This window comes from Columba livia, chromosome 1 (genome assembly GCF_036013475.1).
Source record: "Columba livia isolate bColLiv1 breed racing homer chromosome 1, bColLiv1.pat.W.v2, whole genome shotgun sequence".
NCBI classification, from domain to species: domain Eukaryota; kingdom Metazoa; phylum Chordata; class Aves; order Columbiformes; family Columbidae; genus Columba; species Columba livia.
Genome location: NC_088602.1, coordinates 155543302 through 155771588, shown reverse-complemented (window position 1 = coordinate 155771588; position 228287 = coordinate 155543302). Strand labels below are relative to the sequence as shown.

General features: G+C 40.8%; 2 protein-coding genes and 3 long non-coding RNA genes across 10 annotated transcripts; 2 read left to right on the top strand and 3 right to left on the bottom strand.

Annotated features, from left to right (window-relative positions):
* Positions 1-14845: 14845 nt before the first annotated feature.
* On the bottom strand, positions 14846-42995 carry KCNMB4 (potassium calcium-activated channel subfamily M regulatory beta subunit 4). Its single transcript, XM_005503234.4, has 3 exons — positions 35993-42995; positions 25972-26099; positions 14846-15699 (listed from the first exon to the last, which is right to left on the bottom strand). The coding sequence occupies exons 1-3, from the start codon at positions 36329-36331 to the stop codon at positions 15531-15533; spliced, it is 636 nt and encodes a 211-aa protein (XP_005503291.2). The 5' UTR covers positions 36332-42995; the 3' UTR covers positions 14846-15530.
* Positions 42996-43191: 196 nt separating this feature from the next.
* On the bottom strand, positions 43192-133483 carry CNOT2 (CCR4-NOT transcription complex subunit 2). Of its 3 annotated transcripts, none has more exons than XM_065040290.1 (16): positions 133020-133116; positions 102038-102110; positions 83533-83655; positions 70084-70150; positions 66603-66750; positions 65759-65941; positions 62947-63026; positions 61684-61809; positions 58980-59104; positions 57305-57425; positions 57036-57192; positions 53415-53476; positions 53269-53318; positions 52372-52472; positions 51668-51812; positions 43192-44349 (listed from the first exon to the last, which is right to left on the bottom strand). In XM_065040290.1, the coding sequence occupies exons 3-16, from the start codon at positions 83641-83643 to the stop codon at positions 44263-44265; spliced, it is 1563 nt and encodes a 520-aa protein (XP_064896362.1). In that variant the 5' UTR covers positions 83644-83655; positions 102038-102110; positions 133020-133116; the 3' UTR covers positions 43192-44262. The 3 variants fall into 3 exon arrangements, with proteins under 3 accessions (XP_064896362.1, XP_064896366.1, XP_064896357.1); XM_065040294.1 differs by lacking the exon at positions 133020-133116 and adding an exon at positions 131921-132007; XM_065040285.1 differs by lacking the exon at positions 102038-102110 and having other exon boundaries at positions 133020-133483.
* LOC110359366 (uncharacterized) lies at positions 62391-71145 on the top strand. The gene is made up of 3 exons (XR_002414510.2): positions 62391-62480; positions 63882-64032; positions 70869-71145. It is a non-coding gene; the product is annotated as an uncharacterized LOC110359366 (long non-coding RNA).
* Positions 133484-139307: 5824 nt separating the features above from the next.
* LOC135576288 (uncharacterized) lies at positions 139308-143794 on the top strand. The gene is made up of 2 exons (XR_010467893.1): positions 139308-140138; positions 141614-143794. It is a non-coding gene; the product is annotated as an uncharacterized LOC135576288 (long non-coding RNA).
* Positions 141503-217267, bottom strand: LOC110359364 (uncharacterized). Of its 4 annotated transcripts, none has more exons than XR_010467891.1 (5): positions 216578-217259; positions 195307-195438; positions 181453-181550; positions 168725-169010; positions 141503-143718 (listed from the first exon to the last, which is right to left on the bottom strand). It is a non-coding gene; the product is annotated as an uncharacterized LOC110359364 (long non-coding RNA). The 4 variants fall into 4 exon arrangements; XR_010467892.1 differs by having other exon boundaries at positions 168873-169010; positions 216578-217257; XR_010467890.1 differs by lacking the exon at positions 141503-143718 and adding an exon at positions 187949-188048 and having other exon boundaries at positions 158035-169010; positions 216578-217267.
* Between the last annotated feature and the right edge of the window lie 11020 nt (positions 217268-228287).

Sequence of the window (228287 nt, the reverse complement as noted above, 5' to 3'; positions counted from 1 at the left end):
CAGTCCCTGTCTTCACTACCAGCTGCTTTCCTAAGCCCTAGAAATAGCTGCTGGTGTCAGACGTCTTACGGCAGGCGCGACGTGGCAACACTGATATGTCAGCAAATACCACAAGTGAAAATTTCAAGTGTTGCTAACCAAGCCTTTGCACATCACTCAGGTACAACACCAGTCCTGACCTGCCCAAAAACCTCCAGCAGCAAAATAATTAAAAATAATTATAATAATAAAAAAGATAAAAGTGTTCCAATTAATTTGTGGAAAACGTTGCATTTTGAGGGAGTTGTGAAAGCCAGACCCACTTTTGCTGTTCTCAGGGCCAGAGATGTGGGACGCAGTGTGCAGTGGCTACCGACAGGCCGTGCATGGCCACCCGATGCCAGGAGGGAGGCAGCAGTGACACCGTGGTCACCGCTGCAGTGGCTGGGCTTACATCAGTGAGCTGCCGATGGCCGCCCCTTTGGATTAATCTGCTGGTTTTCTTCATCTGGTGGCTGTGGGGCTGCCTCTGCTTGCTGGGGGCACAGCCAGGCTGGGTGGGCATGTTCAGGAGCACATGGGACAGAGCAGGACCCAGCAGTGCTGGCAAGGGGAGGGTCTTCAGGCACAAACAGCCTCGGGACCTTCATTGCTGCTTGTAGCTGTACAACCAGGTGTGTGTGCCTCATTCCTTTTGGCGGTCTGGCTCCTGCAGGTATCTGACATCCTCTGTATACCCAAGTTAGATGCAAACTATCATTTGCATGGTGCGAAACCACTCCATGACATGCAGGTTTCCTTGTTACGAGGCATGGTCCCTGCTCCTGGAGGCCTGGAGTAGTCAGCAGCACTAGGCAGGCGTGGAGGCATCAAGGTCCAAGAGGGCAATTTTTGCAGCCCTCAAAGTCTTTAAGTCTCCAGATAAAACATTACCTTAGCACCTACAGCTTTGCTGTTGCAGGGGTCCTGGTGTCCCTAAAAGAGACCAAAGTCCCACTGAGGACTGTCACTGATCGGGCAGGGTCGCCCCCATCACCACCAAGAGGGTTGATGCCTAGCCTAGCTGCGGGCTACCCTCCCCACTCCTCCTGACCCAAATTCTCAGCTGGAAAGGGTGCATGTCCCAGCCCCCAGAGATGCTCCAGATGGGACCACACAGCTTCAAGAGTCAAAGAGAGATTAAACTATGAGGAAGGCCAGCTGGGGCTCAGCACCACTGCAATTCTTCCCTCCATGCTGAAGCCTTCCACCACCGAGCTGTGGGGCCATGGCACATAGGGGTGACTGCAGAGATGCACAGCGGGGACTCGCTGCCTCTGCCTCCCTTCCAGCCGGGGCTCCCCAGCCGAGCTCACTGTTCCACCAAGTGCCTCCATTCCCAGGCTCCAAGGCCATGAGTGTGAGGGCACTGCCAAGAGCCAGGCGAGAGGGCAACAGCCATGGCCTTGCGCTGAACGCCACACACCGAGCGCTGCTGGCAAGTGCTGCAGCAGCTGGGCCTGACATTTTTGTACCCAGGCTTCCCCATGCTCGTGCCTAAAACCCTGCTGAGTTATAGGCCATGTCCTTGCTTGTCTTTGGTGTTCAAGCACCCAGGGCTGCTGATGTGCCAAAAAAACAGCAGAGAGCAGCAGGAGCAGCTGCCTCCTGCCAAGGGTGAAGAGAGAATTGTCCTGCTCTCTCCATAGTTGGTCACACAACCTGGTCATCAGGTGACACCTGAGACCTGTAATTTGAGTTCTTTCACGACAAGAAGGGGTTCTAATGGATGTTTTTTCTGCCTACCTATCTTGGCTGGGCTGGTTTGCACCAGGCTTTAAAACTAGACACATTTGGCTCAGCTGTGCCCAGGTGTGCTCTCCTGCATAGGTCTAAAACCTGGACAGAAGAAAGCTGATGATCAGGCTAATCACAGAATCACAGAATGTTAGGGTTTGGAAGGGACCTCAAAAGATCATCTAGTCCAATCCCCCTGCTGGAGCAGGAACACCGAGATGAGGTTACACAGGAAGGCGTCCAAGTGGGTTTTGAATGTCTCCACAGTAGGAGACTCCACAACCTCCCTGGGCAGCCTGTTCCAGTGCTCTGTCACTCTCACCTCCTTAAAAGTCCTTGATGGGTTATCAGAAGCATAACTTTTTCTCGGTTGGGTGCTTCCTTCTTGTAGAGAACAATATATGTTCAATAAGTCCTTGTCCCTGCTTCTAGTGGAGCTGTAGCATTTCCATCAGCTCAGAAATGACTGCTTTCTCCCTTGGATGTGGCACCTAGACACTATTGACTCACATGTACCTTATACAGGCTGCACTCAGGAGACACTGACCAAGCCATGACTAACCCTGGCTTCCTCCATCTCCTCAAACCTGCTGCGCTACTCACTTCTGGCATCTCAGGTCTGAAGTACCTTCTGGAGAAGCTCTTTGACTGTGGAGAAAGAGCAAACACCAGGATCATTTCCATCTGATCAGGCACAAACATTTCCAGCAGAGGCATGTCTGCCTGGGGTAATCATCCCAGACCGCCCTTACGAATGCTTGTCACCAGGCAGCCAAAGGGAGTTAGAAGAACCATACCCTAGAACTGGTTGCCTCTCATCAAAGACACACAAAGCAGTTAGATTGACAAAGTAGTAATCTAAGTAGACATCTATAGTGCCTAATATAGGCATCCGTGGGCTAGAATTAACTGGTTACTATCCCTGTATCCTAGTCACATTTGGGGATGGACTAGGAGTTCAGCATCTTCATGCTGCCCAATGGAGGTGGTCCTGGGACATCCTTGGGGGCTTCGGACCCTCACAGCTCTGCAAGAGCTGCTCCACATTTTCAGAATAAAGCTTTGAATTTAAGCAATGCCCTTTGGAGTCACACTCGGAGGTCTATCACTAAACTAAAACCCAAGCCCAGTTCTCACACTAGTTCAGCTTCTTCCCCAGGACTGCAGCTGGTAAGCATGAGAGATCTGCAGCTGAAGTGTCTCCGCTAATCATCAGAGTAGCAAAGTGCTGTGGGAAAATAGTGTCAGACGCCTCTTCGGAGAGGAAAAGAACTGCATCAGGTGGCTCCACAGAACACTCGCACTACATTCCTGCATCAGCCTGCAAACATGAAGGAATCAACAGAGAATACGTAATCCTTCACAAATTCTCCTCATCCTTGGCGGTGGCACACACATATTTGTCATTGGAGCTGGGGATATATTTCAAATCCAATTGTTTGCATTGCCACATGATGTAAAGTTATGAAAATAATTTTCAGTTTGAAAACATATTATTAGAAGTTATAAAAATCATCTCCTCCCACTATAATCCCAAGGTCTCTCCCACTCCCATTAGATACATGAGACAAACACGTCTGGTTTTTGCCTGGACCAAGTTTGAGGCTGTAGCGCAGCCAGCACAGAAGGAAGGCCCTTCAGTTTTCTTTTCCATCCTACATAGAGTAAAGAATCCTGAAATTAAAAAAGAGACTAGTGGCATTACACATAAGAAAGCTCAGACTTCCTGGAAAATCAAACACAGGCCAGATGGCGCGTAGTAAAGCTACCCAAATAGATCTGGTATGAGCTAAGCTACAATGTAAAAACACAGAGTAAAAATAATTGGATGCAGAAAGCAAAGTGAAGGTGGTCAGAATGCTCCATGCAGCTTGGCTAGGGCAAGAAAATTTTATGCAAATAAAGGACAGCTACAGAAAGGTCTGTGTGTTAATTGGGGGCATTTCTCCTGCCTGTCAATGACTAAAGTAGCAGTAATTAAACCAGGAGGAGAAAAAGACAAGCACTTGCAGAGGCAACAAAGAGGTGTATAATGTCCAAAGTATCAAACAGATCAGTAAATATATGCTGAAGACACTACAGGTGATAAATGCCAGCATCCTGTTATCACTGGATCTAAAAGACATCTGGAGCCAAATTATTTGTGAGAATCCAACTTTGAGAGAATGAACTGGCAGACTAGAATTAATTAATGCCCTACAGATCTGTGCTAGAAAGGTTGGAGAGCACTAAAAATATCCAAGGAGTCTGCTTCTTACACATCATGCCAATTAGATCTGGTCAGGCTGTGACAAATTTTCTGTAAACATTCTGGTGAGCAAACAACTCCCTCAGCCCCTCCAGCAGCTCCCAGGGTGGCTGAAATCTTGTCTTTAAGACACCCAAATTTTCAATGGCAAAAATGGAGGAGGCAAAAAGCAAAAGTAAGAGCTAGTGTCAAGCATGTTATAGTTGGTGAACCAGAGCAGGTAGGAAAAAATCAGATCCTTAGCTTGGTGACGTTCTTGAGCATGAATTTCTGTTTGCTTTGGTGGGATCAGACCTAAACATCTTGTTGTTCTGAGTCCACTAGAGGAAAAGGAGAAAAGGCAGAAAATATGGTGAGTGAAATTGTACTGGTCATATCTAGGGAACTCACATGCATTTCAGTGGGGAAAAATGCATATACATCCATGCTGGGAGAAGAAGGCAGCTAGGAAGAAGGGCAAAGCCATCAAAGACCTCCACCGACTTTGTGGTGACGTCTTTTATTTAATTTCCCTTCTCTACCTGACATGCCATCAGAGACCAGATGAAGAAAAAGCCCATGAAGCACTATATCATGCAACTGGGGGGACTGGACCCCATTGTGCTCTGAGCGGGGAGCTGAGTCACCAAGATCACGCAGTGCAAGTGGGAACTTGCGCACCTTGCCCAGGAGGTCCTCATGCTGAGGTTGGACACATTCCTGCTTCCTCACTCCATCTCCCCAGGGAAAACCAGACTTGAATCAGCTGTGTAAGATGCTGCTTTCCCCGAGGAAGGAGCTCTCGCCCACCTCCTCGTTTTCAGCCCCACACATTCCCATAGCCCTCTGCTTGTTGCCATTCAGCACAACAGACTGGGGAATGATCTATGTTAAAATTAACTTGTGGTCAACAAAAACAAATGGCTGGTTTTAAGCTCTCTGTTCTGTTCCAGGAGACACTGTCCGAGGGTTTTATGCAGCCAAGGACTGGCAGGGCAGGGTTTGTCACACATGGGCTCTTTTTGCCTCTCAGACCCTTCCCTGCTCCCTTAGCCCATCTGCTCTGGCAGAGCCTGACCTGACCCTCACAAGTCCCACCAGGCTGCCCCCAGAGAATGAGCCTCCAACCCAGCTTGGTCCCCAGCCTGCCACCTACCTCTGTGAGGAACAGGAACGATGGGTTTGAAAAAAAGTGGGTCTAACGCTGACTTTTCCATAAGTGCAAGTATGACTAATGGCTGGGAACCACCTTCAAAGAAGAGGGGACCAAAGAAAGGCAAAGAAAAGCTCTGGACAGCAGGAGGAAGGATGGATTTTGGCTCATGCCTGTGTTATGCCAAGCAGATGAAAGCTCAGCGTGGTGGGATTTTGCTCCCTGCATAGACCTCCTCCAGGTCAGTGGGAAAGCTGAGCATCTTGTTAGTGTGAGTAGGTCCTGAAATTACACTTTGTCTTCTAGTACTCGCACACTGAAAGGAAGAATTGGGTGCAGAGACTGCATAAACAAATTTCCCTTACCTACATCTCCATATCCTCCCCCTTCTAGTTCTTATCTGAGTAATTAAATTATGCAGCTGAGGAAAGTGATTTGGAAAACAGATGGTATGCAAGATGCTATAGAAAACAGTGGTGCATTTTAAACCTTACAGTAGAGACACAGACAGATATGGGCAGTATATGGGCCTTGAAATAATTGAACTTCAAAGCTGCTTGAGCTATGGCCTTTAACTGGAAGAAATTAATGGCCCTCTAGCCTCTAACTTGATATTCATAATTAAGTATTTAAATCAAGCTTTTCCCCAAATATTGTGGCTGGTCTAATTTGCCACAGAAGCTGGTGTGACCTAACCATGGCTCCTGGAAAATGTAAATGGTAGAAAATACAGGATTTGGACAAGATGGGATCTTGAAGCAAGCAGTTTATCCTAGCACTAGTCTGAAAAGTGACGGAGAATGACACAAAAAAAGAGCAGATCACTAATTACATATGTGAGGCTCTAAGCCTGTTATCCCACTGTATTCCTTACATTTAAGACTATGGCATGAACTCAACAAGGTCTGGGCAAGGACCAGGTGCCACAGCTGCTGGCAGCGTGGATGCCACGTCCCCAGATCTACTGGAGAAGCACCACATGTTGGGACCCCACCTCTGCCTCCCAGCCTCTGCATGCCCAAGAGAAAAGAAGGGGAGAACTTTTACCAGTGTATCCAAGGAAGGGGGTTTGCCAATGGCATCTGCCTCTGGATCAGCATTAAAAATGTCTTCACTCAAAACATAGATGTCAAAACAGATTGTGCTGGCTTGTGTCAGATGGTGCTGCTGCCTCTTTCCAGGAAAATGGTACAGTCGTCAAATCCCACCCTCTGAAACGGTGCTGGAGATCATCTTGTCATAATGAAAACCATCACAAGAGGATCTAGGGGAGCCATGTGGCTGGCAGCAGTTTCCACCACTGAGTGTATTTCCACACAAAGCTGGAGGTAATTCTCAGAGAGACTAATAAATTGAACATAAAGAGTTTAAACCGTCCGGATAAATAATGGCAGATGTTTAAGGAAGGAATAACACACAAAAGTATGAATTATGCAGTGCCTGCAGTTCAAAGAAAATTAGTTCAAACTGTGAGGGCATTGTTCAGAGGAACAGTAAGGGATAAAGTGACTGGGGGAGGCAGGAAGGGGAGGAAAAGCTGTCTCCCTTCCCTCAGATGCCTGAGAACCATCCCCAGCCAGCACGGCAAAGCACCGCTTCATCACCAAACCAGCATCCAGTGCTCGGGGTGGGAGCAGAAGCAAGCGCCGCCACTTGCAATCACATATCCCAGCCTGCAGAGCACTACGAGCATTTTTTGGGGCCTCTGATGTGCAGAAACACTGAATCCCATCTCAAAATCTGCATCTTGTTGTGGATGTTCTCAGCAAAGGACGAGGAATGGGGCGAGCAGCTGGCATGGGGAGTGAGGAACCAGGATCTCTGCATTTCACCTCTGTCTCTGTTTCACTCTCCGACCTTGTGCATAACACCTGACCTCTGCAGGCAGCAGTTCAGCTGCTTGTAAAAGAACTTCTCACTTCCCAGGGATGTGAGGAGACCTACGGTCCAATTAAAAACCTTGTATGAAAGACTCTCTTAAAAATAACTGTGCTGCCAGCCCTCCTCTTCCTCACCCAACGATGGAGCAGATTTTAATATGGTACATTTGCCAGAAATGTACTGTTTTGAAAGGGGAAACAAACCCTTAATTGTCAAAAAAGCTACAGCACTTCTTATTATTTTTTTTTTCAAATTGCATAGGTAGTGTTTAAATGGATAGGGCCAAATTAACAGAATGTGTTTGAGCTACGTAATGAGTATTGCTAATAGCAATGCTTGACTTGGTAACACAGTCTTCAAGGTTATTTAGCAAAGCACAGAATGTACATTAAAAAAAAAGTTAATTTTAATGTCTTTGTAAAATAAATATTAAACTAATCAATTTGGCTTTTCACTTTTACTTTGCCTTTTTGTTTTAGCTATCAATAAAAGCAACCTTGAAAATGCATCATAAGCAGTGTCAGACAAGAGTGATAGAGGAAGAATAAAATGAGGAGGAATGCAAGCTGGTACAGAATGTCTTCGATCATTATAAAGCAAATCATTGAGAGAGACGGCTCGGCGTGCGTGAATAGAGAATAATGATGAGTTTGGTAAACCTTTACCACACAGTAAATACGCACTTGCATGCTCAGAGAAAGAGTGCTTAAGAAGGAAGCAACAGAGTGAAATCAAAGTATGTACGTCACTCTAATAGCAGGACTGAAGGAAGGAACAGGTCCCAGTCCATCTTACTTGGAGGCACAGTTCATGCTGCAATGAGCTTGCACTATGCAGCCATACATTAGCTGCCTCATTCCCACAAAATGGGCTATCAATCTGTACAGGTAATATGGCCAAAAATAAATAATTCCCACCATGTTTCAATATAGGTCAAGAAAAAACTTAAACAGTAGGTCATTTAAAACTGATTTGAAATATGGAGTTTTGCCCAAATCTTTAATTTTGCTCACTTTGCACAGGGGGAATCTCCCTGGGCACACGTGCCTGTCCTGTAAGCAAGGAAAACAGGTTACTGTCAAATAACTGCTGTGCATAACTGTGTGTTTTGTGCCCAAAATATCTGTGGAGGAAAAAACAACCTAGCCCCAAACCTGTTGACATTGACACCAGTGAATTCTGAGATGTTCAGCTCCAGCAATGTCCTGTGTGCTGCACCCAGTCATGCAAAGTCCTTTCCCTAAGGGAGAGTTTACGCAGGGCTTCTGCATCCATGCATGGATTTTCAGTAGAAACGTTGCTTTATGGAATGAAAAATCAGTGTGATGGTCCTGATGCTGCAATGACAGAGCTCGAAGCTGGCAGAGCGTGACAGTGGTGGCCCCATCCTCTCTGGGTCTGGGAAGGCAGCATAGCTGCTTTAAGTTACCTTATATGTAAGGTAATGTTTGACACTGCATTAGCTCATTAAATTAAATTACAGGCAGATTGCCTTTTTGTTGTTGCTGTTGTTATTGTACTTTTTTTAATGCAATATCAAAGATGAGGTAAGTAACTTACGTAACCCAGGGAGGATGTGGCTGTTGTGATCAGGCTCTGCCAACTTCAGCTCCGTTACCCCCATGCTGTCCCCAACATGCAAACTCACGCACCAGAAACTGCCCAAACTGCTGCAAAAAACCCATGCAACACTGCTCTAAACTTCCCAACAATTTCAGTGTAAAAAGAATGGGAAATACAGTTTGCTCTGCACAAAACAGGTTACAAAAAAATAGGTTGAAACGGGTTGAAAAACCAACCAACCAACCAAACAAACAAACAACGTGGTACCCCCATATTCTACTAAGAAGTCACTACACAACAGCTACTGGAGAAAAGGCTACAGTTTCACGCCAAGACACCAGCTAATTCAACCAAAGCCAGGGTTAGCTGGCAGTGATCACACCAGCATGGTGTCTAGCATCTATCCAAAGGCTTTACAGTCACATTTTTTCTTGCCAAAATATTTCTTTCCACTAAACATTATATTTGCTCTGTCCCTCCCATCTTCATTTATTACTTTGTATTTTTCAGGAATAAGAAAGGACATTTTATTCTTCTGCTAATGTTCTTTGCTCCTCATACTTGCTGTTGAACCATGTGCCCATCAAACTGGAGCTTGCAACCATCCTGATCTGTCATATTTTTAAAAATTCAATTAATTTGCCCTTTACCTTGTCATTTCGTATCATGAATAAAGCTACCGAGACACCTCACCCCACACCTGTGCTTGGTATCTTGCTGTTCATTATTGCTTTGTGTTGACAGATCTGCAGCCCGTTTTCAATCTCCCCTCATTTGTTGCTAGTCTGATCTAAATTAATTTTTTAAATAAGATCTCGGGACATTATTTAAAATGCTCACTATGATGCATTGCTTCTTGTATGTATCTCCATTAGTCTCCAGTTTGGATGCAAAAAAGCGGCAAAGTTCAAAGGACATTATTTGTTTTTAATACACCAGAACCATAGACTGCCTGCGAGTCGCTTGTCTGGACACTTGGATATTCATAGCATACACTTTGTATTTTCAGTAAGGATTGAAAATTAAGCAATCTAAAGCAAGAAATGCTAGCTAACTCCAGAATTTCCATATTATTTTTTCCTTTGGTATTAGATCATTTAATCCTGACTTTTCAGGGAAAAAAAAATAGTTTAGGATCTTGACAATTCCTCACAATTTCACTGTTAATTTTTAATAATCTCAAATGTTATTCTTCAGAGGAGTAGTGCAGGAAAAGACAGTTCAGTTCTTTTAATTTCTAGGGGGGAAAGGGGTGAGGGAGGAGCTGCTCTCCTGCCAAAATGAGAAGGGCTGTGGCTCTGCTCAAAGCAGCTCACCTGCAAAATTCAGGTTCCCATTCCACAAACCTTTGGTGTAGGAGCCTGTGTTTCTTGCATTGAAATTGCATTCTTCCATTGAAATGCAGCCATGTGTGTATATTGAAAAGACACAGACTTCAATATTGGCATGTGGCCTGTTAGGTATGATCAGAAATTGCTCCTCATATGAAGTCTAGATTTGTCCTAGTCCTACAGTGAGGGAATGGAAATGGTCTCAAAGTTGTCTCTTTGAGGCTTTTGAAACAAAACTTCAGTTGCTCACATCCCTTTTTTAATTGATCCTGCTGTATGGGGTCCAAATAGTTAAAGAATTTTTCCCATAAACCACAAGTTGCTGTCACTTTCTGGACAAGCAATTATATGGAAGAGCTTAGTAGTTGATTTTTTTCCAACTGCTTTTAGTGAATGGCAATTGGCATGCAAATAAATAGAGATAAACCTTATGCTAGCTGAAAAGTTGTGAGAAAGTTGCCTTATGTAAGGTAATGTTTGTCACTGCATTAGCTCATTAAATTAAATTACAGGCAGATTGTTTTTTTTAATGCAATATCAAAGGTGATTTAAGTAACTTTTACTGCATTTCTGGCAGTTATTTCAGCTTGATTGCTGTATGTGCTGTATGGAAATTGTTTGTGTATTGTAGGGTTGTACCTAATTTTACAGCTATGCCAATGTATTATACAATAAAATTTCACATCCAAATTGCGGCTATATAATTTAATGGGCTATTCTTTTTCTCCATATTGCATCTCTAGCCATGCATCCAATGTATGCAAAGCGATTTTTTAGCTTACGAGACTTAAAACCATTAGACCACTAAAGAGATGTGAATTAACCACTGTGCAAATAATGACGGCACCTGTGCTACCGTATCAAACCAGAAAGAAAATTGCACAGCCTCTCAAATATCAGATTTTGGGGTTGATTCACTCAGTGGGTCTGTGACCTGACAAGGCAGTATGATTAATTGCACACATATTCCCTCAGAGGTTTTCCCACTCTTGCTTTGTGCAGCAAAGATTGTTAGCTTGACAGATCAGCATAGCAACCTCTTAAGATGCCAGAAAGGGAAGGGGTTGGTTTCTGATTGAAAGTTAATGGAGCAATAGCAGCTGCTCCATGATGAGGGGGAAAAAAAAACAAACAAACAAGCCAGCTTTTGATTCTCAGAGAAATCACAAACAGAAATAAGCTTTTTTTTTGATAAGAATTCCGCTGGGCCTCCTTTCATCTGATTGTCCAAATATAAGCTATGGCCTAAGTTGTTTTTCTCTTCTCTTTTCTTTTCTTTTCTTTTCTTTTCTTTTCTTTTCTTTTCTTTTCTTTTCTTTTCTTTTCTTTTCTTTTCTTTTCTTTTCTTTTCTTTTCTTTCCTTTCCTTTCCTTTCCTTTCCTTTCCTTTCCTTTCCTTTCCTTTCCTTTCCTTTCCTTTCCTTTCCTTTCCTTTCCTTTCCTTTCCTTTCCTTTCCTTTCCTTTCCTTTCCTTTCCTTTCCTTTCCCTTCCCTTCCCTTCCCTTCCCTTCCCTTCCCTTCCCTTCCCTTCCCTTCCCTTCCCTTCCCTTCCCTTTTTAAACACCATTCTCGCTGTCTCCTCTTTCATGTGTCTATTCTTGGTTTAAGATACTTTAGGCCATTTAGGCTGAAGTTTGCAGGAACACAGACTGGGCAGGCAGCTCCCATATTTGCGAAGCTGAGCAAAGACGCTTGCACAGCACGTTCCTTCTGTCTAACAAGCAACTCACATTGTTCCGCTATTGTACCAGACCTACATGGGTGTTGACTGCCCACTTTAAAACAGTTTTAATTTTTCAAGTGAGGCGTAAACGCCCAGCAACCTGCATCAGACACTTCCTTAAGGTTACTTAATCCCTACACCTTATCTATGTAAAGGTTTTAAACATTAACCAGTCTTTCCCCTTTCACATTTCCCAGTGGGACTCTGACAGGATAACACATGCTTGACGGATCCTTTCCCCCAAAACACACCTGTTTGGAAACAGAGACCTGTGTTATGTCTCCATCACACCTTCCAGCCAGCTCATGTTCTGCAGTATTTGCTGAAGAGCCCAGCTGGTAAAAGCCCTTCAAATCCAGCAGACTGTGCTGGACCCAGTCAAGGGCTGCATTTACACCAGAAATGACAGGTAATCATCTTTAAAAATGCCCCAGGATACCCGCCATGACATCCTTCATCTGGTCCAAGTGCTGAATTAAGCTCCCCTAATTTTCTAATGTGTTGTGAAATCTCATCTTTTGCTGGCAACACAGAAACACACAGAGGAGGAAAAACGCACCAAAAAATGCTCCTAATACTTCAACTTTTGAAATGAGCCTAAGAAGCTGACAGAGAAAGATACTGTATAAACAAAATTATTTAATTGCACTACATGAGAGAAAAGGCAGGACTTACTAAACAGAGCAGCAGACAGCATGACAGAACAAAATTCCTCAAAGCAATGGCGTATAAATATTGAATAAAATGCAAAAGTCAACTTTGCAGATGGCTCTGGCTGCAAATATGCTTTAGAGAATACGCTGAAAAAACTGGAAATACACAAAGCCAAGGGGGAAATCAGTGAATAATCCACTAGAAGGAAATACCAAGCTCCCATAATAGAGTATGGGGATTAGAAAGACACTTCTAAATCAACAAGGTGCAGGCTGGAACAGAAGAGTGAATTTTAGGATTTTTTTTTCCCCTTGGCACCACATGCTGCCAAACAGGGTGGTACTTGCTGCCTGTCTTTGCACGCCAATTTAGATGTTTAATTTGAGATGTTAATCTCTTTGTGAAATGATTTAATATCATCTTTGTAACCACTACTTTATTCCAGAGGCCTTTGCAAATGGCATTTCTAGCAGATTTAAAGATATGATTGTCGATCAAACGAGCTGCTTCAACTTAACTTGCTTCTTGCCTTTTGCTTGGTGAATCAGCTGCACAATTCAGTCACAAAAGCCTCTGGAGCAAAGCTAGAGAGGATTTTGTTAATCTGGATTTGTGAGCCCCAAGCTACTGGCTTAAAATCCATGATGAATCTGTGTCACGGCATATTTCCTTCTCCCTTGGGAAAACAAAGAACGTGCATCCACATAAATCAGGGTTATTCCCCTTACCTGTAAGAAGTTACCAAGAACAAATGGAGGAGGGGAGCTTGCCACCACCTTACCTGGACAACCAAACCACCCCACAGCAGCAGATTTCTATGATTTGCAGAGTGTGAAAAAGTAATACATATGTATAAATATATATAATAACCAACCTCACCAAAAGCAGACACGTGCAATGTTTCTGCAGATTGTGAGGTGTGAGAACTGCAGAGATGTGGGGCCACAGCAGCGAGACATGAATGAAAGAAAATACTGTGTCCTTTGCAGGACAGCACCTCCAAAAGTCAGCAGGCTTTCATCTGATGGGCTGGGCGCTCACAACCTCTCTTCATTCAGCATATCCAGTGTTATCCTTTTTGGCAGGCAGAGACTGAGAGTACCTGTGTGAGCCTGACAACAGGCACCTCCAAAGTGGTGATGTTTAAAACAGAGAAACTGGGAAATTCTCACACAAGCAGTATTTTCCATCTACAGAACTGGAAGTGCTTGAACATGTGCAGCCAACACTAATCAGATCTTTCATACAGAATAATTAGCCAAGAATCATAGAATCATAGAATAGTTTGGGTTGGAAGGCACCTTTGAAGTTCATCTAGTCCAACCCCCCTGCGATGAGCAGGGACATCTTCAACTAGATCAGGTTCCTCAGAGCCCCGTCCAGCCTGGCTTGGAATGTCTCCAGAGATGGGGCATCTACCACTTCTCTGGCAACCTGTCCCAGTGTTTCACCACCCTCAGTGTAAAAGATTTATTCCTCATGTCTGGCCTGAATCTCCATTCCTTCGGTTTAAAACCATTACCCCTTGTTCTATTGTATCAAGTTCCCAAGTATCAAGCATCAAGTTCCCACCTCCACAAACATATCTCCCTAAATTATTTGAAGGAACAGCTATCCTGGAGTGCATTGGGATCAGAAGACTGCAAAAGTTATATAGCAATTAAGCAGGGGAGTTGTGAATACCCTCTAGCTGTCCTGCTGCCATCATCACTGGGCACCAAGATGCCCACAACATCTACAAGTTTATAAATTAAGAAGTTGTACAGAAATCAATTCTTAAATGCACAATATAATTAATTTGAAATGGAGAATGGGCAATACAAGCAGGTTTGTCACTGTGCCTTGTGCCAACAAAGCTTTCAGGCTTTCAGATCTTGCACTTTCCTCAGCATCAGGAAATACGTTGCCTGTTTGTCAAAAACACAACAAAACACAAGGTATTCAAACATAATGCTAAGAATATCAGAGATTAGTACAATGAACAGTATGATTAGAATTGCAGAATTGTTCAGGTAGATTAAAATGCTTTGTTACCGTCTGCCAGCATTCCCTGCAAAGCCATTCAGCTGGTCCCAGGGGTGCACAGCCCTGCGGGGGCGAGGATGGGTGCCATAAATCTGTGCTGGTGTCAGTTTCAGACTACAGCATGGACTGGACGTTCTTGGTGAAACTGCCAGAAATACAGGAATCTCTGCACTGACCAAGGAGACTAAGACCGTGTCTTAGCAAGATACCATGCCCAGCCTGCCTTGCATTTGCTGGAGCGTCCCCTGGGAGGGACCCGGCATGGAGCTGGTGTGACTGCGAAGGGCAGTTCAGCAGCAAATGCCCTCAGCTCTGCAGAGAGTTGATGTCCTTCTCTGGCCATCCATGGAGCCTGGTGACTTGCATGACATCACAGCTCCCAGGGTACCCTCAGCAAGCACTACACTATTTGGGGATATTGCTAGAAAAATGTAAAATCACTGCTCCTTACAGCCCCAGAGCATTTTGGTGAAGAGGGTAACTGAGAACGGACAAGAAAAACTGTGGGGACTGAATACCACCAAGGCAATAAAATTAGGTCCACTGTTTAATCACCTTTTCCAATAATTGCTTCATTTTTTGAAGAAATATTTCTGAGAGGTTTCTACATTTCTTCACAATAAACAGGTCATGATGAAAGATTTCACCTAGACAGAGGTTAAAGTTTGAATTCTAAAATGAAGTTCTACACAGTGGAAAAAAAAAAAGAACAAAATCAGCACAGTGTTATTTTTGTCTTAAAGCTTTTTTTTTTTTTTTAAGGAAAAAAAAAGTTTTAAAAAACCCCAAACAATCAAACTGTATTATTTTGGAAATACAGTCTATCATAAATTAAATATTTTAAATATTTAATATTAAACAGTAGTAAAGATGACTTCGCGGAGATGAAATGAGCAACACCAGGGTGTTTTATAAACTGGCTCTCAATACCGCTAGGACCTGGGTAGCTGCTGTTCAGGACTAACAGCGCACAGCATATTTGGTGCAGCGTAGATTTTTTTTTTGGTAGAATATACTTATTTACTGTCATAGCAGAAGAAGCGATTAGCTGACATTTCACAGGGCAGTCTCCCAAGAATAATCCTGAGGCAAAAGCAACTCCATCATCAGATGAGGCAGTGGAAGGAGGTGCAGCTGGGTGCCCTGCAGACCTGAAGTGTGTCGAGTTGCCCCACATGACACCTTCTTGCAACTTTTTTCCCATCAGCAGCTTTGCGGTTTACAAATGCTTCTTCTTTTTTATTGCCTCTGCCCTGACGGCCAAGCTCTTGGCGCAGATGGTCAGGACCACAATGAGGACTCCAACCAGGAATGTAACCACAGGCCAGAGGAAGCAGTGCAAGAGGACAGTCTCGTCATGGGTGCGCTTCAGCATCACGTCATCTGGTCTGTGAAGAGAAGGAACGGAAGAGAGAGAAAATATAAACCAACTCAACATCATCAATTCATCATAAGTGGAAAGCATCTGCCACGGAAACAATAAAGGTGTTTTATTTGCATTAGTGTTAGAAAATGATTCAGTAGACCGTTTCATTCACTGCTTTCGTTAGCCCATTTATCACGAGCACTCATGGCAGGCCATGAGGGCCTTCCACTTGCAGTGTTTACGGGCTAACAAGTTCATTCAGATAAAAAAAATTAAAAAGCATTGGTACTTTAGGTCTTCCAGGAGTCCTGGTCATCACAAAGAGCTGTGAGAGATACAGTATCACACTGTGGACTGAAAAAACACTCCAGAAAAAACATTATACCAAACAGCAGCTGTAGATATCTGCCTCAAATGGCATCAGACACTGTGCAATGAGCTTAAAGTGCAATTAAAGCTCCCCTTTTAGCCCAAACATGTCCATGGGGCTATCTGGAGGCTCCTTACAAACCTCTTCCTGTGGTTTGGGTCTGGATGGAAAGCCAGTCCCTGTCCTCAGCACTGCACTGCTGGTGGCCCAGGCTAGCCCAGCCACACCAGCAGACAGGGGTCTACACAAAACCTACCCCCAAGAGGACTTCTGTCCAGCCCCAGAGTGCCAGAGGATCCCGACTCAGTTCCTTCCCAGCTGAGGCTATTTCAGCAATAAGCTGCGGTTTGGTACTACAAACATCAAGGGACTTGAGTTCGCTCCTACACTGGTGCTTTGGGGAGCCTCCCCTGAAGATCTGAACCCCTGTGCCTCTGCCAACAACATCTAATACACAGTCCCAGTCGGATCCATGACAGATTTATGCATTTCAAAAGGGAAATGGAGGGACAAGAAGAATAGCAAGGAAGGAGAATCTCAAGAAGTTTGGAAATTCAGCATTGCCACATGCCTGGAAGATCAGGTGTCAGTCTAACTCTTCTAAGTCTGGGAGGTTGGCTGGGAAATCTACTGGCAGGTTTTTCTCAGCTCAGGCTGTTTCTGCTCTCCCTGCAGTTTTTAACAGAGTTATTAAATCAGTCTTGTGGCATTTGCACTTCACTGCTGCTTTCCCACCTACAGCCAGAGACATGCAGTCTGCTGAAAAACTATCTCCCACAGGGGGAAACAGAACTTCTGCTAATTAGGAAAATATATATATCCTCTTGACTCCTCACTTGGTCCTCACTTACACTGAACACTCCCATCCCGCATTTCTTCATCAACACTGCCCAGCGCTCACAGCCTAAAATCCTGGCAGCCCAAGCTCATCCAACTGTGTCCTGGGAATTAAGTTGTCCTAGTACAGGGGCACCTGGGAATCAGATACCTGCACAATGACTGTGCTGTCTCTTCCCCAACAGCTTCATCCTGATCAGAAGGTAGCACTAGGAAAACATTCCCTTTAGGGGAAACAAGAAGAAACCTTGTTTCCTTCACAGAAAAGTTAACTAATGGATGTGCCTGCAGATCTACAGGGCATTATTTGTCCTTAATGTGTTGGTGGAGCCAGACCGCAAGGCTACACTTGATCCTTGATTTAATTGCACCCGCATTTGCATTTTGGGGTCTCTCCCCCAGAATTGCTCTGTGGAGATTCCTCCTGCAAGTCCCCAAGGCTGGCACCTTGTGTCTCTATTTGTGTAGTAAGAAGCAGAATAAGTCTCTGATTATGAGCAGCTCGACTATATAAAAATTGAAACTTGGCAACACATAAAATGGTCAAAAGAAACCCAGGTGTATTCAATAGTAGAATACATGAAGTCTGCTCAACTGAAATCCTCCAGACACATAATCAGCCACATGTGGAGACCATAAATTGAAGAAAATAACACTAACTTTATGGGCACAAACTCACCAGCCCATGCCATATAAATGACAGCACTCAAATAGAAAAATCCTTTCACAGGAGTTATAATACTGTTTCCCTCAGATTTACTGTATCATCATCTCTGAATAACAGAGTGCTAATTGGCAAAGAGGCCATAAGTAGGCAGCATTCAATCCTCACAGCTCTCACTTTACAAGTGATATTTAATTTTAAGTATTTTTTTAAGTGGATACAAATTAAAGAGTTCATAAATAAGGGGCAAGCGAACAAACTAGAAAACTGGATTCAGTAAAAGAAAAGAAAGTGTGATTTGGGAGAGCAAGATATCCTTTTGACTGAATCTTAGATATTTTTGAAAACATCTGTACCAAAGGTAGCAGCAATAGATGCCAAACACTCATTATAGGTATGACTGTAACTCTTGCAACTTAGTAATTTAAAAGAGTTTTTGTTTTGGAAAAGAGTCAAAGACTTACAGAGGCCTTTATAATGAAGGCTCAGGATAAGATTTGGGTTCAGATGTACATTATTGCTATTCTTAGCTACAGCAGGAGTCCTTGTGAAAGTCCTCCATGGCAATTCACTGTCAACTGCTCACAGCATCTCTTCAGACAATGCATCAGGTCATGACTGGGTCCTCCCAAAAATATATCATTAAATACTATTGGCACCACATTTAAGATATTAAATGCTCTTCTTTAGCCAACATGAGGGGGAAGCACTAGTGGAGGGTGACCCAGCACACAGGAGAGCCCAGGGACCCTCGTGGATGTAGCTTCTCGGTACTGACCATTGGTGCCCAAAAATGGTGGGACAAATCTCAGCCCTGCTCCTACTTGGTTTGATCTGTGTGGTTATTCTGGAAGAACTACTGTGCTTTCAGCTGCTCTTTGTCTTATCCCAAATTAACTTTCCTCTGCAGATAAGCACTGCTGGACCCTATGAGCGAATGAGAATAGCTAATAAAGGCAGACAGCGCTGCCAGCAGATAGACCACATGCTCCTGGATGGCAATATCCCGGTTATCTGCCTATAGCAGCCCGTGGAATCTTATCAAGATCAACTTTGGCAGCGTATAATGCCATTTCTTTGCATTCATATCGTTCTTGCCCTGCCGTGTCAGGACCACCTCCTCTTTCCTGCATCTGCTGTCTTGCACAGAGAAGTTGCAGGATGTAGGGGAGAGCATTGGAGAGTGCTGGGGTGCTGGGAGGAGGAAGTGGAAGATGGGAGCATGGGCTTGGTGGTGCGCAGCTGAGGAGCCCTTCCCTGCAGATCCATCACCAGAGCTGACAGCAGTTATGGAAAGTGCTCTGGAAAACAACTCAGAGGGTGTAACAGCAGCAGAGGGTCCCACTGAGACACAGCTTTTACAGCAGAGGGAAATACTTGAAGAAGGGTTACTGAAAAAGAAAATGTTTACTATTTTCCTTTACAAGATAACTCCTTTTACCTCTGCTTTTTTGGTGCTGAGATTGTAAACAACAACTTCCAAAGTGAAAATCAGCCCTGCTGCAGCCACACAACATGCTGCATGAGACCCTGAACCCACTGCACCGCTGCCATAGCCCAGGGCCAGTGCTGGCAAGGAGCCATGTGGCCAAACTGGCCAGCATCCACAGCAAGAGCAGCCCAAGGAGGGGGGCCCGGGCAGCCCCAGGAGCTCTGCAGGAGATGTGCAGAGGTAACCGCAGGGGCTTGGGAGCTCATCGTGGCCCCATGTGCCATGTCCTGCAAGTGAGGTAACTGGGCTGGTGCCCAGGTTTTCACTGGCTCCTTGGAAAGAGGGGTAGGGAGGCATAGAGCGGGTGGCTTGCAAGCTGGATTTGCAGGTCCTGGCAGGAGCCAGGGAGTGGCACGGTGAGAAGTGTGAGAGAGGGCCTAGAAGGCTGCCTGGCTAAAAAACTGAAGAATAAACATGTTTGCATTTGTTTTCAGGTGATCCATGCCAGGCTAAAAACTACAGGTATTTCGTGGGAGATCTGTAAGGTCCACAACAAGACTGGGAAAAATTAGAATGAATAGCAAGTCACTAGTGATTAACAAGTTAGGCTGCAGAGGCTTGATTTCACTTCTTCCAGGCTGTTTGTTATCCTCACATGATGGCATCAGTTTAGGGGAAGAGCTATCCTCCACCTCCTGAAGAATGAATTATCACACAGAGCAGAACAGCCACCACCACCCACTGACCCTTCGAAGGAACCGGTGAGGTGCAAAGAGCAGCTGTCCTCTGACATCTGAGTCTGCAGAGTGTTTATGGACATCCCTGGGACAACTCCTAAGCAATCCTGCAGTGAAGCCCTGCCCGTGGGACACCATCGTGCTGCTGGGCACCTCGCTGCAGCATCCTGCTTTGGGATGAGCTCCTTACCAGGTGCTGCACTAGCTGCCCCTTGGGGATCAGCAAGAGCTGGATCTGTCCTGCTCTACTGGTACAAAAACCTTTAGCTTTGACTCCAGGGCTTGCACAGTGATTGATACAGGAGAGCTGCCCTGCATGTTTTTGAATCCAAACTATGCATACAAAGATACTTGCCTTGCCAAGCACAGATGGAGAACGTCACCAAGAGAGCAAAGTGACTAACTGTCAGCCATGAGGTTTATGTGTCCCATCACAGCTAACTTTTGAGCCCTGAGATAATCATGACAGCTGAGCTGTGAGATGAGTGAAGCCAGAGTTGGGCTGTGCTGGCAGAGGCAAGACCCCCAGCGTGGTGCTGCACCATGATGGAGAAGACCAGAAGTTTAGAAACCAGATACCTTCAGGAGAATGAGCCTTTGAGTGTTTGTGATCTGCCCATGAAACAGAAGTACACAGCGACAGGAAAATACTGCAGGCACCCAAGAACACTAGATACTGGCCAAAGGAGCTGAAAATTTTAGCTGAAATCTCTGGATTCCACCTCTAAAACCAAATCTGTTATCAACAGCAGAAGCAAGGAGAGCAGGAGCCTGGAAAGGAGCCATGGAGCTGTCATGGGAATGGCAGGAGCAGCAGAGGCAGCTAGCAGGGCTGGGCAGAGAAAACAAGGGGTGGGTGGCAGGTGCAAGGGAGAAAGATGTATTTAAGAGGAAAGCAGCAAAAAGAAGAGAGCTGTACTTCCACTGCAAGTAATGCCCTTCCTCAAGAAGAAAAATAAATAACTAGGACATCCTAAACACAGTAAAGTAACTGCTTTTGTTTTGCATGGCAAGGTCAGTGTGTATCGAAACTGTGGTTTTGACTTTTTCTTGCTACTTTTGTAGAGGTGAGTTGCATGTTCCCAGAGCCTGAACACTTCTTGTTTGGCATGGAAACAGAAAAGGGAAGGTGCCCCTGTTGCCAGAGGAAACCCCCTGACAAGAGACAAGGACAGGGCTTTGCTGGAAGTCCTCACAGCATCACTCCCTTGGTGCTGAGGCAGTGGTGCCAAACCCAAAGGAGTCGTGTCATGCCTGGAAATGTGCTTCTTTTCTCTGTGAAAATCAGCAGATATAATTAAAGACATTACCTTGTTCCTGAAAGTATAGTGCATTTAATAAACCCATTTTTGTTCTGTGACTTCCACATAATACTTCAGTTCAAAGATGTTGATGAGAGGAGTTACACATATTCCCCCTAAGCTTGGTAATGGACCATCTCTTGTTTCTAGTGACTCTGCCACTGAGCTCTCCAGTAAAGGCAAAGCCTCTCCAGGGGATACACTCAAACTCCTAACACCAGTTATCAGTACATAACACAGTGTCAGGGGCAAGAGAAAGACCTAGTGGGACAAAAAGGGAAAACCCTGAATGCTTTCAAGCCCTGCTCAGGCACTGAGATATGGTTCTGCTGCAAACCGTGATGGCCACTGTGCAGCACCACTACTGCTGCCCAGCAGCAGCTCCAGGGTGAAAGAAGAATCAACAAAATTTTTTAAAAAGCCCTAAATAAGTCTCTGCCTTAACTCTGAAAACACAGTTTTCCCTTTCACTGAGCAGACAAGGAGGGAGGAATCTCGTTTTCATGGCTAAAAGGTGAGACCAGTGCTTATTTTTAGCAGGACTTTTTGCTCAGGGCTGGAGCCTCATGGGGCTCTGACCAGGGGTAACTGGATTAGTTGTTGAATTATGCAACACATCCCTGTTAGGCTCTGTCAAGCAAGTTCATAACAGACCCTTGATACAGCAGGCCTCCAACAGAGCCTTCAGAGCAACTACTGAACATCACGGGAAGAATTGCAGTGCAGGGGTTACCAAAAAGTCATGGAGGACCAAAAAGTTGCAGGCATGTAAACATTTCAGTCGTCACTTACGCATCACATAGTACAGTTTGTTTGCCACAGCAGACGCTGGCAGAGGTGGGGAGATGGGATGGGCAATCTGGATTTAAAGATGTTTACAGTCCACATACGCTTATTTTGACCACAATTATTCACATTCCTTCACTATGACAAGCACTCCTCATTACTTTTTCCCCTGTTGTTGCAAGACACAGAGATCCTCAGCTGGATGGCTGCAGGCAGGGGCAGTACCATGTCTTACTAACAGCAATATCCTTTCCCTCCCAGGCCCAAGCACTGCTCAACACGCAATACAGTAAAAGAAAGGATAGGTAATAGCAACATAATTTTCTGACTGGAGAGAATTAATTTATAAAACTTTGTAAAGTACCAAAGCAAGCCAATATTTCTGTTTCACCTTTTGTGCAAGAGCAGCACTACTACCTGAGCACCCTTGGCTTCTGCAGACAATTATTCCCAGATAAATGACCTGCAAGGTACCCCAACACCATACAGGTGGTCACCAATCAATAGACAGTGTTTGCTCTTCAACTATCAGGTGAATTCGCCTACAGTATACTTCAGCAAACACAGAGGAGCATAAAGCATGGCTGGTTCATTTGCTACTCTGTGGCAAAGAGACCACTGAGTGTTCTTGCTGGAATGGGTGAACTGAGAGCTGAAAACCAATAGTGCCGTATAAATGAGCCACTAATAAGAAACAACTTGCCATATATTGCTCTACCCATTTCTACAGGGCATGAAACTGGGGGGTCTGGGCTGATGGAGAACTCGGTTTCTCTCGTTCTTGTTGTTGATGTCAATAAGACCTGTAACCTGAAGAAATAAAGTGACAGGATCTGTCCCATCCTGCCTCTTCTCACAGGCCTCCCACTTTAGGACACGCAGATGTGACCTTTGGTTTCATGCAGTCATGACTACAGACCCCTTAGAACACTTGGTGTGAGATCCACCAATGCTGAAGCACTGGAGCTCAGCACCTCCTCAAAACTTTGACAACAGCCTGAGGACTTGATCTGAATTTGTAATTTATTTTGGGCTCTGAAACACTAGGAGGTGGTTTCTGCTGAGTGAGGTTCCCTACAGACCTGACTATCATCATACCAACAGACAGACACCTTCTCCAGAGGTTTGGAAAAGCAACTTTCCCATGCAGCTTGCACTACTGGGCCCAATGGCAACCAGAGAGGAGTGGGACACTACAGCTAAGCACCAACCATGGCAAAGCAAAATCTTAATTTTCAGTAAAGCTCCGAGCTCCACTTAACGTGCTGTGCTTTGGTTCCCTAAGATAAATGCCAGACAGCTAGTTGTGCTGGGCCTCTCTACTTATATTAACAGAGAATGACCGAAATTGTCAAGTCTTCTTTTCAGCCCTTTTGTACAAATGGCATCACTTTCTTCTTCTTTTCAAACCAGCCTGCTGACAGGTCCCCCACCAAACTGACAGTGTGTTCTGCATGCAGCAACAATTCTGAGATTTATGCTAAATTAAGCTTGATGAAGAGAAGATGATGTTCATTTGTTGTGTAGATATTTACCTAGAGTTTTATTCTGCTGTTTCAAAAGAGAGAGCATTAACACTGCAAACACTACTCTCTCTAAGGAACCTACAAGTCTATTCTATGCTTTATACAGACTGACACAGAAGAGATAGCTCATCCACACAATTTAAAGAAAACTGACAAAACATGCACACTTCTATTTTGAAGTGAACAGATTTTTCCCTCAGTTTGGATGATTTTTTTACTGCTTCACAAGCTGTTTAGTCATCATAGCTCCAAAAGTATACCTAGGGAAGCACATTCCAAGTCAGCAAAACTTATCTCTCAAAGCACATTCCTATCTCCAGAAGAAAATAGATGTCATACACATTTCAGCTTAGACTATCTTCAAGTATCTCTGGCAGCAAGCCTGTCTCCTGCTGTACATAAATTGTTGTATGATCAGCAAAACGCAGTGTTTCAAGGCAGTCGTTGCATTTGGCAAGAACATCTAACAGTATAGCATGCAGCAACTATAAGGAAAAAGCCTTTCCCGAGTGCTGCACAACTCATCGTGTTAACCTATGTGAATGGCAGAATCTAGGCAGTATGCATCCTTTGAGAGAATTTTGCCTTTGCTTTACCTGTAGATGTGATGGGAGAACCAGCTCACCCAACTCTGGACACCTACTACCTAGGTGCCTGCACCCAAGCAGATCACCCTGAGCTCCTTCACAGGAAAGAAATAAATACCTCTGGGCATCTGACCTATAGTAGGCATTTATTTTGGGATAAAATGAAAAGCTCCATTTCTCTCCACTTACTATAAAAGCTACTTTTCACAGCATCTTGCCCCCACCAGCTCAGATGAATCCCATCCAAGATGTGTCCTGCACAAGATCTTGTGGTTCTGACCATCCTGCTTGCTCAGGCAATGGCTGCTTCAGGTTCCAGGTCTCAACAGGCAGCACCTGCCTGCCCAACAAAGCCAAAACCATCACTTGGCTCCTGGTTCACAGACCCAAGCACTGGCACCTTATGGACCAAATCAGCTACCAGGAAGGTCCCAGCCAGGTCTGGTGTCACCACACAGGGTGCCCTCAGTTTTAAACTGTGCATGCTGTAGACCAGGGGTGTCAAACTCATTTTCATGGGGCGAGGGAGGGATACATCAGCCTCCTGGTAGCCTTCAAAGGGCTGAATGTAACTTTAGGACTGTGTAAATGTAGGAGTAGTTACATTTATACAGTCCTAAAATTACATTAATCCCATTCAAGGCAACTGCAAGGCTGATGTGGCCCCCAGTGAAAATGAGTTTGACACCCCTGCTATAGACTGTTCTTTCCCCACTATAAGAAGCAAATATTTTTTTGCTACATTACCCAGAATTAAAGGTTTCCCACTGCAAAGAGTTAACCAGGGACAATGGACTGTCATCCTGGGCAGGTCAACTAGGTCCTTGGACAAACCTACAGCCCCCCACAGGAGAGCTGGACATCTCTGTGCCAGCTACCCTGCCCTAGCTTCCCAGTTTGTCCAAGATCCTAGCACACTCTGGCATCTGTTTTCCTCCTATTTGTCTTAATAAACTTAAATATCTGATGCCAACATGCTCACAATAAGCCCTGAACTGCACCAGCAAGTACCAGGCTACTCCTGCCTAGGTCTCCCTCATCTGTTTAACTTCCAAACTTGGTGGCATAGGACCGGCCTCCTCCTTTAGTCCCTGACATGGCAGACGTTTATTTGAGTGCTTAACTCAGCAACAAAGAACAGTCTTATCAGCTCTACCAAAATTACTTATCCTGGTCAAATTAAGCAAGTGTCATATGCCTCCAGAATTGGAGTCTAAAACCTGCAAAATCTTGGTTGATCTAGAGATCTTAAGTATTCTCTTTCTGCCTCACTGTATACATGGACCTATCATTCCAATGATTGCTGTTTGCCCAAAATCCTCCCGGGGTGCCTGCACACTGTGGTAACAGTAAGTCGCTGCCACCACATCACCTTTTGTTTCCCAGCACAACATCATCACATGAGCAAAAGGACTCCTTCCTCTTCCTCTTTACTGAAGGAAGGAAACCACACATCACCCTTATACACATGTAAGTCACATCAAGGTTGGTAGTAAAAGTAAGAATTGAAACAGGAGAGGAGATGATTTAAGTTACAACTTCCCACTCTGCAAGCATGTGTGAAAACTGGCAGTTCTGTGAACATTTGTTACACATATCTGATTCATTAAGCGTCCATGAACACAATTCCTGAGCTGGTTTGCACTATTTATTAGTCTCCCTTTTCTTCCAGCCCCTCATGAAGACAGCAGTATTCCTCTTCCATGGAGGCAAGAAACGTTAATATCCAGAAATTCACCACCTGAGTTTTAGAAGCTAAGATGCTTTTTTTTTTTTTTTTTACATAAAATTATATGTTTTAGGGGAAATTTCCTCGGAGTTTTATATTTTTACTTCAAGTGGTAAAGCTGGTTTTCTACTTTCTATGTAGCTTTTCATCACTTGAGTTCTCTTGCAAAGTTCTACACTAAACTCTGTGTGCTAAACCACATCAGTATATGGATCTGTGTGTATATACATATGCATGCATTTATATATATTTTCAAACAGAACCAATGGACAGTTGCTAAACCAATGCATGAACACTTCTGCCTATGCAAATGTAGATTACTTACCTCAAGTGCTCATTAAAATAGCATGTAAATGATTGCGAACCCACTTTCTCTTTCCAGTATTTCTGCTTGTATGTGACGTTCTCAGAGTTCTCCTGATCGTCTCTTGCACAGGGAGGTATGTACGAACACTGCAAACACAAGGTGAAAAACAGAGTTACTTCTGTGCTCCAGGACACAGGGCATCACTCTCTCTGCATTTCCCTCATAATATCGTGTGACTGAAACAGGCAAAGGATAGTAAGTACAAACTCCAAAGAAACAAAAAAAGAAAAGTTAGCTGAACTTTACCTCAATTGCTCCCTGCAGGTACTGGAAAAGAATCTGCCAGCATTCAGAAATGAAATAAAGGCTTTATCATTGTTTGGTTCCCTTATCAAACCAAACTGCCACATAACACCTTGGGGTTTTGCACAATAAATGTAAAGGTGATTGTTTCATTTTGACGTATTCCTAGCCAACTGCATGAATTAGATTTGAATTACTTCATCTTTTCAGGGAGGCACAAGTTTTGTTTAGTGCCATGCTAATAAATAACTAAAATATTGTGGCAAGCTTTCCCGGAGATGATGGGATATCTGATATCTGGCTGATACCTGCTGGCAAAAGACAAGTGTTCTTTCACTGTTTCAATACAGGGAAACAAACACAGAAAGTTCAAAGCCCCAATTCAGCAAAAAGGTTCAGCATCTGCTTCTACCATATAGAAGTCAACAAGAGCTGAGTGTGCAGCTGAGCAATCTGCAGATCTCACCCTCAGACATCTGCTTCAAAGCCCAAAGAGATCAAAGGATGTTCCTCCCCCACCCCACTGCACTTGGGTCTGGGCTTTCAGAGTCTCAGCTCTGGGTCGCACACAGCCCACATATCTTGTTTCCAAGTCTCATCTTCGACACATCACCCTTCCCTCCTAGCCACAGTGAATTAAACAAGGAAAAAAGAAGTAGAAAAAACAGTCCACTGAATAAAATGTTGGCAGTATCAAGATCTCAGTGTCTAAGCAAAACCCCTCCTGTTGTTACCAGGCATCCATATGGGAGGTCATTACATGAGACGTTGAACCGAACTGAGCAACACAGCTTCACTTTTCCTCAGATAACATAAAGGCTTTTGGCCCTGGAGGATGCATGAAGAGAAAGGCTCAAGGTGCACACACAGATATTTAATTCCTTTAAAACTGGGAGCTGCAAGCGGAAAAACATGACTGGGAAGGTAGCTAAAAAATCCGCTACTTAGGTAGGATAAGGAAGCAAGAATCCCCACAAATTATCACAACATGAGTTTCTTCATAGTATCTGGAAGGCAGTAAGAACAAGCAGAGAAACACCCCCTCTAACCTAAAAATAAAGACCACCATGACCCACTATGCCTAGTGAGTGCTTTCTTCTCCTTTTCCATCTGGTGAGGCTTCACAGGGGCCTACCATGCCCCCAGTTGCATGCTATATCCGAGCTGTACAGATTTAGATGTCCATCTCAACCACACGACAGCTTCAATCTTTGCCATTTGTTGGGTATGGGATAAGTCTCCAGATTTTTTTGGCTTGTCATGTAAAACATGACCACTTCTGTCAACACTTACAAATGCTACAAGTAGCATCCATGCTTCAAACTGGAAGGATCTGCAAGGTCTTGTTTGTTGCTTCCAAGTTGAAATTTGTCTTTTTCACATGCAAGGGTGCCTGTTTCCACGTGTGCCCACAGCCAGTATTGCCACAGCACTGAACTCCCTTTACATCCCTGTTCAGATGACCTAAACAAGGATTCTCCCACTGCTGATGACAAATGACAGAAATGGGCAGCAACACCACTCTACCTCAGAAGCCAGGACACAAGATTTATCACAAGTTATTTCCTTCTTAGGTAATATTCCTTGGCCGGCAATGGTTTTGGTTTAATTGCGTACTTTGGAAGCATCAACCAAAATCCTCTTTCCTCACATCTGTGCAGCAGCTAGAAGGAGTCAGCAGATTTGGCATGAGGACACCCGAGGGCAATGCTGGCTCTGCTCTGTCCCCTTGACAGTCACCAACATGCCACACCACCCCACCTGGTCCCCTCCTGGTGCTCCCTGCTCGGCTCAGGGTCCAGCACTCCCAGCCTTCTCCATTCTGCTACTCTTCTTCATGAAGCCTTTCAGATCCTGCTGTGGAAACAGTACCATATCTCACCAGTTGGACACTCGCTGCCTATGTCTGACTGTAACCTACACCTTGCTCTTCCCCAAGCCCCCAGCTTTTAGATATGCTCTTGCAATACAGTGATACAAGAGAGCAGAAGTAAACAGACTTTACTTAGAGTTCCCCAAACCAACCAGCACATAAAATGCAGAACTAGACAGAACAACTAGGTATCAATATACATTTTTCGGCCTAAATTTCCTCATTGATACAAAAAACTCCTTTTCATATGGTACCAACTCCAGCATGAAGCTCCCCTCTCTCCTCTGAAATGTTTCTTCATCACAGATGAGCCTAATCCTGTCCTCTGCTACGAAAGCGTGACCACCACACCACTCCTTTGATGGCCAGACTTTCTCTGGATCCTTCAGAGACTTACCTCCCCCAAATATTATGTGAATCCTTCACAAAGTTCACAACCTCGTGAACCGTTGTTTGTCTCCATTTTGAGTTTCAGGCTTAGAAACAGCCACAGAGATCTCTTTTTCCAAGAGATGTCCATCTGAATGGACAAGTACCAAGCTGTAACACTGTCCAAGGACAGCTCCGTCACAGAGGACTTCACAATTTTTGACATCAGTCCCCAGGCTTTTAGCTCAATATGAAGCTATTAAAACTGAAGTCTTTCAGGGAAGGGATTTTGCTTGGTTTAGAAGATGTAAAGGGGCTCACAAACAGCTTCCCCAATCAACATGTCCATCTTTTCCCATGCCAAGGTGAGACAGTGTGTGGGAGTACCGCAAATACCTACAGGAGGGACACATGGACATTGCGGACAATGGTGAATATACTCCCTGTAACTCAGACCTCACACCACTCTTTGCACAAACAATTCCAATAACAGTTGACAGAAAACACTCTGGATTCCTTTCCACATCTTTATCTTCATGTGGAAAATGCAAAGGAGACACTCAGGGGTTTGCCATAAATTCATGGGACCTTGTTGTTTGAGCCTGCCAAGGATTAGCAATCTTGCAAAGAGAAGTGGTCTCTGCCCAAGGCAAAATGATCATCATATGAATCCCAGAGGTCACCTTGGATCATTTCCTCAACCTGATGAAGGCCTTGAGCCATGATGAACACCCAAGGTCCAACTCCAACATGGACTTACCACCTGCTGCACAAATACCGGAGCTTGTTTGCCTCCCCAGGATGCCAGCACGATTCATACTAACCTGAAGTTCATTTGAGCCCTTTCTGACCCACGTAGGTGGTGGATCTCTCTTTCCTTAGCCTCCCAAGCACACTTCTTGGGGACTTTGCTTGATCAGCTGTATCGCCCTCCAAAGCACAGTCAGCAGGCAGATAAAAGGAAACCATAACCTGGCAACTTCCGCTGATGTGAGTTGCTGGATGAACCCGAAACGACCTCCCACTTTGGCAACAGGCAATTTCTGAAAGGTTAATTCCACAGTCCTCCCCCACAAGACAGAGTATGAAATTCTATCATCAAAACAAACAAATGCCAAGCAGTTCAAAGCAAGTTAGGATGCCTTGTGCTCAACTGCAGCTCATGCAGCAACATCCATTTTCAGTGGAAGCGTCCCACCCTATATTTCTTTGATGTTTTTTTTTCTTAAACAAGTTACAGTGAAGTTGGGGAATAGTACTTAAGATTAGACATTCAGAGTAATTCTAATGGAGTGGAGGCCTTTTCAGCAGATCTATTGGTACATGGTGCCGTAATCGCACCTCCTACACCATGTCATAGCAACAATAAAATTATGATGTAATTCAAATACAGTCTCAGTTACACTGTTCAAAATCAGTATCAGGCTAATAATAATTGTCCCTTCACTCAAAGCCAGTGTTTGGATAGATGACTCAGGATTCAATTCAGTAAAAATGTCAGCGAGCAGCTAAAATACCTTTACATCAAGGTTTTGTAAGATCTCTATGCGTGTGTGCTCCTGGCATCTGCAGATGCCTGTGAAGATTCCTGGTTCCTTCCGAACACTTAATCAGAGCAGATAGTCTTCCATATCATGGTAAAGGGACAGAGGCATGAACTCTTGACCATGGTTTAGCTCCCAGGTCGTATTTCACACTTTTCAAAGATTAATTCTTGCCTAAATCAGCCAGATTTTTTAGGAAAAAGAAGCCAGACTTAGTAGGCTTTGAGGGAAACTGTCTCAGGCCTGGAAGACACTGTCTACAAGGTGAGACCAAGAAAATCCCAAATGCAAATAGATGTAAGCATCCAAAGGAGAAACAAGTCAGCCCACGAGAAGACAAGCCAATAGCACTAAGAAGCAAATCTCCAGCCTCAGTCTCCAAGCAATTTATTGAGGACTGACCTGCTGGTTGCTGGTGAATGTACCATTTGCTTGGTGTGGTAGAGAACCCCCGCATTGTGTGCTGTGCAGGTTGGGAAGCTTGTGATGAAATTAAGGAGTGGAAAGGATGCTCCAGGCAAGTATCACTGCAAAAGTACAATGCACCACTGAAGCCAAGATTTTCTGACTCCTGATTGCCAAGTGTACTGGGTTTGCATGGCAAGATTTTGGTAGCAAAGGGGATACATGGGTAGCTTCTGTGAGAGGCTTCTATAAGTTTCTGCTACGCACAATAGAGCCAGTGCCAGATGGTTCCAAGATGGATCTGCCACTGGCCAAAGCTGAGCCTATCAACAATGGTAGAGGTGCCTCTGCGATAACATACTTAAGAAGGGGGAAAAATTGCCCTGACACAGCAACTGGAGAGATGTTTGAGAATATGTGAGAGAACAACTCTGCAGACACCAAGGTCAGTGAAGAAGGAGAGGGAGAAGCTGCTTCAGGCACGAGAGCAGAAATTCCCTTGTAGGCCATGGTGAGGTCGGCTGTCCCCTGAAGCCCATGGAGGTCCATGGTCGAGCAGAGATGCACCTGCAGTCCAGGTAGGACCCTACACTGGAGCAGGCTCCTGGCAGCACCTGTGGCCCCATGGAGAGAGGAGCCCGGGCTGGAACAGGTTTGCTGGCAGGACTTGTGACCCTGTGGGGGACCCACGCTGGAGCAGTCTGTTTCTGAAGGACCGTACCCTGAGAAAGGGACCCACACTGGAGCAGCCTGTTCCTGAAGAACTGCCACCCATGGGAAGGACCCACACTGGAGAAGCTCATGGAGGCCTGTCTCCTGTGGGAGGGACCCCACGCTGGAGCAGGGGAGGAGTGTGAGAAGGGTGGAGCAGTAGAGACAACGTGTGATGAACTGACCACAACCCCCATTCCCGGTCCCCCCGCACCACTTGGGGGTAGGAGGTAGAAAAATCAGGAGTGAAGTTGAGCCTGGGTGTTTTAAGATTTGGATTTATTTCTCATTACCCTTCTCTGATTAATTTAAATTAAATTAATTGTAATGATTAAATTAATTTCCCTGAGTCAAGTCTGGTTTGCCCATGACAGTAACTGGTGAGTGATCTCCCCCCATCCTTATCTTGACCCATGAGCCTTTCATTATATTTTCTCCCCCCCGTCCAGCTGAGGAGGGGAAAGACAGAGTGGTTTTGGTGGACACCTGGTGTCCAGCCAGGGCCAACCCACCACACTAGGCAACGTATGAGCTTTTCCTAACTTTGTCTGTGAGCATCTCTGTGCACTACTGAGTTATCTTCATGGACTGGAAGGGAGGAAGCACTGCCACAACCATCCCACTGTGGCAGCAGATGAGCAGGGGCACTTGCTCTGTTAGTACAAAAAAATGCTTCCCTCTCAGCTGATTGCACCGATGGAGCTGGAGCTGAGCCTCATGTGTTTTTCACCTGCTTCCCTCAGCACAGAGAAACCCACCAGGAGTGACTAAACCCGCAACCCCTCACAGAGGCTGGAGGCAGAGAGGGGTGCTCCAGGTGAGACGGGAGGGTGGTGGGGTTTATCTGAAGCGCCCGGGGCTGCTTCCAGAGGAATCACTAGACATCATCTGGAGAATCTGCCCATCACAGGCACCAGTGCAAACACAGAACTGACGCTTCACCAGATGCACCACCAGAGCCTTCCAAAATCATTGTAGCGCTGGGCATATTTTGGTATTAAACATCCTCTGTCATGGGTCATACTTAAGAGAATCCAAAAGCAATTCTGTTTACAAGTACATGGAGGAGATAACTGTGTATAACCTCATCAGGCTGAGTGGTGACAGAGAGAAGTGTGACAGGAGCACACGCAGAGCACACACAAGGAGCAGTGGTTGCCTCTGCTCTGCACCCCTGTCCAGGGACAGGGACGGGGACAACCGGCTCCTGCTGTGCAGCTGCTGATGTGTCAGGCTCACCTGTCACTCCAACAAAAGTCTCTTCATCAAAACAGCGGGCAGGTTCTTCCTGCCCTACACTTAACTTTAAACATAGAAAAGGAAAAGTCTAAAAAGCTGGGAAGTCGATACTTTTAGCATCTGACAAAACCCACTGTTATTTTACCAAATAAAAACCTATAGCCTGGCCCCTGTGGTGCCGACTCACTCAATGGCCAAAGCGATAGTGACAAATTGACTTTGGAATTAATCCCCCTTTGGCCTTATCTCAGAGATGATTATTGCTATCAAGACAGCTGAAGAAAGGCTACCATCCCTTGGCTGAAATTTCTCCCTCTGAGATAACAATTAAATTTATAAAAAAAAAATCCACAAATCACTTGGTCTGAACACAAATGTAATCATGCCTGGTGCTTTATATATACATTTCTGGATTAACTCTGACCCAGCTATATAATCTTTTAAGAGCTACAATGAATCCTGGGCTGTACAATGATGTGATTATCTTAGGAAGCAAGAGAGAGAAAAATTACAAAACATTCTTTTTCCTGCAGCTGCACTTCTCTAGAGCAGACAGATTCGCAGCTGCTGTTGTGTTTATACACCAGTCCACTCCGCTACAGAAAGTAGAATATTTTTAGTTCAATACACCGGGGATTTTTGGTGGGGAGTGAAGCTGCCAGCTGATTCAGTATTGTTGCATGTTTTAAGGAGCCTGAACTATGACTTTTCTGCACTGTTGTTTTACCAGGAAGAATTGCTACCCCACAAAGAGAAGCAGATAAACAGAATGCAAAATTTAAAGACTGATCATAACAAAATTGGTGGGTTTTTTTCCTTCTAGTTATTTGGAACTGATTAGTGTGCCATACGTCTAATTGTAAGAACACAAGTGAGCATGTTGTGGGAAGGTGATGGAAATGGGAAGGGTTAACTGTTTCCTGAGGTGTTTATTCATAAATACATACTGGATTCCAAGCACTAAATCCAGCAGATTGCTAGTCTGTTGGTACGACTGGTCTATCTCAGCATAACATCCTGAAAGCTTTTAAAGATGGTGACACTTTAGGACAAAAATTAAAAGAATGTAACTGCTTAGCTACACAGACATTAAACTTGGGAAAGAAGGGAAAACCAAAGTGACAGCTACACATGTCATTCCTTTAAAAGGATATGTGTTCCTAGTGAAAGCTAAACAACTTTTCTTCTTATTTTGTATTGGTTTTACGTAAGCTCCTTAAGGTAAGGAAAACAATTGGAGCACATTTTTTATTTCTATGTTGTTTTCCACTTGGCTAAATTCAATTACTACCAGAGAATGCGGTTACATCAAAAAATACATCCTTTCTTCTTGGTCTCATCTGGTAAATCAGATTCAATGCTCAGCGATCAATATGCCAGAGTAAACAGTCCGCGCCTAGAGATGCAAGGTGCAAGCTAGGGAAAATGGATTATATTTGTAAAAGCATGCAAATCCAACACGCTGCCAACACACAGCCCTCTGTTTCTTTGGTAATTGTTGAATAAAAACAGGCTTCTGAGTGACATTTACAGGTATTGCTTCTGAAGTTCTGGGTGCCTCCCTGTGGAAATCGTAATCCAGTAATTGTAATTCTCCTTTTCCCAATGGACTTCCAGAAAGGCATGAGAAGATGAGATCAAGAAGTAAAAACAAAACAAAACACTGGGACTACTCAGGGAGATGTTATGGTTGCAGCCCAGTTTGAAAGCCTCTGCTGAAACTGAGGGTTCTGCAGGAGATGCAGAGCCCAGGCACGCTGGTGATATGGCTCACCTCCCTCCTCCCACCTCTTGCCCCTGCTGGAGATGGCCACAGCAGGACCATCGGTCCATGCTCAGGGGCAGCCACACTGCAGCAACACAACAACTTCACCCTATATCAAAAGGGCATTTCATCAACTACCCCCAGCCCACCTGAAGGTAGAGAGGGTTAGAGAAGTCCTGGTGCTTGGACAGCTGGGTGCTCACAGTGGACCTCTCTGTAACCATGGCCATCTTCCACAGGTAGCCTGGCAGCAGCATCCTCATGGAAAGGTGCAGCAGGCACCATCCAGCTCTGCGGCTTCATCGCTCATTGCTTCTGAGTGGTGCCAACAATCTAATCCAAATCCTGTCAGACTTATTGTTCTACTTCTTGCTCTGCTAATTTTTGCCCCAACAAAGCCCACAAGCTGCCAAGGGGAAAAAAACAACCACCAAACCCAAAGCTTGCAACTTAATCCATCTTCCAAGTGACAGAGCCACACGGTTGTAACTACGACTGCGGAGATGCGAGGCTGCACATCCCAAACTGGACACAAAAGCCCACTCCCCAGCCTCTGCATGCAGACCCCCTGCATCGTGCATAGCACGACCCTTGGCATTGTGCTACATACACATCTTGGTTGAAGAGCTGAAATTCGCTCCTCCAGTACACTCCTAATTTGGGGTTCTTTCAGGTGGAAGGTGTGTGTGGGGGGGATATTCTGCCACATTTTTTTATTTTCTGGAAACTACTTAACAAAATCTCCTCCACTCAGGCAGTATGCTTGGCAAGCTGATATTTACTCAGCATGAAAAGGGAGAATAACTGCGTTTAAAGAAAGAAAAAAACACAAGTCACACACTGCCTTTCAAACTATTCTAGTTTGCTAGAAGATGCAACTTTAAAGATGCCTCTGTTTGGTCTGTTTTCGTGTGGGTGATGGAGAAGTTTGAAAATCAAAACAGCACCTAAGAAACTTCTGTTTCAGTACAGAGCTCTCCCCAGCGCCCCGTCACCTGCGGCTCCATTAAAATTTCTCCTTGTGCTTCGGGGAGCTGCTCTGGGAAGCGCCTCACCCTTGAGGACACACTGCCCAACAGCAGCAGGACTTTCTCCCCGGCTTCTCTCCGGCGTCCCGGGGCCACCCCGGGGACCGGCAGCGGAGCCGACCCACAGTTCCCGCCGTGCTACTGGCCCGGGGCAGCCCTGCACCCGCGGGAGGGATGACCTGGGGCTGAGGCTGTACAGAAATACTATACATATATATATATAATGTGGGTGTGTATATATATTGTTACACTATATATAGCATAGTGTTATACTACACTACATAGTATAGTGTAGTACTACATAGTGTGTGTGTTTCACAGAATCACAGAATGTTAGGGATTGGAAGGGACCTCGAAAGATCATCTAGTCCAATCCCCCTGCCGGAGCAGGAACACCTAGATGAGGTTACACAGGAATGTGTCCAGGTGGGTTTTGAATGTCTCTAGAGGAGACTCCACAACCTCCCTGGGCAGATATGTATACACACACTATGTAAAGTATTTGTAAATATATATATACATATATATATATACACACATACACACTATACATATATACTTTTTGCTGAGTAACAGCACAGGGACGTTTCAAAAGGATGCTCCGCGACTTCATCCATTCCTCCCGTCAGAGAAAAACCTGCACCCCGATGGAGGGCGGTGGCAGGGGACCCAGACCCTAAATGAGGGTGAAAGGGCACTCAGCACCGCGGCGACGGGGCAGGATTTGCCCTACGGGACATCCCAGCACCACCACCACCCCCGTACCCCGCTATTCAGGAGCGCGGCGCTCCGCGGGTCTTACCTTGGGGTTGGTGCGGAGCTGCCGCTCGTCCTCATGGAGCAGAGCAGGGGCGGAGGAGCGGGAGGTGCGGACCAGGACCTGCAGGCAGGGGTAGCGGGCGGTCCCGCGGCAGGCGGCCCCGCAGGAGAAGGTGCAGGAGAAGCGCTCCCCGAGCTGCCGCACCGCCAGCACCGTGCAGTTAGCCGAACCGCCGCCTCCCCGCTCCTGCAGCGCCGGGCGCAGCCAACAGCAACCCAAACCCAGCAGGGAAAGCAAGCCGGCGGCGATGAGGAGGAAACCCAGCCGCATGCTCTTGTCCTCCGCCTCCGTGTATTCGTAAATCGCCCGGCTCCGCGCCATCGCCCCGTTGCCGCTGACATCCGCCGCCGGGCAGCCGCTGCCATCGGGTAAAGCTCCCCCGCTGCTCCCCGCCTCCCTGCCCGCCTCCTCCCCACGGGCGGGCGGGTGTGCGTGTAACCAGGGGGAAAAAAAAAGTAGATAAATAAATAAAATACAAATATAAACGCGGCTGACCTAATTCGAGCCCCTCCGGGGGTGGAAGGGCCAGATTGCAACGGGATTATCTGGCCGGGGAGATTTGCTGCGGGAAGGGTTAGTCTGGATTAATATCGGGTGCTGTGCAAGGTGCAATCTCTAGAGGAGGGCAGGCGAGTGGGGGGACAGCAATGTAACTCAAGGGCGTGTTGCAGTCCTCCCACCTGCCTGCTCCTCTCTAAACCAACATCTCCCACACAGGATGGGGTAGCGACCCTGCACATAAACCCAGAAGAATAAAATCATGATTTGTACTAGGACCTGAAAATAGTTTGTGCTTCCTAATTCTCACTGCCAGCTTGGTTAAGTCCCAGGGTCCAGTAGAGGCCATGTGAAGTCACGCTCAGTACCCCATATGCCAAAATCTGTAAGGTCTCTATGTATACATGCAGAGTCAGACCCGAAGTTAAAGAAATTAAAGATGTGAAGGTGAGGAAGCAGCTGCTCTTTTCACCTTATTAACTGAGAAGGGAAATAATAGGAGTTGGTTGAGCCTTATCCTGCCTCAACAGGACTTTTTGGGGATGCAGGGCAAGCACTCTGCTCTGGCCAGCCCCAAATCCAGCATCTGCACAGCAGAGACAGACCCATCCTCCAAGTCATTCATTGTTATTTGGAGACAATAGGTAAGCAAAATAAGAGCTGTCAAGATGTTTTAGGCAGGAATTGCTTTCAAGAGGAAGGTATCAGCCTTTGAAAGGTCCCTGAAGGAAGTGCCCTCTTCAAAGCTGGTCTGTAGAAAAGCAGTCAGTCCAAGAATATACATTTAGTTTGCAAATAAAGTTTGGTTATTATCTACCACAGCAACGCAATAGAACAAGCTTTTTGGTGCCAAGCTACCATAAACAATAGTTACATTTTTATTCCACAGTCTTTATCATAGGCAATTAGGTAGAACAAAATGTGACAGTTTCAGAACCGATAGTTGGACTTGACGATACAGCAGACAAGGAGGTACACAAATAATAGGAAAATAAATATGGGAAACAGTACTTTCCTCTGGCCACCTTTTTCAATCACTTATCCACTGCGGAGTACGACATCAAACTTTCAAAAATAAGGTTGATCCATAGGTTCTCCAAATGGGCTATTAAGAAAGGTTTGGCAGGAAGGCTATTAAGAACCCACACTGTGACACGAATATAAATGGATGCAAATATTGTCCTTGGCTGTACCAGTGGCGCTGCCATGCCACTCTCAGGCTTGCTCTGTAGTAGTCATTCTTAATGCCAAAGGGTTTCAGAAAACGTATGCTGCTACATGCCTGGGATTTTTTATTCTACCATTTTTACTCAAACATGCAATAGGTTTTTATGCTAAAAACAACACATCTTGGTCAGTCCTTGGCTCAGTTCATCCATTCCCATGAGTCAGGCTTTGCTGCCAGTGCTTGTGGTGGGGTTTGTTTTAGTCAGATAGACCAGGTGCCTGCCACCTGCTGCCACCTTCCTGAGGAAGGTTCCAGCCCCGCTTTCCCAGTTTAGATGGGCTGTGACTTTCCACCTTACCTTTTGAACAGCTGGTGTCGAGTCTCCCTGCGTTCAGTACTCGGTTCAGTTCCCTGCTGTCACCCATACACAAAGCACTGTCAGCTGAAAATGAAGGCAGCAGCTCACCAGGTAACACAGTAACCTTGAGAGTTAGTCCTCCTGTGTGCATCCAGCCCCTACATCACCCATGGCCAGAGGAGATGCTGAGACTGTATTTTAACTCAGAACGGTGTTTAACATTTACCAGATAATCTCATGGCTTCTGAAGCCTTGCATAGATGACACAGTCAGGACTCCAAGTCTCTCTGGATCCGTCAGAAGTGAAAAACGATCAACACATCACAGAATCACAGAATTTTAGGTATTGGAAGGGACCTCAAAAGATCATCTGGTCCAATCTCCCTGTCAGAGCAGGAACACCTAGATGAGGTTACATAGGAACGTGTCCAGGTGGGTTTTGAATGTCTCCAGAGAAGGAGACTCCACAACCCCCCTGGGCAGCCTGTTCCAGTGCTCTGTCACCCTCACTCAGAAGAAGTTTCTTCTCATATTTAAGTGGAACCTCCTGTGTCCCAGTTTGTATCCATTGCCCCTTGTCTTATCATTGGTTGTCACCGAGAAGAGCCTGGCTCCATCCTTGTGACACTCACCCTTTATATATTTGTAAACATTAATGAGGTCACCCCTCAGTTTCCTCCAAGCTGAAGAGACCCAGCTCCCTCAGCCGTTCAACACATAGTTTGTAGGAGGCTAAAGCTGGGCACTAGGGACCTGTGGTGAAGATTTTAGCTCTGTCAGCTGCTGAGGACAGGACTCTGCATGCTGCCTCCACGACCACAGGTTGGATCAGGGGCAGCTGGGGCTGAGAAGGCTGATGTACAAATATCTATATGAAATTTCCAGTGGCAGGAAAACAGGTTGCTACCTGCTTGCTTGCGTCCTTCCTTGCCCCACAACTGAGGGACAGGCTTACCTGTGGCCAACTGAAGCCATCTGAAGGCAGCTCACACGTCGTTCACCTTGAGATTGGATGGCTATGGTGGGGCTCTGCCATCACATACCCGTGGGGGTCGGCTGGTGGGAATGGGCTCACGTGTCCCCGTTTCCTTGCAGAAGTCCGGCGGTGGTCCTTGTGATGTCTGTCGTGGAGCTGCCTCACACTGTCTTCCAAGCAACTGTCAATAATGAACTGCCTTTTTTAATAGTAAATGTATATATACACAAGAACAAAATGCCTTTTTGAAACCAATACTCTGACACCCACCAGAAAGTAAATTGGTCTTCAAAGGGTGGGAGATCTCAGCTGGCTGGTAGGAACAAACCTATGGACAGGGGAGCAACCAAAACCAAAACCAGCCCTTTGTCCAAAAGAAGAGCTGTAGTGAAAGCTGAAGAGTTTCCACAGAATTTCATCGATGTCTGCATCAGAAACAGCAGCAGGTCTGCCTTCCCCGCACTCCTCGTCAGGACTGCTTTACGGGTGATGCAGGATGGTGCAATTGTGAAGACTGGCTACTTCACTGGATTGTTTGTTAAACCAAAGGGAGTTCAAAGTAGTGATTTTGCAGAAAATTATTTGGACAGCTTCCGCAGGAAAATTCTGATGAATAACCACATCCAGCATCGGCATGTTAATACTGACAAGGGAATATGAAATGCAAAAGGACAAACCGAAGTCTAGGGAAGTAATATGCAATCTCAGCACTGCTAATTCTGAAGTGGGTTGAATCAGTAATCTTCAAAACCATTCTTCCATATGCTTTAACATTACTTTCAAAAAACCAAAGTTTAACTCCAACAGCGAAGCAGTTTTAAGATATAAACCTACTGAAGTAATTCAAACCACAAGTTTGAAGTAAGTCATCCAGCTGCATTTCCTCCGGTCTTTTAAATGCACCAGCAGCTTTCAGATTTGTGGGAATGAAAGGACGCACATTTATCAGAGAACAGAAATGAAAACAGCTACACCATTTTAATTCTCATATTATATAAAAATACAAACATCAGGTGCCAATCGACTCACTGCTCAGCCCAATCTGCATTCGTTACCAGAATTCAACTTCTACGAGCATAACTTGTAGGCAGTAGCAAATTTTGAGGAACATGATGAAAGGGTGTGGCATTTGAAGACAAAGCACACACAGAAATTTTGCTTTGATAGAAGCAATTGTTATATTTGGGATCTTAAATCAAAAGCACTGTCTAGCTGCCTCATGCTTAGGATGACAACTGTGCATTTAGAAGCTCTCCTAGAGTGTGACAGACAGCAATCATCCAGCCATGAAAGTACTTTAAATCAGAAGTTATGGGGAATTAATTAAAATCAAACAAAAAAGCACCCTACAAATCACAAACAAAAAGCACTCCTTTAGGTGACAAATATATTTAAAACAATGATATTCAGAAACTGAATACCTTCTTCAATAGCCATGGCCACCTACAAGGCACGTGGGATAGAGTCAACAGCCCCACTTCAGCCTCCCAGCACCACTTAGGTCACGCAAAAGAGAATTTCTGGTTCTTTTGCGTCAACAGAAAGAGCCCCTTGGCAAACAATTCCACATCTGACTACAACACACAAGTTCTTATTTTGGGTACGCTCTATTTTTTTTTTTCCATGGGAACTGTAAAATGGAAACAGAAAAGTACAAAAGGTTCCGGCTGAGGTATCAAGAGGACTTCAGACGTGACATGCAGCAAAGCGATGTAATACATCTTTGTACCGTACAGATGTGACGTCTGTGAAACAACGCTGTGGTCACTCATTGTATCCTGACCCACGGGCAGCTGACACTTCAATGGAAGTCACAGTCAGGTGCCAAATAGTTGTACCCCTGTGAGTATCTGCAGGCTTCCCTGGATCGTGTGCATCTTCCAGTAGATTCATCACGCCCATGAGGGTGCTCACATGCTGAAGTATTTGTGGCACCAGCTACTAAGGCAGAGGAGATGGAGTCTTGGGTGGTTTATTTTTATTTAGTTTGTTTGTTTTTAAACACCCAGGTGGAGTGTCCTTAGCTCCTTCCTTCATGACTCCCTGGTACCTTTGATTTGCCCACAAACAGGCTCATCTGAGTAATAACTGTTGCAATAACAACCACATTTGTTTTCCGCAATACTCGGGATAATCAAGTGGGTGAAACCCATTTTAACCCCGGAGAGTCAGAGTGGTGGATTTTCCAGAGAAACTGGTGCTACCTACTCAATAAAGATTCATAAACAATATGAAATAAGGAGTGATGAATATGAGTGTGTTAAAGAGGTGCAAACAGACATACTTCTACTTGTTTCCATGAACACCAGGTTTACTACTAACTTACCTTGTGTATTGTACAATACTGCAATACCCCAAATAACATGTATATTTTAAATAGCATTCTATTTTCTCCCTTATGCATAGTGTTAGAAGAATGTAAAAATATATTAAATCAGCCTCAGCCCTTGTCAGTGTTATAAATCTCCAGGTCAATTCAGTTGCCAAATTGCCACGTATCTGAATGTGTGAATGCTGGCTGAGGATTTCTTCCTCTCAGAAGAAAAAAGCAGTATGTTTCGGGTCTTTTTAATTTATTTTTTCATTTAATGTGATGCCAGCTAAGAAGCGCTCCCAATTTTATACCTGTATAAATCTGTTCCGCCTGCTTCAACCCAGAGTGCAAACTGAAATTAAGTCACAGATTTTTGAAGTCTCCGTATGTGCTTATTTAATCAACTGGCAAGAGCCAGGCGGCTCTTCCCCTTGCAAGGAGTAAAGCACCAGTTGTGTGCTCAGATGCGAGAATTTTACTAAAATCAAGCATCTGGCATTTTGGAAGTATCATGCAGTTGAATGCAACTGTATCAAAGTAACTTTTTTGAGAACTTAGGTTCCCAATTTCAGCTTGTCTTTAAAGTAGCACAGATATTTCGTAGTGTAAGATACCATTTAAAATGTAACATATCTTGCTCCCTTTACCAATATCTGTTGTTCATCCATGAGATTAGCTACACAGAGGAAAAATGACATTTAAAAAAATCCAAGTCCATATAATAAGAAATAATCACATCTGATTTGAAATGTAAACATTGTTTCCGAAATCCTTAAAAAAAGCAGCAAAGATCACAGCAGACCTCTGACAGTAAAAAAATGTGACATTAATTGTGGAGTGAGCAATATACTTTCGGAAAATTATTCCTTTTAAAATTTATACATTTATGTTTGAATAGTCAAATATAGGTTTGTATCTGCTCAGATTTGAGAAAAATCTGAGCCACCACCTTCTTCAGCTGTGTCAGCCATCATCTGGATTATAACTATCCTCTTCCTTCAAGCTGATAAAACAGTTTGCTTTAATAATTAAAAATTATAATCAATAGGCTTATATTTTTATGTCTATCAACTTCAAATAGAAATAAAAACACGTAGAATTTAAAACTGCTATACACCTCGTACAGAACCACAGCAATGCCATTCATGGTCCAATTTCCAAGCATAATTAAAAACATGCCAACAGAGCTGGTTTTGCACTAGATAGAAGAACAGGTTAAAACCTAAAAGTAAAACCCCACAATTCACTTACAAGTATTTTGCTGTCTTTTCTTGCTTTCTTAATTTCAGGTGTTTTGAAATGGTTTGCACCAACAGAGGCAACTCAGTGAGAGGTGGCAGCCACATCAAGAAAAAAGGAAACCATCCAAACGGTTCAGGCTTTTCTTCCTCCACACCAGAGAACAGTTGTTATTTTTCAGAACCAGTGCACATTCATGTTTGTTTGTGTCTACAAGCTCAAGTAGTAGTGATCATCAAATGAAAAGTGTTTGTATTTTAAGTGGGAAGATACAAGTTTATAACTGAGCTATGATCAGTTTTAAACCAAGCTTCTTCCAAGTTTTCCTTCTGTGATGAATTCTTGAGGCACCTTTATATCACTTGAAATGCCCCCCAGCCCCCCTTCTAAAAACGATTTGCGATTTCCCATTATGGAGAGGGGACCTGAAAACAAGGTTAACCAAACATGTTGGCTGTCAAAACGAATATAAAACTCTCTCATAAATTTACTTGTCAGCAGCAAAAAGACTCTTCAAGTGTCTCAACCACTGTACAGCTCGATAGTTTTAATACTTCAACTTTTTTTTTTCCATTTTTCATTGTTGGAGAAAGAATTTCACAATCTCAAATCAAAGTCAACACTGCAGTGAGGAGAGCTTTTCTACTTTATTACAAAGAGAAGAAGCCTTTATGTGGTCAGAAAATACAAGATTGATCTTTTTTTTTTTTTTCTCTTCCTATGAAACGCTGCTGTTCAAACAGCCAGAGTGAATTGTCTCAGTTCACTTCTTTAAGTCCCATCACATTCACTTGGGTATGGATGTCCTTGGCTGCTGAAAATCTGGCCCTTTAGTGCACAGGGCGACAAAGAAGTCCCCTGACCAGCAGTTCCAGAATGTCCCGTTTTCATATATTGCATCCATGCACACCTCCTAAAAATGAGGTACAGCAGGGCAAACATTTTCCAAAATAGATGTCATATATATAATATATACACATTCGTACATACATACCTTTATTCATGTGATGTCCAAAAATTTAAAAAAAATGTACACATTTATTACAAAATCGTAACAAAGACTGGACAGTGTTTTGCTCATTCTGGAAAGATGAAGCTCAGTAATACACAACTCTGGAAACTAACCAGAGACTGTGGCAATATCTTTCTTCTAAACAGTCAGATATTCTTGCATTAAGCTTGGCGAAAACTGCCTTTCAAAAACAGAGGGGAAGTAAAATGAAGGAAGCAAACCTTGCTCATCTTTCCAAATGAAATACGAGAAGGATCTTCACATAAAAATGCACAAACATTTTTTATTACCAATAGTGCTACAATGAACAATGCAAATTTTGTTGTCTAATTTTTTGTCTTTTTTTTTTGTCTTTTTTTTCTTTTTTTTTGTTTTTACATTTTGGAAAACTAAGTGGTAAACTTTTGTCAGTGTACTCGCTTGTCTTTACAGACCCAAGCTTGTCTGCTGGCAAAAAATAAAACAGAAACAAAAATTCAGACCCTGCTCAAACTAAAGAAAAACAATTACAAATTTAGTTGTTGGGCAGCACATAATTAGTAAGGCAGGACCTCAAATGGTGACCCTTCGCATGAGCCAATTGCCAGATCCTCAAGGAATTAAAACCAGGATGCCTGAGCCACATCAGTTCTGCAGTTATGTTGAGTATTGTGCTGAGACAGCCATACCCCAAGAAAAGGGAAGTCTTTAGAAGGCTTGCTGAGCAGGGTTGTAGTTGAAGGTTGATGGCAGATGAGGCCTTTCTTCTAGTTTGTCATATTCCAGATGGAACTCCTACAATTAAAATAGAAAGAAAAAGGCAAAGCCAATGAAACAACGTATCATTTACCTGTTGAGAACTGGTCTTTCTACCAGCCATACTTGAAAACCACAAATGCAGAAAAGATCAAGTACTAACTTAAGGCAGAAACACATGCTTTCACTGTCTGACATTATATATGTTAAGTACAAAAAAGTAAATATCCTAAGCTATTACACCTGTATCATGTAAGTTCTTCTACTCTTTTAAATTTTACATTACTCTTAGAATCCTAATTATGATTTTGATTTTAAACAACTTTATACATGCACACACACACAGAACACAAACACACAGTCACGGCATGAGCTGAATTCTGAATAAAAGCTTCTATCTTTCAACACATCAGGCATGCAAAGACTTATTTTGGATGATGTGAAGTTCTGGGATATTTTGTGGCATACCTCCAGGCCCAATTTTAAGTTAACCTAGCTAGGTTTCTCAGAACAAAACTGGGGAACACCATCTAAAATGCTAGAGAAAAAGTACTGAGATGTACGTAGGCCAGAATTTACAAAAATATTCAACCATATTTCATACTCAGATTTAAGCTTCAGATTCACCCAACCCTCCTGCACCTCCTGAGCTCCTTGCTCCTGTATCACACTTCACCAACATCTTTCATGAGAAATCCTCTCAGTGTTTTATAAACAGCCACACGGCATAAAAATCATTGCCCATGTACTCAGATGCCACACAAGCTGCCGGTTCGTAAATAAACAACTTCATTGTCTCACGGGCACAATCACCTGGCTTTTGTTTGAGGGAGTCTGGTTTCAGTAACTGTAAGACGTTTCAGTGATCTTGTGTAATTCTTATTCTGACTACATTAGGTACTACAAAACAGTGCTACCAGCCTTGATGTCTAAATGATCATTACAGTGAAAAAAGCAGCTTCCTTCCCCATGACCTTAATTTGTGCACACAACCCTAATCAGTGCACTTTGACACGTGGTGCTTGTTACTTACTTCATGCAAAAATGTGTAAGGACTTACTTAAATCTTATATTTTTCAGGTCCTTTCAGCAGTTTAGCTGTGACTCATCCCTATTCTATCTTCATTCAAGAAATAGAGTAAGCAGAAGTTTCAGAATTGTTCTTTAAGGGTGCTTCGTGGTAATTCAACAACAGCTACTTTGGACACTCACAGTAATTTATTTTGCCTAATTCAGTGGAGAACCTCAGCAGAACACTATCTGTATCTGCAGGGCAAACCCACCTCGCTATTTTTACATACAGATGAAAACACTAAGAGTAGTGAATAGCTTATTTTAGAACACTCCCTGAAGTGATTAAATAGTGTAATACTTCTGTTTTTAGAGGCAGACAAACTAAATTAAAGACCAAGTCAATGCATCCAACTCTCAGACCTGTCTTCTTTAAGGCAAAACAAGGTCCATCTAGCATAGAAAGAACATTCACCGTGGTAAGGAAGCAAAACTAGGGGGAAAAACTAAGAATTCACTAAGCCCTCATTCCCCAGAGAATACTGTCCCTAGATCTGGAAAATCCCAGCAAAACTCACATGAGGTTACAACCATCTGCAACAAAGTGTTCCACATCTGCATCACTTCTGGTTCCTGGTTCTCTGCTCCAACCAAGGGGTTTTGTTGGTTGGTTGGGGGGGTTTTTTGGTGGCGGGTTGTTTCTCGTTTGGGCTTTTTAAAGCCACATATACAAGCCAATTGCTTTTGGCATTCCTAATTAACATGCCAGCTGGGTCTATGTTCTCCTCTTGTGCAGGTCCATACATACGTACTGATACCAAAGAGATGCTTGCTCCCTCCTTTTGTCAGAAGCAAGATCAAGGTGTACAAATGAACCTGGGTATTTTGGTGCCAAAGGCTGGTTAAGGTTGGGTGGATGTTCAGTAATTCTGAAGTAATTTTGTAACAGAAAAAAATTATCACTCAAACTTCTCTCCCATTGACGGGTCTCAAGTTTCCATTTTGAACATAATCATGGAAGGGTCTGCAGTTTACTATCAATCTATGGTCAGTGTCAATCAGTTACCAGAACCTTTAAATGCTCTGAAATGCCTTCAAAAATATCTAACAAAAATGGTTACTTAAACCAATAAGACAACACCGGTAGCCCGAAAAGGGCTTTCCACACTTCGGGGGGTTGTGTGCCTGTATTGGCAGCAGTAGCTACAAGCACGGAGCATGTCTGAAAGAAATTCTCAGTATCTTGAGAGGTCTCCATTGTGTGCCACAAACTGGAAGCGCTCATTTAGAAGAAGGAATGTGATTCTCTACCATTTTTTCTTCAGAAGTAGATGAGTTGATAGTTCAAACTGTCACTGGTTTTTAAAACAAGCAGGCTTAAAACAGCCTTTCTGATTTGCATCCCTGTGTCCAGTAGTGCACGACAACACCTGAAGTTACATCTGACAATGCCAAAAAAAGAACTCGCTGACCAAGTATGTTTGAAAACTAAAAGGCAATTATTTATTACATATAGAAAAATACTTGTATTACAGGTATAATCTATGGTTTTGCTTTCAATTCCAGGAACCACTGTGGTTTAGGATGTGAACAGTAGCACTGATATTTTTTTAATATAAACAGATATAAATGTAAAAAAATGCTACTTATCAACTGACAAACATCTGTTGAATGGTTCTATTTTCCATATGGAAGTAATTATTCAAAATTAATGATCTTTTATTAAGCAAGAATAATGAATACTAAGTCTGTGTAGAAACTTACAGCACATGTGCAACACTAAATGAATTGTTCTGTGCAATCACTTCTTCTATCATCCTGAAAACTCGTTTTAATGGTAAAGTTACATCAGGCTACACAGGTACAAACCATAATACGTAAGAATACTAAAGACAGAAGAGTTGCTTAAGGTGATCCATTGCATTAGTGGAGTAAAACAAAACAAAAAGCTGAATAGGAAGTGTCCTGAGGACAAAATATACTGGACTGTTTAAGGCCATGAAAGGAGATGGTAGAAATCCCATGGCTAGCTCAAAAATTCCAAATGGCACCGTAAAAGCAGCATTTTTATTGGCTTATAGATGGATGCAAAGACCCAAATTTAAATTAAGGCCTGAATTAAAATGCTGTGGCAGATCTCTATTTGAAGAACAGATTTAACTTTCTAACAATTATAAAAGTATTTCAATTAATATTATCTTAAAAGGATAGGGAGTAATTTAATATAGCCAGCAACCTTTACAAGCAAATAAACACTTGGAAATTTAACCTTCTCTCCCATAAAGAATTCCACGTTTTATAACTACAAGATCAAAGTAAAAGGGTTTTATAAGCTTGTTCCTTAAACAGGATTAATTCTCCTTACTTTCCAAAGGAGAAATTCCAAACCGTTTACTTCAGACTACTTAAATCAGGATTTCATTAAATGTGCAATTGTAGAAGGCATTTTTGGTCTCATATCCACTTCCCTTCCTCTCTCGTCTCCTCAACAGCAGCAAACTATACAGTTGAATCCTCAGTGAAAAAAAAATCAAAGCATCTTTAAACATACTGTACTTCCCACATGCACTAGGACGAAAACCCATATACATAGACATATCTGTAATCAGCATTTTCCTGCATTTTGTTTTGCATTTAAGATGAATTTGAACACATTTTCACTGTTTACTACCACATATTAACATACAATTAATTTGATTTTATTTTCTATCAGTTTAGGAGTTCTCATTACTCAGCTATTTTGCTGCCTTTCCTTCTTTGGACCATTATCTATCAGGAATATAAAATTACAGCCTACAGCTTAAACAAAAAGATAAATATATTATTTGATGTTTTCTTGAAATAAATTATTCCATCTACTTTACTAAGCTTTGTTTAAACCAGTCTAAGATAGCACCAAAAAAATCTGTTAAACCATGTCTGGCTTATGGTTTTACAAACTTAGGCTTAAGATTTAATAATAATATCCAAAGCAAACAGTTATGTATAACTGTATCCATCGTAACACAGTATATTTTAAAATAGGCACAATAAATACACAAGCTCATAATGCATGATGCACCATGTGTGCGAAGCACAACTCATTAGAATATGTGCTGCCCTACAGTTGAGCATATACACTAGAACAACAGACACATTTATAAAGCACCTTGAAAAACAATTTAATTTGTACACATAAAAGACAGTAATTTACCAGAAACAATTCTTGCCTGACTGCTTCAAAAGTGGACTGATGAAATTAGCAGCAATTACTATTGTGACCGTCTAAGGAATGGATATTCACAGTATTCACTAATAATATAGCAGTTACAATAAGAGACTGCGATTTATTGGAATTCTTTCTTTTTTTCCCCTAGCTTCTTACATTTTTAGTTTCCTGAAATATTAATTAATACTTCTGCATTTGCTAAGAGAAAATTACTTGGCCATATTTTTCTTTGCATTCAGTGCAACACAGAGCTATCAAATACTGCCATTCTTGCTGCGGAAAGTCTGTTATTCTTCCTCCAAGGAAACTCCAGAAATTACTATCAGAGGTAACGCCATTACTATACGATGCCAAGATCATACCTGACATACATCTAAGTTCTTACTTACTTATCATAGATGAAAATGACAAAAAAAATATTTCTAGCAAGTGCTAGAGACAGCATTTTTTCCTCAAATCCTTCTCTAGCTTCCTGTGATCAATACTCAGTTGCCTGCTGTAATTTCCATCAATTAAGTAAAGATTTCATAATTATACTCCAGTTCAGATTTTTACCTTAAGAAACAGACAAGTCTAACAGAAAAGCTATTATCTCTTCCTATGGACACAGGGAGGAGGGGAAACCATGTTCCTTGTTAGCTTACCGCTGCAGGTGCAAAACTTTAGAAAATACTATCCCTCTCCTTGCTAGCTACCAACAGGAGTGATTTGTATCTCTCTTTCACTGCAATACCTCCAGGAATGCTTAGCAGATGAAGCCAGCTCTGTTTTTTAAAAGAGGGAAGGTATAGTGTGCTAATTAACCATGCAGGCACTGGATGCTGAATTTCAGGGCAGCACTCAGGACTCCTAACAGAGGAAATACTGTCTTCAAAACTAATGTTTAAGCATCAAGTAGCAGCTTCATACATTTACTACAGGTAGAAAGAGACACTAAAGAGGTTATTCTCCTTATAGAATGGGCACCACTTCCTCCTAGTAAAAGAAATATTGTATTTCCACATAGAGTAAAAACTCGATTCCCCTGATGAACTACATAAGGCTCTTATTGCTCATAAATAAATGGAACATATTCAGTTGATTCCAAAGAAGAAATCTACGCTTTCAAAAGGTAATTACTTCCCCTCTAATGATCCTACACAATAATAAAATAGCTTTAAAGAGCGTCTTGGGAAACCTAAGGAAGTATACCAAGCAGCAAATAAATAATTCAAGTAGAAATTAAAACTTTCCTTTTGCTCGTGTTTTCCTTTGGGTGGAGTGACACTTTTACTTAAAAGTTCTGGCACTACCTTGCACATTTGAAAAACCATGCAAGTAGGGCTTGTCACTAAAACCTTCACTTACAAAATCCTGGTTTTCTACTGGTCACAGGAAGGCAGCAGAGGCAACGAGTCACACATGTAAGTGGAGTGAAGAGCCTCTCCTATCATTTTGGGCAACTAAAATATTGATTTTATGAGGGCAGCTTGCACAGGTTCAGCAAATTTACTGAGAGGGAGAGGGGAAGAAAGAAAAAAAGAGTATCATATCTAGTTAATCTCTAAATGATAGCAAACTTCAACCCACCGGCTAGGAAGAAATGTAATTCATTTAAGAGGGAGAACACTGAACTCCATTCCCTTTAATTTAAAGCTGATGTTTAAAAACACATCAACAGACATGTAAACATTTAATGCAAAATCTCATTATCTCCAACTGTATAAATGCAACTTCCTCACAGAAATGAAATGCCTTTTCAGTAAACAATTCTTAAGTTAGGCTCCAGGTGAGAAGATATCTGATTAAATGAAATACCTAAGCACATGGAACCACAAAACATAGTTCCAACATGCTGGAATTGTATCTGTTGAATTCAAGGCTTCAAGATTAATCTGGTCTGATCTGTTTGAGTGCTTTTTAGATAAAAGCAAGAGTGTGATACCATATTTACAGAAGGTCTGACATGGACATTTTATGTTTGCTCTTTCATGGATGAATCCAACATGTCAGTTAAAACTTGAAGTCAAATCATGCCACATCCATAAAATCTCATATAACCAAACTGAAGTGGGGAATGAGAACTGTTCAACTCAGGCAGACTCTAGGCAGGTGTGACGGTTGTACATATATTGTCAAAGTTTCCTTCTTCAGCTCCAGTTGAAGCTGGAGCAGGCTATTTTCACAAGAGCACACCTCTTGCCAGGTTACTGAATGTTGGCACTCCTGATTTCTCAAATAGTGTTTTGGCACATAACCGTGTTAGAAAAATCTTTGCTTTAGTGGAGGAGAGAAATCAGAGAAATCAGGATCCAGGAAGGCAAAGGCATTGTACAAGATGATGTTAAAAGCTTGAACTGGAAGCTGGATGATCTTAGAAGTTGGAAGAAACTGAAAATTAATTATCTTCAGGGGACGGTGGAGAAAATGAAACAAGATTCTATTAATTTCTTCAGCTAACAAGAGTGAACATTACTAACAGTATTCATGAGCAGAAAGGAACAAATAGATGATAAGAAATGGGAAGTGAGAAGACCAGAGTTTACAGATTTAATGCCTCTTGGTCTAGAATACAGAAAAGAAGCACCATGAAAATATGCCTGTACTCTAAAATAAGTGACTATTTCAAAGTAGTCTGATGTTCAAACAACAGAGTACAAAAGTCCTGCAGTATGCTTAAGGAGAGACATTATCTGGAAAAAAAACAGATCCAGAATGAACCCCCCCCAGCCCCCCCCCAATAAAATCCTACCACCCAAAAAATATTCCCCCATACCTATTTTTAATTCCAAAATGAGAAGTGGTAGCTCCGTACTGAATTTTCTAAAGCAAAACAATATCTGGAAGCACAATTGCTAAAGTGCCAAATAATGCTTTCTATTCTATAATTCTGTACTTGAAAGAGCTTTCAATCTAAACAAAACTCCTTGAATCTCCCAAAGAACAGAGCAAATCGAGAGACATCTTCCCCTTTTCCACAGACAAGCCAGTGTTTTAGGGAATCTCTTCTCCCTTTGACATCAGAAATTAAGATCACGAACTTACATGATAGGAGGTTAAAAAATTTGAGATTTTTTGGAGGAGCCGGGTTTTACTTTTGCTCTTTTAAACATACATGGTTGACAGACTTAAAAAATCTGCACAAGAGAAAAGAGATACCTTAGCTACTTTCCTCCAGTTAAGACAGTCAAAGAAGTAATATGTTCCCCTCTCGTACGTATTGGTTTTCATTGTTGGCTCCATGCCGGGTGCCCTGGTGATCCATACTCGTTCTTCTTTGTGGTATCTCCAATCCCGGTTAAATCTTTTGTTTTTAATAGGAAGGGAAAAGAATTTTTAGTATTAGTTCTCTGAACTTGACTTCATAAATTACAGTTTTAAGGGTTGCGATCAAAACTACACAATGCATCCAAAACCAAAACAAAATTTCTAAGATATCATTATACCTACGATCTCATACCTCTTCCATACAATTATTACACCTCAAACTAATCACACATGAAACCTTAAGAAGTCTGGTAGCTTTAAACAAATTCTTTTTATGATCATTTACTGTTTTTCATTTTGTTGAACAAAGGTAAGTTAGATGTTTAATGACCACTGGCACTTGACACTTTATCACAGTGCTTCTTAATAATATGAAATTTATGAGAAAGACTTTTCATTTCTGCTATACGAATAAAAAAAATAAGTACAAAATAGAACCAAGGTTGGAGGATGTATTTAAAAACAGAAAAAGGTTTCCAGCTTCGCATTGGCTAAGCTACTGTTTTCAGTATCTATTTTTTTTTTTTTTTACATCTATTACTTCATTACTGGAATAGATTAAATCACATAACACTGACAAAATAGTTTGAACGTACAGCTCTACTGCTGCTAATAGCTGTAATACATCTCCTCCATTCATGTAATAGAGATAAAACAGGAGATCTTCTCCATATCGGCCAAGTTTTATTGCAGCCAGCTGCAAAAGATTGAAGAAAATGAGGATGAAAAATCACAACAGATAACTGTTTTAAGACATACTATCCCACTTAAATAACACAAGGATACATCCAGAACGTGCTTCCATCCTAAGTGGAAATGATATTCTAATATAACAAGACTAATAATTATTGAAACAATCAGTTTTCTTCACTTTAGTTAACCCTTCCAACTTAAAATATACAACACAAAAATAAACACAAGTAATGAATCAGCACCCTGCACCTGGGTGTATCCTCATCTTTTTTTCTAGTTAAAACCAAAACATTTACAAGTATTTGCTCACTTCACACTCTATTTAAAGTAACATTACTACAACTTCTTACAATATTTCTCAGTGATCCCTCTTATGGAATTACAATAGTTGAAAGAAAATACATCTAAGAAAAAAATCCCTATTCAGGTAGATCTGGAAAGCAACAAATAAATATGATAAAATCTCAAACCACAATTCTGAGCTTATCTCAAGAAGAAATATCTCAACATGGCCTTTGAATATTACAGTATATGGATTATAACAAACTTCTGCTTTGCATGGAGATATAGTCTTAAAAACACAAGTTCTTTTGCTAACCATGCCCACTCTCAGTTTCGTCTTTTTCTAAGGTAGAATGAGTGCCTGATATGTCCAATTAGCTGGTTAATGCATCACTTCTTAAAAAAGATTGAGGACATCCATTAAAATGCACTAATTTCAAACATTACCCATCTGAAAGAAAATCCAGAAAATTACTGGTAATAAATAAACAAAAAAATAAGCACACACACGTACTTACCTTATCCCTAATGTGAATGTTAGTTAAGTATTCAGATGGAACATGGAAGTCTAAAAAAGAATCGGAATTGATGTAACTATTAAGACATGTAAATTAATATAATTTGCAAATATTAATATTGAATTGCATAGTTATTTCTCTCTTACCTATGTCTTGAGGTCGACAAGGCGATGATGCCCAGGGTGATGCAAATTTGGGATAAAGATTTCTGAAGAAAAAGAAAAGCACAATTTCTCAAAATTAAAAACAAACGCCAAACCAATCAAACAAAAAAATCCCTACAACCAACCTCGCAAACCTAAAAACCATACCACACAACCAAAATTACTACCCGGGCTGAGAAGAAAGGAGAAAAGGAAATTTCCAGTCCACTTTGGTAAAATAGTTAGATTTATTAATTTTCTTTTTAATACGTGAAGTAAGATTGCATTTAAACTGCAAGGGAATCTACATGGCTAAAATCTCCTTTTTTTCTATTATTCATTTAACTGCAATGCCAGAGATCCCAACCCTTTTTAGGGATCCAATTTTACACAGGGTTTCAATTCTCTTAGGAACAGCTGCCACAAGCATGGTGGGTTCCAACTCATTAGTCTGTGATTTAAACAGGGAAGAAAAGCTTATACTTGCAGATGATTTCTTTTTTAAACTGATCAGTAAAGATTTTACTCTTCTTCTAAATTTCAGCGATAACAAAAAAATTGAATGCCAGCACAACATGAACATAAGTTTATTATGATTTAGTATTTTTCTTCCATAGAGATTTTGCTAACATAACATTTTTTAAAAAAGCCATTAGTTTAACAAAGAGAAAATTACGAACCTTCCAAATTTACTGCAATGGCTGATGTACTGAGGAATGAGTTTTCTTATTAACATGTAAAGAAGCGGAAAAAAGGACAGAGCAAAAAGTACTTTTGGAAGGTAGCTACAGCCTGCTTTTAATTATCCATGATAACATTCTATTGTGGCAAGTTTTGTAAATGAAAATTGAGGATGGTATTTTTTGCTTCTTTCTTGTTAAAGTCCTAATAACTGCTATATATTAAAAAAAAAATTGGAAACCTACCAAATCACCTGAACACAACCACCTCCCAGCTGAGCCAAAAACTACCCTGATCAAGTGGTGTCAATCTTACTATGGGCGAACTGATCTTACTGTTAGCAAAATCTTATGTTTTAGAGTCTGAAGGAACATTTCAGTGGCAATATCTGCAGATGTTGAAAATAAACCCATTTTCCTTCTACTGAAAGCATGGACAGGCATTGCCCCAAGAAGAGGAGCATCCTGCAACTTCATCACCTCATGCAAGCCCTAGAGGTTTAGTTTTTGAGGGCAAAGAATGCAGGACTTTACAGACTCAGACTGTACCTCTGTATGTAATGAAAACTAAAGAGTTTGTGCACAGTGTTCCCTCTATGAAACAAATAAAAGCCTACTAATTTAATATTTTTTCAAGGAGGTATTGGACAGTCTGCAGCCTCTTTGATGAATACTTCAGAAAGTTTCAGAACATGAACAAACAACTATGTAATCTCTAGAGAATTAAACGAAGCAATGCCATTTCTTTCATTTTTGTTTATGCAGAATTGTAAGATATCTTAAAGAATTAAAAGCATACCTCGTAAGAAATAAATAAAGGACTGTACAAGCAATACACAATCATTAACAACTGAAATAAATCTTAACCTACCTGCACAGAAAATCTATATAAAACCAGGAGTTAGAAGGGTTAATTCAAACCATTAGAGATATATACAGAATTCTAAACTTTTTTTCTAAAAGTACATTCTTTGCGCTAAGTGTTTAAGTCGGACTGGCAATTGTACCATCAGAAGCACCTCACAAGGCAGAAAAATTCAGCTTTCCATACAGGAAATGCTTTTACTTTTTCAAATGACAATCCATAAAGCAAGCAAAGGATGATTAACGCAAGGCAAGATGGCAGGCCAGACACTGAGGATGGCTTGGAAAGCTTTTCTGGAGGATGAAATAAAACCAGCTTTATGATATAGAACTGTCTAGTTTAAATATTAACACTATCCCCTCCATCCAAGACCCCAAACACCCTATATACAGTAATTAAATGTTGAAAATGTTAAAAACTCAGCTATTCGCAGCATTGTTGCTACGGAAAAGCAGCAGCATGCCAGCTATATGTCCTGTTCATGTACGAACACACACTAATGATTTGGGTGCTGTATTCGGGAGCTGCATAACACAGCTACCAGTCATCACAGCATCAAAGGATGTTTAGTATTCTTTTGCACGGAGGTACTATGTAAACCTATGAGTTTTTATTAGTATGTAGACTTTGCAATAGGTGTTTTACACTTAAGCTTTATGTTAGTCATGAAAACTAATGAATAATATTGAATAAAATAGGAAATAGTATCACCAAAAGTAGTATCGCTACTACTGTTCAGCATGTCTACACCTAGACAAAGTCACTGCAGGACCAAACAACACAACCACACTCCACCTGTGTCTAGGAACAACTCAAGAATTCAGCTACAGATGTACTTGAAATTATTTCAATGAGCAAAGGCTCATTTCAGCTGAAAAGCCTCAAAGTAAGTTTGAACAATTGATACTGAGAACAGCAAATTATTTAAGAAGATACTATATTAACGTAACACATTCTGCAAATAACTACAAACAACTGACTTTTGACAATGGTTTTGAAATATTTTTAGAAGTGCCAATGGCATAACTTTTTTACTAACTTTTGATATAAGCTCTATACAAAGAATTTCTGGAAGTGGCAATTTCTAAAAAGTTACATCTCTAGAAAGAAATTAATAAATTACTGCAAATTATTTCAAGAGAGAAAAATCACAGGGCATTTTTCCTATGCTTTCCCTCTCACCTTGATATCCCCGTACGTTAATCTTCCTGAACGCACACATACAGAGTGCAGGTCCATATAAATTTGTGAAACACAGAAACTGTGCATGTATACACTGTTTGGTCTTTGTTGTGTTAACATGTGCAAACCTTACAACGCATGAACAATTTTCAATAAAGCTAACACTATGTAAATCTCTGCTGAAACAAAATGATGGGAGATTCTCAGCTGAAAGTCAACAGTATAAGAAACTAAATTTCTCTCACAATCACGGTCTCCTAGAAGATAAGTGTTTTTGTTCAAACTGATTTAGGTTCCTTTTGTAACTAGCAGAAAAAGAGAGGTACCCAGGACTGGTGATTTATCTCACCCTCTTAAGTACTTATCTTACCATTAGTGCAGTCACTAACTGCTTTTCTCCTCACTGTCACCACAGGAAGCCTAGTTAGGTGAACTGAATGACTAGAAGTTAAATATAAAACTACATTTTCATTTAAATTAATCTTTGGTGCAGGGTAACACTGCAGATGCTCTGTTCATTATTATACTAATATAAACCGAATTTACCCCCCAAATCACTAAGAATTAAGTGTAGATATTCTCAAGGAATATTATTATTTGAAAAATAACATATACACAAAATTTATTAACACTACACTGTCAATTCTTTGAAGAAACTAAAGAAGTCAGGAGAATAAGCAAAGCTACTCGGTTTATTGGAAGCTCATATACAAAGACCTTAGCATTCCTGGAAGCATGATTCTTTTGTTATGAACATAGTATTTTACTCTCATGTTTTCAAATTTTATTTAGCAAAATACCTTGCGGGTTTGATAGTCGCGTGAGCTTAATGAGCCTATTGTGAATAACAGCATAATCAAACCAAACTGAAGATAGTACTTAAAACCAAAAACTTACTCCGGAGAGTTGAGATTGAGACCTAGTGTTGTTAAATCACTTCCTAACGCAAGATGTACCATTCCCGGATCTGTCTCTGCTGCCCTGATGAACGTTAACAAGCCAATCATTCCAAACTGGTCCGTCACCATCCCTTGAGGAATGTTGGTAACCCGACCTGGGCAAAAAAACAAATTAAGTTTTCTCCTTTCACAAAGTGAAGGAAATCAACAAGGTGATCCAAACGACTGTCAAGACTTCTAAAGAAGAAGAAGTGGAATGACACATACCGTCAGGTAACACCTGGATCCCTTTTTTCTGCTGGTTGTTGTTTTGCGTAGTTGAACTTTTGTCTCCAGGAAACTTGGGCCCATCTGTGCTGGATGATGTTTTGCCTGATGTACTCAAATTCTATTAAAAATAATTTGCAGAGTCAGTACGACGGAAACAAACCAAAATAGAAAAACCTGTTGCCTATGTATTTCAGCACTAAAATGGAACCAAGCTGCAGCTTTTGAGTTCTGTTGCCAAACCTTGTAGTAATATTTAACACTTCCTAAAGTATACCAGTCTTACAGTAAGAGCTACTAATGAACCTGCAGCTTGAAGTCTAAAAGGATAAGAAAATGTTTTACACCTCGTGTTTGAATACACAATGGATATCTCAAGTGTCTGCGACTAGAGGATATTTTGGATTCATCACATCTTATATTTTTCCCTGTACGGTCTTGCTCCTGCATAACACTCCGTGACACAGCAACAGATAACAACTCGAGGCAATTTCAGGTGCAAGCAACACAGAGTTGGCACATTTGCAACTATCAGGAAAGAGATGTAAACACTATGTCTGGCAAGAAAACCGTGATTGCACTCCAGGAGCCCATTTACTGACAAAAGATATCTTCCATAACTATGATTTCTTACTCTTTATTGTTCTTTAGAACAAGTCTGCAGTAACACAATGTGATCACATTTACTCCCTCCTTCCTTAACATATTCAACGCTAACTGTATCAGAACATTTTCCACATGATAAACCTGGCCACAACATCTGAGGGCTACCTACGCTTCCTCTTAGCTCTTTTTTGAACGGTTGCATTTTTCAGTTTTCACGTGAGTTCATAGTCACATCTACTACCTACTCATCAGCATTTATGCCACCCTGATTAACACGTTCTGTGCAACCTAAGTAATAAAACCATCAGAAACTAGAACATTTTGTCAAATACTGTAGGAAACTGGTCTCTGCCATTCAAATTTTATTCACCTTTCATTTGTAATAAAAAAGCATTTTTATTGCAAATCTTTCAGACTAAACAATGAAAAAAAACCCCATAAATTTTATGATCTAAGCCCTATATCTAACGCATGATAATTACAACAATATTTGAGATACAATGTATCTCGTAAGTCTACAACATAACCATGAATGCAATGGTCTCTATTAAAATGGCTTGTTCCCTCTGATTTCATTTCCCCATGAACAATTTTACCTTGAAGTGATATTGTAGCATCTAACTTTTAATGGATTTGACAGCTCTGAAGTAAGATATTATAATGTGTAAATTACTACTACTGCTGAGAGGCACCAACAGCAAAAAATGAGCTGGAATTGGTAGAAAAAGAAATTATGAACAGAAAAACTAGAAAAAAATATATATCTCAAAAATACATTTTGAGGTGTTCCTGTAAGTTCCTTCCTGGCCCCTCTCCCCTATACAAAAGGATACAGAGAAGTTAAAGTAAAGTAAGAACGTAAGGCTGTAGTGACCATTGGGATCAAAAGCCTTTCTGAGAAATTCCATTTACATAGTTATATTTGAAATGTTGCTTATGTAAAATTTCTCATTAGAGGGGCAAATTTGAAAATCTTACATTACAAATCTAGTGACTGCCCATTTTAAAATATATTCATCAAAAGAAGTATGAACACTCCAAATAAAAGAAGATTTAAAGGTTTGCTTACAGATTTATTGTCATCATTACTCGATGTTGGGTCTTTGTAGCTGGAGCCTGGTAATGCTGGAAAATCTTCGTTGTGTATTGAAAAGTCCTGGGACTGCTCACTTGCTGGTTTTGTTACCATTCCAACTATCACCAAAATGAAAGCAGGAATAACATTAAATGACTGCTAAATGAAGAACTTTCTGCTGTTGAACTTGCTTACTGTCCATTTTCATTATGGGCAAGGTGTACAGCAGAAACAACTTTCAAAAAACACAGGTAAACCAAAACAAAGCATATTCATTTAAAACATCCACACACATTAGACTAAAGCCTCTTATTTACGTGTGAGCTGAGAAACACTCTTGGTTAAATTCATAGACACATCCCCACTTCTTTAAGAATGAAGTCCAGTCCCTTTACCAGGAACAGCACCTGTTTTGCACATCTAAATAATCAAATCATCTTTACAGGCATTATTAAAGAGGTCTTAAAGGAAATCCACTGATGAAGGAATGATGTACTGCTTTTAATATGATAATACATTTTTCCTCCATCCCCTAACTGCATGAAGAATTTCTTAGCATAACCTCTTCAGAAGAACATACTCTTACAGGATGCTGAGCTATCTTGTGACAGAACATACCACCAATGAAACACTTGCCCGTCACATAAGAACGACTCCCAGTTTCAGTATGAAAACTGAAAGCATTTAGCCTGCAACTCTCAGTGCTCTGACCCTAATTTTAAAAAGTAGGCCAGTCACATTGGAAGATGGATTCTGACTACTGAAAAGCATCATTCTTTTTTTGTTTTGTTTTTTTTAAAGCCAGTTAAAAAAAAAACCAAACAAACCAAAACAATCAAACACAAACAACCAAAGAGCCTCCACACCACGCACCCAAGGGCAAATGTTCTTTGTGGAAAGACAGAGAATACAGTGATTTGGTTGCAAACAACACTGCACTCGAGGAAGACAGAAGTAGTCTAGGGCCTGTTTTGCAAAGATTCTTATTAGATGTATAGGATCTAAAACAGTTCAGTAGCTGACAATATATATGACTTTCGCTAGTATTCTGAAGCTAGAGATCAAAGTTCCTTTATTTAAGAAAAAAACCCACAAACAACAACATACTGAGTTCATCTTGTTTGCTATTCAGCCTTTTCATCCAGAGTTACTATTTCTTCTTCCAGTGGACGAATGAAACTGATAATGAATTAACTGTGCTGCGTATTCTCAAAAAATTATCTGAAGGATGATCTGCCTAAATAAGCTAAGTATGAAGAAAGTATGTCTCTGCTCAGTTTCAAACTGTCCTTCACTTGACCACAACCAAAAGCGCTCTCCACTTCTTGTTGCTGAAGATAGTGCCCGTGCATCTCATACCCCTGTTTCTTGATGGTTTCTAGCACCGTGCCCATCTCCTGCATTAGGCAGATGCTCAAGATACCTCTTCAGACAGAGAAATTCCATTCCTGGTTCACCACACAGTTGAGCGATTAGCTACGCTAGCACCAAAACGGGGAAATGCTGTAAGCACAGGAGCAATTACAGATTATTTCTTTTATGGGGCAGTACTGCTGAATGTTGAACTACAGTTCCATTCTGGAAGTGCAACTCTGCGGATCTCCTTCCTCTCCTGTACCAACCTTCTATGTAATGGCTTCTCTTTCAGACAGACCAAATCTCAGGTAAACCATAAGCCACATTAGCTCTCCACTCTCAGTGTGAATTTTCAGTGCCTTTATTCAGGGAAGTGACATTTCCCTGTTCGAGTTGAACCTGTTTAGCTGTTTCTCACAGCTATCTTATGCAGAGGGCCCTGGTTACACCCAAACCATGAGGCTACTTTCTCCTGATAACACAGTATCTATTATTTCTCTCCAATTAAAGTCGGGGATATCTCTGAAAAACACTAGCTTTTTATAGTTAGAAAACACTGGGTTATTTTTGGCTAGAAATTTGACAAGTGTCACAAAAAGAACTTTAGGTTACAACAGCAACTTTTCAGAACAGCTAACGCAACATGCATCACAAAATCTACTAAAGCAGTAAGAAAAAGAAAATACTGTGCTTCACGCTAAGCTTACCTGAACTTTTTCCAGACCCAAATAATAAGATTTGTATCCAGCTTAAAAGTTTTTCCTTATATTATTTTTAAGCTGTTCAGCAAGAATTATATAAGAAACAAACTTGGAATCTGACTGATAACAGTTGATGCTTACAGGTTATTTTTAAAAATCTGATCATCGTAAGAGTCACAGTGAACAGTGCTACAGCAAATACTACCAATACACAATGAAAATATACAGTATGTTCACAGCTGCTGACATTTTACACAATAACATCTCTAGTAACTGAATATTATTTCCACAATTTACTACTCAGATCTTAACAGTTCTTGTATATAGGCAACTAGAAAACAACCTATGGCCTAAGAAATGTCTATAGAGTGAGCAGCTTCAGAGTCATCATTGTATATGGACTGACTACCCCAGCAACCTCTATTGATGGTGAAAACAAAACAGATTTAAGTTTCAATAGTTACAAAAGCCTGAGGGAATCTCCAGTCCCAGAGATACTGATTATTTATTTTCAAAAACAAGACTTAGGAACTCAAGTGCCTGGCATTTTTGAAAAGACTACCTATTGTCTTATGAAAAGCAAAAAGTGAACGAAGCAAAGATCTATTTCATTCAAAGAGCTTTCAAAACTATAGTCTTACCATAGGGTGCCCTTCCAGCTAACGGGTTTATTAACGGAGTTGGATTGCCACTTCCTTCCCTTCTGTTTCTGTCTGCTAGTGCTGGAAAATCTGAGAGGTCCAGTCCTGTCACATTTTCACTTCCATCTACAATAAAAGAAGATATTTCAAATTCCCTCAGTTTTACTCAAAGACTTCATTATGTGCAAGATAAATTTAGGATATATTTTCTTTCTTCTAGTTGATCTTTTTCTGTTACTATTATTATTACAAAAAAGTACAACCTCTGTGTCATGAGAATAGCCTAAGGAGCATACAGATGTTTAAGGGTTGTTCATAAACAAGAGCTAGTCAGCAGTATTTAGTACCAAGCTCTACTAATTTTTAATTAAAGACTGACACATAAAATACAGGCAGACTACCAAAATTACAGTACTAGGCTGGGTAGCCTGTTTAAAATTAAGAACTAACAAGAGCTATCAAGAAAACTGGGAGAAGATAATAACCCATATTAGCAGCAGCATCAGGGAGCTCTTTTGTACTCAGGTAAGAAAAAGCTGAGGCAGCTGAAGAGCCAATGCAGTGCAAGTTACGCGGGACCATTTTTCAATTTGCAGCAGAAAATACTACACAGGCAAGGCCAGAGTTGCAACTCTATAAAGATGCACAAGGTTCTAGGGGATGCCCAAACACTTCCGCTCTGTGATGTCACCAGTACCTCAAGCTGCTTCGTATACACAGCCACCTACACAAACATCAGCACAGACAAATCTGAGGTATTTCTGCACATTTTCTCCTCTCCAGTTCATTACATTCAGGTGAAGAAAAAATTCCCAGAGAAAAATCCCAACTGAAACAACTGATTGAAAGGACTACATTTTAAGCCAGCTGTTCAAAATGAGTTTGTGATTTCAAAAAATTCTTTCCCGCTGCTTTTACTCTATACAATGTTTTTGTAGAAAATGGATATATCTTTTCTTCTCTGATCTCCTTTTCAATTCCATAAGCTATTTTGCATTTCTCTGTGACTAGGCATAATCTATATTCATGTGATGTACAGTGAGTATGTTGCAGAATACTTTCACTTTGCCTTCAAAAGTAGTAAAATCAATTGTTATGAAGTAGTAACAGTTTCATAGCACCTCTCTTGAAGCAGCACCTCTATGGAACAACTTGAAAATTATAACAAAGTTCCACTCCAACAGCACAAAGTATTTTCAATTAGACTTAGCAAAGTATCTCCCTACTGTACTTTAACATCAACACTAATCAGAGTAAACTCACCTGTTCCATTAAAAATGTTACTTGATAAGGAGTTATTCATTCCAAATGCCTGATTTCTGTTCATCCCAAATCCAGACATACTGTGAAAAAAATCCAGGAAGTCAGACAAAAGGGTATACATACTTTGTAATTCCCAGTGGAAGGCATTAACACTTAAATTATTTCAAGCTTAAGCAACCCACATTAGCCTAAACTCAGTTTCTAACTATTTCCTCTTATATTTCTGAAAACTCTGAGCAGCAGCAGTAGGCACTTCTCAATCAAGACACCTGCAATGACTTCAAAGTAACTTAGCTTTTTAAGAGCCACTGTGTCTTAAGACACATGTCAACTATCACGTTATGACAAACGTGATCGTTACTCAATAATTTCATACGAAAAACTGCAGCAGCAGTAGTGAAGAGCCAGTCTGCAATCCATTCATTCACAGGTGGGATTGGATCATGGAAGTGATCGAGTTTGTCCTGACTCAGTTATAAGCTGAACGGTTATGGTGTGCAATCAACACCATGTACATATGGCACTATTACGAGTACAGGGACGGTTTCTGCATACAATGGCTCCAGCTAAATGGAAGTTCATGTGGTCATGCTTAGAGAAATCTAAATATCATACTGGACTACTGTGGTCCAAAAGACACCCTCACAAATGATCTGCTTCACTCTGCGTCAGCTGAAGACGTTGAGAAGCCCAAAACAGGCCCCGGTGAGTGCAATTCTGAATTTCTGCCCTATAAGAAATCAGAACATTCATTTTTCCCATGTAATAGCATGGAAGCAGATGCTTTAGAAGTTTCTGTGAATAAAAATGTAAAATGTTTTCCTAGTGGAAATTTCACCTACACAGACTTTTCCCCAGTTACAAATGTGAAGCGTTTAATTCCAATTTGAAATTCCCCTAAATGCTTCATTCCTGTCCTGTTTTGCTTTCCCAAGGTGGTGTATTTGAAAGACATCCAGACCTTTGACACCTCATGCAGCTGAGGAAACACATTCCTGGTATCATCTGTGAATTCTACACCTGGCGAGAGCACCAACAGAAGATAACTCGATTTTGTGGGCATATAATCTAGCCTGATGACAGATGGTATTTCTCATGGAAAGGGGTTTTTGTTTGCTTTTAAAGTAGTTAGAAATAACCATGTTAAGTATTTCAGGGACAATGAAGGGATTAGACCACAAAATGCATACTTATCTACAACCACCTGTAACCTGTTTTACCAAGGTAACTAAGAAAGGGAACGTGAAATATTTGTTTATGTTCAAAGACCTAGAAACTTTCATTGCTTCACCTAAGGCAGCACTTCATGGAAGTGGCATAATTTATGCACCTGTAAAGGAAACACTGTAATTCTTTTTTCCAAGTATAATTTCAAAATTTTGTTAAATATATCAATTATCAATTGGATACGTACTACTGCCATGGTTCTGTAGGGTAATCAACTGTGGCATAAGAACTTGTCATTGTTCCAGTGACATTTCCTTCTCAACTTGTAAAAATTGTGGTTTCTTGAAAATCAGATACAGAATGCAAACAGGGAAGGATGAGGATTTAAATTCGAATGTTCCTACAGACAAGGATTTAACTACCTACTCTACTGCCGAACAATATCTAAACAAGTACTTTGTATACATGTATCAGTCTCCAAAATAATTGCCCTCTACATGCAGAGTTTTAAAGTATGTTACTATTTCAACTTTTTGTGATGCTCAAGTTTCAAAAATAATTTTAAAAGATAATTTCATATTTTAAAGTATCATCTCCTTTACATGCCGCTATACATCACAGGAAAGAAAAGGCAAATTCTATGTAATCAGAGGCAAGACACAAAGTCTTCTCACACTCCAAGAACATAAACTACTACTACCAAATCTCTATCGCTGCAATTGAGAAATGCATTTTTATGCCTGTATCAGTGTGAAACTACAGAAGTAAATAGCCTGACCAAGTTTCAGATAACCATGAGGTTAGTTTTCACCTTCCTTTATCCATTTTGTAAAATACTAGCTTGGGTTCAAGGTGGCACCTGAGTGCCAAGAGCTTGTCTGTGCTCTATGTAAGAGTCAGTCCTCTGGGGAAGGGCCTGAAGGCAGAAAAACTGGGAGCACAGAGATCGTGAGGTTGCGGAATGAAGCCTGGAAAGCAGTCAGCTGTGTTAAGCTGCAACTACACACATTAAATAATTAGAATCAACACACTTTTTACTACAAGTTTATCAGCATGAACTAAGCATAAACTCAGCACGAGAAGACAGAAAGCCTAATGATTTATGATGTTAGAATCTTGCCCATAGTTAGAAAAAGAGCAGAAGTGATTGAGGAGCTTTTGGCATCCAAACAAGCACCAAATCCTTAACTGAACAGCAAACCACTTTCTTTACATTATTCCAGAATTTAAAGAAGTAAAAAACTAAGTCCCTACAGTATCTGAATCAGTTAACTATTCTTCCAGCATCACTACTGTGCTTTTAAATCTTGCCTTTCTTCTTCGCAAACTTCTAGATGAACTGTCTTAAATTGGGTGCATATACCTTCAAAATGACGATAAGTTTCAAAACTAAACTTGGGAACTCATGAGAAACATCACATATTTTAAAGGAGCAGCAGTAGAAATTCAAGAGTCAGAAACAGAGTTTAGCTTGAAGGCCTCAAGAAGATTGTGTATTAGAAGCAGCTTGAAAGTTTATTTCCAGGAGACAAGAACACACAAAGCAGCTTTCGAGCTTTGTTCTAATGAATAAAAATTAGATTTCCAGAGCAGCATTTAAGCACGTCCATGGCTGTAGAGGGATGGTCCAACTAAACAGCCTTACCTGTTCACAGTAAAAGGTTGTCGAGAGGGTTGCTGCTTTGGCATACATATTATGCTTGGAGAGCTTCTGTTGGGGCTGCCTAACCCTGAACTGCTCATGCTGTTTGTCCTGCTGGGAATTCCAATGCCCTGACCAACCTGGGAGTGGTTCATCATATTCCTTGGATTCATAGGCAATATCCCCCTGAAAGAGAAAAACCATCCACAGAGATGAATCTGTACAATAGTATTTGGTTACTCATTGAGATTATTATGTAGGATGGACTTGTAGATTACTAATGCAGGATGGACTCTGAGCTGTTGCAATTTAATTTGTGCTTAGCATCAATACAGCATGTTTGGATTACCCTCTAATTAAAGCAGTTTTGGACTTCTTCAGAAATACCAGATGACCCATCACATACTAATCAAGTCCTTGGTCAGGTTTAGATAAATACTTAAGTATTATGCATTTGAGAAGGTGTTACAGCTCTTTTTTTTAATGAGCACTTCAGATCTACTACCTTAATATTCTTATATGGCATATGACATCCATAAAAAAAACTTTAACTGTACTTTGACCAGAACAATCAAAAACCAGCCTCTTACATTCTGAAGCAGAATTTGCCAGAAATTTGTCCTTTACATAGAAAAATCAAATACTGTCTTACAGTAAGTCCTTACTGTTTTACAGTATTATTTCCCTAACACAGGCAGTGGTCAATAGAAACAACTTTTTTATTTTATTATTTTATTTTTTTTTTAATAAATGAGACTGTAAAGTAGTTGAGGCAAAATATGCAGAACACTTAACAAGAGCTCTGCAGAAAGACACAATGGCAGAAATATTGGCTATCAATAAATACCTGCTCGGAGATGGAGGCGTGTGAAGTGACATTGTTGGTACCCCTGTTGTTGGCGTTACGTGGCTCGGTAACTGAGTGCCTTGTGATAAGCTGCGATTTAACTGAGGGGTATTGTTGCTCATTCCCCTCATTGGAAGGCCTAGTGCACCTATTGAAAAAAAATTCAGAGGGGTGGAGATATAGAGCAATCAGGAACAAAGTCTTCTCCATCAGGTGTAGATGGAAACAGTTTACGCTGACAACCCACAAAAAAGTGTAAAGACTGAAGAAAGTGCAGTGTAAAAACGAAGTCCTTGTTTGCATAGTAGAAGCCCAATTAGTTCAAATTTAGCCCCATTTCTCTTAAACTTCAGGAAGGCTCTTTAAGGAATTTCTGCATTTGAGTCACTAACAATCTTTTTTCCTTTGAGATGTATTATGGCAGAGAAAGGGTTCAGAGTTTTGAAGTTTTTGATGAGGACATGAAAACCGACCAATTATCTCCAAAAAGGCAGCATTTTGAGAAAATTAGTAACTGCACTCAAGAAACACGTTAACTATTTCTGAATAAACTAGTATATATTTGGCTAGTATTTAGAAAAGTGATCTGTCTTGTTAAAAATTAAGTACACCTCTAACAAAAAAATGAAGTTATGAATATTTAGTTAACAATAACATTGCTTTTAGGACTACTAAAACAACATTTTAAGCCAGTTCTCTGTAAAGTTCAAGTTGCTTCTGTTTGCTAACAGAACTTCAGTGTCCATGACCAAGTGAAGTTCAATCTTTCGAGAAATGAAAGCTAACAGAATTTTGACTGCCCTCTATTAGCATTTTAAAATATGCAAAAGATTTTTAACATTGTGATCAAAAGTATTTCCTACTAAACAACTGAGTGCGATAGAATAAAGCAAGCACTTCAGTGAGGTAAAAAAATAAATTACTTTAGAACAGCAAAAGATAACCAGTTGCTGCCCCGTCTCAAAATGTCCAAAAACTTTATGAAGTTTCTCATCATTCTCACATCATTTTGGTGTACTTATGAAGTTTTGGAATGATGTTCAAAGACAAGAAAAAGTCATTTAGTGCAATGTATCAACAAAAACAAACTTAGCATACAAAATGTGACAGCTATAAGTAATGGTCCCTACTGCTTTGATGTAAGGCTGCTGAGGCAGACTCACAGAACTCAAAACCCTATCTTGCAGACCAAGTAAAAGAAAAATGACCATGAACCAGCACTTTCTCATGGTAGATCACCCCTGCAGAAGAGCTGAATATGCCAGTGTATAACATGATTAAATACTAAGAATGGAAAGAATGGAGGTAGTATATGCTCAGGTTATTATCATGGGCAAGGTCTGAAGAAACCTCCCAGTCACTTACCTCTCACATTTTAAGAACTGCTGTCTGTCCCTGTCCTACCCTACAATTTGCAATCCAAGAAGTTTGCAATATCACTCAAAGTTCTGATAACTTTCAAATTTATCTCTATACATTCAGATCAAGAGGTGTGACTTGCTATAGCAAGCCTCCTAAGATTTCATTAAATGCTGATTATATCAAAGTGTTCACTGTAAATATTTTGGCAATTTGCTGCATCAGAATAATTTCAGTGAGCATAAATATATAAATCATATTTAACGCTGATTAACAATTAGGTGGAATTTAAAAAATAAAATGATAAAGAAAAGATACATACACTTCCAAACTAGATACAGTACACTGAAAAACATTATTACAATATTCAGGTTAATTTTATGCAAGCATTTGTTTCAGCAAAGCCAATTTTACACTGATGGTTATTTCTTTTCGTTGGCTTTCTTTAAACTAGAACTTTGAATAAGTAGGTCTTTTACAGTGAAGTAGAACTGTAATCCTGTGGCTGCCAAGCAGGGGCAGTTGAAATATTCACCATAAGAAAAAATAGTACTTTTTCTTATGCTTCCTTTTCCCACTTTTTTAACTGAGAGGAGAGATCTGCATGGGCTACATTGGAGGCTGATCAATAAAGTGGCCAATTTCCTGCCTAATAGTTCAGATTTAAGTTACATTAACTCTAAAACATGACGTCTTGCTAAATGACTGACAGCTACCAATCTGAAGGTGCATAGGCATTATCAGTCTTCTTTTCCCAAAAGTATTTTAATCATAAGTGTTGACCTAAACACAGAAGTTTCTTGCTCCTTTTTCTTAATATTTGGTGGAAACTTAACTCTGATAATATTTACTTTCTAGTTTTTAGCCATGCATGTCTCCATGTCAGAGAGATTATTTCCCAGGCACCACGACCAACTAAATGAACAATAAAGTTGATGAAAAAAGTTTAACCTAACAAATAAACTACAAATAAATAACAAATAACTCTGATACACAGAATAAATAATGGTATAAAGATACTGAAGTAGTTTAAGTCTGAAAGGTTCAATAGTGCCAGACTGAGGACCTAAAAAGCCAAGAGCCAAACATGACTCTCAGACTGGCCAGAAACTGCTCATGTATCTCAGTAACTTAATTAAATGCCACTTTATATTACATGGTCACTCAGCAGCAGCCACTGAGACAGTAAAAAAATCACTATATTTTTAAACTATTTGAAGAAAGCCAAAAGAAACGGTGAAGGCCATGCACCTAGCAAAGCTTTTAGTTTGTCCAGATAAAAAAGCCCACACTGTTTCAAGTACTCTGAAGACACTTTTTCTTAGAATCTGACTCAGATGCACTTGGCAAAAAAGCTGCAAACATTCAAAAGCGTAGAGTGACAAAAGAGATATGTTCACAAACCTGTTTTACTTCTGTAACTGTATCTAACTCAGATATCATGAGTCACTTTCTGGATGTACCTTTCAGCTACAAGGAGGTTCAGTTCTCAATGCTGGCCCTTATGTTAGGTGGCTAAACGTTACACACTGTGACTGCTGCTCTGTAAGTCTTCCATTGCAACAGTCATACAAGACTGTCAGATATAGAAAAAAAAATCTTCCGGGTATGGTAAAAAAACAAACAAAACAGTGGTGCAGAAGGCAATAATCTTACTGGCATAGTTCTTTGCCAAATGCAAGCTGCCAAGCATGTACACAAGATTTAATTTGCTCCTGTAGAGCACGACATACCAATTATAATTTAAGGTATAATTTCCTTTTATTCCTTATGTATTTTTCTGAACTAAGCTCATTTTGGCCCAGCTCATTTTCCTTAGTTTTTCCTTCAGAGAGTCACAGCTAAATCACAGACACTCTTCAGAGGATTATTATATTTGGATACTTAACAGCTATACAGTGTCAGTATATGACACTTTGCATACTAAACACTGCAAAAATGCATACTAAGCAAAGCAAAAATGTATCGTCACAAAAAAAAAAAATCACACAAGTAAGAAGACATACTGAGTTTTTTATAGTCACTAGAAAACAAAGCCATATTCATGTTCTCTATCCAAAGAGCACAAAACTAGAACATATTTAGCATAAAACAAACTATAATGAGGAAGAGGAATTCTTACTTTGTTGCCCGTATAAACTTGCCCCAAACTGAGACAGCTGACCTGATGTTGATGGTGACGCCAGCATCTAAAATGTAAGAGTAAAAGGTTATTAAAGACAGAAAGATATTGTGCTATCTTGCTCTGAAAGTTTACAATGGTATGTTCTTTTGCTGAGAAAGCCAACATGGCAACTGAAAACTCTTTTAAGTCATTAAAAATTCTAGAAATTCCACAAAATATCTGCACAGTAGCAGTAGCAGTAGCACAGTATATTACACATCAATAAAAATGTATGACTTTACACCTATAAAAACAGAATTTCTTTTCCTTGTGACAGATAGCATAGAGAAATAAGATGTACAAGTTTTCCGTTTTCCTATCCTTGTAGTTAAGAGACCCATCTTTACAGAAGATGGAAAACTCAGTTATTTAAATAACACATAGGATGTTGTTTTTTTTTCCCCTGCCAAACATGCATCATACCAGCAGATCAATCACTGTTCAATGTAATAACGGCAAATGCAAAGTTTCTATCAGTAACCATTAGTTACAATAGCAGAAGGTGGGAAATGTGTGGCTAGGTAGCCACAGATACACAGGAACAGATATGCACATTAGATAAGATTCCAATTTTAAAATTATAATCTATTGCCCCAAGAGCTAGCTTCATGCTTGTGCACACCATACAAACAGGCAAGATGTACAACTGTCAGAAGTAATCTTTTCTGCTCTATCATACCCACCTTACAGATATCTCATATTATTGAATACTTTCACTAAAACCTTCTCTGTTCCCTTTTCAGACATCATGCAAGAAACATGACAAACTAAAGAGACTCTCAATGACAGTAAGATCTAGAAAAAATAATGATCTATGAAGAAAGACTGAGATTTGTGTTTGCATACTCCAAAGAGAAGGCAACTAAGATAGGGACATGATACCAGCCTTCCAGTCATCACTGTGAGAGGTAAAGAATAAACTACACTCCACGCTGCTGTAGAAATTCAAAGTAGTAATTCATTTGAGAAACAAGAGATTTAGGCTAAATATTCAGAAAAAGAATCCATTTGCAATCTTAAGGACAGTTAAGCACTGGAACGTCCATCTCCAGATGTTTTTAAAGAACCAATTAAATGTTCATCAAAATCAGGTATTCCTGATTGTCCCTTGGAGCAAGAAGAGGTATTTATTAGTTGACCTAATCCATCCAGCTCACAACAGAACATGCTACTTGTACTTACTAACCCATGCTTGTTTACTGCAGCAGTCTGGACTTGGACTGGATTTTAGGATGGTTTCAAAGAAAGGAATGTCTGGATTCTTCCACATAAGGGCATTTCAAGCTTTTCCAACTCAAGAGTAAAGAATTAAAATCAGAATAACTTTTCCTGTAATACACTGCACATTTCTCTGTTGACTTCATCTAATCTTAACAGATGTAACACTAAACCAAACCTTATAAACTGAATCTGCTATATTAGTTGTCTATACTGGGGCTAAATCTAGATGGTAGAAATGAGAAAGAAGACATGCAGGGTAGACACTAAGTATTGAAAGTAGCATTCACATCTGTAAGTCACAAAATATTTATGATTTTTTGATTACACACAGAAGGCATGAGAAATTAAAGCAGGCAATTACTGTAACTATCAGAAAATGTATCAGAAATAGCACCCCAAAATACTATAAGCTCAAGTATCTTTTGAATGAAATGCACGTATTTGATAGTAAACAACTATAGTAACATCCATATTTGCATACATAAGAGGTTTGAAATTAAGGCAAAAACTTTCTGCAGAAAAAAAAAAAAAAAAAAGAACTAAGATATGTGCCAAACTGGACCAAAATTCTCCTTTCTTAGTGAAGAACTGGCTGTGAACAAAAGAACATTTTGAATAACTAGTAGTGGTTTCAGCTCAGCACTCAAATGGCAAAGTTCACAGGCCACACCTGCATCAGCAAGATGAGAAGCGCATTCACTAAACAAAAAATTTGGTCCTGAGGGCCTAACATGCATACTGTGTGCACTTCTAACTAGAGTTAGCTATGACTGATGGACTTATGCCATGGACTAGTTGCCCGTTAGTAAGTGGAACATGTTTGGTGCACTCCTGGAGCATCTCTTCCGACCTGTTTTGATTCAGAAGGAATCAAATCCACTCGCACCAAGACTGCCCTACAATGTGAACCAAGGCACGCTGAAGTGGGGACACTTGAGAGACAGACGTCAAAAGCACACTCCCCAACCCAAATGAACAAACTGATGTTTGTTAAGCATTGACAAAACAAGCTGATATAGTGGTTTTAAGAAAGGAAAGTCAAAGTAAAATGTTGATGTAAAAAGAACCCCAATATATTCAAAGTCTGACCAGTTGGAAAATCGTAGAACATGTTGCAAAGTGTGGCAAATTGTAATAACATGAATAAAAAAGGAGAGAAAAAGTTATGAGACACCTTCAGAAACAATGACAAGGGCATGCAAGTAGGGAATAATAAAAAGAAAATAAACCAAAAACCAAACAACATATACACTAAAAAAAAAAACCCAAAGAAAACAAAAAAAAGCACCAAAAACCACACCACTAAAAAAACCCTCACAACAACCACCCCCAAAAAACAACCAGACATTGAGACAGAAACAGCAGTCAAAAAGTACTGCTCGCTTTGGGACAGGTAAGCAAAACAGTTAATCCAGAAAGAAGATTCCCTAAGAACAGCTGCTCAGGGCATTCAAAAATTGCTGTGATAGCATGTGATGTAATAAGCAGAAAATAGTACAAATCTCTGCATAAAATCCTTTTATTTATAAAATTAACTTGGATTAAAAAAAAATCATGGACCTAAGAAATACTAGATTATTTGAAAGAGAGGAAAAAGAATCCCACCTCTTCTATACTGAGTACTACTTGATTTCTAAAATTCAGTTAAAAGAAAATGAATGGTAAATAATATTTAATGAACACTGCTTATTAGAAATTGGATTTTCTTTTGAAACATTGTAAAGTAGGTCACATGTATTGTGCCATTTGCTTTTACATGAAAAGTTAATTGCAAAATGACTTGTAGAGAAACCTTTCTAGAAAACCATAATGAAGGCCAAGTATTAAATTCAATAACTCTAACGACTAATCTTAAAGTTATAACATACTTAGAACATCAAAGATAACAAGCCTCGAGAAGAAATAAATAAAAATTTCCGTGGATCTGTTCCAGGCTTATTAAATGCAGCATTTCTCAAATCTTATGGAGAAAGAATCTGCTGTATGGGTATCTCATTTATTCTCTCTCGAGGTTATTTTGTAATATGCCAAAAAAATCTCACCATTATTAACTTTTTTCTGCCACAGCTAAGTAAGAAGCCTTTTCAAGATTTGCCTTCTTTTTCCATTAGTTCCATACAATTTAGGTCAACAGCAAAACAACTAACTTAGCCAAAGCTTGCTACTATGACCTTCATCGGCATTCACAACCTCGGAGTAACTGTCCACTGCAACCTGGTCTATCAAAGATAACAAAGTTTCAATATAAATGCTATTAGTAGTATTAAAAACATTCCTTCTGGCATTCTGCAATCTTTATTTTACCTGACTGCACCACTGGCCACACAATACACCAAATATAACACCTCTTTGAGAGTATTCTTGCAACAGTGGCTGGAAGTCACTCTTGTATTTCTTTTAGTCTACAACAGCCAAACGTCGTGATAACCTTAACAAAACCTAAAGCAGTCCAACCCTTAAGGTGACAAAAGCCTCTTCCAGTTGGTAAGATCTTCCAAACTTCAGCCAGTTATGTAAATATTTTAGAAAAAAAAAAAATGCTCAGAAATATACCTGTAACAACCTCTGAAAAACAAACATACCAAATTACTGAGATCACATGAACAGCGCACTAGAGCAGCATGTATGCAACACCAACTTCTTAAACGAGTGACTAATATTTTCTGATCAAGTCAAGGAAACGGCTAAACAAACTTCTGACACCTATAGCTTTTGCTGCACCTGTACAGAACCAACTCAACTCCATTCTTCAAACTTTGACATTTAGGTTTAAATCACTTTGCCAGGGGTTAATAGCTACAAAATCCAGTTGTGGAACAGCATGGGATTTCTGCTTCTATTCCAACCTTGTGTGACTGAACTAGACGGATTGGTACAACTGGTTTTTCCCTGTACATGTTAGGAGATGGAGGACACCTAAGACTTGCACCTCCCACAGGGCAAAGAGAGAGCTGAGCCAACAAGACCTTGTGTACCATGAAGGGTGAACTTTATTCTGCTGCCGTACAGAAGGACCGACATGCAGGACTGAGCTCATGATAGTCAACTCAGATGTGAACATCACTTTACTCACAAGCCTCAAATAGTCACAGTGCAGTTCTGATGATGGAAGATTCAGCTTCTAAACTCAAGCCAACTGACAATTCAAGCAGATGGCCCAATTTTTTTTGACTGGTCCATGCCAAAAATCAGTAAGCCATAGCATGCTATCTGGCAATTTCCTGCTCCTAGTGATGAAGATGTTACTGTAACTGCTTTCATTAACTTTTGATGGGCTTACTGCAGTAAGTTCATTTAAGTGTCAACAATCTTGCACCAGCAGTTTGCCAGAACTGTGAAAAAACTGCTGCTTTTCACAACCCTCCTAAGAGGGAGGTGGCGGGAGGAGGCCCAGCAGCAGTGTTGCCTGATGGGCTTCCCGCTCCAAATTCTGGTGTGCACGGCTGCCTGTCACCAGAAATGCCAGGATAGGGACACCTCGGCACCAAGAATAATCAGCCAAGCAACACTTCTGCCAATACTGCTATGTTATGCAGGTAAAGCATAAAGCAGGGGTGTCAAACTCATTCTCACCGGGGGCCACATCAGCCTCATGGTTGCCTTTAAAGGGCCCAATGTAATTTTAGGACTGTATAAATGTAACTACTCCTCCATTTATACAGTCCCAAAATGACACTGGTCCCTTGGAAGGCAACCGCGAGGCTGATGTGGTCCCCGGTGGAAAGGAGTTTGACACCCTTGGCCTAAAGCTACTTTCTTCAAGACAAAGCAAGCTGAAGGTAAAATACATCAATCCAACACTAGAAGGTCAACTAAAAGCAAAACATGTTGGAATAAGCAAGTAGGTCTGTGAGTAATATCTGGCCTGATAAATGATGGTTTTCTCACAGGTGCAAACATCAGCATCATTTTGTATTTGCACTACTTTATTTCTGGTATCTGCCATCTGTGGCTCACTATTTAATAATAAACCAGCTGACCCATAGCCTCAAAAGAAGAAAGTGTTATATTGATGTAAAAAATAATAACAAATCAAGCCAACAAGTAAGATATTAAAAAACATAGATTTTTCTATACTCTGCCAGTTTAATATTTAGTATTACTATTAGTCCTTCTCTAGATTACAAAGCAGTTTTTGATACGTTTACAAAATTCACACTACAAGAAAATATTTCCAAATCTCAGACTCAGAGACCAATGAAGAAATTTTGAAAGCCTTATATTTGCTGGGTATTATTTGCAAGCGAAAATTGTTACTGATATATGTTAGTTGTGAAATATAAAAACAAATACAATGCTGAAAAATAGATGAAACTTTATTCAGCCTTTCAGATGTCATCACTCACAGCTGTGGTCTCCTGTGTCCAGTGGTACTTGGGAAGCACAGGGAGGGAAGACCACACTACAAGCATCACCTTTTGAATTACACTGAAATGGATTTTTTTTGTTGTTGTTGGCAACAGTATCTCAAGATCTTAAAGGCAAGATGTTGCCTTTGAATGACAGTGACGTTATCAACGTGAGGTTAACGTGGCTATTAAAGTAAAACTCTAAAAATAAATTTTCCCTGTGCAGAAGACACTCTGATGGTACAGAGTACTAATGAGCCAAAAGATTACTGAAAACTTGTTGAAGGCTGCTACAAAAGAAAATGCCATAAGCAATTAAGAACTAAGACTACAAAGTAAATATTTTATTTCAATTAAATAACCAGTTGCATATGAAAAAATAAAAGCAAACAAAAAACCCCAAACCAACCAACCCCAAACCACCCATACACTGAGCATGTAAACCACCCACATTACAATACAATATGTTCGGTGAACTGAATGATTGTGTAAGAAACCAACCATTCCACTTCTAGAAGAGGCAGAAGATTTTATGCATGGAATTAATCTGGTCCAAGGAACCGCTTCATATGCTGAAGCTGACATATACAAACTACTATATATTGTTGATTTAAGTGGAGATGCAGTAAAATATAGCTTTTATATAAAGTATGGAATCAACAATTTCCAGAGTCATTTAGTTCTTCTATTAAAAAAAAAAAAATCTAAATACAAACTCAACCATAGTGAAAATTATATAGTACAGTCCTCAACAGTGAAATTCATTTCCTTGTGACATAATCTCAAATTGTAAAGTAAGTGATGTGAAATAACTTTAATTCATAAATACAGTTCTTGCAAACTGTGTAAGAGTATAAAAAAAATAATTTTCCTCTCTAAATAAAATTACTTTATCATGGATTGTTTTATTTGATAAACCCATCCAGGTACAAACTTATAGGTGACACAGTAAAAGGCTGCATTTTGCATTCTACACTTCTGGTTCTGAAAGAGTATAGTGAATTAAAACAGAAAAACTCCCTCAATTTGTTTCTAATCTCATCCATTGCACGTCCTTCCAACTGTATTCAATTAATGGCATTGTACTTTCACTCATTCAAAGTCTGATGTTATGTAGTGTTTGTATGTTTGTTTTAAATTATGTACTCCCTAGAAGATGCAAAGAATGTTTACTCACTCCCTGGGAAAGGTAAAAAGCACCTCTGTTGCTTTGCAACTCACACTTCAAAGAAAAAAGCTTAAGCCACATTTCACAAAGCAAGGAGGGTAAACCAGCCCAATATTCAGTCAAACATGCAATTATGTGTATATGCAAAGAGATGCATATGAAAATATTCATTTGTTATTTATAATTAGAGACAATTATTTTCTCCCCAAATAAGCTCTTCTCCTCCACAAATGGATCATAGAACCATTTTGGTTGGGAGACCCTCAAGAGCATCAAGTCCAACTGTTAACCTTACACTGGCACTATACCATGTCCGTAAGGCCCTCTTCTACAGGCCTTTTAAACACCTCCAGGGATGGTGACTCAACCACTTCCCTGGGCAGCCTGTTCCAATGCCTGACAACCCTTTCTGTGAAGAAATTTTTCCTAATATCCAATCTGAACTTCCCCTGGTGCAACTTAGGCCATTTACTCTCATCCCATCATTTGTGCTTGGGAGAAGAGACCAACACCCTTCATGCTACCTCTTTCAGGTAGCTGTAGACAGCAATAAGGTCTCCCCTCAGATTCATTTTCTCCAGGCTAAACAGCCCCAGTTCCCTCAGCTGCTCCTCATCAGACTTGTTCTCCAGACCCCTCACCAGCTTTGTTGCCCTTCTCTAACTATTCAAACTACGAAAAGTTACATTAAGCAGCTCTACTCAACCAGCCAGCATTAAGCATGAATTCTATAACTGCTTCTGACACAAGACTCCATGGGAATTCTTAAGTACTAACAATATCTCTATGTGCAGCATCTGAAGTTAAATTATGACTAAACCAACAAACTCTCATGCAGTGACTCAGGCAAATGCTAAGCAGGATGCTTTGGGAAACAAGATACCATAAGTTTCCTAAGAATCCTAAAAAACTGTATTAGAAAATCAACAATCCAGCTGGAACAACATGGTGTTCAGCAATCCTAAAGCCAAAGCTGTCTCCAGAAGACTGATTAGACCCTTCCACATTTAGTTTCCCAAACTTAGCAGATTCTGGATTTCTGTCTCCATGGTAAGCCAAGTCCAGTTTCTGGGTTTTCTCTCTTGTAAAAGTAACACCTTTTTATAAGGCTATATATTTCAAAATACAGACTTAGGTAAAGGTTCTATAAATTACTGGAATGGAAGTTCACAGTAAAAGACTTTGACAACAGCTTCTGACTATCCCTTCACCGTATCACCACCGCCATGTCTATTACAAGACAAACCCACTGATGTTTGCCTTCATGCAACTGTCTCATGACAGGAACACCTGCATTTGATCCATCACAGACATGCTTCTACTACATCAGGATGGAAGAAATCTTTAAAAAGCAGGCTCCCAGAATCAATTTACCCATTTCACTAGGCACAATATCCAAATCTGAGGACCTACTACTTCAGGAAAGGTAGTGCCAGGGAGTTACATCAATGGTTGCAATGAGCCAAATCTGTTCTGCAGGCTAGGTCTTACTTGCCCCAATTATTAAAATATATTTGATTTCGCAAGAAGGCAAGTTTTGAAAGAACCGAGCTGCAAAAGAACACCAGGTCTCAACTGAGAAAATCCATAATTAGTTAAAACATTAAGATTTTTCAGAGAGAAGAATAAGCTCAAACTAACTCACTAGAAGTGCAAATCGGAATTATTATCATGTTACTGTGTACACTTTAAAACCTGTAGAACAACTAGGAAAGAAAATGAACAGCAAAGCTCTGGGCCAAAAAGTGAAAAAGCATTCATTGAAAAAATTGTCCTAACTTTCCTCATAATTTGAGCAGATCTTCATTAAAAGGCATGTCTGTCTACTGTCAGATTTATATCTGCAGTTCAGTACAACCGGAGATTCCCTGATGTTATATTCTTATATCCTCTGAACAGGGGATCGGGCTAGACTGATTAAACCTCATAGAGCCATCTCTTACAGTCTTATTCATGAGAAGTCGTAGCAGTTCAGACTGAACAGGTGACATGTTTTCTCACAGCACACTGTCCTTTTTTTTTTTTTTTATTTTGCTCCTTACAAGTGTCCTGGTCTTGTTAAAAACAAGTTTCTCTTTTAGTGGATTTTTCTTTCAGCTAAGTTTTTCTAAGGAACTGCACTTGCCTGAAGTTAGCTGCATATTTTTTCTTGGACACTGTGCTCGGTGCTGATGAGATGACATGGAATGCTGAAGAAGCTCATGTTTAGATTTATTACTATGGTAACCAAGGTTAACTGATAATGGGACATATTTGCCAGAAGGGTCGGAGAGAACAGGTGACTAAATCTAACAAACTGAGTATTTAATCCCATAATCGTTATACACCCTATACAAGAGGGAGATCACGAGGTCTCTCTCTCCTCGACCATGGCCGGCATCTAGAGATGATGCTGCCTGTCTGCCTGCGAGCCAAGGCCAGGCCCTGCATCCCTCAATCCAGTTCTGGTTTGCTGTGAAGCCCCGCCAATGACTTCCGGGTGCCTGTCCTGCAGCTGCTGCAACCACCCCAGCTCTGCACGGGAGGGGTTAAACACTGCTCTATGGTGGGAGGGATTAACAGAGGGCATCTGCCACAATTTATTGTCACCTTGCTTTAAACCTTGACAAGAAGACAGTAGGTTCAAAAGTATATGAAAGTTTTGAGTTACCAATTTCTACTATTGTCACTCTATCCAAATAAAAATGCATGCATCACTGTCCTCACGATGATTTTGCTGAGTGCATAAACAGCTCAATTAAGTTGGTGAAACTAGCCACAAATAAACTCTGTAATTATTTTGTGGGCACTCTGTGCATTTTGTTGTCAATTTAAGTTACACGATTACATTTGTTTCAAGGCAAATCTTAAACTATTTTCTTAACCTGTTCTATTCTCTGCAAATTCTGTAAAATGCCTGATTTAATTACCAAAGGACTATTGACCTGGTTATCATGCACTGACCCTAAATGCAGCAGAATTCATAGAGCATTCATGGATTTACTCTGTTCCTCTTCCCTTTTGGCACAGGAAGGTTTGCAATGACTCAAGGCAAAGACACTTGTTTGGTAAAAAAGAAGCATTAGACACCTTGAGAAAGACCTAATCTAATCTAAGGAACCATAATTTTCTACCTAAAACAACAGACCCAAACAGCATCCTTATGGTTTTGGAAGCACTTGTGCACATGAGTAACGTGCAACTTTTCCATTTCAATTGTCATATCAAGCCTGACTGCCTAGAACTGTTATTCCCTAGTAAAGAAACAGGTAAATTACATGAAAGCTTTTCATTTTCAGCTACACTGCAGCTCTGAAATGAAATAACATGTCCTAAACTATTTGTTCCTGCTTCTTCCCACCTGGAAAAAGTCTTCAAAATTTAAGACAGGACTTGAGCAGCATTTCGTTCACTTTACCTTTGTGTAAAAGAAATGCTTTTAAAATTCAAATTAGGCAAAACAAGTCACAAAGACACCACATCACTAAGTGCAAAGAGAATTGTTTATAGGAAGGCATAAAATATTTTTTCACATCTTTTTCAGATAGGTTCTAAATTACTTTTTCACTTAATAAGTGAAGAACTATTTCCTCATATAACTTGAAAAAAACTGAAACCTCCACCTTAAGTGTTAAAACAAGGTAGAAAGCTGAAAAGCTCCCAAACTAGTCAAACTCTGTGCAAGTCATCACTGTCCTCAACCTGAAGACAATGCCTCTTCACAACAACAGAAACCCTACTGTAAAAGTAAAGTGAAAAATAGATTCTGAAGTTTATACCAAATAATACGCTTGCAGAAACAGTCCTCACTCTAGTCTTCATCTTAGGAGGGTTTCACCATTCTCTATATTCCTCTGCTTAGAGTACACATACACATGTTCAGTAATGATCGCCTCAAAAGCAGCAACTTTAAAGGTCAGAATCAGTAAGATTTCAACAAAGTGAAAAACAGAAAAACACCCAGTCATGTCCAGTATGAGGGTAAATACTAAACAAGCTTATGCCTTCTTGAAGAGCAGTAGTTAAAGAGGCCATTCACAGCAGGCTTCCCTTAGAACCTCTCTATTTCAGGTTAAAGAACTCTGGAATATAAAAGAAGCATAAATGAAAGACTTGGAATTTATGTGTATACCCGACACACTGGAAGAAGAAAAAAAAACAAAAAAACAAAAAAACAAAAACTATGTTTAACTCATTTTCTACAGGTTTGTAGCTAAAACCTGCAATACATCCATTTTACCTGCTGTCAGTGAAGACCTGCAAGAAACTGAAAATGAAAAAAGAGTAATAATTTAAACTGCAGTAAAACTGCACCTTGTTTAGACAGCTCTACTATAAAAAGGGCATAAATGCTGCCATTTTACAGCCTGTTTACAAAGAGATTGTGTATGCCATGTTTTTATCTTTTTATTACCAGTTGGATTTTCTGAAAAGAAAAATTATTTACTCCTTTCCCCAAGGTTTCATCTACCTTCATTTTTTGCCTAGATTTACCCATTCCAATTCAATATGAATGTGAAAACAGAAAAATTCAAAGTGTTTCAAGATCTAGAATTCTACAAGTTTTTCTTCCCACCCTGGTGTTCATAAAACTGGATCCGGGTTTTGATCTTCAGTCTTCATTAGCTTACTCAGAGAAAATTCTCAGCAAATTTATTTTTGTGTTAGCCAAATAATAACACAGGCAATATATTTATTGTGTTCTCATGTACAGAGTATCATCTTTAGTAGAATTCCAGTTCAAAGACTATTTGAAAACATGGTTATTTTCAATTAGAACATGTTTTCAAAACCACAAAATTGTTTGGAAACTAAAATAATACAACCACCTTTGCAACCTTTCTCATCTAAAACGAGTAAAATGAGATATCAAAATCAGCATGTAATAATACAAAATATACATTTAGCTATGCATCAGTGATCAAAGGTATACAGAAAATATTTTTTTTTATAAATGTCAATAGCAATATTACAATAGCATATAATGGCTTAAGATTTCATAAGCATAAACTCAGCAAGTTGTAACAGTCAATAGTGAAGCTACAAGGGGAAAAAATTAAAAAATGCCTTAACAAGGCTTTGGAAATAAAACTTTAAAAAGCTTTTGCAAAAAATCTCTCTTCCATTTCCTATGGGAACGACACCACTCTTCTGCCACCCACAGCAGCTTCTATGCCCCATTTTGGCCACTTCTCCCACAAGCTTTCATGATTTCTCATGTCATTCCTGGTGTCTGGAACACCCGCCTTCCTTCTCTTGAAGTCCCATTCTAAGATCCACTTCTGCAACAATGCCTACAGAGAGTAGGCAACTAAAGCACTCATCCACGGCATCAACAACCCAAGCATCAGCTTTCACCGCACACACTGTACAGCACAGTGTTCGTCTCACTTTACCTTTCTTACTATATCGTAACGATTTCTCCCTCAGTGCATCAAATCTACAGCTGGAGGTTTAATATTTAAGAATCACTTTGGAGAAATAGCATCTGCTGTGTTTGAGAATGCTAGATGAACCCCTCAGAGCTCACAGAAAGGAAAGTACATTCAGCATTACAAATATTCCATTGTGCCTTTGTGCATCTGTGGTACATGCACACGTGTAATGGACATAAACAGGAAAGTGCAGCCTGTTTAATTTTCTTAACACTATAATAGATTTTAATCCTTTGCTGGCTCACCTGAAATTTCTCATAAAAATCACTTATGAAACTGAACTGGAAAGCTGCTTTCAAGCGTTCGTTTTTCTTTCTTTTTTTTTTTTTTTTTTTTTTTTTTTTTTTTTTTTTTTTTTTTTTTTAAGAAGTCTTATACTTTAAACTTCTTTCCTTATATCTTTGAAAATCTGGATTAAAATGCAAATCACTAAAAGCCTATAGGAAATGTTTATATTTACATAGGTCAAGATCTATCAAGACATTTCCAACTAAACAATCATATTTCTGGACAGCCATGGAGACAGACTTGAAGCAATGACACCTTTTTGAAAGTCTGAAGTGATTTTTTTTTTAAATTAAAAAGAAAATTTAGCACATTTGTTGCTTACACATATTAAATGCAAGTCTGTCGTGAGATAGTATTACTGGCCTTGAGGTGACATGAATTTCAAATCATGCTTTTCAGTCTTCCATATATTTCTACATGCCACTCCATATAAAAGTGAAATATTTTACTGGCTAATTTATTTATTTTAATAATAAGCAGAGCTTTGGTAATGCCAATGTAGTTCTAACATAAAATAATGCATTACGGAGGGAAAAAAATGTTTAAGAAAGGTTGGGGTTTGTAACTTTGTGTCATTACAAATGGCAGGAATACCTAAATTAGAATACTTGAGCAGACAAACAAGCTGCACAAGGCATTTTCAGAAACAAAAAAAAAAAAAAAAAAACAGTTGAAGATATAAAGTGTAAAACCACAACAAAAACACTGTGGACACAACATGTAAACACAAGATATAATTCTTAACCCAATTTAAGTTACAAATATAATTCTTTAAGATGAAAAAATTAAATCCTGGCAAGCATATGGCTGAAGTTTACATGTACAACCTCCCTAAAATTAAAGCACTTGCCACTGAAAACACATCCACAGCTTAAATCTAAATGAATCCCTTCCTCACTTGTATTTCACTTGCTTGAAATTATCTCAGTATTGAAAGGGGAAAAAAAAACAAGCTTATTCAACTTACATCTTTTTCTGACCGATGTGGGAACATCGATGACTGGCTGTAGTACATGTTTTCATCATGGTAGTCACCATCAACCCCCTCTACAAACTTCTTCCTTGAAGCACCAAACATGCTGTTTGTCACCTAAATAAGAAGAAAAAACTATTACATACCATATATGATTTGGTTTGCTACATACTTATAATTGTATATATTTCAAATATATGTACCGATTGTCAAAAAAATCCGTTTCTAAACATTTGAAAATTCCTCTTTAACAGTACTTTTTATACACTGTCAAGGAAATGGTTCTTCCAACTGGGATTTTCATCTGACAGAAATTCATATTTCAGAAAGAAATGGGGTAAGGAGAGAGGATACGCTTAATTTTTTGGAGGGGTGTTCATTTGTTGGTTGCTTTTTTGAGGCTCATAACCTTTCACTCAGGTATATTTAAAATTACATAGTGTCATATAACAAAAAAACACATTTCTCAAATTTTCCCCTCCTCAGGTAAACACTTTTCATCTGAAAGAAGAAAATTAAGGTACATCCTTCGTACCGCTCAGCTACCTTAAAAGAAACAACAATAATAAAAGAGGAAAGAAAAAAAACAAAGCCACTGTGAAATCACTCCCGTGTCTCAGCCCCACAACTTTGGAAAAGCAGCTTTCTACTCGACCCTGCACACTCAGAGACACGATTAAGTAAGAGAAGCTCAAGCTCAACCACACTTAAAAACCTCACCACAGACTGACGAAGTTACTGCAGACAACCCATAAAAAACCACTAGGTTTTGTTTTGTCCTTACTCCCAGAGGTGCAGACACACACAGACAGAGCTGCTAGGCCAGGAACTGGAAACTGAAAAAACAGCAACCACACAGCTGGTCACAGAACCTTAACTGATTAGAAAATGTAATGCTGCAGCAAGATCATACAACATCATCATAGCATCTACCATATGCAGTGCATTTTCATACACCCGACTCTCTTACTTATGTAAAAATACACACACTTCTGTTAACTTTCTAATCTATCTGGCCATGAAATGCTACCACAGCACAGTGTGGGCTAACCAAGCCCTGTTTTAACGCGACAGGTTAATGTTCAAACCAGCCAAATGGCACATACTGGTCAGCACTGAGCAACTTGCTCCACTTCTTGTACCACATGGGGAGACTGAAGAGAGAACAACTAACCGGATGGTAACCAACCCCCAACTATGGCCCTACCTTACATACCTTCCAATGGATCTTTAACATCTTGAAACATACAGAAGCTAAATTACAGCTAGCTTATCAAATGTGCTGAGATTTACTATCTTCACTATTGACAGCACTAGCTAAACTTAAAAAAAAAAAAAAAAAGACAATTTTAAAAATGTATTTAAAGAGTCGTTTTACACTACCTTAGGCTCATGCTTGAAATTTCAAAGCATTTATTCCGGTTGGCTGCAAGGAGAGTTACTGTCAGCTTGAAATCCTCTTATCCCGACTGACACAAAATTACTCTGATATTCCTCACAGTGTGGCTTATTCAAATTTCCCCTTTACTGATGAAGATTTCTAGGCAGTGTTTAATAACACAGGTGCTCCTCTACCAGTGACAACTTAACCCTGTGATTTCCAAGTCATTGGATTTTTAAGTGAACACTGAGACGCATTTAATACAGCTAGAATCACAAAATTGCCCTAAAATGTTGCATTCATCTAAACAAAAGCCTATTCCACTTAGTCCTATGAGAGGGTTTCAGATATTTAGACTACTGATGTCTCAAAATAAATTTATGACCTGTTACCCCCATGCGAAGGCATGTAAAGGTACTGTGCGCCTTCTCCAGATGAAACTTCTTTTATGATATTTACAAAAATGTGCAAATGTGAGGTCCCAAACTGCTTCAACACATTCAGCTGACTTTCACACTTGTAGTGCAGCTTTCATTACACTGTAAGCATATCCCACTGTGCTAATCCCCTTACAATGCAATTATCACCTACCAGATGGGATGGAGCATTTAACAGGCTGAGGGGATTATCTTGTCCTTTGCTCCGTCTCAGTAAAGTGTGGAGAGACCAGCAGTTGCCTTTAACCACTGTAAAAAGGATTGTGAAGTGCTTTGGTTGAAGCTATCCCAAGAAATGAGGAGAAGCTGTGTCTCTCAACCAACTACTGCTCTTGAGAAGGTACAAAGCAACTTCCCACGAGTGGTGCTCCTTTAAAAATACCTAGGGCAAGAGAATACTTTTTTTGCCACATAAACTTCTCTTGTGACATATCATCAGAATAACAAAATTTAATTGTGATAGGAAGCAAGTCACTAAAGCATACACACTCTGTACGAATGTAATACCTAACCCTGAGCTACGGCACAGGAACTATATAAAGGGGAAAAAACAATCCTGTCTTTGACCCTGTAGCTTTTGATCTTGTTTCCACCAAGGTTTACATATGGCTGGTTACACACACACCGGAAAGATTTCTGAGTCAGTGGGGTAAGGTCAGAGCTTTCAGTTTCAAAATATATGTTTAAAGCTGCTGCAAGAAAGCTAGTATGTTCAAACATGAAGTCTATGTACTGAAAAGCTGAAGGATATTTTAAACAATCTCCACTAAATTTGTTTAAAACATTAGCTTAGGGCCACTGTCTTATGCAATTATCAGTACAGGAAATAATCAAGATTATGCCCTGAAGACTAGATGAATTGCACTTTTTTTTATATGAAGTCTTACAAGAGCATGGTTATTAAAACTTTTAATAATTAGATAGATGAAACATTGATATTTATATTGACAACCCACATTTCTAGGTGGTACCTAACTGAAGAACTCCAGAGAGCAGAGCATGCATTGAAGGCTGCAGGGGAAGAGAGGAAGGCCGGAGGAGCCCAGCCTGCAACCAGCTGCATCGCTGGGCCTGACTGCTCCAAAAACCTTCAAAAACATTTTGCAAAGACCGATGCTTCTGCACAACAGCATTTTTGTAAGCTGTCCTGCATTGTTCAATGCTGCCAAGTGAAGCAGCTGCGTGCAGCGCTCAAGCTGTCCACGCTTCCACCGAGGGAACGCTGGAGGGTATTCTGGCAGCTGCCTGCACCCCTAACAGGGCTTCACTCCACCAGGAAGACCTGCCAGTTGTTCTCAGAGTGAACTGCAGCAGAAAAACATGGTGTTGCAATTCACACTCCTATCCAGCCCTGGTACAAAACTAACAGAACCATAAAATGAGGCAGCCACTAAAGACCAGTAACTGAAAGGGCAGGAACTGGGACTAAAGACATAAGCTGCTGCTGTGGTAGCCTGGCTGCTCACTCCTTGCTTGTTCTCAGGCTGACACCAGCAGCCAACTTATCTACTTCCCAGTAGTCGCTGGTGACAGTAAACAGCTGGCAAACTTCTCAATCAGAGCACCTATCCCTGTGCACACTTCTATAAACAGCAGGTTTACACAATGACAGTGTCAGATGGTTGCCAAGTTAGCAACTGGCATCTTCCTATCCACATCCACTTATACCAGTATTCACTAACATATTCATTGGTCAGCCATGCTAAAAGTGTATGCACAGATAATGAAAAAACACCATTGCAGTGCTATTTGTAAGAAGGTGTGAGAACAACTGGGGCTGTGCCAAATGCGGGCAGATACGCAGATGGAACTTTCTTGCTTATTTCTTAGGACAAGAAGCCACCAGGAAACCTTATACAAAATGACTGCACCTCTTTTTTCATAGACTGATAGATCGGTGTCCAATCAGCTACAAAAACAAATACAGCAAAGTTCACGCAGCATTTACAAATACATTTTAAAACCGTTGGAAAGTAACAGTGACCTGAGGTTTTGTACCTTCACAGGGTCTAGACTGATGAGGTTAACAGCAGAAATAAGCTCTTGTATTTAAGTCTCTTATTCCTACATATAGACCAATAAACACACACATTTATGCCAACACAATTTCACCTAAGTGCTGCCCCAGTTGCATGGCAATTTTATTAAGTAAAGAACTCCTGTCTACTCAGCCTAATTTCATACAGATCCCTCTCCTAATCCTGCAACTACTTTTCCTGTTCTACTCCGGAAACTCAGTCCTCTATTGCACAAGACACACTGGCAGTGCAACCGTTTGTTAGAAACGTAAAAATGGCGCACTTTTGTCAATTCATCCTTCAGCACTATATTGCAAAGTACTTACAATTCCCACTGGTACACCCATGCACAAATATTGTTAGAAAATATTCATGGTAATAGAGGAAAGCAAAGAGAAACATGTTACGATTCAGTTCAGAGAACTAACCAGCCATGCTACCACAAACCCTGGCCAATTCTGATCAGATGAACACAAGTGCTTCTTTCAAAGCACGAGGACATCATGTTTAAAAATCAGATTTGCCCCCAACTTCAAATTAACATTAACCAAGCAAAATGCAGTCACAAACCTGACAAGACCTTTAAAATACTTCTGTGGAACATTTCCTGGCAACCACAACAACAGGGCAACTAAAAGCACCATACAAACGTTAAGAATTTGAAGCACCTAATAAGCAGTTTGTTGCTGTCATTGACCTTCATCCTTCAGCTGAGTACATAAACCAACCAGCAATACTTATTAAATTTTATTTTTTAAAAACAGATTTTTTTTTTTTTTAAAAAAATCCCTTTCATTACAAGAAACACTGCAGTACAGCATATTTCAGCACACAAATATTTGCTTGTTAGCCAAAACCGGAAATATGTTATTGACACAAAATTTGTAAGGAAATTATTAAAAATGTTGTCATTTTGAGCTGCAAAATTATCTTCTCTATAATCACTTATAGAATGATGCTATAATTGTATATTAAATTAGTGTAACAGCCTGAAGTAAATTATAGTACTAAAATATGAAAACTAATTATGTTTCTGTTTTGCAGTATTACTATAGGTAGTGCCCAAGGAGAGTTCACTCATGGCATTAATGTAGCCAACTCTAAACTAAGAGGATGCTATAAAATCTCCCTGGAGAATGAATATTTTAAATTTTGCATAGAGCAGAAAAATCAGTAGTTGCATCACAACTGATTAAACTCATCATCTTAATGAGAGCTGAAAACTATATAGAGTAATACAAGTTAAAAAAAATAAACCACTTCAGGAATTTTAGGAGTATCTCCCCGTTCCTGCTCCTCCAATGACTATGGTATTCTTCAACATTCACACTGCCATTACATGAGAGCAATAAGAAGCTCTAATCTCAGTCTGATGCTACAGAGCTTCCATCGATCTGCATACTAAGGCGTCTGATGCTGCTGTTTAGATCTTAGTTAGCAAAGTTAATAATTTACCCTATTTTTCTCTTCTGTTACAAATCAATATTTTCACATAAGGTAACATATTTGCATATCCAAAGTATCTACAAAAGTGGCCCTGAATCAGCCTTCCAGTGAGAAATAAGTATCTCAAAAAATGTGTCTATGAAAAATCACATGCTGGTAAACACCAAATCAGCCTGCAATTTAAGTCAACCTATAGAAACGTTTATAAATATGTAAAGGGTGAGTGTCACAAGGATGGAGCCAGGCTCTTCTCAGTGACAACCAGTGATAAAACAAGGGGCAATGGGTACAAACTGGAACACAAGAGGTTCAACTTAAATATGAGAAGAAACTTCTTCACAGCGAGGGTGCCACAGCATTGGAACAGGCTGCCCAGGGAGGTTGTGGAGTCTCCTACTCTGGAGACATTCAAAACCCACCTGGACACCTTCCTGTGTAACCTCATCTGGGTGTTCCTGCTCCAGCAGGGGGATTGGACTAGATGACCTTTCGAGGTCCCTTCGAATCCCTGACATTCTGTGATTCTGTGAATTTGGAATTCCATCAGTTGGCAAAAGATAACATAGATTTATTTTATAGTAAAAACTGCTACTGTTTATGATCTTATTTCTCAGTGCAAAAGACACACCATTCAATAGAGCCCAAATACGCACAAGAAAGACAATTCAAACATGAGAAAGACATCAGGGATCTGCAAAAGTGACCAGGGGAGCCAATGACCTGGCACTCTACTTGTAGCAGCTGTGGGGAGAGACCAAGAAGATGCCAAGTGTGTTCTACCTTATTTAGTGATGTGACCTGAGGAGAAGCAGGAGCATCTCCTTTGTAAACGTGGCAACAAGAGTCACAAGTCCTGACTAACAGCACACATACGCATACCCACACACATGCTGTAAAACACACAGCTGGATTATCTGTCAAAGATATGGTTTAAGGATTTTGTAAACCAGGAACAACTATTACTTGTCTGATAATATTACAAATAATATTTACTCAATAAGAGAAGAAAAAAAAACTTCAAACACACACCCAAACCAAACCAAACTAATATATCACCCTCAAGACCCTATCCAAAATGTGGGTATATTTACCCACTTTCTCTCTTCTTGATGCTTCTAGTCATTTGTAGTATTTACAGTCCATTCAAGTATAATAATGGTTCTAGATTCAATTTAACACAGCATTTCTGATTGCTATTGTAAAATGCTACACATTTGGCTGTGCAATGCCCTTCAACTGTAAGGTTTCACCATGAAAGATTATTGCATTTTAGAAAGACATGACAATCGTGCCTCATGTTGTCTCATACTTTTCAATTCAATACTATTTTAAATACGCATGCAGTGAGCAACAGCAAGAATCTTGAAAATAACTGATGTACTGCCATACTCTTGTTATCTACTTATGACACTCCTCAGCCATAATATGTTTAAAAAAAAGAGTTCAATTTGTAAACAAAAAGTAACTTTTAAAGTATGTTCTCAGTTGATGATCCATCAAGACAATTGTCAGCTAAATATACACTGTGTACCACATTACTGATTTTTTTTTGTGTGAACATCATCAAGGAAGAGATCAGTTATTCTAAGAAGCCAGACTTAATCAAAATCAAGTTCAGAAACCAAACAGGCTTCTGAAGTACCTATGTTGTAATGGGACAATAAAATAAGCCAAATAAACAAGTAAAGAAGCACACAAAACAACAGGAAAACTTGCATTCCTGGTAACTATTACAAGTAAACCCGTCTATGAAAACTGGTATTTGGTTAATATGGAAATGGGTCAGTCTCAGAAAAGAGAAATTCAGCTGTCAAGTTTGTAAATAAATATGCAAAAACCAAAATTCAATTCTGGAAAGATAATAAAATTTGCTTCACGTGTTCTCATAATAAACTTATTACTAGAGTGGCACTTCTCTTGCCTCCTAAGAAGTTTATTCTCTGAGTATCTTTCAATCAGTATTTTGCACCTCAACGATAAGAAAAATGGCCACTGGAACACATTAGAATGACAACATCCTGTTTACTTTAGTTTGATAACCTCTGACTCATCCCGTTAGGTAATTCAGAATTGCACTGGTTGAAAACTACTTGCTGTTTTAACTAAAAATTGGTTTTCGAATTTAACATTGCATTTTGCCATATGGACTGTATTAGTGCTTTTGAAGTATTTTCTGTAAACAAAACAAGTTTTGCTGTATTTCAGGAAGTACCCTTTTATATCAAATTAGAATAAGATATCCCCTAATTCAGTAAGTTAGTCTATTTTATCTCCAGTATCATTCCTGGGCTTGCCTTTTTTTGTTGCTTTGTGGTATGGGGTTTTTTTTTAATAAAATAAAGGTACTTTACCCAGTTAGAAACTGTAGATCTACTCAGATGCACTCCAGAGAGTTCTTTAATAGGGCATATGCAATGGTAAAGCCCAACATTAAAAGACTAGGAAATCAGCTACTACATTACGTTCTTCAGAAATAACAAAATCATATCATTCCATCCAGTCCTAAGAGAAAGATGTTGGAACTTGGCATTTTCCTAAACATTGCGATACTCAGAGCAAACTCACAAAAATATAAGTTCTGCATTCAGCAGAATTATGCTGCAGCAAATTCTGCATGTGGCCAAACTTGCATGACAGTAAGTGCAGCCCCAAAGCTGCATCACTTTACTGAGAAATGAATCCATAAAACAAAATCTTACTAAGTAAATTGTTCTTCTCTAAGGCTTAGAACTGTGACAGATCCTATGCATTTCTCATGGAGGCAAAAAAAGGTAATAGTGACAAAAAGTCAACAGTTAAAGAAATTTGCACTTGCTTTTCTAAAAACTCACTCCGGCATGAAGTTGTGGAACTAGTTATAATTTACATAACTTCAGCCAAAAACATGAGGGGTGCAAGAAAACAAGGTGAAGCAGATATAGGGAACAAGAAGTTTTAGTCTGAAAAGATGGCTGAAATTTGTATAAGCAACAGAAAAAAGGGGATTTCAACAGGAAAATTCCAGTCTGCTGTCAGAGTACTGGTACTATCAACTCTCTCTTTAATGTATTCCCCTTCTGCTAGAATGCACCAGAACAGGACAGTTGTTTTGCTAGTGTATGTTCTGTGATACGTATATAGGCATATAGCAGAAAAAAGGTCCTCAAGGGACATAAATGCACTCCTATAAAGAGACTTAAGTTTGGAGTTCTAACACCTAAATTCATAGAATCCACAGACAGGATAAACACATAAAAACTGCAAAGAAATTAAGTATTTTTTTTGACTAAAAGTTCAGAACAGCTTAAGGAAAACAAACAAAAAACAACAAACACACAGAAACAACAAACACAACAAACAAAACCAACCACCATTCTTTAGGAGGTTTTCATTCTTCATTGGTATTAATTAGTCATCACGTATTCACAAAACACATTTTTAAGAGCAATAAGAACATCGAGTTAACTAAGACTAAGCAGGTTGGCCTTCAGCTTTACAATAAAGGGATTTGCTATGCTAAAATATTTCTCCTCTACAAAGAGTTACAGCTTTAATATCAACATGAGACACTCCACTATCTCCAATGTTTGGTATCACTGCTGGCTACTCAAAACCTTCCTCCACTTAGAACAGACAACTCAGATGATGCAGACATGGACCAACAGAGCTTAAACTGGAAAACAAACCAGGTGCTAATCTAGTTCAAAACCCAGTATTACAGAAATTATACGAAGGTTTCATAAACAAGGAGCATCTCAGAAACCTTTTACGTTGGTAAGTCCCCTAAGAAGATACAAAAACAAAAGAAAACCCTTGTGAGACAAACATACAAACACTATTTTACACTGAAATAAAGTGGTAACCATTTTTCTGAACTATACCCACTGTAACTAGTACATTAGTAGCTGATACTTCTCACAAGAAAGAGATCTTAACTGCTTTGCAAACCAGCTCCCTGCTACAACTTAGGATAGTGAGAAAAGCTATTTGCTCATGTGGAGGACAGATACATATTTGATTGTCAACACCACTACAAAGGGTCTACTTTTCGGTGCTTCACAACAGACAACTATGTGTTCCTCTACAAATTCATCTGCAAGCTTCATTACATTTCCTCTTTTTAAAACATCTGGACATCTAGTGACACACCAGCCTAATGTGACACTATATAATACATAGAAGGAAAAAAAAAAAAGTACATACTTAAGCCTCCTAAATGATAAGACACAGTTAAAATAAAATGGCTTTAAATAAAAGTGGCACGCGAAACCAAAAGCTTGTGTACTGACAGCCAAACATCTTAACCATTTTGTACAACTTAAAGCCTTTTAATTTACATGTAAAGTGCATCCCACTGCTTCAAAACCTTCGCTGAATTTCTTGCATTTGCCAAATCAGAAACTTTTACACAGAAAGCTGGTGGTGAGGAAAGAAAAAACAATACTCCCAAAGGTCTTTGGGACGCTTTATCCCTCCAAGGGACAAAAAACTGCAGACTGGCAGGAGCAATACTGGCAGGGCAGGGGGTGTCAGCATGTGGACCACAGAGGATGGGTCAGAAACACAAAGGTCATCTGGGCTTCCCAAGCAAGGGAAGATGGTTTCTGATAGTGCAGCTGTGAAGCTCCAGCAGTGTTAGGAGGACAGTGTTGATACACTTTTCCATGAGCAAGCAAAAAGACCATGCAAGCTCTGTGTCACTGGGATAGTGTTTTTTCTCTTTCTGCTAATCTTGATGTGGGTCCCTTGTATCACATTTAAGCACATCTGGTATCATTCCACCTGCTAAGTATCCTCCAGCTTTCCCTGTAAAGTCATTACCTTACACAGTCCTCGAACAATATTTCTTAATGGCTCCTACACATCCGATTCATCTGAAGCCAAAAATGCCCATTGATAAGCTTTCTAGACCTGTACTGCTGTAAAATATTAACCCTTATTACATTATTTATGTTACAAGAACTATTAAGTAGTCTTTATCTATTCACTGAACACCGTTTTTAGTTCATTCACCATTTAAAAACTTTTGCACTATGTATCAGATAAAGAGAGAAACCTTATAAACTGAGAGGAAAAAGCAAACTTTGAAGTAATTCAGATTGAGTTCATGATCTCAGGATTCAAATGCTTCCACCACATCAAATCACTTGTACTCTGGGAGAAGAACAAAGATTAAAGGATAGGACTCCTTTGACTTTTTATTTGCTTTCAACTGAGATGCTTAGCCAGGAGGTCAGATTTCTGCATCTATGTTTCAGCTAAAAGATGGGAAACCATTGCTCCAGCCAGGACATTTCCATGTTCATCCCATGTGGATCCTGAACAGGCTCCTCTTATCAGGAATACTGCAGTTACCTCCCTCCGCCCCTCCACCCCCCATAACAACTGATTCCACTCACTTTTTATAAGAGCAGCACTGCCTACCTATTCGTTCCTGGATACAGCCAAAAGTTGCATGTTTGGTTAATCTAAAACATTGTATTTTAAATAAGCCCTGTTTCCCAAGCATTTCCTGCAGCTAAGCGCTATAGAGTCACAAGCAGATCATGATTAATGGACTAGCAACAGGAATAGCTTTTTTTCTTTTCCTCATTAGTTGGACAGAGTTTGTTGACATTAAGTAAATTAGTACTAGATCCATTTCTAGTCTGGCTTTTACCAGGGAAAAGAGGAAAAAAAAATAAGGTATGTTGTTTGGGGTTTTTTTTCATTCAGGGATCACAAGATAGAGGACAACTGAAGAAGAACACAACTAATTTTTAAAGATTTTTCTAGCAGTACATTCACACACACAGTATTTAAAGTAAGCTGCTGACCATTTGTTTGAAGCATCCTCAAGAAAGAGGCAATAACACTATTTCTGCTTTACGCTGAATTTTAAGGACAGGGTACCTTTTGATTTGGGTTTATTTTTTTTTTTTCCAGAGGTATTCTAAAAATAGAAATAGCTGAGAACATTCTGGCCAAAAAATTCATTCTATGCACAGAGCACATCAAACATCTTGTCTTACCTTAAAATACAACTGGAAAATTCAAAACATTAAGTATGTTTAATATATTGAATCCTTGAAGAGAAAGAAACATTTACGAGCTGCCACAACTTCCTGGCAGCATACTTGCTTCTCAGTGACTCTCCTCCAGACTAATGGTACGTTCTGCAAAAGGAGAAACATTTCCCAAGAGCACAGACAGGTTAAAGTTAAATTCATGTATGGCTTTTAAGTGTATCCTCCTAAAACATACTTAGGAGAGCCTGTGACTCTTTAGGGCAAACCCAAAAATGCGAACTTAAAATTAGAGATTCCTACCCTTTGGCTACTTCTTTTTTTTTTTAATGAAAGCCTTAAGTTGCTTTAGGAAGCATATTTCTCAAAATATTTCAGGGCCTGTTTCTTGTAACCACCTGACTACGCAGCCAGGCTATACTGTGATTAAAGCTGTACCGATTCAGCCGTAAAATAAAATGTGACAAAACAACTTTGATGTTTATACATCATATCTAAAGAACAAGGACGCAGTCTTAAAAGCCAAAATTACTGAATTTGTTCTAAACATAATGAAAAAGTATCGGAACTTTTTAAAACTTTAAATTGCTGAACTACAATTCTGCATTGATTTTTTATTATTTAAAGCATTAATTGATTTCAGTAAAAAATTTTCAGAGTTAGATACTATTTCATGCTGGAAAAGATAAATTGGACACTCTGAGATACCTACCATGCTATTACAAATATAAGCAGTAAGTAAAATTAATAAAGCAGTAAATGCACCTATCATGTCTTTCTACTCTACTAATCTTCCACATGTTTAATTTAAACCTCTTCAGTAATTCTGTTCTCCATTAAGGTTGTCAAAAAGGAATTAATCTAGCTATGCACTCCCTCATTTAAGCAGGTGGACTCCAGTCAGACTCCCATATTGTAAAACTTTGGCTCAACATGTACTGCAAACTTTGTTCAAATATCTGAAAGTGAAATAACATGCATTTTTCATTTTAAAGAAACTCCCCTCTGAAGCGACAGACTTTATGCCATAATATTTTAAAACAGAACTACCCCAAACTGGCAGTCTAAGCTCAGACTGCAAATGTTGTTTAGACCTGGCCCAAGTCCCAGACTGGGATGGTCCCCTCCATCTCATACCTTTCCCCACAGTTTCTCAGAAAACAGTCACATGTATTTAGAGCTCCAAGACAGGACAGCAATGTTTAGCGTCACAACAGCCTGGTGAAACACGCAACAGGACATTACTTCCCCATTATTCTGCTCTCATCAAAAATGAAAGAGTAGTTAGTTTTACTGAAAACGAGACTACTCAGTCTTCAGCTAATGTATATAGCCTTGCTGACAATAAAAGTTTTGTAGTTGGTGAAGTGCTTGCAAATGCAAGGCCTGAGATTTCAGTTTTTCTTTTCCTACAGCTGGTTTCATAAAATTCAAAAGTTATCCTACCCAGCAGCATTAATATGCTTTCATCTAGCATTGCAGTAGCAAAACACTCAAATCAGTTTCGGTCTCAACCCATTTTACCCATTTTGCAGATGAGGAAAATACATGGATTTAAATCATTACACCACAATCTGATGCCAAATTCTTTCCAGTCTTCTCAGGGTCAGCCAAGTCCTGGAAGAACTTCTTGCTTTTTAAGTGATACAATGCCTTCTCCACCCTGCACAATCTTGAAGCAGGACTCTTAAAAGTACTGCTTTTAAAAAGAAACCTTGATCCAGCATTAAGTCTTGTTCAGGAAAGAGAGAAGACTAATTTCTTTAGCACATTTCAAAACATAAAATAAACTTCAGATCACTACATTTATCTATAAGTTAAATATTAAAAAAAAAAATGCAGTCGAAATCCAAATAAACACTTAAAAGGTATGGATATATCTTTCTCTGAGCATCAGGCTGTGAGAAAATGAAGGGTGATACATTTCACCACAAAACTATAAACTGGATAACTGGAGGCCGTTACGCGTTACTCAAATTTATAACTATTCTTAAATTAAACAAAACATCACCCACATAGTACAGTTCTTTCAATGACAAGAAGTGTACAATAATTAGCTCTCAAAAACTACAAGTAGTAAAAGCACTTACAAATACTGAAGTATTCTTTGTGTTTGATCCCCTTCATGACTGTCACAATTTAAAAAAAAACCAATTGTTTCCAAATCTCTGTGGTGCCAAAGGCTTTTTTTTTAAAAAAATAAATGTATTCTTTACCACTTCTGTTAACCCTTCTTCCTTTTTAAAAAGAAAGATATCAAAAAGCTTATTGCTATAAAGAAAAAGATTCCTAGAGGCAGTGTAAGTAAGTAAACAGCCCACACACCAGCACTGTGCACAATTCACAACTTCCAAAATCCAGCCACAGACAAAAGAAGTATATTTTTCTAGTTCTGCAGAGCATTTATCTTCAAAAAGCTAGTTCAGAAACACCAATACGTTTAATGTACAGCAGTAAGAATGAAAGAGTAAAAAAATATATTCCTTATAGTGAATGGATACATATCATACTCAAAAGCTTTCTCATTCTTAACCAAAAAAAGCTTCAAGAGCTTCCTGGGTCACCCACAAGTAAGTAAAAAGCAGATAGAATTCAGAGTCCAAACAAATGATTTTCTAGGAATCTTAACTTTAACAGTTATCAAGCAAATTCTGTTGCAGAAAAACCAATTGCCTCAAAAACTGAGACTCCCAGGAGAATCCTTTAGCACTCACGGCTGCTCAAGTACTGACCAGAATCCTGTCGAGCAGCTGCAAAGGAAGGTCTAGATGACTCAATACACTAAATATCTGACGAAAGCTCTGAAAGCAGAACAAGGTAAAATAGATATACTACTGATAGTTGGCAGAAAGCAGTTTACTTAAGAAGTGTTCAAGAACAGGAAGGTTGTTTAGGACACTCTAAAATCCGTTTAAAAGTGACAGCATATTAGTTATGGGGAGCGAGGAATACAAATGTATGACCATGATCCACTACAGACTGCAGTTCCAAAAACTGGACGGCGAACAAGTTTTTTGTTTTGAAGTGAGAGAGAGGTGGCTTCTACAAATTCACTGGACAATTCTTACACTAAGGGGCTGCATAGGAAGATTTCAAAAAATTATTTCTTCAGTTAAAGATTCACTACAGCGTGAATCCTCAGTGCACAGGATTTTCACATGGTATAAGGCTTCTTCAAGGCGAAGTTTACAGTCACAGTCCTGCTCTTGGCTGGCTTGTTAAATTTTCAGCCAATTGGCTCCTATGTGCAGCTTTGCTACATGGTTACACCAGTTATAAGGGTAAGACTATGTAATAGCCACAGCCCCAATTTACAGTATCTTAAAAGCCAGGAAACTGTATCTGAAGAACAAGGTTTTAGCAACCAAAGAAAGGCAAGTACCCTGTCGCCAAAATTCACTTTATCATAAGGATGAATCCCTGTAACGATGGACAACACTATTAAGCAAGTACAACTTGTAAATGATCACATGCAGAGGTGGACTGAAATAAGGTAGTCAATACAGCTGCCTTCATAGTTTTTCCATCTTGCCCCTTCCCCAGGAGCTGCTGACAAACTGCAGAACAAGCAGCAACTGAGATACCACCCACCAATTTACTCCTGGTAGACTATACTGAAATTCACACAGGATTTGCTCCATGCTTGGTCCAACCATCCCTGCAGCGAGTGCAGCCACTTCTGGGCCAGAAGCAAGAACACAGCTGAAGGTGGTAATCAGATAAACCACCCCACTTTCACTCCATGGGGTGCCAGTGCCACACAGCACCTCCCCGTGCTGCTCTATCTGCTCAGCTGCCTTTTTGCTGGGAAAGAACAAAACCAAAAACCCGACAAACCCATGGTTCCTAAAAGATCTTAACTACTGCTGCCTTCAGGCTTGTCATGTCAAGTGTTACCTCTCTATCTAAAATTTCAATTTAAAAGAAATATTGACCAATACCTGTTCATTTATGATTCAAATACTACAATAAGAATGCTATAAGAAAATAATGCTAAAGGAAAAGAATCTGTTGGAAAGCTATGACAAATATGCAGAGAAAAGATGCAAAATCTGAAGCTGGCTTTTTTTTTTTTTAATAAAGATAAATCTGATAAACCTTAGATGAAATGCTTAGATAGCTGTTTTGGGCATGTGTAGACCTAGTTAATCAGATAAAACTGAGAAGCTGTGCATCTTCTTTTAAAAGATAAACTTGAAGACTTAAAAGTTTCTACATTTCAGCTTATTTACAAACAAAGTAATTCTAAAAGGATTTTCAGTATACTATGGCTCTGCAAACTTTGAAAGTATTGTCTGCATCCTCTATGTATTATTTTTTCTGGGCTTCCTGGGAGGTCTATAGTCCGATTAATTGTCAAAATATTGAAACGAAACTGTATAGGTTTTTTACTGTTAGAGTAGAAAGTGCATTCTTGGTCATTTTTATTTTCTGCGTTTTATTATTTTTTTTCCAGTTTAACAGCTTGCTTTCTTCTGATAAATTCTGACAATTTTCAGAGGAAATATTATTTCAAATCTCAGCTATTTATAGTGATCCAACAAATTTCTAAGGAAGAAAAGCTGAGGCTTAGCTTAATAAGGGGAAAGATAGGAGTCTCTCTGGGAACCCAGTGATTTCCAACATCTTATCTGATCTTTTGCTCTGTGTTGATGCTTTCTAATTTCTTCTCATCAAGAGCAGAGCATGTGTGCTGTTCTCTACAAGGACTCTCCAGTTTATTTCTGTAAAGACTACTAACTTTTATAATCAGTCTTACACTTTACATCAAAGTAGAATTTTATAGTTTGTTCCCCCATATATGTTCATAGGAACTGGCATACCCTCTAAATCAGGGTCTCTGAAATAAAACCATTAATACTTCATAATTGTTCAAAGCAACACATCTTTTCTTAAGGATTTAATACAAACAAAAATCCCCATCTGAAAACATTCTCACAAAAACAAAAAGCTCTAAGTTCTGGTCTAAAATACCTACTTTTAAGGGAAGCAAAACATACTCTAGGTATAGTCTTGTGTGAGTGGTTTCTGTAAAACTTGGTATCAAAAGTGCTAGGGACTGGAAAAGAGAGGCAACAGAGAGAGAAGAGTGCACAACCAAAGCAGGTTTCTTTTACAAGATAAACCCACTTCAATACTTCAAAAAGAACAGAGCTGAATAGATTACTCTCAATAAACGAATGACTTTTCATCTGTGAATCCAGTATTTCAAAACAGGTCTGTCTGGTACTGCTTCATGAAGTATCAGATCTAGTACAAATGTAAATAATCAGGGCTGCAGTGCCACTCCTGAATCACATGCGTAGGAGCACTGAAGCTATACCAGTCCCTACTCCCCGTGCCCCAGGTGTGTGCATCCATCCCCGTGATTTCTGGCTTTAAGAAGAGATCCTATTGCCTGCTTCAGAATAAATAAATAAATTCATTCATAAACAAGAATAGTCACCTGCCTTCCTTCTGTCTTCCCACTACCAAGGCTATATGGAACTGCAACTCCTCAAACTCCCAGTTACCAACCTGCAGACTCCATTGCTGCAGTTTAAACACTGGCTCTCAAAGCAGAGCCTTCGCCTGTGTAGGGAACTGTAATTCCACACTACAAGCTGCTCAGATCTCACCTTCTTTCAAGCACTACATGGGAGACTTCACAGAAACATGCTTTGGCACAAAAATCATTCTCAGAAACTGTTAGCGAAATGGCACGCTCTCCAATGGTAAACTACTTACCCAGCTTTGCTCCAGGAAAGCCAAAGCAGTCTGGAGACTGCCTTGGAAGCAAAAGCAACACGTTGATAAATTAATCTGAGGAACAAGAAACCAACCTGCACCAAGCATAACTTTTTCCCAACCAGTTTGGGATTCTGGGACAAAAGCACAGGAGAAAAGTCCACATTCACATTTAAATCCTCAAACTGAAGCCTAACTGAGCATAACAAACAATACATGACAAATGAAAGGAAAAACTCTTCAAAATTACTTCTGGGACTTTCCACAGTGTATCATTAAATTCAAACACAAATTGCCAAAATGTAAAGCAGAGTAATCACACATGCAAGCTATTCTTGAGGTTTACTGACTCTTCTGCTCATCTTATTTTAATGAATCTTAGGCATGTCATGACATGTTCCTGGGAACTTGTCCATGCTACTTTAATGCACTATTTGGCAAAACCTCAAAGTTAACTTGTATGTTTTAAACTTCATGTCGTCTTATCAAATTGACTTTTTTTTTTTTTTTTTTAATAATTTCTAGGCTCTAATTAACTCACAGTCCATAGTCTGCTGACATTCCTTCCTAACTCAGAGGAATTTCACAACTTTTAACTTTTAAAATGTCACAACACCTCATTTGGAAATGTCACCTCCTTGCCACTCTACTTTTAAGCCATAAATATAAGAACTGGCTATATTACATAGCATCACAGTTTGAGACTTGCAATGAAAAACAGAGCCACTGAATTTTTACTTCAGTGACACAAAGATAAAACAAAACAGTTCTGAAACTGAACCTTCCATTTTCAAATATTATTTTATTGAATTAAATGCAATGTCAGCCTGACATATTAACAACAGACATTTCTGTATGAACAAAACTGAGCTGTTTTCGGGGATTTTTTTTTTAACCTTTGCCATTCAAGCTGAAGGAAGACTACGGATTCCAAAGAACATTTATTTGCAAAGCAGGCTATGTTAATGTGAAAATTTAAATCAATAATTTCTTTTACTTCTTTATTTAAGGGGATAAATGTGATTGTTATTCACACACCAAAGTACAGAACTCTCCCACCCACAATTATTGCACTACATGTCAATGCACTGAACGTAGTAACACACAGTCAACAAAACAAAGATGCTCATGCCCAGTCCCTTTATAACTTATATCAGGTAAGTTATGTTCAAATTTGGGAAAACTATCAGAAAGAATTAATTGTTTGCAAGTCTTAAAGTATTTGCAAAATTCTTGAAGGAACTTACAAAAGTAAATATACTTGTTTCAATTTCTTTCTACCACACAAATGCACATATGCATCATTCCAACGCACTTTTAAATAAAATCTCCTATAAGTAGGAAGCACATTAATATGCTTCAAAGCCACTTCCTTCAACACCTCATAGTTGAAATTGTTGCCTGAATATTTTAAAGAGCAAAATCTTGTGTTTTGATAGCTACCCCACTCCCTTAGAATAAGGTTCTCCTTGAAGAACCTTAAGTGCACTGAAAATAGCTACCTACCTACACACTGTACTTTTGCCCATTAATTTTTTGTCTCTGCTGAGGTAAGCAAGTTTTGACCGATGACCGCTTCCTGTAAATGAAGTAGATTAATAAAACATTATTAGTAAAAATATAAAGTTATCTTCCAAGCTTCTTACAATTCTTACTGTTCCATAAACAGAAAAAAAGGCATTTCAAAACATTTTGTGCACTGAAAATAAGTAAAAAATAGGCTTAAAATAAAAAGCTTCTGAGTAGTTTTAAAGCAAAATAAAAAGCAATTAACATACACATACACACAAACTGAAGCAGGAGTCATTAACTATCAAAATTTCATTTTAAAAACAAAACTATTACTATTTTGGAGATTTAAGAAAAAGCTGAATCAATAGTAAGCTTTTTTTTTCCATAGGGGGGAAAAAAAAAAAAAGAAAAAAAGAGTTCACAACTTGAACTAAAAGGCTACAGAGATCTAACATATCTACAGATCCTTTGTCCAAACAGAAAGGCAGATGCCTTGATCCTGTAGAGACAAGTTTTTCTAAAAATAATACAGAGTTAGTCTCATAAGAAAACCACATAAGAAATCACAAACGCCCCCAAAATTATTTTTAACCGTGTGTAACTTATTCACTGCTAAACCAAATAAAACCTAAATAGTGGCCGACCCTTTCTGTTGTACACCTTAAAGGGAATTTTGCCTCCTTACAAAAAAGACAGAAATGCTTCCAAACCATCCTTGGGACAGCCGGAGAACAGCCCAAATTCATGCTCCAACAGTTTTCAGAGATGGCTAGAAAAACAAAACCACAAGCTGGAACCACAGAATCCGTGTTTCCAAAACCAAACAAAACAAAACACACAAACAACAAAAATCAATTGCGAAAGAAGAGGCCCTGACCTTTCAGGATCACCAAAATCAGTATATTCTGGCTGTAACTGGTACAGGAGATGAACAACTACTTCAGTGAAAAACCACATCACCCAAGTCTTGAACACAGAGTGGTATTCTAGGACCCTAAGGTAGTGAAGGAACCAGTCGTTGCATGCAATGAAAAAGTTCACTTTTTTTTTCTTTTCCTCCACCAAAAAGCCAAAGGTCACATTCACACTGTTATGGGTGATGCTGCAAAGAGGCACAGCACAACCAGTTGTGGGTACTGCAGCTGCAGGATAAAACTCCACCAAGTGTTTTGAACTGTCCCTTCCCACAACAATTTCCTAAGGTTCCTCACCTCGGAAGAGCAGCAAAATTTTGCAGTAGATTTGCTAAATAATTCATATACATTTATTCTGCAAAACATTTTCTTCAGCTTTAAGCAATTCAACAAAAACACGTCACTGAAAATATCACCAAAGCGCTAATACACTAGGCGACCTATTCAAAGCGGTTACCACTGAACATGGGCTTACGTGTCTGAAGAAAGCAACCAAGTTGCCCAGGCCCACAGCAGTTATCCCTGTGGTCCCTGAGCCATTCAAGAGCAGCCCCAGTGCCAGAGCTATACCACACAACCAGAACCATAGTTTGCCAGTGCTGGAGTGATGGGAGAAAGCAAAGCAGGAGAGGCTGCCAACTCCGACATGGCTACACCGCCTTGGTGCACATAGAATCACAGAATGGTTGGGGTTGGAAGGGACCTCTGGAGATCACCCAGTCCAACCCATCTGCAGGTTCACCAGAGCAGATCGCCCAGGAATACGTCCACGCAGGTTCTGAATGTCTCCAGAGAAGGAGACTCCACAACCTCTCTGGGCAGCCTGTTCCAGTGCTCTGGCACCCTCAAAGTAAAGAAGTTTCTCCTCATGTTTAGATGGAATCTCCTGTCCTTCAGCCTATGCCCATTGCCCCTCATCCTATCACTGGACACCACTGAAAGGAGTCTGGTCGTATCCTGTTGACACCTACCCTTGAGATATTTATAAACATCGATGAGATCCCGTCTCAGCTTCTCTTCTCCAGGCTGAACAGACCCAGCTCCCTCACTCTCTCTTCATAGGAAAGATGCTCCAGACCCCTCATCATCTTCGTAGCCCTCTGCTGGACTCTCTCCAGTAATTCTTTGTCCTTCTTAAACTGGAGAGCCCAGAACTGGATGCCACACTCCAGATGTGGCCTCACCAGGGCAGAGTAGAGGGGTAGGAGAACCACTCTCGACCTGCTGGCCACATTTTTCTTCATGCACCCCCAGGATACCGTTGGCCTTCTTGGCTACAAGGGCACATCACTGACATACCCAAACTCATGACATCTCACAAAGGAACCACAGGACACCAGGCAAGCTCCTCTTTCCATTTCCAAAGGTTGCAAAATAAATATACAACATGCAATAAAGTCAGTAGACAGTTTTGGATTTGCCTGGTTTTGCAAAGAGATGGGGCTTTCCAAGTGCCTACACCAGACAATCCAGAGACATTCTCCCTTCATCAGTACTAGCAAGAGCCAGTAGCACTGCCAGATGCAAGAGGGACTCGTTACAGTTGGGTACAAGGATGTGTCTGACAGCCGGTTCATCACCTGCAAAGGCACCAAATACTGTGGAAACCCACAGGTTTCTTTTTGGAGGAAGGGATTTCTGCAAGAACTACATTTGCTATGAAAATACAGATGATATCACTGAAGTCTTACAGACAGACTGCTTCTTTCCACCTGACAAGAGAGTGGATCCTTAGAGAGCTCCAACACCCTAAGACATAAAACTTTAGTTTCCAAGACTCCATTCCAGGTGGATTCTACACTCAGAATGCATCACTCCACATTAACACTGCTTTCTTGTCTTAAAATGTTATTATTTCAGTTCTAGCATCCATACACTCGACGATTTTAAGTATTTCTTAACACAATATGACTTGAGAGAGCTATAGTCAAAGCAAATTGGAAATAAATACACTCTGAATGAGAAAATGCCAACCTTCATTATTTTGTTACATACGTAAATAATGTTATATTGAGAAGACAACACAGACTAGTACAAATATTAGCTTATTTCATGTATACACACAAACTCTAAGCTGATTAAAATCACTGTAATTCCAACTCATTACAGGACTTTTGTTCTCTGTGTTATAAGGGAAATGAGAATTCTTTGGCCCAAAGGCTGTGCATCAAGCTGCATTCTCCTTTCCCAAATTAGATGTTAATTTGTTGATTAAGAATTTTGTAGGAAATAGGAAATGCTCCCTAGCAAAGAGACATCTCATACTCAAGAGAGGTTAGCAGCTGCTACCATGTCCTGCATGGGAGCTCCTGGCTCCTGCTGAGCTTTCATTTCTGCAGAAGGCAGGAGCCAGTGTCTACTGGGTAACACCATTACTGGCTCTTGGACCCATGACAGACCTCACACAACCTCCCTGAGGAACCTATCCCAGCATCTGACCATACTTACCAAAATTTCCTCTGACCTCTAAAAACCCGTCTATACAAACATGACGATGATCTTATCCCATCCCTGAGAGCAAAGAACAGCTTTTCTTCTCCCTCTCCTTTTGCACTTGCACAGCATTGTACTAGCAGCTCCAGTTCTTCCTCTCTGCCCTTCTGGTCCATCTTTGCTAGACCCATGGTCCTTTTTAGTCCTTTTAGCAGTTAATATACTTCTGTAAGTACAGTAATCCATGTGAGGTCCTAATGTCTTTGAACACAGAAACTGTATTTCACAATGACCTGTGCACAGCCTCCTACGTATACATCCTGGAATGGTGTCCGCTTCCCTCTCTCCCTCAACAATGTTACGCTGGTCTGAATGGCTTATTACAGCCTACAGCCACCACAACCTTCCCTGCTAATTAATCAGTACTCCTCATTACATATTTTTACTGTTTGCCATCTCTGGATTTGCCTTTTTATGCAAAATGGGTACATTTACTTCCTGTTCTATCATCCACTAATTCAGGAAAATATCAAAAAGTACCAGGCTCAAGAAAATGCATGGAACCTACAGTTTCCCTACAGTTTCAGAGTGAAGTACCCATACTACAGTTTTCCAGACAACTTGTAGTAGTTTCAATTTAGGACATACCTCCTTAGCTTAGTTATGTAGACTATACTATCATACGTTAAAAGTTCTTAAAATACATAATATCTGCTGCTTCTCCTCTACTCAGATCTTCTGCTCCACCACAGAAGAATTGTGAATTGCTTGAGTGCAGTTTGTTTTTGTACTAAATCTCTTCCAGATTAAGCTTCAAGAGTAATACCTGAGTCAAATTCAATCTATAGCACAATTTTAGGTTTTGCAAAACCTCAACCAAGTGACTGACTCTTCATTCTAACAAATTGAGAAAAAAAATGTTGTTAGGTCCTTAAAAAGTTTAACAAAATAAACAGACTAAAAAAACCCACAAAGACGACAAACTCTAAGAGCTACCTTATTTTAAAACTTAGACACAAAGTAAAGATCACAGAAAAATAAGTAAAAATCTATTTTTTTTAAAAAAGCTAAACATAAAATTCAAACAATTTCTCAAACATCAGCTTCCCTTTGATTTTCAGAAATGCTTATGCAGTATTCATATTGACCCAGTCCCACTTCAAATTTCAGACAACATAACAATGTTTATACCAAAACACACTAAACATGCATGTCATTTTGCCTAACATTTCTTCTATGCTAAGCTCAGATAATATAGCCTGCTTCTTTTTGTGATGCATTGGTTTAATATATGCATTTTAAACACTGGAGAAGGCAGCCTGCATTTTTCCCTGTAGAAGAATTACTTTGAAAGATATTTTCTCTGTAGTCTCATACTCATTAGTATTATACTCATTAGTCTTGACTGATTGACAACTCCATTATTTTAAACTTTGATTTGCTGTTGTTATAGTTGAAAATTAAATTTATTTCAGCACCTTCCTTCAAATTCAAGTATTCTTAAACTGCTTTGACTTAATATACTTGAAAAACCTTCAGCTGATCAGTGATCCTGATCTCAACCACTTTACATCATTTTCAGGAACACAATGTTATTTTTTTTATTATTATTTTTTAACAGGGAAATAGCTCCCTCCTCCTGTCTGTACTAATGCAGAGCTAAAAAGAAAAGTTTTCTCTAGGCAATGAGGCCCTTTTGCATGCCCCACCAAACCAAGCAAATCTGCAGCACAAGGTCTTTGTCAGCAATGGAAGAGGTCGGAAACAGACAGCTGCATGAAGAATCCTGCTTTCAAGAGCAACACGATTGCTTTAGGGTCAGTCAAGTATCAGGGAGGAATTGCTCCCTAGAGTGACCTCTTATCCACTGACTATAAAAGGGAGCCTGAAAAGGTAGGTGAACCAGATTTCAAACTTGTTAGTAATTAAATATAAGCAATGCAGACCTACTCACTGCAGCTAGCTAAGCATACTTTACCTTTCCTCTGATCTTACTGATTGGAACAAAGCCAGTAATCCTAAACTTGTCATGCCAGAACTCTAATGGCTCATGCTAAAAAGAATATCATTGTTTTATTTGTCACACAGAAATACAACCACCATCTAAAATGAATTACTAATTAACTGTGTATGCTAAACTAAACCAAAGTTTACCACTTACTGTATTTACCTGCAGCTCATTTACCTATGCTCTCACATACTCTTTTTCAACTGCATCTTACACTCATCTGAGATGGTTCTAAACTGCCATTACTATGTCAGGATGCACTACTTGAAACCTGAAGTAGAACAGGCACCAATGATTTAAACAACCAAAAATATTTACAAACTGCTCAAACATACTGGACTTTGGCAGGAGCACAAAACAACTATACAAAAGGCAGCTAACAGAAAACAAACATTAAACACAAAGGACCCATAATCTTGAATTATCTTTTACCATAGATACTACCACTATTAACTTTACTGAGAGATGGCTATCAAAGCAGAACCACCGCTGCTTTGCAGACAGGTTCAACTATGCAACCTGAGCGTCACACTTGGTAAGTACAGACGCACACAAATATCTGAGCACGGCTTCTAAAACTTCCTATTATGCAGGCAAAATGAAGTAGGGAAAAAGAAATACTTGAAGCTTGCTTGAGTATCAGTTTCCCCTTTAAACACTTCAGAAATTAAAACCAAAAAGACTACCATTCTTTCCATATAAAAGTCAAAAATACAATAACAGTTTCCATTCAGAAAATGTCACCACCTGACTACTATGAAGAAAAATAACACAGTAAAGTTTCAATTAACAGCATTCACATATTAATGGAGAGGTCATCTGCATACTTTTCTGTCCAGTTTACTTGACAAAAAAAGCCCTTTTCTTCTTGGCACTTTACAACAACATTCTTGTTCACTTGCATCACGCAGATGTCTGAACAACCCTAGCAGAACAAAGATTTTCATTTCACCCAAGTTAGGGGACAGGGGTATAACAATCCATATATGAAGATATATGCACACACACAAATATGTGTGTTCATGCATATCTCACTAAAAAGGTTTCCATGCAGACTACAGATTTCAAAAGCTTTAAGAACTAGTAGCACTTACATTTGGTTTTGTTGCCATTTTTTGGTTTGTTTAGGGTTTTGTTTGTTTGTTTTTTAATCTGATAATACAAGACTCCTATAATGTAAGCTTCCTTTTATTACCCCCTCGCCCTGAGAAGTTCAAAAAAGAATAATGGAAAGGTATTCAAAGTCATAAAGCCTAAGCATACATTTAGTTTCTGGCTAACAATATTCACATTCAATATCATTTTGCCCCTTTCAAATTTCTTTATTAGCCTGTATGATTTGACAACTCCTTTTCATCTTTCACTTTTAATTCCTCCTCATGTTGCAGCTCTGGCAACAGAACTTCCTCACTATCTGGGATGGATATATACACTGAAGACTTTATCTGAGGAGTTATTTTCCTATGGGAAGACTACCTTTTTATTAAAAGAACTAAAAAAGATAAAGCATTCATTTTGTTAGATTTCAGATTGTCGGAGATATTCTAAACAGATAAAAAAGGCCAAGTAAATGTCATCACAAAAATGCATAAAATAGCAGCATTCCAAACACACTCAGTCCACATTACACAGACATAACACAGGCTCCCTACGATGACCAGTGGTTAAGAATAAACACCAGTAGCCTCTTTGGACAACGTGTGAGCAAGAAAACAATCTTAACATGGTATACACGGAAAAAAGCGTGACACATGGCTAAATGGCCATCGTTATACCAATAGTGAGCCACTTCCAGTGCTGAATTAACCCAGAATGAGAATAAACATGTAGATGAAAGTAACTTCAATGGTATGGCCAAATTTTTTTTTTTTTTTTTTTTTTTAAAGTAACTATATGGTTTGGACCAGTATAGGTAAGTGTTTACAATGCCAATGAAATTACACAATTTCCTGTTGATACTACATGTTTTTATGGTCTCATATTTGTTCCATTACCTGGAAATTACAGCTACCCAAAACACTGAAGCTGCTTTTCAGTGGTTCTCCTATCAATAAAGGACATTTCAAAATATCTGCTGTAGTTTATCATTATTTTAATCCCAAATTTTAGTTCATGAAACATTAAATGAATATTATCCTAGAAACTGGAAGACACTATTGCTGGAAAAAGGAAACTGAAAAGTACTTTCAGGCTTTCAACAAGATGCAGAAGTAGGTCCAAACAGGAACATGGATAGCACTTAAGAGCGACTGAGGCAAATTTTGACCCTGCTGTGCTCTCTAAGGTGTGCAAATCCCAACACATATCACTGCAGCACTAAAAATGACAGAATTTCAAGACTTCTTCTTACCTGTCCACCTCTGACACACTGGTCCAGATCTCGCATTCAGACTCAAAGCCATGAAGTGACTCAGACTTTTGCTAAGGGTACTCTATAAACACCCAGAAAACAAACTAAAGGCCAACTCAACTCCTGACATGATAATTTATTTGGCCCTGGTAAATACCACGTGACTTCACAGTATTTTCTTCAATATTGATATACTGCAGTGATACACGCCATCGCTGCCACCCAAACACAGTGAACTGTCAGCCACGCTGCTTCAATGAAGAGCTCTAGAAAGCTGATGTGGCATTTCTGCTTTGATGGGATGAGAGACTCTAAACTGCAAGACCTGTCCATCCCATTCTAGATTAAGTAAAGCTAATTCAAATTAAACTTTAAATTGGAAGGAGTAACCCATTATGAAGAAAATCCTAAAGGCCTTACTCTAGCTGGTAGGATAGGCATCCAGACAAAGACTGTTCTGAAACCACAGGCAGAAGGCAGAAAGGCCTTCACAGATACTGTGTCCAGAATCACCCCAGTCAGCTGCATCCAACTGACAGGATGTAAGCAAAATTTCTGGACACTGGGCTTTAAGTTTAGTCTTCCACTAATGTAAAAGAAAATTTTAAAAAAAGATGTTTCAAGTCAACAATAGTTTCTTGAGTCTCTTAATTAAGAGACCCCTACTTCATTATTATGAAAGAAAGGAGACAATGTCACTATACCTTAGTGTCATAAATAAACTAATCAATCAGATATTTTACTGTTAGCAGATTCGCATCACTGAAAAATACAGATACTTCCTCTGTGACTCTCACTTCTATATTTCCATTCCAGCAATCTGAAATCAAGAGATATGCCGATTTCTTTCCTCACCGGCCAAGAAAATGGCCAGTCCTGAAGTCCTAAGGAGAAGGGAGGGGAGAAGATGAATGCTTAAGTCTAAAATGACTCCATCTTTCTCCTCTTTGATATTAGAAAAAGAGGCTGTAAAATCCTTTCCCTCTGCAGTGCAATGAAACTTTCTCTAGTACACAGTGGAAGTCCACACACTCCAGAAAGGGAAAGGTAGCAGTGAACTGCAGAACAGCAGTAGCATGAGTGGTAAGACTTGTGGCCAGTGTATCAAGAACAGAAAAGTTTGTGGTGGGGTTGGGGGGAGAAATTTATTTTTGTTGTTTTTTTAATTTAGAGAAAGGAAACTGTAGGTAGGAGAGACAAAGTGGGTGACGTGAACCTGACGGGACACCTTAGCATGATATCAACAGAGGGAATACAGATGGGTCACAAGTACTGGAGTTAATACCTGTGAAGCCTTGACCTCTGACAGTATTTGGCGAATCTGAAGAGAAAGTAAGGAAAAGGTGAAGCTGAGGTCTTCAAGCAGTCTGAAAGCCCCCTTACTTGGAAAAAAAATAAAGAGGCAAAAGAAAAGATGCTCAATGGATATTACTGCCAGCTGGAAACCCTGACAAAATGAAAGATTATCTGTTTCCAGGCCAAACAGCACAGGTTTATTAAAAGACAGATGCTTTACAACAGATACAAGCATTTTGGCAAAACACAGGTATATCATTGCATATCCTGGACTTTCCTAGAACACCTATCCCTAAAATCTGGTTACTAAAACTTCTCTGATTGTGTCAAGACAGCCAGACATGAAAGCAATACCAAAAATGTTATCCTAAAAGCCTGGAACTTCTGATTTTTCTTTCCAACAGCCGAGGCAGCTGAAGTCTGCAGCGAAGCACAGCTGTGCTTTGGCCACTCCAGCAGGCAAGAACGGTCTCACTACTGCAGAACATCCACAAGGCTGTGGGATGCTTCCCTTCTCTCTTCTGTTTCTAACACACAGGACACTGCAGTGCCTGCAGTTCAATTCTAGAAGTAAAGCCATTGTCCCACTAGCACTTGGAAGTGGTGCTTTCCCTGAAGGACAAAGATGGCAGGAGATCCGTACTGTAAAGATAGGTTACTTTACTCCTATATGATGTGAAGGAGGCTGAGATTCACTAATGCACCGCACAAATCCGCAGCGTGGAGCACATGCCCAGACATGTTAATAGGCATCCATCTCACCTGCTGTTTAAGAAACAGGTAAACAGAAGCTTTGCACCTAGCCCCCATCTTTTTGCCCTATACCACACACAGCTTGAAGAGACCATCAAGCCACTATCGCAGATACCAACAACAAGTAGGGCAAGCAGACTTAAAGGCCAAAAATTCAGAGTGAAAAACTGCACAGCTAAGGGAAAAACAAAAATAGCGAAGTGTTGTCAGCAAACAGGAGAGAGCACCAAGAATACTCCAGCTAAACACTAACTGCAGAGAAGAGGTCTCTGGTTCAAGCAGCTGTGTGCATGCAAGGTTCTCTGTGCAAAAATACGCAGCTCATGCTTGAAAGGTAAAGCAATCCTTGCATTTGCAAGAAACCTGCAAAAGTAATTTATTTATTTACTTGTTAGTCTAGTTAAAAGAGTATTACATTAAATAAGAAGTTTGGGCAAAGATGTTGTCAAGTTAACTAAATGCTTCTCAAACTGTTGGATGCAGGATCCAAGCCCCAGCATTAGAGCACAAGCAGCATTTGCCACAATGTCTGTGGAAACAGAACTGTGATGGTCCCGACAGTGACAACTCAGCTGCTGCACGCTGAGAGTTCAGCCTGAATGGACATGGCTCATCTGAGCACACCTGCACTAGTCCTGCTCTCTTGTTTGAGGTTGGTCAGTACATATCATTGCAGCTAAATCAAATTTCACTCCGGAACTGGATTTCATTCTGTTTCAGCTAATGGACTTCTCAAGGTTTCCTTCTCCTTAATTCTTCAAGCATCGTATGTTTATGTGGAGCTACAAACATGCACCTGTGCTGGTGTAGCACAGTCAAGCACTGACACAGTGCTATTTTGCTTAATTTACTCAAACAGCATAGCCCAAACACAGGTGTATCTTTCTTCTCCAATCTTTCCATTTAACCACAACACCACAGCACAATATGCCATTAATGTTTCAAGCATTTTATCCACTGCTATTTAAGTGGACATTAGATACTCCCAAAACGCCTTTATTTTTAAGTTGCCAGTACAGCAATTTTACAGTAATGCAGCAACAGTAACAGAGCAGAATAAAAATGCAATTCCTGATAAACAGCTACATATCTCCTAAGCAGACTTACTATTAAAAGGGTAAGGAGACATGCCTTCACACTTAATATATACATACTGCTTAGAGAGACAAGAGTACACAACTTCAATAAATACCTCTTGTGGACTTTGTTAAAACCATCAAACAGTGGGTTTTGCACTCGTCAGCTCTGCTTGCAAACAAATGTCTAATCATCAGTGAAAGTTACTCAAAATACTGTTAGTATTTTTGCTTATTTGGTTTGAGAGCACTTTGCAGATCACTGGTTTCACTCATACTGGCACTTTCTGGTTGGTCCATTGCCACTGTGTGCCACTCATGCACTCCTGCACACCCAGATTCACCACAGTATCCAACCCCCAAAATAAGCCGAAACAACCCGCCCCAAAGCGTCTGCAGGCAGCAGAGGGTGCATGAGGAGGAGGAAGAAAAAGAGAACAGACTGGCAAGATACCTTTGCTAACATGAAACAGAGTTTCTCCAGCAAACTGTAGATCAGCAACTGAGATGGCGGGTGGAGGGGAAGTATTTGAATAAATAAAAAGGCCTCATGGTAAAATATTCAAAATGTGTTATTAGAAAATGTCAACTTAAAATAATCAACAATGCCCCTTCAATCCGTCTTCTAGTTTCTTTTCACACAATTTACTCCTCAAGTGGAAACACTATAGACAGAACAAAGTCAAATCAGAAACCTGTCCCTTAAACTAAGCTATGTTTAGTGTGGGATCGGGGCCAATCTCTCCCTGAATGCAGGTGCTTTTACACACAAGAATCCTACTGACACAAACAGGGCCCAGCCTATTCTAAATTAAGATCTGAAAACTAAGGTGCCCCACTCTTTCTTCTTAAGGAGGAAAAGAGGGTTGTAGAACAGTCTTCTTCCTTTCCCTTAATTTTTCCCTCCCCTTGTTTTAAAGAGACAGCAAGGAAGAAAAACTGAAGGAGAAAAACACAAGAAAAGCATAGTGATCTACAACTCCCCAGTAATTACTTACCCTTCATGTAGGAATTTCAAAAGATGCTGGTTTTCCAATTAAATATCATAAGAGTATTCTTTCATAATTGAATGTTTACCTGCATAACTGTCCTTGGCCAGGTACACTAAAAATTTGGACTTTACTGCTTACGTTTCAACACGCGGCAACAGATAACCACTTAAAACACTTCCCTCTTTACAGAGTACCTATAATTATCAAGCAAAATTACAAGAAGCTAACTGCATTTAACATGTAAATGCAGGACTACGACTACTCCTTCTGCAGCTCATTCAGATTTTACGTTCCCTTTATAGAAAGGCGCAAGGTAACACTGTCAGTTAACCAATGGGCACATCTCTTCCAGCTGATCAGTGTCCGGGTTATTTTGCCTTTGATTAGAAAACTCTTATTTATTCCTAAATGGTAAATCCCAATCTAACCAGGAATAACGCAAAGCTTATTTGTCCTCTCTCTCATAAGCATGCTCGGTTCTCACAAAAAAATTATTCAGCCTTTTGCTCATTAAACTGTAAGACCTAAATGGCAAACTTGGCTTTTGATGTATTGCAGATGACTCGTTAGGTCAAATTATTGCTTCAGTATTGTCTATGCCACTCCGCACTCATAATTTCTTGATGGACTAGAACAGTAATTTCACTCATCAGTTCTTAAGAGGCACTAGTAATATTTAGATGACAGCTAAAGAAAAGAAAGCTCACTTTCCACAGTAAGCACAGATACATCTGAAAGCACAAGGATCTTCATAATCTAAAATGTGTCATTACACATGCACTCTTATAAATAGAACTATACAGAGCACTGCTTTGATTATTTTACAATATTTTAAGAAACACTCTTTTAAGGGAAGGTTAATAGAACACTTAAGGCTTTACATCAAATTTCAGTATTACAAATACTACTATGTATGCTAAACCCTTCTTCTGCAGTATTTAAAATTAATTAAGCTTCTAGGAATGAGCACCCAGAGATCGTCTTGACTGACTATATGTAATTAAGATTAAAAGATACGTATGCATAATAAAACATTCCAAATAATGCTCCAAAGCCAGTGCTAAAGATAATTATATTTACATAGATTTAAATATAAAAATACGTAATATTTTTAATAAGTTTTCCCAATAGTATCATCACCAGGCTGCCTCATATTCAAATTTTTCTTGCTACATATTTGCTGGCCTTTCATCCCTTCAAAATAGCTGCTGTAACAATACAATAATATAAAAAGTATGTGAAAATCTTCCATGATGAATCAATTAAAAAATAATGCTGGTATAATCTCTGCTCTTGTACATATTAGGACTTCTGAATACATCTTCGGCTACTATATCAATATGCAAAGCATTTTTTTTTAAAGTTCCAATCATTCTCATAATAAATGACTAGAAAAAGCATAATAGAACAGTTTATGTTTAGATAAAAAGATTACTAAATATTAGGTCTCTTCTGGAGTTTGCTTTGTGCTGAATTGGAGATGCCCTATATACATTCTCATTCACTTCTGACAAGAGTATAAAGAGCAACTGAGACAAGGGAAAACACCCCAAAGGTCTCAGACATTACCACTTCAAACGCCAAAAGCACCAGACAGGGCAAATGGGGCCAATGGTATTAACAAAGATTGACAATGAGAATTAACTTTATATGAGTTATTCTACTTTTCCTTCCTTTGCACATTATCAATGAGTCTCTAAAGCTAAAAATTTGCACTGAATATTTGTTAGTACTGGATAGACCTTAACCAGCTGAGAGTAGCAACATAAACAAAAGTTACAAGGAATTGTTAGCATATTTTGCTACTACACAGGCAAGCAAATCCCAGGTTTATACTCTTTACTGAAATGCACGAGTTCCCTCCTTCATTCCCTCCCTATGGATAGAATGCAAGGAATGCAGCTTCTGTTTCTCTACCTAAAGTTTGAGAAGCAAGACAAACAGAACTTACTATAAAAACTGTTATTCTTAGAGAAATAAATTTTATAAGCCTATTATAATGGATACTCAGCCTGCAGCAGCCAAGAGCCAGACTTAGAACTTGCTACTAGAAAGGCAGAAGGTCTGGCTCCTGGAAACAGACACACTTTAAAGAAGTTGACAAGTTCACCGTTAGAACATCAAAAAGCTACATTTGGGTAAGACAGGCATATAGATAAAAACAGAACAAAAACAAAATGAAGAAAACTAAGAGGAGCCTAGAGCACTGCAAGACAACAGATTTGAAGTTTCTCCCCCATAAAGTTTATTTTACCGTAACCCATTTTGCAGATTTGTCCCAACAGACCTTTTCTATTTTGGGTTAGTAGCTTATCAAGTGACTTGTAAAAAGGTAATACTGGCATGGAAAAACAACAGGACCTTTCTACCCATTTGCTCACTGGCAGGATACTCACATTTAAGTAGGCAAAGCAGAAAAAAAATGCAGAAATAATTGTGGAAATGTTATGCAAAAGAAATATAGTTGCTACAAACAGTTACAGAAAAAGTCATTCTATACAGACAAAGATCTTGGACTTCACCCCGACTTGGGCATTTTCAGCTGGATACTCCATGAAGTATCATATTAATCACATCACGAACAGACACGCAACATCTTACTTCAATGACACGTTTAAATTAGTTGGGGAGCCAGGATCTTGCTCCATCTATCAAATATTCCATCTGTGACCTCCAAAATCTAATTTTTTGAGAAGGACCAAGAACAGCAATAGCTTCCTAGGTGACATTTAAACTGGAGAAGAGCCCAACAAACTACCTGAAATATCTCTTTAGAAACTTGTTCCTGTCTTTCCCTGATGTGGCAGTTCTCTTTAATTCAGCTGCCTTGCTGGAAATCAGAGATAATTGTGAGAGCCTAAGGCAGTGCTTGGAAGCCTGTCTAGCAATGAACAGTGAAAAAACAACTTTCCAGATTTATCAGAGCAGGCTCCACCAACCAACTTCTCTACTGGTTCTCACAGCAAATTTGTAGCCAGTTTACACACTGGCAGAATCTCCTGGGTTTATGTTTACACACTCATTTCCCTGTCATACAGGTACCTGTGCTGGCAGGCCCTTGTTTGCCAGGACGCTTTGATAAATGAAAAAAAGAGGAAGAGCAAAGGGTTTTGTGGTGGTGATGATCGTAACAGTCTGCTCTGACACAGCTGTATCAAAGCTATTGCTTTGCAGTTGACATTTTACTCGGAAGACTGACACCACAGAAGTAAAGCAGAATAGGTTTAGATAGTTCCTCCCTAATCTCTTTCTAGGGGAAAGCAGCACCTTGGATAAACAGTTCCCGTCTCTTGCTTTCAAGAAAGAAAAACATAACAATGTCCGGAACAACCCACACTGTCCAAGACCTTCATTGCTTTTTACATTCCCACACTTTTTCTAAAATCTCTGCATCTCATGTTTTTCACTTCCTATCAAAACACCTTTTGCAGGCCATGAATAGTAACACTGGCATTTTAAAGAAAGGCAGAGAAGTAAAAACAATTCTAAGAGACAGAGCTTATTCCTCTATGCCCGTGGATGACCGAGCTATAAGACCAGCTGCAAGGAATTAGAGAAATCATACACACAAAGAAGAGTTTAATGACTTTCGCTTTATAAACCCTTAAACAGCATTTCAGGGGACACCTTCCTACAGTTTTGTACAGTACCTGTTTATCAAATACTGGCAACTCCCAAGACACTGATCACCAAGACAGAAGATCCAGAACCAGCTGTCCCTCTCCTAACTTGCCCAATTTTGTAATATATACCTGACGGCATATCAGTTTGGAGACTGCAACTTACACTTGCAAATCAAGAATAAACATGCTTTTCACTACAGAATTTTCACTACAGAATTAAAAAATCGAAATTCCAGAAATCTCTAGACTTTTCTATAACAGGACGAAGGAAAAAAGAATCATCTTCACTATTAAATCTATTATCTGCAATATTGAAAAACTACAGGTTTTAACACCAAAATTAAATCCAGCAAGGCTGATAGCATAAGAGAAATTTTACTTTTTAAAAGAACTGGCCCTTCAAGAATCTTCAAAACCACATGAAACACAAGTTAAAAGTTTTACCTAAAGTATGAAAGATCATAGCCTTTTCTAATTGGCATAGTTACTGTTTAATGTCATTTAGTATCGCTCCAGTGTAAAAAAATCCTTTAAGACAAAGGTTTCAGTTAAATACAATTAATCCACTCATACTTTTCTTTAACAGTAAAGCGTTCCTAAATTATGACCAAACATCCCAAAATAAAAACCTAAATGAAATAAATTGTTTCAGTAGTCTAGTCCTTTGAAATGCATCATGATTAACGTGTCAGTTACATGTTTATGGGAGTAATATACTTCTGCTGCCCTAACAGAGGTTCCCTTAAACACTTCCATATCTACATCTTTTCAGAAAATTAGATTTTTACCATTACTTTTCTTGCTGATCCAGAACTTTTTTTTTTAAGAAAGAAGTTTTCACAGTACATGTTTATGGTAAGTCTATCACCATCAAGCACATTTCTACATTATAATCTCCAATTTAAAGAAAAAAAACAATAAAGAGAATTTTGAACTCTATTAAAACTCAGTGATTCTGGAGTATGTTACATACTTGACTTGACATAGACAAACAAAACTTCAAATAAACAAACAAACAAACAAAACCACCACCAAAACAAAGTGAAAAAAACAAAACCCAAACAAAAACAAACCAAAAAACCCAAACAAACATAAAACCCCAAAACTTAAAAACACACCTAAGAAGGCAAGAAGCCCAATTTAGAGCTTTGTTAGGACACAGAAATTCGCGACAAGAACTCTATCTCATATTCTAGGGAGGTTTTCAAAAGCAAGGTCTGTACTTTGGCTAACTTCATACCCTTAGCATGGTGGCCCAGTAAGAGTTTTCTCGCAATACATCTAAAGAGAAGTGCAAAATTAGAAAACACCAAGTCTTCTACCAGGCAAAAATTACACACCTTGAAAACTTTTTATTCTGCATATTCTACACCTAATCCAGCTTATACTGTTCTGATTCTCTACAAATAAGCACAAAACTGTAACTTAAACATATTTCTAGTCAAAACTGGCAGTGATTTATACATGCAACTGAAGGGGGAAACACATGTTAAGAGTGTGCAAAATTAACAGAACTATACATTAACACTACACGTTGTCATAAAATTAGACATTAAAAAAAAAAAAAAAAAAAAAAAATCACACTTTTCAGCCAAAATAATCTAAATACACTTTATAAACTACAGACTCTGTTTTTCCCAGACAAAGAAGGTTTAAGAGGAAAGGACCCAGAGGCACTGTGCCTGAGGTCGGAAGAGCCAGTAAACAAACCATAATTCAACACAGGCCCTTCCCAGAGAAGGATGAGCATCACAACACAGGCCTGACAGAGTGAGGAGGAAAGAGGACAATTACAGGAGAAATATACTAACCACATTCTCATTTGTGATCTCAATAAACACTAGTCAGAAAGGCGGTCTTCAAAAAAAAAAAAGCTTTATCCCATAAGGTTTCTCTTGATTACACACTGTTGCATGCTTGTTTTTTCTTTAAAGATTATTCAAAGGTTTCACAATGGTTAATACATTATATTGTAATTCCTATAGTGATACAAGGCTTATCTAGGTTCTCATGCTAGTCTAGCATCGCTACTGCCTATTCACATAGGAAGATTTTCACCAAAACCCTGGGTTACCGACTTCCAATCCCTCTATCTGGAAGTTGAAGCATGAAGGGGGAAAGTTCTACTCCAGCAACTCACAATGTCATGGTTATCCATTGTAAGTCCACCCTAGTGGAAACCACTGATTTTTCATTATTTGCAGCATATTTGCAGAACATACAGAATTGCTACATGTGTATTGCCACAAGTATAGTCTGAAAAGAAGGAAAAGGGTACAGCAGCACCAACTTTAAGGTCTGTTATATACATACTCTGTTCAGTTAAACTTACTCAGAGAGCAAATGCTTACTTCTGGTATATGCATGTGTTTTCAAGGATACATAAGAAGTTTTTCCATTCTTTTCCCTAGACTTCCAGAGACCTAGATGCCTACCCTTCAGGCAGCCTAAGTCAGAAGATAGAAATTTCACCTCAAGTATTAAAATTAAGTGGAGGAATATATGTGGGATAAATCTGGATCTTAAATTGATGTCCAAAGATTTATAGCAGAGTCTGGGTATTAACTGTGTCTCTTGTACAATACAAAGATAAGGAGAAAAATGAGCCATATGTTACTTGAATAGACATCTTTACTGTTTTCACTAGAGTTTTAATGTAGGTGAACACACCAAATAAAACTAAAACCTTCACCTTACCTGAGAACATTCACTCCTCTTGCAACACTCCTCTTCATATTTTTTCTCATTACATAATCCTCCTATGCCCTTACAACTAAACTATCTTCATTTACAACACAAATATTTTTTAATGTAGCAATGGCAGTCATTTCTTTATTATGAAGTTACAGCTAACCCCTGCTTTCTGATCCATTTTCATAAATGCCAGTAATCTTCCTATGGATACCACTTCTCTCCTCAAGCAAAGCTTCTTTTCAGAAAACAAACAAAAAAATCCAGACAGCAACGATACTTTTTCTAAGCATTTAACCCCAGTGCCTTTTTCAGAACAAATCATGGGCAGATAACCCACTTTGAAAACCATATCATGTTTAAAGTTAGGAATTCTGAAAACAATCCTGTAATTTGAGGTTTATCCAATGCTTCCAGACTAATGACTTTCCAGAATTTTTCTATAGCTCTTCTTATACTCCATATTCAGAGAACTGCACAATAAACTGCATGCACATGCAGTATGCTTTAATATGGTCCTTTTAAAAAATTTCACTATTTTGGAAGAAGAAAAAGCTATGAAAACATATGGATTTGGTTTTACATTGCTGCACAGAGCACAGGCAGCAATACTGTGTTGGATGATCTCAGCCACCGCTTTTAAAACCTCATATCATCCACTTGGCCAAATTAGAGAATGCATAAGCCTTTTATTCCCAAATACACCCTTTAACCGCCTTTCAGGCTGAAGTGATCAGATTTATTTATTTTTTTTTTAAGTAGCTAAGATAGTTCAATCATTTCTGAATGTTTTTAAACACGAAAATATGCCCCTTTAATACTCTTAAAAACCAGTTAGGTGCCATCAGGACAATAGCTGGGACACAAGGGAGGAGGAAACTAGAAGAGGAACAGAAAAAGAAACTGCAGAGAGAGACAGATGGGTAAGATGCTGATGGGAAAGCAAAGAGTCCCAAAGACCCAGCTACTGAGGTATGTGGAGCTTCAGATGCTCACACCCACCATTTCTGGATTTCCGCATTCTTTTGGTATACAGTCACTGGACCAGGGACCACTGTCAAGATGTATCATCATCCTCCTCTAATTAACGAGGCAGAGATTATAGAAAGAAAACAACCTGTCTAGCTAAGATGTTTAACTGTCACATATGTAAACTGATTTTATGCCCATCTCTTAAGGTTTGTCCTTTTTATTATTGTTTTAATAATGCTGGGGGAGCCACACAAAGATTTTCACAAAAGCCTTGAAATATTTTAAGAGCCTATGCAGAGGCATTAACCATTCACAGCTGCAAACAAAATAAAAGGTATTTCTGTCAGGATATATTACATCAATGCCTCAGTTTCTCTTTGTAACACCTGGCTGTCACCTCAGTGAGACAATATAAAAACATAACTTTTTCAAAAACATATTATAAAGCACTTCCATGAAACTGTAACAAAGAAATGGGAGAGAAAACATTAATCCAGAATCTACTTATAATTTTGGATAGCATGATCAGAAAAATGGGACTAAAAAAGAACCTCAGTGAGCTAACACCACGCATCCTGCCCAGCAAATGAGGCCAGAGTCCACTAGGAAAAATAGCATTTAATCAAAAAAAAACTATAAAACAGTAAGATGCAGGTGGAACCTGACTTAAGATAGAAAACAAAACCTACATTCCAGCATTTCTTAAATTCAGATTGCCTTGGAGATTGGTATTTTAACATTCACTGAAGCATGGTTTTAAGTGCTTACTGAGGAAGGTTGGGGTTTTTTTTTGGTAACAAAACTTCAAATGTTCAAATAAACAGTGACCTACATCCCTCTCAGTTTATGAACTGAAAATGAGACAAGTTTATGATGTGGCAATGCAAAGACTAAGCATCAGGAAGAACAATAAGGTAATCTAAAACTTTGCTCTTCAATCTTAAATTGCTGGGGAAGCAACGAAACAGAATGAAATCAGTAGATGAAAAAGAGAAAGAAAAGTACAGGGACAAAAAAAGCAAACCGTAAGAATACATAAGGTAGAAAAAGAAGACACTCTGGGAGCACAGAAGACACTTATACTAACACCAGGAACGCCTTCATCACCCAATAGAACATAGCTGTTCCTCTCTAGATTTATATAATAACCAAGTGAAAAAAAAATTACACTTTTAATAGCTAAAATTTCAAAGCTATTTGACGTTACAAAAAATGTAAAGGGAATACTACAAAATGAATACACGAGGGATATGACCACCTCAGCTTTGTTGCACAGATTTTTATCACTATGACTTCACACAACTACCCCAAATTTAAATTAGCTCCTCATAACAGATTGTACAATTACAAGGTATCACTAGGAGTCTCTTTCTTACTAAAGGGATATATTTCCGTCAGTAAAGTAGCCATTTGGAATTCTGATTTTTTGCAGATTGTATTTTGCCAGTTTCACAGTGTCCACAGAGGTCAGTCAGACTGCTGATGGGGCAGGACCCAGTGAGGCTTCCAGTGAACAAGACTTCTTTTGTTAACCAAGGCAAAAGTTGGTATGTCTTCTGGTTTGCCACTACAAAGCATGGGAGCAACTGACTAGGCAAGACCATTTTCACTTTCTTTTTTTTCCTGTTTCAGAGTATCAGAGTTTAACCCTGACAACTGGATTATTTTAAATGCTCTTCATGCATGACAATTTCAGAAGCTCACCTGCTAAGCAAAAATCTGTCATTCTTTTATGGTTTTATATGCTATTTTCCTTTCCAGTAAAAACAGTAACAGATATTTTGAAGTGTCACTACAATTATTAGTGACTGAGAGTTTTCACAGAAAACATGTTCACAACCAAATATCCATACCTCCGAAGGACCAAAACATATCCACACAGTTTTATAGATTGCCATAGCAGGGGCAACACTGCAGGGAGGTGAGCTCATTCTGACCATGCACTAGTCAGTGAAAAGACCATCCATTCATTCTAGAAATTGCAAGTCAAAAAGCTAGACATTGAACAAACCTGACAAAATATTTCACAGTTTTACTTAATTAGAGAGGAAAGGAGGGTTACACCATCTTCCACAAAAACCTAGAACTTTTCATAAATAGCAAGCTATACAAGGAGTGCAGGATAAACTTCACAAAATTAAATTATATTAACAGGACAATTAAGCATTTGAAGTAAAAAGTGTGCACTGACTCTTTACACAAAAATAAATAGGCAGTTCTCACAAAACTCCTATCTCCCAAAAACCCCTCAGGAACCAAGCAATACCAACAGTTTTCTGACACAGTGTTACCCAAACCAGGCCAAGAAGACTCAGTGATAAAATGTCAACTGCCACCAGCACCACAGTACTCCAGCTGTGTCCAAGGGCTCTTTGGACAGCCCAGAACTGAGAAAAACATGTAACACTGCTATTCATAAGGCAAAGCTGAGTAACAATGATTTTGTGTGTGACATCCTACTCCTTCCCCTCATAGGCACACCCATCAGTTCCCCAAGAACAGGAGGGACTGTCTACCCACCACCAGGATGTTACCCACAGGCCTCCAGGAAGAGTGGTGTGATGCCTTGTGGTTTTTCCTCCCCAATACACAAGCTGAGTCAAGACGGTGTCTTAAAGTCCCCAACCAAAGGGATGACAGGCCTTACAAGCAGGCTGTCACCTACTGACTTCGCCTACTCCCCACCAAACAACACAAGTCCAACATAGAAACAAAACCTATCCATGTAGAAATGGCACATATCTACCAATCTGAATATGTATATATGCTGTTTGGCCTTCGGAAGGACAAAGGTTGCCCCTACTTTGTCAAGGGTAACCCTCACACTGAAGTGTGGGCCTCTGGTGTCACAAATGCCAAGCTTTACAAATTTTTCAGTCTTTCAGGATGACCTCCACAGTTGACCAGGAAGTACGATGGCTGACAGTAGTTCCCTGACCCAAAGTTCTGGATACCTGATCTAGACACTGCTAGGAAATTAAATAATTTTAATTGTTCAGATAAAATAATCATTAAAAGCATCTACAAAACCTAATTTCTTCTTAAAGCTGCGACCTAAGAGACTACCTGTTTATTCAGTTCTATAAGTACTTATTCCTTCAGACCTCAGTTCCCTTGTAATTCATTCTTCACTGAACTACAGGATCCCTCAGGGAAAAAGAAGGACCTTGTAAAATGAAGCACTTGAGATGTCAGTAAACAACACTATAGAAAATTAACTTGTGTGAGGACAGTAACAGAACAAAAACCATGGATGTCCCTGTTTTGGCCTTGGATTTTGCAACTCTCAGTTTTCAGTCCCCTACTCCAAAATTTCAGCTGTGCTCTTAACACAAAAATATAGCACCTGCTTCAAGTGGTGAAAAAATGGGAATTAAATTACTTTCTAATAAAGCTATAATTCTTGATAAATCCAATTTCTGTCCCTTAAATTATTTATATATGACAAGTTTGTTCTGCACAGGTGTCATCCTATCACCAAGACATGATGCATTCTATCATTTAATTTAACATGTTACTTGCAGCCTGAATTCAAAAAGCATGAGAAAAGTCACATTAAAGAGATCAAAACATTGCTAAGACTACAGCAAGAGGTATATAACAGCTAAGAGAACAGTATAATTTTATCATTAATATCACCTAAAACACTGAAAAATGTGAGTTTATTTTCAAGCATATTTTAAATTCACCCTCCAAGTTGCATTAATACGATTAACATCATCTTTTCACACCTGCAGCAACCAGACTTTCAGAACTCTTACAGTGCAGCACCAGATTATGAGAGGTCTCTGAGAAAGTGCACATACCTGTGAGCAGGAACCCACCAGCCTTCTTCAGATTAGAGAAACCAAGGTCTACTGTACTTTAAAGTACTTTTAATCGGTTGTTTGGCTCAGATATGCCAATACTATAAAACTTCACAAATGCAGAGGAATAACATACCTAACTATGGATAAACAAGATATTTGATATTCTTAAAACACAAGCAAAGTTACTGTTTGGCCACAGACACTGACAGGGAAAATATTTCAGATGTAAATACCCACAATCAAAAATCGGGTAGGATGTGTTCCGCTTCATACCAGTGGGGATGAAGCCTCTAGGTGCTAACAATACAAGAAGTGTTACATAAGACTATACACTTATTTTTAGAAGCACATTACAAATTAAGTACTGCACTGGAATCTGTTGCAGAGCCATGGACAGTTACATCAATGTGCACAGAGAACAATTGCTCAGTTGGAGCAGAATTAGATTAGATTCAGATCAGAGTTCTCTCCTGCCAATCCCAAAAAATACTGAACCATCCGAGACTAAGAAAGTTAATGTGCATACATAAAAAAAAAAAAACAAAACAAAAAAAATCCACATAGAATTGCCACCTTGCCTTAAACCTTGACACACTACTAATCTTAAGTATAGTCATATTCTTTTCTATGAGCAGCAGAACTAATAAAAACTAGTTGCTTACAGATTTGTTCTTTTGTTTCTTAATACTTCTCCCACATCATGATAACCCCCAACTTCCTTCTTTGCCACATCTCTTCATCACTCGCTTTCCTCCCTGCTCCAGGGAAGAGTCGTAGCACAGGCAATGGAAGTCTGTGTGTGCTCACAGGCCGCCTGACCAGTTGCTGTCCTACAGAATACATACTAGATGAGGTCTGACTATCTGTTTTCCAAGAGGATGCACTAATTTTGACTTCCTATGCCTAGACATAATTTTATGAGGTCTGTGGTACCATAATTTGAGTCTTAATTTCTCCTTCCAATTTAAGTTTCCATATATAAATACAGGTATAAATTAAATGCTTAACTTTTTATTTAACTCACATGTTAGGTTCGACATACATTTTAAATTTTTATATATACATACACACATACACACTCATTTGGGGGGAGGGGCAGACAAACCAAAACATCTCATAAATGGCATCTCCTGAGAAAAACTGAATCAAAGCTTCCTAGGTGTTTGCTTTCTTTAAACAGTACTAAATACTGCAGAATGAACCCAGCATGCATTTGCCTAGAGTAAACTTTACTTGTCCTTCACCACCTCTGATTTTCACTGCTTCTCTCATTTTCACCACTTTTTTTAAAAAAAAAAAAACAACTAACTTCGTGGTCATGCATGACACAGCTCTTCAAAATAACCCAACCTGAATTTTTCAGTATTGCTTTCCCTATTTCTTGCAGATACAGACATAAAACAATCCATTAAGTGCATCCTACTATCAACAGATTTTACTACCACTGTTTATTCATCTGCAGCCTACGCTATTCATCTTCAGCCTCTTTGCTAAGTACATTAACAGTGTGGCCTGTAAAGTACGCTTAGTCTACCAAATTTTAGAATGCACCTCTCAAAATGTTTTTGTTTTAAAAACCGGACTCTGAAAATGCAGCTATTCAAGAGCACAGAAAAATCCAGCAGCTGCATGTTGGAATACAGACCTGCTGCAGCAAAAGGGTCAGTTAAAGACACCACCTCTCAGCAAGTCACTCCTCGTTGCCCACCAGACCTACACTTGGTCATCCCAGTTTTCAAGACTTACTGAGTTGTTGCTTAAAAAAATGATTTCTGTCTAGTAGTGTATTTGAGAAGGGGAGGCCTGAAACTGAACCTAGAGTCAGGACCCTAAAAGAGTTGCCAGATGCTTTTTTTTTTTTTTAAAAAAAAAAAGTCATTTAGTCTAAATTTATGTGTCTTTTCAAGACAAAAGATTAGGATCACAGCTAATATTAACAGTTTGCAAATACCTGATTTAACTGTTATGAAATACAACTTGCCATCATGCATATGCTGCTGGTAGTCGAAATACACATCTATGTGAGATACAGAGCTCAAAAGAGCACCAATCTCTTGAAAACTACATTTTATCCTTACAAGAAATTCAAAATACTTCCTATTTCACCACAAATGTCCCACACCACACACGTTCTTATACAACTGAACTTCAGTGAATTAGGAGGTAAAACAACTCAAGCCTTTATTGTTCAAAACGTATCATCCTGAGCATGTGAAAGTTTCCTAAAAAAGATATTAATAAAATCCATATCACAATAGCACAATAAACTGAATTCACTTAAACTTCTATCATGAAATAAAGAGATACTGACTTACTCATGTGTATAATGTTGATCTTAATCAATTCGATCTTGAAGAACTATGTGCATCCATATCCAGTAAATAAGACAACAAATTAAGATTTCAATGTAAAGTACCTTTCTACTTCATGATGATGCTTTTGACATATTGAAAGAGGTACATCACACAGCGAAGTATCAAGATTGCATCAAATTAATCAAATATCTCATATTATTTTTTTTTTACTTCAAATCATTTTACAGGTGGACACAATATTGCAAGGTAATTTTAACATTCAGGATTGTTCATCATGTCTTTAATTCTTTCAAATACTGGCACTGCCTATAGCTTAGATTTCTTTCCAAAAACCTTTCAGACTTCCACTTCTTCACACCCCAAAGTGTGGTATACACTCTCAAGAGAAGACCTTCTTCCATACACTTTTTTAGCCTACTTCCATCACTGCATAAAATAACCCGCTTCACAGCTATTTTCCTGCTTTATATTTTTTTTTATAACTATATTTATACGCAACAAATGCTTCCTCACGAATTTTGTTACTGCTGAACAGTGAAAGACTCCAAGCATATACCTGAACAAGTCCGCTACACAGCACAGCAACATTTTTTCCATCATATCATTCTCTGGCAACACTTGCTTTGCAAGAACAGTTTTCACAATTAGAAGAAAAAATGCATTAAAAATAGCTACAAAGCCTAATCAGTCTACCTCCAATAATGCACGGCTTTTGTAAGCTGGAAGGGGAAAAATACTATTCCAGTGAAGCTTGAAGAAAAAACTCACACAGTCATACATACTGTATGGCAAGTACACAGTCCATTGACTCAAGCATTAGTTACTTATTTTGCACCAGGATGGGCATCCTCCTACAATCCTCAGACAGAAAAGATAGTGCATGATATTAAACTATCATTGTCTGTGTTATGAAGGCAGCCTGAGAAAAACTTGTTTGCCAAGTAGTAGCCTACAAATCCAAACATTAACAGTTATAATTTAAAATAGTTGTGGTTGTTTTAATGCAATTAGCCATACTGATCCTTTTTTTGGTGCCTGGAAACTCCTTGCTATCGTTTTCGAATACACACACATTTAGATTGTCATGAAAATGTTGTGAACATACAATTCTAAAACACATAAGGACAAATAATACAACTACCACCTACTGAATTTGGTACAGGACCATTTTGGAGTTTTTACCATTGCCTTCTCTAACTGTATGTGTTAACTGCTACTGGTATCTAGTTCCGCAGAAGCCTTGAACCATGCAAGTAAAACAAAGGAAAGCATCTTCCTCTTTTACAGACTAAAACTTGGCTATAAATGGGTTAAACGACCTACCCAGAGTCACCCATCACTTCAGTAGGTAACTCAAAAAGACAGAAAGCATGCTCTCACACTTATGCTCACGTTCAATCCATCACTGTCTGCTCAAGTGAGAGTAACACGAAGTAGGAGTTTCCATTTTACTTTCACAAATACATCAGTGTTTTATACTAGTTTTCATATTAAATATACTCTACCTTTTCACAAATATCTTGACCTCAGCCAACTATATTCATCCATCATCAAACTCAAATGCCTAAAAAATTTGAAGGTAAAACTTGTGACATGGGGTACAAGATAATACTTTAAAAAAAAATATATCCCAAACCAAAAGAAAAACAGGGGGAAACAACGGTTTACTTATTAATGAATTTCTGATCAACACTATTGCATTTCAATTCAACAAGAGAAGGACGTGTCTGAAAAAAGCCTCAGTTATAATCAAGTTTTAACCTACCAGCATAATGTGAAAGGAATCCTCCTAGGAAATGTAGAGAGTTGTGAAATTAAACATATTGGCAGTGTAAAGAGCAATCAGACAGCAGAGCAAGCGAGTCAAGAGGAAAAAATAATATACGCTTTTCTGTAATGCTACTGATAACCAATGCTACCTCAAGACAAATTGGTGAGGCTCACTAACCTCTTCAGGCATGGATCATTTACACCTTGATTTGGGGACTGTCACACAACCAGACCAGAAGGTGAGCCAGTACACGCTACCACAATACAAATATTCAATTTTCAGCAAAGCCTTATAAATGAAAGATGAAATAGAAATTAAAAGCAATCTGAATTTTGTTTTGGTTTTTTTTCTGATACAAACAAAAAGATTGTAAAGCCTTTGTAGAAATCTCTTGCTGATAAGCACAGACCACGTTTGGTATACATACACCTTCTCTAAAAACAAAATAATTCCATAACGACAACTTTAAACATCCTGCTTTGCAATAACGTCACTTGACACTATTCTTCCTACACTGTTAAAATGCTCAATAAAAGCATACTTAGCCGTCAACATGCAGCATCCCTCCTGAAAACTCTCATGCATGAAGTTAACTATCAACATGTGAGTAGGTGTTTTCAAATCAATGAGACTATCCACAAACTTTGAGTTGTTCTTATGTTTTTACAGGAACCTGGGTCAAGAAACACAACCGAAACAGGTTGTTTTGAAATGCCCAGTAGAGTGTCTCTGAGACATCAGGATAAAATTCAAACAAAAATATTAGCAGGTCTCTGTTGTGTGGAAGAATGTCTAAGCACAATTTTTTAATTTATTTATACCTCAAAAGCCAAGATGAAGCAAAGATAACCTAACTTGAACTTCTTGGCTTTTGACAACAAGCACTGTAATTCATGTACACACTGTACTAATAATAATTTTAAAAATTAGAAAGACTGTCTCACTTGAGAGCAATCATTTAAATCCGTGGCAAAAAAATTATTGTTTTAATTTACTAGGGTACTGTACTTCTATATAAACTGGCACAGAGCTTTCTATCTAAGCTAACATTTAGAAACACACACGACAAATGTGGCAAGTATTCTGCCAAGACTGTAATAGTTTATATATATAAAGAACACATTTTTTAAGGTGCCTTTTAAAAATCTGTATTCGAGCATATTAGAATTCTAATGGAATACATAAAAAAAAAAAAAAAAAAAAGGTTAAATACAAGGATCTACTTTAGAACAAAATTATGTACTTGGAAGCTTGGGTGCACTTTCTATACTATCTCATAATGAAACAAGCAATTAAATGTTTCTCTTAAGTTTCCAGATCAAGTCAAAAAGTAGGTGCAAGAAACCTCTACAGTGCATTTTTAAGGTCTATTCACTTCTTGAGTCAATAACAACAAGGAGGTGCAAGATACTTCTGAATGAACGAAGTTATGATACAAGACTGCTTTAAAACTATAATAAGATTACAAATTTACAATTACTATACAACAGACCCTTGTACCAACAGAAAAATAGGTTGGTTTTTTTTAAAGCTAGAGCAGAGGCTAAAAATGCAATAATGATTCTAATTTCAGAGTTAAACTCTATCTAGACAAAAATGCATTTAGAAGTATAGCAAACACACCAGAAATGCTTCTGAGAGTACCGTTCCACTGCGTGCACACACAACTTTCCTATGAATGGGCTGAGGTAAAATACCAAGATTTTCAGGTGTGAAGAGCCACTTTTGAGACCAGTTTTAAACATTTAACTTCAGGACACGTTAACTACCCTATTTTTCCACTGAATACCAATTCTTTAAAATCAGATTCTTTCAAAGAGAATTCAAAATAACTTTTTAATAAATTCCAGGGATTTTTTTTTTTTCAGTTCTTAGCTAAAGGCTTTTGGTTTCATTTGTTGGTAGAACTGACACAAAGATAGGTTACAATAACAATGTCTACTTTGACAGCAATATTAAGTTTTTAAAAGAGACATGTAGACAAAGTTTATCTACCAGTACACTCTTGCTTTATCAACAGCTTCCTGAAAGTGAAACGGAAACACACTTGCAAGACAAGCCAGCCACCCCATGATAGCAAGTATTCAAATCCCTTCCTAAAATCAGAAGCAGTTGACACCTTGAAGTTTAGCATGCAGGCTGAATTCTCAACATAAACAACAGTGGAAGTTGAAGGGGAAGAAATAGAAAAAAAAGGCATTGGGCACATATACAGTCTTCAAGATCATAAAACTGGATCTTGCAAGTTGTATCCTATCAACATGCCGCTATAAGAGAACTCAAAGTACATCAACACACACAGAACAATTCTTCCAAGTGCAAAGCAAAGATGCCTTTGCAATATAAACCCAAACAATTATGTTATCCTTGCAGGTCTTTACAAGTTTTAACAGTCTGAAACACGTCCAAGTTTCCATAAACATCAAGGTTTCCACTAACTGATGTGACAGCAGGTTTGATCATCTTAAACTCCCTTCCCCCAGCTGAAGAGTTAAGACTAGCAGCCAGTCAGCAGCACCAGATGTTCCTGCCGTGCAGGCACACAGGAATGTCTCCTTCACACACTCAAGTCACACACAAACACATTCATATAGAAGAAAGAGACACAAAAATTTCTTATCTTCCCCTGGGGACAAAATCGTGCAAAGCTGGAAGTAAGTTTTTCCCTGATAAAATGGACTTAAGGCAGAAATGGAAACAGGCTTGTGTGAGATGTGGACCAGCAGCAAAAGCAGAAGCTGCTGATCCACATCTCACACAAGCCTGTTTTCATTTTCTCATATTACAAAACCCCTAAAACAAAGTTACCTGAAACTTCATGGGAAAAAAATAAAACACCACCACCCCAAAACAGAAATGCTAAACCTACAGTACCTGTAAGCGAATGCTCGTATCCATCAGGACAGCGCACACAGACACTGACTACAGCACAAACACTGCCTCTCGCACCCTTCCCCGCCGCTCTCGGGTCTCCCTCTCGTCCCTAACCTGTCACCCTGTCCCGCCTGTCCCCAGCCCGCCCCCGTACGCTCTGCCCCCGGGTCAGGCTCACCCCGGAGCCTCAAACCGCCGCCCCGGCGGGCAGGGGCAGGCCGGCTCCTTCCTCCGGGGGCAGCGCTCGGGAAAGCGGCTCGCTCCGTTTCAAGTTTGTTTTACAAACACGTCTGAGGGAACACCAGAACCTGTTTACACACCACCTTAACCGCCGCCAGGAGGAAAGTGGAAAAGGCGCAGGGGAAATAAAAACCATTTTTCGAAGGAAAACCAGCCAGCAGAGCCCCTGTCTCACCCCCTTTCTTCACCCCGGGCCTTCCCGGGGGCCGCCGGAGCAGGCCGCAGGGCCGCTCGGGCGAAGCGCGCAGCCCGGCGCCGCCCGGGAGCGGGGCCGGTGGGAGCCCCGGCCGCGGGCAGGAGGTTTCGCTGGCCCGGCGTCGGGCTCGGGAGGAGGCGGCGGGCGGGGGCCGGGCGGCCGCGCACCCCGCCGCAGCGCGGAGATGGGCCCGGTGGCGGCGGCGGGGGAGAGGTGCGGAGGCGGCCGCCGCTAGGCCTGGGGCCGGGCTGGGGCGGGCGGCGAGGCGGCGGCGGGAAGGAGCTGTCCCGGGCGGGCCGAGCGGGCCGCGGGGCGAGCTGCCAGCGGTGGCCGCGGAGGATGCGGGGCCCAGGCAGCGCTGGGCCGCGGCCTCGGCCGGCCCCGGAGAGGCGCCCGGCGGCGCCCGCGGCCGCGGAGGAGGGCGGGGGGTAGCGGGCCGGGTCGGCCCTGCGGCTGCGCTCCCGGCTCGGGCGCCGCGCGTCCCCCCCGCTCCCCCTCGGAGACAAAAGCAAACGGAAACCCGGCGGGACGGCCCCGGGCTCGCAGGGCCCCGTCGCGGGCCGCGCCACCGCCCGGCCCCCCGTCATCGGCCCGCGGCCGGGGCGGCGGCGGGGCCCGGGGGGCGGCGGGGGCCGGGGAGGGGGCGGCTGGGGCCGGACTCACCGCATGAATTTTCTTGTCCCGCGGATCCAAGATGGCTGAGTATCCAGCACGGAGGATGCTGGGGGAGCAACCTTTACCCTCTGACCCGGCCGCCGCCGCCGTGACCCCGCCGCCGCTCGGCCCGGCAGGCAGCGCCGAGGGGCGGGGGCAGCCGCTGCCGCGCGGTCCGGCGCGACGCGGAGCGGAGCGGCCCGGCGGGGAGCGGCGCGGAGGCGCTGAGGGGGCCGGGGAAGAGGAGGAGGAGGAAGGAGCAGCGAGGCGCGCTCGGCTGCGCTCCCTCCGCCTCCCGCGGGAGACGCGGCTCAGCGCTTGAGGCCCCGCACGTCGCCGGGCCCGCGGCGGGGCACGTAGGCCGCGGGGCTGCTGGGCCCCGTCGCTCTCTGCGGGCCTAGGGCGGCCGGAGGCGCCGGCGCTGGCAGAGGCGCCGCTGCACGGGGACGCGGGCCGCCGGCGCGACCCCCGTTTTGTGAGGGGAGACGGCAGCCTGGCCTGGCCCGGCCCGGGCGGCGCGCAGGCTGGTGCGCCGGGCCAGGCCGGGCCGGCCAGGGGCTGTGAGGGCGAACAGCGGCCGGGCTCAGCGGGGCTCATCTCGCCCTGCGGAGGCAAGAGCCCTCATGGGTGCCAGGGGGGCTGTGGAGAGCTACCCAGGGCAGCCGCGTACCCCCAGGAGGCACCCCGCGGTGCTGAGGGGTGTCCCATCCCCTGCAGCCGGCCTGCCCGCTCTCCTTGGGTCACAGAGCGTGGAAGGAAGGGCCTGGCCTTGCTGTAGGCTGCGTGTTAAGTCTGTGGAGGATCTGGGTCAGGAACTACCATCCTGATTAGATAAATTGCGTGAAAGTTCACATTTTCTGTGTCAGTGAGGTAGCAGCAGGCAGGACGGCCCTGCTATCCACTTTGTCTGTTTCTAAGACAGAAGAGTATTACTGAGATGACACAAGAGGACTTCTTAATATATCAACTCTGAAAACACGTACGCTGTAACAATGGCTCAAGTACAGCAAATGCTGGTGCATAAAACACTCGTAATGCAAGTAATCCCCTTGAATTCAGTGAGACTATCAACAGTACGAATGCTGAGCCTGTGCACGAGCATTTACAGGATCGAGGCAAATGTTATTTATGAACTGACTTCTGTGATCCATCAAAAAAATATCCAGTGGCACTTCTCCCTTAATTTTGTTGTGAAATCATCATCAGGTTTAAAAATTGAAACAAAAAGATGAGCATATAATACTTCACCAGAAATAGTGAGTGTCTTTCAACAATTTCACACGTGCTTTCTACTCAGGTTTGATTTCAGAGCTCCAAGCTGAATTTTAAAAGTATTCAGTAGGTTACACAACACTAAGATTTTATAGAAATGTTAGTGCTACAGTTTGTCGACATAAATATGTCTGTTGACGTAAACGTTTAAAAGATGAAAGAACACAGTCGTTAAGTGAGGAGACCAGTTTTTTAATGCCACCACCTTTTCGTGCAGCACAATTGCATGCTGAGCATGGGTGCTGTGTCATAGAAATGAATGTCTATACACTTTTTTCAAGGAGAACACTGCACTTTATTATTATAATATTTTGACCTTTCCTTTGTCTCTCAAATATTCATGCATTTCCTGTAAATAAACCTTTATAAAACACTGTAAGTGACATCCTGTTTTAAGTAGAGTGTCTGTGAACTTCTGGAGTACTTTTGTTGTTCAATCTGAAAAATCAAAGATTTCTTTCCACCACATGACAGATAAAAAGGCAGTACTTTTAGACTGAAAGCACTAATGAATCTTGTTATTCTTTACATTTCTTAAACATGATTTTTGTATAGTCGGATTGACCTCCTTACATCCATTTATAAACATTTTGCTTCATTATGTTTGATTTTATACTTTAATGGTTGAGTTTCTTTTTCAAAAGCTACTTTTTATTAAATTTCCCCAAAGAGAAGTCATTTAAGACTTATGATACCAAATGATATGATGCGAGTAAACTAAGCACCTGATAATGTAATTGCATCTATGGACTGGTCTCTGTCAGCTACAAAATTACAGTTCACATGCAAATCAATTAACATTTATATGACAAGATGCCTGTATAGTTCAGCAGAGCAAGAGGATGGAAAAAATAGGTTTTCTTGTCTTAGACTGGTTAGCTTAGTGTAACAAGCTAACTGGCAATCACAATATGTGTAGGTTGTGATTTTAATTCTGTTAATAAAAATCTAACATGCCCTTCTACCCAAAACTGTGTTTGGTTGAGGAACGTCAACACTGTGGCTTTAGTAGGTGTGTATTCAAATTTCTCACTTGTTTTCTCAAAGAAAGTGAAAGCTTTTAGCATTTTAATGCTTTAAAATAACCTTTGAAGCCACTAAAGAGGATGTCTTGTCATGTATGTGTTCATACATTTGCTACTTTTAGTCTTGGCTCTATACAGTTTTCCACAGTAGTGAGGCCTGTTTTGAATGGTTGCATCTGCTTAATTGAAGAGGTGTCCTGAGCTCATTCAATGCAATGGCTGCTCACCATGTGTGGACGCTCCTAATCCATTTTGAACCTTACATGGTACGGTTTGACCCCTTCATGTAAGCCTTTGTCTACAAACAGATACGCATTTGTTATTTTAAACCTCATTTAATCAGTGTCTCCTTTTATTTTTGTTTCTTGACTTACTTCACAGACCAGACTGGTACACATCAGTTTTCAATCAATATAAGAATGTCTATAGAAATCGACTTGCAAACTGTTTTCTATGACAGCAGAGGGGAAAGAACTATAATGCATGATGGCAGCAATTGCAGAAAACCTGTCCTGCAGGTGCGTGCATGTGCAGGCCCGTGCAGACAACAAGTCATGTGGTGGTGTTGAAGTCGATCAGCACAGTCTTCTACCTAATCTTTGTGAAAGCCAGGGCCTTTATGTGCATGTTATGAAGCTGTCATGACACGCATCCAGTAGCCATTGGGATTTTCAGCTCGCTATTTCTTCTACTAACGTCCACAGAGCCCTAAAAGCCTACAGCAGGGGTGTCGAACTCATTTCTCCCAGGGGCCACATCAGCCTCCTGGGTACCTTCAAAGGGCCAAATGTAATTTTAGTAACTACTCCTACATTTATACAGTCCTAAAATTACATTTGGCCCTTCAAAGGCACACACAAGGCTGATGTGGCCCCTGGTGACAATGAGTTTTACACCCCTGGCCTACAGCATTTGGCTGGAAAATTTCGGAAGAGGTCATCACGGGAGACAGACAGGCTCAGAATCCCCAAGTGCCTTATTGTTGTGGTTCTGGGGGTTCACTGAGATTTCTCTGGAGTTTTTCTCAACCTTTGCTCCAGAGAGTTTGTGGATGCTCTTTGGCTTCGTTCAAAGTGTCACCAATAGATGTGGGCAATGCAGTCGCAGAAGTGGGAGGAAGGTGAATTGCCCAGAGTGTCTGCAGGGCACAGTTAGGGTGTTCCACTTTGCCAAAACATAAAATTGAATTAGACACAGTAAGACCACCATCCTTGATTATGAATGGAGGCAGAACATGGTGAATAGCCATTTTTAAATAGACCAAAAAAAGCGCATTGGAGCGCAGCAAAGGTCTTTCCTTCTCCCACCTACAGATTCTCCCAGTATTCCTCAGGAAAAACAAATACAGTGCAATCCCCTAGAAGAAGGGTTAGCAGCTTTTCAGTGGTGGAGAAACAGATTGTATTTTTCCTTCTCAGATTAGGGTTTAAGTCCCTTGGAAAAAACAGCTGGAACGAGAAGATAGTGCCCCTCGATTGCAAGGTGTGCTTGTTTGGCCACAACAGTGAAATACCATTTCTGAAGGAGGCCAAGATTTCCAGTTTCTGCTGAACTCACAACTGTGTGAGATTCATGGGTTGAGAATAACAGCTTCTCACAGATGTATTTCTTGCTGCACGATGTTCAAAAGTCTGTCAGTTGCTTTCTTTAGAAGGTTGTAGGGTTACAGCATTTCTCTGCATTAATCTTTGCCCTAGAAGAACACAGCGGATTTTTTTTTCATAAGTATAGCCTATTTATTTTTTTAGATATTTCTAAAACACAAGGATAAAGGCATGTCAAAGTGTACACCAAATCTGATGTTAAAGATTTCACCACAAAGAGGTGAAAAAAAAAAACAAACATTTTTTCAACAGTAAAAGCACTAAGACCTCTCTTTCTTACTGTATTTTCTACTAATGCTTAATTATTGCCCTAAAATGGAGCACAAAATACTTAGATTTGTGAGGAATTGGTTAGTTTGAGTTTTGCAAGTTAGTCTCCAATGTCTAGTTTACTTAGGAAAGGTAAGGGAAGGATCGGCTGTTTCCATGGCACTGTCCTTATCTATCCTTTCACTCCTACAAGGGATTTCCAGGGATGGCTGCTGGCAAGGGAAGCCCTAGAAGTGCAGCTCCATTACTGTTTTAGTGTTAAAACACATCACAAGGTATCCACACAGATGGCCTCTCATCTGCTGGATCTGTAGTTTCCAGGAGGGAATATTGAGAGCGGAAGTATCTGTATCTCAATCTCTCGTATTTTTACTATCAGGAAACCCTATCTCAGCCTTCTGCTGTAGTGCCTTCAGTGTCTGATTTAGTGCTAATTATACCAGAGCACCAGGGAAAAAAAAATACCAAGTTTAACAAGAAATCTGCCAATTCTGGAAAATAGTATGACCCCAAACAGGAGATAAAATGTAAAATTTTCCAAAAATAAGATGCTTCATGCTGCTGTATAGCAACTAAGAGGTCTGCCAGACTGCTAGTAAATGAGAAGATAAATTAAGAATTAGAGATAGCAGCAGTTTCAAGTATTTCTTAAGACAAATAGAAGAATAATGCTGCAGGTGGAAATCCAGAGTACAGAAAGTATTAGAGAAGCACAAGCTGGTGCCAGAGTAGGTGCTGACTGACATTCCCAAGCACGATTATCCCTGGAGAGATGGGAGTTACAGCAGTGTTGACAGGGGAACCCTTCCTATCTCAGTTCTCAAGACTGCAGTCAGCAGAGCCCTTGCTGGTGGTTGTCAGAGAGCTGCCTGGTCAGAAGTTCTGTTTCTTATTTGAAACTATTAAACCAAGTCAAAAGACAGACAAACAATGTTTTATTTTGGGTTGTTGTGGGCTTTTTGGCATGACATTTTCATGGGACTAACTAATGTTGGTACTATGAATATGTGCTATATACGGCAGTCTGTCCATTAAGCTGCAGTCCCTGTTGATAGAAATATAAACTTAAGTGTTTAAGGTGGTTGTAATTAGAAGCTCAGCTGGGAAGTAAGAGCTATTACCATGGCTTTATAAGAAATGACCAATGTAAGAAACCAGCAGCCTGGGGAAAGTGATTGTGGTATATAAGGTAAAAGGAGGATTAGTTTCCCCCACAACAGGTCTCACCTAGGCAAGGGGACAGAGCCTGGAGGGCCAAAAAGGGCTGGATCCTTGTTCTCACTTTTGACAGTTTTTCAAGTTTGATGGTCAATTTTCCATTAATTATTTCCAAAAATGTGCTCTCCCCTAAATAAGTGTTAATCAGGCTAAAAAATGAACTCTGGCTACAGCAGATGGTGATAGTCTGCCACCCCAGAAGATGCTGGAGGACTCCAGGGTCACCGTCTCATTGGGTGGAGTGTTCAAGCAAGTTGCCAGCGTGCAGCTGCAGAAGACCTACAAGAGCATGGCTGGCTGGGCAGCCCAAGTTGGCCAGCTCATGCCACTTGCCAGGAGTTTGATGGTGCCCGGAGAAGGGTCCTTGAGCTCCCCAGTGGTGCTGTTAGCTACCCATGTCTCATGCAGCCCCTGCAGCCTGCAGATGGTTTCACCTCTGAACTGACCCGGGGCACACTTACTGATTGCAGAAGTGTTTGACTGCGCTTTGTGTTTGTTTGAAGAGGAGAGTTGGCTCTTAAGCTATTTTGAAAGCTTTGCTGGGGGCCTGATCATCACATCAAGTGACTCTAAACATCAGCAGAGAATCTGTTACACTTTTCCTGTGATAAGACCGAAGACCAGCTGCCAGGCACAGCACTGGTTTCTGTTACTGGGTTGCAGATCCAGGACAGAATGAGACTTAAAAGAGCTCAGAAGGACCTGAGCCACCTCAGTTACCAAAACCCATCATCAGCTCATGTTTTAAATTGAAACTTGTTCACTACACTTAGGAGAAAAAAAAAAAAAAAGCACATCCTTTTGCTCTTGCCAGCCTTAGTGTATCTGCTTGTTCACCCCAATGAAGGCTGAAACCCAGATTGTAAGTGCAAAGCTGCTGCTTACCTCCTTAGCCAATTCAAGCAGCAACATGTTGCTGGGCCAATGAGAGGGGGAACTTACTGCATCTAATCTGTGTCTGTAGCCACTATACTGAATTGAATCGCTTTTTGTTCTGGCTTGCACAAAACCAACCCCCAGCATGCCTGGGAATCTCCAACAGCCTTTACCATTGCAGGGCTGAGACTGAGCCTTCCCACCTGAGCAACAGCCACACTGTATCACAAACTGTAACACTCTGTAGTGGAGCAATACCAGCTACTTCTGAGCTCTTCTTCAGCTTCACTACATTGCCCAGCAAGAGATGCAACTATATGCACATGTCAACTCAGGACCCCCCAGTGGTTTTCTGGGTCTCAGTTTTGCTGCAGCTGATAGCATCCTGGTTTATTACAAACTGGCTCCAAAGCCTTGCCTACTGCCAGTGGTTCCCTAGTCCTGTCCCATTTGGGACCATAAGTTCAGATTGTTGTTCACTGTTCTGCCAAGCTATTTATGGAATTTCGTGATGCAGAAATTCAGCTGTAAGTATTGCATGCTCAAACAATTGAACCTATCCCACCTCTTCCCACACCAATCCTGCTCATAATTTTCAATACTCTTAGTGGAGGAGCTGCCCACATCTGAGAGACACAGAGCCAGTCTGCATAGGGAGACCAACTGACTGAGGCAGTTGCCTTCTTCTCCATTTGGATATGTCTCTCCACAGAAGTAAGCTGAATTTTAAAATCAGTGGCCTGCCGTGCTCCCACCACCTCCAGCAGAGCCTGTGGTTCCTACTGAAGCCCTACTTCTCATCTAGCTCTGCTTCTTGCTTTGGTTGGCACTGACAAAAGTGGCAGCATCTTCAGAGAAGAAAAGTAAGGTTTTCTTTATTTTTTTCTCTCTCTGCCTCTTCCTTTCCTTCCTTCCTTCCTTCCTTCCTTCCTTCCTTCCTTCCTTCCTTCCTTCCTTCCTTCCTTCCTTCCTTCCTTCCTTCCTTCCTTCCTTCCTTCCTTCCTTCCTTCCTTCCTTCCTTCCTTCCTTCTCTTTTTCCCTCTCCTCTCCTCTCCTCTCCTCTCCTCTCCTCTCCTCTCCTCTCCTCTCCTCTCCTCTCCTCTCCTCTCCTCTCCTCTCCTCTCCTCTCCTCTCCTCTCCTCTCCTCTCCTCTCCTCTCCTCTCCTCTCCTCTCCTCTCCTCTCCTCTCCTCTCCTCTCCTTTCCCTCTTGATTTATCTCTTTCTCTCTTCTTGCTGTCTTTTTGAAATCGTACATAGAGTGATATAAATATTCTTGCAATAAGCAGACAAATCCTTTTAGTACAAGAGACTAAGCTCACTTCTGCTGTGGCTCCTGCGCAAACATCTTCTCCTGTGGGGCAGCCCCACAGACTTTGGTAAGAACCCGAAACATGCAGGTCATATTGTACAAAAGTTACCGTTTCTACATCCAGAACGTTTCCTATTTCATTACATGTTGTGATAACTACAAAGGAAAGCATTAATGCCCCAGTTCTGCAGCACTTTCATGGGCAGAAGCTGTGGCAGGTGGTGCCTGGGCTGGGCACAGGGGCAGACCCACAGAGACAACCCTGCACATTTTAAATTCTTTCTTTGCTAGGTACAGTCCCAGCAAGCTTGTATCTATAGCAAGTCTATGGAGTATATGCGCTTCCCCTTATAACTAAGCAACAGTGTAACACTGATTCCCAGTGGTAACTGAAATGATACAGTATCACATACTGGCAGGAGTCACGTATCTCACATATGCAAATATATATTGCTTTTTATATTATATCTTTGATGTTAAGTCAGATGAATTTGAAAGCTAAGGATATGATTCATCTCAGTACCTTTAGCTGTCTGAAAAGGAGGTGCCTACTCTGAGCTACTCTACCCGGTCTTCCTGAAAGTTAATGCAGAGAGAAGGGAACTTCTGCTGTTCCTGGTTGTTCCTGGGATGGGCGTCCCTGCGGGCTGCAGGTGACTGGCATCGGTGGGGTGTGTGGCACTCGGGTGGCTAGCGCTAGCTGGGGGAAATTCTGCCTTGTACAGTCTGTTTACTCACATGGGAAGCCTGAATATTACTTGTTCTGCATATCCAGAAGGTGTTTATTAAAAAGTAAGTTTGTGCACAAACATAAAGATTTTCTGCTCCGGACCTGTGTTTGGAAAGTATGCAAGGTAGTCTCTCTTTTATGCAGTATACAGTAAATCTGGTCATGAAATAATATGTTGGCATAAGAGAATGGGAAGTATTCTGTTTATTTCATTTAGTAAGACTATTCTAGATACGAAACTATATAATTCTAATGTATATTCCTAAAAACAATTTCAGAAGGACTTTGTCTTTTTCAGGGCTGGAAAAATCATCTGCAGGAAAAAACATTTTTTTAACTTGAAATTGTTACTAGCTCCTTCAAATGTAAGTAGCAGTTCTAATATACTCTGTTTTCCTGCTGATTAATTTATGTCTGTTTTTTTTTTTTTTTAGTATGAAGTCATATTTATTTCAAATTCACCAGCATAAAGAATTGTTACAAGCTCCAGAGATCAAGATTCTAGTATTACAAAAACATAGCTAGACACAGTCCTTTCCTGTGCACTTACTGTCAAAATAGACGAGACAGAAATGGAGATGATGATGAAGAAGAGCTGAAGTGACTTACTGAAAGTCATGTAATTGTCCCCTCTCACAGGTTCCAGTGCAGGGAAAAAGCTGCTGACTGGGACTGCACATGGATTAGCTTACCCTACAGTTAGCTTGGCCTTTCCAGTTCAAGAAAAATGTTCCCCAGGGAGAAAAACAAATGGTTTATATTCAAACATGGAATATCCTGAGTAATAATTTTATGATTTTTAGCATCATTAGCATGACAAAAGATTTTGTGATGAATAGTTGTGGTTGCCACATCCTTGTTAGCAATCTGTACTAACACCCAAGTAAAATACTAGATGAAGGCTGCTAAGTATGATCTTTTTCTAAAAAAAAGTGTACAACTATGACATAATTTGAGACTCTTGTTTGACAGCCCAGTTATATTCTGGCCCTGTGCCAAATTCCCCACTCAGCCTTGAGTGTTCCTTTGTTGAGAACATTTGTGAAGATTCCTCATGCTAATCCACTGAAAAGATAGCTGGTGCTCTGATCCCTGAAACCACTTGAGGTTTGGTCAGAAAATAAGTCTGACTTCAGAGTTCCCAGTATTGACACTAAAAGATTGTGGCACCTCTTCTGTTGGTTCATATTTGTTTAAAAAAAAAATGTAAATGGATTAATTTTGTAGCAGCAGGCTTTATGCCAATTCAAGGGCCTAGCTTCATGCCAGACCTTGTATTATCCATCCTTCAGTGGTCAACATAAAATCAGGAAAAGCTATGAACTGGCTCTGGCAGAGTCAGCAGGCCCATACTGGCATGGACCAGAATGTGTAGTCACCCAGCAGTGTACAGATCTGGCATGAGCCATGGTGGCACTGCAGCCCAAGGGTAGACAGGGTAGTTTGGTTTGGGTTTGTGGGGTTTTTTTTATGGCTAGTCACATGGCAAACTGACAAAAAGCCTCTTAGTCCAGGAAGCCCTAATAATTATGTCTCTGTGCTTGGCTAACAAAGTTGTGTTGTTTTCAGGGAGGATGAGCTATGGGAGAGGCCTCACATCTGCTTGCAAAACACCAAATGGACCTACCCTGGGAGCACAGCCTGTGTGTTGCTTTGCTGCGTGGCCAAGCACTAGGGTTGGACTAGATGACCTTTGAAAGTCCCTTCCAACCCAAACTATTCTATGTTTCTATGAAGTTTGGCCTTTGCGCTTCTTTCCCCTCATCTTGGGTGAAGGGCATGAGTCAGTCATCATTCATTGCCTTTGGGATACCAGAGGTGGCTTTGGCCTCTCCGCTGGTGCAGATGGGGCTTTTACTGTCCTATCAACCATTAAAGCAGTATCTGCAGCCATCATTTCTGGTTGTTGAATCACAATGTAAGAGTACAGTGCAGGGCACTTGGTTGCCAAAGTCATCCGCTTCTGAGCTGAAACTGAAACACCAATTGCTAGGCATTAACTGCTGTTGGCTTAACACTTCTTGAGTCAATTCACATTTCTGTAAGTAGTTTTATATACTACTCCCTTGCAATCCCCATAGGTGTTCATAAGCAGGATTTGAGGAGAAAAGTTTCATTGTTACTATTAGCATTATCATTACAGTTGCTAATTGCCTGTAGAGGCAATTTAATCCAGCCCAGGTTGCAATGCGTTAGATCGGGACCTGGAAGGTTCCCAGCATGGTAGCCAGCTGCTGTGGAGGAGGGAAGATGGATTTCCAGTGCAGCCTGGGGCAGATCACTTCAGCTCTTTTCCCAGGTGGGTCTGACACCCAGAAGCAGCCTGTTTGCTCTGTGTTTCTCCAGATGGTTGCCCTGCTGCAGATGTCCAGCCTCAACTTTTTCTTCCTCTATCTGTTGCTACTGTAAATAAAGAAATGGATAACATCAACAAAATTTTCATTATTTATCAGAAAATAAATATCTTATTTCAAGTCTATTATGAAGTGACTTCTGTGTCATGGCCTCATGGTAGTTTCAGTAGATCTTCCTGATGCTATAGATAAAAATTATGCTGGAGGAAAGGGAATAATCCAGTGCTAAAACATATGTTTCCAAGCTCACTGTTGAGCATTTTCATAAGTTTAATCATATCTAATGTATCAAAGAATTTATCATTTGTAGCATATAGTTAAAATCCCTGTAGTATAATATAGCAGTAACTTGTACAAATTCATATGGAAAAGTGCAAGCAATAGTTTTTTATGTTTACAGTATTATCAAATATTTTACATTTGATGGCAGTTTGGGGAAAAGAAAAGCTATTGAATTAGTTTAGAATAATTCCTCATTTGTATTCTCTAAACTGGGCAAACAGTCTTTGACTTCTTTATAACAGACATTTTATGAACACTGCGGCTTCACCCACCCACAGCAAGGAAAATAACTAACAATTGTGTTTTAAGGGCTGTGTCACATGCATGTGCGTTGTGTGTGTGAATACTGTACTGTTACAGTTCCCTGAAGAGAAATACAGTGGTTGTAGATCCTACTTTCTAAACTCATGTCCTGGGATTAAAATAGAAGCTCACTAGTTATCTCTGCTGCTACTTATCAGATTACTTTCTTTGGGTTTTTTTGAGAAACAAAGGTGTCCAGTTGTAATTTTCATACAAACATTCCCTCCCTGAAATCCTTGTAGAAAAATAAGTAGAAATATTCATTAAAACCAAAATATTTTAAAATACATTGTGATGTGTCTTGCCTGTCAGATGTAGCCAGCACTGGCCCTCATTTGCCAACAGAATTACTTCTCAAGTCCTAACACTTATTTTAGACTAGGGACTTATGCCCTGATTATTGTATGTCAGTAGTGGAAGTATTGAAACACTACTTCTACACCAAACCAAAACTAAGTTAAATTCACTTCATACACAAAGGAACACAAATATCACAGATATTCACCTCCTTACTTCATTTCTATTACAGAGATATTGCTGCTTTGCTTATAGCTTGCATTTTAAAAATGTTTTTCCATTTGGCTTAGCAAAGGAGTTGTCTGCAGTGATTTTCTCTTCACATTTTATAAAAGGAACATCTTTCATCCATTGGTACTTCTGAATCATATATTCAGCATTTAACTATTTTAGGTCTGCATTCTGAAATGAAATTCTGATCTTGCATGCAATGCCCAGTGAGTGTCAAAACCCAGGTCAAAAGTCCCTGTGTGGGATGCCAGCACCGACCTACATGGTTCTGAGTCTCTCCTGGGCCAGGTAGCCTGCAGCATTGCCTCTGTCATCAGTCCCACCAGCTCCCTCCTTGGATCCATGTATCGGCATAGATAGTATAGGTGTATAGACATATAGACCTATGCATCACCATCCTCTACCTGTATGTGGGATGCTCCAGCACTGCTGTGGTGAACATCTTTGGACCAGTGATAACCACTGAATACACTCTATTAGTTTAACTTGGTTTTGTTCCAGAATCCAAACCCTGTGGAAGCCCTCATTCTGAATCAAACTTCTTAAACCGATCTTTATTTTAAGCAGCATGAGAAATTTAGCATATAAATCTCTGCTTGATTTCCCTACTGCATTTTAGTGTTCTTTGGGATTTAGGTCAGTAAATTTTTATTGTTTATGAGAACCCTTCTTCTACGTCCTCACCCTTCTTCTGGGATTCCCTTCTATGTTACTCTCTTCATCTAATTGGGGAATATCTCTCCTTCTCTCTAACCTTTGCAGTGCAATTTCTTCAGCTCCATTTGGTCCATCAGTGGAAAAGGGCATTCTTGCCCATAAAACCTCTGTCTTTTAGTCTGTTCTCAATGTCTCAGCTCTTGGCAAGCACTTGAATAGCCTGGATACTTATCTGGGCCTTTTTATTTGTTTTGTATTCCCTTGTTGGTATAGTTCTGTACTCTACACTTGCCTCCATCCAGCTCCCTGGGAAAAAAAAAAAGTCCTTCCTGGTAGTGTGCATTCTTTAGCATTCTCTCTCTCTTCTTGATTCGAAGTAATAAATGACTTCTCTTTCTCCTCTTTACTCTTTTGCATGACAGGATTCTTACAAGCCTTTAGCTATTTTGCAGCTCTCAGAGGGAAAGGATTGTACACGGATTTCTTCAGTCCCATCAGAGCACATTGATATATTCGGGATTGTACTGTTCCCCCACAGTGCCAAAACAAACTTTGGCACCTGGTAACCCTGCCTGGGCTGCAGCTGCTTCTTTCCAACCGTGACACATCACAGAGCATCACCTCCAAGGCCAAGGATGTGGCAACCATGACTATTCATCATGAAATCTCTCACCATGGGAGGTAATGATGGCTCACCAGCACGCTGCCTGTCATACAGTCTGGCTGTATCCCTCCTGGACCTTGCCTGTGCTTGTAGTCTTGTGACTTTCACACATGAAGTTGCATCCTGGCAGTGAGAAGGAAAGAGGCTGAAAAAGTGCTTGGATTAGATAAAAGTCTGGCATTCCTGTTAGTAGCTACACAAACTTACAGGAGCACAATTCTCTGCAAATTATGCCCTAGTTGGCCACTCTTACTCCCTTCCTCTGGCAAAAGGAGACTGGTAAAAAAAAAAAGAAGGGCACTGAATCCACTGTAGATGGCTCTTTTACACAAACATTTTGCTGCTTACACCTTCCTCTGTCTAAAAGAACTGTGACAGAAGGATTTGGTTTGAATAACTGCAGCCTTGCTCAATACACAGCACATGCTTTCCTGGAAAAATGCATTTTATGCACCACAGCTTCAAACTCTAAAAGTCCTCCTAGTCAGCTAGAAATAGACTGTTTGTGTTTAAAAGGTAGATAAAAGGTTTTCCTTTCCTGAAACATGCTTCTAATTATGAACAAACTGGATGACACTTTTCCTTGAAAGATGCATTTAGCTGGATGTTTTTGTCTGAAAGCAGAAAAATGTTCAAGAACCTGATCAAAATTCAGACACCAGTTATGGAAGTCATTATTTAGTTTGAAGAATTCAAACAGGATTTCTACACTGATGACTCTGAAATGCAAAAAAACCCAACAACTTGAAAACCCCCCCAGAGGACAAAACTTCCAACCAGAGAGAAACAACCAGCCTTGCAAATAATTGTTTCCTTTTGGCTCATTTAAAAATTCAACTCAACATTTTTTCACATATAGCTACCAAGCTCTTAGTTAAAAATTTCAAGATAATCTGCTTCTGGCCTTCAGTGACACAAACATGCTCTTCTACCTGTTTGGACCAGCAGATATTAACCTCTGTCTAAAATCGCTGGCCAAGCACGTTGGCACTCAGAGCTCAAGGGTGTGATGCCACCGACCCCAGTGCCCTTGCTCCTGAGATGAAGTCAGCCAGACCCCAGCGTGGCTGCGCTGCTGTTCATCTGTTCACGTGGCAACCTGCCCACTGTCAAGGGCTTGTGCCAGGCTTAATGTCTCCTCAGTGCCAATCCAGGCAGGGTTTTGGTGAGCATCCCGTGAGGTGGGCATAGATAGCTCTGTTCCTGTCTCAAGCACTACTGTATTTGGGCAGCTGAGATGTGGGGCTGTTCAAGCACACAGGCATCAGTAGGATGTCTGGTATCCCACAACAGATGGGAGTCTTGGGAGTTACAGAAGCCTTCATTCACTCTCCTGGCTTTCTTTCCTGCAGCGTTACCTGGTGAGTGGCTGCTGAGCCTCAAAGGGAGCCAGGGGCAGTGCCTGGGAGGGCGCCAGTCTTGGCTCTGCAGGTGGTGGCTGGTGGAGCCAGGACCACATCCCACCAGTACACCAAGGCCCATGGCCGCTGCAGTGTGCTGCAGCAAGCTGGTGTGTCACGCTGTTTTCTTAGGTACCTGCCAGCAAGAAATACAGAAAGCTTTTGCTAGACCGATCCTTTGAAAGCAGCAGGAAGCTTTGAGATGGCATAGGGAGAGCAAGTGCTGTTGCTGGGTATAAAACTGATTTTATAAAAGGAAAAGGAGTTGTTGTAATCTTGCACAGTGTGAAACACCTGAAAAAGGCCATAAGGTCTTGACTGCCATTTTGCAATCTGCAGCTCCTCAGGCCACATCTGCAGAAAAATAAAAAATACTAGTAAATACCTCTCTGTGCCCCTCTTCTAATTGAAAATAAGTTCCTTTACAACTAGGTATCCTTTAGCAAAATACACAAGATGCATACATAAGAGTATGCATCTCTCTGTACTGGATAGAGCACAAGAGGTATCTATACATTTTTTCAGACATACACTAACTTTGAAGACAGTCCAACTTTTCCAGACTTATCCATCCTACTTTGATGGACCATCAACGTCCAGAATGTCTCCCGAAATGTTTTTATCCTGTGTAGTCAATACTCACCAAATAGTGATGGGATTGAAAACATTATATCTGGTTTCGATCAGCTCAGGAACAGGATAATGGCCAACTTGTCAGATAATTCATTTGCAATGAATAATTTAGTCATAATTATAATCAGCCAAAGTTTTAATCCTTTATATCTTTCACTAATCAACCTTGCTTAGCATATGGGGAATCAAGATAAATTTGCTGTTTTAATTAGAAAATCAAAAGCCTTTATATGCTTGTTGGTTGATGACAGGCCTCATAAAAGCATGTCACCGAACTGCTGATGTTTCAGAAATTCTGTCTTAAACAATGCAACTCCTTGATTACACGAGCTGTTTTTAATCATGAGATTAAACTCTGCAAAAGTGCCTGATGCCAGCACAGCAGCACTTCTGATTGTGTTCTTTGACCCCGTCCATCTTTTAGACACCAGGGTTCATTGCTCTGTGGCACCCAGGATGTGCTCTGAAGTGACAAGGCAAAGGTCGCATGGCACTTTATGGTAGGCTCTCATTTTTCAGGTGCCCTCAATGGGCTTAGTTCCTTTTCAAACAGATTTAAGATGCTCCAGAGAATATGATCCACTTCTGGTAAAATATGCAAAAGAAAAAAGATTTTATGGTATTTTACCACCAGATATACCAGCTTTTAGAGAAGTATCTTGCCCTTGACAGTGTGCTACTGTATTTTCCTGTGTTTTCTGAATAGCTAGACTAGAGAAGGTGAGGTGATTGTTAAAAATATTAGCACAGGATGGAAAAAAAAAAAGGAGTCCTGGCTCTCAGGTGGTGAGAAAGCAAGACAGGGAGTTGTATACTTACTCCAGAAAACCTAATAAAATAAATATGAAAACAAAAGATGTTTCATATTGAGGTGGACAGTTTTAAACTGTTTCCTTGTATTGAAGAAACCACCCTGGAAAGATATGTCATAGTGGTCACAAAGGATCAGTCAGAGAGTCTTGAAGACTAGGAGTTAGAGAAGGACTGACCAGCACCCAGACCTACGACCACAGAAGGAAGTGCATCTCTTCCCTCCTCCTGCTTGCCATCTTATCTGTTTGCACCACCTCCAGTTGCAACTGCACTGCTAAATAAGATGGGCCAAGGAGCCTCTCCCTGCTTCTGAGGCTGACTAGCACCCCAGAGCTCACCTTAACCAACATGACTTTTCTTACCCTCCAAGGCCACAGAGTAGGCACACTCAGCGTGTGTGCTGGGGACATGCTTCCCCCACACCATGCCCAGGCATTTCTCAAGGAGTACCAGGTGTCATGGCTCAGGGACCACACCAATAACTGAGTGACGTGGTTGGCTGACCCACAGCTCAAGCCCTTACCTGCCTTGTTTGATTTACCGGTAGACATATAGCCATATTAATAGACATATTAATATCTGCTATGGTGTTGTAGTCTCCTACCAACAGACAAGTTAATGAGGATGTAGGAAAAGTGGGGAGAGGACCATTGACAACCCCACCCAACCCTAGAGAGAATAGCCCAAACAGTGGGGAGACAAGGAAGAAAAACCATTTTCCAGAGAAATTATCTTTCCCATTGGAAAGGCACTTGTACAAGTAAAAGTTTCTCTTCCTTTTTTCCCCATTTCTCTTCCTCTTTTCCTATTCTAAATTAAGCAGAGTATGACAAAGGTTACACCATGGCCACACATCTCTCTCTCCCCAGACTGTCCAGCAATGTTTGTTCCTTTTTCAGACTTACAAGGGAGACAATATTAAATCAAAACAACCCATCTGTTGTCCCAGACCCGTGGAGACAGACCTCTGGGTTCTTCAAAACTCAAAACGTTTATACAAATCAGAAATACTTATTTAGGAAATGGAAACAAAAGTGAGAATTTTTTACTGCTTTAGGTCTACCACTGAGAGAGGTGATATCATCTAGGAGCAGCTCCCTACAGGTACTTTCTGTTTTTTTTGATGGCCCAACCTTCTTCATTTCCAGTTGTCTTTATAAGTGGTTCTTCCCAGTAGTATAATTTTTGATAGATTAAAAAACAAGAAAGAATATGACAGGATTTTCCATTTTTCTCTCCAGCTGTGGATCATAATTAGATACCCATGTGAAGTGTTCATAAATATGAGTGATCGTTATCCTGATAATGATCCTGATAATGGCACTGATGTATGATAAATGCTATTCTAGCTTTTCATTTCTTGAAAACTTGACAAGTTGTCCATCCTTCTTGAAAACAACAGCAAAGAAAAGAGGAGTACAAAGGACTTTAGATGTCGAACTCCAGAGTAGCAACTGGACATTTCCATGGTATTTTTGCTTCATAGTGATGACATCTGTTGCTTTCTCCATCCCCAGGAACCACAAGTAAGATGAGGTCACTGTCAGCTCTCAGACGGGAGACCTAAATTACTAGAGCAGAGGTGTTAAGGGTACAATGTTGGTGACTGACTCAGTACATGACACATTTCCTTCTGAGACACCGTTGAATCAGTGCCCTGTTAGGATGCCAAGAGTTGTTGTTAGGGGCTGTCTCTGTCTCCTGAAACCAACAAGAAAGTCACTTGTTGACAGTGAGGTTCTTCAGCATTTACTGACCAACCTGGAGAGAAATTTCCCCAGAGGGAAACTGCAATATTTTTCTCCGACAGGAGCATCTCGCTCAGAATGGGCTGTGGTTATTCTCTGCACTGTGCTTGGGTTCTCTGCACTGTGCTTGGGTTCCAGTAGGTCTCTGGTCTTGGTAGCTCACAGCAGGTCCCATAGTCATCGCCCATTGTGTAGTAACTTGCAGCTACGCAGGAGGTACCTTCCACCAGGTACTTCTTAGTTTTTCCAGTATTGAAGCTCTGACGGTTAGTTATATTATACCATAGGTTTTTAGTCACTTGAGTGAAACATTTCATAATGGGAAGGACAGTGTAATTCATTTGTGTGGACAGTAAGGGGTTATAACCTTGACTTTCATAGACAAGAAGAATCTTCCCAAGTCTAAGAAAATAAAATTCCACAGCACGCTGCTTTGAGGATATAAACACTAACATGAATATTTTTTACTGACAGTGAAACAAAATTAATCCATGATGCACAAAAATATGTATGTTAAAGTAATATTTAAAGCCCATGATTTTAAGCAATGAAGAATCAATGTTTTAGCAAAAATATGTCATAGTAGTAAAATCTCCTACAAAGAAGTAATAGTTTTGTCAGGCCATTTGCAAAAACTAAAGAAACTTTTGAGCACACAGTATCTCCATCAGCTCTGACAAAGAAATGTCAAAAATCCCAGGCTAGAAACATTAACTTTTGATATAATGTTGTTAGACTGAGATAAGAATTGTTTGTCTGACAGCATGTTCATTTAATTTAACTGTATCAGCTGATTTCATAAAAAAGTATTATGCCTACCTACAGATTTTATAGTAAGAAGTGAAATGTGAACCATTACACCACATTGCTTATTTTAAGGGCAGCAATATTAGATCACATTACTTATGCGAGTGAACTTAGTTTCCTTGACATTCTTTAACTATATACCATCTTGATGATAAAATTAATTTCAGAAAACAAGATGAACTGTATTCTATTTAAAATCAAAATGAGCACAAGTAACCCGTCTACAGAACTAAGCAATGATTTGATGATACTTAGCCAATGCTTTGTTTTGTAGGTGGATAGGAGACAACGACAAAATAAACTGTGAACTCTGTACTTTAAATTAACAACTTAATAAATATTAAAAAAAAAAAAAAAGGTAGATCAGGCCATGCAGCCTTCTTGTGTAAGAGATTTTTAGCATTTTAGAGGTGTATTACTTCATGTTGTTATGTGTCAGAACTCAGCAGATTGGGGCCCAGGAATTATCCCAGAAAAAGCAGACATATTATAACAATTAGTTTTAGTTTTTCAGTGAAGGATGTTCTGCTGGAGTCACTGGGCTAGTAATCAGCATCAAAAATAAATATTTGACATGATGAAATCTTATGTCAAACTTATTTTGTCTTATAGTTTGTTGAAATTGAAATGCTCCCAGAAAATATTCTTTTACATGATACTATTTTCTGACAGAACACAGTTCAGCCAAAATGCTTTTGACATACTATCAAAAAAAAAAAAAAAGGTCAGTAATTTCAACATGAACAACAGCTTACCTTTTTATTCAGTAATCTGAAACCACAGGTAAACTGTTACCAAATATTGTGCATACTATAGCCTGAATTTGTGACATGTTTCCCTATTATATTACCTTTGAAGTATTTGGTATATTGTTACCTCTTTTTTCAGTAAGATGAAAGTAAAAACATTTCCAAAACAGGTGATTCCCTGTAGGCGGCAATTTGGAATTAATTCACTCCTTTAATAATTGCTTTCAACTTCTGGAGACTCAGTTGCAATGACAATTATTGTTCTGTGCTTGCAAACAGGATTCAGTGATGCCGAGATGCATCGCTGAGTAAATAGACTGATGCATCAAACCCACAGGAAGTTATCTGGTGGATGTCATTTACTCCTGGTAGCGATCAGTGCAGTAAACACCATGGTAAATCACACAGGTGGGTGGTGCAGGAATGACTGAGCTGTAGCACGTGGCAATATATGAGATTTGGGTGTCTCCCCCGTAAGCAGTTTCTGAGCCCTCAAGTGTCCCTCTCGATGTTCCACTAGCCAGCAGGGACACCATGTGTGTGCCAAGATGGACTTCCCACAGTATACGGGGCCAGGGGAACCAAATCAATGTTTCCTTTCCATTACACGGTACAAGTATACAGGATGAGGTATCCCTGGCCTTCATTCCACCGCCCTTCTAATGGCCTGAGAGCACACAAGGTCACACAGTAGCAGCATGCTGTCTCTGCCCATTGCAACCACCCCTGTCACTTACATGTTTCCAGGCATTTCAGTAGCTATGGGCATGTTCTCCTTCAAATTATGGCGGATGTCCATGCTGAACAGGCATCCAGGTGGCCTCACTGCCTCCATTTGTTCTGTTTTCCCTACCAGGAAGGAGCCAAGGGGGGATCATGAATTGGCGATAGCAATAGATGAGGTTGAAGGTATGAAGTGGGTCTGGTTTCAGTCTCTCCAGCTTGGTTCTAAGTCTGAGAGGACATGGCTACTGTCTCCAGCTGCCGTATCATGTCAGCTGCCTCAAAATTACTTGTTTGTCAGTCCTCAATCATTTATGGCCTAATGATTAGTTCTTTTTCATGTTACTTGGGAGTTTCAAAACCAGAAAGAGCCTGAATACTTTTCCCCATGTGTTTAAAACAGTTTCTGTGACTACCCACCCAGCTGGCTATAAATAACCCCAGTCCTCCACGATTAGCACATTATAATGGGAAGCATAAGTGAGGTAATTTCAGGCACCAAGCCAGCTCATAACAGCACTTTACTTCCCATCACACAGATGTCTTCTAGTATGTCCTCATGAAAGTTACCACCACAGAATAAATGCTTGCTCTGCTAATGCCGTGACACCACGTTACAGCACGGGAATGAGAAATATACATCCCTTGTCATGCAGCACACTAGACAAACATCATAGATAAAGTTGGCTGTCCCTGACACAGTCTACAGGCACCAGGGGTTGGTGGCAACACCTCGGTGCTAGCATGAAAGACCTTTGACGAGCCCATGTTCAGGACATCAGTGAAGGTTCAGCAAAGATGAAGCAGAGCTTAGAAGTATGAAAATGGGAAATGTCATCTGTCATGTCAAATTTAAGGGTCCATTTGTCAAGCGAGAACACAGAGCACAGCTGACTGAGCAGCAGCATGACATCGTGGGACGACATGAGCTGAAGTTCATGGGCAATGTCTTCCCCACTCACTGCTGCCCAACCCCGCCAGGTCCAGGCATGTGTCATGAGTGGGACGCACCACCATTCCACACAGGGTCCTGGGACAGAATGTCCATCCACGTCTAAACCAGGACATCTTCTCTGATCTTGAAACAGAGACAGATCTTCCTTGGTTCAGTACCTGCGTGGCACAAACAAGACTGAAGTGTTGATCTTCCCTCCACCTCTGCACATCAGCAGAAGGATTTTTTTTCCTATTAAGGCTTGTAAAAGCGAACACTATAAGCACTTCATGCTAATACACACAGCATTTCCAGCATAAAGTACATAGCTAAGCTCTTTGCCTTCACACAGTCCTTGGATTTTTCACTTTATTTTGTCCTTTTCTGTCTTTTTAAAGCAGAAATGAAATAAAATAGGGAGTTTTCTCCCTTCCTCTCCACTTTTGTTCCAAGTTTTTTTTCCTGTTAAAATATTGTCAATAAAAATATGACCAAACTTTCCTAGTTTTTTTAAGCTCTTCACTGGAAAAGTGGTGATTCTGATTTTGTCATGTAGTTTAGATAAAGTAGCTCATTCCACAAACAAAACAAAATAGTCACAAATGTTAATGCATTGTAACAGATATGACATATAGTGACATATTTCCCCAACAAACTAAAAGACCTTTGAAATACCAGATTATAAAAAAAAAATCCTAGGCTATTGGTGAAAGCTTCTCACTCATACACAAAGAAGTTTGTTAAAAGCAAAGAAAGAGTTAGACCACAATAGGCGTATCTTCATAACAGAATTCCATTTGTCAGCTGTGTTTGTAAATTGTAGAAAATTACTTGACTAAGTCACATAAAACTCAGGCAAGTTTAAAGATCCAGAGCATCAGTCAAGGGATTTTATTTGATCATGCCTTGCTTAGCTTCAAAATTATTTTCTACTTCAGTGGACTTTGTGGAAGCAAGAGATTTATGGTGCATATCTGTATCTGTGTTTTGAATTTTACACTAAACACTGCAATTATATACTGTGATATCAATATTCATAAACTGCTCTCTCCATGGTGAACATGCTCATCTTAAAGTACATTTCAGTAGTAAGGGACCTGATAAAACTCTTGTATGGTCGAACTGGCTTTCTGGGGAGTCTGGAACAGTATGTGGGATAATGGGATTATATAAAAATTAATATGGTCCTGGGAAATTTTCTGCTGGATTTCATTGCAGAAGAAAGCAGTGGAGCAGTGATGGAGTTGGGATGAGTGGGGAGACAGAGAGTGTGGGATCCAACCAATTAACCTTTGAAATGGTAAAGGCAGCTGTGACGCTGATTTTTGTTTTCAAAAATCTGGGCAGACAATTGACATTTATTGTAATTACTCTGACCTGATGAATACATTATACAAGGCGTTACTTATCAATATTTTAGGCTTTATAGGCTCTTTTTGTTAAAAACATAGATTATAGCTGGTTCATAAAGACCAAAAAAGTCTTTAAAGAAGTTTTGTAAGTAGGTTATTAGTATTGCTTTGGAAAAAAAATCTGCAAATGCAGTCTTACATTCTCACTTTAGATGTGGCTGGTTTTACAAACAAATTTGATTTAATAAACTCTAGGCAGGAATGGCAGCAAACAACCCCCATAAAATATAAAAAAATAATTTTCCCTCTAAATTATGCATTCGGATCACACCACAGTACATAGTGTTCTTGCATGTTTAATGAAAATTAAAATTTCAACAAGTTCCACATATCACTGGTGAATAAAATATAAGTATTTTCACACATCCCTCTACCCAGATTTGCGAACACTATAGGCTACATGTATAGAACACCTGCAGCTGTACTTTCATTGAATATCCAAGGTGATTACAGCACAGACAGGCTTTTCCAACCCATTACATATTGTACTCAACATATAATATTGGAGATGTTCCTTCAAATAGGAATACATTAGCTTAAGTGGTCTGACTGAAGCCCAACATCACCAGAGTGGCTTTCTGCATATGTGGTCAGTTGTGTTCTGCAGCAGAACTGTGATGGAGCTCTGCCATAATGAAGAAATCCCAATGTCTCCACGAGGCTGCAAGGAGCCAACAAGACAGAGGAGCTACTGCTCACCACAGACTTATTTTTCCTCTTCTAGTGGGAAACAGGCACCACCAGAGGGTAATTTGTTTTACATAGTCATGTTAGATAAATAGACCTATGTAGATGTTTACTTCATTGCATGGGCCGGAAAGAGAGTCAGCTGCCTTAGTCTGAACCGGACTAAAGCCAGGTGAGATGGATGCCACTTTCAGTTATTAATGGAAAGATTGATTCAGCCAGACTATTTCTAGCTCTCCAAAAGCTGGGCTCTGAGGTTAAACTGGTTGTCTGAGGTTCCTCCTTGGTGGGTGGGGAAATGGAGATGTCTGGGAAGAACATCAGGGCTGAACCACGCTCGGAGGCCTGAGTTGCTCCCCATCATCCCAAGGAGCAAGTGTAGACTATTGCATATTTCTCATCCTGAAAAACTTAAGCTCCAGCTTTCAGAAAGTAAAATACAAGCATTAGGAAGTATCCAACAGATCACTTGAGTTTGCCGAGTGAGTCACAGCATTTTCCTGCCTGTGACAAAGCCTGATCAGCAAGGTATCTGCATCCCCTCGGTCAATTTTGTCATGGAAGTCAATCCATCCAGATGTTATTTAACCTAAAACAACTTTGTGTTTTATTACAGACCATTTTGTGCCCTGTGATCATCCAGACCTGATCCAAACCCCTTAAGGTAAAAACCAAACACCACCAAATCTGGGCTTTGCCTCCTTTATTGGTAGGGTTCTCAGGTACGACAGGGTGGAGGAGATTCTGTGGACAGGCTAACCTGCAGGAGCGAGCAGGAGGGTGCTTAGTCCACATCACTGTTTTTCTTCTACATTCATATACATCTCACATAATTTCCTCTCTTATTAACACATTTGTCTAATCTTCCTTAGCTGGATTCTGAAATGCACTACAAAAAAAAGCATTTCCACAACAGTAACAAAATGCTCATTTTGTAACTGTGAAGTTCTTTGTCATTCCACAGATGGAGCTATATTGTTGCATACTAATCCTTTTTAATTCCAATAACTTCTCTGTACTTGGACGTTTCACGTATTTATACTAGAACACTCCCAAAAAGGCCAAAATAAAAGTAAAACCCAGATTCCTAGAGATGTCCCACAAATTGTCTTTTCAAGATTATCGCATTAGCACAGCAGATTAGCTTGATAGACTGGATATAATGCGCTCTCATTTTAGCTAATGCTGCTTTACTGAAAGGGCTAACAAACTTAATTCTATCCAGGCCAGGATTACCTGACAGAGTAACTGAGTAATTTTGTGTACTTACAGATGGGACAAAGCAGATTCATTTATTTCTTTGCACCATTTGCATTATTTTTTTGGCCATTACTTATCCATGGACTGCCGCTGCTGAGAGGCTTTGGTGATGTCTCACTGCCTGGAGGGGTTTTGACACTAGGTCCACTCATCCTCAAGCAAACCACCTCTGGCCATGGTCCCTCATTGCCAGTGCTTGTCTGCCCCTGCACAGGGGCTGGAGCGGCTGTTGGCAGGATGCTGTTCCTGTGAGACCAAAGTGCTTGCCCAGGAGCCTGACCAGATGACAGGGCCCTCACCCTCCCCACTCTAGGCTCCTCCCATGGCTTCTGAGTACCCAGAGGGATATTTTTAGCTTTTACCTGCTTTTCTGAATGATGGTAACCCCTCTTAGGGCAAGGGCCAAACCGCCTCTGGGTTTGTCCTGTTGTTGTCGGACTCTAAGGTCAGTGGGTAACCTCCCATCCCGGATGTGCTGCGGTCACTCCAGGAGGTATCACACTGTCTGGGTAACCTCACATTTACACGGTACCAGACAGTCACAGGTTAGCAGGCACGTACCGCGGCTTTGCCAAGGTACAAGAGCCAAATCTATCTTGGCAGCAATAACAAGGCAGTCACAAGGTGAGTGGCAGGGCTATAGTTGTCCCAACCTGTAGCAGAGCAGAAGCCAGTGCGTGGGTAACCTTCCTCTGAAAGACAAACTCCAGCCCTTCTCATCTCCTTAATTATATGGTCACTACCAACAGTTTAAAAAAACAGCTCTTTTTTTTCTTTTTTTTTTTTTTTTTTAATATGCTCATCCTGACTGTGACCATGCTGTGGAGCCTCATGCATTTCAAAGGCTTTCTCTGCTGGAGTGGTCATATATAGCAAGGCTGCGTTGAAAAAGAAATGCTAGCAATGAAAAACTTTTACAGCTTGCTGCTGGCTTCAGACAATCTCCACAATGTTAAAAAGCAGAAGAGGACATGAAAGAGGGAAGATTCAGGCCACAAGAAGAGACTAATGGGACATCAAATCACATATCCTAAGAAAGTCCTGTATGGGGGGCTGAGGAAGAGTGATGAAAGGACTCTCATTCTCAGGAAGTTTTAATTAGTAATGCCCTTGTGGAGAAGCCACTGTAAGGTCTCTTTTACTCTCAAATATAGTGAAGAACATGTCAAATGCAAGAAAGTACTGAGGGACAAAACACTCACTGCAGTCTATATAGGATGGCACAGAAATCTCACTAGGAAGGAAGAAAATTCTTCATTGAGAGCTGAGTCTTAGAACACCTACACCTTGTTCTCTGGTACCTTTGTCCATGGACTTTGAGTCACTTTAATGAGGAGTGCAGGTTCCCCTATTTCACTGAGGAGGGAACTGAAAGAAGTTAGAGACAAGTCTTTGAACCAGTGGTTGCTAGTTTTCTTTCCCCGATTTGACATCTCTGCAGCCTGAGTCTTAAAAATTGTGGACATCTAGAGACTCCATTTGATTAATCTGTTTTAGAGGAGCTTGAGTGGGACTGGCATGACTAAATTCATCTCAAGTAACAGTAGAAGAGCATGAAATAACACATGTATTTCACAGTTCAGCTTGGCATCCCTCTTTTGGGAATATGTGCTAGACTTTAGTCCTAGGTGAGCCATTTTGACAAAAAAAAAAAAAAAAAAAAAAAAGAAAGATCTAACATATGCAATGGCAAAACTAAGAATGCAAATAAATGTTGAAATGTAACTCTGTCTGTCTGTCTTAAAATAGCCTGCCCTACAATAATAATGTTGCTACATTTATATAACTGACAGTGGGAACATCAGGCAGAATAGAAGCATAACCATTTTTGAGACTATTTGGTGTTCCAATACGTTGGCCATTCTCCCTTTCCAAGCTGCCAAACAGCTCCATGGGAAGTGGGATGTACAACCTGTGCAGGCAAACCTCAGGCTGTGGCTGGACCATGCAATAGGGATGTTTGTCAGGTTCCTGGAGCCAGGAAAAAAACACACAGGGCATGAACATGTGTCCTGTATAAAACACTCATTAGTTCAACTTTGCTCAAAAATTATTAACGAGTTAACTCTGCACCTGCAGTGCTTAGGTCTGATCACATATTGTCTCTCTGTGCTACTTCTGGTTTCTATTGGATTAGGTAATGCCTGTTTTCCCCCAGCTGAACTAGAAGCATGAACTTCCCATCATGTGGCTGATTAACCCATCTCCAGCCTGCAGACATGCCTGGACAAGGCCGAAGTTGTTTTCCTGCAGACTTCATTAATCTAGTATTAATTAATGAGGGATGCCAGTCTCACTGACTTCTGCAGGCCAACATAAAAGACTAAACACGAGGGAAAGAGTTGTGTCCAAGTCTAAGAGGTTGTCTCTGTAAGCCTTTGGTTTGAATTAAACACACATACTTCCTTTTTCAAATTACATTTTTGTCTCGTGAAGGTTGTGGTACTGAAAACCAGCTTTGCCCAGCAAGAAACCCTGTGTGAAGAGTGTAAAATATGCTGCCCTGGCAGTCTGCCCACTGCCTGTTTTGCTGAGATTTGCCTTGAAGAGAAGGAATGGAAGTCCCCATTCCCTTCATGGTGACCTTGTGATGGAGATGTCCCTGGCACAAGGACCATGGGACCTGCCCAGGAGCAGGGTGGACACAGCAGTGGGAAGCCATGTGCCTGGAGGCAGGTGGGGGAACTCTAGGAGCAGAGCTACAGGAGCAGCTGGAAGCTGAGGAAAGGGGTACATTTTTCAGTATCTTGTTGCAAACTTCAAAATGGTTAAGGCAAAGCCTATCCTAGATTATTCCAGACAATGTACAGATTACACTTGTCGAACAGTTCTATTTCTTTGCATCAACACCATAAACTAAAAACAAATATATGCTTTACTTTTCAGGGTTTTAATCTCTGGATTGCTCTAGATTGAGTTTTCCTATTGGAAGAAACTATCGCAGCTCATGTGAATTTGTCCTCATAAACCTCCCTTCAAAAATGAGAGAAAACTTATGTACAAAACTATTTTCCAAGTTTATGTATGGAGGCTTTTTATTATCATCGAGTATTTCTTGGCATCATTAATAAATTGAACGGTTTCTATGCTTTTATTCATGTACATCAATCTATCTTCTTTGAGTACTATGTTGTTGTGGGGAGTTCCCAGGGTCAAAGTCCGGCCAGTACAAAGACATTATCTGATGATCTCCATGCTGCTAGCGACTGAAACAGAAATGTAATGCTACAGGCAAAAAGTGCAGTACTTCCTGCTGTAAAATTTATTTCACAATACTGGCTGGCATATATGGCATTTCAAATACTGGTTAGTGTACCATCGCATACCAGTTGATTGCAGCTGCTGCAAGTAACCCTATATGTCATGGTCAGGAGCCGCTCCAAGAATAATGCAAATATTGCAGGATGTTGGAAATCTTTATTAGGAGAAGCATTGCTCAGTCTTCTGCATCAGCTGAGTTGAGGCCTCTTCCTTCTAAGATAGCATTTTTATTTGTACCCATTCAGAAGTCAGTCACCAAAATATTACTTTTAGATGCACTATTAAGTGACCTCTGATGTGATGCCAACATCTTGCCTTGAAGGAGCGCAGTCCAGTTTTTCATATTAAGTTCTCTTTTCTGACATTGCTTTCTGAGATAAAATAGTATGCATTCTCCTGTCATGAGTTTAAAAAGTCCACAAAATTTATTAACTTTTAATTTAGATTTACAAGAAGTAAGTAAAAAGAAGAAAGAAGTATTAGTATACAAAGGTCTGACCAACACCACCAGCACGGGGAGCAACATGAGGAAAAATAAGCCCTAACTTTGATTTGCTGTTTTGGGCCTTTTTTTCTTTTATTTTCTTTTTTTTTACAAGAAAAATGATTATTTTTGACAGTTTTATTGAATATTGTGTGAGTTAACTCATTGAATATAAGAACATTCTGCAAATGAATAGTTCAAAATATTAAGAGCTGAGGTCTATCCTAAGGCATATAAGGACATCCTAGGTCAATGGCTCAGATTCATGTCACCTGTTTCAGGGTGTGGGCATGCTGGGCATTCTCTGTCATCAATAAGTAACGTAGGCATCTTCCAGTCGACTAATTAGTCTGCTGAAATCTCTCCATTGACTGGAAAAGAAATCAGGGTGAATACATGCTTCACTTAACTGGATGCCTCATTTCAGCAAGATGCAGTAAGTGCCAGCAAGCTTGAAGTTATAAACCCAAGAGCAGAATTTGGCTTTGCATGTGTGTGGTATTTAACCATAAGACAAGCATCCAAATTCATTCAACAGAAAAAACCTCACATTACTTAAAGTGCTAATTAAATTACATGTCGAAGTAACAGATCTTTACCACTACAAGGAAAAGGTTTATAATGTTCATCTACGTGGACTGGTAAGTACAGAGAGCCTTATGTATGGGATTCATTAATAATCATAAATAACACATGACACTAAAAAGCAGTAACTTTTTGTTGTAACATTAAATTTTGTGAAGCTATCAAACCCCTCACTGCATTAAAAAGCCATGTCTTTGGGTACAGATCAAACAGCTCCTCATGTGGCACAGTTAGAAGCTTCAATTTACAAGTCTTAATTTGCAAGAAGTCATAATTACAACCAGTTCTTATCAATGTTCTGTCCAGTCCTTGCTTAAAATAATCTCTTGTGCACCTGATTAAGTTCTAAGAACTACATATCTCTTCACTGCTACATGCCTCATTTCTTGTTCTAATCTCCTTAATCCTTACATGATTCTCTCATAGCTCTTGTGAGGAGATCCATAATAATTTGGGCCAAGGAGGTATAAGATTTGCACCAGTATTACATCAGTGTGCTTTCACTCTCTTCCCTCAAATCTAGGCAACCAAGCACACTATGTAGTGCTTAGGGCCAGATGCTTATATCACCTTAACTAGGTGCTCTGTACCACCTTCACTCTCGAAGCACATGAAAAAAGTCAGGAGGATTGTCTCTACAGGAAGGCTGTATCTGCTCTTTGAAAGTATGCGAGAACCTGGCCTCTGTTGATTATACAAGATGCACACGTAAAGCCAACTTTGATGTAATAATAATTGAAAAATGTAAACTCCTGCTGATAGAACTGCTAATTACATTCTGCAAGTGTACTATTAGATCAGAGGGATTAATGTATGGCATTGATAGAAATTCCTATTTTGATGGATATCATGTGCATTGATTTAGTAATTCTTCATACCTCTCCATAGTCCAGAAAAATGAGGAATTACTGGCTCACCAAGGATGTATAAAATAAGATGAGTGTTTAGGAGCATCTGTCCCTCAAAGTTTCTGCCATCTTTGCTTTTTCTTATTATTTGTCTTTGGTACTTACATTTTCAGTGCAAGAGTGGGATTTCAAATCTTGTGCTGTGAAAACTAATGGGTTACTTATTCACAGCAAACAGGTGGCAAGAACAAATGCAGCTACAACAGCTAAACCGAGGGTTCAAGCAATCTGCCACCAATCCTTAACTGCAAGAACCAGGTCCGAAAGGAACATGGTAATCCAAGATACACATCCATTTACTACTTAGTGTTTTAAACTGGGTTACTAGTAAGGATGCACTTCTTGTCATTTTCATGATGCATCTGAACGTTCCTGGGGGATTATGCTGCCAGGACCAAAGAGTCACTTGCAAGCATCAATTAATAAAGACCTGGGTGCATTTCAGTCAACTGCCTGCAGAGACCTGAACGATTCTGTAAATCTCAAACATCCTCCAAGACATGCAGACTGCAAGGAACTTTGTTCAAAACATAATGAAAAATTTCCAAGTGCTTAAGCTCACAGAATGTAGACTTCAACTTCCTTGCTATTGTTCTTCTAACACAAGCTATCATTAGTGATGTGCTTGGTTGAGAATTCAGGCTCCAACATTCCTTTGAGAAGACTACTCATTTTTCTGAAAAATGGCTCCTAGTTCTGTAAGGACAATTTAAGCCATAGCGAATGCTGCTGGCTCCAGGGTGAGAGTCTTTTTATAGGACAGAGAAATGGCTGATTCTCCTTTCCTCTAAGATCACCATATAGTGAGTAGTTTCACTGGAGCTGGAAGAAATGTGCAAGTGCAAGACCAACACGAGTCAGCAGGGAAACCCAAGGCTCTGCAGATGAGTCATTTTTAGTTTTAATCGTGACAAATGTGAGCCTGAACATTACCTTCCTGATGCACGCATGACCCAGCAGACTCAGACCGAGGTGCAGGCAGGTGTTTCAAAATTATAGCTTCACTAAATCCCCGTCTCCTTAAAGAAGAGTGATCCTTACAGAATGAATACTGAACATCTCTACAAATTATCTTTTTATGATTTTTTTTTTTTTCACCATCTTTTCAGTTTTCCCAGATCCCTCTAATTCAAAAGCTTTCTGCCTAGGGAAACTGGGAGATTCATAGTATGAGACAGCCTCAGGGACAGTCTTGGCTAGATGCTAAGTTAGGCGTATTGAACATATGGACATGGTTGGACACTACGGACATAGTTTAAGCTAAGATATGTGGAAGTCAACATAAGGGGCACATGAAGGGATAATCACTCAGTCTTTCCTAAGAGGTCCTAAGAGGCTGTTTGGCAAGGCTCCCACAGGACTGTGGCAGCCGAGTCGACAGCCTGTGGCCAGCGAACATGACATATTAGAGAACAATTCATCTTCATTCCAAATTATCTGCCATTAGTCAGTGTGTACGCGTACACAGTAATTAATCCCCTTTATTGCTGAAGGGCTGGTTCACTGCAATGTAACACAAATTTCTCCATCCGCCTTTGTTTGCTGCTGTCAGCAGCTTTGCTTGGGCCTGTTCCTGATGACACTCTTTCCTTCTCTACTCCTGATGCAAGCTGCAAAAGTGGTAGTGGAAATTCAAACACTAACCCAGAGGTGAATAACTTGGATAAGTTAAATTTATAATCATCTAGTTGCAAAAATCTGTTTAAACTGATGTAATTTGTTTCTGTATTCTATGGCATACTGATATATCAGACAAAAATATCATCTATGCAAATGACTTTCATTGCAAGAGAAGTCTCTAAAAATTATGGAGTTAGAGATCAAATTACATGACTTTCTCCCTGCTGTCATTCAGATAAGCAATTTTTTTTTTATTTCCAGCATATGTGATGATGAAATGTGGGTTTGGATCAAACCCTCCACCTAAACACCTCAAAATAATTCAGGCTTGAATTGGCACCACTTATAGTTGAATGCCAGGTAAGCTGTCTGCCGCCCAGATGTCAGAAGCAAATACAATTTTCACAATTAATAGCATTATTTATACCTATTTATTGTTATTCTAGCTAGTATATTATTACTAATAATGATGTAGGATTGGGGATTTGTTGCCTTGACATTATTTATTTGTTTGGGGTTTTGCAAAATCAGGTGGGAAATACTTTTTAAAGAAATTGCACTAAAAAAATGGTATTTGATCTTCATGTTTTTATAATTTATACTATTTTCAAGTCAAAATTTGAAGTTTTGTTTCCACACATTTTAGAGGAAATCTTTCTATTATTACAAATAATTTTTATGCAAAAGTTGCCAATTTGCTTTTTGTTTCTTTTTTTTTAAAAAAAACCCTATTAGAATTAATGTCTGATTAGAGTAGAATACATATCTATGGACTAATTATTTAGTTACCTCAGTTCAACTGATTGCCAAAAATGGGGTAATGTCTTTCAAAATTAGCAAGACTTGGTAATTCCTGTGTGCAGAATACAATTAGCACAAAGCTACTACTACAGCAAATAGCCTTAAAAGCATTACAGCAGAACGGTTGGATGTATCCAGAATATAGACAAGGAAGTACATGCAATTAGAGATTCCAGCTTTTTCTTTAATATTCTCAGTGGCATTTGCATAATTAAGCAAAGTGTTTGTAATATTAAGGAATGCCACCTGGGGATGGATCTCTCTGAAATTACATCCTCTCCTATTCATGCCATATGATGCTGTTTTACACATGCTAGCTTAGATGTAGTCAAACCAAAGAACTGCTGTATGATGATGTCCACCACTATTAGCTAGTTAATTATAAAACTAATATAGAGCTATGCAGATGCTGCCTTTGGGACTGCAGTGTCAGTGAACAATTCAGCTGTTAAGGAAGTTCACACTATGGTTTTGCATTTCCTGGTCTTATTTTCCACACCTTTTCTGAAAACTTCCATGTCCTTTTATCTCTAAATATGACCTTATACTTCAGCTAAATAATGGTCCTAAATTAACTGTTGTTAAGCTTTTCAACCTAACTGTTTTCCTTGTGTAATTATGCAGGCATAAATCTTCTAGCCAATGTAATCTCTCCTCAAACCTTTTTGCCCCAAATCGTTTCAGATTTGTTAGAAAGGGAAAAGAGTTTGAAACATCTTAAAAATGAACGGGGGCGGGGGGGTATCCTGCATTTTTTTGGGTGGTTCTGCCAGTAAACTGAAAAATCAATCTGTCATACAATAGTTGCCATAAGTCACAAAAGAAGGAATAATTTTGGTATTTGTTAAACATGCAAATTAAGGGAGGAAAAGCAAAATATTTAGAACATTGAAAGAAAATCAGTAAACCTAACCTTTCTTCTATTTGTCTGTATTTCAGCCAAGTGGATTATTTGGAATTATGCTGAGGACACTCAGATAGCTGGGGTTTAGCTGGTATGGGATTTAGCAGGAACCTCCCTCATGCTTCTTTCCCTGTCTGGGAGATACTTGCTGTAAACATCCATAGGGTATTGGTAAAATTTTGCTAAAGCTGAGCTGCCATTGTAGAGCAACACAAAACATATGCACAAAGCAAGGCACAGTGAGAACAGCCAAATGTAATTCAGCGTCTGCATCTGAAGCTTGCAGATCATATTTTGTGTGACCCAAATCACCACCTTTGATCTCAGATTTGCTCCACTGCCACTAAAAAGTCTTTGTCTATGTTACTATTGTTTTCTTCTGTCTGGAGTAGTGTGGGAGGGAAACATTTTAGGGCAAGATTAAATTGACTCCAGATGGCTAAGCTGGACTCTCAGATCAAACTCCTGTTTGGGTTCTCATTATCTCAAATCTCAGGCTCCACAGTGTGCTCCTCTTTGACCTTGGCAAACCCAGTCTGATACCCACCCAGAGAAGGACTGCAGAGAGCACTGTCCTTGCCAGTCTCCTCAGTGGCATTCAGGGTGCTTGCCCTCGCTGGTGCACCTCTTCAGTGTTAGTCTCCTTCTCTATCTTTACTGACAAACTTTTCTCTGTCATTAGGTATCAGGAGGGGACCTTCTGCTTCATCTTGGCCCATGATGTTATCCTCTGTCGCCAGTTTTCAAACCAGGTCCTTCACGCATACTTCCCTGCTTGGAGGATGCTCCCTGTAATCACCTGTGGAGTGACCTTGCTGTCCTCTTATGGTCCCTTCCTTAACACCCCCCCTTGCTTTGATAGCAGTAAGAGACTCGGTAGCAGCCAGGTTGCAGATGTGCTGTAGTTTCTTCTCTACAGAAGAAAAGCAGAATAAATCTTCTACAGAAGAAACCTTCCTCACAGAGATGGGTTTCATGGAACATGTATTTTTCACCTGGAGCTGCAACAAGATTTATAGGATATTCAGTGGCCATGGCTCACTCTATTTGGAGTCAGGAATATCCTGCCTAAGCGTACCAGGGATCAGCAGATTCCTACTGCTTCTGGGGGATAGTCAGGGACCCTTAATTCCATCTCTGGAGGTCAGTCAGACCTTCACGAGGCTCCCAGCACACAGGCACACTGCCTGGGTGTCATATGAGCTCTCTGAAGCAGTCACATAACTTTCTTGGACGATAACCACTTGTGAATAAGGGATCACTGCAGCCAGGCATGCTGATGATCTATTATTCAAATGACAGCAATACCCAAAAAAGAAAAAGCCACGCTTGGATTCTGTATAATCACAGGATAGCAATCAACCTCCGAATGCACGGGTGGCTGCTTCCCGGGCACCACACGTCTAGTAGAAGAATGCCAGGCTTGCAGCCATTAATTAGTACTTAATAAACTGAAAAGGTGTAATTTACAATTCTCATTTACCTCCGGGAGCAAGAAGTATTCTTCTTGCTGCCTCTGCATTTTTTCCAGGCCTCAGGCCTTCCTGTTTTCCCTCTGCTCTCAGCAGCCATGGAGAGAAAATACAATGGCATCTTTAAGCTGAGCGAGACAGTTCATTTCCTATGATTGGTGGCACTGTTCTTGCAGCTGGCTAGCAAAGCCAAAATCACGTGTCTTTTTACATATAGCACTCAGCTAAATCGATTCAGGAGCTGTATTTCAGCTAAATGTGCAATGCAGTGAAGGCAGGATCCTCTGATGGCACAGACGCAGAGTCCCCACGCTGAAGTGGGTCTACATTTGGCTGCATTTAACTTGACAAGAAGATGGTCTTTAGCCACTTTATTTATTTCAAATTGCTACATCTACGCAGAGAAACAGAGCCTCATCACTACGGAGCAGATTGTGATCTAGTCGTTAAAGCAAAGACTGAGGATTTGGGATTTCCAGTCTGACACTGGCTGTGCCAGCTGCCCTTTCTATAGCTTTAGCAGATCTAGCAACATGAATGTCTTCTCTCTATAATGGAGTTGGTACGTATTAAAGGTGGCCATGCATGTGTACATATCTCTGCAGTCCCTCATCAATGTCAGGAAACTCAGTTATTACCCTTCACTGTGCAAAGGCAGTGCCTGGGATGATAAATCATAGCTCACAACCCCACTGTACAATAGGACACCAGTCACCAAGTGAGTGGAGTTAAAAAAAATATCCTCAGCCACAGACAGCAAAAAGGCTTTAAACTGTGTCTTTATGTCCAGCAAAAGCATGAAGAATATTGAGAGGTTTATTATGCATGATACAAAAAAGAGAAGTCACTAAATGTGATTGCAAGAAAATTAATGCAGAGAGCAGGTTTGTAATACAAAACATATAAAAGCTTAAGAACAATGTAGAAATGTTCCTTTGGTCCCAGAACAGACATTTTCTGAAAAACTATTTCAAAATACGCTTATTCTGATACTGTAATAATTCAACCTCTTTCAAAAAATTAATCCATCCATTTGTATCTCTAAATACTGTCTTTTACTCAGCCTTAAAAGTGCTCTTGATTTAACTATCATTAAGCCGTTCAGCCTTGTCATTCTCCTCGTGTTACCATGTAAGCATAAAACTGCCAGACTATCTCAGCTGACCTCAAACAAATGAAGCAGTATTGTGGATAAAGACCTAGAAAATCACAGTCAAAGCTCTCATTGACTTCAGTAGTGTCAAGGTTTAATCTACATGTTCTCTAATGCAATGCCTCTCTGAAGCTACAAAGGCAATTGATTGTAACTAGCAAAGTACACGCTGATGACCTCCAGCTGAGGTGCCTATCCTTACATAGTGGATTTCGGCTTACTGGCAATAGATTTGCATTTCTTGGTTGCCGTTTAACCCACACGTACCTGTGGACGGAAGACTGAAAGCCTGGTCCCCACTGGAATGGCACAGACCTGTATCTGAATGGCAGGTTCAGCAAACTGCAAGAACTGGTGGTGTGCAGCTGCAAAGCTCTGTAGGCCAGAGCTATATTTTCTACTAATTTTGTATTACCATTTCCCAGTGTGACTGTGTCATCTTCAGAAGCTACGTTGTGATTCAAGAGCATAAGTCTTCTTAGATTTCACTCCTGAAAGTCGTGGAACATATCCAAGCATTGTGCAGACATTCTTCCCCATTAGTGGCCAGAATCTGGAACATCGAAAAAGTGTCGAACTTGAGATTACTCTACATATATAAAGGTGTCTGAGCTGATACCTGCCTTTCATAGGTTGTTGTGGATCCTTTTTCAATGCCTCCTCGATCTGAATGCTGGCTAATGCAGACAGGCTCATTTTTCTGGGAACACAGCTGCCCTATCTGAGCATGTGAAAGATGAAAACACAGGCAGATTTATGTAAAAACAGAATAAAACAAAACAAAAATAGTGCTAGGTGTTCACAGAGGTGAGTCAACAGGGCCCCCAGGGCTCAACACTGACTGAACAATTTAAGGGGTTTTATGCTGGGTCTAGTGATGGGAAAGGTCCTGCAGCCGCCAGTGGCCATAGAGATACCGTGACTAATGCAGAAGATGAGATAGCTTTGCAAAACACAACTGTTTGGTGATCATAGAAGGAAATCTTTAATATGGACTTGCAATGTTGCCTTTGATGGGAAAGGAAAAATCCAGTCCTGAGCATCTGAACACTGAACTGAGAAAAAAGAAAGAGGGCTTCAGGGAAGTGAGCATTAACCAATTTGCAATACATTTCACTATTTAAAAAATTAGTCCTCTTTCTGCTAAATTAAACTGAATCAGTAGCTTAGTTTAATTCTGGCTACTGTAGTGAAATCCATCCTCATTTTCTGATCGTTCTCCTGCCTTGCAATGGGAATCATTCTGTGAGGCAAATCCTTGCACTAAAAAAAGAAGTAAGCAAACATAAATAATTTGATTATGACCATTTCATTTAGAAATGCAATGCCTTCAGGAAAACAACACTGAGTTTTGATCCATGACACATTTGAAGAACAGGCTGATATATTCATGCAAGTGGTTTGTATCTGTGCAATGACATAAACAGGCATGTCGACTTTTAGATAATTTGACTTTGGAGACATTTTTCTCTTTTTTTACAACTCGGTTGAATTTTTTATTTTTTTTTTTTTAATAGGGGAGTCATTCCACATATTCCAGGATTCTTTTAACATATGTTATAGCTTTTTTGTTTCAGACTTGCATTTTAGTTAATGGACAAAGTTTAATGGTACTTATTAACCTCATCTCAGCCCATTAAGCTTTGAAAGGAATAAAGTATAAAGCTGTGATATGAATTAAATAAACATCTGAGAGATTGTTTTCAGTGAATGCCAAGATATCTATTTTAAATAAATAATGAGCCCAATTGATTTATATTTTTAATGCTTTCTGCTTCAAAAAAGGTTATTGCTCTACATCAGACAAGTAGTTACTAGTTTAGAATGTAAAAATAGTCTATAAAAAGCTAAAAAAATATTTTCCTTTATGGAGAATAACAGAAAAAGTTGTTTCTCCTATGAGCATCTTTGGAAATTTTATATATTATTAAATATTCCTAGTTTTGAACATTCAGCTGTTTTTGACTGGCAACATTACTTATTCTCACCAGTAGCCACCTCAGGATGTTGTGAGAAGCAGAACTGCCTCTATGGAACACTGTGCAAAATGAACAGATTTCAGCACAAGTCAAAAAATAATGATGAGGAGGACTCAAGTAGGGAGATTGTTGCAGTGGTAACTCTGTTCCTGGCAAGCCAGGTGTGTTTGTGCAGATGATCTTCTTAACATCCAGAGAAAGAGAAGGGTGGTGTTAAGAAGGAACTTTTCCCTTCCCTTCCCTTCCCTTCCCTTCCCTTCCCTTCCCTTCCCTTCCCTTCCCTTCCCTTCCCTTCCCTTCCCTTCCCTTCCCTTCCCTTCCCTTCCCTTCCCTTCCCTTCCCTTCTTTTTTCTTTCCTCATTAAAAAGGAAAAAAAAAAGGGTTCTCTTTGGGTTCTCTTTTTTTTTTGGTGGTTCTGCAAGCCATATTTGTGAGAACGCATCAGGCTGTTGCTTCTGTGGATGTTTCTCACTTAGGGCTGGTGTCCACAGTAGGACAGTACCTGAGCATTTTGGCATCTTCAAAGCACAGATCATCAGAAAGCCACTCTGAAGGAGAAGATGCTAAGAGTCTAGTTATGGCCAAGTGCCACAGAGTTTTACATCTGTGGTAATACCTGTTTCAAATGTCTCCATGAGACCTCAGCCACCCGCTCCTCCTCCCAGTCACCTTCTCAGCTGTGCCTCTCCAGCCTCTTTCAGGTCCACATGGTAAAATTATACCAGTTAGTTGATCCAAGATAAAAGTAAGCCTCCATGAAAAAGGAGAAGACACTGTTTTCCACTTAGAGTAGTTCCCTGGTAGGACTCATTGCTCAGCCCCACAACAGTGGTGGTAGCATGTGACCAGGACATGTCAGGGCAGGGAAACCTGAAGGTGACATTGGGTCTGAGGAACACGTAGGAGCAGTCAAGAACCATGTTTGAGTTCCACATTTCTTGGACTGCATTGAGACTCTCCTTGGTGGAAGTGAAATAGCCTTGATCTGGCTCAGTGAAAATCTAGTGAACACCTATGTACTGCAGTCTTCTGTGGCGTAATGAAGTATTTCACACACTTTTCTCTAGTTAATGCATATTAACTTCCTGCAGATGTGTGTATACATGAAGTTATTTTGGAAAGGCAGCCCCTGAGCACTCTTGTACGTGAAGTGCTGCTCCCAAAGATGGTCCAAAGTCCTGCAGCGGGGCAGGAGCTGCCCTCGCCCTCTCTGCCAGCCCTGGGATGATCTTCCTTCTGCTGTGGGGCCCAAAGGCACCGGAGCCAGGAGGGCAATTGCAGGGGATTGCTGTGGGATAGGATTCACACCCCCTCAGCTCAGTTTGTTCTCCCTCTGACACCTCATTGGGGCACAGAGAGCCTGGCATAGCCAAAAGACAATTTTCTGGCCTGGGGACAACCCAGCCCATTGCAATTCATAATGGAGCTTCCATGAAATTACTTTGTTGTAACTTCGTCAGTACAAACTGAATTCACCATAATTAGTGCATTCACTGTGAATCCCAGTGGAAGCATCAATGATTTGCAGTTTATTCAAAAAGGTTGTTATTTTCCCTGACAAAAAATGATCAACTAAAAATATCTGATGTATTTCCTATTACTTTAGTGACTATAATGATATGTTTGGAAGAAACACCAATTTTCCTGTCTATTGCTTTTGACACAACAACAATTAGTCATAAGCAATGAAAAAAATACTTGCATTACTTAAGAAGTGGTGAGAAATACACAAATGTTTCTGTATTTGTAGCTGCTGCAATATTATTTGTTTACATTTTTCTGACCCAATTTGTAGGAGCAGGAATTTGGAAAAGATACTCTGTAAAAATTCAAACCTGTTGATAGTAAAGAGGCAAAAGAACTGTATTTCATCAGGGTAATTCTCCAGAGAAAAAAGATAGTAGCATCCAGGTATCACATCATGTAATGAAAATAACAATGTAGTTGTTGGGAAACCACAGCTGGCCTTAGGATAGTAGCACTTCCCTCCTTACAGAGAGAGAACACATCATATTATCTCTGTGTTTTGTCATTAAGTTTGGTTGCTATGTCAGTAGTTATTTAATTAAATATGTGAAAAAAATACATTTGTAAATGTTCTCCTTAATAATTTATTTTATCAATCTTTATTGACATGCTAGTTGGTCACTTCTTTTATTCCTCTATTTAATAAACATAAAAAGCTATGATGAAAATGGTCTCTTTTATTATTTCAGAAAATTAGAAAACCTTCTCTGCCACAACTTTATTGTATACATTTTTTGCCTTTACTTTCTCTTACTTTACTTTTCCCAAGTCTCTCTCCCTCCAGCCATTGCTCTTTGAGCTATACACATATGGTACCTTACACTTGCTTCCCAGCGTTGCAGCACTTTCTGTGCATCCATCTTCATAAATAATGCATGGGTGAAGTATCTGCCATTTACCTGACAATCCTTATGGGGAGGGTAGGTTCATTCTCCCAGCACCGACAGGTGAGTCATTGACACACATCACCCTTGTCATACAGGCTGGCTCTCTCAGAGAGAGCTGCATCTTTCTCTCAGCTTTTCCTAGCACCTTGTGCTCATTATACAATTATTAATTTAATGCCTGTTAAACATAAATCTAACGTGGTTTCAAAGTCTAGACTCCCAGGGCCACCATCTATACTCTTTACGAAGGCAAGATAATAACTGAGATACAGGCCTCTGTGAAGGTCCAAGCCTATTGTACTCCTCCATGTGGACTTGGAGCCTTCTCCTGTAATGATAGGACTTAGGTTAGGCTACACATGCTATCTCCCACTTTGATAAGAGAAATCCAGAGCCTGGCTGCTCCCAAGAAGAATATTAATCCAAGCATGAGCTACAGCTTTGTGGGCAGAAGGCACATGGTTATGGGTTAGCACACGAAGCTCTGATGAGAAGTGAGGTTTGGCTCCCATAAAAGCCAAAAGGAAATTTGCCTCTTGCTCAATGCAAAACCAGGTTCTGCCACAGCATGAGGCTATTTCTCCATTTGTTTCTTTTTCTTTTGAAGTTAGATAGTTTCCCTCCCCCACTTCTTCATTTTTTACTATTTCTGGGAGACTGAGAAATCTTGTTCTGGCAGTTTTTATATCTTGAACACTGAAGTAAATGATTTTGTTTCATTACTGCTCACCCTGCAGAATAGGAGTTTCCACTGTGCATTCTGCCTTGCAGTTTCCAATTACACACAAAAACACACACTGTTAAAATGTAGAATAACTCGCACTACTTGCACTTTTCTAAGCCCTACTTCTTATAGGAGTGATTTAAACAGGACCTACTGCATCAGCTAGGCAACTCAGTCTTCTTATTTTCCACAGATAATGGGGATCATCTGCTATTAATGAAGCTTAATTCATTCACCTCACTTCCCTTGTTGAGTACCCTCAGCAACAGCCCCCAAACAACAACTGAATGAGGATGGAAATGCTTTTTAAATGACTCAGCATTAGCATGGCCTGAGGTCTCCAAGACAGAGGCTACATGAATCCTGCAATGACAAGTCCTCTTTGCGGCTTCTTCGTTACAAAATCCCCTCTGGGGGCATCTTGATTCTGATGCCTTGGGAAGCCCATGAATTCCACCAGAGAATCCTCCTCCATGAAAACAGGGAGAGAGTATCAGACACATGGGGGCATTTTCTCAGAAGGTCCTGGGGTGGAGAACAGGCTTTAAATAACACCAGAGTTAGGAGAAATCACTAAAGCAGAGAACTGCGTACACACCTTCTCCCTGAGGTAGTGTTCAAAATGTTTTACAAAATAAGCATCGCACGCAGTCACTGGTGAAGAGCTGGGTTGTTCACAACTCATTTTGTTTTACTCACAGAATTGCTAGCTTCTCATATGGAACAGATATGCCTGATTATAGATCATGAAATGAATGTATATGAATGTTTCCAGGACTCCTGAGCCCTCCCTTGGCTTATAAAGCCCTTTAAAGTTAAAAGAAAAGCAAACCTCTAATTATCTTAAGAATATTATCTCAAGAAACCCCCTGTGAACAAGGGGCTTCACCATCAGAGAGGAAATTTCACCCATCATCTATGCTATGCTGACATCCTCATGTAAAATCCTTATCTGCACACTTTCTAAGGTATCTTTCATCTGGTGAGTGATGAAAGCCTTCAAGTGAAGGTTCATCTGTATCAGGAGTGCAGGAGAATACGCTTTTTCTCTTCGAGTTCCCTGTTTTTACTGTGGTCACTATCGAAAAGTTGCACTCTTGTGCTACTCTGTAACAATATCACTAATCATAAAATATTTGGTGTAGGAAATGTAATGAGAAAATTTTACATGTATTAAGGTCATGGACAGTTCAGACTATGAGGAAGGATGTCCTGGGTTCACACAGTGAAGTGGCACATCTGTCCCCGAATCTGGATTGTACACTGAGAGAGACAGAAGTGTTTAGGCAAGAGCTCTCAGTTGGTACTTCAGGCCTGATGCAAACACTGCAAATAATTTATCAGTGCTAAGTAAATTCCAGGTACTCAGAAATACCTGCAATCAGTGAGAGAAGAGAGAATTCTGTATCTCAGTAGGTAAACAAATGATCTCAAGTTCATAAGCTGCCACTGCTGCAGATACTAATGTTAATTTTCTCTAGTTTGGAAATCCAGGTCAGTTGTGTAAATCCCTCACGATCAGTGCACCCAAATTTGAAAATCACAGACATAAGTAACAAGACATGTAGACTCTGTGGGTGTCGTCAGCTGTACTCAAGCTGTACATCAGGCTTCAAAAAGCACTAGTAGAATGAGCTGTCCTCCTGAAGGAGCATGGAGGTGGCTTGGTGGATGAGGTAGAGCTGTCCCATTCTCTCCTTTGTCACAGCTTATTAGGCTAAATCTGAAATTTTGTACTGGCTGTACCTTCTCCTGATCCTGTGGGCAACATAACAGCCTTCAGGGATGCAGATGGTGAGTGACGGGAGGCAAGGTGGAACACAGTTTGGCTGCCTCTGCCGCACCCCATGCTGCTGCAGAGCTGTGCTGGCCACATCTTAGCAGTAAATGAGGGAACCTGGTGGTTGCCATAAATTATGTCACCAGCCCCAGGGGCTGCTCCAGCGGTTCTGAGCCACTGCCACCTCAGAGTGAAAGCCAAAATGCCAGCTCCCAGCCCATGGGGTGATGCACAGGCAGATGCAGTATCTCAGTGTCCCCTGTGGCCTTCCTGATGCTGGAGAAATCCTCAGAGAGGCAGCTGAACCATGTTAAAGGCTGATTTGCATGTTAGTCAGTCATACCACTGCTTCAAAGCTAATGATCTGGCTCTTACCATCTTTGAAAGTATCAGTTGCTACCAAAAATAATAAACAGAAGTTGTGTGCATCCCAAGCAGCTAATGACCCTAAAAAGATCACACAGCATAAAAGTGAATGCCAAGGAAAAGGATGCACCCAGTCAAAGCTCTCAGCAACAGCTAAATTCCTGACTGATTGGCTTAAAATTAGCCCCAAAGGCAGCTGAGAGCAGTTCCATACATTCCATGTCACATGTCAAAATTTCATTGTGTGACATTGAAATGGCTCATAAATCACCAGGCAGTGCAAGAGCACGGCAAGCAGAGGACCATTAACTGTGTACTAGAAGAAATCACCATTTTAACAAGCAAGTTTACAGGGGCAACCTCAACTAGAAGGGGAAAAAAAAGCACCCTGTGTATTGTCTGTCCTTGGAACTATTTGCCTTCATCTGCTCTGCCCTCAGAAATCTCTGAGTTTCCTTCACAGTCTAATATTCTCTTTAGCAGCTGGAAGGCCAGCATTCAGTTTGATAATGCAGAAGGTACAGACATTTTTTGCATTGTGAAATGAAGCACCAACAGCTGCATCTGCATCTGATGAAGGACCCTGGCATAAGCAGGCATATGCTATACAAACATGGTTTATTTGCTAGGGCAACAGCATTTTTGCTGCTCAAGGCTTTCATTAATAAGCCTCAAGATAACAATATCTGTCGGGTCTGCTGTACCAAAGATCTGTTGAGAATTATGTCATATTCAGGTCAGGTGTCTCCCTAGAAAAATATGGGTTATTTCTGAAAAATGCAAAGGAATAAATTGTTCACTGTGTATGCATCCGTGTGTTTGGATATCATGTATAATACTATAATGCCCGTTTTATGCAGACTGAGGAGTTGAACCTACATGTGCCTATGCATCTACATGGGTGGAAGATATCTGATGTAACTGCGACAAACTTACATGTCAAATGTGAGGCATGTGTGTGCTTGTAATTTTGAAATAGAGAAGAACAATCCACACACATACATACTCTCAGGCAAGAGTAAAAGCCCGCAGACATTCCAGGACTGACAGCATGCCAGACTCTCTGGAGAGCTGGTTGGTGGAGAGTTTGTTTTTTTAAAACTTGTAAAACAAGAATTCCCAGAAGGCAGCCAGTCTGTAGGCAATCAGGAGGAGCCCACACTACCTCTACATGGGGTGCTTCGTGTGTGCCAAGGCAGCAGGTAGCTGGTTATGCATGGGGTGTTGTCGCACATGCTGGTGCAAGTGGGACAGTAGGATCATACCAAAGTGCTGCCCAAGTTTCTGCTGCGCTGCCCCACTGGAGGATTTTTGTGTGTAGACCAGCCATGGGGCTCCACACCATCATGCTGTGCCTGGGAGGAGAATGCTGTTACACTTGGAAAAAATTAATCTCTGTCTTTAGCATCCTTTAAAATTCCATCCACCTCCTTCCCCTGCAAGTCATTAAGACCCAATAAACCTGTTAGCACCTCATCAGATATCCTATTTTCTCATACCAACTTTCAGGTGTGCTGTATGGGCTTCCCTGTTTAGCACACACAGGGTACACTTTAAAAGCTTCATGAACTATTTTGGGTAAAGGAAGAGGAAGGAAACTTTGGGCTTCTGAGGGAGGTTAACATGGCAGTGACTCCACAAATGGGTATCCTGGACCTCAGCCTGATCCTCTGTCCTTCTCAATCTACTTTCCATGTAGGTGTGATTTCCAGGCAGGCAGCCAGGGTGTGGGAGGTGGGAACATGGACGCATGGAGATGCCTGGGGTGGCTGTGGAGGATCCCGCTCTGGTTCTCCTGCCCTACTTGGCCCAGAATTTGGGTACAACTGGAAAGCAAAAATGAAGAGACCAGGGAATATTTAGAAACATGAGGGATGCTAGAAAAAATGCAGCATGCACAAAGAGAACATCCATGTGCATCTTTTGCGGCAGGCAAAGGAAGGTCTTGTAGATGTGAGCTCATCAGCTTTACCAGGTTATATGTCTGTATCCCTGGGGGTTTGTTCCATTTTTGCAAATTCTGAGTTTTGTTTTGAGTTTTATTGCTCCAAAGTGATAAAAGTTAGAGAGCCAGCTTTTTACAAAACTCATTCCAGCATTGCTCCAATATGAGAACTTTTTCCTTTTTTACCTTGGCAGTGCAAAGGCCTGCATAAATTTAATTACATATATTTACTTTGCATTAGCATATCCCTCTCCCTTGTCAAATCAGCATGTCCTCAGTTTAGGACTTCTTGTATTTCAGAAATTAGCACAGCAAGGATCATACTTGCAAGGGGGAAAGAGCATTACAGCTACCTTACAAAAGAGAGTATCTCACAAAAACACATTTTACAATATAGAATCCTAGAATCATTTAGGTTGGAAAGAGCGTTTAAACTCATCAAGTACAACTGATAACCCATCACTACCAAGTCCACCACTAGGTCATGACCCTAAGTACCATATCTACGTATCTTTTAAATACCTCCAGCGGTGGTGACTCCACCAGTCCCCTGAGCAGCCTGTTGCAATTCTCAACAATGCTTTTGGAGGTATTTTTCTCTTTTGGAAATCTTTCTGTTTTTTCTGACTTGAAAATGAAATGCTTTCATTAACAAGTATGGATTTGGTTGATTTTCTTAAAAAACAAAAAAAAAGTGATATATTTTTAATTATTTTCCCCAAACCTGTCAAAGCAATTGGCATAATAAGCTACATAGGCACTTGGCTTGCATCAGTCCCAGTTGGAATAAGATATATAAGAGTTAGACATCTAAATAGCCTAACTAATTGCCTCCTGACAAGGAGACTTTATGGAATAAGTCATTCAGCCCACACAGTTGTCGTCTTTACCTTCAGAGAGTAGCATTACAGCTGTCAAATGGCTCCTAAGCCTGGCAGAAGCTAAAGGTTAATTGAAGATAGAAGGATTGCTAAATATCTTGATTTTTGTAGATAGATCTGATGTGGATCTCTGCTTTCCACAAGCCTTTATGTACAGAATTAATCAGCTTAAAGATGGAACAGCAGATGCAATATTGGTGCTTTCCACAGGGCCAGCGTAGCTGTGATGATGGGTCCTTTCTCCTCTTTCCTCACTGACAGAATAATATCAACATGCTAAAATTGCTACAAATAGCACCACATGTTCTGTCTGGATATAAATGCCCCTCTCTCTAAAGAGGTTGCCTAGCCTCAGCAGCTGACCCAGGATCCCATTAGTCAATCCAGTATTCATCTTAGGAGACTGTCTGGGAGATGGAAGTGGGAGCAGGCAACATCCCGCTGTACAGCACAGGTGTCCTTCTTGAAGCCAGGTGGCAGGGGGTGGTGAGACTAAGGTCTGGGAAGACTCCAAAAATCCACTGCAGCATGAAACATCTGCATCATCATCTCCAGGGAGAGGGAGCTCAGGGCTGGAGGGATCGCAACCTGGGGCTGCCAGGGTCTGCTGGCAAACCACGCACATGGGCGGAGATCCCCTGCCTGCTGGGGATGTTTTGTTTTCTGCTAGGTTGTTCCAGTCCTCAGAGCAAGGTTGGGCTCATGCTTGAGACTTGGGACAGTGTGCTAGAGTGGGACAACCAAGGTCAATGCAAAAGCTGCACTGAGTAGAGGTGTGGGCAAGAATCACGTCTGGGAGTTGGACAAGAGGAACAGAGAGTACACCAGACCAGAGGACAAGTCAAGAGCATGGTCAGACATAAGAGGCAGAGAAGACAAAGCTCATGCTGGACCTGGTGCTGGAGCAAAATAAAGTCAGAAGCAGGAATCAGGGTGAAACAAGAAGAAACACAGAATCAAGCTTAGCCAGAAAGAGCTGCAGTGATCGTCTGCACTGGTGTCTGGGTGAGGACAAACCCAGGGCCACAGGTGGATATGAGGTTAACTGAGCCCTCAGATCCACTGGGATAAAGGGGGTCCAGGCTGGTGGTCACTGGAGGCAGGGAGACAACAGAATCAACACTGGCAGAGAAAAATAAAAGGACAACACCCTCTCACTGAAGGCATATTTAAAAATATAAGATGGCTCTGAAAATCACAGCTAAATAATGTGTTGGTTTAGCTAACTATGTATTAAGAATCTTAGTCCCAGAGACAAGTAGAGCCTAATATAAATTAGCACATTGCTTGACAATTAAGAAACTTCCTACAGTAACAACACAACCATCCAAAACTAACATTGTAAAAATAACCTTGGGAAAAATCCTTGACTGTTTGTTAGGGTCATTAGAGGAATTAGGTCACAAACATTCTGTTAAACCAGTGGTGGGGTAAGCCAAGATGTAGCAGATATGACACAGACTTCATATTGTATGAAAGGAGGGAATATTACATATAGACTATAAAAACACATTGACATATTAATCATTGTGCACCTCACGTATTTCCAGTAGTCTTAAACTGACATGTACATGATACAGCTAGAATTGCTGTTGACTTCAGTAGTTTCAAATGAGAGGTGTCATACAACTAAATCCTGCGTGGACATGGAGTGGAGGAATTCACTTTTAAGTAAACCTGGCCTTATTGACATAACCTTCAATTTAATTACCTTTTGCTTCCCACTCAGGAATATATTAACACCTTTTCTTTCAATCTATGAAGCCACAGGCATGATAGGCACCAGAGGTCATTCTAGAGCTGGTTTTCATTCTTCTTTGGCTCATTTCTGGACCCCTTTTTGGGGAGGGTGAAGGTCCCAACGGTGTTGTCTCAGAACAAATTACCTGTAGTTTCTGCGTGATGCATGTTTGTTTAAAGCCTGCCCCATTGCCTGCTTAGGTGACCTCTTCCAGCACTGACCACTACAAACTTACTGTAGGAGTAAGTCCTTTTATTGATTACAATTTTACTGTCCTTTCGTGTAAGCATCATTCTGTTCCTTTATTATAAAATACAGTCAAGTTGTCACTACATTGTTTTTCTCCCAAAGATAGTCATTCTCTGGTTTTGTATTCTCCTCATTAAATGTAAGTCTCACCAAATTTCTAACCTTGTTATTCTTTCTTGGGTCTTTTAATCTCATTCTTGAGATGAGAAATAGTATTGAAGAAAACATTCCAGATATATTGTCTATATATAAACACACATACATTCTGTTTGTACTACTCAGTTCAGTAGTTTTGATCCCTATTTAATGAGGTTTTATGAGTTTTATCAGCATTAGTGCAGGATGTTCACTGAAACTGTACACTTTAGTGATACCCAGAAATTCTTATGGTGTTTTCCACAGACCCAGCCTAGAAATCAGCAACATATAAATATGTGGCTTTTTTTTCTAACATCCACGCCTGCTATATGTAATCAAATAAAAATCTCTGGCTTCAATTACACACATATTGCCCAATACAAAAATCTATTTTAATTATTTAAACAGGTTTCTTAGAATTTCCCTGAACTTTTACTGATCAAAATTATTGAGAATAAAAGTTCCTCCATCTATACAACAGGCAGAGCAGGAGGGTGTGAGTGCAGAATCTGCTTAGCGTGGGACCCTACGTTGTTACCTCTGTGGTCATGAACGGCTATGTGCAGTATGCATCATATTTCTAATTCTCTGATGTGGCCATATATCAGTGTTTTAAATGGGAAGATATGTCTGAGAAGGAAAACATATGACTTTGAGGAAAAATGAGCTGTCAGGGCTTCCTATAGGGGTGAGCAAGAGAGAGGAGTTGAGAAGGAGGAAAAAAGAGGAGTAGGAAGAAAAGTGGGCAGTGGGTTTTTCAGCTGAGGGTGTCACTTACCTTGATGCCATAGTGTCACACAGGCAGCACTCAGGATGGTCAGTCCACTGGGCCAGCACTGCTCGGAGCAGTGACACTGCCACTTCATGCAGCGTGACCTGCAAGGCAAGCAGGATTCATCTTGGGACTGGTTCATTTTGAGCCCTGCACATGGACCATTGCCACAACTGCAGACAAACTAGTGGGTGGCCAGTTATGGTTACAGGGAAAAAAAGCCATGAGAGATGCTTAACACTTGGATAAAAACCACCAGCTTTATTCCCTCCATTCATTCCTTGGTGACTTTGGATACGTGCACTCAGTGACATATGCCTTCAAGCTGCACTCTATGTCTTAGGGAAGACGCACATAAACTGAGTATAAACAACCAAAATGTGGCCATCTGGGTCCTACGCTTCAGGGTTTCTCACTGAACCCCGCAGCAGGAGGGGAACAAACAATGCTCTGGAAGATGCTTTGTCTCTGTAGCAATCTCAGAAGAGGCCACTGGAGGCAGAAAATACTCATGGCAAGCAGCAAGGCAAGGATTACAGAGGCAGAAGCCTGAGGCCTGTAGATCCTCCCAGGAACTTCTTGGGTGCCAGTTTAGGTCTCAGAGTGCTGGACCATTTATTGAGTGCCCTCAAGAGTCAATAGGGAGGGAGGCAAATCCACTCCCTCCATGGCTACATGGGAAGCATCTCTGAAGTAGCCCCACCTTCACTGCTTGACATTGTTTAATACTCTCCCCCTCCCCAAACATCCTAAAGAGACATCTGCCTGCTTTCTGTATGCAAATTTTCCTCTGTTTCTGGTGTTTGAGCTGTGTCCCATTCTTTCTTTTTTGCTTTTTACCTGTGACATTTACATCAAGTCTTTCAGATTTATCTTCTTTGAAGAACACTGTCTTGGTGGCTTTTACAACATACTTGTGGCGTGGGTTACAGGTTTTGAATATAGGCACCCAAAAGCCACCCAGGAAGTTAACAACATTGAAAAATTAATTACTTTGTAGAGGAAGGAGTTCTGCACCTCAGGGATCCACATCGGGCCAGATGGAGCAGAAGATTCATTTCGGTGAAGAGATGTTACCTGGGGCTCTCAATGCAACTCCTACAGACACATCGGTCAAACATGGGTTTGATAAACCAACTTCCTTGTGTAAACACTAGCTTCATCATATTAATTACACTGTAAAATTCATATGCACTCACTCAATATTTGCAAATGATCTGCTTGCAGTAGAATCCGTTTTTTTTCTTTTTCTTGAACTGCACACACACACTTTGTGGCACATAAAAAAGTGCACGGTAAAAAGAAGTTTAAATACTAGCTGACCCAAGCCTATACACATTTGGAGAGAGAAGCAATTTACTTGGCTGAATTAATTTCCCAACAGTACATTTAAGGGTAGAATGTAATTTCAAGGTCTAATGGCTGACAAAGTTAAACGTGCATGCTGGAGAAACAAAAGGTGCTGTTCCAGTGCAGATCCATTCACATACTGTTAAGATGATTCTCCCCAAAAACATGACATACTCATCTATGTTTCTTGCGGAGTGCTGGGGCTGCAGGGGGACCCAGGGAGTGTAGTAGGGTGTGGGGAGGACTGTGGGGAGGAGACGAGGGGCTGAAGGTTCCTGGAGCCGGTGGCAGTAGGCTCTGAAATTGTTTAGCCTAGGTACCTTGTCCTCCAAGGAGGTGAAGGGGAGAGGAGGATGTTTGGGCAGGGGGTCAGGGCACAGAAAACACCCTTTTCTCCATGGCTGGAAAGAGAAAAGAGGTGAGGAATAGGAGCAGGGGGTTGTGAGAAGACAGAGATTAACTGCTGGATATAGCCTGTGGTCCTGCTCCTGCAGCAAGGACAATCCTCAGATGACACACGGTTGATTCTGCTCAGCCTGGGAAGGCATCATCACTGGATGGCCTTGCTGCACTAAAGCTGTTTTCCCTTCCAAGGGTACCAGCTGGCTCCTCATTAATAAAACCTGGCTGAAAATCAGTTTAAAAACAAAGCTCTGCTTTTTTGTGCTTTTCTCTCATGAGAACCACTGCTCTCAATTATGATTAGAGCTGGGAGCTGAGCAAATGCCGAGACAAAAGGAAGGTATCGTTTAAAGTATTCTCTACAAGAGAGCTAGAAAAGTACGTTTTGAGCTCTTCTTGCCCAAACAATCCTCATGTTGCTAAGATGAACTGCAAGAGCTTTCAGTACCAAGGGCCAAAACAAATCTCTTATCTTTGTGTACTTGTTAAGAATGTGAATTTAGTTGATAAAGTGTGGTTCAGTTTGGATTTAGTACAGAAAATAAAACCAGCATTGAGACACCAAGGAAAGCTGCAGTTAAACTCTGAAGAGGCCACAAAGGTGAAGGGCTGAATCAAATATAGTGGTTCATAAACTCAAAACACTTCTGAGTAAAAGAGATGTCTTCTCCAAGCACCCTGGTCTTGAAGCTGTACTCAGAGCCACAGAGTGGGTGACAGTGCAGGCACAATTGTCTGTCCCTCTCTTACCTGCCTCCTATCATCTGCCTGAGGCCTGTCTGCTACAGAGGTAAAGTCCTTTGTAATCGGCAGGTTATCACCTTATTTTTCAAACTGTGCTTTGCACAACCCTGCCTTTGTCTTCCATGGGGTTTCTAAGTGCTACAGCCAGGTACCTAGAGAAAGAGGGGAAGCACTTAACCGCAGCTACTGGCATTCACAATCAGACATTTTAACCGTACAAACAGTCTAACGGTCTGGGGAGACTGTCTGATTATGCCATAAAAAAACATCATTAAAATGTTGGATTTAAAAGAAAAACCCTTAGCCCTGGAAAAACTCATTAAAAAGTCATTATTAGGTGGGACCGCCATAGCAGAGGAGATGGGTGTTCGGGTAATAGGCCTTGCATATGCACTGAAGGACCTCCTGGTGATGCTATTACTATGTGAGATTACAGTGGCTAAACAATTTCAGAGCCTATCTATGGAGACCCCGTTAAGTGACAGAAATGAAGCAAGGTTCTGCTGTGCAGAAGTCCCACTACTGCTTACAAGAATAAGAAAAAAAAGGTATATATTTTCTACGGTTTTATTTTGAGCCAGAGGTAGTCTCATAAACTGAAGCTTTCCAGACTTCCTACGTGTTAGTAGTCAGAGGGGGCTGCAAATCCGTGTGCATGACTAGTACAGAGCACGCACCAGCAGCGCACCCTGGGCAGGAGGGCTGGTTTAGTTCAAAATGTCTTGATAAGCTATAATACACCTAAATAAACTGAGACACTTTTAGTTTACCATCAACAAACAGATAGGTACATAGAAAAGAAACATATAACATCATATTTTGCCAATAAAAAATGCTCACCCTGCCTTCATTAAATACTGAGCTGGCTTCACCAGGAAACATTTTTTCTGAACCTTTGGCATGGCCTTTGCTCTGTCCTCATGGGAGGACATGTACAGCTGGTGCACTGCAACAAAACTGACTGTCGTTTGCTCAGAGAGTGGGGTGGCCACAAAAACCCATGTTTAATTAGATTGCCCATGGTGGCTCCAATCCATAAGGGCCCTGTTGCCAAAGAAGATGCTAAAATCTGGTAACTTTTATTTTTAACCAAATTGTTTGTTGCACACAAAGTCCCGGTTGCATTTAGTGCACTTGAAGCCTTTTGATTTCTCAGCTGAACCCTGTTCAGCTGTGGAGATTGCTGGAGGGAACTGAGGGCCCTGGAGAGCTGCAGTTACAAGGACAGAACGTGAAACATTGTGTGATGTTCCCAGCTGTGAGTCCGCTACCTGTTCTGAAAATGCTGTCATTTAAATGAAATACAACATCTCTGATGAGGTATGCAAGTGCCTGATCTCAAAAAAATCCCAAATCGGTATAAGATAAGGTAACATTTAGCCCTTTTCTTTCACACACTGTGAACAAGCATGCCCCGCTCCCTGCAGATGTGGCAGCTCTGGCAGAGCAGCAGGAAGCCCAGTGCTGCATGCTGTGTGCACCAGGGTTTTTTTTCTGGACAACATCTGTTTCCCATTAGTCTGTAATGACAGTTGACATCTATTTTACAGAAAACCAGCGAGCATACCATTGTGGTTGTTGGACTGGAGTCTGGTAAATAATATCCACTTTCATGACAAAGTGGAGCTTCTTTTGTTTTCTATTTCCATCTAGCTGTGGTCATCAGGAAAAAAAACTGTGAAAACCTCAGGCAAATTTGCTGTTACAGCCAGAGGAACCCCCAAAGCCATCCGTCAGTTCACAGTGGCATTTTCCTACCCATTCCACACCCTCTGACATATTCACAGGAAAGTTTGTCATAAACTGGTTACTCACTCACCTGGGTTGCAGTGAACCAAATCCTTATACTTGCTAGCAGCCAAGTTGCCTGCACTTCTGTATATACCAGTGACAATTTAGCGGGGAGCACGTCACTTTTTCTGTGTCTGTATGGGAGAGGTTCCCTCTGAGTTTCAGAAGCATTTCATGTGCTCACAGAGGCAAACATCAGCTGAGGTAAGAGATACCACACTGCACACAAGGTGCAGTCTGTTGTTCCACTTTTAAACATATTTATAATATTTCACTAGTGGTGTAACTAACTATGTAATTAGAGTGGAGCCAAGTTTCTTGGAGCATAACTTCTCAATTTAGCTTTGACTATAGCCTGAAATAGCTACATACAAGCAAAGCACAGTTTGAGGAGAAAACCTTTGCTAAGAGGGCTTGCCTGGGAACCTCCCCAAACCAGGTGGCTCAGAGGGAGGGCTGGCCATTTGCCAGGATTTGTACTGTTCTTTGGATTAATTCCCAGAGTAACTTCAAGAAACTTCCTGGCCCTTCTGCATTATTAAAAACAAACAAAAAACCAAACAAAACCAGACAAACAAAAACCAAAACACACCACACCAAAACAAAACACCACAAAAACCACCTTTCCCTATAAAAGGTTAAGCCTTAAAACCTTAAAATACTCACCAGGGCACACACCTTGGAAGCAAACAGAATTACAGTGAACAGTGATCAGTGGCCCAAGGAAGAAGAGGACCGGATGGAGGGTGGTAAGAAATAAAACCTCTCCTTGCATTTCCTTGGGCCCCTTTCTTTCTGCTTACAACAAATGAACTCTTAGTGCTAAGCTAAGACAGATCTCTTGGACTTCCTCTGCAATATCCAGGTTGTTTTAATGAGGTGACAAGCAAAGGTGTGAATTCAGTCAAGGTTGTCAGTTTGGATGAGCTGCTGACTGACAGCTATCCAGGCAAGCTGTGCTTGGATCTGCATGAAGGTTAGCTGTCCTCCACATCTGCAATGTGAAGCTATTTGTGTGGATCTGACTGCTGCATCCAGGACAAAAGTATTACTCACTTGAGATTTTCACCCTGATTTTTTTGGGAGGAAGGAGAGCCTTACTTCAGGAAGGCTCTCACTAGGTTGCCTGACACCAGTGTCCATCTGTCAAACAATTCCTCACCAGAGGGTGTAATAACCCAATAAAATTACGTGTATACCACAGCACCTAGAAACCTTAATTGCAGCTCCCACTGTAATATTTAGCTTCGTTAGCTGTTGTTGCCATTAAATGTTAAGAAAAAAAAAGGAATAAGTGGGAACTGCATTCATGCCCTTAAGGATGCAGGTGTGGAATGGATGTGGTTAGCACGTGAAGGGAACTCTAGATGCAAATGCAGGCCTGTATTTATTTACTGCTATTGTGAAACTCTATATGCCATATGCTATACTTAAAATTGTTAATTTTAAGCATTCATAAAATCATGCTAGACATAAAAATAAGAGGACACTGTCTTAGAAATTCTTACATTATTTAAAAAATATTTAGCTGCTTCTAATTTGAAGGTTTTGGTTATTCTCAACTGATGTTTTTAGGTCTTTTTGTGTTGCAAGGAAGAAATATGGATAGAGCAATATAAGCATGGGTCACAGAAATAGGGCTGGGAGAGATGTCAAGGATTGTATAGTCCACCCTTCACCCTGATGGCTGGATTCAGCAACTCCTAAAACAGTTCTGTCAGATGTGCCGTTTTCCCGTTCTTAAAAATCTCCAGAGATCTCTGCAGAGATTCCCAGTTTATTCTCATTTGTGACAGAAATGCAAAGTCTGAATGGAGAATGGATGGGAAAGTCCAGGTGGAAGGTCCAGGAGAAACAGTAGAAGAATGGCAGGGGTTAATAGCACCTTTCTTAGCAGGTCATTGGCATCCCATCACATCCACAAGGAGCTTCTCTAGATACCCAGACTCAGAAAAGAAGGAACTATCTAAACAAGAGGACAGCCTACATCCAGACTAAGAAAAGTCATTGAGAGTTGATGGTGGGAAGATAAAAAAGGCAGAGAAAATGAGCAGGTTTATGACCTTGCCATACCCAGGTAAGAAGACAGAGCACAGTGGGTGAATCCTGCACACAGAGCTGGAACAGAATGGAGAAACAGAAGATCCTAATTACTAACTGCTCCCAAGGAGTACAAAAAGCGTGCCCCAAACCAGCACAGGGTCACCAAGCTAACCTTGAATATGAGAGATGATGAGAACTCCATCTGGTGTCACTTGTGCTCCTCGTAATCGCAAGGATCCTGACCAGACCACATGGATACCACTTCCCAGTGCCTAAAGGAAGGATACCGAGAAGACAAAGCCAGACTCTTTACAAAGGTGCAGAGTGGGACGATAAAACACAGTGGTTATAAATTGAAATCATGGAGCTTCTGCCTTGACCAAGGAAAAAGGTTACCCAGCAAAGCTATGGCACCATCACCTCTGTCTCTGTGCACCTAACTGCTGACCTGACTGCTGACACAGAAGTTGTACTAGAAACCTCCAAGGTCCTTTCTAACATGGATTACCCTATAGTCCTGTGATACACACATTTTTAGTGCATTTGAATATGGTGCTATGAAATATGTGAATGAAATCAGTTTTATATTAAACACAATCATGTTTGCCTATAAGGTCTTTCACGGAGATGTGCTACACTGCTGCTACAACTTTGCAAAACTATTTTTCTAACATTAAAGCCAAAATCTTCCCTGCAGAAAAGCGTGTCCCTGACTTGTTCGATCCACAGTGAGGGTGGGACAAGATTTCCTTCCTCCTTCCAGTTTCCCTTTACATGTCACATGACTCCTCGATTTCTCCTCATTTTTTTCCTCTCTAGATATAACAACATCTCTCTGTAAACCTTCCTGTGTAAGAGATGTTTTCTAGACTTCTGCACATTCTGTACTAGGCTCTGTGGTTTGCTTCTTTGTTAAGAACAAAGCCCTAACCCGGTCCCAGAATTCAGTTTTGGTGAGAAAATGACGAAAAATAATAACTTTGGATGCCTACGAGGCCATACCACTGCTCATACCTTTATGTCACCTTTGCCTTTTCTTGTAACTTCACAGAATCTATTTCTGTCCATTTGTGATCCATTACCAACCCTCCATCCCCTTCTGGGGGCAGCTACCTGGACTGGCATCCAGATACTGGCACTCAGTATCAATGCACATTGTTAGTTCTACCTCAGCACAGCTGCTCTCTTGTTGCCTTGAATCATATCTTCTTGTTCCCAACACTGTTCCCAGCCTTTCAAGACCAGCTAGAAGTCCAGACAGCATTGCAGCTCTTCACTGTTTAATGTCATCTGCATTTTTCATGAACATACACCCATTTCCACCATCCAAGCCATGAAAACATAACCTAGAACCAGACCAGGACAGACCCCAGAAAGGGAGAGAGACGAAGATAAATTCTCACCATCAATTAACTTCTAAATGATGTAAAATACATATGGTCAGCACAAGAGTTTGTGTTACTGTTTGGATCAGGAGCAAGCTGCAATCCAAGTTGGAGGTCAAGGTGGTAAGTGCAGAGGACAGATCCTGCAGAAACATCCCAGTTATCAGAAGAGAAAAAAATACCGAATGAGAGAGGGGGCTAGGCTCATGTGCTCAGCACATCCCACCCAGCTTTGCTTCCACATTCTGAGAGCAAGATTTGGGGACCTGTAAAGTTTCCATCAAATCAGAGAAAAGAAAAATACATTTACATGTATGCTAACAAACACAGATTCAGCACTTGAAGCCACTCTGCTGTGACCATACAATGAGGTCTCTGTGATGGCAAGGTTTATATTCATGCTGTGAAATAAAATGCCAGTGGCACAAAACAATTATGTTAGTGGCAACTGAATCTCTGGCATATCCATACCCTTCATCAGACACTACCCAGGAAATACACAGTTTAACCGGTCTTAATGAGTTTATCCAGACAACCATAACCTGAAGACAAATATTTCCTTTATTCTCTTATTCCCTTATTAAGATTATACATACAATGGGAATGAGTCTCCAGTTCACACATATTTTATCAGTCTGCAAGCAAAGGCTCTTGCTGTGCACTTAACCTCCCTCCTTGCAAAGGCACCTTTTCTGATTCAGGGTAATTTCGCTAACCTGATGCTGAAGGTGGAACTGTGGTGCTGTAAAATATCTTCTTGCCTTAGCACCAGGAACTGATCCAGCTCTGAGTGCCAAAATCACAGTGATGGGCACTTAATTTTCTACTGCTGTGAGTAAATCTAGATGTTCAGGAAGATGTTTCTAATTGCAGATTTGTTTTGCTGCATTTGCGGGTTTTGTACCTGCACTGAAAACTGAAGTCCAGCCTCTCCAATACAGTCAGCTCCATTGTCAGGCTTAATGCCTGCAGGTTTACAAACAAACTAGGGAAAGGACAGATTTGAGAATAATACCTTGGTACCTCATTTACCATCACTTAGTTTTTACAGGCCACAAGGGCCTGTGTTATTAGTCCAAGAGTTTTATGGTCCTTTATGAGCTGCTAATCACTTTGTCGTGCTGAATTATTGTAGGCTATGATACTTTGTGTATTGTTGCCTGGCAGAGCACTGCTGTGAGTTTTGCAGTGCCTCCAGGCACCAAGCCCCAGCTTGGAGGCTCTGCTGGGCAGAGTTGCTTGGCCAGGTGGCTACAGCAAGAGGTCATCCCTGGATGCTTCCTATGCGGCAATCCCACATACAGTGCATCTGTGGAATGTGGAATGGGCATCTATCATGCCCCTGCTTCAGCATTCATCCACTGCAGCCTTCCCCATACACCCAATGCAGGCAGAGCAGGGACCTGGCAATTTGCTCTGCCCGGCATGGAGGAGCAGGAGAGAGGCTGTGGTGCTGCCCCCGTGAATGCCGTGGTCCTCACACATGCAGGCATTACAGGTGGCACATCTGGTTTCCTCAAAAGCAGAGGACACAGATGGCAGTGTGCAGCTGGGCCAGGGTGAGGAGATAGCCAGGCTGGGCATGATGTGTCCTGGGTGAGGAAGGGGTCCTTGGGAAATGTGGGTAGGAGATGTCACAGCACTTGGGAGGGGGTATACAACTACCCACTGTCACTGTGTCTGCCCAGCATCACACTGTTTTGTGAGGTGTTAATACTATTTATTTCTGGCAGGTTGCACCAATAAAGGTGACACCCAAAGGCTACTTCTTATGTACACAGAGCTGATCATTCCAGAGCATGTCACACATCCAGTGGCTAGTGTGCTGAATTCAGCATCTTTTCCATGACTGCAAAGACCTTACGTCCACATGGAAAGGGCAGTGGAGAGCCCAGTCCTTCAAATGGTATAAAAGCTGCATGGAAAATTATGATTTTTGATTACTGTTTTCTTGAACCACAGGGACTACTTAAAAAAAAATAAAAAAACCCAAACTATTTATGGTATTTGTATTTGTGTTAATGTTACTACTGTTTTCTGGAAAGCAGAGGGAGAGGTATACTATCTATCCACAAAACTCAGGAATCCTGCTGTGACACAGTGGCAGGGCTAAAACAAATAAGCTTTGTGCCACTGAGCAAAGCAAAATCGGGGAGACAGGTCCTGTACAGCAGGTGATGGAATAGATGGAGTGACAGCATCTCCCTTATGAAGAAAGGCTGAGGGAGCTGGGTCTCTAGTTTGGAGAAGAGGAGACTGAGGGGTGACCTTATTAATGTTTATAAATATATAAAGGGTGAGTGCCACGAGGATTGAGCCAGGCTCTTCTCAGTGGCAAACAATGATAGGACAAGGGGTAATGGGATCAAGCTGGAACACAAGAGGTTCCACTTAAATTTGAGAAAAAACAACTTCTCAGTGAGGGTGACAGAGCACTGGAACAGACTGCCCAGGGGGGTTGTGGAGTCTCCTTCTCTGGAGACATTCAAAACCCACCTGGACATGTTCCTGTGCGACCTCACCTAGGCGTTCCTGCTCCAGCAGGGGGATTGGACTAGATGATCTTTTGAGGTCCCTTCCAATCCCAAACATACTGTGATACTGTGACAGCCCTGTCACTTGTTGGTACCTTGCATACAACCTGTGGCCCTTCAGCAATAGTTTTCAACTCTGCCCTCCAAAATGTTGGCGTAGAATTTGGGTTTCCTAATGGCATGCCTGATTTTGTTCCTAGTTGTCCTCCATGGGCCCAGTAGATATATCCCCACGAGTGCCACCAGATCACGGGCTGACAGCTACAGTTCAGAGGCACCAGTGGGAGTATTTCACCAGCAACAAGCACTCAGGTGAGCAGGGAGGAGGAAGGTTGATCCAAAGACTTTTCTCACCTTCCTCACCCCCTCAGTAGGATTAGCTACATGTTAAGAGTTTAATTTCTAGAACCAGCTACACAATCCTGGATTTTGAGCCCTGAGGAAAAGGGGGGAAACACACAGAGAAATTACAAGGAGAAAGGTAATCTTTTTTTCTCAGCTGACAGTGGGAATTTGCCTTCTGTCCTTGCTTATAAGCACTGATGTGGGTCACGGGACAGGCCACTTTAGTGAAAGGTGCCCCTATAGATGCTGCTGTTAAGTTCCTACTCACAACTCCCATAAGCAAGCAAAATTAACAGCAACTGAAGGTCTTCCAGTGCAGAGCTTCTCTAAAGGCTTTTGGTTAAGATTATCACATAATTTATTCTGAGAGTTTGTTTTTTAACATCAGTGCATTTATTACAATCCACCATATGGATTTGCCTTGGGTTTAATATTTAGGAAAAAGGTTTTTTAAAGTTCGGAAAGAGAGCTTAGGAAATACAGGACTTTGACAACCAGACATGGGATGAGATGAGATGATTTGCAAACTGTGCAGGATATACCTATTGCTCTCAGCCTGGCTTTCATTTCAGAAACGGGTATTAGCATGTGGAAAGGGCTCAATATCACCTGCTTTTCTTTAAAAAGGAAACATTTCTGTTCCTGCTTTAAATTGTTCCTGCACATTCTTGGCTGTCACATCAGCTCTGCTGTCATTAAACCAGATTCAGGTGCACAGCTGGAGTGACCCTGCAGGAGCTGGTGGTGTTGCCCCAGCTTTCCAGGAGTGTTAATGAAATCCAAAGCTGAGCCTTGGAGATTTTCCTTGCTCTAAGCAGGGCTAGAGGCAACAGAATTAGAGGGCGCAGAAGCCATTTCTAGGGCAGAAGTTAATTCCAATAAGTAATTGTTTCCACCACTCAAAAGCACTTGGATCTTTCTGACCATGCTCAGCACAGAGAAATCAAGCTTAACACAGAGAAATCAAGCTTAGCACGTCTCCAGGCTTAGCAGGCACCTGGAGATTTTGCCTTGGGTAGCTCCTCACAGGGGTGAAGCTCCAACCTCAGGGAGGGCAGCAAGGAGTAATTCCTGCCTCTCATGGAGCCAGGCGCTCCCAGAGCATTGGGACCCTCCTGGAAGCTGAGGAGGAAGAAGAGGCACTTCCTTCTATGAGTGACAGGCTCTCCCAGCTCCAAAGGGGACCCAGACCCTCCTGTTCCTGCCAGAGGCAAGGTATCAAGGGCATCTTACCCATGAAGAACCAGCAACTCCTAAACCAGTCTGTGTCAGAGTACCTGAGGATATCAGCAGAGGCACGCACTCTCTCTGAATGCCTCATCCCAAATGCAACCCAAATGACCTGGCAGTATATTCATTTTCTAGGTTTAAGATAAAACTGCATCACAGTTTGCCACATCCAGCTCTCGCTGGAGCACTGAACCCCATTCCAATGAATGCTGCCCCTGTTCATATGGACACCAACCTCTTATGGAAGCCAGATTGTACAAATTGCATTTTGCAAGGGGTGTTGCAATGAGGGAAAACATGCCAAAAAGGATCTGGCCTTCTCTGTGTAAGATCTCTGGTCTGCAAACTGACCAAAGATAGTTGCTAAACTCTGAAGGCAAGAAGAAAAACTCCATTTACTTGGACACCATTTTCTGGAGGCAACTTTCCTTTTTAGGACAGGCTCATGATATTTGCTTAGCTTTGGACTCGCTGAGAGTTTGTAATAGGATGCCAAAACACCATGGTCATATATTGGCTGTTCATGCCACACAATGCAAGACCACAAATGAAAAGCAGCAAAGCAGCAATCAAAAAAAAGGGTGTTTGGCCCACTGTATCCAAGCCTTTGTGCAACCCCCTGCTCTTCACGAACATCCTCAAAATGAGGAGAGAAACTATCCATATCTCAGGTTTGTGTGAAATGACATTCCATGAGTTACACAAAAATAACCTAGCACCATAGAGCTCAAATCAAAGTGAGTTACACTTTTTATCTATAATTAGTATTTTCATGTTTGCCAACAGGACCCCAGCAGCATTGGTTCCCATTGGAAAACTCAATATAAAATCCTAACAAACAGCCCAGTAAAATTATTATGTTTGCTTGTTTTCATCTCCAGCTTGGACACATCAGAGGTTGTATCTGGCTGCACTGAAGGAGCATGCTGCTGCAACATGAAAAGCATAAAAACAGCACCAAATGTTTCACTCAATGGCAGCCATTTATGCTATTCTCCTGGAGACAGACAGCTATTTTCTGATTATTTAAATAGGACTCAAACCCCATAAGAGAAGTTGCAAGTAATGGTCTCCTTATGTCTCTACAAAGGAGGCTTCCCTAGTTGCTGGCATTAAACCAGCTCTTGTTTGACAGCCATGTTATAATTACATCTGGGTCAGGAGACATGAACTGACAAATTTTATTTGGAAACAATAACTGGGAAAAGAAGCAGTAACCAGGCAGAGCTAAAATTTTATGATCCATCTTGCCCTCCTGAAAAGGCTTTTCATTAGTTCTTATTAGCATAGAAACGAACAGAAAATGCACACCTCAAGGAGTGTGTGAGAGAAATTGTGCTTAAAAAAACAGGCATGACCAGAAAAATACGTAATGAGCTCTGAATTCTCAGCTGAGTGCTCTGGAGTGGGGAAGTGATGCAGCAGCTTGATAATTGTTGTAACAGCTGAGGGATTTGTTCAGTCTGACAGGAAAGACACAGTTCCCTTTTCCATATCTCTGGGAGACAAGATACCAACCTGGTCATACACTTTTTTGCTACATTCATTGCTAATTTCTGAACTCTTACTAATGACACTGAATAAATGCAGTCTATTTAAAGCAGCCTATTGCAAATTGCGGCAAGGTGTCTGAGTGCTGGTTACCATTCCTAGAACCACAAGACACTTGGGGAAGGCGATTTCTCTTCTGTATTTTTGGAGCTTCTGGTAATTTAAGCAGATGCCTGGCTGAACGAGACCATCAGTGACTGAGCTGCAGCCACGACATATGTTTATAAAAGCAGTGCCAAGAGGCCAGGAAGGATCAAGAAAGATTGATATAATGGTATTGCTGACGGTTCAGTTTGACTTTCTGTGTAAGAGCTGCCAGACAGCCATTTCAGTGTACAGGCTATTTCTGATACTTGTGATACAAGACACAAACTTGGTCTAATGAGTTCCAAACAGACATGGAAATGAGACCTTCCAGGGAAGAGCTTTAGCCTGTGAAGCTTCTCACTCAGCACCTATGCTGGCCACCTGAGCTCTGCACATACCTGCTGCAGACTGAGTGCTCTCCCGGGGTTTTCAGCGCAACAACCTCTTCAGCTTCGGAGACATAACGTGGGGAGAGTGGGTGGTGATATCAGACATGTAAAGCTGAGCAGTGTGACAACTCCCATGTGGTCCTGCAGAAAAATTAAAAATACATTTTTTATATATATATATATGTATATATACATATGCCCAAAATAAGCAGATGTGAAGATTGTGCCATGCTGAGTGTGCCATGGAGACCAAGCACCTCACTTTGCTGTGCATATAAAGTGACATAGTATAGGCTGTTTCTGTGAGATTAATGGACTGGCAGCAGCCACTTGCTCATGCTGGCTCCTGGCCTGGAAATAGGTGAAGCACCATCACAGCAATGAATCAGTCAGGATCAGACAGCTGGGAGCAGAGGAAGTTCTCCTCTCTCTGCTTTCACAAGCCCAAGAATGGGCCTTGGCTTGGGGAGAGGCTGTCTCGAGGAGTAACAAGAGAGAGGAGATGGGGCAGAGAGGAGCAGAACTTGCCTAGGGGTGGGGGAGAAGACCCAAATGTATGAAACGTGAGAGGTCATGGAAAGGAAAGGAGAAAGTAGGAAAAGCCTGCACATGGGTGGTCCTGAGGAAGTCAGGGGAAAGAAGATTTAAGAGCACAAAACAAGTTTTATTCCTAGCACAGTCAGTTAAGGACAGGAACATTCTTCTGTAATGCATTTTAGGTTAAGCAAGGTATATCTAAAACACACTGAGCACATGATGTCAGTTGAGCAAACTGGCCTGATACTCCACTAAGCGGAGTTTGGATTATGAAGCAATTAACTAAATAAAGGTGTTTAAAACCAGTAAGCTGAACTTGGCATTCTTCTCCAATTTTTTATGGAGGTTTACAGAGCTCTGTACTTATAGCAAAGCACTGACAGAGGTAGAGCACCCAGATGCTATTGAAGAGAGAGGGACACTTCTTGTGGTCATCAGTGTGAGGTCAGATCCTGGTACTCTGTAGCCTCTTTCACACTTCCCAATGCTCCTTTCAAAATAGTGATACCACTGTGTTCCTAGAAAATATCAGAAGATCAACACAGAGATGCTGCAACAAACAGTATTTCTTGTTTCCACACAGTTCTTGCCCCCAGGGCTACAGATCATTTAATGGGGGAATTGGTTATTTCAAAATGAACTGTTCATTACAGTATTTTCATTGACAGTTCAGTGAAACTGTCAGCTCTCCTCTCTCTAATTGCTTTTGATCAACAAAAGAAGAACATGCACCCTTAAAAGAAAATTATTTTGATGCAGCTGGAATGGCTTCCTCTTTAAAGACTGACATGTAAAAGAGCAAACAACAGACAATAATGAGAAGAGAAAGAAAGGGGAAAAATGTTTAACACGTTTTCCCAGTCACTTGTTACTTCAGTATTTCTGCATACAAATGCAGTTACTCCCAAGGAAAATTTTTTGTGTCCTTCAGCAACCTCTGCCAGAAGAAGAATTTGTTCAGATTGTCTCCTGCTAGCACTCAAGAAGAAGCCGATTCTCAAGTATTTACAGGGGAGTAAGTTGTTAGCTTGTGTTGCATGAGTCAGGTTTCTCAGTGGTGCCATTCATTCAAGCCACAGAGATTAACTTGGATATACAGTCCAGTAAAACCCTGCATGGAATACACATAATTGATTTTAAGCTACAGCTCTAGTGATAACATAAGTAGCAGCCGTGTAATCCTAAACTCTAATGGAAAGCGTGATCTGTCAGCACTCAGGTTTTAACAGATTTCTGTAAAGCACCTTGCACAAAAAAAGCTTGGTCCCTAGTTGATGATTCATTGAGCATTAGTATGTCACATGAAAACCAACTAATAACATGCTCCTTTAAAAATTAAATATTCATTTTCAGCCCACCTGTTTTTCCCAAATTCTGAAATATGTAAGGAAAAAAAAAACACACACACAAAAACAAACAAACAAAAACCCAAACAAAAACAACGACAAAAAACCAACGCCAAAAAACCCCACACCTTTAATTTCAGTTGCATTTTGGGATTAGAATAAAAGGAAAGCCTTGCACATTCAGAAAAAGCACAGGAAAGCCCCCAAACACTGGAGAGCCACCAGCTCGCTCCTTCATTGGAGCCTGGGGTCGTTATGGCTGTATGAGGCAGGATGGGGATTTGAGGCTGTTCACCTCCTGAGCCTTGGCTGCCCTTCCCTTCACCCTTCCCGGTGCTGCAGACCCCACTGCTCACAGCAGTACTCTGCAGGACCCCCATCTCAGCCATCAGCCCCCTCCTACCTCCCGGTTCAAGGCACCATCTCCCTTTCTAGGGCCAAGAGCACTGAGCTTTGCCTTCAGGAAAAGCCTCTACCAGAGAACAGGAGGGAGATTTCCAAAAGGATTGTGCTGGTGAGAGTCACCATTTGATTCCTAGCTAGAAAAGTTAGATCTGATGTACAGGTGTCTCTGTTTAACACCGGCCGGCAACTAAGCACTGCCCAGATGCTCACTCACTCTCTCCCAGTGGGATGGGGGAGAGAATCAAAGGGGAAAATTGAGAAAACTCACTGTTTGAGATAAAGAGTTTAACAGGTAAAGCAAAAACCACATGCGCAAGCAAAGCAAAACAAGGAATTCATTCACCACTTGCCATGGGCAGGCAGGTGTTCAACCATCTCCAGGGAAGATGGGTTGATGAGGTGGTGTGAGAAGCAGAAAAGGCCGTGGCTTTATGTGAGCACTGCTCAGCAGTAATTGAAACATCCCTGTGTTATCAGTACTGTTTCCAGCACAAATCTAAAACATAGCCCCATACTAGCTACAATGAAGGAAATTAACTCTATCTCAGCTCAAACCAGCACAATAAGCTCAGGAAAAACAAAGCAGCAAGACCAATTGCTGAGCACATCTGGTTCAGACGACAGTGTGCTCTTTGCAAAGAACATGTCTGCACACTGGGTAGGCTGACCACCATTATGCTGCTTTTTTCTAATGAGGGCCTTGATTTCTGAACATTCATGATTATAATTGATTTGGTTTGTTTTTTAAAAATACTCCTGTATGTAATGTACATTTTCTGCTAGCCAAAATAGTCACCCTTGGGATTTCAGCAGAATATGTGAATGCTTTGGGGACCAAATCACTCAGATGAACATACCTAAATATAGCTTTAAAAGCTTAACTTCTAACATGCCAGTTTGAAAATTGCAGCCACCTTCTTCCTGGTTATAAATAGCAGCTGTGAAAAAATAAAGATGACAGGCACTGTCCCTTAGGCAGAAAGAGCTTGTTTTGGCAGCCAAAACAGCATCTTCCAAGAGCTATGGAGGATATCTGTGTTTAGCTGTGAGACATGAACCAACTCAACATGAAGTAGGGAGCCTGGGAAGATACCTTGGTTTGTCATGTCAAATCCAAGTGTCATGGGAAATTCCAGTCCCAATTTAACCCACTATTTCAAACAGCTGTTGCTCAGGCATGCTAAAGCCTTTGAAGTCAAACTGCAGACCCCAAAATAGCAGAAGGAAAGCAGGAGCACCCAACACCTCCTTGACAGCCTCTGCCAGCTCCATCTGCCCTCTGCATTTTCCCAATACATTTCCTTCTTCTGGAGAAACACTGAGATTTACAAAAATCACACTGGGCTTCACATGATCACATTTTCCTCATGGCCTTGAAGAAGACAAGATGGAGACACAGGGATTATGCTGTACCTTTGCAGTGCTGCCTTTGCCCAGTCTCTAAATGATCAATCCATGGGAGGTTTACATTGTATATCAGGAAAAATTTCTTCATGGAAAGGGCTGTCAGGCATTGGAACAGGCTACCCAGCGAAGTGGTAGATTCACCATCCCTAGAGGTGTTTAAAAGACTCATAGAGGTTGTGCTTAGGGATGTGGTTTAGTGGTGGACTTGGCAGTGCTAGATTTATGGCTGGACTTGGTGATTTTAACAGACTTTTCCAATAATTCTATGATTCTATAAGTGTAAGACCTTCAGGAACCCACAGAGACCACATGCCGTGTCAAATACTGCAGCAATAGCAAACTTTTTTGCTTTCTGATGGTTTAATTTTTTTTTTCTTCCTTGCTCTATAACTCCCCTAGAAACATCCCCATCAGATTTCTTCTAATTTTAGATTTTTTTTTCTATCTATCAGATTTCGGTTATTTTCACTCCTGTGTTCCTAATGTAGCTTGAAATTAATACAGTCTTTTTATTTATGTATCAGCTTCCTCAATGATGTATGCACAGTTTGAGGAGAGAAATAATTACAGGCTCTTGCAGAAGAGTACGACAGGCTGGTGTCATTACGTCCCAGGCAAACTCCAGCTTTGTTTGGAACTTGCGGCATATGGGATTTTTTTTTTAAAGACGTTTGATCTCAACGTTGTTTCTCTATACACCATAATAATTTAAATCAGATCAGGATGCAGGCAGTTTTGTACTGTTCCTAAGCGATGCATGCAGTGCCTTGTGCAGCATCAGAAATCACAGAAAAAAAGGGTTGAGCCAACATGTCCCTGCTGCCCACTGGACAGGGCAGTCCCTCATCAAGGGATTTTTGAGCCCAGATAAGGAACAGGAATGTTTTGACTAATATTTTAATCAAAACCACTCCAAATGAATGCATCCAAAATGAAGCAATTAAGATACAAATTTCAGGAGAAAAAAACAAACCAACAAACAAACAAACAAAAAACAATCGAAAACCAAACCAACCAAACAAAACAAAACAAAAAAACCCAAACAACTGTGTCCCCTTTGCAATGACCCCACTCTTGCACCTGTTACATATCAAACCATGGATAACTCACTTCTTGCCAGAAAAAAGCTGTTAAACCTTAATATTTGGTAAACCTGATACTTGAGAGAAGAGGCTCAGCTGTGACACACTGGAGCCAGCAATGGCTGCAGATTTTATATGGTAAAGATTGCAAATGAGGAGAAAACAAAGGGGTGTCTGACCTGAGGCAGCTGCTGAACAGCAATAAAAAGAGGAAAAGGATCAAAACTTTCGAGTGTCTTTCTAGTGGCTTTTGGTGGGGTATCTTGCTGTGGTCCCTGAATATTTGGATAGAAGTTTTGGGTAGAAAAAGTAGTGTTAATAAAATTAATGTGAATTTTATTTAAAAATAAAAGAAAGAAAAAAAAGCTCACCTCATCTCATCAGTTTCTCTGAGGGTGCTGTGGTTGAGACTAAGTCTGTCAGGGACGTGGCTTTCCCACACTACCCATGCAATGAAACTTCAGAGCTGCTGTGATCTCTGGTCTTTCCACCAAAAAAGAGAAGGTAGGTGAAAGCCCACAGTGGAGAGAACATGGCAGAAAAGCAAAAAAGCCCTCAAACTTTCAAAACATATGAAGCCTGCTTTTTGTACAAAACAGAGCCCCATCCAGAGATGCTACGTCTGTTTGTTTTGTAGGAGGGCTTTTAATATACTTCTTGACGCAACTGGGGTTTAGCCTTTTCATTTGTCATTTCCATTCACAGCTACATTCAGTTTCCATTGAAGAATATTTTTTGAATCTTCATAATCTGTTCATTGTACAGATGACATGTATAATAGGAATAAAGGCAGGAAAGATAGAAACAGTTGCCTATGAAAATGAGACATTTTAGTTCCATTTAAATACTGTGGCACTTAGTATTATTTAAATAAGGCAGCGGTTTTTGTTTAACATGGTTATTAGTTTTTCTTTTCCTAAAATAAATTTTGAATTGCAGTCTGGATACTAAACCAGGACTATTCTGAGCACTCTCAGTAGTACACTCTGTCCAGTGGGATATTGCACAAACTCATGGCTTAAAGACCTTTTTAAGTGTATAAGTTGGTAAATTGGGATGGTGCTCGTTTTACCTAGGTGTAGACTAGATTAAACCAAATTAGTCATCTAGGTTTCCTCCTCTGGCAAAGGGGAAAGAGAGCATCTCCAAATGGCAGTGTTACGTCCTTAAATGTTTAAAATTTATGGGTTAAATAGCCTTCTGCAGGTAGCTCTCTCCCTGCTCTGAGCATGGAGCAGGAACTGGAAAGTACTTTTGGCAACTGTACTTACTAACAGACGAATAAAAATAGAGACATGAGCTCGTACCTTAGTAATCTTTTGAAATTAAAGCTAAGTCTTTAGTTTGTTAGCTTTGGCGTGAACTGTTGCACTAATTACTAGGAAAAACAGCTGCTATATTTCAGGAAACAAACAAATAAGCATGGAAATAGTAGAACATGCAGCACTTCAACAACTGTTTCAGGTAAGTAGTTTTATATACAATGGTAGATCAGAAACCAATTTGAAGAGAGGGGGGAAAAAAATTACTCTTTGTAGTCTGTACAATTTCAATCCGATAAGAAGCTGTGTTAAAACTTTAGTTGATTTGGTTCTACTCTGGAAAGTATATAAAAACATCTCAGAGGGAATACTCATTACACTACCAGCAGCAATAAAAACACTTCTTAGCTGACCAACAGAGCAATTTTAGAGAAATAACTACAAAGGTACCGAGCAGAAAACAAAAGTGGATGGATTTTTCTTACTTTTACACAAAAAGCTCACTAGATAAGTCAAGTTGGAAACTTAGGGCTCCTTAAGGTTGCAGACCTCTCCATTTAGCCGGAGGTAGGACCCGTGCTGCACTGTGTGTTCTCCCACATATTAATTAGTCATCTAGGAAAAAGAAAGATTGGAAACAGGCTTTGCTGAATGGCACTGAGAGGCACTGGAAACCACATGATAACTTAGGGGACACATAGTAAAATGCCTGAGACAAAAAACAAGGGGCATTGGACCTTTGATTCAACCCAAGAGGGTGGCTTCTGTAGTGGTTCCAAAGAGCTCACTCCTCAGGTCTGGAGCAAGCCTTGATCCCTTTCTATGACTGCAAAGTTCACAATGACTTCTTCTGGGAATATCAAGAAGAAATTGCCACAGAAACACAAACGCTGTATCCCTACCCCACAGCATCCCCTGGGCAGTTTGGTGGTGTGCCCCATGGCCCCTCACACAAAGACCCTTTGTTTCATTAAAAAGAGAGTGTTGAATTTCACCCCCATCTCAACATGAAATCTCTCTGCCATGTTTTATTTCCTTTCACTTACAAGGCAGGACAAAAATGTCTGCAGTACATTCAACCCAAGCTAGCACAATTACATATTTGAAGAGGAGATGTTGAACATTAAGATTGTTCTGACTGTAAAACGATCTTACTTTTTGCTGAAATCAGTATTCATAACAAGAACAACAAAAAAGCTGTATTTCAATGTGATATTTTGTAAAATGATAATACGGTGATGGCCATATGATTACTGCAAAAGTTGTACTATTAAATTATTTAGGATATGCAGAGCTTTTGAAATATACTGGGTTTGTTCCTTTCAGTAAGACTGCTAACACTTTCTTTTAAATTGTTCATTTTACATTAATGCATTCCTTTTACAAAATCCCTTCTTCTGCTACTACTAGAAGGAAGTTCAGTTGGGCCAATTTGCTTTCTCTGCACTGTTTGTTGTTGTACATCCTTCCACTGTGTCTCTGCAGTCATCCTCTCTCTGGATGAAAAGTTGGTTTGTTTTTTTTCTGTTATATTTCCTGGAGATCTTTTCCTGCTCTCATTAATTTTTATTACCCACTTCAGAGCACTCTCTGCTCTGCCAAACAACAGGCAAATAGAACAGGGAGCTGCATTTCTGGTAAGGTGGACAGCAAATTCCTCGAAAGGAAAAATAACAATGCCATGTTATTTTTTTTCCATTCTGTCCTTTACACAATCTGTCTCTTGGGTGGTTGTTTTTAAATCCCTAAGTATATTGGCTAGGGGTTTTCTGTGATCTGTCGACAGTCACATCTAGCATTTTCCCTCTGTACTGCCTGTAAATTAATCCGGCATTCCCTGGGGCAAATCCATCATTCAAATAATTCCTGTCAGCAGCTCGTGAAGGTCTTGGCCAGCTCACCAGTGCAAGCACTGATCCCAGACCTCGTCACCTCGGCAGACACACAGCTGCTCGGTGCCACACTGGGCTGGGTCCTGTCCCGGAGCGAGGGCCAGGCCACCCTGAGGCACGAAGCCGTTATGAATTTTGTCTATCAGCAGGAGGCACACTCAAGGCTTGATCTCATTCATCACCCAGGAAGGGCAGAAGTACTTTTTGCCTCCACTGTGTGCTCTAACCTGAATGGCTCGTTCTCCCCCTCGCACATACCAAAACACAAGACTGTTAGTTAATTGCTCTTCCCAATCTGCCTGCTCTAAGGGGAAATAGCTACTGCCAATGAATAATAAATTGTACATTTGCATATTTTCACTTTTTCTTCTCTAACTTAAATATTTGATGTAATTTCCACACTATGGATCTGATTTTTTTTTTCCATTCCTTCTTTAGATAATTAATACATGGAGCAAATAACTCTGTGGCTCACCTACAGAAGGTGGAAGTGCTGATCTGCTGAACAGTACCAGTTTCAAAACCAATTATTCTCTTTCCCTCATGATTAGAAGAAAAAGGTCACAAGAAAGTCTATTTGCTTTGCCTACTGTCTACCTCCTCTATTTAAGATGAGGTACATCCACAAAGCTACTCTGATGGAGATCCTTCCCTCTGGGCTCATAGAAAGGACATTGCCATGTCCTGAGGAGCCCTTTCACTTGGGAAAGCCAGGACATGGCAACCACCAAAGGATAGATATTGGACTTGCTTCAAGCCTCAAAGTATTGACTTTGGGCAACACAGCCTCAGCGAGATGAAGGAGCATCCTCATGGGGAAAGCAAATCCTACCTGGCTGGCTGAGTGCAAAACATGATGGAAACAATGCCCTCATCAGTATGGTTTTTACCTGAATACCACTGAGGCAAAGCTCAACTAAACAACATATAGGCTTGGCCTCAAGTAACTAACAGTATTATAAGAAAAATCATCTTCACTGGAACTTTTACATTATTGGAGCTGTTTCAGTGCTAAACACTGTGAGATGCTCCCACCCCAAAAGAGACAATTACCCTTCCTTGCAGGACATAAAATTTGTTTTCTTCTCTCTTAAAAAGCTTCTTAAAGGGTAATATCTGAGAGTAATTAATATTCTAGTTTATCTACAGACAGCTTGAGTAAAGACAAATGTATTTTACAATGGTTGAGAGAATCCAGAAAGCAGTTCAATGTCAACTTTTCTGCTCAGGGAATCCAACCTTGCTGGTTAAATATCAACAAGCATACTGAAGATACGTAACTCTTGGTAAATGGTAAAGCTCTTTATATTGTAAGTGTAATTTTGATGATGACTACTGTGCCATTAATTAAAAACCACACTGTCATTGTGTTTAAAGTAGGCAAAGTGCTGAGCTGACAGTGTTGGAAGCTAAACTTTATTCAGAGATGCCTTATGGAGACACAAGTGCAGCATCAGCTCCTGCAAACTGGCTCATCTCCATGTTTCCACATCTATCTGGCCAGACTGCGGCTTTCAGAGCATGAAAAAATCCTTCCTTTGCTCATCCCTGGTCTCACTGACAAAATAGGGAGCAGCAGAGCACTTCTTCAATATCAGCTTTTGCAAGGAGCTTGACTGGTGGTAGAATAACTTACTTGACTCTGTGTCCCATGATTGTAACAGCTATGGATGAATAGAGGCACAGCAACCTTCCCCCTAACCCATCCACAGGAAAGTCATTTTGCTGTCATCTCATGCTTTGCCTCTCCCAAATCCTGCTGCTGGACATCCCTGTATCACCTTATAACTTGCTTACTGATGTAACTCATATCTCTATTTCTGCTTATCAGACACAGCATGCTTTTTTGTATTCTTCTCATAACAAACCAATGAGAATAAAACCTGAAAGTTAACTATTAACTTGCCCGACTAAGAAAGACAATTAAAAGACATGTACCAAGGACCAGCAGGATACAACACCAGCTTCCACTGCTTCTCCATCTGCACCAGGTCACCCTGGGTTTGCCACGCTCACCACTGAAGCACGGCCATATCACAGCTCTGGAAGGAGAGCAAGGTGGGCACAGCTGGGGAGGGCACCCCCATCTCACGGCTGCACCCCAAGCAACCTCCTCAGGCAGGGCTGGGGGAGCTGTGCCAGCCCCTGGCCGACATCCAGGAGCAGCTTTCACCACATGCAACGGCAAAGTGCTTCAGCATTTGCATTGTTCGCATTTGTGTGACCAAGGCTAATTTACTGCTTAATGAGGTCTCATTGAGAAGCAGTCTTTCTCTCCACAGAAAAGATCAGTGATACCAGACATGACCAGCACAAGCAGGGGTGCAGGGAGGGCAGTAAGTATCTACGCTCTGAATAAAATGTTATCAGAGGAGATTTTTTCTCCTCTTCTGAGTAATAAATCGTTATTTAATTATAACTTAGCAATAGCAATAAATGTTTAAATACAATACAAAAATTGTAGATTAATTAAAATCCACTTGATTAAAAATATTTGAAGGTTGATAATTTGCAACCAATTTTCTGTTTCATAAATTGTGTTCTCCAAGTTGTTTACAAAAATCAATTGGCACTTAATTAACCTTATGCCGTTGTCCCATTCAATCAAAACTAAAAGAACTTTGGACATTCAATCCCACCTGTTAACAACCCTGTCAAACCAAATAACCAAAGCCCCAACTACATTTTCATAACGAAATTTCCTGTGAACAGGTCCCCAACATGTTGTAAAATGATAATCACACAGAAGAAGTCAGATTTATCCTGGGGGACAAGGGAGGGCACTGCTGTCTTGTAAGACTGCTCCAGAATTGTGTGAGGAGATGGTGGTCCTCTGTGCTGCTCTTTACATGGCTACAATCTCTCCAAAGGTGAAGAAGGCTCACTCAACCACTGCTGCAGAAGATTCATTCCCAAAGGGAATGTGTACTAAGGAGCAAAACGAAACAACTCAAGCCATGGGATTCCATCTTTAAACTGAAAAAAAGCCAAAACATAACCAACAACAAACAACAACAACAAAAAACACAAGAAACAGCAACAAAAACAAACACACACACACAAAACCAAACAAACAAACAAACAAAAATGCCAAAAAACCACAACCAAACAAACAAAAAAAAACCCTGAAAGTCTCACAGGAGAGCAGGAATAAGAAGTCACAACTGTGGCAAAGTTATGGCAGCTAAGACTGTCTCATTTATGAGACTTTGAGATGACAAATAAAATATATCTCTACAATACAAGCAGGCAAATGTGATGCCTGCTAAGGATAATGAAAGATGTAGCACCCCAGGCATAATCCCAGCACACGGAATCTGGCAGCCCTCTGACCTTGTCCTTATGTTTGTCTGTTAAAGCAGCTGATGGACAGTCTGAGTTGTTTGAGGGGGTCACAACTGAGCTGCTGGCCTGGAGACCACCTTCATGGAACATCTCATGCTTTTCCCAGTGACCAGGACTGCAGTCCCACCAGCTGCATCTGAAGATGAGAGGATGTGCAGACCCTCCGCCCACCCAGTCAGAAACTGTCCCTCACCCGTGCATGAAGGACATTGGCAGTACTGAGAGCCACATACCAAGCAATAAGCTTAATGACAGAGGAACATATTTTTAAAAAACACTAAGATGGAAAGGCTTTCCCAACAAAATGCTGTCTGTCAGCCTCAGTCAATTAGCATTACAACTGAAATCTGTTTATAAATATGTCACATTTTTCTATCTCACAGAACATTTGGGAACATTACAGAGTCCTCAGACACTTTCCCTGAAAAGCAGCCGGCAGAAATGTTCACATTTTCCATAACAGACTGGAGAAAAAGATAAAGGCATGGGTAATGTGTTATTATAGAGTTTATGGGCATTTTTCACAGCAACATTGGGTCAGTATAAAATATAGGAGAATGACCTGGGTGTGGACCAGAAGTTGTCCTGGAAGGCAGTTGCTATGTCCATAAAACAGAGATGACAACCCATCACCAATAATCCCTCACATAAATTTGTTAATTATTTTCTGTCACACAAAGCCAAGAGAGTACAAATACCAGAGAAAACACTTCCCAAGCAGAGAGTTATGGACCCATATAACCCCATCTAAGCATCTGCAGGCAGAGACGCAACCACTTTGCATTCATAACAACCAGAACCTCCAGGCAACGAGTCTTCAGGGTTGATGTGAGCTAAAATATAGTCCAATTTCCTCAGCTTTCAAAGGTGCTGGAATTTGGAGTTTTCTTTCTTGGTGCCACTTTCTGTCTGGGAGAAAAATGACACCTTCCTTCAGAGTGGACCTGGCACCTCAGTCATGCCCAGAAATCCACTAAAACGAACTTGGCAGTGTTAGGTTAATGGTTGGACTCTATGATCTTGAAGGTCTTTTTCCAACCAAAATGATTTTATGAAATAAGGAAGTTTTGGAACACACTTCTGTCCACAATACTGCAGGATGGTAGCTGGAGAGGTGTGCCTACAACATATTTTCTAACCTGCTCTGGCTATGGTTAATTAACAGGAAAAAGAATCGTGCTAGTGACTCTGAGCGTCACATGGATGTTTTAAGCATTTAAAGCCAGCAACGTCTGCAGCAACACATGATGTGTATTTGGAGGGGCTGGAGAGAAAGGCTTCAAGCTTGGCATGCTGAGCTGAATGAAAGCCCTGTGACACTTTCAGGCCCCAGCAGCTTTTGACAGAGATAAAGTCAAATGGTGAATGGCATCCTCTTCTGCCAGAAGAATGTGCGAAACATAGACAAGAGTTCCTGAGTAGGAGGGGAGTCTATGCCTTAGAGGTGTAAAAGCCCGAGATACGACCTTGGCTCTGTCTGATGGCCGTCATAAAACATGCAGAGACAAGAGCATCGCTAGGACCTCTGCTGAAGAGTACTGAATTAAGATAATTGGCGAGACTAAAAGAGCAGCTGCAAATATGAAAATGAAAATCACTGCTCTGATCTGCCACTTAACTGGAAGACAACTCCAAGATGGTGCTTCATCCACAAACCTACTGAGCCTAGAGCCTCGGACATTACAGATCAGCCTGTCAAAAAGTCAAGCAGTCAATTTTAAGGAAGGGAATTTTTAAAATAATGGGTTTATTATTTTAATTTGCTTCCTCCTTAGTGAGATTTATTTTTAAAGGAAGAATTAAAATTCTGCTAAATTTTCCCCTTTGTCTATGTATTCAGTCATGTGGGAAAGGCATTACAGCCGACTTCAGCCAGGGCCAGACCCTGTCAGAGCTGAAAGGCACAAGCTGGTCACTGGCTCCATGTTCCCACAGCTGTTCTTGGGTCAGGGCTGGGGATGCTGCTGCCACACGGTGCATCAGGTCAGCCCGTGGGTCTGACCAGGCATAAACCTGGGCATATTCATTTGCTGTGTTAGGTTTTGGTGTGTTCCTCAAAACCCGAAGCCAATGTACTGCAGAGTGGCACAGCAGTGCAGCTGCTGACACCAGCACAGGGAGGAGATGGGAGCACCAGGGTGGAAAGGGCAGACCCAGCCCTCCGAAGGCAGCAGAGTCTTACATCTGCTTAAACATGTCAAGGTAGGCTCAGGCAATATTGGAGAAGACGGAGACACTCAGACTTTGGATGTAAAGGAAAACCCTTAAACATTCTCCTCACTTAAACCAAGCAACCAACTGAATGTGATCCCATTGCTTATGCGATGAAAACTGAGTGTTACAAGAGCTTGAAACACAAAAGAAATACCAGAGGAAGGTTCAATAAGGACAAGTACCACACAAGTGTGTTCAGCTGAGAGTTAAATGCATTGGCTGCCAGTGACTTTACTGTGTGTCTGTGTATACATATTTTCCTGCTTTTGTGTATAAAGCATGTGAGGGTACCTGGGGGCAATATTTTAGGTGATGGGCACAAGGCATGCTCAAAAGGCAGACCTGAAAATAGGATTTAATTGTATTTTTCAACTCATTTTATTATCTCAGCACCAGAGGCCGAGATGGGGATAGGCATGGATTAACTGACCCAAACCTTTTCTTTAGTGCTGTTCTGTATTTAATAATATATTAAAGAATCATCATTATCCAAGGTTTAGGTAATACATATGATCAAATTCTTTATGGAGTTGAAATACACCTTATGTGACAGTGACTAAGATATCCTTTCCATGACTTGTTTTCTTTCACTCACAAAATGAGTATAAAGACACATGTGTCTGTCCCTCAGGGAAGATATACCTTAGTATTTGTCAGATAGTTTTACCTTTTGGACAATATCTACTTCACTGTTTATACTATTATTTTTCATCTGATTCTTCCTTATTATTTTAGAGTTCTCATACTCTGCCTGGATGTATGTCTGGTACTCTCTCTTTTCAAGGGTATACAGATGATCACCAGTTTATTTTCACAAAATATATGGAGTGGTTATCTCTGCTAAATACCAAAACGGTATTCAATGAGGAGAATTAAGCTTATGAAAGAGATGTTAAGCCAATGTCAAAGATCTTTTAGGAAGACAGAACTTCTACGCAATAACAACATGGTTGGATTAACTTTACAACAAAAGGAAATTAGACTGGATTTCTACAGAGTCAGTTTTGTTATTCTAGCTAACAATATGATTAACATTGAATGAATTGTAAAGGCCTCATTCATGCTTCACTTAGCCCAAATTAATGTGACTGATTACTCAACCTTTCTGTTCTGGCAGAAATTCCCATGCCCACAAGGCTCGTTTATCTGGAGAGTCTCACTTTTAAGAGGACTGACCCCAGCCAGAAGGAAAGAGTAGCTGAAGTCTGCAGAGCTTTTAGACTTCATTGCGTTTTCCTCTGGACAACCAGCTCCAACTTCATGTTTAAGTGGATAAAAATCTACAGCCCCAGCTACTGTAGAAGATCCAGCTGGGCTCCCTTGCAGGCACATAGGTGTTTGACATATAATTACAGTAACATGAGGAATCATGCCTTCCTCAGGGTGGTTAATTTTTCTGTTCAATTACTACCGTGCTCCACATTGCCAGTTATCAGACTAGCCTAGATGGAGGCAAGTGCTAGGCTTGGGATTAGCTGCAAAACCTCCTTGAGGAGTGTCCCTGACTCCTCAAGGAGCTGTGAATTATAAGCTGCTGATGAATAACCTCTTTCTGCCAAGCACCTGAGGAACCTGAGAAGACCATATGGGCTGTGAAAATGACAATATGCACATCAAGCGCTGTTCATGTTTGCTATGAGAAAACAAGTCAGTGCGGACTGACATCAATGTCAGCACAATGAAGGCTGCACAAAAAACCGCGAGCTGTAGATTTATCCTAAGAGGCAGGAAACCAGCCAGAGGCAGGTAATTCCCATTCCTCCCACTTCCCCCACCGCATCACGTCAGTAACGCTCTCTCACTGGAGCAACCCACAGCCAAAACATAATCAACATGAAAAGCCTTGATTTTTTTTTTCCTCTTTATCCTCATGTAGGTGCAATACAGATGAAAACTAGAGGCAGTGGAAACAGTCCGTGGGCACACGCAGAAGCAGGCAGACAGCTTTCCATGGTGCTCACTTCTGAAGTAGACAGGTGCCTTTTTGCAGAACCAAGACAAGCATCTTCCTCCACTTATGGCAACTGGTTGTGGTGTTACAGAAAAAGCCTACCCTTTGCCACCAATCCTCCTCATCAGGAGCTCACATACTCCTTACGTTATCCCTCAAAAGCCTTCCATGTCTAGCCAGAGGAAACTGCCTTTCATAAGCCCACAGAGGAGGCATCCACAACGCTTTGTGGTTTCAAGATCTGGTAACACTTGAATCCAACTCCCAGCCCCCATTAAAGACAAAACAAAACAAAACACAAAACAAAACAACACACACACACACATACACACACACAAAAACACACACAAAAACACACACACACACAAACCCAACCAAGCAAACAAACAAAAAAAACCCACCAAACTTCAGCTGGATTTCTGAAACCAGACTTTCTGGTAAACAGAGTCCTGACTTTATCCTTACGCATTCATGGCTGACTCGAAGGGAAACCACTAATGACCTAGCTATGTTGTGCTGCCAAGGTGCTCCTCGGGTTATTGGCATTGTCAAGTGGTAACCCTATCAACCACCCTCCAACTTCTGTCTCTAAACCACCAGAAAAATGATGATACTCTCTTAAATGGCACTGATTCTCCAGCTGGACCAAGTGCAGACCAGCCCCAGGCTCCACTCCTGCAAGCACTTTGGGCTTACATGTTTAAATGAAAGGCAGTGAGCAAATATGGGGAGGACCAGCACTGTCGTTTTAGGGACCAAGCAAGGGAGGTGGCTGACCCAAGCACAACCTGGAGGGCATGAAATGGGAGCAAATGCACTGAGTAAAACTATCTGCAGCTTACCTGGCTTCTGCTATTTCCCGGCAATGTGCTGGGAGTGAGGCACTGGGTATGTCTCACAGGAGCCAGAGGAAGCCAGGGAGGCATAGAGGGAGAAGGACTGAAGAAGGCTCTGTGGGTGGGAGAGGAAGAGAGCAGGCCACTCAGATATCCAGAATGAACACCAAACACAGCTAAGGAAGTCCTAATATTGTCATGTTACTTCCATTTTTAAAGACACACAAAGAAGTTAAATGCTTTACACAGTACAGGGAGGTTTATCTAAGCTTGAGAACATGATATGGATCCTATCACTGGGAGAGTGAAAGCAGCACCTCCATTTTCAGTGGACTTGCCCAAGAAGAATGGCTGAAGGAAGTGGTTCAGATATTAGTCATTAAGCAAATTACTTCTAATACAATACTTTACACAATAAACTAGGTAAATCTTAACTGTTACATTACTTCAGATGGACAAAATCCAAAACCGATATCATAGAGAAGCTTGACATAAAACCAATTATTGCTGGCTGCAAAACACATGCATGTTTTGAAGGCCTTTAATCTTTCAGAACATGTGACAGAACCTTTTCCTTGCAACACACTTCAAACTGAGACGATCCGTCTATGGGGTCATGATTCTGAACACTGGCACATGCTACAGACAATTTGGCTCAGTAAAAAAAAACTCTGTTCCTTCACACAGATGACTGGTTTGAGCAGTCGAAACCACCACTCCAGTCTATTTTCATAAACGCATGTCAGAAGCACAAAAGAATTAGTGAACGCCTTCTCTAAATTGGATGCAGTCATCACCACCGGTAGCTCCTGCAGGACAGTGTATGAGTCTCCCAAAGGTCCTTCAGGCATCTGCAAAGCACATGTCTGCAGCAACCAGAACCAAACCAAATCCCCGCTGAGCCCTCTAAGAGGAACAAGAGAAGAATGAGGAAGCATCCTAATATACTTGCTGGCACAACTCTATCAGAGCTTCATTTTTATTACCATCATGTAGATTATGTCTGCAAAAGAAAATAAAAAGGAAAGGAAAGGAAAAAGAAAAGCCTTCTCCAAGGATATGCATATAATTTTCATGGCAGAATAAGTCCTTGAGCCATGCAAAGGACAAAGCTGTGATAAAGCTAAAGCAGGATCACCACGTTTTTCAGCCCCACAATCTCTAAACATTTCATATCTAGCAACCACTGTATGCATTTTTAAAGGTAAAAATAATGAATTTTACAGAAATAAGCATTCATGCATACATATAATATAAGTTTAGCTCTTGGCTGGAAAAGAAGAGGCTTGTACACTACATTGGAAAGCCCTATGGCACAGAATACAGTTCCAGAATGAAAACAAAAAAGAAAACTCCGTTCTAATAGACTGTATTGTTATGGTTTGTTGTTAGCTAAGAGTGAATCTATGATTCATTTTAAAGTTTTGTCATTGGGACAGATATATGTAGTAGTCTGAGCAAGATACAGGAAAGGCAATCATATTTCTTTACTTGTTCTGTCTTTTGTGTTTTTGATGGTAGTTAATTCATCTGTAAACTTAAGTACTTGTACAAATGGTTTTGTAGAGCTTAATGCATTTAAGCCTTTGAAGACTATTATTTTGTGCAAAGAAAGGCATCTTCAAAGTGCCTGTACTGCAGATCATTGTTTTGATGATGTTGAAAACCAGTGAGATAGTTATACACCTTCCTGAGAAAGTACACAGATTAATGAGTGTTTCTAGAAACTAAGTAATAATAATAATATGGCACTCCAGCACCAAAAGGGTTGATATATAAGATTAATGCATTTTCTTACAAAACAGCACTAAAGGATTTGGGGAAAGCAGTGAAAGGACTCGGCTCCTGACAAGATAAATCTGATGTCAGAATCCTGGACAGGATATGTATGGGATTGATTTCACAACAGGACAAACATCTACAATAATTGATGTTGATGAAATACTATATATACAAATACACAGAAAACATCTGCACACTGCATTATATCCTATCTTTTACTAAATCTATCAGGTTCACCTGCTCTTTCTCACGTGCATACAGTTTTCCAGGCTGGCTGTTCGGAGGACAGAAGCCATTTACCAAAGGTGACTCTGCCAGCAAACCCCTCGGGATGGAGGAGAAGTGAGAGATCTCTGAGGCCTCCTGCCCACAACCCTTTGATCTCAGCTGCTTGTCCCCGCTTGGCAGGGGGCAGGTGCAGTGCAATGGCCCCGAGCCGGCCCCACTGTGCCACCGTGCCTCCTCCTGGCAGAGAAAGTGTGTAATTCCTGGGGCGAAGAACCTCCTATGGATGTCAGGGGAACAAAATGAAATGACTCCTGGCAGAATGCAGAGGAACACGGTGGATCTGCATGTCACTTGCAGAGTCAGGGATTGAAGGGCTGACAGGCAAACGCAACTGGGAGGAGGAGTAGGGACATACAGACACTCAGAGGTCTCCCGCCTTGTGAGCCAAACATATTGCTTTTGGCAAAAACATGATTAAGATTTGGTTACTAGGTACAAACAACCTTAGGATCCCCAAAAGAAAATGTGGTATTGTTCATGGAAGGAATAAAACACCAAATTATTTTTTGTCAGCACATACGTAAACCAGGCTGAGGCAGAACTAACATTTTACTTAATATTCTTTGTATCACAAATCTTTGTCTTATCTTGAGAGGGATCAAATATCCATGAACACGCTCAGCTGTGGTATCACAAACCAATAGGATTTCTGGTAAAATAAACATATGGAATAGGTTTCACAGAGCTTGTCTAATAAACCAGCAAATTCAGAACGGCTGCCGATGAACCCAGCTTTGCAGCTTCACTCTGAGATGGGACAGGGGGACACCTTGAATTCCAAGTGGGAATATTTGGTTGCCATGATCAACCGGCTCTTCTCCACATTCTCAATTGCTCATCCAGGAAGACGCAGGGTAGTACATTTTCCATGTTTTCGCAGGGGACAGGACAACAGAGTAAGGCAAGTTTGGCAGCTGCATGTCTGCTTGGACAACATTACCCAACAATCACTGTGTGCTGAGTAAGCCCTGGGGTTCAATCACTGAACTTGGGTCAAGTGCTACCACCAGCTGACTTCGAGCTCAGCACTGCTTGAATCTTCAGTAGCAAGCTGAATGACTAGTTAGACATCTGTTGTAACATCTTTGGTTGATTTCCAAGCAGCGCACAGCTGAACTCATCAAACACAGTAAAAAAAAGTGGCAGGAAGACAATCTCATCTTCCTTTAAACTCTTGGGGTTTTTCTCACCCTTCACTCTTCTGCTGCAAAACCAGAAATTATTGCCATCTTACAGACTGATTTTGAGAAATATCAATGCTTCCATACAATGCTCATGAACAGCCAAAAGACTAGTGGAAACTTTCACTGTAGTCTAGTAAAAATATTATCATGAATATCAGCCAGCCTGTTGTCAGTGCTAGCATACTTTCTCAAAACATGGGATGGACGGCTAGTGTTTAATGCCTTGTTCATCCTTTACCTTATCAAGAGAAACTGAAGTCAGTCTAAGAGCAGTAAGCTCATCACTTTAGTGAAAACCTATGTGTAGAGGAACCAAAGAAGCTAATACCTGGTTCTCGGCTGGGAAATTGATTGCAAAAAACTTCCATTATTGAGTTGGAGAGGGAATGCTTGGGAACTCTGTAAGGGCCCTGGTGTCTAGGAAATTAGAGTTAGACAAAGTAACTCCTCTGAAATGTGTTATCTTCACTAATAGCACAATAAGCTTTGATGGTCTTCATATTGGCAGCAAATGTCTCATGAAGTCTTTAAGCCATTTTTTTTTAATTCACAAGCAAGCCTCTAGTCCTTCCCTGCAGGCAAATTTTAAAGGCAAGTCAGCTTGTAGAGAGAATAAAGGCAAATAAAGTGTTCACTGGAAGTTTGGGAATTGGGTGTTTATGGTTGGTCTCAGGAAAGGACCATGGAGACAGCTGTAGGCAGCATCTTGAGGTGTTCATGCTTCAGGATGCATAGAGAACTCAGTTCGTCATTAATGGGAAGGCCCAGCGAGGACCCCACAGCATGTCCTTGACAGAATAACAAACAAAATAGTACATATTATAATAGCAAGAAGGATATGAATGGCTTCCTCTACCAAGGCACTATCCAGCTGACTGTAACAGCAGTTGATTTCAACCCAAAAACCTCCAATGCTCTCATTATAAAAGGCAGCCAGAATCCCAGCTGAGCTGCATATGCCTTCCAAACTCAGAGAAATGGGGACGAAACTTTCAGTGAGGTGATATTTCAGTAGGCTCTGCTGGTTGAAAAGAAATTTGCTATCAAGTCTGTGGCAAAATTCATAACATTAAAAAAAAAAGAAAAAGACCAAGTATATTACTTCTCCTAAGATCTTGAAAACTGGAATTATGACCACAGTCAAATAATTGCAATCAGCAAAGAATGAAGAAATTTTACAAGATGCTGCACAGAGACATAAACAGGAAGGAATCAAGAAACTGGGGAGACCTCATAGTATGAAGCTAGAAATATTCCACTAGCTGATGCAAATGAAGCTGCACTATTTTGTCTTGCTTGATAGCAAAACTGGCTGCTATTGCCACAGTCCTGAAAAAAAAGCTTGTGGGTCCAAAACCACATCTGCTAGATCAGTCGATACAGTTGGAAAACACAGATGATAACTGCTCCAGCCTCCAAGACTCACATTAGCAGTGACCAAGCCCAGTGCAGCTCCAAGAACCAGGCACGTACCCCTGCTGAGACTACCGGTGAGCCACAGGTCCCAGGTAGACCACACACCCCACAGCCCTTTGCCACAGATATCCCAAAACAGCTATGCAAGCCTGAGGGCAGCTCTGGACCAAAACGCCATAGCCATTTCTGAGGACCAGGCTCGCACAGTGTATGTTGACACGCCATTCCCCAGGCACACACCAGGCTCTTTGTCAGCAGCTTGGCTCGCTCAAGCCTGCCGAATGCACCCTGTGCCCTTTGCAGCTGTGCAGCCCCACGGGATGTTTCACTGACCTATATTCCCACGTGTGCACCTCGTCGAGCAGCACTGGTGCTGTGCAAGCCCCGTCACTCTCGCTCGTTGCAGCAGTTTTCCGCTGTGCCCGCTGATCGCATTGCACGCTGCAAAACAGGACCAGTCCCAGCACATCCTCAAGACTCAGATGAAAGCACAGATCTTTGGCTGAGTATTTCGGCGTCACCCCAACTCCAACACGCTCAACAAAGGGGGACAAGAGATGGAGTGGTACAGCTCAAATCACCAGATGTACAGCTGTGTCTGAACAGCAGCAGGCTAGTATGTCAGACACGGCAGAAGCTCACGGAAACAGGCCTATTAGACAGAAATCTAGGGCACTCTGCCAATTAAATTTTTAACCTCTAGGCATATTTAAATGCATTGAACATATTCAGCTTTTCCAGTTTTACTTGTTTTGCTACACCCAGTAATACCTGCATGTCACAGCACTGTCCATTTCTAAAGAGCAAAGTGCTTTATGCAGCTAGGAAAACATCTTTATAATCGTTTGTAAGTGGAGAAAAGTAGAGATTAAGTGCTGCAGAAGATCATACAGCAAGTCAAGGGAAAAGCCAGAAACAGAAGATATGGTTCCCAACTCACCATCCAATGCTGTGTCCAATGCATCACATTTCAGTTCAGGGACATTACCATATCTGCCACCTGCTCATAAAGTTGTATAAGTTCAGACAAAGGTGCTAAGTGTGCAGACTAAGGACGTGGGATTTTTAACTAAATGAACAGCCACTTTGCTCACAGTTGGGCTGTTTTCATTGATAAATTTATATACAGCCTAAGTCTTCATAGGCCACATTTTTATAAGCGTGCAGTTCCTGCATTTCAAAATCTATGAGAATATTTTTTTTTAAAAAAAGGAAAATAGTTTAATTTCCACAGTCTGTTTCCTCCTCCTCTCTGCTCTGAAGCAAAAGCACACTTTCATCCAACAGCACTCTGGGCTTTCTACATTGTCCTGAAGGACCCATCAAAACACACTTCAGCAGCACAGGACCTGCAGCTGGCCAGGCCCCAGAGGGATTTGGTCCTTCCATTTATGGTCACAAATTTTTGAATGGAGTTAAAGCTAAAAAAGTGAAATTCTTTCATTCCTCAGGTCAAACTAATTTGCCAAAACTTCCAAAAACTGCTTAATCATTTAAATCACAAATAACCAAGGGTGCTTTTTTCCCTTAGTCTGAACAGGGGAAGTACCAACAAAAGCACGCCAGGGGAAGCTCTGCAGTGTAGAAAACTCCAAAGTACAGCTCCCACTGGTTTTCAAAGGGATTTATGTCCTTTGGTCCCACAAATGCTTTTGAACACTTACTCCATCAATGCGTGCCTCTCTTTGCAAGCTCCACGCTGAGTGGCCCTGTCTTTAGGGGATGTCTGACTGCTTTCCTGATGTAATGCAAACAGAGAAGTGAAAGGGAGAGACAAAACTGACCTTACTTCAAGTCACAGAGCAGGGTCATCTGTGTGGATCAGTTCAATATAAGAATACCTACAAGTTAATATATTTTCACAGTGAATTTTGAGAGGATCAGGGAAGTAGAAACTACTTTTACACAGCCAGAACAAAAGTAACAGTCAAAAACAGGTGTTAAAAAGCCCCCAAAGCTGAAGAGTTTCCCTTATTATAGCTTCTTTTGACCATCATATTTTAATTTCGCACAGCTGCTCGGTGAGCTCCGTCTGACTTATATGCTCTAGCACCATCTAGCTTGTGCCTAAGGTAACTAAGCTCCATTATTTTCTCCTCAAGCAGGAAAATCCTTAATCATGTCACTTCCTTTAAGTACAACTGTATGTACTGTTATTTTCACATTATAATCCAAATGAAAGTAAAAATAGAGAGCACAAAGCAGATGCAGAAGTTAAAAAGGCTCCTTCACCGAGTACAAATTTAAAGTTTCATTTGCTTACATAAGGGTCCTTAGAGGAACTCATTAAAAAAACCCCACAAATAATGGGACAAAATAACACAATGACAATTCTCATTCCAAAGGAAAAACCACCAAAGAACACAAAAAACAGAGAGGAGTCACTGCTCATCACAGGCAAGCCTAATGGTCAGTACTGGGAACGGGTTTGCTCGTGGAGGATTGAGGTGGTACCCAGTGGCCTTTGTGTCCCACAGAACTCACCTTCCTGCACCCTCTGGCTCTCTGTCTTGCAGCTGCAAACAGCAGCTGGGGCTCAGACACAGGCAAAACAGGTGAGAAGAAAAACCTCCAGTAAAACATTCAGAGATGGGAGAGCAAATTATACAACATGAATCCATTTAATATTTCAGCTGACATAAACGCTCCTGCCCACATTCCTAAAACGAAATTCATAGTCAGGACAAATACAGGACAAATACACAGTTACACAAACTGTGATAAGAACCACCATTACGCTGTGGCAGATGTCAGAAGACATCTCCTGATACTTGTCACAAATGCCAACAGAGCTTTTGCAAGCTGTGATGGCTCTCTAGTCATGCCTTTGCAGGGCTTCTCAGCAATACTTATGGAGACCTTGCTTACATTTTGGGGTGGGTTACTAGCTGGCTTACCCACCTATCCCTGAAAAAGACCACGTAGATGAACCATCAGTCATATGGCACTGGCTTACACTGCAGCACCAAGCAGTGGAGGAAGCCAAGTTGACCCAAGTCAAATTCTCCTTCTCCAGGTCACTAATGGACAGATGAACGACAGCACCTTGGTCCTGGGGTGCCCACTACAGAGCTCCAGGAACCTGCTCGCAACAGACACTGTGTGTTTCTCACACATGGAACAACCATCGGCTTTCTGTTTGAGCGGCTTAGTTAGATCCACTGAAAGAAGAAAGGAAAAAAAAAGCAAGGCCTCCAGGATGAAGCACAGCACACGTATTGTTTGCAACGCATTGCACCAACTCTGTCACACAAGTGGCCATCTCCCTGCTCAGATATTCGGCACACTCTCTGAAAATGCAGGCATGGAAAGAGAGAAATGTTTGCTCCAGAGACATAAAAGGGTGGATATCTGCCCCCCATCTGGAGCCCCATCTGAACCAGAGCAGCTCAGCATGATGCAGCATTCGGTATAAGCAAATTCACACAGTTCTTGCTCTATACTGGCTATTTTCCTGCATTTGTTGCCAAAAACACAGGCTTATCTATTGAAGAGAAAGGATTAATATTCCAGGTTATGTTGAACGTGACATTTTAAAAACATAATGTGACTTGGCTACATTGAAGCAGGGCAACGCACTGACCCTATGTCCTGGGAGACTTCAGAGCCTGTGGTGCGAGCTCTGTTAGCACTGTTAAAGTAAATGTGGGAAATGTGCTTTTCAGCACATTTCAAAATGTAAAATCTTCCCAGAGGGGAGGCAGTAATTGAAGAGAGAACTGCACAGGAGACTCTGGAGGCTTTATCAAAATCCAGCTGGGCATATACCTGGAAAAGAAAATTGACACACGTCTCCATAAAGCCTGTAGGAAGAGGAAGCAAAGACAAAACATGCATGTGCCAGGATTTTATAACTCCACAATCCACAGAAGTGCTGTAAGTCAAATATTAATCGTAAGTGAAGTGACCTTGGGTCTCTGTTCCCTGTGTAGAACTTGTACTCCCAGATGTACTATGCAACAGTGGCCACTTTTCCTCCCTCCCAAGAGGATGAGCCAATGACTGCACTCAGCCAAGGGAGAACTTCACTTCTTCTGAGATAAGGACATTTATGTACTAGCCTTTTTGGAGAAACATGAACTTAATCCCTCAGCCAGTGAGATTTCACCCAACATGAAACTGTCTGTCACATCATCAGCATGATGCCTGTTGCTTCGAGAAACATTATTGGACTACGAAGGTCCTCCCAAGCTTACGTGAGCTGGCTCTTTGCCAGTCACTGAAAGGTGAGAACAGAGAAGAGCTCAGCTGTTGGCTTGGAGGCTGTTTTGCAATTTGGAAAATGTGGTTTCTGCTACTTGCTCTGCTGGGGCCCTCTTGGGTAACCTCAGGTACAGTAGTCTCAGCCTCTGCTGTCCCTAGTTCAGCCTGACAATTTACCACCTTGTCCCCACTTCAAGGTCATCTGAGCTGCCTGTCAGTCAAACTGCCAGTGATATATTGGTATTCTAAGGCACACCATGGCCAGTACTGGTTTACCTTAAACACTGTTCTGTTCAGGGCTAAGCCAACTTCATATCCCGGGTATTTACTTCTTCACAAACACTGTGAGTGAAAGCTTGCAATTGCCTCAAAAAGTAGAAATAACTACAACCTTTGTTGGCAGTGTAATGTGTTTCTGTTAAGCAAGGATTACGTTGCTTTCCTCTTTCCTGTGATGCATAGATGAAGGTACACAGCACATTTGGTTTCAGGTTTGATGCTGTCACCTCAGGAGAGGCAAGAGCCTGAATACAAAAACTCAATTTGTGATCTAACATTTAAGTTTAAAAGCTTCATTTTAAGGTTCCACAAATTTTCTTGACCTTCAAAAGGCAATCAAGCCCAACAAATGACTTCTGGAAACTGCCCATGGTGGGAAAACATGCAACCCTGGTTAGACACAGTTGAAATGAGTGGACTCATAAGCAGCAGCAGCTGAGCAAACCTCCACTGTTTTCTAAGGATTTTACTAAGCCCCTTAACTTTATATAACTTACTGATGGTCACAGTGCCTGTCACAAGTTGCTTAAACTAGAATTGTAACCCAGGTCATCACCACAACACATCAGGTAGCACCAAGGTGATGACACCACCACTTCATCAGAACTTCAGGACACCAGAGACAGAACATCAGAGCTTTAGGTTACCTCCACCTCCTCTGATAGCCTGGTGGGAATAGCTCTCTTCCATAAATGAGGTAGAGGATGAGTTTTACAGACCAACCATGTGTAATGTCACTGCAGTAGGTCACACTGAACTGGTGTTATCTCCCTCCTGAAGGAGAGCAGACAGGCCCTCAGGCCACGGCGTCTGCAACGCTGGCTTTGGCAGTGCTGGGGAACAGACGCAGCTCCTCCACCACAAAAGACTTTGGCAAAAAGGAGCCAGGGCAGGCATTAATTTGGGGATCATTGCCATTTTTGCTGGGATGTAGCTTTAGGGAGGAACTCAATGGGTTTGTTTTCCTGTCAGCAGCTTCATCACTAAATTAGCTGGCTAGTTACAAAATGGTGATGCCAAAAGCACAGCAACACAGGGAGCCTGGTCACAAGCAGGCATATCTAGACACCAAGCAAAACCTCTCCTTCTGTCTTAGCTGAAACATAGCTTTACTCATTTATGGGAAAAGCCCTTAAGGCTGTCAGTCAGGAGGCTTCAACTTAATTTTGCAAACATGTTGAGATCTCCAAGACTTGAATCTTTTTCATACAAGGCGGCAAAAAACACAGGCACCAGTCTCAGCAGTGACAGTGCCCTTCAGAGTGATTTCAAGATCCCTGGCCTAGAGCTACGCCGGGACAAACCATTTTCAAAAACTGCCTTTTCCTGCCTGCTGGTCGCAATACGCTCACAGAGGCAGAAAGCTCGTTACTGGCCCTAATCTAAAGCCTGTCCTTCCCAACTCGGTGTCCACACAACATGCCCACTCCAGCTTTTTACTGCCCAGGGGCCGGATCCCTCGGAGCGCTGCCACCCGGGGCAGGGAGCTCACGGGGTGCATGGCCAGAGCTCGTGACAGTGACAGGCAGCTCATGCACTGACGGCGTTTGGCAAGGCAGGATGATTTCACAGAGGACGCTCCATCTGTCACTGTGTTCTGCGGCAGAGCCTGACCTCACTAGCAGTAAGGAAGCCCCAGTAGATTAACATTTAATGATGCTTTCAGTTTCAGGCCTTGTAATTTTTCATCTTTCAGAGGGCAGACACAGAAGAGGAAGAAAATCATATATTATGTACAGCATATCGGTCTTCTGCTTGCAACCATCTCTTTTAATATGCTTGACTTTGACAGGTTTGATTTTTTTCCCCTTTTCTGCATTGAAAAAAATCAATTATTAAATATATTTTACTCCGGCAACAGAAGATCAGCTCCTTCTTGTATACACATACCATTCTTGTTTTGATTTGTGTAACCATGGTACATAATTTGGTTTAAATAAGTAAAGACAGGAGGTATGGTTCTCAGTAGCTGTCTGAACAGAAGCAAGGAAACTAAACTCCTTCCTCACTAAGACAGAGCAATTGAGATCCTTCAAGTCACTCTCTTTGTTGTCTTGAAAAATATGTTTAACCACATAACACAAAAATAAAACCTTAAGGGACAGTAAAGTGACCCAGAAATGCAGAGTTTTAATTATTTTCATTAATTAGTGGTGCTCATTTTGTATTTTCTGCTTGGGAAGCATTCGGCTTGTGCCCCTGTGCTGAGCAGCGCGTGTGGACGAAGCACCCAGAGGTCTGGTCTCCCCAGGGCCTCCTTCCTTCATCCACAAGGAAGGATCATTGCTGTTAAGTGGAGCACCAGCTGAAGTCAGTGAGACCATCCACAAGCACAGAAGCCCATTGAAGAAAAAGCATTACAGTATGAAAATTCACGAAATGCATATTCTCTGATGATTTGGGTTGTTATTCATAGGAAATTTTGAACTGGAAAAGGGATTTACATGAGAAAGCACCAGGACAAAAAGAAAGGAGAAACACAAAAGCCAGCAGAGAGATCCCAAGTTGCTGAATATTTCTGGAAGATAAGGGCATGAATTTTGAATTTGGGATGATATTTACCAGGAGACAGGCAACAGACAGATCCTTAAAGCAAGCAGATCACAAAGGAAAATGAAAAGACAACTACCAAGAGGGCAATTTATGCTGCTTTGGCCATGATGCTGTAGGGGGGAGGTAGATGGGAATGTAGGAGGCTACAGAGGAAGAGCACCAACTGAGTGCCATTAACAGTCAGTTCTGTGGACAGAGACCAGCCATTATATGCACTATGTTACAGAAAATGCCTGAGACAGCAGATGTCCAATGAAAGTAAGAGCTGCTCAGTCATGAGGAAAAAAAAAAGGCAATCAACCTGCCCCACCCAGTAGCCTTCTCAGTTTTGTTTTGTTTTGTTTTTTTAAGTATAATCATAGAATCATAAAATTATAGAATCATAGAATGTTAGAATCATTTCAATTGGAAGAGATCCTCAGGATCATTGAGTCCAACCATAACCTAACCTAACTCTAGCACTAAACTATGTCCCTAAGAACCTCATCTGCAGGTCTTTTAAAGACCTCCAGGGATGGTGACTCCACCACTTCCCTGGGCAGCCTGTTCCAATGCCTGACAACCCTCTCCGTAAATAATTTTTTTCCTAATATCCAATCTAAACTTTCCCTGGCACAACTTGAGGCCATTTCCTCTTGTCCTATCACTTGCTACTTGGGAGAAAAGACCAACACCCTCCATGCTGCAACCTCCTCTCAGGTAGTTGTAGAGAACTATAAGGTCTCCCCTCAGCCTCCTTTTCTCCAGGTTAAACAGCCCCAGCTCCCTCAGCTGCTCCTCATCAGACTTGTGCTCCTCACCAGCTTTGTCACCCTCCTCTGCACCCTCTCTAGCATCTCAGTGTCCCTCTTATGATGAGGGGCCCATGAAGTAGTGTCCATGAAGCTTCAGTAGCCAGCCAAGCAATGCTCACCTACCAGCTCCTACCAGCTGTGAGAAGGTTACCACAACAAGTTTCTACACCTGAAGAAATCAGAGCTTCAATGCCTGGAAAACAAAAACAACAACAACAAAAACAACAAAACAAAAATAACAACAACAAAAAACACACACAAAAAAAACCCAACCAACCAACCAACCAACAACAACAACGAAACAGGGGAAGTCAGAACTGATTTTCTTGCAACCAAGACCTTCCAAAGTAAGAAAAAGGAATTGCTTTTTGAAGATCAAAATTGCAAGTCACAGCAGGGCTGGCTCATAGGAAACTTCCTTCTTGGTGTTGTGCAAAGCCATGTTTTTAATGTTGTAGGTACTTCACATCTTCATGGCCCATCTCTGTTCTACTCTGCTGTAGGATGGATACCCCTGCAATGGTGAGAGACATGCTAAGCTTAGGTATATTATTTCTCAGAGTGAGAGAAAAGCTTCCAGAAAACTTCAATCCTTCAACCTGCAAATCTTACAGCCCCTTTGCTAAAGCTCAAAACAGATAACAATGGCATAGAATTCAAGAGACAATTCATTTTGAATAGTAAAAACGTGTGTTTGTGGTTAAGTGCAACTACAGAAACAGAAGAGTAAAGCCTAAGACCAAACTTCACTCCCTGTAGCAAAATTCTGCAATATTAGGATGGATTTTTTTATAAGCATCCATCACCATTTTGTACTCTCTCTGCCCCAAATGTATGCACTGACACAGTCCACAACAGCACTATACAGCTGGGAGGCAAAGAGTGCAGTGAAGACCTGTGGGCAGTTCTGTCTGCCTATGTAACGTTTTCACTGAGTGCCATCCTTAAGAGCAGGACCCTGGCCAAGGCATAGGCAGCGTAACTACAGGATATAACCACATTAGCCATTCCTAGATCCATAGATATGCAAATCCTTCAAAAATAATATCTGCAGTCTTAATTAAACTTGTGAGAAATCAGGAAAAGATAGATTGTGCTTGGTTACTGCCTCATTTTGTTAACAAGAGATAATTGAAAAAACACATGCTAAAGTGATTGCCTAATTATCACATTGAATTACTTTAAAAAAAAAAATCAATTCATCATGATCAAATAGTTGTTTATTAAAAAAAAACAGAAAAAACACACAGAGCATATTACTTGTTCGAGTGAATCTCATCCAGTCTGGACAAACAGCCTTCATGCAAGGAGCTTTGCAGAGCAAGGAAGACCAAGGCTGTGCCCTAGCAGCCTTTGGATGAATTCTGGGAGTCAGAGCATCCTTTCCGCTGCTTCACCACCTTCCATTTGAGAATGTTTCCTGTCCCTTTGCTGTGCATCCCAAGGAGTGACTGATACATGGACAGGTGCTCCTCCTTGAAGCACTACCCTGACCCTGTCCATTCACCCTCTGCCATCAAGGTAAAGGCAATGAGGGTCCACATGAAGAACTTGCACAACTCTACACCTCCAAAAGGCAGGATTAAGCCCACTGACAACAAAGTTGCAGTGTCACCCCTAATGACATTCTCCTAATTTAGTTTTTCAGTGAGGAAATGTGTCAGCCAAAAGCATAATGAATTATTTGTAAGTAATTTAATCTGAAGAGGTTTGTTCCAAACTAGTGTAAGGCTCTACGGATGTAACAAAGCATTCAGGACACAACTTATTTTAGGAATCAGCAATATGCTTTAGGCAGAAATCTTGATTTGTAAGTACTACATTCTGCCCCAGCAGATTTCCTTCCTGATAGACCGTGACCACTTCATAATTCTCGGGCAGAACCATGAAGATTAATAAAAAGCAGAAAGAGGATTTTAATCAACACAGCCAGCTGGTCTGTGGTTTAGATTATGTTGTGGAAGGGAAAGTGTAACACTAAGGTTGAATGAAAAATGCAAAGCACTGATTATCCCACAGAGTATCTCTCCAAGCTAAATTAACATTAAATTCAAATTTGCAAATCCTTTGCTTGTATTACTGTGTGTAGGCAATTGTGACGTATTTAACATTAACTAGAAATTAAAACATCCTCCACTAAAATAATTAGTTTTATTTTAAATCCTGTTCATAAAAGTCACTTTCCTTCCTATCCATTACTAAGAAGGTGAACTATTTAAAATCTCATCATTTGAAAGTATTGTGACGAGTTCCTTTTTTATTTTGCAAGGAGGTAAAGCAGAGGACAGGATGGCAGGAAAGCAGACAGTGAGGGAAGAGGAGAGGGGGGCTGCTCAAAGCCCAGGAGCGGGCAGATGAAGGTTTTTCCGACACAGGGACACACAGCCAAAGGATGAGAGCTGCGGTCTGCAGGGGAACAGCTCCAGGGGCCTGGGAGTTGGTGACTCCTCTGGGAGACCAACCCAGAGAGTCGGTGGAGGCTGCGGCCACACTTCTGCTCCTGGCTGGCAGATGTAGGCTGCTGCCAGCTGCTGCACAGTTAGGGGAGAAGGGGGGAAACAGGCTGGCTGGACTCAGGCCAAGGAGCAACAAAAAGGCTTGTGTGCTATGGCTGCACTGCCCTGTCCCACCGAACGCCCAGCCTGCAGAGCACCATAGCAACCAGGGTTAAAATTGGGTCAGGACTGCCAGTGTGAAACCTGTTATTTTGAATATGGGGCTTGGGCTTGCACTGAAAATGTTTATTCATGTGCTGGTTTGGCAGAAGACATGCTATTTGTGGAAGCTGGAGGAGGGAGAGGACACTATGAGGATGTCAAGCTGCCTGAAGTGTTACAACTACATGAACTTTTCTTTTTTTTTTTTAAACCTACACTAGACCTGGACAAGACACACTAGGATTAGCTAAAGTGCCTTAACATGTCTCCAACCTCACTGCTGCTCTGGTTGTGCTCAATAAATGCCAGGTCCTGAATCTTGCTGGGGACAGCTGAGGCTGGGCCAGGCAGGTACCTGAGCCCGGTCCCAGCCAGCAGCACCTATAGGGCCCTGGGCAGCGTCAGCCAGGCTGCCGGTGCCTGTACCAGGATGTGACCATCCCTCGGCACTCCCCAAATCTCAGATGGCAGCAGGAGGGGCAGCAAGTCAGTGGACAAAATATATGGAATCTGGGACAAGGACATGCTTACATCTTGGCCTTTCCTTAGAAAGTGCTCTTCTTTCAACTGAACGATTTTGAAAGTATGGGACATAGCCAGCAGTTGTCACTCCAGATATCATTTGGTGGCTTGAAGACGTTAATTAAAATTACTCATTCCACAGTGACCAAACACACCCACATCAGATTAGAAAAATTCAGCTAATACTATGCATCAGAAGAACAAAGGAGAATGTGTGGAAGTGTATCAGTGAAAACTGTTTCTTCCAATTACTTGATCAACATTGTCCAGAAAAAAACAGAAAAGCTCATAGTTTTTCCAGAGAAACATTTCTGTACCCTAATGAGGATTTTGAGTTAACGTGCCAAGCATTCAAACCAAGAAGCTAAAGTTAGACCTATACACTCCTCACTGGGCCTCATTTTTCAAAAGTGCTGAGCATGTTTTTTTACTAAAACAGAGTCTGTTTGATTAGTCCCAAACATATATAATCCTGATATACATGAGCATCTCAGTGTGTTTAATACATTTACCCTTAAAACACTGCCCCACTTCCAGTTCCTCTACCCTTTCAAGAAAGGAAAATACTGTGAGGAAGTTATTAGTGAGCAGCTGAGGCATGAAGGTTTTGTCACTGGTCACAGGTCTACAAAGGAGCAAGGCTGAATCCCAATTTCCTTAGTGTCGAAGATGCTATCCAAAGTTCTGATCTACAAACTTCCCAGACATCCTGTTTCAAAAAGCACCATCTGCCCTAAGAAATCCAAGAACCATCACTAGAGATTCCATCAATTGTGTCCAATGCTTTTAAGTGTACAATGATGTCATATAGAAAAGCCATGTCTTCCTATAAAGCAACACACCACATGAAAGTCTTAAAGCATTGCACCTAGTTTATAAATGATAATTATTTTTCTGTGTATCTTGAAACTAATTTCTACAGCTACAATGAACTGATTTATTTTAAACATGCTCTAGCACTCAGATTAACAGAGATAGTAAACCTAATGTAAATCAGGTTTTTATTTTGCAGCTGGATTGTCTCGGGTTCTATGC

Excerpts from the sequence above, each read along its gene's own strand:
- KCNMB4 (XM_005503234.4), bottom strand. The coding sequence starts at position 36,331 with ATGGCGCGGAGCCGGGCGATTTACGAATACACGGAGGCGGAGGACAAG. Across the intron at positions 26,100-35,992 it reads AGCTCCGCACCAACCCCAAG|TGTTCGTACATACCTCCCTG; the intron begins GTAAGACCCGCG and ends TTGTGTTTGCAG. Across the intron at positions 15,700-25,971 it reads TATTTTAATGAGCACTTGAG|ACCAGATGACGTGATGCTGA; the intron begins GTAAGTAATCTA and ends TTCTCTTCACAG.
- CNOT2 (XM_065040285.1), bottom strand. The coding sequence starts at position 83,643 with ATGTTTGGTGCTTCAAGGAAGAAGTTTGTAGAGGGGGTTGATGGTGAC. Across the intron at positions 70,151-83,532 it reads CACATCGGTCAGAAAAAGAT|ATGCTGGCGTCACCATCAAC; the intron begins GTAAGTTGAATA and ends CTTACATTTTAG. Across the intron at positions 53,477-57,035 it reads CTCAATCTCAACTCTCCGGA|AAATCTTTATCCCAAATTTG; the intron begins GTAAGTTTTTGG and ends CTTTTTCTTCAG.